This window comes from Panthera leo, chromosome C1, assembly GCF_018350215.1.
Source record: "Panthera leo isolate Ple1 chromosome C1, P.leo_Ple1_pat1.1, whole genome shotgun sequence".
In the NCBI taxonomy this organism is placed as follows: Eukaryota; Metazoa; Chordata; class Mammalia; order Carnivora; family Felidae; genus Panthera; species Panthera leo.
In genome coordinates, this window is record NC_056686.1 from 40,861,019 (window position 1) to 41,095,162 (window position 234,144).

At 37.6% G+C, this 234,144-nt stretch overlaps 1 protein-coding gene, 1 non-coding gene and 2 pseudogenes across 3 annotated transcripts; all 4 read right to left on the reverse strand.

The window, feature by feature from the left end:
* Positions 1 to 8,153: 8,153 nt before the first annotated feature.
* On the reverse strand, positions 8,154 to 163,736 carry EPS15 (epidermal growth factor receptor pathway substrate 15). Of its 2 annotated transcripts, XM_042951217.1 has the most exons (25): positions 163,570 to 163,734; positions 122,682 to 122,723; positions 119,548 to 119,637; positions 118,611 to 118,658; positions 115,521 to 115,616; positions 112,971 to 113,036; positions 111,710 to 111,835; positions 109,216 to 109,275; positions 95,222 to 95,311; positions 94,047 to 94,192; positions 92,080 to 92,236; positions 87,731 to 87,816; positions 71,161 to 71,233; positions 59,245 to 59,406; positions 58,636 to 58,833; positions 52,141 to 52,344; positions 50,184 to 50,300; positions 49,869 to 49,959; positions 47,203 to 47,238; positions 46,169 to 46,305; positions 41,070 to 41,139; positions 19,260 to 19,336; positions 16,852 to 17,014; positions 12,580 to 12,773; positions 8,154 to 10,232 (listed from the first exon to the last, which is right to left on the reverse strand). In XM_042951217.1, the coding sequence occupies exons 1-25, from the start codon at positions 163,600 to 163,602 to the stop codon at positions 10,086 to 10,088; spliced, it is 2,709 nt and encodes a 902-aa protein (XP_042807151.1). In that variant the 5' UTR covers positions 163,603 to 163,734; the 3' UTR covers positions 8,154 to 10,085. The 2 variants fall into 2 exon arrangements, with proteins under 2 accessions (XP_042807151.1, XP_042807152.1); XM_042951218.1 differs by lacking the exon at positions 12,580 to 12,773 and having other exon boundaries at positions 10,140 to 10,232; positions 163,570 to 163,736.
* LOC122227063 lies at positions 84,064 to 87,724 on the reverse strand (annotated as a pseudogene).
* A 21,311-nt stretch (positions 163,737 to 185,047) lies between the features above and the next one.
* On the reverse strand, positions 185,048 to 185,155 carry LOC122229003. Its single transcript, XR_006206877.1, has one exon. It is a non-coding gene; the product is annotated as a U6 spliceosomal RNA (small nuclear RNA).
* A 13,926-nt stretch (positions 185,156 to 199,081) lies between these two features.
* Positions 199,082 to 217,084, reverse strand: LOC122225875 (annotated as a pseudogene).
* Between the last annotated feature and the right edge of the window lie 17,060 nt (positions 217,085 to 234,144).

Here is a 234,144-nt window from a genome sequence, read left to right on the forward strand (position 1 = left end):
TGGGCTGGGCAATGGAGTGGGAGACCTGGGCAGAGGGCAGAAGCCTCAAGGATTATCAGGGCAGTTTCTCTCAATCTTCCTTGGTAGAAGAGGAAACACGACCTTTCCCCCTTTCTCTGAGAATTCATGTCATGGTCTTCGCAGATCAACAAGGGCCAGAGAATGCTGCCTATCTGACCACAAAGCTAGAGCTTCCGGATCTTGAAATTCCAGTTACATCCACCTAGAGGCCCAAATCCCTCAGCCCACAGGGCCTTGCCCAGTTTGGCAGCATTGGGAATTACAGATGGCCAACTTCCTTCTGGGCTCACAAGGATGAGTATCACAAGGCCTCAAAAGCCTGGCCTCCTATAATAGGCCCAGAGCCCAGTCAAATTCCATTTGGAATTAAAGTCCCACCCAGCCTCTGTGCCCACAGGCAATATTACTTCCTCCAGGAAGCCCACCTGTATCTCCTCAGTGGAGGAACCTCTCCTTTTTGGAGGTTACATTTGTACCTGTCTCTTTCACAGCATTTAGCACTACGTATTTTTTAATCCTTATGTTAGTTATCAATGACCAGTTTTACTCTTCAGATTTCTAGCTGAAAATACAGAGAATATCTCACCTCTGTGTGTTCCATGGATGCTGGCACCACTGCTACACTAGTAGGTGCTCAGAACAGAGTAAATGAAGAAGGAACTAATATTTATAGTTTCTACCCTGTGGAAGGCACTATGCTGAGGGCCTTTACATACCCTACCTCCAACTCAGACAACTCTGTTTTGACAATATTTGAGTCTGAAGTTAAGAAATGTTCCTGAGATCAAGTCAAGGAGCTAGGATTCAATCCCAGTGGTCTCAAACTTCAAGGCTTGTTTCCTGTGCTTCCTCTTCACCTTTTCCTTCCTCTTCCTCTTTGCCACCACCATCATCATCTTCTTCATCGTCGTCATCATCACCATCAGTTGTCTAGAACTATCTTAGGCATTATTCTAAACTTTTCAGATGTACCAGCTCATTTTATCCTCAGAACAACCCTATCAAGTATTTCCTTATACAATCCCAATTTTTACAGTTGAGAAAATGAGGCAGAGTAATAAGTAATCTGCTCAAAGTCAAAAAGGCTAATCAGGTGGCAGAGTGAGGATTTAACCCAAGCAGTCACCCTTGAGTCTATATCTTAACCCCCAGCCCCAGTCGGCCTGCCATACAAGCTCTTAGAATGCACTCGGCATTTGTGAATCACTTTCCCAAAGCTTATCTGATTTTGAATCTCATAACAACCCCAAGGTAGAGCAGGTTTTATTCCTTCTCTTGCTCTGGAGCCAGAATGCCTGAGTTAGAATTTTGGCTTCACCACTTGACAGCTGAGTATCGCTTCAGGAAAGTTACTTAACCTCTCTCTCTGCTTCAGTTTTCTCATCTGAAATGGGGACTGTGTAAAATGGGGATAAGAAAAGCACCTAGCACAAGGCTTGTTGTGAGGACTAAATGAGTTAATGCAAACAAAACAGAATAGTGCCAAACACGTAGTGTGTGTTATGTTCACCTCCTACTATGTAACAGTTTTATTCACAATCCATGAAGAATGAAGTGTTCTGTGTCAATAAACTGTTCAGTTATACTGAAGTTTATTCCCTTTAATTTAACCATGGTTACACATTTTTCCTAAAGTGTATCATTACCTTTTGTCTTCCTAAACACAGACATGACAGCTCTTAGTGAATATCTGCCATGTCAAAGCAATAAAGACTTCATATCCATCATCTTTAATCCTCACAGAAACTCACAAACTGTTATCTGAGAGGTTAAGAAGTATACCCACAGTCACACAGAAAATGATAAGGCCAGAATTTAGACTCATGTTCATAAGACTCAGAGATCTGGATTCTTTCTACAAGGCCAGGAACCTTCTCAGAAAGCTGTGATGAATCAGGGTTTTCTTTGAGAACATCAGTTCTGTTTAGGGCCCAGGTTTACTGTGTTTGATCTTTGTTACCACTTAGGTCCAAAGGCCTGCCTTTAAGGCCAGGCATACAAAAGGCAGCCTGGTAGTGGAAAAGCAGGTCTCAGAACCAAGGCACCTGGGCTGGAACCTGGCATGGTCTCTACTAGACTGGGTTGGGCTGGGGCAGGGAGGGTGGTCATTGCTAAGTTATTTCCATCTTTCTATAAACTCAAGTTTTCTTTCTGTTAGAAGTGTTTTGAGGATTAAATAGGGTTATATATGTTAAGAGCCTTAGTGCTAGACTCAGAGAAGCTCCTCAATAGCTATCAGCTACTTTTCCTTATTCCTTTCCCTTTCCACAAAATAACTCAGTTCTCTCAAGTTGGGACTCCAGAGCAAACAGGAGAGGCTGAAACTAAGCCCTTACGTCTTGGGCAGCTGAATACAGTCTATATATACTTACTGGGGTGGGGAAGAAAAACAGGTGGGGTCTTTCTGCAAAGACACACCTTCCCCTCCATGAGATAATCTGTATTATTAACCTGAATACATAACATTAGTACCTACTTACCTTTCTTATTTGAAGAGAGATGTTAAAAAAACCAGTGATAAACATTTTATCTTGTGACCCAGTGCATATTCAATAACAAATTCTATTTCACAATTTTAAAAATGATGCTCTTTAACATGCTGAAAAATTTACAAATGAAGTAGAAGATTTGCTTCAAAATAACATGAGAGGAAAAAAATAACTTGAGAGGCAAGTGGACAGGAATATAGATAAAATTAGATCGGATATGAATTGGTAACTATTGAAAGTGATTATTGGTACTATACTATTCTTTACATTTTTTTTCCATGCTGCTTGATTCACTAAACTGATTTCACAACCCAACTAATGTATCACCTGTTGCTTGCAAAACACCAAGTTCGAGAGTATAAAATTAAGCACATTTCAAAAGGATCCCATTACTCCATAATCTGATTGCAGGTACCTTTATTTCCTTCAAGCAGCACTTTCTCAAGATTTGTTTAAGGGGGAAAAAACAGCTTACATGTTCAAGCCATTAGTGATCAAATACCAATCAGAAATTAAGGTTATGAAGAAAAAGCCTCCTAAGGAGTTAGGATTTTAACCTGAGTGTGATGGGAATCAGCATCATGCTTTATTGTAGGAGTGGTAGGGGCAGATTTTGGATTTTGATTCTACAGGAATCTGACTGCAGCATAGAGGATGGTTTGGAAACAGAAAAGAGAACAACAGAGATTAGTGGCAAGGAGATTAGGTTTTGGCAAAGTCTACAAGAAAGATGATGAAGGTCTGAACTGGGGCAGTGGAGATCCAACTGCGGATGGAGAGGATAGATTTGAGAAATATTTAAAAGGCAGAATGGTTAGGGCATGTTGATGGCTTGGAGGAGGATGGGTCAGGGAGAAGGCCTGGCATATATACACACAATAAATAATATAATCAATGAAAATGTGTAATCAAAGCCTGAGGGAGATGCTTCACTAAGAACTCAAATTGGGGAAAGTCAGCCTCAGGAGGAGTTAAGCTATAGAGTCCACATACAGTGGATGAAAGCAAAGATATGCAAAGTCAACTCAAAGAGAGACTAGCTATAGCTACTCAACCAGCCAAACCAGACTGTAACCTGATTAAACATATTAATCTAAAAAATGTGTTCATCAGATGGCCCAGGCAGCCCTGGCTGCAGAGAGAGAGGAGCTTCAGAGGCAGGAGGCATCTTGGCACCACCAGCAAGAGGGGAGTCTTGTTCAACCAATTGTGGGTGTTCTAAACCCTATGGCAACTTTTGCTGAAAACTGACATTCTGGTCTCTACAGTAGTCCCTGTGAACTTGCTTAATGGGAGCTCTGTTTTACTGATGAAAATCAAGTTTCTAAACTTGAAGGGCAGACCTTGGGCCACGCTGAATTCACTAATTAATAAATGCTGCTTAAGAGGTCTCCTGGGAGACTGCCAGGATTTCTCAGTCAACAGAGCCCTAACATCAATAAGTACGGCCTTGTGAGAGCTATACTTTTTAAAAGTTTCTAGTCACCAATTGTTTTTACCAATGCTAGAAGTAGAATACTTCCTCTGGGAAGACTTCCCCGATCACCTGGGCTAGAACTATTCTCTCCTTCCTCTGGGTGTCCCGGCATTCCTATTATAATCCTCAGTGTGTAATGTTGTGGAATTAATCAAGAGAAGATGTTTATCCCTCCTATTGTATCACCACTGATGGCAAGGCCCTCATAAGACTCTTCTATGTCCCTAGCCCAGCACAGCACTTGGAACACAATACACCTTAGCAAAAGGTGAATGGAATGACTGATTTTCTCACTGTACGTTTCCAACACTCAGACATTTAGGGATTTCTGCCAGTAAGAGGTACACTATAGATCTATGCATCGGAAATGTCTTAATATAAGGTTTTTTCAGCAGAACAGAGTGATTGAGGATGGATTCTGGAGTCAGACTGCCTGGATTAGAATCCTAGCTTGGGCACTTTTTAGTTCTGGATCTTAGGCAAGTTATTTAACCTTTTTGTACCTCATCTTTAAACTAGAAATAACAGTACCGAACTTAAAGGACTGTTATGGAGAATAAAAGGAATCATTATATATAAAGTGCTTCAAATAGTACTGGCAAATAGTTAAGTGTTGTTAGCTTCCAATAATTTTTTTTTAAATAACTCTATCCACAAAAAAGAATGGAAGTGCTTTACACTATGAAACAGAATCCATAAGTATAGAATGACAAGGTGCAACAGCATGGCAAACTAAATTAGTAGATTTAATAAAACTTGCAGAATAGAGGCTTGGAAGTTAGCCTCTACTCCAGTGATTCTCAGAGTTAGGTTCCCTGGGCCAGCAACTTTAACATCATCTGGGAACTTGTTAGAAATTCAAATTCTTGGGTCCAACTCTAGACCTATTGAAATCAGAAAAACTCAGATAGGGTTGCAATCTGTATTTTAATAAGCCCTCCAGGTGATCCTGGTGCTTGCAAAGTTTGTGAACCACTCCTTTCACTCAACATATACATCTAATCAGCCTTGAAGGCCTGCTAATTCTCCTAAATTAACTGGTCCCCATCTCTCAGGCCTCAGCCATAGCCACATTTTAGCTCCTTACCATCTCACCTGAATGATGCCAGCAACCTTCACCTGCTCTTCTTGCCTTGCCTGATTTCCCTGTAAAGCAATCCTCCAAGTCACCACCAATAAGATCTTTCTTACATACAAACACAAATACTTCACTCTTTGCCCACAGACCTAAACTCTAGCCACAGTGAATTACTTTGATACCTGCTACTTGCTAGCACACTATACCATGTCCTACCCCTTTGTCTTTTTCTTTCTTTCTTGAGAGCGAGAGAGAGCGAAAGGGAAAGAGAGGTAAAGAGCATGTGCATGCAAGCAGGGGAGCAAGGCAGAGGGAGACAGGGAGAGAATGTTAAGCAGGCTCCATGCTCAGTGCAGAGCCTGACACTGGGCTCAATCCCACAACCCTGGGATCATGACCTGAGCCAAAATCAAGAGTTGGACTGAGCCACGCAGGTGCCCTCACTTTGTCTTTTATATGTAGTCATCGCCTCTGCCCAGAATGCCTCATCCCTTTGTGCAGCAAATTCTTCAAAAACTACTCTTTGCCTACCATTTTATGCATTTTTCAGAGCTTTGCAAGTACTGATAAATTACTTTTCATTGTTGCTACCTTTGTGATTTTAAAATTTGTATTTCTTTAATAAAAGCAACACTGACCATCTCCCCTATGTATTTATTTATCACTTATGGTAATATTAACAACTAACAATGGTTGAGTGCCTTCATGGGTCAGAAACTATTCTAAATCTTTGTAAGGATTAAGTATGAGAATGAATTGGAAAATGTCTTTGAGATGCCATGTGCTATGTAGTAGGTCTATTTCATTAATCAAGAGCAGATATTACATGGATTATTCTATTTATGATATTTCTCCTCTGGCTTCTCACCTTTAAAAGAAATAGCAAGTAGTGGTTAAAACTCTGGTGCCAGATTCCTGAGTTCAAAGTGGCCAACTCTGCCACTTACTAGGTACACAACCATGGCTTAGTGGGGCATCTCTTCTATACAATGGGGACAATAATAATTATTATTATGTTTACATTACAGAGTTACTGTTATTGTGAGGATTAAATGAACTAATATATGTAAAACACTAAGGATTCAGCCTGGAGATTAATATGTTATTTGTTGTTATTATTTTATCATGTCCTGTTCTTGGTATTTCCTAGAAGCAAACTTTTTCACACAAAGACAAAGCATGGTAAACCGGAAAGAGTATCATGTTTTAGAATTAGAGAGACCAGAGTTCAAATCCTGGCAAATCTACTTGTTTTAATTTTTTTGAGCCTCAGTTTACCCATTTCAAATAGAGGATGATAATAGTATTACTTAGGGCTGTTGTAAAATTAAACAAGAAAACACAGATAAAATGCTTAGTATAGTGCTTCACACTCAACATGTATTCAATAACCAATGGCTTTTTCTTTCCTTTTTTTTTTTAAGATATAATCAGTTTATTATAAAAGAGACATGGAAATTATTTATATGATGAAAGATTCCAGAACTTCAGTGGAATGGGCAGCTTCACCTGAAAATCATTTCAATAATGACATATTTCAGTCTACATACTTTCCGAGAATGTCACCATCTTTAAATAAGAAGTAATCCTTATCATCTAGAACTGCTCTGGTGCCTCCATTATTCTGGAAGAAGAACTTTCTCTCCAACTTTTACAACTGTTGAAATCTCTCCACCTTTAGAGCACGATCCAATAGTTACTACTGTTGCCTGCAATACTTTTCTTTTAGATTTTTCTGGAAGCATGATGCCTCCCCTTTGGTTACAGTTTCGGCTACACACCTTTCAACTAAAACTTGGTCAAAGAAGGGCACCTGGATGGCTCAGTAGGTTAAGTGTCCAATTCTTGATTTTGGTTCCGGTCACGATCTTATGGTCATGAGGGTTGTGAGATCGAACCCCACGTCAGGCTCTGTGCTGGGTGTGGAGACTACTTAAGATTCTTTTTCCCTCTCCCTCTGTCCTCCCCCCACATGTGTGCTCTCGCGTGCTCTCTCTCTCTCTTAAAAACAAAACAAAACAAAAAAAAACAAACAAAAAAACCCCCCAAAACCTTGGTCAAAGAGGGAAAGAAACTTTCTAAATGCCTGTCCTGCCATACTCCACTCTCACACTGCCATCACAAGGAGACCAATAGCTACTTTCACTACCAATAATAACATGGCTGACTTTAATTAAAGTAAGTAACATTAAAAAGCTGCCAAAGTGAAATCCTTCAGAAAAATCCTATGAGTCAAGTATTACAATATTCATTTAGATAACGAAAATGAGGCTCAGGGAGGCTAAGTAAGTTTCTCAAAGATATCTTTCTCCAAACTGGCAGACTAGGGATTCAATCCCAGGACTACATGAATTTTTTATGTCATGGTGCCCTCCTAGGGTCCAGGTCACAAATCCTCATTCAACAAATATACACAAAGCCATGTATGTTTCAGGCACTGTCCCTATGCATACACATTTCCTATCTTTCTTTCACAAAAACAGGACATGATAACTAAAAATAGTAGTTGATATTTATTGAGTATTTACTCTATACCAGGTACCGCATCAAGCACTTTACACATATTAATCAGTGCTGACTGTATACCTACCCCTCCTTGGACACAGCATGGACATAACAGAGAACTGCAAAACTCCATTTCGAATAGGATATATGGATAGTATGCTTTATTATTACTTAAAGTTTATTGTTCTCATAATTACAGGCTACAGTTTGGAAGTTTGAAACATAAGAGAAAAGTCTATAGAGAGCCCAAATAAATTTGAACAAGTATGTGGAAGATGGTTAAAACTTTGTAAGTAGTGCCACTTAGCTCTCAGGAATACTTATCTGTCCTTTTAAAGCACAGGCTCTGCAGCCAGAGTCAACGACAAAATGTAATCACAAATGACTCTAAGACATTCATTTCCTACGAGTGAGCATGGAGCAAGATTATATATATATATATATATATATATATATATATATATACACACACACACACACACACACACACACACATGTATATAATATATATACATACTTTAATATTATATTGGCCCACTGAGTATACATATTTTAACAAAAGATAAGAATCTATGTAATCCAGTTAAACAAACATAAGGTTAGGGTACATTTATTACATCGAAAGTTGGTATTTATAAGTTACAGATATTTAATATTTTCCAGAGTGGCTTTTTAATTAAAAAAAATATTTTAAAAGCATTTCAAACATCTGTTCATTTTCCCAGTGCAAAAGAAGGTTATTCAAGTCAACTTACCTTTTTCCTGAAGTTTAAGGGGAAGGAAAAAACCCCCAAAACCACTACCTAACAACTCCCAACACTACCCTTTCAATCAACTTTTGTAGTATATTCTTAGGTCACTGGATTAGTTTATCTAAATTAAAGACTTACGATTATGAGTCAGCCCTTGCTTCATATGTATAACTTCTATGCTGAAATGTTTCAATTTATAAAAGTATAAAAAAGCAGTGCAAGAATGTGGTTTAAGTTTGTTTTAAATTGTGTGTGGAGAGGAAAAAAAAGCACCATTTCAAGATAAAATGAATTGGATATTTTGGAATTTATTCATAGGCTAGGCAATAAGTTACTCTGATTAACACAGATCAATACCACCTTGACTTGGTGACCACAGAGATTTTTAGTTTGTAGGTGCATTTTTCATCTTGGTATTCAATACATTATCTAAGTCAATTACTGATGTTAAAAGAAAACTAAGGTTATTCTACAATTTACAGCCTACACCACAGTCTATTTCAAATTCAGCTTGTCTGCTAGCTCAGTTTTACAGGAGACAGGCTTTTAACACATGAAGAGCTTTGACAATTTGGTAGGTCTCTTCTCTCCCAATTAAAAAAAAAAAGATTTTTTTTGCTAGCCTGCCAACTTTATAGGTTAAAAAACAAACAAACAAACAAACAAACAAACAAACAAACCCAGGAAGAGAATTAACTATTTTAAACCACAAAGATGGACAAAAAACAATAATATGATTTAATACATGTCACTTCTCATTTGTATTCAGTGGAAGTTTTTACAGTTCAAGTAAGTGAGCCTTCATTAAAGGAAACAAAAATATATGTATACAAAAATTTAAAGTACCTTCCAGTTCTAGCTTGCTAAAGTTTCTTCTGCAAAGTACAAAAATAAACCTACCATGAACTAAGGAGGACAGTGCCATACCAATGGCAGAATGGCTGCCATGTTAAGATTTTTGCTTACCTTATACTGATGAGGATACTTTAAGTGATAGGGTTTTCTCCACTATCTAGTACTTAAAATTATGGAGAGGTAATCTGTTCATCTAAAATTCTTTAAGTCCAGAGAAATTTTTTTAAAAGTATATTTCACACATGAGGCTTTAACATTTTTATTTAGGACAAGATTGAATCTGAAGCTGTAATGGTTCAATCTAAAGCATTCCTTTTTCAATAGTGGAGTCAATTTACGCAAAATATTTTTCCTTGTCTATAAAAAACAAAGTGAACGGTATTAATTATAAGGAAATACAAACATATACTTTAAACTAGCCAATTTTCACTATCATAAAAGAAATAGGATGTTCTTTCCCTTCCCCTCCCTCAACCATTCAAATCAGAGAAGAGTACTGCAAACTTTAAGAACCCCACTGGCTATCATCAGAGTAACTACAGAACAAGGGTAGCACAGGGATGAAACTATTTCTGTATATTCCAGAAGGCAGAAGCTTGGGTACTCTAGCTTTACAAGTAAAAGCACAGGCAGGCAAAAGCTCACAGTAAATGCACACCAGAATAGGGGTGTAGGTGAAGTTTTCTGACTGGGTTACTGCTTTTATAGGTGGAAAGAAAAAAAAAAAGACAAATCTGAAATGGAGTAAGAAACAAAAACAAAAAACCAAAACAAACTTTTGTCACATTTACAGGAATCGCAAACCTTTTGTATTCCCATGCTCATAGGTAGTTTTCATACACACTGTAAAGAGCTTCAGTATTCAGGAAGAAGAATACTGTATGGTTGACAAAGGACAGGAGAATTCTTCATGCTTCTGATATCTCAGATTTGCTGAGTGCAATAGCCAGTTCTAAGTCTTCCTGCTCTTGCTGATTCAATCGGGCAAGCCTCTGCTCTTCCTCTCTCTCACTTTCCCTCTTGGCCCATTCGATCATATCTTCTTCAGAGGGATACTGCCATTTAAAAGATGGATAAACAAGTTAATGAGTAAAACAAACAAAAAGAAGGAAAACAGTTGTTACAAAGGACATTAAATACTTGTTTCACCTGCAAGGACTCTGGGAATAGTCTTATTTGCTACCTGTTAATTTTTTTTTCCCTGAAAACACACTTAGTTTTACCAGTTATTAAATGTGGTTTAATTTTAAAAATTATTACAGTCTACTGATAGAAAGTCTATAAAACTAAATATTAAAACACTTTTAAAAAGTAGAAATGCTTAAGGTGAATTAGGACATTTACAAACAGGTAGGCTAGCCTTTTAATGTAATGCAAAACACTAATTACTTCAACCTCAGGGAGCATCCTCACATGATCAATCATTTCAACTTAATCCCACTGATGATTTCCTACCTTACCCTCGCTCTCATGTACAGAAAAACTATGTAGCAAGAATATGCTGATTTTTCTATACATAAAAAAAGAATACTGGGTATACTAAACAAGAAGTGGACCAAATTATTTTTTTAATGCATTGTAAAGATTTTTGCAGGCACTGAGAACTTTTTGACTCAGTCTAAATAAAACTATACACTTAAAATTAATAAACCTTAAACCTTAACATCAGTCAGGGAAATATTTTTATCTACCCAAAACAGCAACACTGACAGATACAAAATAAAAAAGTTTTCCTTGGTTTGAAGTCTTGTCATACAAAGGAATACCATAACATGATGAAATTAAAGAAATTGTCAGGCTTTTTGAAGATGGTAGCTTTTTCCCTAGTGAGTTAGAGGGAGTTTGAAACTTAACAATACTTAACAAATCTTTCATAATGAAAAAAGGCAGGCATTTTTATTATGAGTTGCGTTATATTATACTATATTGAAATTCTGAAGTATAAAATAAGCATAATGCCTCTACTATTGTTCAAGACTTATTCCAATAAGATTCTGACTTGCTGAAATCATATTTAAGATATTAAATACCACAGCCAGAAGGTATTTTATAATAAGCAGATTATAATTTCCTAAAGAGAGCAATTTCTGGATTCTCTGCTTGAAACAACTCAAATTCTATGTAACAAAGTTAAGTCAGTATAATTCTGACACTCCATTTTCTAGTATTCAAAATATTGATTCTTATTCTGCTCCTTCACATTCAGAAGAAGCCACTGGACTTCTTCTATGACTATGGAGTACATAGTCAAAAGCTGGAAAAAAAAGAAAGAAAGAATGAAAGGTGGCTTAGTCTAATTTTGTCTGCATGCAGATTCCTGGCTACCTCCTTTCCAACTAGAAAGAGCTATAAGGATACATTGCCTGGTTGAATGACCCAATGCTATACTGAGGGAGACATGAGACAGACTGTGGCCAGGGTTACCCAGATCTTCTATTTCCAAATACATCTCAAGGGGCTAAGGTGGTAAGTAGAGGAAAATTCCTTTATTATAGAAGAGGCACTATGAAAGTCATTGTCTAAAAAAAATCTAGGGAAATGAAGCTTCTGTTACCTACTCGAAGATTCTTATTTAAAAAAAGCTTTGTTTTTATGTAAATAATGATGGAATATATATCACTGCTTTGTCCCTCCAGAGCGACACCTCCATAGTTGGTTACTCCATTTCTGTGATCTTATAGCCCTTATCTATGGGTTATCACAGCATCTTTCCATTGTTTTTAATGGTCTGCCTATTTCAGTCAGCTCTGGGAGAATGCAGAGTAAATATGGAATATATGGAATTTCTAATTGTGAATTAGAGCCCTCCAAGTAATTAAAGATTGTTTAGCTTGACAATTGTATTTATTTCATAAAACCAACATGTACATTTTAAAAATACTATCTTATAAAAAACAGAGTTTCGCCTTCTATTCAAAGAATCCTTGGCCTTACCCTCTCATATAATAGTTGCTGACAGGTCTCCAGAAATCATGAAAACTTTATACACAAACACACATACACAGTTACAAATACATAAGCTCATTATTGCCATTATTCATCCAGCGGGCAGACAGCAAATGACTCTCTAATGGCCCATCATCCATTACAATTTGCAAAATAATAACTGTCAAGATTTCATTTATATGTTTACTAAGACTAAGAGAAGGGTTTGCAAAACAACTGGTATATATCACAAGAACTAAGACTACTAAAATCATTTGTGCAATGGAACAATGTTAGAACCATCAAAACAGAATCAAACAGAAATTTTGGTTGGGAGAGGAATATAGATCATTTTTTGTATGTTGGTAAATTTAGTTGAAATGATGCAAATTTGGCAGACTCCAAAGTAATCTTTGAAAACCTTTTAAACTGTAAATGGAAATATTTTCCCCCAACCAGCCCATTCACAGTACTTACAGCACTGAAGTTAGCAAAATTGCTTGGGTCAGCCTCTTTATTGGTAGTGGTAGCAGTGGTAGTAGTAGAAGTGAATGAATCACAAAACATATCAGGATCTTTTTCTTTAGGGCTATCATTGTCTGGGAAAGGCTGAAATGGATCATTCAGTTTAAAAGGATCAGAAGAATCCAATTTGTTGATGGGTCTTTTCCCTGGATCAAAATCATTACAATTAACTCAACATGCAAAAATGGCAAACAAACACAGAAGAACATGAACACAGAGAGCATTAAAGAACTGGGGGTGGGGGAAGGGAGGTGAGTGCCTAAAGCACATTTTTTAGTATGGTCTTTAATGACCACACCAAAGGTCAGTCCTCAACTCTATAACACACAACCTCTCAAATATATTCCAGCTCTATGTTGCTAAATGAAGAAACAGCAAAGGGGAAAGGAATGGGCCAGGAATCATTTCTGCCCAGAGAGTAAACCCTGTCTTCCCCAAAGTAGCATGTTCCCAAGAAGAGAGAGGAAAGGATGAAACAGGAAGAGATGACAAAAAATAAAGACAGAAATGGTCTTTGCTGTTATAACCTCAGCCTGATAGAGCAGGAGTAAGGGCAAATGACCTCTGAAAAATGACTATAACCCAGCAATTGCACTACTAGGTATTTATCCAAAGGATACAGGTGTGCTGTTTTGAAGGGATTCATGGACCCCAATGTTTATAGCAGCACTATCAACAATAGCCAAACTATGGAAAGAGCCCAAATGTCCATCAATGGATGAATGGATAAAGATGCGGTATATATACAATGGAGTACTACTTGGCAATCAAAAAGAATGAAATCTTGCCATTTGCAACTACGTGGATGGAATTGGAGGGTATTATGCTAAGCAAAATTAGTGAGAGGAAAACAAATATCATATGACTTCATTCATATGAGGAATTTAAGAGACAAAACAGGTGATCATAAGGGAAGGGAAACAAAAATAATATAAAAACAGGGAGGGGGACAAAGCATAAGAGACTCATAAATACGGAGAACAAACAGAGGGTTACTGGAGGGGGTGTGGGAGGGGGGATGAGGGGCATTAAGGAATCTACTCCTGAAATCATTGTTGCACTATACACTAACTATTTTGGATGTAAATTAAAAAAATAAAAGTAAAAGTAAAAATGAAATAAAATAAAATAGAAGACTATATTCTTCTGATTTTTCTCTGGATCAATCTATCTATCTAATACCTGGGAACATGATTAAAACTTACCTTGGAGTACCCCACCTCCTTTTTGCCACCTACGATATTTCAAATTGAAGAATGAAGAGAATGTTTTGAAGCCCAGGGCCTAAACTTTTGTGGTTGCTGATAAACTAATTTTTGATCAAACCACAGTGTTCTGCTGTCGCTCAACTCATCACCATTTTCAAACAAGTTCTCTAATTTTAAAGTCTTAACTTAGTACTTCTTGAAGGAAAATGACACATACAGGTGTTAAATATTTTCAAATACGTATTTTTCCTAAAATTTGTTAAGCTGCTAATAGCAATCATAACAGAGTCTTTTCATCACTGTAGCAGCTTACAAAAGATGTTCATATCGATCCTTCTAACAATCCTGTGAAGGTAGGCGAAATTGGAGTTTTTGCCACCATCTAACAGCTCAGACAGCTGAGGCTCAGACATATGAAATTACACACTCAAGGGGCACCTAGGTGGCTCAGTCGGTTAAGCGTCCAACTTTGGTTCAGGTCATGATCTCGCGGTTTGTGAGTTCCAGCCCCGCGTTGGGCTCTGTGCTGACAGCTCAGAGCCTGGAACCTGCTTCAGATTCTGTGTCTCCCTCTCTCTGCCCCTCCCCCACTCACACTCTGTCTCTCTCTCTCCTTCAAAAATAAATAAACATTTAATAAAAATTTTTAAAAAGAAATTACACACTCAAGATCACAGAGCTAGTCTGAGGACACTCAGATTTAGCACCCAGATCTTTAAGCTCCCAGTCTCTTTAAGCTCTCTCCAACAAACCATCCTTTTTTCCTTGACACTTCTATAGTGATGTATACTCATTTTGCTGAAAATCCTTAGATTATATATTATTTTACTTAGGATTTAAAAAAATAACTTCTCTATTGGCATCATACAGGTATAAAACTTAAATAAGGGGCGCCTGGGTGGCTCAGTTGGTTGAGCATCCGACTTTGGCTCAGGTCATGATCTCACAGTTTGTGAGTTCCAGCCCCGTGTCAGGCTCTGCACTGACCGCTCAGAGCCTGGAGCCTGCTTCGAATTCTGTGTGTGTCTCTCTCTGCTCCTCCCCTGCTCATACTCTGTCTCTCTAAAATAAATAAACGTTAAAAATTAAAAAAACCCAAAAAACAAAAAAACTTAAGCTAATTGACTCATTTGTTTTTTTTTTTTCTTAATTTTAAGTCCATTATAGTTAACATAAAGTATCATATTAGTTTCAGGTGTACAGTGTAGTGATTCAACAATTCTAATATATTACTCAGTGCTCATCACTGTACCTCTTAATCTCCTGCACCTATTTCACACATCCCCCACCCACCTGCCCTCTGGTAATGATCTGTTTATTCTCTACAGTTAAGAGTCTCTTTCTTGGTTTGTCTCTTTTTTTTTCTTTATTCATCTGTTTTGTTTCTTAAATTCCACATATGAGTGAAATCATATGGTATTTGTCTTTCTCTGATTTATTTCACTTAGCATTATACTCTCTAGATCCATCCATGTTGTTGCAAATGGCAAGATTTCATTCTTTTTTATGGCTGAGTAATATCCCACTATATATATATACTGCATCTTCTTTATCCAATCATCAGTTGATGGACATCTGGGCTCTTCCATATCCTGGCTATTGTAAATGATGCTGCTATAAAGTAGGGATGGATAAATCTTTTCAAATTAGTGTTTTCATATTCTTTGGGTAAATACCCAGTAGTGGAAATACTGGATCACATGGTATTTCTATATTTAATTTTTTGAGTAACGTCCATGCTATTTTTGACACTGGCCACACCAGCTTGCATTCCCACCAACAGTACACAAAGGTTCCTTTTTCTCCACAACCTCATCAAGACTTGTTTCTCCACAACCTCATCAACACTTGTTTCTAGTGTTTTTGATTTTAGTAATTCTGACAAGTGTGAGGTGACATCATGTAGTTTTAACTTGCACTTCCCTGACAAAGAGTGATGCTGAGCATCTTGTCATATGTCTGTTGGCCATGTGAATGTCTTCTTTGGAGAAATGTCTGTCCATGTCTTCTGCCCATTTTTCAATGGGATTATTTGTTGACTTATTTGTTTTTTAATATACTCTTGACAATCTTACCTTCTAGAAATATATAATATAGGCTCTTTTTCCTTAAAAGATAGAAATCATTTAATTTCTTTACCTGATTTTTCAACAGATAATCGAGTATTAACAATTGTACATGCAATTTTTTAAGTCAAAAAAGAAAAAAATAATCTGCCCAAGAAATACCACAGGGAGGTTATTATGAAAGGCAAGCATAAAAATCTGTTACTACTGTGGCTAAAAATTTGCCAAGGAGTGATACGTGATTAAAATAACCACGTACCAGATAGGTCTTCTCACATAACAGCCTAGCAGCACTATGTCTACTCAGGGATTGCCTTTTTAGCCACTTCTTGTGAACTATCTTCGTTAAAAACAAAACAAAACTAAAAACTAAAAACATTAAGAATTTATTCCTGGACCAAAAAAATTACTTTCAGAAAATAAAGGAATCTCTTATTAAGTGAGGTAAGATAATACTTTGCTTCAAGAAAAATACATTCTTTTAAATTGCTATGTTGCTGAATTCTGGATACCAAAAGGCAATATATTGTCACATCAAAGGATTTACGGAAACTTTTGCATTGGGCAGGAAAAGAAGGGGCCTTCAACTTAATCTTCTCTTACAGAAATTAATTTAATTAAAGCACCAAAGTGAAAAAACTGTTGGGTAAATGGTAATCAATGAGTTTCCGAAAAGCAAGCCATTTCACTGATAACTGTCCTTTCCATTTACTGCCACTCTAAAATGATTTAAAAAGAAATGAGCTCTTGCCAGAAAAGTGGTTCATGTTACCCATGCTAGCCTCTTAGGCACATGTCTGTAATTCCGTACGGAGGTCAGAACAGTTTGTCATGTTTTTTGACTTGTTTTGTTTAAAGCCCTTTATCTAAGTCTATGAGGCCCACACCAATATTTTTCAGAAGGAGAAAAAGCATCTCAGTTGACTTAAGAAAGATACCAACTCTCATACCAGGTGGTGGTGGGCAGGGTCTTGTTGGAGTTCCAGTCTTTGGTGGCAGTGCTGGGGGTACATCTTCACTTTTGACTGATGTTTCCTCAAGCACGTTTTTTTTAATGACCACATTATTGACAGAGCTTGATGTGGCTGAACCAAAAGGATCTTCATTGTTGACCTTTGTTTGAAAAGAAATGTTATACGTGGTTATATAAATTATACCAACCAAATTATATACGGTCATGTAACATTTAGAAGAATGATCTTCATTATTATGCAGCTTTATTTATTTCAATTCGGAGAGCACTGACATGTTAACCTTTGCATTCAGGGCCAAAAGGGAAAAACTTTTAAAAAACTGTTTTATATGAGTAGTGATTATAACATCACTACTTATTAAAAGCAACATATCATACCAAAACAAGCCAACTCTGGATTAAAAGTCTTTCAAGCTTGGGGAACCTGGGTAGCTCAGTCGGTTAAGCGTTGGACTTCAGCTCAGGTCATGATCTCTTGGCTCATGAGTTCAAGACCCCACATTAGGCTCTGTGCTGATGGCTTGGAGCCTGGAGCCTGCTTCGGATCCTGTGTCTCCCTCTCTCTCTGCCCCTCCCCTGCTCACACTCTGTCTCTCTCTCTCTCTCTCTCTCTCTTAAAAATAAATAAACATTAAAAGAATTTTTTTAAGTTTTTCAAGCTTCAGGAAATACAATACCACCCGAGGTCTATTTTAAAGGGACTATATGTTCTTCCTCAAGTGAATATTTGATCCAAATGATAAAGAAAAAAAATACTGATTCCACACTTCCCAATGTAATTAAATATAGGAAAGATTTAATACTAATGCCAAAGAAAATAGCATCTTGAAAAACATTAAAAACAACTTGAAAGTTAATTTTTAAAAGCAAACTGATCCCATGAAATGACAAGTCTTAACGTGCCTTTCTAATACTGGGAGTAATGAAAGATTCACTTTTCTATAATGAATCAAACATGATGGGTTTAGATCATATTTAGGCCAGTATTTTTCTACAGTACTACTTAAAATGTGGGCTGTACATAATTCTGTGTTGTGGGGAGACAGACACTGTGCTGTAGAATGTTTAACAGCACCCCTAGTCTCTATCCACTAGATATGAGTAGTCCCCCTCCCCAGTTGTGACAACCAGTAATGTCTCTAGACAATGCCAAATAACTGAGGGTTGGGGGTGGGGGAATAACATCCAGCTGAGAACCGATGATCTAGACAATTTTACATATACTCTAATTTTACTCTTTTGGTCTGAATCAATCCTAGAGCTACACTGGAAAATAGATAGTGGACATACAGAGCTGGACTATGTGTATTAAATGTCTTAATACTAACCCTAACAGCCTCAGAACATAAAATGAAGTAACCAATGCAGAGAAGATAGAATGATGCCCAGATTTTACAGCTATTGACCCAGATAGTCAACAGGGGGGAAATGTAGTTCAACTGGAAGAAATATGTTTAATTTTCTTTAATGCTTATTTATTTTTGAGAGAGACAGAGAGAGAGAGAGAGAGAGAGAGAGAGCATGAGCAGGGGAGGGTCAGAAACAGAGAGGGAGACACAGAATCCAAAGCAGCCTCCAGGCTCTGAGCTGTCAGCACAGAGCCCAACACGGGGCTTGAACTCATGAACTGTGATATCATGACCTGAACCGAAGTCGGACGCTTAACTGACTGAGCCACCCAGGTGCCTCTTCAACTGGAAGAAATATGTTTAAAAAGGAAGAAGACTTGGGGTGCCTGGGTGGCTCAGTAGGTTAAACAGCCCTAATTTGGGCTCTGCATTGGCAATGTGGAGCCTGCTTGGGATCCTCTCTCTCTCTCTCTCTCTCTCTCTCTGCCCCACCAGCCTCACTCTCTCTCAAAAATAAATATTTTTTAAAAAAAGACAGAAAACTCTTAAAATGAAGCTGTTGAGCTAAACTGTCAGTAGAAAATTATAATTACCTGTACCATCACCACCATCTTTATGTATTGAAATATGTCTACTTTAATTATATCTTATCATTTCTTTTTTTTTTTTTCAAAAAATTTTTCATGTTTATTTTTAACAGTCAGAGAGACAGAGCATGAGTGGGGTAGGGGCAGAGAGAGACAGAGATACAGAATCTGAAGCAGGCTTCAGGCTCTGAGCTGTCAGCACAGAGCCTGATGCAGGGCTCGAACCCATGAATCATGACATCATGACCTGAGCCAAAGTCAGATGCTCAACCAACTGAGCCACCCAGGCGCCCCATCTTATCTATCATTTCTATCTGAAAACAACATTTACAGTAACTTGCTGAAATCAAGTTGCAATGTCTGTGAGGGCTACATAACTGAAAGGAAGGATTGTTCCACTGGTAGAAACACAGTATATTTTACTTTCCCACTTAATCATTGCAGATTACCTTTGATAATGTGCTGAAGTCAGCAAATCCATCTTCAAATGATTCATTTCCAAAAACAGAAGCAAAGGGATCTGTGGCTAAAATGAATAAAGAAAATCAATCCAATAGGACAGAAATACATCAGAATTTCATGACCTCTTTTGGTTGGTACAAACATTCAGACAGATGAAAAATACCTAATCCTAAATATCAGTTCCTGAATTTGTGACTTAAGTTCACAAAGATAGTGAACAAATTGATACCTCACCCCTGACACACATACATTACATTCTTTTGTATAAATCAAGCCATGAATGATTTCAGATCAAAAGCAAGAAAACTAATTCTAGGTTTAAGGCTTTGGAATATGTCAAATCATATAGTTCCCATGCACTTAAACTATTTCTAATAAAGCCATCAAGAAATTAAAAAAAGCCAGGTCCCATTAATTTCACATTTCACACTCATCCTTCATGGCACATTTTAAATGTTGCCTCATCCACAAAGCCTGGGATAACCTAGGTGTCTCTAATTCCCACAGCAAGAAGTGATTTCTTCCTTCTTTGTGGCAGTGACTGCATTCTAGTTTGTATTATGGTTATCTGTGATTGATATGTCACCATTATTAGATTGTAAAGTCTTTAAAAAAAGTGAATACGGCTTATCCAATGAAAAATGAATGGTCAAAAACATTTCTTGAATATCAAGTCCAAGAAAATACAGTTCTTACCCCCCAAAATCTTGCAGTCTAACAAGGAGTCTAACAAGAACATGTTGTAGGCTTCTTACATTTGAGATAGGTCTTTTAAACAAGGAATATATGGAGGTGGGAAAGAGAAAGACATTCCAGGCAGAAGGAACACGAATTGCAAACATAATTATTTAACCTGCTCCCAGGCATGAGAAGTTTTCTGTTCGATCACAGTGCACTGCTAAATGGATTAACATTTCAGCAGGAATAAACTGATCTACTCTGAACTATGTTTCATCTATTCAGGCATAATGACTACCAATAAAGTCAAAGAATGTTTATAAGAATTGTTACTTGATATAGGAAAACAGAAACAAAGGAAGGCAAAGAGAAGTACAAGAGACAGGATAAGACAGAGCAAACAGGCACTGAAAAACTTCCCTTATTCTTCCTTAAATCTTCATCTTTACATCAAATTGGTTTTAAAACAAAAGTGTGTGATGAATCACTGGATTCTACACCTGAAACCACTATTGCACTGTATGTTAACTATAATTTAAATATAAAATTGAAAAGAAAAAAAAAATAAAAGTATGCCCACATAGCCATTTAAATGTGTAAAGTGTGCCTTTACCTCTAAAAATCAGTATACCATGGACATAAACTGAAGAGGGGCAGAAAGGCATATATTACTTTTGGTTGCTTTGTTACCAAGACAGTCATGAGGTGGAGGAAGCAGGTAAAGGTGGTGGGAAGAAGCATAAATAAAATCAGTCCTTTAGAAATATAACAACAACTCTGATCTTAAAGAAGAAAAAAATCCAGAGTTACAGGAAATTCTACACGTTAGCCATAAAAGATATTTTTTTTATAACTACACAGCCTGGGGACCAGCCTAGTCATGGCTGTTGTTTTAGGCTTTCCCTTCTTTTTCCTTCTCCGCCTGTTATTGCTGATACCACAGCAACTGAGGCACAACCAGGGTACAGATGTTCTCCTGACTGGTAGAATGGTAATGAGGGAGAAGGAGTTGGCTCATTTCCTTGGAGGGACTAGAAAACCTGCTTCATGCTTGTTTTCTGCCACAGCTCTTACAAGAAGTCATGACACACATGGCAACAGTGTTGAGTTAGGTCAAGTTTGACTGAAATACTGTGAAGTGCACATTGTGAAAGACATTGATAAAACACATGACATTTGTGTATAAAGAATATGCTAAATATAGTTTACTGGAGTTTTTCTACACTTTCTTCATCAGAATAAACGACCTATTCAGCATTGGTCCAAACACTGGGGAATGTATCCTGGATGAATGACAAAGCACTTTTGCCCAAAGTGGGGGATTAAGACTTTGGCAAGAATTTTCTAAGATACTGATCATGGCTGATGTGAAGTAGAGGCCTGTCTAGAAACTGGAAGGACTCACTGAGTATGAACTTATCCAGACCATGTAACAAGACACAGTCCCACAAACTGAAATCATGACCTGAGCTGAAATCAAGAGTCAAATGCTTAAACAACTGAGCCACCCAGGTGCCCTAAGGGAAACTAGGTTTTTAAAAAATGTTTATTTATTTATTAAAGAATAAATTATTTATTAATAAATAATAAACAAAGAAGGAGCACACGTGTGGGGGAAGGGCAGTGAGAGAGTAAAAGAACTTGTAAAAAACTTGTAAAAGAACTTTTGCAAGCCAAAATAAAGTATATGTAGAAACTGAGTAACCTGCATTTGCTTTAGTATTCTTTCAGTCTGCAATGTGTCTATTCACAAGGATAAATGATAAAAAGACCCCAGTGTGAGGCAAAATATTCAAAATATCTGATGTCCTTCTGTCTCTATTGTAATCACTCAATTTAAAAAAATATTTTTAATGTTTTCTTTTGAGAGACAGAGAGAGACAGAGCGTGAGCTGGCAAGGGGCAGAGAGAGAGAGGGAGACACAGACTCCAAAGCAGACTCCAGGTTCTGAGATGTCAGCACAGAGCCCAAGGTGGGGCTTGAACCCATGAACACAAGATCATGATGTGAGCTGAACTCAGACGCTCAAGCTACTGAGCCACCCAGGTGCCCCTGCAATCACCAAATTTTAGAAGTAGGAGTAATTTATCATTTAATTTTTAAGAACAAAAGTTTATCTTTAGGTTTATAATTATTTGGAAAGCTTACATTTTTCCTGTTCTATGGGATTAATCTTTTTTTCCTGGCTAACCTCTAAACTTCTTGGTGAAAAATAGCAGGGATATAGGGGTGAGAATAAAGAAGGCAAACATTGTGACCTTGGGTGTATAATGCCACCTCTAAGAGTCTCAGTGGTTTCCAGATGTTAGGATTTTGTGAATAAGTAAACTAAGTAAATACATTAAAAACAAACATACATACATAAAGTCGGGGGAGGGGACAGATATCTGCTCAACAAAAATAACTAAAAGAGTACATTTTTCATTTCACAAACAAAAGGGTTTTAAAAACCAAAAAGAAGAGAAAACAATCTTGGACTAAAAGATTCCTTTCCAGGAAAAGACAGCTGGCAACAATTCTTATTCTCTCTCTCTCTCTCTCTCTCTCTCTCTCTCGTCCCTATTTCACTTGGAACTATCAAAGAGTATATTACAAGTAACATTAATCAGTAACATTAGCCAGGATTTGGAAATCATTAAACGAAAAAGTAGTAGTAGCAATAGCAGTAGCAGTAGCAGCAGTAGTAGTAGTAATGGTAGCTACCATTTACTGTGATAGGTACCACAATAAAATACCTTAACATACATCATCTCATTTAATCTACCCAACAAACCCATTAAGTAGAACTATTAACCTCATTTTATTGTTTAGGAAATGGAGACTAAGAAAACCTAAAGAATTAGCAACTTTTTAAAATTTTATTTATTTATTCTGAGAGAGAGAGAGAGAGAGAACGAGTGAGAGAGAGCACATGGGAGGGGCAGAGAGAGAGAATGAGAGAGAGAATCCCAAGCAGGCTCTGCACTATCAGCACAGAGCCCGATGCGGGGCTCAAACCCATGAACTGGGAGATCATGACCTGAGCCGAAACCAACAGCTGGACACTTAACCAACTGAGCCACCCAGGCGCCCCAGCAATTTTATCTGAATAAGTCCAGGCAGTTGGACTCAGGCACTCATGTCCTAATCATGACAACCCCTCTCTAAACTGTTTACACTTCCATTCAATTCAAAATCTTATGCCAGTGTAGCAGATTTGAGACAAATCATTTATTTATTGCTTCTGCAGTCAATTGATAAGACTCTGCTATGTCCCAGAAGCCCTGGGATGGGAGTGTAGGGATACAACATAGGATGACTCCCAGGTCTCTGCTTGGGCAACTGAGTAGATGGTAATGCTATTAACAGAGATGTGATATCCAGAAGATGTTTAGTACTGTTTTATATTTCATAGGGTGAACAACTTTACTTTCTGACATACACCTGTGACACATTAAGTAAAAGACCATTAAATATATATACATATAATAAAAATATAATATAGGTAATATAGTAAACATCATTTTAAAGAATATAAGTAATAAATAAATTTTAAAAAATTACATACACATGTATGTGTGGAGAACAGGGCTAGCAACTTAGGTTTGTGGTTAGTAACATGATCAAATGTTAAGAAAGATCTCTCTCTCAAGTTAAAAACATACAAGTGCCTGGGTGGCTCAGTTAGTTGAGCATCTGACTCTTGGTTTTGGCTCAGGTCATGATCCCAGAGTCATGGGATTGAGCCTGTGTCAGGCTCCCCACTGAGCATGCAGCCTGCTTAAAATTCTCTCTCTCCCCAATACAAATAAAAACCATAATGAGATACTACCTCACACCTGTCAAAATGGCTAAAATTAACAACTCAGGCAACAACAGATGTTGGCAAGGATGCAGAGAAAGAGGAACCCTTTTGCACTGCTAGTGGAAGTGCAAACTGGTGCGACCACTCTGGAAAACGGTATGGAGGTTCCTCAAAAAATTAAAAATAGAACTACAGCAATCTACTAGGTATTTATCCAAAGGATACAGCAGTACTGTTTTGAAGGGGCACATGCACCTCAATGTTTATAGCAGTGCTATTGACCATAGCCAACGTATGGAAGGAGCCCAAATGTCCATCAATTGATGAATGGATAAAGAAGATGCGGTACGTATGTGTATACACACACACACACGCAAACACACACACACACACACACACACACACACACACACACACACACAAACAATAGAGTACTACTTGGTAATCACAAAGAATGAAATCTTGCCATTTGTAACACTGAATGGAACTAGAGTGTATTGTGCTAAGCAAAATCAGTCAGAGAAAGACAAATATCAGATGACTTCACTCATATGTGGAATTTAAGATACAAAACAGGTGAACATAAGGGAATGGAAGCAAAAATAATAGAAAAACAGGGAGGGGGACAAAACATAAGAGACTCTTAAATACAGAGAACAAACTGAGGGTTGCCGGAGGGGTTGTGGGTGGGGGGATGGGCTAAATGGGCAAGGGACACTTAAGAGGATACTTGTTGGGATGAGCACTGGGTGTTATATGTAGGGGATGAATCACTGAGTCTACTCCTGAAATCATCATTGCACTATACGCTAACTAACTTGGCTGTAAATTAAAAAAAAAAAAAAAAGATTCTCTCTCCCCGCCTGCCCCTCTCCCCCACTCATACTCTCTCTTAAAAACAAACAAGCAAACAAAAACAGGTTAAAGACTATACTAGCAGTGACATAGATGACAGATTATCAAGTAAAAAAAGAACGGAAGCAATTTAAGATCACACTCCAACTGAAACAAAGTAAGAATATCAAGCAAAGCTGAGCATAAGAGGAACAATCAGGGTCCATTTGGGGGTAAAACAACAGGATTTGGCAATTTATTGAAGGTGAGGAATGACAGAGAAGTCTAAGATGATTGGCTAACTGTATCATTAGCACAGAAAGTAAAAATGCTAATACTTTGAAGGAGAGAGTATTTAGAAAAGATGATCATTTCAACTTTTAAGCTTGACACCTAAGGGGAAATATCCAGCAGGTAACTTGAAGGCACTGAAGGCTCAGGAGAGGGTTCAACACTAGAAGGCTAAATAGGAGTCATCAGGAAACAGGCTGTAGCTGAAGGCACAGAATTGGACATCCCCACCACAAGAAGTGTGTATTTTGAGAAGAACAAAAGCACCAGGCTAATACAGAACTAAAAAGATAACCTCTACTCTTAAGCTTTTTCTCCAGAACACTGAGATTATTCTCTTGCTCCTGTTTTGAACAAAAGGAGACATCTGTCCCAGATACCTCCTGGGAACAAGTTGTCTTGAGGGAACAGAGACCAGAGCAACAGGAAATCTCTCAGTTCATATTAGATCAGAAGTTCTCAAAGTGTGGACCCCAGAGGTCCCTAAGACCTGTTTAGGAAGATCTATAAAGTGAAAACTATTTTCAGAATATTAAGATGTTATTTATATTTCTTAATGTGCTGATATTTACAACAATGTTGCAAAACCAATGGTAGATAGAACTGCTGATGCCTTACTGGGAATCAAGGCAGCAGCACCAAACTGTACTATTTGATAACCATTGTATTTTTCTCCATCACAAACTTGCAGGGAGGAGAAAAATAAAGGGCAGTTGCACTTACTGTCCTGGATAACCAATACAAATTATTAGTTTTAATAAATTGTGACCCCAAGGCACACATCTTCTTGTAATTCTGAGTAACAAAATGGGAAATACACACAAAGCACCTCTGCTGAGTAGCAAGTATGATGGCTATCTGGAGGAAAAGCACTTGCATGATGGTGTGAGAAACAGGTTGAACTAGCTGCTTTTTTCATGAAATGTCCTTTTTACTTGAAAGAAATAACAGATAAACAATGATTATTCAGATTTGGGTATTTGGCAACATTTCTTCCAAAATAAACAGTGAATCTGTCACTTTAAGGAAAGCAACTGATAGTATTTGTTGCAGATGATAAAAATTCAAGTAAAAATCAGTATCTTGGAAAGTTGTATTTGCCCCAAATCTTAATATTATACCAATACTTAAAGACTCTGATAAGATGGATGGTGATACTAATAAATTTAACTTTAATTAAAAAAAATTTTAAGTTTATTTATTTTAAGAGAGAGAGAGAAAGAGAGTGTGAGCAAGGGAGAGGCAGAGAGAGACAGAGAGAGAGACAGAGACAGAGAGAGAGAATCCCAAGTAGGCTTCACGTCGCCAGTGCGGAGCCCAACATGGGCTTGATCCCATGAACCGTGAGATCATGACATGAGCTGAAGTCCAGAGTCAGACACTTAACTGACTAAACCATCTAGGTGCCCCAATAAATGTAATTTAAAAATATTTATACTGAAATGTGTCAGCATTTGTAAGATATGCATAACTCAGTGAACCAAGATTTCCCAAATGATCAATGCAAGTTACAAAATCATATATAGGTAAAAGATTCATTCAAAGTACAAGACAGACCAATGGATTTTAATGTAACAGAGTATAAAAGGTACTCAATACAACCCTCTTCCCGGGGCTCGGCCGGAAAGGGGGCCACCCCGTCACCCATCACACAAGGCACATTCGTGGGGAACCTGGTGCTAAACCATTCCTAGATGACCTGCTTGCTTCTGGGTCGGGGTTTCATACGTAGCGGAGCAGCTCCCTCGCTGCAATCTACTGAACGTCAATCCTCGACACAAGGGTTTGTAAAAAAAGGGAAAAAAAAAAAAGAAAAGAAAAAAAAAAAAGAAAGGTCCTCAATACAGTTTCATGTACAATACTACAACTAACTTTGAAGAAACTAAAATATGTTGAAATGTAGTATAATAACAAAAAAGAATATCCACAATTATCTTTAAAAAGGTTGTTGAAATATTCCTCCTTTTTCCAACTACGTATCTGTGTGAGGCCGGATCTTTTTCATTTCACATACTTGAAGCAAAACATTACAGTGCAGCAGACTGAATGCAGAAGTAGATATGAGAATCCAGCTGTCTTCTGTTAAGGCAGACATTTAAAGAGTTTCACAAAAATGTATGAACAATGCTACTCTTATAATTTTTTTTTGGTTTGAAGTTATTTTTCATTTTTAAAAAATTTTTTAACATTTTATTTATTTTTGAGAGACACATACAGAGAGAGAATGGGAGTGGGGGAGAGGCAGAAAGAGCGGGAGACACAGAATCTGAAGCAGGCTCCAAACTGAGCTGTTAGCACAGAGCCTGATATGGGGCTCGAACGCACAAACTGTGAGATCATGATCTGAGCCACCTTGGCGCCCCTGAAGTTATTTTTCTTAAATATGTTATTTATGTTAATATGTAATGGGTTTATTATCATGTTTTTAAAAGAAATTAAAAACTTTTTAAATTCTCAGTTTTAATTTCTAATATGGTTAGTACTTTAGTCTCTAATATGGTTAGTACTGATAGATATAACCAATATAAACAAAAGCTCTTTAAGGGCCTTCATTTATTTTTTAAAAAGCTGCTTGGGGAGGTTGGAAGATGGCGGCATAGGAGGACGCTGGGCTCACCGCGCGTCCTGCTGATCACTTAGATCCCACCTACATCTGCCTAAATAACCCAGAAAACCGCCAGAGGATTAGCAGAACGGAGTCTCCGGAGCCAAGTGCAGACGAGAGGCCCACGGAAGAGGGTAGGAAGAGCGGCGAGGTGGTGCGCGCTCCACGGACTGGCGGGAAGGAGCCGGGGCGGAGGGGCAGCTCGCGGGCCAAGCAGAGCCCCCGAGTCTGGCAGGCAAAAGCGGAGGGGCTGGACGGAGTGTGTCCTGACAGCAAGTGCGACTTAGCGCGTCTGGGAGGTCATAAGTTAACAGCTCCACTCGGAAAGCGGGAAGGCTGGAGGACAAAGGGAGGGAGAGTTGCTGAGCCCCCCGGACGACAGAGCTCAGCTTGGCGGGGAACAAAGGCGCTCGCCAGCGCCATCTCCCTCACCCATCCCCCAGCCAAAATCCCAAAGGGAACCAGTTCCTGCCAGGGAACATGCTCGCTCCACGCAAACACCCAACTCTGTGCTTCTGCGGAGCCAAACCTCTGGCAGCAGATCTGACTCCCTCCCGCTGCCACAAGGCCCCTCCTGAAGTGGATCACCTAAGGAGAAGCGAGCTAAGCCTGCCCCTCCTGCCCCCGTGCACCTTGCCTACCCACCCCAGCTAATACGCCAGATCCCCAGCACCACAAGCCTGGCAGTGTCCAAGTAGCCCAGATAGCCACGCCACCCCAGAGTGAATCCCGCCCCTAGGGGAGGGGAAGAGAAGGCACACACCAAGTCTGACTGTGGCCCCAGTGGTAGGCTGGGGGCAGACATCAGGTTGGACTGCGGCCCCGCCCACCAACTCCAGTTATACACCACAGCACAGGGGAAGTGCCCTGCAGGTCCTCACCACTCCAGGGACTATCCAAAATGACCAAACGGAAGAATTCCCCTCAGAAGAATCTCCAGGAAATAACAACAGCTAATGAACTGATCAAAAAGGATTTAAATAATATAACAGAAAGTGAATTTAGAATAATAGTCATAAAATTAATCGCTGGGCTTGAAAACAGTATAGAGGACAGCAGAGAATCTCTTGCTACAGAGATCAAGGGACTAAGGAACAGTCACGAGGAGCTGAAAAGCGCTTTAAACGAAATGCAAAAGAAAACGGAAACGACGACAGCTCGGATTGAAGAGGCAGAGGAGAGAATAGGTGAACTAGAAGATAAAGTTATGGAAAAAGAGGAAGCTGAGAGAAAGAGAGATAAAAAAATCCAGGAGTATGAGGGGAAAATTAGAGAACTAAGTGATACACTAAAAAGAAATAATATACGCATAATTGGTATCCCAGAGGAGGAAGAGAGAGGGAAAGGTGCTGAAGGGGTACTTGAAGAAATTATAGCTGAGAACTTCCCTGAACTGGGGAAGGAAAAAGGCATTGAAATCCAAGAGGCACAGAGAACTCCCTTCAGACGTAACTTGAATCGATCTTCTGCATGACATATCATAGTGAAACTGGCAAAATACAAGGATAAAGAGAAAATTCTGAAAGCAGCAAGGGATAAACGTGCCCTCACATATAAAGGGAGACCTATAAGACTCGTGACTGATCTCTCTTTTGAAACTTGGCAGGCCAGAAAGGCTTGGCACGATATCTTCAGTGTGCTAAACAGAAAAAATATGCAGCCGAGAATCCTTTATCCAGCAAGTCTGTCATTTAGAATACAAGGAGAGATAAAGGTCTTCCCAAACAAACAAAAACTGAAGGAATTTGTCACCACTAAACCAGCCCTACAAGAGATCCTAAGGGGGATCCTGTGAGACAAAGTACCAGAGACATCACTGCAAGCATAAAACATACAGACATCACAATGACTCTAAACCCGTATCTTTCTATAATGACACTGAATGTAAATGGATTAAATGCGCCAACCAAAAGACACAGGGTATCAGAGTGGATAAAAAAACAAGACCCATCTATTTGCTGTCTACAAGAGACTCATTTTAGATCTGAGGACACCTTTAGATTGAGAGTGAGGGGATGGAGAACTATTTATCATGCTCCTGGAAGCCAAAAGAAAGCTGGAGTAGCCATACTTATATCAGACAAACTAGACTTTAAATTAAAGGCTGTAACAAGAGATGAAGAAGGGCATTATATAATGATTACAGGGTCTATCCATCAGGAAGAGCTAACAATTATAAATGTCTATGCGCCGAATACCGGAGCCCCCAAATATATAAAACAATTACTCATAAACATAAGCAACCTTATTGATAAGAATGTGGTCATTGCAGGGGACTTTAACACCCCACTTACAGAAATGGAGAGATCATCTAGACACACGGTCAATAAAGAAACAAGGGCCCTGAATGATACATTGGATCAGATGGACTTGACAGATATATTTAGAACTCTGCATCCCAAAGCAACAGAATATACTTTCTTCTCGAGTGCACATGGAACATTCTCCAAGATAGATCATATACTGGGTCACAAAACAGCCCTTCATAAGTTTACAAGAATTGAAATTATACCATGCATACTTTCAGACCACAATGCTATGAAGCTTGAAATCAACCACAGGAAAAAGTCTGGAAAACCTCCAAAAGCATGGAGGTTAAAGAACACCCTACTAACGAATGAGTGGGTCAACCAGGCAATTAGAGAAGAAATTAAAAAATATATGGAAACAAACGAAAATGAAAATACAACAATCCAAACGCTTTGGGACGCAGCGAAGGCAGTCCTGAGAGGAAAATACATTGCAATCCAGGCCTATCTCAAGAAACAAGAAAAATCCCAAATACAAAATCTAACAGCACACCTAAAGGAAATAGAAGCAGAACAGCAAAGGCAGCCTAAACCCAGCAGAAGAAGAGAAATAATAAAGATCAGAGCAGAAATAAACAATATAGAATCTAAAAAAACTGTAGAGCAGATCAACGAAACCAAGAGTTGGTTTTTTGAAAAAATAAACAGAATTGACAAACCTCTAGCCAGGCTTCTCAAAAAGAAAAGGGAGATGACCCAAATAGATAAAATCATGAATGAAAATGGAATTATTACAACCAATCCCTCAGAGATACAAACAATTATCAGGGAATACTATGAAAAATTATATGCCAACAAATTGGACAACCTGGAAGAAATGGACAAATTCCTAAGCACCCACACTCTTCCAAAACTCAATCAGGAGGAAATAGAAAGCTTGAACAGACCCATAACCAGGGAAGAAATTGAATCAGTCATCAAAAATCTCCCAACAAATAAGAGTCCAGGACGAGATGGCTTCCCAGGGGAGTTCTACCAGACGTTTAAAGCAGAGGTAATACCTATCCTTCTCAAGCTATTCCAAGAAATAGAAAGGGAAGGAAAACTTCCAGACTCATTCTATGAAGCCAGTATTACTTTGATTCCTAAACCAGACAGAGACCCAGTAAAAAAAGAGAACTACAGGCCAATATCCCTGATGAATATGGATGCAAAAATTCTCAACAAGATACTAGCAAATCGAATTCAACGGCATATAAAAAGAATTATTCACCATGATCAAGTGGGATTCATTCCTGGGATGCAGAGCTGGTCCAACATTCACAAATCAATCAACATGATACATCACATTAACAAAAAAAAAGGTAAGAACCATATGATCCTGTCAATCGATGCAGAAAAGGCCTTTGACAAAATCCAGCACCCTTTCTTAATAAAAACCCTTGAGAAAGTCGGGATAGAAGGAACATACTTAAAGATCATAAAAGCCATTTATGAAAAGCCCACAGCTAACACCATCCTCAACAGGGAAAAACTGAGAGCTTTTTCCCTGAGATCAGGAACACGACAGGGATGCCCACTCTCACCGCTGTTGTTTAACATAGTGCTGGAAGTTCTAGCATCAGCAATCAGACAACAAAAGGAAATCAAAGGCATCAAAATTGGCAAAGATGAAGTCAAGCTTTCGCTTTTTGCAGATGACATATTATACATGGAAAATCCGATAGACTCCACCAAAAGTCTGCTAGAACTGATACATGAATTCAGCAAAGTTGCAGGATACAAAATCAATGTACAGAAATCAGTTGCATTCTTATACACTAACAATGAAGCAACAGAAAGACAAATAAAGAAACTGATCCCATTCACAATTGCACCAAGAAGCATAAAATACCTAGGAATAAATCTAACCAAAGATGTAAAAGATCTGTATGCTCAAAACTATAGAAAGCTTATGAAGGTAATTGAAGAAGATATAAAGAAATGGAAAGACATTCCCTGCTCATGGATTGGAAGAATAAATATTGTCAAAATGTCAATACTACCCAAAGTTATCTACACATTCAATGCAATCCCAATCAAAACTGCACCAGCATTCTTCTCGAAACTAGAACAAGCAATCCTAAAATTCATATGGAACCACAAAAGGCCCCGAATAGCCAAAGTAATTTTCAAGAAGAAGACCAAAGCAGGAGGCATCACAATCCCAGACTTTAGCCTCTACTACAAAGCTGTAATCATCCAGACAGCATGGTATTGGCACAAAAACAGACACGTAGACCAATGGAATAGAATAGAAACCCCAGAACTAGACCCACAAACGTATGGCCAACTCATCTTTGACAAAGCAGGAAAGAACATCCAATGGAAAAAAGACAGTCTCTTTAACAAATGGTGCTGGGAGAACTGGACAGCAACATGCAGAAGGTTGAAACTAGACCACTTTCTCACACCATTCACAAAAACAAACTCAAAATGGATAAAGGACCTGAATGTGAGACAGGAAACCATCAAAACCTTAGAGGAGAAAGCAGGAAAAGACCTCTCTGACCTCAGCCGCAGCAATCTCTTACTCGACACATCCCCAAAGGCAAGGGAATTAAAAGCAAAAGTGAATTACTGGGACCTTATGAAGATAAAAAGCTTCTGCACAGCAAAGGAAACAACCAACAAAACTAAAAGGCAACCAACGCAATGGGAAAAGATATTTGCAAATGACATATCGGACAAAGGGCTAGTATCCAAAATCTATAAAGAGCTCACCAAACTCCACACCCGAAAAACAAATAACCCAGTGAAGAAATGGGCAGAAAACATGAATAGACACTTCTCTAAAGAAGACATCCGGATGGCCAACAGGCACATGAAAAGATGTTCAACGTCGCTCCTTATCAGGGAAATACAAATCAAAACCACACTCAGATATCACCTCACGCCAGTCAGAGTGGCCAAAATGAACAAATCAGGAGACTATAGATGCTGGAGAGGATGTGGAGAAATGGGAACCCTCTTGCACTGTTGGTGGGATTGCAAATTGGTGCAGCCGCTCTGGAAAGCAGTGTGGAGGTTCCTCAGAAAATTAAAAATAGATCTACCCCATGACCCAGCCAATAGCACTGCTAGGAATTTACCCAAGGGATACAGGAGTGCTGATGCATAGGGGCACTTGTACCCCAATGTTTATAGCAGCACTCTCAACAATAGCCAAATTATGGAAAGAGCCTAAATGTCCATCAACTGATGAATGGATAAAGAAATTGTGGCTTATATACACAATGGAATACTACGTGGCAATGAGAAAGAATGAAATATGGCCTTTTGTAGCAACGTGGATGGAACTGAGAGTGTGATGCTAAGTGAAATAAGCCATACAGAGAAAGACAGATACCATATGGTGTCACTCTTATGTGGATCCTGAGAAACTTAACAGAAACCCATGGGGGAGGGGAAGGAAAAAAAAAAAAAGAGGTTAGAGTGGGAGAGAGCCAAAGCATAAGAGACTGTTAAAAACTGAGAACAAACTGAGGGTTGATGGGGGGTGGGAGGGAGGGGAGGGTGGGTGATGGGTATTGAGGAGGGCACCTTTTGGGATGGGTACTGGGTGTTGTATGGAAACCAATTTGACAATAAATGTCATATATTGAAAAAAAATAAAAAATAAAAACTGAGAACAAACTGAGAGTTGATGCGGGGTAGGAGGGAGGGGAGGGTGGGTGATGGGTATTGAGGAGGGCACCTTTTGGGATGAGCACTGGGTGTTGTATGGAAACCAATTTGACAATAAATTTCATATACTGAAAAAAAAAAGCTGCTATACTTGATAAATTCCAAAGTTACTGCTTGTGATTAAATAACCCACTTCTTTCCTAATTTTTGTTGTTGTTGTTGAAATAGGAGTTGAAGTCTGGAATTTTCTCCACCAAGAGTCTTTTATGGATCTTCTACAAATTTCTTACTAATATGTATTAATTTCTTAACATTTTTCATTTGATTGTTTCCCCTATGCTCTCAGTACCCTTTATCAAATTTTGGGTTCCAAGGATTTATTTTTTTCACTTACATTGTAGATAAAGAGGCAGGATAACACAGAGGAAAATCAGCGGAAATGGACTGAGAAACAAACTGATATGTAGCCCTGGGGCTCAGTTTTTCCTTCCATTTTTAGGAAATGAGGCTAGATAACAGTGTTCAAATCTTAGATGAAATGCCAATATATGGAACAAGTAAATAGGATTTTAAAAATTAACTCTGGGTGGCTTAGTCAGTTAAGCATCTGACTCTTGATTTTGGCTAAGGTCATGATCTCACGGTTTGTGAGTTTGAGCCCCGCGTGGAGCTCTGTGCTGACAGTGGGGAGCCTGCTTGGGATTCTCTCTCTCCCTTTCTCTCTGCTCCTTCCCCATTCATGAGGACTCAGGAGTGCTCCCTCTCTCAAAATAAATAAATAAACTTAAAAAAAAATAACTCTAAAATCATTTTATGTACAAATTTATAATATTTACTTATGATGACAGTGAAAACATGAAGCAATTTTGATCAACAGAAATGTTTAAAGTCAGGAGTTGAACTTATTTCTGTAGTTGGTTTTGGTTGCTCTATCTGAAAAACAATTCATCCAAAGAAGTAGTTATATACATTTTAAAACAAGAGCCTTGCAATCTCAGAGTAGTTGAAAATAATTTATATCCAGAGGTTTGCATAAAAACCAGTTAACCTGATAGTACTTTAAAACACCAATGTACTACAGTATGTCAATGTGGTTTGTAACATATATGAATGCATATATATTTTTACAAATTCAAAGACATTTAAAAAATATGAAACAAGAATCTGCCAACTCTCTGAAGACCTACCTGGAAACTAGTTTTGTGAAAAATAATATGAAAACTCTGGCCTATAGCAGGTCTATGATTCCTTCCAGTTCTAACAAAGTCAGCAATGTTAAGTTTGAGAGAGAGAAAAAAATCTGTGAATAACCTTACTGCCATTTTTATATTGTGAGAATTGGATGAGAAGATAAGGCAGAAGCACCATAACAAAGTGGCTAATAGCATGAGCTCTGATATAAGACATGGATTGGACACTGCAACAAGTAATGCAGCCTTCGGCAAACCGCCTAACCTATGTTTCATTTTCCTCATCCTTGACATGAGAAAGAATAGTGCCTGTCTCTATAACCACAGAAAAGATTAAATGAGGAAGATGCAAAAACGAACTTTGGATGACCTTGTGTATAGCTGTTAAGAAAAAAAGTAAAAGAAAGTTCAAACCTCTGATACTTTTGGGTCTGTGTAAGGTCTCAGCCCCAGATACCACTAATAGGTAGCCTACTCAACTCAAAAGAGTTTTTGGTTCTAAGATCCTTATTCAAATCAACACATAAGCAGCATGCTAACAGCATGCTAACAGCAGGCTAACAGGATACAGGTTCTCATTTGTATGTAAGGATGGTTCAACATGAAAATCAATCAATAAAATACACTCCATTAACAGAATGAAGGAAAAGACTCCACATGATCCTCTTAATTGATGCAGAAACAGCATCTGACAAAATTCAACATCCTCTCATGATAAAAATAACACTTGGCAAACTAGGAAAAGAAGAAAACTATTTCAACATCGTAAAGGCCATATATGAAAAGCAAACAGTGAACATCATATTCAATGGTGAAAGACTGAGATTTTTTTTCTCTAAAATCAGTAACAAGCCAAGGATGCCCACTTTTCACCACTCCAATTCATCATAGAAGTCCTAGTCAGAGCAATTAGGCAAGGAAAAGAAAAAGGCATCCAAATTGGAAAGGAAGAAGTAAAATTATCTCTGTTGCAGACAATATGACCTCACATGTAGAAAACCCATACACACACACAAAAAAACCTGTTTGCAATAAATGAATTCAGCAAAGCAGGATACTAAATCAACGCACAAGATCAGTAGCATTTCTATGTACTAACAATGAACAATCTGAAAAAGAAATTAAGAAAACAATTTCATTTATAATAGCATAAAAAAGAATTAAATACTCAGAAATTAACTAAGGAAGGCATGTATGCTGACAACTATGAAACATTCTGAAAGAAATGAAGCATACAAATAAATAGAAAGACAGGCCACTTTATGGGTTGGAAAACTTCATGGGTTGGAAAACTTCATATTGTTAACATGTTAATACTATCCAAAGCAATCTACAGATTCAAAGCGATCTCTATCAAAACCCCAATGATATTTTTCACATAAATAGAGAATTCATCCTAAAATTCACATGGAATCTCAAGGGAACCTCTACAGCCAAAACAATCTTGAAAAAGAATAACAAAGTTACAGGTATCAAACTTCCCGATTTCAAAACTTACTACAAAGTTACAGTAATCAAGCAGTGTGGTACTGGCATTAAGACAGACATTTAGACCAATGATATAGAAGAGAGAACCCAGAAATACACTCTTGCACATATATTCAAAAGATTTTCTACAAAGATGCCAAGACCACTCAATGGGGAAAGGCCAAGTCCTTTCAACAAATGGCACTGGGAAAGTTGAGTATTCATGCCAAAAGAATGAAGTTGGACTCTTACCTTACCTTACTACAACAAATACAAAAAATTTACTCAAAATGTATCAAAGACCTAATGTAAGACCTAAAACTATAAAACTCTTAGAAGAAAACATAGGGAAAATCTTCATGACACTGGATTTAGCTATACTTTCTTGAAATGTTTATGTGCACATATTATGTGCTCAGGCATGGTTTAAAGTTCTTAGGACACACCACTAAAAGCATGGGCAAAAAAATTAAAAGTGGATAAACTGGACTATACTAAATAAAATTAGTTTTATGCACCAACAAACAGTATCAAAAGAATGAAAAGGCAACACATGGAATGAGAGAAAATATTTGTAAATCATATGTTTCAGAAGGGGTTAATATCCAGAGTAAATAAATCCTACCACTCAACAACAAAAAAGCAAACAACTGATTGAGAAAATGGCAAAGTACTTGAATAGACATTTCTCCAAAGAAGATAAGCAAATGGCCAATAAGTATATGAATAGATGCTCAATATCATAATCATTAGGGAAGTACAAATTAAATCAATGAGATGCCACTTTATACCCATTTGGTGGCTATTATCAAAAACCAGAAAGCAGTAAGTGTTGACAAGGATATAAAGAAATTGGAACTCTTGTACACTGCTGGTGTGAATGTAAAATGGTATGGCTGACATGGAAAACAACCCAAGTATCTACTGATGGATAAATAGATAAACTAAATGTGGTACATATATATAAAATAATATTATTCGGTCTTAAAAAGGGAAGAAATTCTGATACACACTATAATATGGATGAATCTTGAGGATATAATGATACGTGAAATAAGCCAGTCACAAAATAACAGACACTGTATGATTCCATTTATGAGGTATGCAGAGGAGTCAAATTCATAAACACAGAAAATAAATGGTGGTTGCCAGGGGCTAATGGGAGAGGCTAATGAAGAGTTCTTATTCAACAGATACAGAGTTTCAGTTCTGAAAGACGAACAAGTTCTGGAAATGGATGGCTGTAATACTTGCACCAATGAACTATATACTTAAAAATGGTTAAAATAGTAAATGTTATGTATATCTTAACACAATGTTAAAAAACCCACTATCAGGACAAAATTGTTAAACAACCCCCACCACCCCCTATTCCCATCCTATATGTTCTGTAGGAAGAGTAATTGATTCATTCATTCATTCAGTCATATTATGTGCTCAGGTATGGTTTAAAGTTCTTAGGACACACCAGTGAATACAAAGATCCAAATTCCCTGGGACTTAAAATCTAGCGGCAGGAGGAGGAGAAAGATAGAGAAAAACAAAGTAACTTATTTAGTATGCTAGAAAGTAGTAAGCCATAATGAAAAAATAAAGAGTAGAGAATAGTAAGGGAGGAATGTTAGGCTAGGTGTGGAACTCATAAATGTTAAATAGGGCCAGAATATGCCCCACTGACAAGGGGACATTTTGGCAAAGATTTGTTAAGGTAATGTAGCAAATCAAGTGAATATATGGACAAAGATCATCCCAGAAATAGGGAACAGCTAAGGGCCTAAGAAACTGGCCTGTTGTTTCAGCAACAGCAAGAGAGCCAGTGTGGTTGGAGCAGAGTGAGTAAAGGGAATAATGGTAAGAGATACTGTTAGAAAGGTATAGGCCATTGTAAATCTTTTGCTGGATATAATCTGGAGGTAGAGCCAGTAAGATCTCTTGGAAGATTATGGATAACATAAGAGAAGAAGAACCAAGGATGATGCTAAGGTTTCAGGTCTTAGCAACATTAAAGATGAAATTACCATGAACTGAGATGGAACAAGTTGCAAGAGAAGCAGGTTGGGAGAGGAAGACTAGGTGTTCAGTGGCAGACATATGTGTTAGCTATACCTATCAGATATTCAAATACAGATATCAGAAGGTAGTTGGATATATGAGTTTAGAGTTCAGGAAAAAAGATGTGGCTAGAGATATAAATGAGCATATATATGGTATGTGAAGCCAAGAAATCAGATAAGGTCCCCAAGGGAATACAGATAGAGAAGAAAGAGGTCCAGAGTCTAAGACCTAGAGTAATAAAACATGAAGAAGTTGGAGAAGAGAGGAAGAATCAGCAAAGGAGACAGAAGGAATGACCCAAGAGGTCAATGGGAAACCAGAGACCTCATTTGAACGTGGGTCCATTCATTACTCTTCTTTAACCTTGTGAAACAGTTTCATCTCTCCATGTTTTGATTTTCCTTGTCTGCACAATAAACATAATACCAATTACCTCATGTAGTTGCTGTGAGATTTAAATGAGACCAGGTATTGGAAAACAGCTAGCCCATGTAGTACTGAGACTGTGCAAGAGCACAATAAATGGTATGTTATTAAAATGATTAACAACAATGAATGGTAGTTCCCTCTCAGGCTATTATAGTCATTTATTCTAACACTTTACATAAAATTAGTTAGGAACTAGAAACAAAGGCAATAGACACCCACAGTAAGCCTGCAATCTACTACACCAGCCTTAACCTGATGGTTCTTCTATCTATAAATAAGCTTTATCAAAACACCTGGTTTTCCTTGAACATGCCCTGTAAGTCCTGCCTCCCTTCCTTGCTCATGTTGCTCTCTTTGCTTCATTTACTCTATTTCCATATATACTTAACTAAAATTCTAACCCATTCTTTCAAGGCATACCACAAAAGCCACCTTCTGCTTTGAAATCATTCATGATTTACCCTGATTGGAGGTGATCTCCCTTTCCTTTAAATTTTTACAGTTTTGATGAACTTCCATGGCACTTACCATTTCAATCAAGAGTTAATTACAGTTGACCCTTGAAGTGTGTTATATGCAGATTTTTCTCAATAAATGCAATATAGTACTGTCAATGTATTTTCTTTATGATTTTCTCAATAACACTTTCTTTTCTCTAGCTTACTTTATTGTAAGGATACATATAACATACAAAATATTTGTTAATTGACTGCTTATGTCATTGGTAAGGCTGCTAGTCAACAGTAGGCTATTAGTAAAGGTTTTGGGGAATCAAAAGTTATATGAGGATTTGCACCTGCATGGGAGGGAGGTCAATGTCCCCAACCCCCATATCGCTCAAGGGTCACCTGTATAAATATATTAACCTTTCATTTTATTTTCTTAGGTCTTCCTTTCTAATCATACAATATCCTTAACAATATATTAATTCATCAGTTTAATAATGAGAGTCTAAAAAATGCACATGTATTTTTAAAAGATATTAATTTAACCACTGTTACTTCAATAAGCCTTTTAGAAATCTTATTTGCTGCTATTCTAAGCTTTGGCTTAAATCAATACCCAGCACTACATTAAATCTTGTTTTCTACATATCTGCCTATTATATTCCTTTTTGTTACTCGTGTTGGAAGTTAATTTCCAACCTGAAAACAACACACACTGCTAAATTTCATATTGTTATAATTCGTACAAGAAATCCAAATTGTGAAGGCATTTCTACTAATTTTTCTCTATGCTCATAATCCTCAACTTGTCACATCAGCAAATTTGTGTACTGAATAACTCACCCTATATTCATCTGGAAAAATAAGGAAATCTATTTTAGCATGGTAACTTGAGGAATTTACATGTTTGCATCCACTTCCCTCTAATTTCCTGCTCTCCTACACAATAGATGATCTGTTTTATTTTTTAATGAATAGTGAGAAAGAAGCAGTGTTACTTAGTTGCAGAAGCTTTTAGACAAACCGGACTTTGGTTTGAATCTTGGCTTCACCTGGTTCAAATCTAGTAAACTATACAATTTTGATCAAGTTACTTAAAGTTCTGGTCCTCAGTTTCCTGGTCTTCAAAATGGAAATATTACTTAAAAGGATAAATTGAAAATTAGATACCATAAATAAAGCATAAAGACCGGATGCTAGAATAACATTTAGCTTTTCTCTGTATTATTAAAAGAATCTATCCATTATTTGTAAAGCTATTACCATTACCTACTGGAAGCAACTAGTTTTTAAATTTAGGCCAAGATCCATTAGAGTCGTTACTGACTTAGAAAATGCCAAACAACACTGCCTTTTATAAAGCAAAAAAAATTTTTATTGGTTTTACTGGCTAGAGTACATTTTCTAGCAAGATTTTTTTTTTCAATAAAGTATAGCTGACATACAATGTTAGATTAGTTTCAGGTGTACCACACAGTGATTTGACAAATTTATATGTCATGCTATGCTCACCATGAGTGTAGCTACCATCTGTCACTGCACAACACTGTTATAATAGCATTGACTATATTCCCCATGCTGTACACCTTTTATTCCTATGACTTATTCATTCCATAACTGGAAGCCTGTATCTCCCAATCCCTTCCAGTAAGATCTTTAACATGAATAATAAATGAGATAAATGAATAAGAAAAGTAGAAAGTGATACGCCAACATTTGCCATTATTATTAGTAGATTACAATTGGCTCTATGCAGTAATTTAAAAAAAAATTTTTTAGTGTTTATTCAGTTTTGAGAGACAGAGAGCAAGCAGGGGTAGGGCAGAGAGAGAGAGGGAGACACAGAATCCGAAGCAGGCTCCACGCTCCAAGCTGTCAGCAGAGAGCCCGACGTGGGGCTCGAACTCACGAACTGTGAGATCATGACCCAAGCCGAAGTTGGACACCCAACTGACTGAGCCACCCAGGCGCCCCAACTATGCAGTAATTTTAAAGCCTTAAGTAAGTAAATAGGACAAATATATTTGGAAACAAATAAAAAAGAAGCTTAAAGAAAAGGGTAATATTTACTGTTCAAAGAAACTGATCAATTATTTCCTTACCTGAATCACTTGCTGCAACAACAACTGTTCCACCAGGAGCAAAAGGATCATTGTGCTTCAATGTTTCTACCTAAAAAAATTACACAAAATCATGATTATGAGAAGCAATGTTTCACAGCTGAAACCTCATTGCCACACCAAGGAAAATATTCTTCACAAACTCTAAATTAGTTAAGAAATACAAGGCATTAGGAATAAATGTTTCCCCTTATTGATTTGCAATCTAATTAAATTGGAATGATAAACATCATTTTCTAATCTTCTTTTATTGTATAATATAATATCCATTCAAAATGGTATATGAAACATGCATGTCTTGACAAACAAGTATCAAATGAACACTTATGTAATCACCTTCTAAGAAACTGCCAACACCTCAGAAGTCTTATGTGCCCCTCTCCAATCACAATACCATCCTTCCTCGGTAGAGGTTATTATCATCCTGACTTTGGCGGCATTCATCTCTTTTCTTCATAGTTTTGCTACTGGTACAAATACACACTATTACAACTTTTCATTTTGAGGTAATTTTAGATTTCTAGAACAAGTGTAAAGATAATACAGAGAGTTCCATATATCCTTCACTCAGCTTCCTCTAATATTAATATCACATGTAATCATAGTACATTATTAAAACTAAGGAATTAACACTGATAACAAAACTATAAGCTATAGATTTTATTTAGATTTTTCCAGTTTTTCCACTAACATCCTTCTATTCCAGGATGACATGTTGCATTTAGGGTGCATACTATTCTAACTCTTAAATATCCTAGTACTTAATATCAGTAAATACTAGATTTCTACTTTCTAATTGTTATCTAAAAATAATTCTAGCATTTGTCCCATCAGAGGGACGTACACATGTCCAGAGGAAGGGGGAGAAGAAAGGAGGGAGAAACAGAGGAAGGGAAGGAAGGAGCACTCCTAAAAAGATCCTTCTACTTTCAATAGCCAGGTAAGAATCTGGACCAAGTGACAAGGGTGAGTGGCTACAGAGTGAGGACTTTACCAGAAGCCAGAGATTTCTGCTATAGAACTGTTTTCCTAACTTATTTTAGTTTTTAATCATAAACAAAGTATGTACTTAGGAAGAATTAACTGAACTTCCTCTTTCTGGCATCAGGCTCTTGTTAAGAAGCCAACAAAAGCCTTAGCAGACTGTTAGATGAAAGGGGCATGAAAAGGGTTTGGGAACATTTATCTCCTCTGACTCATGGCTATCCATGTCATGTGTATTACAGGCTCTATTTCTAATCATCAAGAAATTGGTTATTACAATTGAATGTCAAAGAATATTGCAGAGCTCAATTGATACATTTCCAAATAAAACAAATGTATTTGAAAAGAGAAAAGTATTGCTAACCAGGACTTGTAGTACAGTCTCTCTTTATAAAAGAGAACCCATTTAAACTACTATTAGAAAGTGGTATATATACACACAATGGAGTATTACTCGGCAATCAAAAAGAATGAAATCTTGCCATTTGCAACTACATGGATGGAACTGGAGGGTATTATGCTAAGTGAAATAGTCAGAGAAAGACAAAAATAATGTGACTTCACTCATATGAGGACTTTAAGAGACAAAACATATGAACATATGGGAATAATATAAAAAATATAATATAAAATAATATAAAAACAGGGAGGGGGACAAAACAGAAGAGACTCATAAACATGGAGAACAAACCAAGGGTTACGGGAGGGGTTGTGGGAGGGGGGATGGGCTAAATGGGTAAGGGGCACTAAGGAATCTACTCCTGAAACCATTGTTGCACTACATGCTAACTAATTTGGATGTAAATTTTTAAAAATAAAAAATAAAATAAAAAAAGAAGTAGTTAATATTAATGAAGCTTTTAGAACTAAAGATGACTACTTATTTTAACTGATGCCAATAATATTATTATAAAACGATCACACTAGCTTATATTCTGATTATATTTGCTGAATGAATAAAGAGCATTCAAAGGGGAGCCTGGGTTACTCAGTCGGTTCAAGTGTCCAACTCTTGATTTCAGCTCAGGTCATGATCTCACGGTGCATAGATTGAGCTCTGCATCAGGCTCTGTGCTGACCACACAGAACGGGCTTGGGATTCTCTCTCTCTCTCTCTCTCTCTCTCTCTCTCAAAATAAATAAACATTAAAAAAAAGAGCAATCAAAGAAAAATACTAAGCTGGTCTATATAGCCAGATACCTTTGCATGGTTCCTAATTTAATAGTCAAAATACCAGTGTGAGAAATAGTCACTGACGTAACCTAAGTCACCAACTATTATTGCTTCTTCTCTTTACTTTCAGGGAAGGAAATGCTAACAGGCCTGATTTTTAACAAAAGCTTACAGATTTATTTGCCATCACAGAGAGAATTAGAAAAAGCAGGCCTACATGAGTGTTGGGTTTAATTTCTATTACTTCATCACACTGTGCCCCACATAAAAGACCATTAAGACAGTAAGAGGAACAGGAGGGACTGTGCAGCCCATGAAGGAATAAGAGGCCACTAAATGTTAGGTTCAGTGTGATAATTAGGCAATTTAGTACACAAAAGTAATTTCATAACTAAAATTCAGATGGCATGATTTTATAGAATTAATGTTTCAAAATTATCATTGAAATTCTCTCTCTTAAGCATCACTCATCTACCCCTCCACTCTGACTATATCATTTAGTACCTACACAATGCTACCATACACTAGCTAGGACAGTAAGGAATGGCAACTATTTGGTTTGGGTTGGTTTTTTAAATTCCGTCCCTCTGAGAACAGAGACTAGCCTTGAGGGAATAGAAAAGACTTTTGGGGACAGACTCAGACCTGAAAACATAATAGAGGCCTATTTAAAAAAGAAGGAAGATCACAAAACACAAGGGCACTGTAGCTGGGAAGAATAAAGTTTAAATCTTAGACTACCGTGGTGAAGACCTTAGATTTTGGTCAGATAGACCAAGGTCTGAATTCAGTCCTAACACTTACTAACTTACTATCACTTAACCTCTTTAAGCCTCACTTACTTTATCTAGAAATGAGTCTGCCGGTGCCTAGGTGGCTCAGTTGGTTGCATCCGACTTCAGCTCAGGTCATGATCTCACAGTTCATGAGTGTAAGCCCCTCATCGGGCTCTGTGCTGACAGCTTCCAGAGCTTGGAGCCTGCTTCAGATTCTGTGTTTCCCTCTCTCTCTGCCCCTCCCCTGCTCGTGCTCTGTCTCTCTCTCTCCATCTCAAAAATAAACATTAAAAAAAATTTTTTTTAATTAAAAAAAAAATGAGTCTGGTAACCTGAGCTTCATGTGATTATTGTGAAGCTGAAATGAAATAACACAGGAAAAGAGCTTAGCACCATACCTGGCACAGAGAAGAGATGAGACAAACAGAGCTATTAGTATATTGCCAGTTTGGTTTTTTGTTTTGTTTTTAATGGAGAAATCAAGAGCAGTCAGCAAGGGCAATGTCAGTTTCAAAAACTGGGGAGGAAGGAGAACAAGTAAATAGAACAAATAGTGGAAAAATTTTACCAGGCAGGAGGAAAAGGAGAAACTTGTTTTATTTTTAAGTTAGGAAGAGCTGCTTTGGCTTTCTTGTTCTTTAATGATAAGAGTGGAGAATAAGAGGGGCACCTGGGTGGCCCAGTTGGTTAAGCATCTGACTCTTGCTCTTGGCTCAGGTCATGATCTCACAGTTCATGAGTTCAAGCCCCACATCGGGCTCTGTACTGATTGATGGTGCAGAGCCTACTTGGGATTCTGTCTCTTCCTCTCTCTGCCCCTCTCCTGCTTGTGCTCTGTCTCTCAAAATAAAATAAATAAACTTAAAAAAATAAAAAAAGAGTGAATAAGAGACTAGAATAAGGTAAAAGGAAAAAAATTCAGGTTGCAGCCAATTTTAGAAGAATTTGGCAAATGGGTCCACATTGCAAACTAAGTGTTATAGGAAAACACAGTATCCAGTAGCCTGTGGAAACCACAAATATTCAGTTACGGAGGCACTTGCTCAGTTTTACATCAATGGAAAATACCAGTTATTGGCCAAATAGCTCTTTACTCAGTACAGAAAGAAAACAATTAAAGAATATCAAAATCTATTACTTTAAAAGAATCAATTACTCTTTTAAGGGAGTATTCTTAATCTAAGAGAATTAAAGAGACACAATTTTTTTTTTCAAATGCCTGTCAATCAACTGTTCCTTTTTGGGTCTGTTTTACTTTTGGATAAGAAATATCATCCTTAAAAAAAATAAGCCTCCAAATAAAAACTAAAAATAAAAACAAAAAAAAATTCCAAAACCATTCATAATTATTGAATCTGGGTGATGGATACATGGAGGCTTATTAAAATATTTCATTATATTACTCTATCTTGGGTATGTTTAAATAACCATAATATAAAGATTTTGTTTTTAAAGGCTCCAGATGATAAAGCACTTAGCTGTATGACCTTGGTTACTTCTGAGTTCCAGTGTCCTTATTGTTAAAATAGGGCTACCAACACCTACTTTGCAAGGCTGATGATTAGAAAAAATGAATGTATAGCACACAGAAGAACTGGGATCACAGTATGTGGTTATTAAATAGTGACTGTTACTTGTATATATGTTCTCAAGAGAGTCTGACATTTAGTGGGAATTTGTATTTCTTTACAAGATTAATGTGTTATAAAATATATATAAAATATGTCTATAAAGTAATATAAATAATTTTAGTTTTCTAAAAGATCAATGCTGTTGTTTTTAGGTTGATTTTCATTATTTCAATAATGCATACCACACATTTCTGAAAAGCTTTATTGAAGACTGGTTTATGGCTTTCCAATCATTTATTTTAAATATCCCTAGTGGGATATTTAAATGGGGATATTTGAGCCTTATGAAAGATGGACTTGATTTTTCAATGAAATAAGTTACTCCAGACAATTCCACTGTGTGATAAAACTGTGAAATGCCAGTTTGAACCCAAAACTAGATGGATTGGATGAGACTGATTTTTTACATAGCCCATCAGAAGTAATCTAAAAGAGGATCCTTTCATCACTGTGTATTTCAAAAACTCACTTAGGGCACTTCTTATCCATTTAACAATTTTTAACCCACCCACTTACCGAAGTATTACTGCCATTGTTGGCTGCGCTGAAAGGGTCGGTACTTGAAGTGGCAAAAGGATCAGTAGAGGACTGCTTGAAGAAACAGTCAGATGCAAATGGATCTGAACCTTTGAAAGGATCACCTCCAAATGGATCTAAGAAAACACAGCACATACATGAAAGACTAAAAACTACTACACTAAATTTCCTATCACTTGAAGGTATGATAATTGACTTAATAAAAAGATATTTTTAACTTCTACAGAATCTAAAATAGGTACTTTGGATACAATTGTTGATTATAAAAAAATATAGACAGTTGCACCTAGTTAAATAGCTTGAATTAATATTCTTTTTCCTATTTGTTCATCATTCACCCAAAGCAAATCAACAATGCCAACACTTACTACACAAAGTTTACCTGTATGCTAGGTTTAAGTAATTCCTCTAAGCAGGTGATTCTAATTTTAGGGGAGTGGGAATCACAAATTCCTTTGTGATTTGGTTAAAAAATACAGTCTTTCAACTAATAAACTTATTTGGAACAGGTTTGGGAAGCATAACCAAATGGTACACAAGATTTGCTTTAATTCTAATGTAAAATCCCAGGGAAAGAATATATTATAAAGCCTGATATTTAGTAATTCTTTAAGATGTTTTCTTTCCCCCCATTCATACACTGTAATCTTAGGAAAACAAAATGTTCTAAACCCTGTAGTAGCGCAGATCACTATACTCATCTAATCCTTGGTGAACAAGGAAAAATGAGTCTAAGTATTATTAAAAGCATCAAAATATAAACATTAATGTTATTTTTTAAAAAGTAATGCTAACAGTTCATTAAGCAAATTCACAAGCATCTACCACTTTCTTTCTAAAAGTGCCAGGCACCTACAATATCTTAGTGGGGCCTTATAACAGTTTAAAAATTGAATAAAAAAGAAGTCCACTTACTATAACTACCTTTGATCTCTCATTTCTAAATACAACATTAAGTTTATAATCAAGCAGAATCAAATTATAGCTAAGTTAGACCTCAATAATATACTCACCAATTTTCCCAAAAGGATCATCCTTAAAAGGATCACCTGTGATAAAATAAATAAGTAGGAATCACAATAACAATATTTACTGTGTGACATCATTACTTAAAAGTAACTTTAAACAAAAGCAAATTTTGTTAAAGCAAAGTCTCTTTCATTAACCACCTCAAAGTAGATAAAACACTAAATGCCATTCACCTTTAGGAAACACTCAAAATAATAAAGAGTAAAGGCAGAACATTAACATACCTCATAAAAGAGGCTAATTTTAACTGGAGTCAATTATACTTAACTCTTGATCACAAGTTGAAGTTACAGACAGAAGGGAAAAGGCAGGCACAACAGCAATAATTTTACTAACAAAATTCTCTACTCTTCACAAGAGTACTGGATGGGTATTACCATCACCAGTTCAGAAACAAAGACACTGAGCTTCACTGAAGTAAAAAATAATTCTTCTAGAACTAAAGAGTCCAGAAACAAACCCTTACATTTATGGTCATTTGTTATTTGACAAGAGTGCCAAGAAAATTCCATGGAGAAAACAGTCTTTTCAACAAATGATGCTGGGACAACTGGACAGCCACATGCAAAAGAATAAAGTTGGACCCCTATCTCATACCATATACCAAAATTAGCTAAAAATAGATCAAAGACTGAATGTAACAGCTAAAACTATAAAACTCTTAGAAGAAAACTTAAGAGTAAATCTTAATGACTTTGGATCTTAGATATGATATCAAAAGCACAAGTGATGAAAGAAAATACAGATAAGTAGGACTTGATCAAAATTAAGACAATGCAAAATACAAGAAAGTATTTGCAAATTATATATTTGATAAGGGACTTGTATTCAGAATATGTGAAGAACACTTAGAAGTCAACAATAAAAAGAAACAATGAAAAATGGGCAAATTATTTGAATAAAATTTCTCCAAAGAAGGTAGACAAATGGCCAATAAGGACATAGAAATATGCTCCACAAAAGATACTTGTAAATGACATATCCGATGAAGGGTTGTATCCACAATCTATAAAGAACTTATAAAACTCAACACCCCCCAAAAATAACCCAATTAAAGAGTGGGAAGAACACATGAATAGACATTTTTCCAAAGAAGACATACACCTGGCTAAGAGACACATGGAAGATGCTCAACATCACTCATGTTCAGGAAAATATAAATCAAAACTACAAGGCGTTATCACCTCACACCTGTCAGAATGGCTACAAGTAAAAACACAAGAAACAGGTGTTGGCGAGGATGTGGAGAAAGGGGAAGCCTCTTGCAGTGATGGTGGGAATGCAAACTGATGAAGCCACTCTGGAAAGCAGTATGGAGGTTCCTCAAAAAATTAAAAAAAAAGAAGTTTACCCAAAGAATACAAAAATAGTAATTCAAACAGGTACATGTACCCTGATGTTTACAGCAGCAATATCTACAATAGCCAAACTAGAGAAACAGCCCAAATGTCCATCGACTGATGGATGCATAAAGATGTGGTATGTATGTATATGTATCATGGATATTATTCAGCCATCAAAAAGAATGAAATCTTGCCATTTGCAACAATGTGGATGGAACAAGGGAGTGCAAAATAAGTCAAAGAAAGACCAATACCATATGATTTCACTCATATGTGGAATTTAAGAAACAAAACAAACTATTATAGGGGAAAACAATGAGAGGCCAACCAAGAAATAGACTCTTAACTATAGAGGACAAACTGATGGTTACCAGAGGGGAGGTAGTCAGGGGGATAGGTTAAATAGGTGATGGGGACTAAGGAGAGTACTTGTGATGAGCACCAGGTGTTGTACATAAGTGATGAATCACTAAATTCTACACCTGAAACTAATATTACACTGTATATTAACTAATTGGATTTGAAATAAAAACTTAGGGGGCCTGGGTGGCTCAGTCGGTTGGGCGTCCAACTTGATTTTGGCTCAGGCCATGATCTCATGGTTTGTGGGATTGGACCCCATGTTGGGCTCTGCACTTACAGTGGGGAGCCTGCTTGGGATCCTTTCTCCCCCTCTCTGTCCCTCCTTGCCCCTCTCTCTCTAAATAAATAAATAAACTTAAAAAGTAATAATAAATAAAAATAAAACTGTTGTAAACTGACCTATCAGTTTCACAAACTGATTTGGAAATAAATTGCAAAAAGAGCTTTGACACAGTGGTATATAACACAGTTTACATTAATATAAGGTATTTTAAATTATTAAACTTATATTTATTTCTTCAATAACACATTAGGCACCTTAAGAGCAGGGATCAGGCTTCTAATTGCTATAGATTCCATTGTTTTAAAAGCACGGTGTGGGCACTTTAGTAGTAAAAATTGCTGGTTGACTTAAGAGTACCTAATCTCTTCTCCTGGTCCATAATATCTCTTTCTTTTGATTCTTATTCTGAAGAAGAAAAATGCTCTTAATCAGAGGCTCGTAAGACATAATCAGTGGCTTAGTCCCACAAGTTAGTTGCCTGAAGAGGACAAATACAGCAAGTACAAACATATCACATCTCTACTCCCCTCTATTTTTGTTTTAATAAGTAGGCTCTCAAAACTAATTCTTATATAATTTATATATGAAATTCTTATACAGTTTATATATTAAAAGGCCTTTTTTTCTGGTAAACCCATAATATAAAAATAAGAGTACTTACTGCCAATAAAAGGATCAGACTGGAAAAAATCCAAGTTTGTATCTGCAACTGGATCAGGCAGTGAACTTGATTCTACATTAAATGGATCTCCCTAAAAATAATTTTAAATTAAAAAATATTGTTTTAGGAACCAGTTTTAAGATGTAACATTTTAAAATATAACATGCTATGAAAAATCAATGAAAGGTAATATAACAAATATTTCTATAGTCATAAAGTTCACTTAACACATTTTTCTTTCCTTAGCCTAAAACAGTATATAACCTATCCAGAAAAACCAGTAAAAGAACACTTACATATAAAATTATTTTTTACCTCTTTTGAATGTCTGTCACTATTAAATTCAGAACAAACTTTCTCACTAACAGCTGTAGTCACCGCTTCGTTGTCATCAGTCACACCAGAAGGCAGTATTTCAGGACTACTTCTTGCCTACAAAATATTAATGTTACATGGACTAACAATGTATTTTCTACTTGTCATAGGAAACTAACAAAGGATAACCAAAACATACTAAAAAATACAAAAGACAAACAGAACATATTCATTAAATGAGTTCTTCTCTTAAAAGCTTTCTTAGGAAAATGGTATCATCAAGTATCGAAGTCAATCAGGCCAGAAAACTTCAGGTCATCCTTAACTACTTCCCTTTGGTCATCCCCCAGCTAGCTTCCAAGTCTTGCTGAGTCAACCTCCTACCTTCTTCTCAAATCCATTCCTTTTCATCCTCACTGTCACTATCATCCATTTATAGTATCATCATTCTGGTCTCTAGCTCACTGTAAAAACCTTCCAAATGACTTCCTGCTTCCAATATGTGCCCTTCCAATCAATCCTTCTTATAGTAGCCAAAATAATAGATCTAAAATGTGAGTCTGATCATGACCCTTCTGGTTAAACTTTCTTCAGTGGTTTCCCATTGCTTTCTGGATTTTGACCAGTAGGTAAAAGGGCTTAAGAAGTGGCAGAAATCTCCATTTTATATCACCCTATGTTTTTGAAGGATAACCGAGTAATCTGCCTTTTGTACTTAAAAGAATATTATATAATGAATCCAAGATTGCAATGCCTAAATAAAAATCAGTTTGTTAATTTTATATCTTTTATATTTCTCAAGCTTGTATTCTTCTCATCATCATTCCTCCAATTACTGCTTAAGTTTAGGCTAAAACAGTATCACACAGACCATTCCGATAGTTTCTTAACAAATCTATGTGTCCAGTCCCACTCCTGAATCCATTTTCTACATTTTCTAAAAGGTAAATACAATCATGTCACTTCTTGCTTATAATTCTTCAGTGGCTACTCAGTGCAATAAAATAAATCACCCAATGCTTCAAGATGAATCCGAATATCTTACTCTCTAGCCCTTTGTAACCTAAAAGTGGTCATTTTTATCCAGGTACACATCATAATCACTTGTGGAATTTTTTTGTAAAAATATATGTACCTGGCACCATTCCAGAAACTCTAGTTCAGCAAGTTTGGAATGGGGTGCAGACATCTCTATTTTAAGAAAGAGGTAATGCAGGTAGCCACTATAAGAAAGCCTCATCTCCTATCAATACTCTCCCCACCATCACAAGATGGCCTTCAAGAACTTCTTGTGACCCTATGAGGCATGTTTTCTCCCATCTCATACCTATGCAAATGCTGTTTTCTCTGCCATGAACATAGCACCTTCTTCTTTACTTAACCCTTCTTACTCTGAAGCTCACCTGTATACCTTTCTCTACAAAATCTTGAGCCCCCTCCAAGCTGTCCTTCCTAAATATCCTGTGCTTCCTTTATCACAGCCCTTTAACACAGCCCTTTAACACAGTGTAACACTACTAGACTGTATGCTACTTAAAGGCAGGGCTAAAGTCTTTTGTGTCTGCAGCTCTCACACATAATACAGCAGCACTGCTGCACATAGCTGGTGCTCTCTAAACAGCTGGTAAATAAATGTCCTCAACATTATGAAATAAAGAATTACTTTCAGCATCGGGTGAGAGTACTTAAAAAATGTTTTATAAAGTTACTATCTATAGAGCTGTTTTGAAAACACACTTTATAATTAATTGATTGAAATTATATTTTACACTAATTAAAACTGTTAGAACTGCTGAATCAATACCTACTACCTGCCTCTTAGAGGGAAAAAAAACAAAAACAAAATTCAACCGTCCTTAGATAAGGCAAGGCCACATATTTATATCAAGTATGATGTCAACAAAAACTTTTCTTCTTCTGAAGTTGATTATGGAGGTTATGTAACTATTAGACTCACTGGAGATTCCTGGTGTATGGGCTCAGACTCCAGGTTGCCTTGGCCTTCAGCATGCTCATTAAGGTTAGCTGTTTCACTGCTGCTGGTGCTGAGGCTGCAATAATCTGTAGCACCATTTACAAGAATGCTGTGTGGGCTACTGCACCAATTTAACTGATTATTATGGTTTTCCAGCTCTTTCATCTCCATCAGTTTCATTTGCATCTGTCAACACAAAGTAGAAATACAAAACAGAATTTATTACTAGAAAGACTCACAACAGAGAAATAGCTATACCCTTAGACTGAGTCAAAGATAAATTTGCTTCCATTAAGGAGAATCCTCTGGGGATGCAGTATGACTTAGAGATTTCAGTAATCCATCCCAGAAAGTTCTCCTGAAATTCCAGTAAAAATGGATTTGCTTTTGTACATCTTTTGAAAGTTTCAAGAATTTTGATTCAAATATCTGCATTTTGGTGTCCTTTAGGTATAATTGGGTAAAATGTCAGGGTATTGGGAAAAAGATAGCAAAGTAAGAGAGCAAGAGAAGATTTTGTGATGAAGCATGGGAGAAATAAAGGAAGTTGAGGGAGAGCACACAAGGGTTTGGAGCCATCTACACTCCTATTGGGAAGGAAAGGAGTGAAGACGAAGGTAAAATGAACTACTGTCCTATGCTCTGGCATTATTTATTAATGGGCTAGAGTCCTAGGAATGGTCTCTAAAACTAAGCTATTCTAAACATGTTAAATAAAGGACAAAGTATTTTGGATTTCAGTATCCAAGTGACTTTATATTTCTGGGACAATAGGGGGACACAGAGGCAGAATTCAATAAGCTGTAATATTCAGTATTGAAAGAAAAAGATTGGGACCAGAAGCACGAAAAAAATGCTTATTGATACCAACAACTATAATAAAGAAAAATAAATTAACAAACATCTCAAAGAAACTGAAGAGAGGTCAGAATCAAAATATGTTTCTAGTTGGGGTGCCTGGATGGTTCAGACAGTTGTGTGTCCAACTTTGGCTCAGGTCATGCTCTCATGGTTTGTGAGTTCAAGCCCCGCATCGGGCTCTGTGCTGACAGCTTGGAGCCTGGAGCCTGCTTCAGATTCTGTGTCTCCCTCTCTCTCTGCCCCTCCCCACTCATGCGCTGTATCTCTCTCTTTCAGATATAAATAAACATTAAAAAAATATGTTTCTAGTGAAAAGGAGTAATGAATGGAATTTTAGTGAATAGTGCCCATTTTTCATAAAATATATTTTTCATGCTACATTGGAATTCCCTTTATTTATTAGCATGTTGTGTGGTTGTTTTGTTTTGTTTTAGGAATCATAAAAATTACCTATTAGCATTTCATAAATCAAGTCTCAATTCCCCTAACCTTATTTTCTGCATAAGGTTTTTAAGTTGCTCATTTTGGAATCTGTAATTTACCAAAGGTCTTTTCAGGGTCATCAGCTGAGAAAGGAACACTATTTTGGACTGGGAGACAGATGTCAATCAAGCTCTATCACCTTCAACTCTCTTAGTCAAAGTTTAGTCTCCAAGCTTCCACTTCTCAACCCATGAAGTAAGAACTATCTCCACAGATGATTAAATGAAGCAGAAATTTTTGAAAAAACTCTGTAAAATGTAAAGGTCTGTGTAAACAGTGGACATTGAGTATAAAAGTGCCTAGCACACTGCATTTCTCACTATTATACCAATTAAATTTTCCTATTTCTTTTCCACTAATTCATTCCACATTTAAAAAGTTAAAGACCTTGATCTCTTTGTGGGCAGGGACCACAACTTTTGCCATCAACTTTGTATGTCCAACATCTAGCACAATGATGTACACCGTAAGTGCTTTTATGTTCATTGAATGGACACAAGTATTGTGTTTATAAATTTAAACAGTGGGTTATCAGTAAGCATATGTATCTACCAAACTGTACTGTATTGAGAATTTAAACTAACAATCCAAAATACTACACATTTGTAACACATAGCATATGCCTTGTATATTCCTAGTGCTATTGAGTTGTGGCTTATAAATATTTTTTTACTTTAATCCATAGAAAGAAATAGATTTTACACCCTAACACAGTAAATATATATGTATTTATTTGAATATGCATGTACATAAACACATATATAGATACACTGATCCATATAAATAATTTACACACATGCACACACACATATATACACATACAATTGTGAAAAAATTTCATGATAGTACTTATCCTTATGCCATGTAATGCACCCTGATGTTTTCTATTCTGTCTTATTTCATTTTTATTTGTATTCATTTTTTCAAATACAAAGTATGTCTTTATTTTTTCTAAACAAAAACAACAGGTATAAGTATATATATGAATGCACAGGCACACAAAGACAGGTGCATCCATGTGCAGACAGAATTCTAAAAAGATACCATACTGCAAACATTGTTTTTCTCCAGGAGGTAGAATTATCAGACTTCTCACTTCCTATTTTTACAAATGTACATAGTGCAGTGCTCCATTATTAACAACAGTTAATTTGATCTTTTATACATTAAATACTTGCAATGTATATGAGGAGAACAAATGTGCATGTATAAAACAATTTTATGCTATTTGGATAAAACAATTTTATGTTTATGGGTAAGGCAGTGTTTCTCACTGAGTTGGGCACAATCACTGACTATACAGGCCAGGGAGATGTTTTCCGTGGGGACCAGAGGCACAGCTCTCCCCTTGTCCATCTGCTTCAGAGCTGCCCAATATCTCCTCTATATTTTCCCATTTCTGACTTTTTTCTTGTTCCTGACTGAACCTCCTAAAGCTCACAAAATTATTTTAACACACCAGGCTGCAAGCATTTGAGGAGCGATAAGATGACATTTATTTGCTTCCAGTTATCAGTGGATGTCAAGTTGGGTCGGCTTCATGGAGTCTGAAATAATGAACACCTCAGTGATTAGCAGCACTAAAGACTCAAAAGCTTTGAACGCTTCAGGACACTCTTGCTTTATTTCATTTTTTAAAAGAATTTTATCATGACCATTAAATAAATTTCAATACCCACTACACCTTTACAGTCTAAAATTTAAAACCTTGGGGTACTTAACTAGCTTAGTTGGAAAAGCATGTGACTCTTGATCTCAGGATTGTGAGTTCGAGCCCCATGTTGGGTGTAGAAGTGACTTAAATAAAAAACTTAAAAATAAATGAATGAATGAATGAATGAATAAATAAATAAAAGAATTTTCAAACCTTAAATACCCATCATATAGATGAAGCAGTATGTGGAAATACTTGCCAATCAAAGAGTTCTATGTAGGACAATTTATTCCTTATAATTACTTCTGAGACAATAAAATCTTGAACAAAACTAGGCTTTCCCGTGTCTCGCTCTCTCACGCAACTCTCTTCTTTCTTAGTCTCTGCATAAACTTAGAGGATATAGAGAAAAAAAATCACACAACTAACACAAGCTCTATCAGAATGCCAGAAACACATAGATTAAAATAGTATGTATCATGTAAGTAAGATACATAGACTTAAAGCCAGAGGTTCTTTGCTTTTTCTTACCATAAATACAAGGTAAGAAGATGAAAATTCAGCAAATCAGAAAATTTTTCTTCAATTATTCCTTTTACCAGAAAAGCTGTCTGGCTTTAAAGGGCAATTAAAACCGCAGGAAAATTTACAACTGGATTTTCATTTTTATAGACCCATGGGAAAATACTGCCCTTTGTGGGAAAGACACAAGTCACTCAGTCAAATGTAAGAAATTGCTATGTTTGTTCTTTCCTTTTTTATTTATTTTTTATTTATTTTTATTTTTTAAGTAAACTCTACACCCAACATGGGGCTTGAACTTATGACCCCAAGATCAAGAGTCCCATGCTCTACTGACTGCGCCAGACAGGTGCCCCTGGTATGTTTGTTTTTAAGGTTTGGAGATCAGATGCAAGGATATAATTCCTTCCACAGATCCCAAATATCTTCTGGCACACTTGGTAGAATATTTTGCTGAGATTATTTTCCTTGCTCATAAATACTGTTTTTATTTTCTCGGTAATAATTTATAATATCCAGAGTCCTTTCTACTTTTCTCATTTACGTTCCTTCCTTTGAAAAAAGTCTCCTTTCAAAAACCTCAAAGAAAATGAAAAGACAAGCATGATATGGGGAGAAATTATTTGCTAATCAAATATCTGATAAAGAACCTATATCCAAAATATATTTTTTTAAATGCTTGTAATTTCATAATAATTAGACAATCCAATTTTTTAAAATGGTCAAAAGACTTACACAGACATTTCATCCAAGAGGATTTACGAATGGCTAATAAGCACATGAAAAGATGCTTAACATCACTAGTCATTAGAAAAATGCAAATTAGAAACTATGGGACACCACTTCACACACACTAGAACAATTATAATCAGTTAGGTAGGCAATAAAGTGTTGTTAACATTGTGGAGAAACTGGAACCCTCATATATTGCTAGTGGGAATGTGAAATGGTACAGTGACTTTGGAAAACAGTTTGGCAATTTAAAGTTTAAAAAAAATTTTTTTTAATGTTTATTTGTTTTTGAGAGAGACAGAGCACAAGTGGGGAGGGACAGAGAGAGAAGGAGTCACAGAATCTGAAGCAGGCTCCAGGCTCTGAGCCATCAGCACAGAGCCCAATGTGGGGCTCGAACTTATGATCTGCGAGATCATGACCTGAGCCAAAGTCGGACACTTAACCAACTGAGCCACCCAGGTGCTCCTAAAGTTAAAAAAAAAAAAAAAAATTAAAAAAAAAAATTTAATCAGAACTTCACAATATAACCAACTATTCCATATCCAGGAGAAAGGAAAACACATGTCCATATGAAGAATTGTATGCAAATGTTCATAGCAGCATTATTCATAATAGCCAACAAGCAGAAAGAATCCAAATGCCCATTAATCAGTGAATAGATAAACAAAATACTTTATAAATACACAATGAAATAAATGTTGATACATGCTACAACACAGATGAGCCTCAAAAACATTATGCGTGTGAAGGAAACCACATGAAAAAGGCTGCACAGTGTTTGATTTCATCTACATGAAGTGCTCAAAAAGGCAAATCTATAGAAATAGAAAGCAGATTAGTAATTACTTAGGGGTAGAAGTGGGGACTCACACAGATGGGCACAAGGGATCTTTTAGGAGTGATAGAGATGTTCTAAAACTGGATTGTGATGTTTGAACAATTCTAAATTTACTGAAAATCACTGAATTGTATGTACCCTTAAAAGCTGTGAATTTTATGGTATGTAAATTATACCTCAAAAAACCAATTTTAAAAAAAACTCAAAGAAGAAAATTATTTTAAAGAATATTCATTCAGTTGGTAGCAGTCTCACTAGGATAGCATTCTTTTGGGTTACCTGTATATTGAGTACCTATACTGGGATAAGAACTACGCTAAATGATGACAGAAAAAAATGTGTAAGTTTCTAGACCAAAAAGCTCAGTCTGCTTGGGGAGACAGACACAGAAACAAATATTTAGGGGAAAATGTTACGAATGCCGTAACAGAAGTCGAGTCCAATAAAGGCAGGGTTCAGAAAATGCTATAAAGAAATAAGAAGTTAAGCTATGTCTTGCAAGATGAGTGAGTAGTTATTCACCTACAAGAGAGGGGAAGGAAATATATTAAGGGTAGGGCTTCATTATACATAATAATTAACTGAGAACACTGGACTACATGTTAGAATATCTGCATTCTAGGCTGTGGCTCCTTTTTAAAGGCTATGTAACCATAGGTGAGTTGCTTAATGTTCCTTGGCTTTAGCTGGTTCAAATTCAAAATGAAAGGAATGAGCTACATGATCTCTCTGCTCCTAACTAACCATCTTACTATCATTCTACAAAATACTATTCTCCACATAGGGAAGCCCAGAAAAAAACAAAGCAAAAGGTCTATACTCTGGACTCACACAACATGGCACGTTTATCTATACAAAGAACAATTTTCTAATAAAAAAAATAAAGGTCTCCAAATGAGCAAAACTGGTTTTAAGATCAGAATCCCAATTTTGTAAATTTTGTTATTTACAAAAATAAGCAACAGTTAGCAAGCATTTATGTACCAAACACTACGCTAAAATGTCTCACAGTTATTTAAGCCTTTACATTGCATTTAATCCTTACAACAGACCTAAAAGGTAGAAGTACTGTTAATTTTCTAATTGCAAAGATAAGGAATCTGATACTAAGGTAATTCACACAGTTAAGTGGCAGAGACAGCACTTAAACCTAAACCATGTAACCACAAAACCCATACTCTTAACCAGGACTCCAATGATAATAATCAGATACACGATGTATAACAGTCTTAATTTATGACAGGCAACAAAAAACCTATTTGTACAAAATTAATGAAAAATGAATAATAAACTAGGCAGAGGGTAAAGGAACACAAGTATTATTCACTAAGAGGATATGGTGAGGCCCCATTTGAGCATGTTTCTCGCTGTCACAAAGACTTACTGAACTGATTTCCTGTTGTGAATCTTGGAGGTGCTGCTGAAGAGGTCCGAGCTGAGCCTTCCCTGACTCCACACTCTCCTCCAATTCTGCCGTTTCTTGCTGTAAGCGACTCAGCTCCTCCCTAGCTTTGGCCAGCTCTTCCTCGTAAGTGGAGATCTGTGATTCTTGACTAGTCAATTCAGCTTTCAGGGATGAGATCTATCACATGGAAGTGAATGAGAAGAAAGAGAGATAAAAAAGAGATGTCATTAAAATGTTCCATAATGCAAATATGTTTATTTGTTTAGTTTACTACTGTGGTGTTTTTTGAAGTTTATATTTTTGGTAGAAAAGGGCAATTAGGGGATGAATAGAGGGAACTTGAAGGTATAGGTACCATACTTTCAGCTAAAATTTAGAAAAGTAGTACATTAAGGGCCCTCTTTCCCCTAAAGAGGGCCTGTAATTTCCAGATGAACAGTGCTCCAACTCCTTCATGTGCCCCAACTGTTGATTAGATTGCCACCTAACAACAACAGCAACAACAATAATAAGCAAAGCATGTTCCCATCTTACACCAGGAAAAGCAACCAAGGTATGGATACAGACAGCAGCAAATGGCCACTTTACCAGCTGGGCCTCCTCAGCGCATTTCTTTCTAACTTCCTTCAGTTGCTCCTCCAGCTGGGATTTCTGCTCATCTAGTCCATCAAGGAGTTCCTGTACTTGCTGTTTCTGGGCCTGTAATTTTTGCAGATTAGTATTCTCCCTTTGAACTTCATCTTGAAGATCCTGAAATACAAGAAAATTAACATATTTATTATCTTTGGAGAGAGGGGAAGGTTAACAATTTTTAAAAGATTACCTTAAGGGAAAATAAAGTCTCATCTTATTCAGCATATTATGTTGGTGGATTGGAGGAATCCTAGCTTTAAATACGGTCTTTACTTGAGGATTTCTTCCCTAGACTCCAGGTTTTAAAATCCAATTTGCTTACTCAAATCTGTCCTTCGATGTCCGATGAACTTCTTGAACATGTCAAAAACAGAACTCCTGGCATTTCCACCCCCCAAATCTGCTTTATCTTCAGTCTTCCCCCTCAGTTTCTCTGGCCAAAAAGAGCAGCATCTTCTTTGACTCTTCTCTTTCTCTCACATCTCATCTCCATCGTCAGCAAATCTTACTGCTTCTTCCTTCAGAATATATTCAAACTGACCATTTTTTTTCCTCTACCTTGGTCCAGGTCACTATTATCTCCTCCTGGATTGCTGCCTTCTAACTGGTTTCCCTGTTTCCACCCAGGCTACCTACAGTTTATTTTCAGCACATCAGCCACTGTTAAAAACCTGTGTCAGATGAGTCACTCCTCTACTCAAAACTCTGCATTGACTCCCCATCTCCCTTTCTATAAAAAGTCCTCACGGTGCCCTATATCTCTCAACTTCGTTTCCTACTGCACTCTCCCTTGCTCAGCCACTCTAGGCCTCACTGCTGCTCCTCCAACAGGTTCCTCTCAAGATCTTCCACTGATTACCCCTTCTTCCTAGAAAGTTCTCCCCCCAGGTATCCATATGGCTCAGTCCCTCATCTCTTTCAAGTCTTTGCTCAACCATAACCTTCTCAGTGAGGCCTTCCTCATCAAGCATCGCCAGTACCATTACAACCACCTCCCTTCCCTAAGTCTCCTTCATATATACCAATAATTTTATTCATTTTCTAGAACAGCTTTACTAAGATAAATATACTGAACAACTCACCCATTTAAAGTGTACAATTCAATGGTTTTTAGTACCTTTACAGAGCTGTGCAACCATCACAATTTCTTTTAGAACATTTTCATTGCCCCAAAAAGAAACCCCATACCCACTAGCAAGTCACTCTCTATTTCCTTCCCAATATCCCCAGCCCTAGGCAACCACCAATCTACTTTCCATCTCTAAAAGCTTTGTCTATTCTGGATATGGAGAACCATTCATGCACCCCTAAAAATAATGATATCTTTTTACTAACATACTGTTCAAAGACCCCAACAATCATTCATCAGAGTAAGAATCTAAGAACAACAAAAGAAAAACTTAGAAGGTTCTGAATTACACACGATTTATACAAAACAAGGACGTCTACAATAGCCCTTATAATGTGCTAGGTATTGGTCCAGGCTCCTTACATACATGAATTCATTTATAATCCATATGACTGACCTATGAAGTAGGTACTATTGTTAATCACATTTTACAAATGAGAAAACTGAGGCACAGATGGGCAAGTACTTGTCCAAAGTTACAGTTAACAGGTGATGGATTCAAACTAGGTTCTGATTCTAGAGTCTGAGCTCTTAATCACTAAGCTATACACAGTGTCTACAGATTAAACTTTCACTAGTACACCACTATTTCTTAAATACATGTAGATGCTTGGGTGATTAAATAAAACATTGAACAATGCTTTTAATAACTGATTTTTACTTATATTTTCTCAACCAACTGATTAAAAGTGCAACTACTATCATGCTGCTTTCTTTAAAAAGTTCCTTTAAAAGGGCCAACACAATAGATGATCATGAAACCCTTCTTGTGCGTAAATTCCATGAGTCTATGTGATCATAGATTCGTAATGGTAAGCTCCACTAGTATTTTATCATCAATTTCCCAGAATGCCTAATATTTTTTCATGCCTAAATTTTTAACCTTGCCTATACTATTAACTGAACCATACTCAAAATGAAGATGTTGTTTTAGATATGCACCTGGCATTGGCCCTCAATAAATACATGCTAGTTTTCATTGTCCTTTCCTTGACTCATGCTTTATTTTTCTGCCTTTGTTTCTTCCTATTACACATGTCCAACTTTCTTAAGAAAACAATTCATTGTAAAGAAGAGTTCTTTAGTCACTCTGCTATAAAATACATAATGGCTCCCTCTTATCTGTGGGATAAAGTAAAACTGCCTGCAAGGTACATTAGAACCTTTAATTCTGGGCCCCACGTTATCCTTTCTCTTCTACTACCCTCTTTTCCTTATATTCACCAGTGCCCCAGCCTCAATACACCATCTTCTTTCTCCAAGACACAATATACTTCAATGTCCCTGTGCCTTTTGCCTAAGCCATTTCTTCTTCCTTGAGTGCCCTTCCATACCATGATTATCTGGAAACACTATTCATTCTTCAAAGCCCAGTCAAATTTAATCTCCTCGGACTCACCTTGAGCTTCCTTTACTTATGTTCTTACAGCAGTTTGTACCTAACCTCTATTACCACACTTACTACACTGTATTATAGTTACCTCTAAATAATAAGCTGCTGAAGGACAAAACCAATGTCTCACCTTTCTTTGAGGTTCCACAATCTAGTATAATGCTAGCACATTCCAGATGATTAAACAATGATTTGTAACTATCACAAAGTTTCTAGTACCTGGGAGAAACTATTGGAAAATGTGCCTGAGGTTGATAGAAAGAAAGGATTTTATGTTCTTTTAACATGCTGTGAAAAGCTTCACCCTGTATTTAAACTATAAGTAAATATTAATAGTAGCCTCAAACTGACCTAATAAATGGTTTTTGTTAAAATACCACTTAAGTTTCTGTACTGGTTCAATATTTTTATAGTCTATAGACCAAGACTGATCTGACATTTAAAATCTCCATTACTGTATGTGGAAATAATCTTTACTGCTTTAGCATTTTACTATAACATATACCTTTCTTACATTTTTAAGCGTTTATATTTGTGCTTTTTTACATAATATTATGTACTATTATTTTTTTTAAAAGAGAGAGAGTACGCAAGTTCGGGAGAGGGGCAGAGGGAGAGAATGGGAGAATCTCAAACAGGTTCCATGATCATCCTGGAGCCAAAATGGGGCTCAATCCCACAAACTGTCAGATCATGACCTGAGTCAAAAGTAAGAGTGGGATGCTCAACCACCTGAGCCACCCAGGTGACCCTATATGCTTACTCTTCAGGAAGGCAGGTTCACTTTAACACAGTAACTTGAAAAACTACAGTGGATTGAAAATTTCTTATAAGTCAATTATAAAATATTTTTTAAATGCCACCTGCAGCTCTAAAGTAATTTTACTGATTTGAGAATATAATCCATCATAAATACCTTACTTTGGTTATAAAGTTATTATTATATAGTTTATATATAATGATATGCTGGCCTAAAAAGCATTTTTTAAGAATCCTGTGGAAAAAATCTTTTTTCTTTTTCCCCTTAACTAAAAATGGGAAAAGGAAAAAATATCTGTTACCTACTCCCATCCTCAAACACTCTAAGTTCCCAACCTCTCTCAACCTCCTGCCTCCCCCCTCACCCCCCACCCACACCAAATCTTGGACTTCATCTCTAATAATACCTGGATGTTATAAATAGATATAATTTTGATGTCTCTACTTTTATTATGAATCTAATTAAAAACAAAATTTACCTTAAAAGGGTCATGTAATGTAAGAAAATGTCTAGGACCTAATGTTAATTTTTAAAAGCTAAATACAAAGGCATGTACAGTATAATCACAAATAAATATAAAACCATTTATGTATATTCATTAAAAATACAGCAAAATGTTAACAATGGCTCTCGCTGAAATTGTAGAGCTTTTTCTTTTTATATTTTTCTATATTTTATAAATTATGGACCAATATTACTTTCATAATCCAAAAATGTCAAGTTTGCAGTTTAAGTATCATATACCTCTGGTGGTTTCACACCAGTATAAAAATATTCAGATGTAGGGGCGCCTGGGTGGCTCAGTCGGTTGAGCGAACGACTTCGGCTCAGGTCACAATCTCGCGGTCCGTGAGTCTGAGCCCCGCGTTGGGCTCTGTGCTGACAGCTCAGAGCCTGGAGCCTGTTTCAGATTCTGTGTCTCCCTCTCTCTGACCCTCCCTCGTTCATGCTCTGTCTCTCTCTGTCTCAAAAATAAATAAACGTTAAAGAAAATATATTCAGATGTGACTGAATTTTTATGTAAAAGCTACCAATAGTAGGATTAATACTGGTTTCCTTTAATAAACTGAACTATTTTTCAAAACTAGCATTTTTAGTGAGCCACTTTGAATACACCCTTAGAAGACAAATTTATGCAAGAGGAAAGGGAATAAACAAGCCAATATAATATTTACTCATTCTTGACCTTTCTCTTCCACGGAGCAAACAAAGTCACTTAAATTTCCCAGCCTCACTTCTTAGCTGCAGTAAAAAGCCACTTAGTAACATAAAAGTATAGACCTCCAAGGGAAAGGTTACTGAGAAAATACCTCACATTAGTATCTAAGCTGGATAGATGTCCACATCAAAACTAATTATAATTAATGTTTCTCCATGTCTATTTCTAAGTATGATAAAAGATCTCTTAAAAAATTCCAACACTAGCTCATACACAAAAGCATCTACTTTTTCAGTAAGCAGATTTAAAATGATTAATTTGCACAAAAGCAAAATGAACAGATGCAAACATACACACTACAAGAATAAGAATCAAATTTCACTGCAAAAGGTGACAGATACACATCTGTGTAGGTAACAGATACACATCTGTGAAGGTAACAGATACACATCTCCCAAGGATCCTTACCCACCCCTCACCCCTCCAAACCCCCACCTCACCCTCAACCAGGGCAGTGGCAGGCTCTCCTAACAAACAGTATCTTCCACTAAACTAGGATAACTGACTCTTAACTTTAGGGTAGCCCTTTGGGAAAATCCTCCTCTGTGCACAACCTCAGCACTATCAAATGCCATCCCATGAAGTAAGTGACTAAAGACATTTGCAGAAGCCTTCCTAGTTATGCTCTACTTTCCGTGATCATGCTCTACTTGCCTATCTGTTCCATCAACAGAAGAAAGGAGAATAGCAGCAATTAGAGAATGGCAAGAATGGAGTGAACAAAACTACAGTAACACAGTGCCAAGGTTTGTTTTAGAAAAATACCAAAGCAGTCACATCAAAGGTTCCTCATCAGGGAAGGTATCTTGGCTTTATTTAAAAAGAACTTTCAAGGAAAATGTCCTGTTTTCTAGAAATCACACAAGGTACTGAAAATGATAAACTCATTCCCATCCTTCTATATCCCATGAAGTACTACAAAGGTAGTGAAAAGAGAATTTAAACAAATAAATAAAAACTCTTTGCTATATTAAAAGATTAAAACAATTCATTTTAGCAACTCAAGTCAGTTGCACAACTGAAGAAGTAACTTCAGTATTAACCTAAGAAGTATTGGGGCACCTGGGTGGCTCAGTCAGTTAAGTGTCTGTCTTCAGCTCAGGTCATGATCTCAGGGTTTGTGAGTTAGAGCCCCACATCAGGCTCCCTGCTGGCAGTGTGGAACCTGTTTGGGATTCTTGCTCTCTCCTCTCTCTCTCCCCCTCCCTGCTGGTGCTTTCTCTCTCAAAATAAAGAAAAACCTTAAAAATAAATAAATAAACAAACAAACAAGCCTACAAAGTGTTAACAACATGAATACTTTTGCATCTGTTTCATATAAAATAGAGCAAAATATAAACAAAGATAGCACTAACTTATGAATAAAACACTTACTTAAAAACCCCAAAGCATATATACAGACATGTATTTATACTAGAATATCTATACCTGAAGAAGAATTATTAAAGAGAACAGGGGGAATTTTACATATTTTGGAAATCTTATAAAAATGCTATTGAATTGCTTTTAAAAATTCTATAGACTAATCCAAAACTAGAAATAATCAGGTACATTCATTATGTTGGCCTAATTTTCAAAATGGAAGTTATAGGAGTATTCTTTTTTAAGTTTATTTATTTATTTTGAGAGAGAGAGGGAGAGAGAGGGAAAGAGACAGGGAGACAGAGGATCCCAAGCAGGCCGCATGCTGTCCTTATGGAGCCTTACACAGGGCTCGATCCCACAAATTGTGAGATCATGACCTGAGCCAAAATCAAGAGTTGGATTCTTAACCAACTGAGCCACCCAGGCACCCCAGGAATATTCTTTTTTATTTTATTTTATTTTATTTTTTATTTTGAGAGAGAGACAAAGAGAGAGAGAGTGTGGACGCACACACACCCACACACACCCCCCCCCCCACACACACACACATATAAGCGGGAGGGACAGAGAGAGAGAATCCCAACCAGGCTCCGCACTGTCAGTGCAGAGCCAATATGGGACTTGAACTCACAGACTGTGAGATCATGACCTGAGCTGAAATCAAGAGTAGGACACTTAACCGACTGAGCCACCGAGAGAGAGAGAGAGAGAGAGAGCGCACGCAAGCAGGGGAGGGACAGAAAGCAAGGGAGAGAGAGAAAATCCCAAACAGGCTCTGTGCTTATAGCACTGTGGGGCTCAAACTCATGAACCGTGCATGAGATCATGACCTGAGCCAAAATCAAGAGTTGGACGCTTAACCAACTGAGCCATTCAGGTGCCCCAGGAGTATTCTTAATACAAAAAAGTTATCAACTGTAGAGCAAGACGTTTAGGTCAAAGAACAGAAAGGCAGTCTATTAAAGTAGGTGGGTGTTAGAAACCTCATCAACAGCCTGCCTTTATTTCCCAATCATATGCTTCCCAGCATGTTCTAAGAGCATTATCGCTAGGAAAAGAATGTTGAGCTCATGTATCTAATTTTACTTCCACCCAAAATAAGTCCTTCCTCTTCATCTAAGAAAAAAAAAAAACTAAGTGATTAAAATGAAGAAAAATGGACAATTACTATCAATTACTGAACCTTTATTGATAAAGTATAACTAAGTGGGAGCTTCTTTTGCATGAGCATAGCATAAACAAGTATGAACTCTATGGAAAAATCTGACTGTTTGATACCTACCATGCTCCCAATCCTTTCTATGATTTCTGGGTGTGTCTTGTCCTATTTTTAAATTTTATGCATAAAACTGAAGTTTATTCATTTCTTTTGTCAACAGCTTTCTTAAATTTATCTCTATCTAATAATACCAACTATACTGAAAGATTTGTTCCAAGGTACAATTTCTTAGCTTAAGGAGTTTACAAGAGAGGCTGGAAGATACTGAATCATACACACTACACTAGCATAATAAGGTAACATACCGGACATACCATAAAAACTGAATACACACTCCTCTGGGAGTTCCGACAAGGAAATACTGATGTAGACTAAGGGACAGAGAAGGAAAAGTTTTATTTAGACAAGTGGTGGGATTTGAGCTGGGCTTTAAGGCACAGGCAGGGAGATAATTCACATAAGCAGGGAGATAGGGAACATTCTAGATCACCACAACAAAAGATGTAAGTGTGGAAATAAGAGAATATGTAGGGCACATAGTTTAGAGGCAGACAATAAAAAAACAAAAACAAAAAACCAAGTAGTGCAGGAGGAGGATTTGTATCTCATCTTTTTTTTTCTACCTCCAATATACCCATGAGATACGACATCCTCCGATCATTAACCACGGCAGTGGGCAGCAGTAAAGATTTTCACATCTGAGAGTCATGATACTAAAATTGGTTTAGGAAGAAAAGCAAGAAGAAGATGGGCAAGAAGAGCACTTATGATCTGACTTCAAAATTTCAGATGTTAGGTAATAAGGGTGGCAATAATGAGAAAGAAAACACTGATAGAAATAGGAGAGTCTAAAATTGAAGCCAATTTTTTTTTTCAACAAAATGAGACTCATTTCAGACACACTGACTTCAAAATGATAAACACCAAAATGTCTAACTGGAGATGTGAAGCTGGAGAGCAGAGAGCTTGATAAATATTTGGGAGTCACCAGCATATGGATGATAGGCGGCATGGAAAAGGAAGGAAACAAGGTGGGAGCATATGTATCAGTCAATCTCCGCAAAGGCAACAGAAAGGAAGGGGTCAGTGAGGCAGGAGAATATCTCAGAGAGCACAATTCAAGAAAGCAGGAACCAATGAAGGAAAGGCCAATAGATTGGGTCATATGATTATTCTCAGTTCTGGGAAGAAAAATTAAAGCACACTGGTACAGGTAAACAGCATACTAAACAGGATTACTGAAAGGCTAGAAAGAGGGAAAAAATGGCCACACAAAGAAAAGGAAGGAAGGAAGGAAGGAAGGAAGGAAGGAAGGAAGGAAGGAAGGAAAGGAATGAAACCAGGTTGGTAGCTAAAGTGGCAGCAATTGCAGAAAAAAACAAAAACAACAAAAACAAGGTATTTTCAAATTGGTGAGTCCTGTGTGCAGATAGCCCTAAATAAACATAGGAGTCAGAGGAGGAAGAGCTTGACAATAAAGGAGGGATAGATAATAAGGAGATGACAGTAGGGTATAGAATACTACTACTAATCAGAACATTTACTGAAATTTTACCTGGTACCAATCACTCTGTGAGGCCCCGTAACTGCATCATTTCATTTTATTCCTACAGCAACTTTAAGTGTTTGGTATTTTTATTATCCCATGTTACAGAATAGAAAACTAATATGTAGTGATTAAATCACTTACTTACAAACCTATGAAGAGCCAGAATCAAAAACTGAATTCAAGTTTGTCTGATACCAGGTTATTTCTACAAACTTCTATGCAACACTGAAGAAAGCACACATGACAGGGCATTCCTAATTTGTTTACTCAAAAGAAAAATTTTAATAAAATTGTATGTAGGCAGTTTAAGGTAGGAAAGAATGTGGGTCTGCTTTCTCCCCTTAACAAACAAACAAAAGCCCAAACCATATACATTTAAGATAGAATGGCCTTTTATAACTTTTTCCTATTGGGTTACTTTGGGTCTAATTTCTCCCTAGAACTTGATAAACTAGAAAGACTGCTGGTTTATCATATGTGTTAACAGTGATCATTTCAGGAAATAAAATTTGAAGTTAATTGCTGCTTTGGTTTTCAAGAAAAAAGTCTTGAGCTGAAAGTTTTCAAGATGGTAGTTCATAGGACTATAGACAGGAAACAAAAATTTATGAATTAATTACATAGCAGATTTTATAATTTACCTGTATTAGGAAGACTACAGAGCTGCAAAACAAAAAAGAACTAGTCTTTTGCACTTTGGTCACATGTAAATTTGGTTTCTGTGCTTGAGATATGAGCTCATATAATTACTATCTATGACTTTATAAATATGGAGAAAAGCAATCAAGTTTGGATTGGGCTGACATTCACTGATTGGTCAAAATTCCCTTACTTTCCTCCTGATATCTTCATTTTGACATTTCTCATTAGTGCCTACGTTAGAAAGTGGGATCAGAAAGCAGTGAAGTTCAGGGGCACCTGGGGGGCTCAGTTGGTTAAGTGTCCGACTAAGGCTCAGGTCACGATCTCACAGTTCACGAGGCTCTGTGCTGACAGCTCAGAGCCTGGAGCCTGCTTCAGATTCTGTGTCTCCCTCTCTCTCTGCCCCTCCCCCACTCACGCTCTGTTTCTCTCTCTCTCTAAAATAAATAAACATTAAAAAATTAAAAAAAAAAAGAAAGCAGTGAAGTTCTTTAATTTTGCTATTAATTAATAACTCTAGCTAATTGCCTTTTGCCAGAGAAATTAGAAAATAAAGCACTAGGACTTGGGATTACTTACAGATTTTAATTATCCATCTTATTCCTTAGTCTGTGCTTCATTAATGTATAAATCAGAGTTAACCAACAGACAATGAAATCTACTTATTATCAGTTCTTGTAAGCTGTCTTGTGCTTCAGAAAATTGAAAATAATCACTAAAATGAAAAGTTTTAATTACATGTAGATGTCATTTATCCATGTCATTCTTAATTTAGTGTTTCATTACCATGTATAATACAGAGATACCTGTTTAGGGATAGAATGAATAATAAATCTAATATAAAGCTTTAATCCAATGTTCTTTTTTCAATGAACTTATGTTCAAACATTACAACTTCATCTGTACTAAGCATGCTCCAAGATGCCTTTTATTTACAGCACCTGATCAGAAAAATCAAATAATTTAGACTCCTGCCAATAAGACATTTTGGATTTAGCAAAGCTTACGATTTAACATATACTTTACCATAATTTCTAAGTGAAAAAGAACAAAGAAATCATGAAGAAATTTTGACTGATAACAAAACTTCTCAAATGGTAAGAAATCAAATATTCAAGGATAGCCCACTTAGCCTAAAAGGAACAATATAAATTCTAGTGTTGCTCCAAACCAGCCTTTTAAAAACTCACCTCTTCAAAAGACGCAGTAGGGAAAAACCAACAAGTAGATGTACACTAATAACAAGATATTGCCTACTGCAAAAACCTTTGTACTTTGAAATACCATCTGGCTAAATTTAGAAGCTGTCCAGTATTATATCAGTAACTATATCTATCTCTTCAGATTGAGGAAACATAGATTATTTTATCTTCTATTCTTAAGTTATTTTCAGCAAGAACTGCTTAAAGTCTGTGACTCTTTTGCATTTCCTAAGAAGCTCAAAAACTGCACAAAAATAACGTAATTGAAGTAACTACCCCTCATTTCAGTATCACAAAGGGAAATATATTAGTAATGACCTCTTGACTTTTCCATCACCTTTAGGAAAATTTCCATATATATAGTAAACGTAGTAATCTAATAAAATAACAAACTTGTAACAAGAAGTCTCTTTGGCTTCTTCCTCAGTATCTCAGTAAATCATTCTTCCCACCCAGGCATAGTCCATCTGATAGACAATCTCTGGTGTATGTCCTACATCAAAACAAAACAATGGATCTACTAATTTAGAGCTTTCATCCATTGTCAACTATTAGCACAAACAGGGAAATCCAACATATAAGTAACATGTTTTAAAAGGCCCATCCATGAGCTCTCTTACTGGCAACTGATAACAGTGCTTCTATGTCCGACCTCCTGTATGCACTGGTATAGCATTCAAGAAACAGTGGTCACATGCATTGTTTACTGCTCTAAATGCAACACTGCCAAATTTTCTATATTTTTAATGTTTGAAATACCCCTTTTTGTACCATTTCTTAATCAAAAATTGAGGTTTTATTATCTTTTCTATTTGTAAAATGAAGCTACTTAACACAGCACTTAGTGAAAATGAATTAAATCTCTTTATGCTAAAGTTTAAGATACCCTGGCTAATTAACTTACAAAATGCTATTTTAAATTGTTTCAGTTCCCATCCTACCAGTATTATGAGAAACAGCCCTTTAAAAATACTAGGTCTCCTAGCTAACAAAATTTCACATTCATAAAAACCAATTTGCGTTTTGATGATGATGGTGGTGATAATGACAATCTCACTCATTTAATTTTATTAGTGTAATAATATTTACATCGTAAGTCATTCAAACTTACCTTTAATAATATAATATGTAGGCAAATATTATCTTAAAAATACTTTCAAAACTAGAAATTTATGCTGAAAAATACTGCTTTCTCATTGCAGTGTAATCTTTGTAGGCCAGAATTCAGAGAAAAAGAATCATTTTGCAAAAGGCAAATATTTATATTACATAAATAACAGGTTTTCCCTAGACCTACTCATCAATACCACAACCATCACATAGTAAATGACCCTATACATTTAAAATGAATCCTAAATCAGAAATAGAATACTCAATTTTACAGATCATTTACCTGAACCTCGCTTGTCCTCTGTTTAATAGTATCTTCTTTCTCCTTAAGGTCCTGTTCCACATTATTCTTTTCCCTAGAAGACCAGCAAACAATGCAAGAATATTTGAGAACATCAGCTACAGCCGGTATGGTTATCCATCCTCCTAATCCTGAATCGCTTTTTAAATACATAGTGAAACATTCAATTTTTAAGCGAAGGGCAGATTTTTCCACCCTCTTTTAATTATTTATGGAATAGAAATCAATATAAGCTCTGTTTGTAAAAAAAAAAAAAATGCTTTCTCACTAAAATGTGGTGAAAAGAGAATAGATTAAAAAAGGAAGAGGAGAAAAATAATCAATGAAACACTCAGGTTTCACTGATCTCACTGTTGCTATGGAAATAATGTCCAATGAAAACCGCTGGTGAAAAAAAGGAGGGGTTGCATCAGCTCTGTAAGCTTAACCCTTAAGTACCACTGTCAAATCAAATGAAAATGGCTAATAGAAATAGCCAACAATATTAAGGAAAAGGACATTTATTGAAGTGTTAATTTCCCCTTAAATCACTGGTGTGTACCAATTTTAGAATGAAACAACATAGAGAAAATGGAAAAGACTGTCAATACACAAGCCATTTGCTCTATGAAATACCGCTCTGCTTAAAAAAGCTATTTTAGGACCACTTATCAATTCCAATTGATCAAATACATAAAACAACGTATACGAAGTAAAAAAAGAATCATATGAGCATTTATCTCTTTCTATATTCTTCAGATCAAACATACCAGGATCCACTTCTACTTTGAAATACCATTATCTAAATTCTCATATGCTTCCATCAGAGCTAGATTTCTAATGAATCAGTCTTAAACAACCTTAGATTCAGAATTACTATAAAGCTATTTCTTTTGATGTAATAAGTTTAACTGCCTGTTGGTACTGAAATCACACACACACAAGGACTTGCTCCCTTCATTTTTTCTTTTCTTTTCTACAAAGTGAGAGAGAAATCCATAGAATTCTGAAGCAATACATTTTTGGGGTGGGTGCAAAGGTAAAAGAAGGCCACATGAAGAAGGGAGGAGGCATTCACTAAGTCCTCCAGACTAGTACTACAGAGTTTCTCCTTAGAGCTTCAGGACTGTATTTCAGTTTCATCCCAGACATCACCCAAATGTAGGCTCAGGCTCCATTAAGCTGTAGCATAAAGAAGAGTGGGAAAATTATACCGGAGGGGATACCTAAGGGTCAATATTAATGCTACATTTATATTTCTGACCTATTTGAGGTGATATTTTAAACGCAGAAAAAATCAACTCTTTTGGAAATACAGGCACAATGTTCCTAAGATTTGTGAGGGAGAAAAAAAAGCACAAGAATAAAAGCTGTTTGTATACTGTTACTTTTAAACACTTGAGATGGCTCACTAACCGCTTGTCAGATGGTTCACTATGTGGGTCACGATGTTGTGGAGATTTTAAACAGTCCCTTACCATGCGAATCATTGTGGCAGCCTGTTCCTCCCATACCTCAATCTACTTATTATGCAAAGGTCATCCCCCACTTCTAACCCTTATAAATTTAGGTAACATTAAAAAATAGAAATCACAGGAAGAAAAAATCTAAGTATATATACCACACATATTCTGCAAGCTCAATTTTGGAAATTTTTTCTTTCCTCCTTATGTGAACAGAAGAGTGTTTTCATTCCTGCTGCAGCATGTCAGAGGTAAGTCACATGAAAAACTAGCCCCCTCCCCCAATCCCAAATTCTCAGAGGCATTCCACACAAGGTCAGTATCAATTCTGCCCCTTGTTTCTGACAGTAGCTAGTAACAGAAATAGAAAACATCACACAGTATCATAGACCAGCAATATACCCACTAACGTGTGTGTTTGTATTCAATCCATTCTGCTTCTCTGTTAACTCCTATTACTGACAGTGTCTGCTCAGAGATCAAGTGTGCAGGCAGGAAAACAGGGCTGCAAGAAAGCAGTGAGCTGACAAAATGTAGCCAAGACAGAAGAAAAAGAGAGCAAAAAACAAAAAAAAAGAAGCTCACTTGGTGCAAAATGGAAAACAGATTAGAAAGGACTGTCAGCTCTAACCAGCAAATATAGTCTATGTTTGGGTAAAATGGAAGAAGTTTAGAAGGTACAAATTTTTCTTCATAATTTTGGGTGTGGGAATGAGGATAGCAGTGGTGATATCTCCAAACATATCATGAAGATCATTTCAAACTATATAATAAATACGGAATCTTAAGGCATTAATTCTCATAGTACTGAGATCAGTAAAATTTTTTAATCCACTTTTATCTAGTAAAATTCTGGCCTCATGGTAACTTCTTTACTATCAAAATCAAGTAGTATAACATACATTACTAAACAGAAAATTCAAAAAAAAAATAAAATCAGTTATACTACCTTCTATAAAACCATCACAGTTGAAAATCTATCCTATAAATTAGACTAAAGATCAAATAATTTTCTTATTAACTTAGATTATAATTTCAGGGATGCCAAATTGCTATTCTGTGGTATTCCACAGACTCAACTTCTATAGCTATCCTTCCCATTTCAGGCAAGTAAAAATACCTAAATATATTCAGGTGCACAAAGGTGCTTAGGTACTTGGTCATATATTTTACATTCTCCTTTCTTTCAAGTAACATCACCTGTTTTTCTACAGGTGATGAATGCACAACTATACAAAGCATTCTGTTTAACAGTAGTAATTCAATAACCTAATTCTTTTCAAGATTCAGTGCCACAATAAAAAAATATTTATATGCAGTTTCCTAAGGAGCCCACCAATATATGTGGATAAGACAGATGTAAGATATATTTCAAAAATAGGTGTGTGAGCATTTTTCCCAAAGCACTACTCATCTTGGATGACAGGAAAAGCTATAGCCTTCAGCTTAGTAACTTCCAGAAGGGAAAAGAAGTGATTCTACATACCTTCTATCTTAGATCATCTCTTTGACCCAATTCACTCCCAAGATCCTGGCACATCCTAAAGAATCCACAAATACCAAAGCCAATATCTCCCTGGTTTCTAAAAGCTGCCGGTTCTGATTTGATGGAAACTAGTATGTGAACCAGCAAGAAAAACAAAGCCCAAGATAAGCTTTCAGAAGCCTGGATAACTGTATAAACCTACATAAAGTAGTCAAAACCTATTCCCAAGAACAAGCAAATTCGGGGAACCTGAGTCCATGCAATTCACTTTCATTTTCCCAGGCTCTGTTTAATGGCAAGAAGGGAGTGAGCCATCTGTCTTAATTTTGATATAATACCAATACTGTCAGAGAAACAGGATTAAGTCACCTTCAAAGCCCTTCCCAGAAACAGTTTTATGTCTTTTTTCTGAACATAAATACCCATTCTCTTCCAACCAGAAAGCAATAAAGAACAGAAACTAGTTGGAAACCAAAAATCAGTTAGTTAGAACTCATGAAGGTAACTTTTTCAATCCTGAAACTTACTTATAAAAATCTTTTTGTGGGGCGCCTGGGTGGCTCAGTTGGTTGAGCGTCTGACTCTTGATTTCAGCTCAGATCATGATCCCAGGGTCGTGGGACTGAACTGTGTGTCAGGCTTGGTGTTGAATATGGAACCTGCTCAGTATTCTTTCCAACTCTCTCTCTGCCCCTCTCCCTGACTTGCACAATGGAATAATGAAATGAAATGAAATGAAATGAAATGAAATGAAATAAAATAAAATAAGAAAATAAAATAAAATATTTTGGGGCACATTTTGGGCTCTTATTATTAAGTAGCTTAACTGCCAATAAATCTATCAAGAAAACACAGAAAAGCAAGCTATTCTCATTACTCTTGTTACTATTCTCATTACTACACTATTATTCAGTAAGGCATTTAAGGTCTTATGGAGGACAAGAAAATAGGACTAAAAACCAGAGACTAAGATTCTAACCTGGCTCTGCAATGAAACTGCTTTTGTTTTTTGTTTTTGTTTTTCTTTTTTTTTTTTGACTCTGATTATCACATAACCTTTCAGAGCCTCAGCCTTAATTTTCATTATGCAGATGCTAATATCTCTACCATCTTAAGATTTGCAAGGTAAATTGTACAAGATATCATGTAATTAGGAAAAAAGCAGGCTTTGAGCCTATGCTGTGCTCACTTTTTTACTGATAACATTAACATTACTTAGAATTTTAAATAACATTGGCGGAGTAATTTTTAAATTTCTTAAAAGGAATTATGGGTTGCAAAAGATTTTAGAAAACACTGATCTAGGGGCGCCTGGGTGGCTCAGTCGGTTAAGCGGCCAACTTCGGCTCAGGTCATGATCTCGCGGTCCGTGAGTTCGAGCCCCGCGTCGGGCTCTGTGCTGACCGCTCAGAGCCTGGAGCCTGTTTCCGATTCTGTGTCTCCCTCTCTCTGACCCTCCCCCGTTCATGCTTTGTCTCTCTCTGTCTCAAAAATAAAAACGTTAAAAAAAAAAAAAAAAGAAAAGAAAACACTGATCTAATATATAGAATATGTAATGTAATCACAGAAATTTCTGCCCCCTAAATCTTGCCTAATATTCAAATAACTATCTCTACTTTTAGAAACTCATTATATGGTTTTCAAAGCAAAAGATTTGGCATTAAATAGTCCAGAATTCAAATACTGGCTCTATCACATGGCAGCGTACTTAAATCACTGTAGTAACAACTATTTGTTCTGGCTGACCTTCCCTTCTCCTAGGACCCAGCAATCTTTCTTTTAGGAGACTGTTCCTCTCTTTCTCCCTCAACTATCACCTTTCTGCCCATACAGTTCAAGTAGACAAGGCCACCTCTTTACAGATTCAACCTCTCTGAGCAATGATTGGCCAGGGATTGTGGCCAGGGATTGGCTCCTGACCAAAGCTTAACCAGTCACAGTACACCAGCTCACCATCACAGGGATTATTCAAGAACAGGCCCATGACCAAAGACAAGGCAGTCAGGATCTTTATTTAGGATGCCTTCATTTGGAACTAATAGAAAACTATGGTAGGGGTGCCAGGGTGGCTCAGTTGGTTAAGTGTTGGACTCCTGATTTCAGCTCAGGTCATACTCATGGTTTGGGAGTTTGAGCCCTGAGCATTGGGCTCTGTACTGACAGCATGGAGCCTGCTTGGGATTCTCTCTCTTTCCCTCTATCTCTGCCCCCCCCCCCAACATATGCTCTTTTTCAAAATAAACTTTAAAAATAAATAAATAAAATAAAAATTCATTAGAAAATTATTATTGCCACTACTGTATCTACGAGTACTACCTTTACAACAACAATAACTACTGCTATACTACTACTACTACATTACTAATTATGAAAACTACCATTTATTAAGCCTTTACTACATGATAGATGTTATGTGATAAGCACTTTACATGGATTATCTCATTCATTCTTAGGAAAAAGTATTCCTGTGAAATGATGAAGGTGGGCAAATGTGAGTCCAGGAGCTGGGGACATTTGTTGTCCCTGCCTAATGAGTAATAAAATTTTTACATAAAAAAGCTGAGGTGAAAGGCAGGTAGAGATTTCCCGGTAGGGTTCAGGCTCTGGGTCCTTTTACCCCTTGTGATGGTTAATTTTATGCATTAACTTGGCTAGGCCATGGTACCCAGGTATTTGGTTAAATACCAGTCTGGCAGTTACTATAGAGATTTTTTTTTTTTAGGTGAAATTAATATTTAAGAAGGTAGACTTTGAGTAAATTACTCACCACAGTATGGGTGGGCCTCACCCAATCAGTTTAAGTCCTTAAAAGAAAAAAAACTGAGGTTCCCCAAAGGAAGAGAGAATTCTATCTCCAAACTGTTTTTGGGCTTGGGCTGCAACATTAACTCTTCCCAGAGTCTCTAACCTACCGGATTGTCCTGTCAGATTTGCCAGCTTCCACAACTGTGTAAGCCAATTCCTCAAAATAAATTGAATATAATATCTACCTTATATAACGCATGTAGGAGTTGTTGCAAGGAGTGAAAAAGAATATACATAACAAAACTCCCTATGCAACTTTAAGACCTATCTACTGATTCAACAAACACTGAACCCTACTTACTACATACTGTCACCGTGCTAAACTTTAATGATACAAAAAACAATGAGATAGGTACTTGCCATTAGCAGTGTATGTGAGGGATTTGGCAGAAAAATATAAAAAGAAAGTCACAATGCAGTGTACTCGGTGCTAGAACAGGCAAGCACAAGGTGTTGTGGGAACACAGAAGGTAGGCACATGACTGTCCTTGGAGAGGGTCAGAAATGGCTTGCTTAATCAATCAGTGAAGGCAGATCATTAACTGCAAAATAAGCTGTGCAGATACTAAGTGCTATGTATATCAACAGAAATTACTCCAGCCTGGGAATGCTTTGTGAAGGAGGTGAGACTTCAGCTAAGCTTTGAAGGAAACAATGAGTATTAGATAGAAAAATGGTATTTCAAAAGGAAAGAGAGCTTATGCGAGAAAACACATGGGATATCAGCAAAATGGCAGACTAAGAGCAAAGAAGACTAAGAAGAAATCTTCCTAAATTTGATAAAATACACCAATCTACAATCCAAGAAGTTCAACAAACTCCAAGCAGGAAAACCCAGAAACCCACACTGAGATACATTATAATAAAACTGCTTAAAGACAGAATCTTGAAAGCAGTAAGAAAGACCTGTCACATACAAAGGATCCTCAATAAGATTATCAGTAGATTTCTCAGCAGAAACCTTGAAGGCCAAAAGGCCATGGAACGACATACACAAATGCTAAAAGAAAAACAAAGAAACAAACTGTTAACTAAAAACACTATCTGGTAAAACTGGCCTTCCAAAATGAAAGCAAAGTTCAGATATTTCCAGATAAACAATGGCTGAGGACTTCCTCACCATTGGTACAAGGAATGCTAAAGTGAGTACTTCAGGTTGAAAGGAAAGGATGCTACTAAACGTAACTGGAAGCCATATGAAAATACAAAAATCTCCAGTGAAGGTAAATACATGGACCAGAACAAAACCCATTATTACTTTAATTTTGGTTTGCAACTCCCCTTTATATTTTCTACAGAATTTAAAAGACAATGTGTAAAAAATAATAAATCTGAGAGCATATACATAATGTATAAAGATGTGATTTATGACATCAATAACATAAAATGGAGAGAATAGAGCTTATAGGAATAGAATTTTATATGTCATTAAAGTTAAGTTGCCATCAAGTCCAATTAAATCATTCAGTTTGGGATGATGAAAAAGTTCTGCAGATGAATAGTGGTGATAGTTGTACAAGAACATGAATGCACCTAATGCCACCGTATTATATGCTTAAAAATGGCTAAAATGGGTGTGAGACCTGCAATGATTGGTCTCTGCACTGACAGCGCTGAGCCTGCTTGGGATTCTCTCTTTCCCCTCTCTCTCCAGACCTCCTTCTCTCCTGCTCATGCTTGCTCTCTCTCTCTCTCTCTCTCTCTCTCAAAATAAATAAATAAACTTAAAAAAAATGGCTAAAATAGTAAACTTTGTGCCATGTATATTTTATCACAATAAAAAATAAAGAAAAAAAAAAGAAAGCGCAGAGGTGAGAAAATTCTAGATAGTAGACTAACTTATCTAGGATGAAGGGTTCAGGGTGGTAAATAAATAAACCTGGAATGGAAGATCAAGGTAAGATTATAAAAGAACTTCAGTACTACGTAAGACAGACTTTTAATATAGAGGCAAGGGGAGTCCTTAAAGGTTTCTGAGCTGAGCTTTTTTGAACTCCAAATGGCATTTACCACATAGCTCTTCCTTCTCTGCTGGCCTCTGTTCTGAAGAAGAGGAGAGGAAATAGAGACTCTTATTGCTCAGAAAACTGATGACAATTGCTAGAAAGGTAATAGAACACTCTGACGCTGCTTATCTTGAGAACTGCCAGAAATCTTGAGTTAGAGTAGAGTAACAATTATAGACAGTTGAGGAGAAAGTCTTGACTTCTAATTCAAACCAGTCTGAAAGTCAGACAGCATTTCACTCCAAGAACTCACAGTGAGTTGATAAAAACTTGAGTTAAAGTTTTGGAGTAAAGACATTAATTTGTACCTTAAGTATTTAATTTCTCTACAAGTTGCCTTAAACATACAATCTCTATATGACTATATATTACTTCATTCATTCAACAATTATTGAATATCTACTACATGCTAAACAAGGATTAAAGTTAGGCCCCTACCCATAGCTTGCTGGGGAAACAAACATAACCATTAATTATAAAACTGTAAGACAAATGCTATAGGTATTATGGGAATAACTAAATTAATTCTGAGAGGCTGTTTTAATGAGTTTTACTTTTGAAAAATAAATTAGAGAAGATATTCACAAAGATAAATTACTGAAAAGAAAGCCTAGCTAGAACCAGGAAAAACACAAACTTTGGAGTGTGGCTCACATGACCACTGCCTCGTCAGTGGCAGAATCCAACATGTGATGGTTCAATTTTTTTTTTAAAGGAGAAATAAAAGCTTATTTTGCAAACCCCAAATAATTAATTTATTCTACTTATCTGACAAGACAAAAGGAGACGGAAACAGTAAAAGAAAAAAATGTAAAACAAGGCCTTAGTTTTCCTAATTATAAAATAAGGAGGGGCGCCTGGGTGGCTCAGTCAGTTAAGCATCTGACTTTGGCTCAGGTCATGATCTCACAGTCTGTGAGATCAAGTCCCGTGTTGGGCTGTGTGCTGACAGCTTGGAGCCTGGAGCCTGCTTCAGATTCTGTGTCTCCTCTTTCTCTGCTCCTCCCCACCTCATGCTCTCTCTCTCTGTCTCAAAAATAAATAAACATTAAAAAATGTTTAATAAGCAAAATATTGAAGTTGATAAGGACTAATTTATATTACATCTAGAAAGACTTCAGCACAACGCCAGCACACAATAAGTGCTTAATAAATGTCAGCTGCCTTTATTTATTTATTATTATTACCATTATATGATTTACTAGTATAAAGGTACATTTACTGGCTTTTTGAAAGTTTCAATCAAGCATCCAGAGTATGCCAGTTAGAACTTAAATAGATGGGTAGAGACTCATTTCTAAATCCTTCAGGAACTGAAACTTCTTAGTAGATACTTTTGTTTCCCAAAGACAGACTGTTAACACATCTTAAAAATTATTGCTCTCTTGAGGCACCTGGGTGGCTCAGTTAGTTAAGCGTCTCAGCTCAGGTCATGATCTCGGTAGTTCATGAGATCAAGCCCTGCATTGTGCTCTGCGCTGACAGTGCAGAGCCTGCTTGGGATTCTCTCTGTCCCTCTCTCTCTGTCCCTCCCCTGTTCACATGCATACACTCTCTCTCTTTCTCTCTCAAAATTAATAAGCTTTCTCTAAAATGTTTATTTATCTTGAAAGAGAGAGAAAAGAGTGGGAACAGAGAAGGGACAGAGAGAGAAGACACAGAATCCAAAGGAGGCTTCAGGCTCTGAGCTGTCAGCATGGAGCTTGACACGGGGCTCAAACCCACAAACCATGAGATCATGACCTGAACCAAAGTCAGATGCTTAACAGATGGAGCCACCCAGCGCCCCTCAAAATAAATAAACTAAAAAAAAATTACTGCTTTCTTAAACCAGGGAAGAACCCCTTAATAAGCTACCAGTGCCACAAAATAACACAAGCAAATGTAATTTCTACAGACTACAACTGATTGAGACCAGATCCAAAAGAAATACAATGAAAGTCACATATGTAATTTTAAATGCTCTATATTTTAAGAAGTAAAAAGAAACAAGTAAAATTTATTATAATACATTTTATTTAAGCCAGTATAGCCAAAATATTTACATTCCTTTTTGAAATCCAGTACATTTCACACTAATAGCACATCTTAATTTGGATTAGCTATATTTCAAGTGCTCAGTAGCCACATGTGGCTGTATTAGATAGACAGTACAGACTCAAACTTTATCAGGGAGGGTTTCAAATAAGGGAAGTCTCCCTAAATAAAGGTTTTAAATACTGAGCCATGCACTTTGTGTGAAAATTAATTAGACTGACTCCTTATTACCAAACAAAAGCACACTATAACCTAAAGCTTCAGTCATTCTATCAGTAACACCATTGCTGAGGTAATCACAATTGAGATCAAGGAGTACCACAAATCTTTACAGGGTCAGAAACAGGCCAGGGTGGATCATATAAGCAAAAGAGCTCCAGATACAATAGTATAAGCAATGCTCTCTTCAGAGCTAATGGTTCCTAATGGTATTTGAACTTAACTAAACCAAAAGCATAATTTTTTTTAAAAAAATTCAAACTGGGGACACCTGGGTGGCTCAGTTGGTTAAGTGTCTGACTTTGGCTCAGGTCATGATCTCACGGTTGGGGAGTTCAAGCCCTGCATCGGGCTCTGTGCTGAAAGCTCAGAGCCTGGAGCCTGCTTTGGATTTTGTGTCTCCCTCTCTCTGCCCCTCCCCCACTCACACTCTGTCTGGCTCTCAAAAATAAATATTTAAATAAATAAATAATTCAAACTGTATACTAACACTGCCTTAAATAGGTTTTTTTAATATTTTATTTATTCTTGAGACAGAAACAGAGCATGAGTGGGGGAGGGACAGAGAGACAGGGAGACACAGAATCCAAAACAGGCTCCAGGCTCTGAGCTGTCAGCAGAGAACCCAATGCGGGGCTCAAACCCACGAGCCGCAAAATCATGACCTGAGCCGAAGTCGGACGCCCAACTGACCGAGCCACCCAGGTGCCCCTGCCTTAAATAGATTTTTAAAAAATCAATTCTTTAATATGACTGAGTTAGAGATCTATATATTTAGGAACATGGATTCTGGCTACCTGACTACAAAGTTCCAGTCTCTCTTCAACCAGGGAATGAGAATGTTCATTCAGCTACTCCAACCAATGTTTGCTGAGCACCTATTCAGTAAATGTTGTGCTTTAAGTGCTGAGCTGGGAATTGGGGATGATGATGATGATGATGACAACTATGAACATGTACTGAGAATTTATCACATTTCAAGAAAGATATTAAGCATTTTACATGGTATTGGTCACATTTCCATTTCACAGATGAAGAAACTGAGGCACAGACAACTAAGTTACTCGGCTAAGTCATGTCACATGTCAAACTACACAATCTAGTTAGAAAGCCATGCTCTGAAGTAATATACTATGTTGCCTCATTAGAAATAAGAGACAGTCTCTGCTATCACACATAGTTCACAATCTACTGGAGAAAGAAATATAATTCAGTATTATAAGTGTTCTGAGAAAAGGAAATTGAATGCTCTCCAAGCTGAGGTAGATATCAAGGAAACCTTCCTAGAAAAGAAGACTCATGTATTCTTCATCTGAAAAATCAGGATAAAACTACTTACCCGCTAGTGATATTGCAAGAACTGAATTAGAGAAATTACATAAAGCAAGCATAACACAATACATAATGACTATCATCGTAATTACCTATCTTGCTTACTGGTCCAAAACCAGGATAACAAACTGGCCTGACAGGATGTAGCTTTTATTTCCTGATGTTCTTGCTAAAAGGACAGAGACAGGAAGGAAGTAGAAGCTGACAGAAGGCAAATAAATATTAACTCCTGCCTCAGCACAATTCACCACCGCCACGCTATCTTAGTGACTGAAGCAAGTTTTGATTTTTCACTGTCAAGAACTTCTCTATTTGAGACACTTTACTTTCAGAGCAAGGGTTCTTAAAAATGGATTCATGGATAGTTTTCAAGTGTCTGGGAACTCCTGAAATAAATGCAAAATGGTATACATGGATACACATGTTCTTTGGGGGGCAGGGGATAGAATCTAAAAACCTTCATCGGGCTCTCAAAGGAAATCCCTGACACAAAAACAGGTTGTCAAAATATGAAACAACAGCCCAATAACCTAATGCCCCTGTGAGGATTAAAGATCCTTTTATCTGTAAAATCCTCTTCTACAGTCTTCAAAATAAGCTATTATTCATATCTTTTGCCCTTTCATCCTTTAATATATGGCTCCTAGTCTGTCATAAACTTGGCAGGAATTAAGTCTGGGAAATATTCTAATATTTATAACATACTTTGATTTATTCATTCAACCTGCTAACCTATAATGAGATTTTGTTGTATCAGATACTGTGCGCCTTAACTTCTAGACCTATCCAAGTAAATAGGACATAGCCCCTGCCCTGAAGGAGTTCAAATTAAGGAGGGGGAACAAAAGGACCACAATAAAATATGGTGAGTATTATTACAAAGGAATAAAGTTTCTAGAAGTAGAAAGGGAAACAAAGCAATCAGCAATCAAGATTTTAGTGGTTTGACAAAGCAGATGATATTTAAGCTGGGTCTTGAAGCATAAGTTAAAGTTTACAAGGTAAAAGCTGTGCTCAGGCAAAGGGGAACAACTGGATGAGAGGCACAGAAGAATAAAAATGTGTGGCATGTTGACATGAGAGGTCCACCCACCACATGACTGGAGAAGAGGAATGAAACCAAAATGTAGAGCACTATGCTCAACATTGAAAGTACACGAGCAAACACATAGTGTCTGCTCTCAAGGAGGTTGATGGTGTCAAAGAAAAGGATTCTACTTTACTCTGGGAGGTGGCTAAGACAAAAGAATGGTCAGGATACCAAAGGAAAACATGAAAAAGGAGCTTTTTAATTTTTTATTAACGTTTATTCACCTTTGAGAGACAGAGAGAGACAGAGCATGAGCGGGGAAGGGGCAGAGAGAGGGAGACACAGAATCCGAAGCAGGCTCCAGGCTCTGAGCTGTCAGCACAGAGCCGGAGGCGGGGCTCGAACTCACAAACTGCGAGACCATGACCTGAGCCGAAGTTTGACACTCAACTGACTGAGCCACCCAGGCGCCCCAGGAGCTTTTTATTTTTTAATGTTTATTTATTTGGCGGGGGGGTGGGGCAGAGAGAGAGGGAGACAGAGGATCCGAAGTGGGCTCTCTGCTGACAGTCAGATGTTTAACCAAATGAGCCACCGAGGTGCACCTGAAATAAGAGCTTTTAAACCATATTCAGAAAAGTGAGCTGAATCCAGCTGGGGATAAGAAGTCACTCAGAGATCTGAGTTGTATTTTGTACATCAGTTGGAGGTGCAAAGGAAGGAAGGAGAGACTCAAAGCACAGAATCAATTAAGAGGTTACAATAGTAATCCAGAGAAGAGATTAAGGGTTAGGAAAACTAAGACAGAAGCAATAGTACAGCCAGGACAGATTTCAACAGTACTGAAAATTATTTTCTCATCTGTTATATAAGCTAAGCATTAGGGATAGAACAGTGAACAAGCAAATAGTCTTTATGTTTAAAAGTACAAAGTCTAGGGTGCCTGGGTGGCTCAGGTGTTAAGCATCTGACTTTGGCTCAAGTCATGATCTCACTGTTCATGAGTTCAAGTCCCACATCGGGTGAGCTGAAGCCCTGGTTCAGGTGAGCTTGTGCCCCACTTCTCTCTCTTTGCCCTTCACTCACTTGCGCCCTCTCTCACTCTCTCTCAAAAAAGAGTACATAGGCTATTGAGAGATCCAAATAAAACAGACAATTATAATAAAGTATGGTAAATGCTATGACTACTATAAATATTAAAACTATGTAAGATTTGGTAAGTATGAGGGTTGGAAGGTAAACAAGTCAGAGAAGGCCCCCTCTTCCAGAAGAAGTGATGTCTAAGATGGGATTTGAAAGATCAGGAGGAGGTGACCAGGCAAAGGAGACAGAAAGGTAGGAGTGATTTCAGGAAACATTTCAAAGACAGAAGAAAAAAGAGGAAGAAAAATCTCAGATTTCTAGCCTGAGTGACTAGATAAATGGTGATGTCACTGAGAAAGGCAAATAAACAAGACAAGGATAGTGGTCAGGGGAAGATTAGGAAGTCATGTGCTACTGGACATTCTCTAGTAGGCAAATGAAAATATAGGTCTTGGGCTCAGGTGGGAGATACAGATACTTGAAAAGATTATGGTATTACAACTATTTCTTTTTACGTTAATGGTCTTTTTATTGGAAAAAAAGAAGACTAACATTTACAACTTGGAACAGACACGAAGTTTAATTACTTGAACAGCTGTTGATGCTTGTGCTGAAGTCTGCAGTTACAGCCTACTCTGCTGACTCCAAGTCATGGTTCAGAAGGTTTTAAAAACAGTTCAAAGATGCTCCCTCAGTAAAGGTTTCTTTTTAAAAATTTGTGTGAACGGTGACACCTCTAGTACAATGTGGATAACACTAAATCAATATGCATAGCATGCCATCAGGATGTGTATCATCGTCACCATGGGTCAGGGCACATGGAAGTACAAGAGGACCATCCTGCTAAGTGAAGCTACAACTAAACAGTTTATCCTTCACCCATTTTTCTGCACAGCATGCTGACATAAACCAATTTTAACTGTTAGTTTTGAATAAACCAGTTATGACAATTTATACTCACAAACTGAACTTGAATCCATCTGAACAGGTTTTTAAATTTGTTTTTTCATTTTTCATTTTCAATACAAATGCCTGACTGTGCTCCACTGTCAAGTCGTACGCATGAAAAACTGGCCAGCCCAAGCAGCACATTAATCATTAGCAGTGGAACTGCAAGGAGTCCACTAAGTGCTTCCTTATCATTAATGTAGTACAAGTATTTATATTATAAAACTACTGTGTAGCTTGATCTTTAGGGGACAGGACCACCAGGCAATACATGAAGATTCTGTGTGTGTGGACATGAGGTACTTTTGAAGGTTTTGTTATATAGAAAACAGAAGGAGTAAATAAGCTTGTTTTTTTGTTTTTTGTTTTCCCAAGAGGTAAGTAAAAGATTCTATTTCATTCTTCTGGGGAAGGGTGGGGAGAAGGAATTGAAAGTAGGTCTTCATCTTGCGGTCATTATCTGTACGAATTTTTCATAGTTTACTTGTCCATCTCCAACAATATCTGCTTCTCTGATCATCTCATCCACTTCTTCATCCGTTAGTTTTTCTCCCAAGTTTGTAACAACATGACACAGTTCTGCCACATGGATATAACCAATGCTATCCTTGTCAAAGACTTGTAATGCCTCACCAGTTTCTTCTTCACTGTCTGTATCTTTCATTTCTCTAGCCATCATAGTAAAAAGTGGTGCCATTACCGTCAGCCTCCACCTTTTTGATCATGTTCTGCAATGTGGCTTCTGTTGGGTTCTGGCCCAGTGACCTTCTGACAGTTCCAAGTTCCTCTGTTGTGATGGTGCCAATCACCATCTTTGTCAAACAGGGAGAAAGCTTCCTTGGACTCAGCAATCTGTTCTTCAGTCCGTTGATCAGCCATGATATAAACGAAGGGAGGAAGAACAGAGGGAGCAAGGGTGGCAGCACCAGCACAGGGGCTGGAAGGGTTGGTGGGGACGCCTCTGCTTCTGCTTCTGCTGCTGCTGCTTAGGCTCAGTGCACAGTTAGCACTATGTCGCTGCCTCCACAGACTCTAAGTAATGGCACTGTGCCCGCGAGGCTCCAAGCACCACTGCCCTGACATTACAACTATTGCTTTTCCTTCTTGAAGTTAAAAATATCATGCTAATTTAATCTGATTGACACAATTAAATACCTATATAGAAAATGTTGAAGGAATTATATTAAAAAAATTTTTTTAATGACAAAAGACATCCTGCCTCAAGCTCTCAATGTCTTATATTTTCAACTAGAAACAACTTTGTGAACCAGACATGGAAATGTCTCATTTTCTGACTAATAACAAAGAACATTCTTTACCCAACTAACTCTTTGGGTTATATACAGCTTTTCTTATCTACTTTGATTTTCAATGCTCAAAACAAAATATTATTCTAAGGAACATACAGTCTTTTCATTATCCTTTTCTGTATTTTCCAAATGTTTACAAGTATGCATTATAACTATCATTGAGAGGGGAAAAATAAATTTGTAAAGCACCATATTCATTATATACTCATTACAATTCCATATTATGTATTGTTTATTTGAAGGTTTGGGCCCTGCACTAAAATTAAATATCTTCATCTAAAAACCAACAAATAAGAAGGGGCTAATCTTTTGTCAAATAGCAATTTAGTAAAAGCCATAAACAAAATTTGTTTAAATTTTTTCCTGTTTTATAGTTATACTCATCACATCCTGATATATTAATAAACAATTTAAAGGCTGAAGAGCAGTACTATGGCACAGAAAAAAATGTTACAATAACAAAAACCAAGATTTATAATGCACTATCTTGCAGAGTGGTGATATAGTGACCTAATACAACCATTTACAAAAGTGAGTTTTAGCAACCATAATTTTAGTATGGGTTGATGAGTTTCATTATGACATTACTGGAGTTGACAGATGATGGAAGTTTGCCTACACTGCAGATCTTACCTAAAATAAAAGCCTAGGAAAAATATGTTCACAAATGCCAAATCATGTATAAGTGTTTTACACATTTATACAATGTGACTACAACCTAAAACCCAACAAATTTGACAGATTCCCAATTCAAGAACGATTAAATAAAGTAGCATTTACCAAGATACAAATTAGAAACAGAAAAGTGTATGTGTATATGTTTATACAGTCAACTTGAATTTTACTTTACATACCTCTGTAGGTCAACTATTTCATTGTTAAGGGTATCTAGCTCCTTAATAGCAGAGAAATCTGCAACAGGACTTGATCCTATGATGTTCTAAAAACAAAAAGTTCACAATTATAATGTTATTACTATGAAATTATATATGGTGAAGCATTAAAAATTTTTAAAAGCACTACATGGATGCAGACTACTCCATATTTTACAGTACTACTAATACTTTTATTTACGAAAATCATATCTAGTGCAATTTTATACACACACACACACACACACACACACACACACACAGTTATATATTGAGACATTTTCCCTTAAATTCTCTAAAAGCTGTTGCTCTACAATAGGTGCCAACACTTCAGATCCCAAAGTCTTTGTCACTTGATCCTAGTGCCTGTTTAAAACATTGAAGTAAAGCAGGTATCAGATTTATAAACTACTTCCTCCACTGCAGAATACATTTCTTGGGGAGATGTAGGGTGGCTTTATTTGTACTTGTGTCATCTGGCCCAAAGTAAGTAAACAAATTTTGGTGAATCTCAGAACCATAATGGTAGTTGATTATATTCAATTCAACATTTACTTTTGTTAAACAATTTTAGTGCCTACCCTATTTAAAGTAAAACCAATTGCTCAGCATGTTCCATAATAAATATTAATATCACCATATATGAAACGATCTTCATATATGACATCCTTTACATATGGTTTTCTTTCAGTAATGAAAGCATCAAACTTGGTCTCTGAAAGGCACCTGTATTTAGAAAATCTAGCTGGGTTTATTCTGGGATCTGCCATCCTACTAGCTGCATGATTTTACTGTAAAATAGGGAAATAATCTCTTCCCTGCCCACTTTAAAAATTAAATGAAATAAATATTGTATGTAAAATCACTCCAAAACTTTATGACATTTTATAAATGTAAGGTACTATTATAATTAATTTCCTCCAACAGAATATGCTCTTAAGATGGATGACCTCCCAATGAGTTGTTTCCACCCTGGCTCAATCCTCCTTTGTGAACCATTTCTGATGCCTTTTATAGCTGCTTGAAGTCAGGGCAAGAAGGTAACTGCTTCTTCAGACACCTGACCTATCCCCAGTGCTACAATCAGACTGACAAATAACAAAATAATCACCATTAAAAATTGTTAAAATTGAGGCCTGAACATGTAAAACTAAAGTATACTAAGGACCTTATTAGCAGAACATAAAACTTAGTATTATGAACTTAATGTATGTCACCAACTTGGACAACAGAAAAAGAAACCTAAAAGTTCATAATATCCCATCTCCTCACATTCATATGACGATTTACAATTTACCAAGCACTTTCAAATCCATTAATCAATTTTCAAAACTAACCTGAAAACTGGGTTGTAGCAGTTATTATTATTACTAACTCAATTTTAGAGCTAGGGAACCAGATTAAATGACTTGCTTAAAGTTGAACCCAGCTAAAAAGGACCCATTGATTAGGAGACCTCTGGTTAAATTCAAGTCTATTTCACACAATGCCCCTTGGCACTTGCATATCAAGATCATTTAAGGTAAATGAAACCATTACCCTAAAAGCCAACGTGATAAACAGGTATGTCAATAAAATGTGGCAAATAATTCCTTCCAATTTTTCAGCACACTGCATTATTAGTCCTCAGATGTTTTGTTTTGTCTATCACTACCAAAATTCAATACCAAAATTCATCTATTAGGATTCAATTAATGCTAGTCTCAATTTCATATTAACCATAGTAAGTAAATGCACCTCTTACTGTTTTACTGTGTTTCACTAATATACAGACCCTTATCATCCTAAATTAAATCAGAAATTTTAAAGTGGATTTCTGAACATGACAAGTATTCACTAGGATTTTAAATCTGTCTAAATTTGACTTATGAGCTAGGTTACCTGGCCAGACAGTTTGACAGTTGAGTAAAATGAAAAATTAGCACATGATCTCACTTTTACCACCAAAAGCAACTTACATCACCTAAATGCTACTGAGAAATCTGCTATGAAAGGTGCAAGTATACCAAGAAACTCATGACTTCCACACCTCTTCTGTCACTCTAACTCAAAAAATGTGATTCACAGCTGACAGTCTTTCACTATCAAAAATATCATCAAATAAGAAGGAGACAAATAAATTTAACCTCAAACAAGTTAGAAGGGGATACCACAGATGACTCTAGAAGGAAGATTAGTGTACTGTAGTTGGTATAGCTTGTGTCACTCCTCAATTATTAACAAAGAAATTAAACTCCCATTCTAAAGTAATAAAATGGCATGCAACAAGGAACATGGAAAAACTTTAGCTAATAGCATCTGAAGTATAAGAAGGGCATATGGAGAAAAATGTAGCCTGTTCCCTTCTTTCAAAATATTTTCTCTCACCCTATTTTGTGCATTACACAAAAATTCCACTTTGGTGATTTTAAGTGGATTAAAGAGCCTAAGGAAGGCAAGCTAAAATGCATACAAGGACCAAGTGACAGACATGTGACAAAATCATGCTGTTTAATTATTTTCTCTGCATCAACTTTGCCGCTTAAAAAGCCTCTAATTTCAAAATTGTAAACCAAAAACTGTAATGCTAAAAAAGGCATAAAGTAAAGCTCTAACCTTGAGAGAGTAGAGTTAAGAAACTGACAGTACAAGAAAGGCGAAAAGCAGAGTGCTGCAGAATGGAAAAAATAGTCCAAACTAGAAAAAACACAGAAAGCAATATTCAAAAAAGATTAGTCAAAGCTGCAAAAAAAATGCAGTTCTAAAAAATTTAGATTATAAAGAGAAAAGAGATTATTCAAGAGACAAAACAAATGCAAATTTTTAATATATAAGGTTAAAAATTGTGATTAATAGATAATAGTGATAAAATCCCATTTTAATGTGTAATACTGATATCTAATATAAATAGACAAAGTTATCTATGTTCTAGTGAATGGACTTCAGACAAATCTATTAAAAACTCTGCACAGCAGATGCAACCTGGAGTGTCTACTAATGTTATAGACTTAACTGAACAAACATAATTTCAGAGAGTTTTGTCATTATCTGTAATTTGTATTGCTGAGAGACTTAGTGGGTATAAGATAAAGGTGGCAAGGGGAAAAAAGTCTGCATAGGTGAAAAAAGGGAAGAAACAACTGAAATACAGGTATTGTAGAGAGCACACATATAAATTTGTAACCTTTATCTTTCTGGGTGGCATCACTTTTAGCTTTCTCCACAACTTGGGGAATCCATGTCCTACATCACAAAAAATCTCAAAACCTTCACAAAATGTGCCCCCCCACACACCAAACTCACAAAATAGATAATCAAATGTTTATTTTATTAGAAAATAAGAACAAAACTCTTAGAAGTAACTTCTGTACCTGGTGGCTATAAATTTCCATTTAGTTGACTTTGGGGAAAAATCCAATTTTGACTTTTACTAGGTTAAAATGGGATTTTTTAAAACCTATGTGACAAAACTAATGCAAACTAAAATATTCTCCTGACATTTCCAAGACAGCTCTCCTTACATCACACATTTGACAACTCTTACTATATCTAACTCTGAGGAATCACCACAGCAATAATTGCTTTATAGGTCACAAGAGATTTAAAGATACAAAGCATGTATTCTTAAAGGCAAACAGCCATTAGACAGTGTGAGTCCTTTTAAAGCTCTATTAAGGGCAAGACACTGTAAATATACTATGCTAGGAAGGATTTCTAGAGGAAAAGAGAAAAATCAAGGCACAGCAAGGGTAATATAAAACAATGTAGTTTTGAAAATTCCCACTGCTGGCCAGAAACCTGGCTGAAACCTGCTGGTCACTGTTTAGATGTGAGATTTTGGCCATATCCTCAGGAAATGAAGATCATCTATGTGGCAAAAACCACACAGATTTCTTCTCAACATGATGTTTTTCTTGTTTATATATAAAATTGACACCAAGAAATAATAATCTTCCAGATTTTGTTTTCAAATTCCTATTTTCTGTAAGAGTGAATCATCAAATGAAACACAGTAATTCCTATAGATTTCATTTAAATTTTATACCTTATTCATAAAAATTAATTCACAAATCCAAGAGGGGTAAAAAAGACCACATTTTTCCACTTTTTAGGTTGGAAAATATGGTTGCCATATATGTAATGAATGTTGGGGTAAATGAGCTGCAGCCCAAGAATGTCATACAAGGCATTTGAACATATTTATAGACACAAACTAAACCACAAACAGTATACTGCTCTGCTCCTAGCCAGATACATTTTCTTCACTATTTCCTGCAAATCAAGTCTGTCATCTAACACAGCACTTGTTCCTTTCTGTTAATACATTCAGGTTTTCTTTTAAGTTGTCTTACCTTCTGTAAACTGGCCCTGTCTGATGGTGGAACCATCTCAGGAGTAAGAATGTGAGGAGGATCAATGCCCTTTATTAACTTTTGATTGATTAAGTGAAAAGCCAAGGCAAACTGATCCTTTGAAAGCTTCCCACAGTCCTTTGTGTCACATAATGTCCTGTACAAATAAACAAAATGAACAGAATATAAATGCTACAACTACCATTCTAAAAATCCAGGAAAAATGTAATAGGACTATGTAGCTTCTTAAAAATGATCAGTTGAATTAAAAAGAAAGTCATAATTTTTTTGTGTATGGCTTGCCCAAAACTCACTCAAATGTTAGAAGAGAGAGATCAGCTAAAAGTTTTAAGAGAAAGAGAATGTTCACCCTGGTGCTGAGCAGAGGTCTCTTATATGAGTTTGCTTTGTGCTTTCTCACCAATTTCCAGAACCATTACAGGTTAAGAGTTGTAGTGGGCCAAAGAATCCCAACATTCTAAATATTAAAAGATGTTAAAAATGAAACCGAAGTCTCAACAAATTTGGTTCATTAGTGGCAATAGAATGATTCTAAACCAAGCAAACATTTCCATGTTGGCTTGCCTCCTGCAACTCTTGGGAATAGGCGGATATAAGGATCACCAAGTCAAAGTAGAAACAACAGCTGCAAATGGAGTTCATATGTGAAGAGAAGGAAGCAATCTGGAAAGCTTTACAAAATCACTTAAAGAGAAACAGCAAATGTTTTATCCTATTTTTCTTTTTCTTTCTTCCTTTCTTTTTTCTTTTGTTAAGCTCAGCTTTCTGAAGTCCTGATCCATTTCATTCATTTAAAGGCAATGTGGCCTGATGAACAGACTGTGGGCTAAGGTGTCAAAGAAACCCTGAATTCCAGCTTCTCTACTTATTTCTTCTTGTGATCTTGGACAAATTTTTTTAACCTCTTCAAGCCTTAGTTTCTTCATCTATAAAGTAGAGAAAAGACATATCCTGCAAGGTTACAGTGAGAAGTAAGGCAAAGTACATAAAAAGTCTGGGCATAATGCCAACAAACAAGCCCATGACAGCTGCCATTTATTAAGTACACTGCCTAGCCTAGGCACTTGAAAGTGGCAGCTATTATTAGTTATACATATTTAATCTTTCCTAGTCTTGAGTTCTTGTTCCTCTTAAGGCAGATCTACTGTCCTCCTTTGTTCTTTTCTAAGTTTCTCTATGCAGCTATGTGGTTCCACACCTGATATTTGCTGCCTCTTGAAAACCTCAAGATAACCTCTGGTATAGTCAGGTGGATTGGCAGCAGGCACACTATAAATGTTCATATGCATTGTCTCATTTAGTGTGAAATTCACTAGCGACACTAAACTTCATGTTTTTAAGGACCAGGTGTATAATTCCTATGAAAACGTATAAAAGTATACATATACCCTACAGAATTATGTGAGCACACATTGAAGACACTGTTTTTTATATTGCTTACATTTCAGATTTTTGGATTCTCCCTTAAAAATTTAAGTTTAGGGGTGCCTGGGTGGCTCAGTCAGTTAAGTTTCTGACTTCGGCTCAGGTCATGATCTCCCAGTTCATGGGTTCAAGCGCCACATCGGGCTCCGTACTGACAGCTCAGAGCCTGGAGCCTGCTTCAGATTCTGTGTCTCCCTCTCTCTCTGTCCCTCCCCCACTCATGCTCTGTATATCTCTCAAAAATAAATAATAAACATTAAAAAAAATTTAAGTTTAATTGATATAAACAGATGCTGCATTTTAACATTTTAATAATCATTAACTGACACTGTCAATCTTATAACAGGTAATCCATTCTCAAACTTTTGTCCATTATCCAAAAGAAATCTCCAGATTTAAATTTTCTCCATAAAGAATTTTGAAACAAAACTGTCCGATTTATAAATGCCTAAAAATAAGAATGCACAAAACTAGAGTTATACAAAACCATATTTTTTAAATCAACTTAAATAAAATCTTACCAAATATGGGCTAGTAAAGGAGAAGGTAAACCTGTCTTCAGGAAAATTTCACGGACTTCCAATCCAGACACAAATCCATCCATATCTTTATCAGTTTTCAAAAAGATCTCATCATATTTAGCCTTTTCTGCAGGGGCTACAACCCACTACAGGAAAACAAAACAAAACAAAACATGTATGCATACACACACACACATATACACACATACACACATATATGTAAAATTTTTGTCAGAATAAGAAAAAAATTGAGGTGTCATTCTTTCAACCCATGACAGTATCTGTAAAAATTCTAAGCAACTCTACCCCACTAACTATAACAACAGTGTACCATTTCCATCACACCCTAATCAAAATGCTGTGGTGAAAAGAAAATTACAGAAGGAAAGTATAGGTCAGCTGGGACTACATTTACAGATGCCCTTTTTACTTTTTCCTTAAAAGTAATTTACTTAAAAAGTAATTTACTTAAAAGTAATGAGTAAATTCAAGCATAGTTAACTCTTGACTTATGAATAACCACATTAATATGGGTAACTGGGAAAGTCTATATAAACAAAATATTCAGTTAATTCTCAATCTTCATTTTTTATAATTTCATTCAGCATTCTTAAATGTAGCTGAACTGGCTGATTTGCATATTCTGTCATTATTTTCCTTTACTCAGCCTGACAAGCAGCAGGCTGGAGGAAAAAAAGGCCTTAGACAACCCAAAATTGGATAATCTGATCCCAAATAATCAAGAGTTAACTGGGGATTAAAAAAACAAAACATCTATTAACTATACCCAAGCAAGCATGCCAGATTAGCATGGAGTATCTTCTGTCTCCAACTTTAATTCCAGGTAGATCAAGGCAAAGCCAATAAAACATCCATATACCTAAGTAAGGCCAAATGCAGAAGAAGATTTATCTGTCTTCTCCAGGACATCACATTATGCAGGTTTAACCAGAGGGTGCTCTAAATCTTTGATCCCTTTGATTGCTCCTTCTATCTTCATCAAGCAATCAATTGTTAAATGACATGCACTTAAAAAAAGTCCTTTAACACTGATAGATCTATACCTGTCTTAATGGTGCTTTGGTAGGTAAAATGCCTACAGGTGGTAAGGAGTGGTAAGGTTCCTTGGCTGATGCTGAAGAGGGGATCAACCGCACAGAGCCTGATATACTGACCGTTTTTCTCTTAGAAGGTGGCACCAAGGCAGGAGGCAAGGACATTGGCACTGGTTCTTTCTCCAATGCGCAGTATACCAAAAACATGGCCTTCAAAAGAGATGAACCAGGGTCATATATATTAAAATCATTTAACAACATACACCCACTAAATAGATTACTGTTTAATAACAAAGCATCTTCAAGCTGTCACACATTCTTTTTTTTAGAAATTAGAGTGGGAAAAAAAGAAGGAGGAAAAGAGAGAGAGACGAAAGGAAGAAAGGAGAAAAGGAAATAAATCAAAGTCAAGCAACTGTTAGAAAGATATCCAGAGCAGCAAAAACTCAGACACATACCCTTCAACTGAAGTTCTTGCAATGTTAAAAGCATACAATCAGGGGAAAAGGTATTTGTAAAGAAAGAGCTAATCTCCTAAAATGAGTCCCTAGAAATTAACAGAAGCAAAAAAAAAAAAAAAAAAAAAAAAAATCCAATAGGAAAATGGGCAGAAGAGTATAAACAGATATTTTACAGAAAAGTATTATGAATGGCCTATCCTTTAACATACAAAAATATGCTCCCTTTCACTCAAAAGAAAACTTCAAGTTAAAACTATATTAAAATACCATTTTCCACTTAATGGCAAAAATCCCAAGTTTCATAATGTACTTTGTTAACTAGACTGTGCAAATAGGCCCCCTCAGACATTGCTCATGGGAGCTCAAACTGTACCAAGCCTATGAAGGGCAAATTGGCAACAACTACCAAATTTATTTACTTCTCCTTTGGCTCAGCAATCCCCCATCTGGGAATCTACCTTCAGACTTACCTGCCTACATAAAAAACACTATGTGAAAAAGATTATTAAGAGTAGAATTATATGAATCAGCACCCAAGTCCTCAAAACAAAAGACTGGTTTAAAAAATTATGGTACATCTATACAATAAAATACTATGAAACAAAAACAGAAACAAAACCAACAAACAAAAAACCATGGGAAACATTCTCTATCCTAACTGGGATACCTTCACAAATACATAAAACTATCAAAACTCATCAAATTATATACTTAAATTGAATGCAATTCACTATATGTGGTCCTCAATAAAGCTGACCCAGAAAAAAAAAAAAGAATTATGTAGACTTCTCTATGTGAAAAGATATCCAAGTACAGTGTTAATGTATAAAACAGTGTATACAGTGTGTTATCTTTTGTCGTAAGGAGGTGGTAATTATTAATATGTACTTACATTTACATTTAAAAATTCTACTGGTATGAACAAGAAACTAAGAAAAGTGGTTGGTTAGAGAGTAGGTATAAATGGAGAACTGAGGGCAAGGATGGAACTGACATTTTTTCCCACGGAGTATCTTATACTGCACTGATTTCTGAACCATGAGAATATATTAGCTATTAAAATTATTTTTAATTACTAAATACATAAAGATTTGCATAAAGCATTCTACATATAGAATGCCCCAGGATACTCCCTTCATTTTAAAGAATTCAAGACACCTTCAAGACTTTCAAAAGATAAAGTTTCCGTGACAATCTTCAAGCATATGAAATTAATCAAAGCAACTTGGAACCTCCAAAAAAATTCCAACAGCAACTGGAAGGAAGCTTAACTACTTAATTATTTTGTTTCCACTGAAAATGACATTTTTCCCTGAAAAGAAATTTGCTTCCAATTCTAAGTTTTATGAGCCTTTCAAATTAGTATTGATTGAACACCTAATACAATAACACTCATCCATGATTTATGATTACTAATATTTTATATATGAGGAAACTGAAGCTCAGAAATGCTGACTTGCCTGATATTTTTAAAGAAGTCATAGTATAGGGTTCAAAGCAAGGTCTGGCTACAAAGCTCTTATTTTCCCCAGATTTGATCAGCTGCATTAGGAGAATCCATGTAATTTTACAATACCATGCTGTCCTCTACAGGGGCTAAAACTAACCTTTCACCCTTTGGGACCCAAATTGTAGAAGGTATCAGAATTACCTGGACAACTTTATAAAGCACAGATTTCTGGGCTCCATTCCCAGAATTCTACAATCATTAAGTCTGGGTTGGGCCAAATATTTTACATTTCTAAGAAGTTTCCAAAGATGCTGATGCTCCTTGTCCTGGGACCACATTTAACCATTTGACCCAAACCAAGAACTCTCCTCTCCCCATTCATTAGTCAACTTGAAGAATTCAATTTAGTTTTAGAAAAACACAAACTTTAATTCTGCAAAATCTTGAAATTCCAGAGTGAAAACAATCTGGCTAGCACATACTTTCAACCAAATTCACGAAATGTGTAATATTATTAAATTGGCACTGAGCTAAAAGAAGTGACTAACATGCACATTAAAGGTCAGCATTCCTCTTGCTGCAGATGGGAGTCATTTCCTGGAAAAAGTAGACACTAGAAGCAAAAAAGCTATGTCAGCTATCTGCTGCCAATAGACAACACATTTTTTGAAAGTTAAAAAAAAGTATCATTAATTTGATGTTGCCTTGAAAATAGTTTCCCTCACAAAACTGAAGCCAAAAATTTGTCTACCAAATAAAACAGAAAAAGTGAACAGTATACTGCTGGGTTGCAATTTTTTTTATTATATTGTACTTTATCCTAATCAAAGACTGCCATTGAAACAAATACAGCAACTAAATCAAATGATGCACCATATTCACAAAAAGAAAGGAAGGAAGGAAGGAAGGAAGGAAGGAAGGAAGGAAGGACCTAGCAAAAACAAGCCTAAGCTTTCTCAGTGATAACAGGGAAAGAGGGGATTTAGTTTTACTGTTGCAGTCAATTACCAGTAGCTGCTCACTTTCTTTGCCTTTTTTTTCCCTCTGTGCCTTTAGGGAATATTTCTCAAATTTTAGTGGCCATCAGGATTCCTGGGAGGGTTTCTTCGACCCTACCCCAGAGATTATGACTCAGTTGGTCTGGGGTAAGGCCTGAGAATCTACAATTCTAATACGTTCTCTGGTAATGTTGATTTTGCTGATGGGAGACCATACATTGAAAACCAGTATTTTAGGAGTATCTTAAGAGTTTTATTTGCTCATTTGTCTCCTCAATCACTTGACCTGCCAAGTTTTAATTTCTTAAAATAGCATTCTGGGATGAAAATAACAGCCATTTATTATGTGTTACAAATAATACAAGTTTTCTTCATCACTGTAATTCAACAAAATATTTACTGAGAATTTCTAGCCACCAGGCACTGTGCTAAGCACTAGAAATACAAAAATAAAAAGATTTTTCACATTTACCGCCCAATAGAAGCAGCAAACATGTAACAAGTTAATTTCAGTCCAATGTGAACGTGTTAAGACAAACAAGAAAAAAAAAACTAATAAACCCCAAAGTGCCAAAAACTCTTCACATAATGAGGACCCAACAAATGCTACTGACAAAAATTTAGACCACTTACTTGACAGAAAAAGGTAAGGCCTTGTAAGAATGTAAAAATCAATATGAAGGATCCGGAAGGAAGATGGCGGCATAGGAGGACGCTGGGCTCACCATGTCCTGCTGACCACTTAGATTCCACCCACATCTGCCTAAATAACCCAGAAAACCACCAGAAGACTAGCAGAATGGACTCTCCGGACCCAAGCGTAGACAAGAGGCCCATGGAAGAGGGTAGGAAGGGCAGAGAGGCGGTTCGTGCCACACAGACTGGCAGGAGAGAGCCGGAGAGGCGGAGGGGCAGCCAGCCCACCCGGCAAGGCAGAGCGCCCGAGTGTGGCATGCAAAAGTGGAAGGGCCGGACGGAGTGTGTTCTGACAGCCAGTGGGACTTAACATCTGGAATGTTATAAGTCAACAGCTCTGCTCTGAGAGGGTGAGGGCTAGAGAACAACGGGAGGGAAAGTTGTTGAGCCCCGAAGGACAGAGCTCAGCTTGGCAGGAAACAAAGGCGCTGGCCAGCACCATCTCCTTCGCCCATCCCCCAGATGAAATCCCAAAGGGAACCAGTTCCCCTCACGAACTTGCTTGCACCACGCAAACACCCAATGCTGTGCTTCTGTGGATCCATCGCTCCAATGGGTCTGCCTCCCTCCCAATGCCACAGGGCCCCTCCCAAAGCAGACCACTTAAGGCAAAGCAATCTGAGTCTGCCCCTCCCGCCCCTGTGCACCTTGCGGATCCACCCCGGCTACTACGCCAGATCCCATTGAAGCAGCACCACAAGCCTGGCAGTGTGCAAGTAGCCCAGACAGGGGCCACACCACTGCACAGTGAGTCCTGCCCCTGGGAGAGGGAAAGATAAGGTACACACCAGTCTGACTGTGGCCCCAGCAGTGGGCTGGGGACAAACATCAGGTCTGACTGCGGCCCTGCACACCAACGCAAGTTACTCCAGACAGCACAGAGGAAGAGCCCTATAGTTCTGCGCCACTCTAGGGACTATCCAAAATGACGAAACGGAAGAATTCTCCTCAAAAGAAACTCCAGGTGGGGCACCTGGGTGGCTCAGTTGGTTAAACGGCCGACTTCAGCTCAGGTCATGATCTCGTGGTCCATGAGTTCGAGCCCCGCATCAGGCTCTGTGCTGACAGCTCAGAGCCTGGAGCCTGTTTCAGATTCTGTGTCTCCCTCTCTCTGACCCTCCCCCGTTCATGCTCTGTCTCTCTCTGTCTCAAAAATAAATAAAAGTTAAAAAAAAATTAAAAAAAAAAAACAACTCCAGGAAGTAGCGACAGCTAACGAACTGATCACAAACAATTTAAGCAATGTAATAGAAAATGAATTTAAAATAATAGTCATAAAATTAATCACTGCGCTTGAAAAAAGTACAGAGGACAGTAGAGAATCTATTACTACAGAGATCAAGGAGGAGTCAGAGGAGCTAAAAAAATGTTATAAATGAGCTGCAAAATAAAATGGAGGCAACCACAGCTCGATTGAAGAGGCAGAGGAAAGAATAGGTGAATTAGAAGATAAAATTATGGAAAAAGAGGAAGCTGAGAAAAAGAGAGATAAAAAAATCCAGGAGTATGAGGGGAGAATTAGAGAACTAAGTGACACAATTAAACGCAACAATATACGCATAAGTGGGATTCCAGAGGAGGAGGAGAGAGGGAAAGGTGCTGAAGGGGTACTTGAAGAAATCATAGCTGAGAACTTCCCTGATCTGGGGAAGGAAAAAGGCATTGAAATCCAAGAGGCACAGAGAACTCCCTTCAAACGTAACTTGAATCGATCTTCTGCACGACATATCATAGTGAAACTGGCAAAATACAAGGATAAAGAGAAAATTCTGAAAGCAGCTAGGGATAAACATGCTCTAACATATAAAGGGAGACCGATAAGACTAGTGATGGATCTATCTACTGAAACTTGGCAGGCCAGAAAGGAATGGCAGGAAATCTTCAATGTGATGAACAGAAAAAAAAATATGCAGCCGAGAATCCGTTATCCAGCAAGTCTGTCATTTAGAATAGAAGGAGAGATAAAGGTCTTCCCAAACAAACAAAAACTGAAGGAATTCGTCACCACTAAACCAGCCCTACAAGAGATCCTAAGGGGGAGTCTGTGAGACAAAGTACCAGAGACATCACTACAAGCATGAAACCTACAGACATCACAATGACTGTAAACCCCTATCTTTCTATGATAACACTGAATGTAAATGGACTAAATGCTCCAACCAAAAGACACAGGGTATCAGAATGGATAAAAAAACAAGACCCATCTATTTTCTGCCTATAAGAGATGCATTTTAGACCTGAGGACACCTTCAGATTGAAAGTGAGGGGATGGAGAACTTTCTATCATGCTACTGGAAGTCAAAAGAGAGCTGGAGTAGCCATACTTATATCAAACAAACTAGACTTCAAATTAAAGGCTGTAACAAGAGATGAAGAAGGGCATTATATAATCATTACAGGGTCTATCCATCAGGAAGAGCTAACAATTATAAATGTCTATGCACCGAATATGGGAGCCCCAAATATATAAAACAATTACTCACAAACATAAGCAACCTTATTGATAAGAATGTGGTCATTGCAGGGGACTTTAATACTCTACTTACCGCAATGGATAGATCATGTAGGCACAGGATCAATAAAGAAACAAGGGCCCTGAATGATACATTGGATCAGATGGACTTGACAGATATTTAGAATTCTACATCCCAAAGCAACAGAATATACTTTCTTCTCGAGTGCACATGGAACTTTCTCCAAGATAGATCATATACTGGGTCACAAAACAGCCCTTCATAAGTTTACAAGAATTGAAATTATACCATGCATACTTTCAGACCACAATGCTATGAAGCTTGAAATCAACCACAGGAAAAAGTCTGGAAAACCTCCAAAAGCATGGAGGTTAAAGAACACCCTACTAAAGAATGAATGGGTCAACCAGGCAATTAGAGAAGAAATTAAGAAATATATGGAAACAAACGAAAATGAAAATACAACAATCCAAACACTCTGGGATGTAGCAAAGGCGGTTCTGAGAGGAAAATACATTGCAATCCAGGCCTATCTCAAGAAACAAGAAAAATCCCAAATACAAAATCTAGCAGCACACCCAAAGGAAACAGAAGTAGAACAGCAAAGACACCCCAAACCCAGCAGAAGAGAAATAAAAAAGATCAGAGCAGAAATAAACAATATAGAATCTAAAAAAACTATACAGCAGATCAATGAAACCCAGAGTTGGTTTTTTGAAAAAATAAACAAAATTGATAAACCTCTAGCCAGGCTTCTCAAAAAGAAAAGGGAGATGACCCAAATAGATAAAATCATGAATGAAAATGGAATTATTACAACCAATCCCTCAGAAATACAAGCAATTATCAGGGAATACTATGAAAAATTAATGCCAACAAACTGGACAACCTGGAAGAAATGGACAAATTCCTAAACACTCACACACTTCCAAAACTCAACAGGAAGAAATAGAAAACTTGAACAGACCCATAACCAGGGAAGAAATTGAATCAGTCATCAAAAATCTCCCAACAAATAAGAGTCCAGGACGAGATGGCTTCCCAGGGGAATTCTACCAGACATTTAAAGCAGAGATAATACCTATCCTTCTCAAGCTATTCCAAAAAATAGAAAGGGAAGGAAAACTTCCAGACTCATTCTATGAAGCCAGCATTACTGTGATTCCTAAACCAGACAGAGACCCAGTAAAAAAAAGAGAACTACAGGCCAATATCCCTGATGAATATGGATGCAAAAATTCTCAATAAGATACTAGCAAATCGAATTCAACAGCATATAAAAAGAATTATTCACCATGATCAAGTGGGATTCATTCCTGGGCTGCAGGGCTGGTTCAACATTTGCAAATCAACCACTGTGATACATTACATTAATAAAGGAAAAGAAAAGAACCATATGATCCTGTCAATCGATGCAGAAAAAGCATTTGACAAAATTCAGCATCCTTTCTTAATAAAAACCCTTGAGAAAGTCGGGATAGGAGGAACATACTTAAACATCATAAAAGCCATTTATGAATAGCCCACAGCTAACATCATCCTCAATGGGGGAAAACTGAGAGCTTTTTCCCTGAGGTCAGAAACACGACAGGGATGTTGTTTAACATAGTGTTGTAAGTGCTAGCATCAGTAATCAGACAACAAAAGGAAATCAAAGGCATCAAAATTGGCAAAGATGAAGTCAAGCTTTCACTTTTGCAGATGACATGATATTATACATGGAAAATCCGATAGACTCCATGAGAAGTCTGCTAGAACTGACACATGAATTCAGCAAAGTTGCAGGATACAAAATCAATGTACAGAAATCAGTTGCACTCTTATACACTAATAATGAAGCAACAGAAAGACAAATAAAGAAACTGATCCCATTCACAATTGCACCAAGAAGCATAAAATACCTAGGAATAAACCTGACCAAAGATGTAAAAGATCTGTACGCTGAAAACTATAGAAAGCTTATGAAGGTAATTGAAGAAGATATAAAGAAATGGAAAGACATTCCATGCTCATGGATTGGAAGAATAAACATTGTTAAAATGTCAATACTACCCAAAGCTATCTACACATTCAATGCAATCCCAATCAAAATTGTACCAGCATTCTTCTCGAAGCTAGAACAAGCAATCCTAAAATTCGTATGGAACCACAAAAGGCCCTGAATAGCCAAAGAAATTTTGAAGAAGACCAAAGCAGGAGGCATCACAATCCCAGACTTTAGCCTCTACTACAAAGCTGTAATCATCAAGACAGCATGGTATTGGCACAAAAACAGACACATAGACCAATGGAATAGAATAGAAACCCCAGAACTAGACCCACAAACATATGGCCAACTCATCTTTGACAAAGCAGGAAAGAACATCCAATGGAAAAAAGACAGTCTCTTTAACAAATGGTGCTGGGAGAACTGGACAGCAACATGCAGAAGGATGAAACTAGACCACTTTCTCACACCATTCACAAAAATAAACTCAAAATGGATAAAGGACCTGAATGTGAGACAGGAAACCATCAAAACCCTAGAGAAGAAAGCAGGAAAAGACCTCTCTGACCTCAGCCACAGCAATTTCTTACTTGACACATCCCCAAAGGCAAGGGAATTAAAAGCAAAAATGAACTATTGGGACCTCGTGAAGATAAAAAGCTTCTGCACAGCAAAGGAAACAACCAACAGAACTAAAAGGCAACCAACGCAATGGGAAAAGATATTTGCAAATGACGTATCAGACAAAGGGCTAGTATCCAAAATCTATAAAGAGCTCACCAAACTCCACACCCGAAAAACAAATAATCCAGTGAAGAAATGGGCAGAAAACATGAATAGACACTTCTCTAAAGAAGACATCCAGATGGCCAACAGGCACATGAAAAGATGCTCAACGTCGCTCCTCATCAGGAAAATACAAATCAAAACCACACTCAGATATCACCTCACGCCAGTCAGAGTGGCTAAAATGAACAAATGAGGAGACTATAGATGCTGGAGAGGATGTGGAGAAACGGGAACCCTCTTACACTGTTGGTGGGAATGCAAACTGGTGCAGCCACTCTGGAAAACAGTGTGGAGGTTCCTCAAAAAATTAAAAATAGACTTACCCTATGACCCAGCAATTGCACTGCTTGGAATTTACCCAAAGGATACAGGAGTACTGATGCATAGGGGCACTTGTACCCCAATGTTTATAGCAGCACTCTCAACAATAGCCAAATTATGGAAAGAGCCTAAATGTCCATCAACTGACGAATGGATAAAGAAATTGTGGTTTATATACACAATGGACTACTACGTGGCAATGAGAAAGAACGAAACATGGCCTTTCGTAGCAACGTGGATGGAACTGGAGAGTGTTATGTTAAGTGAAATAAGTCATACAGAGAAAGACAGATACCATATGGTTTCACTCTTATGTGGATCCTGAGAAACTTAACAGAAGACCATGGGGGAGGGGAAGAGGAAAGGAAAAAAAGAGGTTGAAGAGGGAGAGAGCCAAAGCATAAGAGACTCTTAAAAACTGAGAACAAACTGAGGGGTGATGGGGGGTGGGAGGCGGGGGAGGGTGGGTGATGGGTATTGAGGAGGGCACCTTTTGGGATGAGCACTGGGTGTTGTATGGAAACCAATTTAACAATAAATTTCATATTAATAATAATAATAACAATAATTTTTAAAAATCAACATGAAGATACCAAGTCAGAATACAAAATAAAAAGCATGAGTCTGCCTCTCCAAAATAGAGTAGGAAAAGGGGAAAAGAGTAACTTTATAGTGAAGAAACCTGGGAAACACCAACTTTACCAAGTGATGAAGGTTAACATCACCTGTAATGGCATGTGGACACCAAGTACCCCCTGATAAATGTTATGAGAAAGGCATTTCACATCTGTGGTATTCTTTCCAAAAACCCATAGCCTAGAATGGTAGACATTCTACAGGATATCTAGCTAGAGCTCTTTTTTTTTTTTTTTTTAATGCTTACTTATTTTCAGAGAGACTGAGAAAGAGCATGGCAGAGCAGGGGTAAATAGAGTTGGGGGCGGGGAGGAAAATCCCAAGCAGGCTCCACACTGCCAGCACAGAGCCCAGTGTGGGGCTGGATCCCATGAACCATGAGATCATGACCTGAGCTGAAATCAAGAGAAGGACACTTAACCAAGTGAGCCACCCAGACGCCCCTATAGCCAAAGTCATAGAAAAACAAGGCAAGAAAGAGAAACTATCATATACTAAAGGAGACATCAGGGAAATGCACATCAAAACCACAATGACCTATCACCTTACACCTGTCAAACCAGTCAAAACCAGGAAGACAAGAAATAACAAGTGTTGGTGAGGATGTGGAGAAAAAGGAATCCTTTTCACTACTGGTGGGAATATAAATTAGTACAACCACTGTGGAAAACAGTATGGAGGTTCGTCAAAAAATTAAAAATAGAAATACCATTTGATCCAGTAATTTCACTACTGGGTATTTACTCAGAGAAAACAAAATCTCTAATTCAAAAAGATGTATGCACCCCCCAAGTTTATTGCAGTATTATCTACAATGGCAAAGATATGAAAGGAACTCAAGTGTCCATCGATAGATGAATAAAGAGATGTGGTGTACACACACACACACACACTGGAATATTGATTACTCAGCCATAAAAAACAGTGAGATATTGCCATCTGCAACAATATGAATGGACCTAGCGAATATAATGCTAAGTGAAATAAGTCAGACAGAGAAAGACAAATACCATATGATCTCACTCATTTCCGGAATCTAAGAAACAAATGAACAAACAAACAAAGACAAACAAACAAGAAAACAGATTCTTAAATACAGAAAACTGGTGGTTGCCAGAAGGGTGGTGGGGGTGGAGAATGAGATAGAATCCCATTATAAATAGATAAAGGAGATTAAGAAGTACAAACTTCCAGTTGTAAAATAAATTAAGTCATGAAGATGAAAAGCATAGCATAGGGAATATAGTCAATAAGATTGTAATAATGTTGTTTGGTAACAGATGGTAACTATACTCATTGTGGTGAGCAGTGAGTAATGTACAGAATTGTTGAATCATTATTGTACACCTGAAACTAATACAACCCTGTATGGTACTCATATTATTTCAATTTTTTTTTTAAAAAGTTACAGATTCTGAGAAGTAAAAAAAAAATAAAAAATGTATGGACTATGTTGCCCCACTCATAAAGTAAAAAGGTGGAAAAAGATTTATCAGGCAAAGTCTACCAAAAGAATGCAGTGAGACTATTAACATTGACAAAATTACAAGGAAAATCTTAGAACCAAAAGACCTAAATAACTGAGTAAAATCTAGAATTTTTAAAAATGTTCTAAAATCTTCTTGGGTTATGAGGTGAAGAAGAAAGAAGAGAAAATATAATCTAAAGAATTTGTTTTACTAGAGTGAAGGTTACTTTATTTTCAACAACTAGAGAAACAAGTATTATAAGTACAGGAATAGGTGTTATTAACCATTAATGCCACAGACATTATAACAGAATTTCCAATTTAATAAGAAGGGAAACTGAATGAATCACTACTTGATAACCAACAATAAGAACAGAAAAAAAAGAGAAAATAATTATGTAAAATAAATAAGATGGGGGAATAAAATCAGTATCTGCATCATTATCTTAAAAGACAAAAACTGTCAAATTAGGTAAAAAATTGAAACAAAGCACCGTGCTGTTTTCAAGAGATACATTTTAAATATAAGAAATATCAGGTAATCCAGACAAAAAGAGAACAGAGGCTGTATAAATATCACATGAGCTGGAATTCAAAGTTAAAGGCACTGCTTAAGCATGATAAAGTTGGAAAGAATTTCTCAGGAATGCACATAGAAAGAAATCAAAGGTGCAAAATGGTTAAAATTAGTGAATCTAGGAGAAGGCAGATAGGTATTTATTATTTTTTTTAAGTAGTAACTTCCTATAAATGCATCATTCATTCTTAAATTAGTCTTTTTGTTTTTTTAAGTTTATTCATTTTGCGAGCGCGTGCATGAGTAGGGGAGGGGCAGAGAGAGGGAGAGAGAGAGAGAATCCCAAGCAGGCTCTGCACTGTCAGTGCAGAGCCCAATGCGGTCAAACTCACAAACCATGAGATCATACCCTGAGCCAAAGTCAGATGATTAAATGACTGAGCTACCCAGGTGTCCCTTAAATTATTCTTTCAATAAAAGTTTACTTTAAGAAAAGAGTAGGTTGTCTAGTAAAAGCCTTCAAGGAATTTAAGATAAACTGTGTTTAATCACTTACCTTAGCACATACTACCATTTAATCAAATGAGAATAATACTATTCTCCATCTATCTTAACTATGCTTATACAAATGCTTCTTTAAAATTTTTAATATTTGTCTTTATAAGAAAAAAAATCCCTCTACACATCTTACTAATGCAAAGATTTTGTGTCAACATTCTTAACACAAAAACTATGAAAAGTTAATATATAGTGTAACAGTCTTTCAAAATACATCATCAGCCAAATCTCTTCAATATACCACCTTGTTTCCCCAAAATATAACACAAACACTGATTCAACCCTTAACATATAGCTGGGATAACTTCTGTCATCATTGCAAGGGAGATTCCCTGCCACTTCCCAATTATCACCCAAATTAAAATAAAAAGGACTAGGAACCTATTACCATCAATTCAAGTCACTTTAAGTTTCCATTTCTGTATATTTTTTCAAATGTAAAAATAATTATTCTGCCTATTTTAATAGGTTCTTGAGATAGAATAAAATTTATTAAAGTGCAAAAAAAAGTAATGCTGAAGAGAAAGTGAAACATAATCAATAAAATTGATATAATGAATTTATGGAGATCTAACATCTTCTGAGCAGAAATGTTGACATATCCAGGGAACATATGTAAAAATGGGTCATGAACTTGGCAACAAAGAAAACCTTAAGAATTTTTTTTAAGTAGAGATTTTAAAGAGCACATTCTCTAGGCATAATCAAATCAAGCTAATATACAAAGGGAACTAAAAACCAAAAAAAATTAACTACTTTGAAATTAGGAAACATTTTCCTAAACATAATAAAAAAAAAACCCCTAAAAGTTATCTAAAAAGTAGTAAAAAGGAGAATACTTTGTATCAGTATCTATGGAAGCCAGTTAAACCTGTACTCAAGAGAAAATACATGATTTAAAATTTTTAATAGTAAAGATGATAAAAGAAACTACTAGGAAGAAGGAATTAAGATAAAAGCAAAAAAGAATGGCAAAGTCAAAACATAATAGAAATGATAAATCTAAAAGATGGTTCTGTTTAAAAGATTGATAAACTAAATAAAATTCAATTAAACAAAAGATGGAGGGAGCAAAAATATGTAAGATTTGGAATGACAAAGTAGCACAAACCCCGGAAGAGATTAAAAGAATAACTTCACAATGAGTTTGAAAAGTCAAAGAAATAGACAATTTCTTAGTAAAATAAGGAGAGAAAATCTGAACAGACTAATTTCCAAATAATAGATTAAAGGGGGGGTTAGAGATTTACTCTTCATGAGCTCACGGCAGAGTTCGATCTAACCTTTAAGGAAGAAGTGAATACAACTTTATTTGAATTCAACTTCCAATTTCCAGGGATAACATGTCTTCAGATAAGATGTCAAAACTTTCTCTGCCTTTATAAATGAAGTGAAACTACAGTGTTATCCATGTTTTCCTTTAATAAAATAAATGTGAAAATCTGGGGGTATATTTGAAGTAAAATTATTCCATAGCAGAGAGGTACCAAGATACCTGGTTAAGATGGGATATAAAAGATTAATACCACTCAGCATCTTTACAGTACATTATCCAAGGCAGATAATCCTATGTACCTTAAAGTCAAATAAAATGAAGATGATAAGAACATACATTTTCTATTATCCATCTGTTTCAAAATATTTATTAACTACCTATAAACTGTAAGTAAAAATACTCATACTAACAATTTTAGGGAAATAACAGGGAAATTTTCACTTGAGAAAACCATTAAGATTTTAAGAACATTAGGTTACTTACAACTGCAAACTCATCTCTGTCAAGCATTCCATCATGGTCAATGTCACTCAACTCCCAAACCTTAAAAAGAATTGACAAAGATTAATGCTCTTTCATGTGCTACCTGTAAACACCAAACACATAATTACAGGGAAAAGTTTTATCTAAACATTAAAATATCTATATTTTGGAGATATTATGTCGATCATTTTATTATATCACTATTGTATGCTATATTAACAAATTGATTGTAACAAGAATAATTTTTTTAATGTTCATTTATTTTGAGAGAGAGAGAGCACATGTGCACGGGGAAGGGGCAGAGAGAGCAGGAGAGACAGAATCCCAAGCAGGCTCCACACTGTCAGTGCAGAACCCAATGCAGGGCTCCCTGCCAGGAACCATGAGGACATGACCTGAGCCAACATCAAGAGTCAGATGTTTAACTGACTGAGCCACCCAAGTGCCCAAAGTAATAATTCTTAATACAAGTATTTTTTAAATAAAAATTCCTTAAAAAACTTTAAAGAAAATATTTTGGGGGTGCCTGGATGGCTCAGTTGGTTAAGTGTCCGACTCTTGGTTTCGGTTCAGGTCATGATCTCACAGTTTCGTGAGTTTAAGCCCTGCGTTGGGCTCTACGCTGGTAGTGCAGAGGCTGCTTGGGATCTTCTCTCTCCCTCTCTCTGCACCTCCCCCACTCACACTGTGTCTCTCTCAAAATAAATAAATAAACAAAAAAAAAAGAAAGAAAATAGTTTGTTCTTCTCAAGAAAACAATTATGGACAAAAGCACTTTAAACAGCTACAGTGCTTTTTCACAAACATCATCTCAGTTAATTCATGCAACTACTCTTTCAACTCTATCAACCCTTTTTTAGACATGAAGTGATATGACTTAGCTAGGATCACACAACTATTATTAAGTTACAGAATCAATTTTCAACATAAAGATTCCCAACTAAGACCATTATTGTTTTCCATACACTACAGAACCTCTGATCAACTAAAATAAACACCCAGTGAATATTATTAATTATTAACCAGCTAATGTCCAGGGCTTACAAAAGAAAAATAAAATCTAAAAGGCCCTAGTACATTTGGTTTAAATCTAGAGTAGGTTCCATACCTTTAGACCAGGTGTAAAACTATGTTAAATCCTTGAAAAGAAGATGTTGTCATTCAACAAAATTGTACTCAGGGCAAGAAGAGAGAGTATACTGGTAAGAGACAGGAGTGGAGATGAGCAAGTGTCTGGTCATTAAGTGCCTTAAAAGGAATCTGGACTTTATTCTAAATGCAATGGGAAGCTACTGAGAGGGTTAGTTTTAAGTCAAAAAATAACAGGATTATATTTATAGTTTAGAAATCTCACACCAACCACACAGTGGAGAAATGATTAGTGAGAAACAATAGTAATAAATGGCTTTTAAACTAATATTTATTGAGCACCTAACCTATACAATACACAACAGTGATCCACTAATACTCCTACTGGTGGTGTGGTGGTAAGTCATTATCACCATCAGCATCACAGAATATGTACCAAGCACTGGGCTTAATAGATACATTCTCACATTTAATCCTTACAACCCTATAAACTGGGAATCATGCTCATTTTAAAGATTAAAAAACTGGTACACAGTTTTCTTATGATTTGCCCAAGGTCACACACCTAATAAATGGTGTACCCAGGATCTGACCCTATGTATCCTGACTGAGCAAGGGACTAAAGAAATGGCTAGAGGTTTAATGAGAATAGATGAGGTCTGAAATACAAAGAGGCATAGACAGAAATCACCATGGAAACAGTACAAGAGTAGGGAAGGCCCAGATGAAGTTGGTGATCATGAAATTATGATGACACCAACCTTATTAGATTTTCAGTAGTCCATTTGCAACCACAGAGAGCTTAACACAAAGCTGGATTTTTACCAGGTCAGGAGAAAGGTTAGAAAACATGGCAAAGGGAGCTTAAGATACCAACATGACACTATGGATCAAGTTGGATGAGGAAAAAAGTAAATTCGAAAAATGAAGACAGTAAAGGACTCTGAGATTTAAAGGTCTTGTGAAATCAAAGAATTAGTCTTGCAAGTATTTATGAAAAATATCTAGAAAGATGCAAAGTTCTATTGAGACAGAAGAATTAATCATCAGAGATGAAACTATTCCTTATGACAAAGTCCCATGATACAGCCATGAAGTAGGTGACAGATATAAAATACTGATGGTCTCCAGAAATTAAATCAAGGAACTGGGAAGTCAGTGCATATAGTACAAAGGAAAAAGGACCTATTCAAAGGGCTTACATATATAACTGATTTCAAGCACTCATAGTTTAGAGAGAATAACCAAATTATTATACAAAATTAACTGGCAATAATTTTATATATGACTTCAGAATACAAAAAAATTCTGTAGTAACATAACTTCAAAATAAGATCTATATATTTTTAACAATGAGCTCTTGGTAGATACATAAAAATACATTTAGAATTTAATAATATCTTACTCTTCCAAGGATATCCACAGGTAACTTAGAGTTGAGCAACACTGGCTTCACCTTATCACCAGAAAGAAATCCATTCACTGGGCTTAAACTATCAAAAATTGCATCATATTTGGCCTTATCTTCAGACTATAATATAAAAAAGATCACAAGTTAAATACTGGTGAAAAGGATTTAAGTGCAGTTAAAAAAATCAAATCCTCAAAGAATACACAACATATTCCTAAAAATTGTTTTAAAAACACTTTTTACTTTCATCAAAATATATTATTATAAATAACAATTTAAAAGTTACTCAAGAGTCCAGTATCCCTTCCATTCCTTTTGCAGCTGAAACACTATTTGCTTTTCTACTGTTGGCTTAATCAAAAGATTTTAGTGACAGGAAGAGCTTTGAGAAGAGCATCTAGTCCTCTCATTTAAACCCATAACAAAGAAGTAACTTTTATGAGAACACAAAAGGTAGTTAGTGACATTCTATGACTTTCTCAAAATGGCATTAGTCACATTTCAAACTCAGATTTTAAAAACAAAATAAACCGGCACAGGAATAAACATCAAGTTTCCCCCTTTTTTCCCAAAGCTATTTCCTTTTATCAATTAACAAGATATTCCCTAAAATCCAGGGAAGTTATTTGTATACATAAAAAAACTATTGTTTGTGATTTGTCCTGTCAAAGCCAGATCCCTATACTTTTTAAAATTAGTTAATAACACACAAGCATACATAGACATACAAACCAAATGGCTTTCTGACAAAACTGTACATATTTATTAAGGGCCATGTGATGTGCTATATTCTAATATTATTTCAAAATTGTAATTTAAAAAATCTGATAAGATAGCTATAACTAGTGTGGTGACTCCAAAGAGCTATAATGAAAAATACCCATTTCAGAAAACAATTTCATAAAGAATTGTTTTAGAGCCATAAAGAGAGCATCTAGTTAACCAGAATTTTCAAACAGGAAATAATATCAGTGGGGTAAACAATCTATTCCTAAAATGTTTTAGTTAATGCAGGATTATGACATCACCATTTTTAGTTTACATTATAACAGAAATGAGATTAAGCCATATTAATTGTCATAAAATGATTGACAGAGCAGTAAGGTCCCTCAAAAGATTTCTAGTACTAGTATTTCCCCTACAGTAAATAGTGAAAGCCAAATGCAGACTACATTGTATTTTGGAAGTAGAAGAAGATTATGTGGGTAGGAAGCAAAGCAGTGATAAGGAAAGGGTAGTTACAAAGTTTACTTACTTTTACAGCCCATGGGAGCTCAGCTACAGAGGTTCCACTGACTAGCAAAGGACTACTGGTATCATGCTAAAAAGAAAATACAGCACACGAAGGATTGAAAACCTCACATCAATACACAACAAAGAGGGGTGCCTGGATGGCTCAGTCAATTGAGCTCCCAACTTCGGCTCAGGTCACAATCTCACAGTTCATGGGTTCGAGCCCCACATCAGGCTCTGTGCTGACAACTCAGAGCCTGGAGCCTGCTTCAGATTCTGTGTCTCCCTCTCTCTCTGCCCCTTCCCCACTCATGCTCTGTGTCTCTCTCTTTCTCAAAAATAAATAAACATTTTAAAGAATTTTTTTAAAAAAACTATTAAAAAAAAAACAATGAAGAAAAAGTGGTCTTTGGATTTAAAGACATTCATACAAAATTTGGAACTCAATGCACACAGAACACTATTTTCACTATTTTACATTGACTCTATTAGACCTTTTTCTAAGCACAAATGAAACAAAAACTGAGTTATCTGAATTAGCTACATAAATGTTAGAATATTAACTAAAACATTTAAGTGTTCTAGAAAAAATCCTATTACAACTGAAATCAAGATACCGATATCTGAATGTAACAAAACTATTTGTGGCCCTGTTAACTGATGACTTTTTCCCAACACTATTTAAGGAAAGCAGACCGGGACAAGAACCCAACTTAAGATTTCTTAAGTTACAAGTACATGAACCTATGAACAGCACACCCAAGTTGTTATATTTATCTGCTTGTAGAGACAGATGGATATATTTGAAACATTTTTATAACAGACAACAAATCCTTAAATTAACCCCCTGAGTCCATGCCTAAACTTGTAAGTGCAGAAATTCTCAAAACTGAAGTTAGATTCATAATACTCAGACCAAATACTTTTTAAAATATTAAATTTAAAAACAAGTAAGAGCCATGAAACTTCTGAAAAAGGGGGTAGGGTGGGGAGAACTAGCCCTATCAGATGTAAAACAAATCACAAAATATGAGAATTAAAATGTGAGATAAGTACATGGATAAATAGATAAATGGGTAAGAGCAAAAAAATCCAGAAAGAAACCAAACTACATATGAGAATTTAGCACATGACTGAGGTTGCATTTCCTTTTTTTAAGTTTTTTTATTTTGAGAGAGAGAAAGCATGAGCAGGGGGAGGGGCAGAGAGAGAGGGAGAGAGAAAGAATCCCAAGGAAGCTCCACACTCTACCAGCGCAGAACCCAATGTGGGGCTCAAACCCTTGAACCGTGAGATCATGACCTGAGCTAAAATCAAGAGCCGGACACTTAACCAACTAAGCCACCCAAGCGCCCCATGAGGTGGCATTTCAAATCAGTAAGGAAAAGATTGGTTATTCAATAAACTGTATTAGGTCTATAAGCTATCGTAAAAAAACATAAATTTGAATCCATATTCATACTTTATATCAACACTAACATAAATGTGAAAAAGAAACCATAAAAAAAATCAAAGCCTAATAACTCATTTACATAAAAAACAATGGCTTCTTTATGGAAAAAGATAAGCACAATGTCAAAAGACAAATGACAAACTGGAAAAGAAAAAAATATACATGTATTTCATATATTTATATATAAATAACATATATGTGTGTATACACACACACACACATCCTACAGAATTCAATTAATAAAAAAGACCAAGAACCCAAGAAAAATGGGCAAAAGATTTAAACAGATATTTCACATAATAGTAATGTAAATGGCTCAGAAGCATGAGGAAAACTACTCAAACTCACTCCATAAAACAACACTTAACATTCCATTTGTCACCTTTCAACCAATTGATGGTATGAGTGTGAACAAGTACAACCACTATGGAAGACAAGTTTATATTATATGTGAAAATTGCACAAACGCAAGAACTTCTGAAACACTTCCAAGAATATGCATATATATATTTCTGCACATGTAAAATTACATATATCCAAGGTTACTATTCATTGCAGCATTTTTTTTATAATAAAAGATTAGAAACAAGCTAAAAGCCTATCAATAGGAAGTTAAATTATGGTAGAGGGGAAGTGTGTGGGGAATGGGTTAAATAGGTGATGGGGACTAATAATGAGCTGTGATGAGCACCAGGTGTTGTATAGAAGTGTTGAATCACTATATTGTACACCTGAAACTAATGTTACACTGCATGTTAATTATGGTAAATAGAAGCAAGGAAATACTATACAGCTCTAAAAAACAATGAAGATGCTTTTATGTAAAGATCCCTAAAATACATTATTTAAAAAGGTATAGAATCATGTTTATTAATTGTGAGCTACAATCAATGTAAAATGAGGAAGTGAGTATTTATATTTTCTTATATATACATATAATAACTCTGGAAGGAAATACAAGAATCTAATAACAGCCGAAGCCATTAAGAAAGAAAATCAAGTAGCTGAGTGATAGGGAAGGGCTGGGGGAATTTTTTTTGATATAGCAATTTTAATTTTTAAGTCATGTGACATCATTTTTTTAATTAAATACAATTTAGATTTAAAATCATTTCTTACAAATCTTGGTGGAGGAACAGCCAGGTTCAAGCTACTCAGTGAAACCTCCAATCCATTCTGGGCACATGCCACAAGACGCAAAGCAACAAAGAATTCCTGAGAAAGAAAAGTATGAAGTTAAATGCATTATTTACCCATCCATCTATCTACACACTTACAATCTGAAAATATAAAACAATTCACAATTACTCCAAGAGTGTTATGTAATGACAAATATAATAGCACGTTTGCCTGAAAACACTTGCTTTAAAATTAAGAAGAGATCTTTGTACAAAGATGTTCCTGACACAATAAATAGCAAAAAGTGTTCATATAAATGGGAAAATACTTAAGTAAACCGTGATATACAGAGCTGAAATTATACAAAATTAATAAACATGCTTCAAAGAATATTTAATGATGTTAAAAACGATTTTTATCATTTAAGTCAGAAAAAAAAACCAGTCTGAAAAAAAGCCTAGAAGAAAATAACAATTGTATGTTATCAAAAGTCACCTCTGGATTTAAGATGATAAATTGTGAAACTAGACCAATTGTTCAAGTAACTCAACCACTGCTATTCCAGGAAAGCTACAGAGAATAAAGCACTACCATGCAGCAACTAAGACAATTATATTAACTGCTTGACTTCAAAATATTTATAAATATCTCCCAACAGTCCTTGGATTTTTGGCATTTGAAGCCTCAGTCCAAAATTTAATAAGTAAATGCAGAGATGCTGAAGCAACTGGTTTTCAGCTGTTCTGAGTTAAAGTCAGGTCTGGGACTAGACATAACAAAAGCCTTTACTCCAGTTATAATTACTTGCAACTTTGTACAGATGCTGATACAATCAACCCTTCACCTCTTCTCTCAAACCTCCTATTCTCACCTATACATTTCTTACCCAATTCCTAACTTATTCTTAGAAACTTGCAGGTTGTCTGCTTTATATAATACCTTGCCTTTACTCACAAATTTCTTGAAAAGATCTCCCCTTCCTTTTGCATTCACTCCATAAGCTTTTATGCAATCTGACTTCAACTCCCACCATTAGCTAGAGAAACTACTGCCTATGTCACAAATAACCTAGGTACCAAATACAATAGCCTCAAAACAAAACAAAACAAAACAAAACACAAAACCCCCCACCTCATCCTGCTTGTCCTTTTGGCAGTCTGGACAGTAAGAATAACTCCCAGAAATTTCCCTCCATCAACACAGCTTCATAAAGCTCTCCTAGTTTTCCCCTGACCTTTCAAGCCTCTTCTCTTAGAGTCAATGCCTCCTCCAACTTTTAAATGCTGGTATTCTAAGTATTCTAGTATCAATTCTCTCTCCTTCTCATTCTATGAGAGATTCAATTACTCTTAGGTAATCAGGTCCATCCCATAGTATGGATGGGCTCTAAAGTGAACTAGTCCTGCATTAAATTCTAGTTCTGATACTTCAAGTTGTGAGGTCATGGGCAAGTTAAATAAAATTTTTCTGTAAAAGGAAGGACTAATACCTATCTTGCAATGTCTTATAAGGAACAAAATAAAAGCCATACTATAGGAAGAAAGCACCTACTGTCATTTTGAGCACACAGAAACTCAATAAATATTGGTTTCTTTCCTTTTTTTCATGTTAATTCGAAAATCTATTTTGGGGTGCCTGGGTGGCTCGGTTACGCAACCAACTTCAGCTCAGGTCGTGATCTCAGGGTTTGTGAGTTCCAGCCCTGTATCAGGCTCTGGGCTGACAGCCTGGAGCCTCCTATGGATTCTGTCTCCCTCTCTCTCTGCCCCTCCCCACTCACACTCTGTCTCTGTCTTTCAAAAACTAAATGTTAAAAAAAAGAAATTTTTTTTAAATCAATTTTAAATCAATTTTTTAAATCAATAAATCTCCAATGCAAATATCAAAGTTTAACTGAAGACCCACAAATCCAGCCAACTAGATATAACAAATTCAACTCATACTCAAATTCCAAAGTCCAGGAATATCAGTGAAGAATTTATTATACTGTAAACTCATGAAGACAGGGACCAGATATGTCATGTTCACCTCTGTATTTCCAAAGCCTGGCTCAAAACAGGTACTCAGCAAATATTTGCCTACTGAGTATACATCACCCTAGGTGCCCCTATATGAAGTTAGTTTTCCTATGTCTCCAATGTACCAACTGGCCCTTCTGCCCAGGGGCTCCATTGGAGACTACAATCTAGTTCTGGAATCTTAATGAAGAGACTGGATATTCTGACCCTCTCATCTAAATTCCTCATCTCTTTTCTGAGTTTGATGCTGCTTCAACTATCCCATAGAGGTAATTAACTTTGAGTAACAGTGCTCAGCCAATGTTTCAGCATGCAGCAAACTTTGTATTCAATCCTGTAGAACTCTGAAATCCATTCACAACAAGCTAAATTTCAAAATACACTGATGGTGTCCAATACCCATTAATCAATTTCATGTATTTCTTGTCTAGGGTTTACTTAAGGCCTGTAAACCACTTTTTGGGTTACATGCCAGAAGTAAGACCTAGACCAGAATAGTCACAAGTAAGTATACACTTTACAAGTAAGAAATTAAATATGTTGAAATCCTAACCTCCAAAGATAATGGTATTAGGAAGTAGGGCCTTTGAGAAGTGCTTAAGGCATCAGGGTGGGGCCCTCATGAATGGGATTAGTGCTATATATAAGAGGGTCCAGAGAGATCCCTAGCCCCTTCTGTCACATAAGGATACAACAAGAAGTCTGCAACCAGGAAGACAGACCTTACCCAACCATGGTGGCAGCCTGATCTTGTACTTCCAGCCTCCAGAACTCTGAGCAGCAAATTTCTGCTGTTTATAAGCCATCCAGTCTGTGGTATCATGTTAAAGAAGTCCAAACAGACTAAGACATTCCAGAAGAAGAATGTCACCAAATTAACACTAACGTTTGGGAATTAGTTACTTTAATGTCTACTGAATTGGAAATATTTTCATTGTTATAACACTTGCCCTTGTAAAACCCTAATGTTGGTTTAAAAAAAAAAATCCTAGTTGAAAATTAGAAAAAAATCCTGTTTAGTTTTTATTTTGAAGCACTCAAAAATTTTTTCATATGAATTTCTGAATCTTACTTGTTTGTTCAGAATTCCTTTGCCATTTGTGTCAGCTAAATCCCAAATCTGAAATTCAGAAAAAAAAAAAAAAAAATCAATCTATTTTAAACAAAAATCATCTTAAAGATAAATTTACAACTTCATGCTGTTTGGTCATCAGATTTAAGAATAACAGAAATAAAAGTGGAAAGAAACCTTAAAGGTCATTTAGCTCAACTCTACACAAAGATAGGAAGGCCCAGTGAGATACTTACTGAAGAACATTCAGGGGATCAGGGAAAGAACTGAAATCCAGGTTCTAACCTCCAAATCCAATGACTTTTTCATTAACCCAGGTTCTAACTCCAAATCTGATGCTCCTTCTACTAGAACATACTACCTTTATTTTAGATCCATATTAAGATGATATTCTTCCTTATGGGCAAGTTGAAATAGTTCATGTTTATTTGTGAATAATTAAATTATTAAAAATAGTTATTTTTTAGGGCTTTGAATACTTAACAATATCATGTATAAGGATACACCAGGAGATCTAGCCAGGAGAGGACTTTCCATCTCTTTGTGCTCTTTTCTAAGCCTCTCATCACCAACTCTATTTACTACATATTAAACACAGTTAGAAACAGTTATAATAGAGGAAGTAGGGATAGAGCCAACTCTCTGAGTGGGTGGCAAGGTTCCCAGTCTGTACTGTTTCTCCCCACAATACCCAAATGTACTATTACTTCCTCATTTCATCCTACTAAAAAGTAATTGGTTTTCTAAATATCTGAAAAACACCTTACTTTTCAAAAGGGTAAATCACTGCACCACAAATTCCCTGCGTTGCATTACTGTAACTGCTTCAATGATTCAATTCTAACTTCTAAGCTTCTCAATGGTATCTAAATTTGCATCCAATTTATTTATACTACTAAATAGTCATTATAATTTAGTTAAAATGAACAAATACTACCTTTCCAAGTATCAAATCTGGAAGCCCTGATCTTTTCAGGAAAACAGCAGCATCAGAAGCCAATACCCTTCCAGTATTGCCTGTATCAACCTGAAAAGATACAAACCATAAGCTGATGACAACCACAAAGACAAAATTATCATTATTTACCTGCCTTTGTCCCTGGGACTTGGGAACTGTTTTTTTCAAAAAGGGAACAGGAATCCTTTGACTAACAAAAGCCAAGAAATACATGGAGAGCCACATGAGTAGAATCGACACATCTCGATAGCACTGGCAATTTACAGAAAGGTTTTTATTGTTCCTGTTATACAAATGAGAAAACTGAAGCTCAGAGGAAGCACAGCAAAATTAGTGGAGTCATAACATTAACATATAACTTCTGACTCCAAGTCTTCTATAGTTACCATTTAAATTCTAATAAATAGGGAGGAAAGGGCAGCATTTCCTTGAGAGGTCTTTTGACAAATGGGAATAGCTGTATATGTTATCTATTTTTTCAAACATCTTTAAATCACTAACTTCTGCTTTCATACTTACTCTTAGAAACTGCAACACTTAAAAAAAAATCAAAGCAGTATCAGCTCTAAGACCAGCAGTGATTCCATAACAAACTTAAAGAAATATTTTAAAAATTATTAAGTTCCTAAAGCACATTAAGGAAAACACGTCATTTTAATTGATGGGGACTTTCCTTTTAAAAAGAATAACGTCAAGAACAGAAAAAAAGTTCAAAAAAATGACTCTCATTTCTGTTAAGATTTCCTAAAGTAAAATTCTGTTTGTAAAAACAAAAAGTAAATGTTTAAAAAGTCATGGGAAAGGTAACATGATACAAGGATATTTGTGAGCTGTTTTTCCAGTTTAGTTAAAAGATTAAGTTTGTTGTAAACACATACAAAACATTCCAGACAGGCCAATCCTAGCAAAAGGCAAAAAAGAAATCCTTTCTTTCAAGTGCTGGAACACGGGATAAACAAGGCACTCAGCAAAAAAGAAAGAATTGCCCAATCCAAATTTGGGTTAACAAGGAAGTATAAAAAGGGTTGAGAAACCTGCTTCTAAAATTCTCCAGAACTCCTTCTTTGCCTACTCCCTAACCAGGGTTGGGGGTGGTGGAAGGAAACATCTATCCCCAGCATGGCCTAAATAGAGAGGCTGTCAGAGGAAACACTGACCAAACTCTTATGAAATATTTATGTATCATATTCCAATTTTACTATCTTCCATTCATTTGGTTACTATAATAAATTAAACACAGCCATTCAGTCTCTGTCATCTACAGAAGTTTATGTTGTATTCTGATGCTTACCCAAAGGCTCTGCCATAAGCTACAGGCTAGAATCTTTGTCTTCACCAAAGACAAAGACAGTCTCAGGGCCTCATAGAAAAAAACTATCCCACATACTCTGAATTATTAACACTTCAAAATATAGACTTTGGGATAAAGACTTCTGAGCTGACATCATTTAGACTAATTCTCAGAATGTACTGCTGGATGGACTAAGTCATAATTTTGCAGGACCATGCAGTCCAGAAGTAGATATATTTCATGAAAATAGACTCCTGACCTAAGATGCAGGGAAAGAAGAATTAATTACACATGACTGAATAAACTGTTGACAAATATTTAATTATGGTTAATTTGGGAAACTTGGTATTATTTTTAATATTCTATTTTCTAATGATATGTGGAAATCAATCAGTAAATCAATTGCACAAAATAAGGCCTATTTGAGAATAATTCTCTTTTATTCAGAAAGAATAAGCCACTATCATGGAATAAGGACAGACTTTATGTAGAGCCAAAGTCTAGAAAGCCCTCCCAAGAAAACTGGCCTGCAACCTGGTTTATAAGGCCCCAAAGCAAGGTCACTTAGCAGGCTAGGAGCCTTAGCAGATAGGGGAAACCTTAAGATGAGATAAATTCAGGGGTGCCTGGGTGGCTCAGTCAGTTAAGCATCTGACTCTTGGTTTCGGCTCAAGTCATGATCTCACGGTTTGTGAGTTTGAGCCTCGCACTGGGCTCCACTCTGATAGCATGGAGTCTGGTTGGGATTCTCTTTCTCCTGCTCTGTCTGTCCCTCCCCTACTTGCTCTCTCTCTCTCAAAATAAATAAACTTAAAAAAAAAAGATGAGATAAATTCATTCAAATTCATATTTACTATAGATGAAATATGAGGGAAAGAATTTCTAGGGTTTGGATCCTAGTCTCAAGATAGAGGAGAAATAGCAAAGGCTTTAAAAACTACAATCCAAAATTTCAAGCAGAAATTAATTCTCCAGGCTCAGAAGATGTTCAATAGTGAATGTATGGCTGCATATTTGCAAGTCACACCCAAGGAGACTTATAATGAATGGTTAATCAACTTGTTGTAATTATGTAAATAGGTCAAATTGTAGCCTTTTCTGATCATAATCAGGTGAGGAGATTGTTAGGAAAAGTGATCAAATATTGGAAATGGGCAAATGAGATTGTCTATACCCTCAAGAGGTTATCCAGTGTATGTACCCCTGATTTACTTTCTATTTACTAGCCTCTTTTACACTATGCAGGAATAGAAGTTAAATTATAGAAAACCGATAGCAATGCAATGATTCCTTTCCATAACAATAAATGAATTTTGTATTGTGGAGAATATAAATCTCTACAGTTCATATTCTCGTTTTTATATCTTACTGGTTCTCCCAGTAATTGAGGTAAATAAAATCCTTGACATATGTTCGTTTTATATTTGTATGAGAGTCATAGTTTTAACTTTGTGAAAATTAAAGTTAAGTGAATCTTAAAAACAACATAAAAGTCATTTCTATTTGGCTTATAATTAATTTGTATATTTATATCTGGATGAATATGTCTAATGTTTTATGGATTTTATAATATATAGCTAACGTTATATGTTATATGGATAGAATGATATTTGAGATAGGTAAGTTAATTATCTCTTTTGTTCATTTTTCTGATAGCTTCTCAAAATCATTAAGCACTCAAAGCAGAAGGCTAAAGCACAAGAAATTGAAAACAAGACATGTCAAATGTGTTCTTGTTGGCTGGTAATCTGCAAACATACAATCAATAACTGAACTTACCTTTTATGTTCAATCTAGAAAAACAAAGAAACAGAAATCTTACCTGTCTGTAGTACTTTTCATACACAGGATTCCCACTTGATAACTAAAATAAATAAATAAATAATAAATAAATAAATAAATGTTATTCAATAATTTATACTATTATATTTGCATTCATTTAACAGATATTTGAGACACAAAATGAATAAGATTAAAATATCCTTCATTTCAAAAAGTTTGTTTTAGTTTCTCCTGGCGGGGAGGGAAAATGAATAAAGGCAGCCCTATAGATTACTAAGAATCAAGTAGAGTCAAGTAGAAAGGTGCCTGGGTGGTTCAGTCAGTTAAGCATCTGAGTTTGGCTCTGGCCATGATCTCACAGTTTGTGGGCTCTATGCTTACAGTGAGAAGCCTGCTTGGGAATCTCTCTCTCTCCCTCTCTCTACCCCCTCCCAAAACAAATAAACTTCAAAAAGAAAAAAAAAAAAAAAAGGAATCAAGTAGACAAAAAAATAAAACAATTTTAAAATTATTTTTGACATAAAAACTCCTTTTTCTCATGCAAAATTTTACCCAGAAACCCAAAATATAACAAATTAGGGGTGAAATACTTTGGTTAAAGACAGTTGAAAGGCTCAAACCTTTGGCATTCGCCCTCCACTCAAGTGTCCAAGGTCCCTATGAATACAACTCAAGTACCACTTCAATAAAACAATCAAATGAATACAGAAACAGATATACAAAAAGATGATGTTTACATCATCAGACCTGAAATGCTTGTAGGCAAGGAGTGCTGTTCGATTCATACCACAGTTCAAAGGGTTCCCTGGTCTGCTGATGAACAGATTTCCTATTCTCATTTCAAAGGCAGCTTAGGAGTATCAGTGTCTGAAGGCTCAAGTTCACCTGTACATGATTGGGTAAGAGTGTTCTGGAACCAGGAAGGGAATCCAAGAAGGCTTCATGGAAGTGACATCAGTGCAGGAATTTGAAGAATGGGGGGGGAAGGTGAGAAGGTGATTCTACACAGAGGTAAGGGCATACAATCAACAGAAAGCTCAGTTACATTTGAAAAGAACAGTAAGGAGTTCTGAATGGTGACAGGAATTGGAAGTAAGATTTTGAAGTTTTGTAGAAGATAACTTAAGAAAGGATTCATATGCCATGGTAAAAGTAAAGAAAATGAGAATGGAAAAAGGGAACAGATTCAAGAGTTATTAACATAGCATTAGGTCCAGGTGATAATTTGTGAAGAGGGGAAAATAGGATGGAAAGTAGAAGGCTACTTAGGAAATAATTTTAATGAGCCCAGCAGAGGACCTGAACACTAGAAATGGCAGAAAAGAAGAATATGGTCTGAATAAACATTTGTAAGATAGATTTTCAGGACTTATTAAGTAGATGAGGGGGCAAGAGAAGTCTAGCTAGAAATACGAAAATAAACACACAAAAAAATCTTCAAGCATCAAGGTTGGGGCTATAGCCTTAATGGGTATGAAAATTGGATTAAGAAATCAACATTCACTGAATGCCTACTTTGAGAACACATTATGCTAATAATCCTTGTGAGCCACATAGTATCATTCCAGTTTGCAAATAAGGAAATCTAGTGTGAGCCACATAGTATCATTCAAGTTTGCACGTGAGGAAACCTAGTATGAAGGTTAATTGTATGTGTCAATTTGGCTAGGCTAGTCCAGTTGTTTGGTCAAACACTCTTCTAGATGTTACTGTAAAGGTATTTTTTAATGTGATTAATATTTATATCAGTACACTTTGAGTATAGTAATGTGGGTGGGCCTCATCCAATCAGTTGAAGGTCTTAAGAAAAAAGACCGAAGCCTCCTGAAGAAGAAGGTATTGTCTCCAGAAAGCCATTAGATTCAGCAGCAACATTAACTCTCCCCTGCTGGCCTGCCCTACAGATTTAGGACTTGCCAGCATCCACAATTGCATAAGCCAATTCCATAAAATTAGTCAATCATTCAGTGTACGTGAATGTGTGTGTGTCTATCCTGTTGGTCCTGTTTCTCTGGAGAACCCTAATATACCTAGTCTCAGAAAGATTATTTGTCCAAGCTTTTATTTACTTTTTTTAAGTAGGCCTCACATGCCCAATGTGGAGTCCAAGGTGGGGCTTGAACTCACCACCCTGAGATCAAGACCTGAGCTGAGATCAAGAGTGGGATACTGGGGTGCCTGGGTGGCTTAGTTTGTTAAGCGTCCACTTCGGCTTAGGTCATGATCTCACAACTCATGAGTTCGAGCCCTGTGTAGGGCTCTGTGCTGACAGCTTGGAGCCTGGAGCCTAATTCAGATTCTGTGTCTCCCTCTCTCTGTGCCCCTCCCCTGCTCGTGCTCTGTCTCTCTCTCTCAAAAATAAACATTAAAAAAAAAAAAAGAGAGAGAGAGAGAGAGTTGGACGCTTAACCAACTGAGCAATCCAGGCGCCCCAACTTGTCCAAGGTTTTAAACGGCAGAGCCCAGACTTAAACACAGGTCTATCTCACTCGAAGCTCCATGCTCTTTCACAGTATCATGCTCCTTTCCATATGTCCTGGTTTGCTCAGGACAGTCTTGATTTACAATCTGTTGTCCCAGCATCCCATCCAGTTTACCATTTGTCTCAGATTTTGCATTTTCTTAAATGAACTATTATTATTAGTGGCAGTATTAAAATAAAACAAGATGAGGGGCACCTGGGTGGCTCAGTCAGTTAAGCCTCCAACTTCAGCTCAGGTTATGATCTTGCAGTTTGTGAGTTTGAGCCCCGCATCAGGCTCCATGCTCACAGTGCAAAGACTGGTTGGGATTCTCTCTCTCTCCCTCTCTCTCTGTCCCTCCCCGACTCGTGCTATCTCTGTTTCTGTCAAAATAAATAAACTTAAAAAAAAATAAAAACAAACAAAAAAATAAACGAAGATGGATTTAGTACACCTCTACTGTATACATCTAACTTCTGGCCAAGCTATCAACTAACTAGTAGAGGGTAAGTGCTTTATCCACTTCTTCAAATGATGAAATCTGTAAGAGGACTAGTGATAATTCCATCTTTCTTTTCCCAATTCTTCGCAGATACAGTATCACTACCATCTTCTTTTCAAGAAACAGCATGCAGAAGACTCACTGAAAAGTATCCTCAGACACAAGCAACCTTAGAAGTTGCTAACTCCTTACACCCTTGTGGGATAGTGGTAGTATTTGACACTGGTACTCCTGATGGCTATTTGGTATGCCAGTCACTGCAGTGACACGTACAAAGACCTGCAACATGCCCCAGGCCACCCACCAGCTGGCTAAGTCAGTGGGAAAGTACAGGCTATGGACAAATGAAGTATATGCAAGGAGTCAACAATAGTCTGAATTTTATTATTTACTGTATGGTATATAACTCTAGAACTACTTATTTTGTTGTTTGGCAATTGTTTTTTATTATCCAAGAAGCCCTTTCAGAAACAATGAACTAAAAAGAAGAAATTCTATGTTTTTTTTTTTTTTTAATTTTTTTTTTCAACGTTTTTTATTTAGTTTTGGGACAGAGAGAGACAGAGCATGAACGGGGGAGGGGCAGAGAGAGAGGGAGACACAGAATCGGAAACAGGCTCCAGGCTCCGAGCCATCAGCCCAGAGCCTGACGCGGGGCTCGAACTCACGGACCGCGAGATCGTGACCTGGCTGAAGTCGGACGCTTAACCGACTGCGCCACCCAGGCGCCCCAGAAATTCTATGTTTAATACAAAATTAAATACTCAGTTTTCATTTCTCTGAAAAATGGATAGATAGGTAATTTGCATAAAATTTTTGAAGCTACTGCTATTTATCATGGAGCTCTAGTGACATCACTGTTAATGAGTTAGCTACAACTGTCCAAATTTACAAATGTTTTCATGTATCCACAGTTAAAATTTTAAGGATAAAAATGGTATTAGACACAAAAAAACAAAAAAAACTTATGTACACTCTCCTTGCAACCTGTCATCTGATTTTAAAGACTGTAATCATTGGAAAACTGACTTCATAAATGCAACCTAAGTGTCTCAGTACTGAATCTTTTTGAAAACAAGTCCTCTAGAAATTGGTTGTACATTGCTCAAAATCAATTGAGAATCTTTAATCAAAAGTTGAAGTTCAATGAATAAAGTTCCAAAAACACTTCAGCTTTTGAAGCTTTTAGCAAATACCAATTATTATAAACCAAATCTGCCAAGACACTGAAACATACTCCTCAAAAACAAGGCAAGAACTAAACAAATTAAATGATGAGGGTTCAAAGAGTATGTAAGATTTAATTCTGAAATTCTATAATTATACTTTGTAATGAATTATAGGAGTTCCATCAAAAGATTCCTGCTATTTTTAACTGGATACATTTATAGTCTGTACTGGAATAAAATGAAATTATAGAAAGCCTACAATTTTGCACTAAATTTAGTGAAACATAAAATAATCATAAAGAGGGACAACTTCTATGACAAGATTTGTCTTATAAAAATATTTGTCAAAGAGAGTACCTTAATAGAGGCCTGTAACACCTCCTGTAAAAATATTGGGGCTAACAAATTCATAATTTTCAATAAGAAAAAAATGAGAATTAAGAATATACTTCATTTAGTAATTTTTTTCCCTGAACTAACCAGGTACATCACAACAAATAGAGTACATTAGCAATTAATATTACTGGTTACAGAGAATAAACTGTGAAGATTAACTACAGCAGACAATTTTATGAATAAATTTAAACTAGTTAAACTGCACTGGAAAATAATTACATTCTTCAGAAAGTATTAGTGACACAATATTAGAGACACTTACGGCTAAAAAATGATTTAAAAAATACCAAAAAAAAATTCTATTTGTGTTTTTTAATATTCTGACAATGTAAAACCTTAATTTTGTTATAACAAAGAACAAATGTACTTTAGTACATTTTGTTTTTGAAAATTGTCTCTGACTAGAACTCCTTTACTAATCTACCAATGTAATGAAATCATTTTGATGGCCAAAAAAAATAAGTATTTCAAAAAACTTACAGAATTCTAAATATTTATAAATGTCCCTTTCATTCTCAAAAATGTCCAGGTTGAATGAAAAATGGTATACTCACCCTACTTACAAGAGTAAAAAGTAAAAAGACAAGAGTAAAAATACTTTTCCAGAGGAAGCAAATGAAATACATTCCATCAATAATGAAGAGTTAATTTTTAAAGATAGTTCAGTTGAATTTTTAGTACCCAGAAAAAAAAATCTCATATACAGAAATTCTGAGCTCCAAACTATACCTTATTAATCATCATGTTACAGACATCACATTGGTTACTACATAAACACATCTGAGAAGGCATTAGCTCACTAAAGTGTTCTAAAGTACACCCTGTGCTGATTAGTATACTAATACGATACAGCTAAATGAGAATGGAAAAAGCCATCCAAATTGCCAATTCATTCATCAAGCAAGAAGACCAATGAGCATTTTTGTTATGTCTCAGTAAAAAAAAAATTTTTGTTGAAATATGATCATCTTAGATCAAAAAGAATTCACACATACACAACACACACAATGAATGCAGACAGAAAAAAATTTGAAAGGCAGAGCTAAAATGGTAATAGTGATGGGACGCCTGGGTGGCTCAGTCTCCGACTTCAGCTCAGGCCAATGTTCTCACGGTCCGTGAGTTCGAGCCCCGCGTCGGGCTCTGTGCTGATGGCTCAGAGCCTGGAGCCTGCTTCAATTTCTGTGTCTCCCTCCCTCTCTGACCCTCCCCCGTTCATGCTCTGTCTCTGTCTCAAAAATAAATAAACATTAAAAAATAAATTAAAAAATTAAAAAAATGGTAATAGTCATTATCTCTGAAAAATGGGATCATAAATTATTTTTACATTCATCTTTGTACTACTATGTATTCTCTGAAAACATTTTTTATAATAAGCACATCCTACTTTTATAAGTAAAACAAAAAAGCCATTTTCAATTTGAGGAAAAACATAAAACTCCAAAATTCTGAAATCAGTATTGAAAATTGCATATGGGGGGTGCCTGGGTGGCTCAGGTGGTTTGAGCATCTGACTCTTGATTTGGGCTGAGGTCATGATCCCAGGGTCATGGGACTGAACCCCACACATGGGACTGAACCGTGCTGAGCATGGAGCCTATTTGAGATTCTCTCCCTGTATCCCCCTCCCCCACTCATGCTTTCTCTCTCTAAAATTAAAAAAAAAAATGCATATGAATTTTTAGCATCTAAATTAATTTCTAAAGGAAAACTTTTAAACTACAGTTGTCAAGACAAAAATCTGATCTTTTAAAATGCTAACATTATTTAAAAGCAATTATTTATTAATTAGCTATATAATAAACTCTTATCAGTTGCCACAAAGTAAAATATTCATAAATGTAAGAATTCCTTCTCAAGAGTCAGTAGCTATTTATTACTACTCTGAAAAAATGTTAAGTGCTTATAATAGATGTTAGAAAGTAAATACAGTTTTGTAAAAAAATACTCAAGTTTTGGTATCAGATGGGCCTAGATTCAAAGTCCATTCCATTACTTTTTAGATGATCTTGAACAATTTACTTCACCTTTTTAAAAAGCCTGTCTCCTTATCTATAAAGTGCTAATAATGTCTATTTTTCATCGGTCTTATATGAATTAAATTAATTGAAATAAAAAGAGATGATTACTTGTTTCCTAATATCCTTTCTTCTCTTCTTTCTTTAGTAACAGCATCCCTAAGCTTTTTTTTTTCAATATATGAAATTTATTGTTAAATTGGTTTCCATACAATACCCAGTGCTCATCCCAAAAGGTGTCCTCCTCAATACCCATCACCCACTCACCCCTCCCTCCCACCCCCCATCAACCCTCAGTTTGTTCTCAGTTTTTAACAGTCTCTTATGCTTTGGCTCTCTCTCCCACTCTAACCTCTTTTGTTTTTTTTTTTCTCCTTCCCCTCCCCCATGGGTTTCTGTTAAGTTTCTCAGGATCCACATAAGAGTGAACACATATGGTATCTGTCTTTCTCTGTATGGCTTATTTCACTTAGCATCACACTCTCCAGTTCCATCCACGTTGCTACAAAGGGCCATATTTCATTCTTTCTCATTGCCACGTAGTACTCCATTGTGTATATAAACCACAATTTCTTTATCCATTCATCAGTTGATGGACATTTAGGCTCTTTCCATAATTTGGCTATTGTTGAGAGTGTTGCTATACACATTGGGGTACAAGTGCCCCTATGCATCAGCACTCCTGTATCCCTTGGGTAAATTCCTAGCAGTGCTATTGCAGGGTCACAGGGTAGGTCTATTTTTAATTTTTTGAGGAACCTCCACTCTGTTTTCCAGAGTGGCTACACCAATTTGCATTCCCACCAACAGTGCAAGAGGGTTCCCGTTTCACCACATCCTCTCCAGCATCTATAGTCTCACAGCATCCCTAAGCTTTACCTGGACATATGGACACCTAGCGAAAGCTACATTTCCCAGCCTCTCTTACAATCCCAATTCTCCCAATGGAATGAGGATGTAAATAATGTGTCCAACTCCAGGTTATATACCTACAGGGGAGGAGAATGCTTTCTACCTCCTAGTCCTTCTTCTAGCTGGCCAGAATGAAGATATGGTAGCAGAACATGGAACAGCGGTCCAGACTGAGATGGAAAACATGGCTGAGAATAAAAGAATGATAAGAGAAAAAGGGCGTAGATCCCTGACACTATCATGAAGATGCCGTATCAGCCCTATACCATTTACTCTACCTGGACAGTTACTTGAGGAAGATAAACTCTCTTGTTTAAGCACTATGATTTTGGCTTGAACCAACACCCTTAACTAATGCAACAAAGAAAAAAAAAAGATCTATTTTTATTAAGAAAAAAATCATTTAAAGTATAGTAAACTTTAGTAAGAAAAAAATTATTACAAAAGTATAGCATACTATACTATCCTAAGGCAGGTTGCATTATAATTCTCAATCATTTATTCTCCTCTTATAAAAGTATTAACATCCCTGCCTGCTGCCGTGTGACTTGTAGTGCCTCTCTATGGCAAGAACAGCCCTACTGCTGGCTTGGCCATTTGACTTACTTTGGCCAGTGAAATAGGAGAAACTTCCAGTTCCAAGTTAGAAGCCTTAAGAACTATTGTGTGTTTTCACCAACTCTTGCTCTTTTCTCTCTACCAAGAGAACCGTATGTCACAAATAGGGGGTGCTCTTTCACTCTGGATCCTAAAATGAAAAAGAATCGTAGTATAGAACCATAGATGATTACTAGGAGAACCTATAACATGAGCAATAATTAAACTTTTGCCATTGTAAGCTACTGATGTTTTTGGTTATTTCTTACTCAAAATAATTTTGCAAAAGTTAACATATAGATAATCTAACACCAAAGTATACCAGGTAGTAAAAGAAGAAGGAAGAAGGAAGAAGGAAGGAGGAGGAGGAGGAGGAGGAGGAGGAGGAGGAGGAGGAGGAGGAGGACCTGATTACTAGGGAAATCCATAGGTTAGTAAATAAATGTCAAGAATTGCTTCATATGGAATTTTTAGTTTCATCTCTGGGGGGTTATATGGGAGGTAGATGCTACATCATAGGACTTTTGAGAGACTGATTCTATAATACACAAAATGAACTGAAACTTTAAATAGTGTTAGGCTTATTATAAATGGTTATAGTACAATGTGGGGAAAAAAGGTAAAAACAGAGAAAGGATCTCTAAAACATAATTTTTATCTTTTTTCCATTAATCACAAGGTCATACAATAAAGAATAACCAGTGAATAAATTAATAAAATGAAGAGGGGAATGGGTATGAACATAAAGGAGTAACATAAAAACCTTTGTGATGGAACAGTTCTTTATCTTAATTACTTACTGTTAGCTACATGAATCCACACATGATAAAACTGCATATGCATAGTCCATCAACTGATGAATGGATAAAGAAATCGTGGTTTATATACACAATGGAATACTACGTGGCAATGAGAAAGAATGAAATATGGCCTTTTGTAGCAACGTGGATGGAACTGGAGAGTGTTATGCTAAGTGAAAGACAGATGCCATATGTTTTCACTCTTATGTGGATCCTGAGAAACTTAACAGAAGACCATGGGGGAAAGGAAGGAAAAAAAAAAAAAACGGTTAGAGAGGGAGGGAGCCAAAACATAAGAGACTCTTACAAACTGAGAACAAACTGAGCGTTGATGGGGAGTGGGAGGGAGGGGTGGGTGGGTGATGGGTATTGAGGAGAGCACCTGTTGGAATGAGCACTGGGTGTTGTATGGAAACCAATTTGACAATAAATTTCATATTTAAAAAAAAACTGCATATACATAGAACTACATACATACAAACATGCACAAAAATATCTATAAAACCAGGGCACCTGGGTGGCTCAGTCAGTAAAGCGTCCAACTTGGGCTCAGGTCATGATCTCGTGGTTTATGGGTTCAAGCCGCACATCAGGCTCTGTGCTGACAGCTCAAAGCCTGGAACCTGCTTCAGATTCTGTATCTCCCCCTCTCTCACCCCCTCCCATGCTCATGTTCTGTCTCTGTCTCTCAATAATAAACGTTAATTTTTTTTAAAATAATAAAAAAAAACTATATAACCAATGACATTTAATAAGGCCTGTGAATTGTGCCACAGTCAATTCCCTAGTTTTGCTATTGTACCATAGTTATATGAAGTATGACAATTAGGGACAACTGGGTAAAGGGTATATGGGACCTCTCTGTAGTACTTTTTTGCAATTTCCCATGATAAGGTGGTGTTGAAGACCACTGTGAAATAGAGAGGTGAAAATCCAGACAGAGAGCCTGTCTGTAAAGGCAAACAGATACAAAAATCTGGATAACAAAAAGGAGACAATGGAATAGTTTTTATTTTTCCAGAAAAACCACCCAAAATCTTTTTTGTTTTGCTCTCTCTAAAAATTTAAGAAAATGAGTAACAACTCATTACTAGTAGACATAAAAAGTAAGTGTTATATAATGCCACAATTTTCTGGGTAATTTGCCATACAAGTATTTTTAACATATTAACACACAAAAATTCAGCTACTTAGAATATAGCCATCTAATACTTCATTTTCAAGAGAACGGAGGAACCAGAAGGGGGAACTAGCCCTAACATTCTTTTAACTATTCCATCACAATCAAAACAACCAACTTCTTTAATGTTGGAACAGCAACTCCAAAGGCCAAAGTAACAAATGAATACAACCAGAAGAGCCTATGCATTTATACACATTTATTTACTCAGTATGAATGGCTTTCAAGTTTGGAGACTAAAACCTTCTGACAGACTTGTAATGTCTAAAACAGACTTGTATATTTCACAATACAAAGGAAAACAGGATAAAGACAAGAATGAAAAAATAAAAGGTGTGATCAACAGCAATCCAAACTGACAAAGGAAACAGTAATCTGAAGCTGTCTGAAGAGTCCAGAGAACGTCAATAAAAATGAAACTTTAGAAAGGAAAACAACCCTGAAACTGAGTAGAGGTGGAGAAAAGCAAGTCATGTGAGCAGTCCTCACCTTTAAAGCCAGTGAGAAGGTGCTCAAAGAGACACAAGCAGCCATCTGAGCAGTTCCCTTAGAGAATCCACAGTATCAACCCTCTGCTCTGTGAGTCACAACTCATTTAATAATTTAACAAACATGTACTGGATGCCTTCTAGGGATACAGCAATAGGTTTATATGTCTGGGGTTACAAAAATCATACATGGCTCCTGCCCTCAAAACAGCTTACACTATAATAAAAGTTTCAGTGTTCCATTCTGCAAATGTGCTAACATCTCATGTTAGTCCCATAACAAACCATTATAAATTGGTAACATAACAGTAGTACTATAAGACTAGTATTGCAAAGAAAACTTTGAAAACCTAGACCTAAGAATATATTTGCTTTGGAGATGATCAGAACCAAAAGGTACTTTAAGTAGAGAAAAGGATTTCAAAAGATGACATACCTGTATGCTACTGAAAAACAATGGGTGTAAACGGACCGTAGCAGCAACTCAGACCAATAATGAACTAGTTTTATTAAATCCAGTTCAATCTGACCAAAAATCTAAGTGGCAGAGTGACAATGAATAGAAAGAGTAGCTTTGGTCTCTCACCAGAAGATAGTTAAGTCCTACACATGCCAGTATAGTTACCCCAAAATAAAGAGAAGTCACTGGGAGAAGCATTATCTTTAAGAGAAATAATATATGAATTTATAAACATTCAAATAAGGAAGAAATGAAACAAAGTAACTATCTCCTGCATTTGTATACACTTTACCTTTTTTTTTTTTTTTTTTTTTTTTTTTTTTTTTTTTACCAAGAACATTCACAACCTCACCTCAGGCCCTTTTTCTACACTAACCCAGATGATCACATCAAGTCCCACGATATCAATACCACACTTATATTGATGACTATCAAATGGGTATCTTTAGTTCAAACCCCTTCTCTGAACTCCAAATTTACATAAACCATCTACTTTACATCGCCACTTGGGTATCTCCCAAACATCTGAAAGACTTGTATTTTTTTTTTCTCCAAAAACCCATTCCTATCCCCGGCACAAACCATCTAGATGCACAAGCCAAATACCTGAGTCTACCTGTCCCTCACTGTCTGTTTTCAATCCATCAGCAAGTCCTATCAACTCTAATTCCAAGATATACATTGAACTCATCCAACTCTCTCACATCTCAGTCCATATCTTGTCTTTACTACTACTACTACAAACTTTTTTTTAAAGTTTATTTATTTTTGAGAGAGAGAGCGGGGGAGCATCAGAGAGAGAGGGGGACAGAGGATCCGAAGCAGGCTCCACAATGACAGCAGAGAGCCCAATGCGGGGCTCAATCACGAACAGTGAGATCATGACCTGACCCAAAGTTGGACACTCAACCGACTGAGCCACCCAGGCACCCCTGTAACAAACTTTTATCCACCCTCTCAGCCTTTATTCTTGCCTCTCCATACAGAGTATACAGTGGTCATATAAAAATATAAATCAGGACATAATGTTACCCTGTTTAAACCCCCCAATGGCTTCTTATTTGACAAAAAAATAAAATCCAAACTTTTTGCCATGGCTTGGAATTGCTGCCAGTCTCTGCTCACCTCTCCAGCCTAATTTAGGGCCACTAACTTCACTCTGATATTTCAATTCTTCTAAAAGTACAAATTCTGTCTTAATTCACAGCTTTTGCATGCATCATTCTCTCTTCCTGAAAAGCATAGTTGGTATCTTCATTTACTTAGCTTAAATGTTACCCACTCTAAGATATTGTTGGATCATCATAAAGTAGGTCCTCTTCTCTTTTATTTTCTTCCTTAGCTTTGCTTGTTTCCTTCAGAGACCTTAGTACAACTTGTTTTAATTTTGTCTGTGGTTTTTTTTTTTGTGTGGGTGGCCCTCACTATAAGATGAGCTCCATGACAGCAGAAGCCCATGCCTATCTTGTTCATCATATCCCCAATACCTAGCATGGTACCTACTTACAGAAGCACTGAATAAATATTAGTTGAATGAATGATTATTAATGAAATTCCTTCTTGCAGTAAATTCCCAAATACTGCTGGGAGTATAAATTCATTTATTCAAAATTTATTGACAACCTACTACTTACTAAAGACTGAGCTAGGCACAGTGATACACAGTCCCTTCTCTCAGAGAGTTTACTGTCTACAGTAGAGAAAGAAAAGGGTAAACAAGACATTTTTTCCTCAACCTCTTCTGAGAATGTTCCCTTCACCACCTGACATGAAATAATACTTGGTCCTTTCCTAAAGAAAAAGCTAGACACATCTTTTCTCTGAATGTTACTTTCAACCCTCTCTTTTAAATGAAACTCAACCTCTCACCTCCCTCTCAAATGGTCCATTTTTTATAACTGTCCTACCTCAGGGTCCAGAAATGGGATTAAAATGCTCTTTGATCATTTCTGCAGCTTGTCCACATTATACTACTCAACTTTTTGTTTCAAAAACAAAACAAAATAGAGGCACCTGGGTGGCTCAGTTAAGCATATGACTTCAACTCTGCTCATGATATCACAGTCCGTGCGTGGGTTTGAGCCTCAGGTCGAGCTCTGTGCTGACAGCTCAGAGCCTGGAGCCTGGTTTGGATTCTGTGTCTCCCTCTCTCTGCCCCTCCCCCACTGGTGCTCGCTCTCTCTCTCTCTCTCTCTCTCTCAAAAATCAATAAAACATTTAAAAAATACATTAAAAACAGGAGCACCTGGGTGGCTCAGTAAGTTAAAAACCCACTTCGGCTCAGGTCATGATCTTGCGATTTGTGGGTTCGAGCCCTGTGTCAGGCTCTGTGTTGACAGCTCAGAACCTGGAGCCTGGAGCCTGCTTCGGATTCTGTGTCTCCCTCTCTCTCTCTGCCCCTCCACCTCTCACACTCTGTCTCTCTCTCTCTCTCTCTCTCAAAAATAAAAATGTACATTAAAAAACTTAAAAAAATAACTTAAAAACAAAATAAAGCTCTACTTTTTTTCTATTTTATTTTATGTTTTTAAGTTTTTACTTAAATTCTAGTTAGTTAAAAAGCTCTACTCTTTTGAACCTCTTACCTTTCAACAAAATTACTCTCTCCTCTTCCTTAACACTGGTATCTTTTAACCTGGTCTCTCTACCCCACGTAAGGCTTTGGTACCTGACTCATTGTCTTCCTCTTTACTCTAAACCTCATCAATGGATTATTTCACCATTGACTTAACCCATCCAACAACCTGGCTTCTTACTTCCCAGACCTCTTAACTCCAATGGTCTCTCCAAAACACAGTTATACATATATGTTATGGCCCAGTCACTCTCTTACTCCCATGGTAATAGCCTTCCCAGCCTTTCTACCTTTACCTGCACACACTTTTCCTCCTAAATCATTACTTTGAGTACCTTGTTCTCCAAACATAACCTCTTCTTTCAAGTTATCATCTTTTGCCTCTATAACACGGACCCTTTCACTTGGACTCTAAACCATCAGACCCCTTCTTTGTTGTACTTTCCTCCTCATTCAGTTTAGATACGGTGTATCATTTTGATAATATTCTTGCTAATATCTTGAATTCTCTTGCTCCTCTTGTCTTTTGGTCACACCAACATAGCAAAATCCCAAACCTGATGAATTCAACTACCCCCTTTTCTTTGAGGTTGCAGCTGAGAAAGTCACTCAACAGGACAGACTGGAATTCACGATAACTACAATGGTTTTCTAGAGCTGCCATAAAAAAGTACCACAAACTGAGTGGCTAAGGACAACATTAATTTACTGACCATCTGGAAGCCAGAAGTCCAAAATCAAGGTGTTGGCAGTGCCAATCTCCCTCTGAAGGCACTAGGAAAGGACCTGTTCCAGGTCCCTAATTTTGGTAGTTTTGTGGCTTATGGCAACATAACTCCAATCTTCTTATGGCATTCTTCCTGTGTGTATGCCTGTGCCCAAATTTCTGCTTTTGATGAAGACATCAGTTATATTGGATTAGTTGCCCACCCTACTCCAGTATGACCTCATCTCAACTAATTACATCTATAATGACTCTAATTCCAGGTAAAGTCACATTCTAGGACTTCAACCTATGAATTTGAGTGAGGAGAGACACAATTCAACCATAACAACCAGTAATCTCAATTCTTTCTGACAAACCTACTCTTCAACCCATTCTCTACAGCAACTATTTTGGGAACAAATGTGAACTTTAGTCAATCCAATCAGACAAAATCTCAGTTCTTTCATGGGAACTATCATAGAAGAGATTCTCTCTTCCACTGCACTAGGAGTTACAAAGACCACATGCCTGCAGGTTTACAAACATCTTAGTGCTACCATGGGAAAACCTGTCTGAGACTGGAGCCAAGATATGAAGGAAAAACTGAAGAGTGACATCACTGAGACCCTAACACATCTGAAGACAGCTCTACTCCCAGGCCTATCAACTACATAAACTAACATATTCCCTTTCCATTTAAGAACTGGCGTTTCCTATCACTTGCGTAAAAGGGTTCTGATGTAAGAACAGATAAAACTGGCTAATAAAGTAAACTTTATATACTTCTTGACTGGTTTTCAGAATAACACAGATCGAAGAATAAAACGTTATTCTTTACTATTTCAATTATTTTCATACTATAGACCTAACATTTTTAAAAAATCCACACAGGGGTGCTTGGGTGGCTCAGTCAGTTAAGTGTCAGACTCCTGATTGCAGCTCAGGTCATGATCTTACAGGTTTGTGAGTTCAAGCCCCCAATTCACACTGACAGTGCAGAGTCCACTTGGGATTCTCCCTCTCTCCCTCTCTCTCTGCCCCTCCCCCACTCAGGTTCCCTCTTTCAAAAATGATAAAATAAACTTTAAAAAATCCATATAACCTTACTTCATTTGTCTCAAGTATAATTTGGAATAAACACCATTTCTTAAATAAGTTTCTTAAAGTAAACTAAGAAAACATGCATGCTCACATGTTTATTAGTTGTTTATTTCAAAAACAGCAAAGAACTTGTTAAAAAGAATTTTCAGCTTGGAGGGAAGATGGCAGCGTAGGAGGACGCTGGGCTCACCGCGCCTCCTGCTGATCACTTAGATTCCACCTACACCTGCCTAAATAACCCAGAAAAATGCCAGAGGATTAGCAGAACGGAGTCTCCGGAGCCAAGTCCAGACGAGAGGCCCACGGAAGAGGGTAGGAAGGGCGGCGAGGCGGTGCGCGCTCCACGGACTGGCGGGAGGGAGCCGGGGCGGAGGGGTGGCTCGCCGGCCAAGCAGAGCCCCCGAGTCTGGCAGGCAAAAGCGGAGGGGCCTGACGGACTGTGTTCCGACAGCAAGCGCGACTTAGCGTCTGAGAGGTCATAAGTTAACAGCTCTGCTAAGAAAGCGGAAAGGCTGGAGGACAAAGGGAAGGAGAGCTGCTGAGCCCCCGGACGACAGAGCTCAGTTTGGTGGGGAACAAAGGCGCTCGCCAGCGCCATCTCCCCCGCCCATCCCCCAGCCAAAATCCCAAAGAGAACCAGTTCCTGCCAGGGAACTTGCTCGCTCCGAACACCCAACTCTGTGCTTCTGCGGAGCCAAACCTCCGGCAGCGGATCTGACTCCCTCCCGCTGCCACAGGGCCCCTCCTGAAGTGGATCACCTAAGGAGAAGCACCACAAGCCTGGCAGTGTGCAACTAGCCCAGACGGGCCACGCCACCCCACAGTGAATCCTGCCCCTAGGAGAGGGGAAGAGAAGGCACACACCAGTCTGACTGTGGCCCCAGCGGTGGGCTGGGGGCAGACATCAGGTCGGACTGCGGCCCCGCCCACCAACTCCAGTTATACACCACAGCACAGGGGAAGTGCCCTGCAGGTCCTCACCACTCCAGGGACTATCCAAAATGACCAAACGGAAGAATTCCCCTCAGAAGAATCTCCAGGAAATAACAACAGCTAATGAACTGATCAAAAAGGATTTAAATAATATAACAGAAAGTGAATTTAGAATAACAGTCATAAAATTAATCGCTGGGCTTGAAAACAGTATAGAGGACAGCAGAGAATCTCTTGCTACAGAGATCAAGGGACTAAGGAACAGTCACGAGGAGCTGAAAAGCGCTTTAAACGAAATGCAAAACAAAATGGAAACGACGACAGCTCGGATTGAAGAGGCAGAGGAGAGAATAGGTGAACTAGAAGATAAAGTTATGGAAAAAGAGGAAGCTGAGAGAAAGAGAGATAAAAAAAATCCAGGAGTATGAGGGAAAAATTAGAGAACTAAGTGATACACTAAAAAGAAATAATATATGCATAATTGGTATCCCAGAGGAGGAAGAGAGAGGGAAAGGTGCTGAAGGGGTACTTGAAGAAATTATAGCTGAGAACTTCCCTGAACTGGGGAAGGAAAAAGGCATTGAAATCCAAGAGGCACAGAGAACTCCCTTCAGACGTAACTTGAATCGATCTTCTGCACGACATATCATAGTGAAACTGGCAAAATACAAGGATAAAGAGAAAATTCTGAAAGCAGCAAGGGATAAACGTGCCCTCACATATAAAGGGAGACCTATAAGACTCGTGACCAGTCTCTCTACTGAAACTTGGCAGGCCAGAAAGGCTTGGCACGATATCTTCAGTGTGCTAAACAGAAAAAATATGCAGCCGAGAATCCTTTATCCAGCAAGTCTGTCATTTAGAATAGAAGGAGAGATAAAGGTCTTCCCAAACAAACAAAAACTGAAGGAATTTGTCACCACTAAACCAGCCCTACAAGAGATCCTAAGGGGGATCCTGTGAGACAAAGTACCAGAGACATCACTGCAAGCATAAAACATACAGACATCACAATGACTCTAAACCCGTATCTTTCTATAATGACACTGAATGTAAATGGATTAAATGCGCCAACCAAAAGACACAGGGTATCAGAGTGGATAAAAAAACAAGACCCATCTATTTGCTGTCTACAAGAGACTCATTTTAGATCTGAGGACACCTTTAGATTGAGAGTGAGGGGATGGAGAACTATTTATCATGCTCCTGGAAGCCAAAAGAAAGCTGGAGTAGCCATACTTATATCAGACAAACTAGACTTTAAATTAAAGGCTGTAACAAGAGATGAAGAAGGGCATTATATAATGATTACAGGGTCTATCCATCAGGAAGAGCTAACAATTATAAATGTCTATGCGCCGAATACCGGAGCCCCCAAATATATAAAACAATTACTCATAAACATAAGCAACCTTATTGATAAGAATGTGGTAATTGCAGGGGACTTTAACACCCCACTTACAGAAATGGAGAGATCATCTAGACACACGGTCAATAAAGAAACAAGGGCCCTGAATGATACATTGGATCAGATGGACTTGACAGATATATTTAGAACTCTGCATCCCAAAGCAACAGAATATACTTTCTTCTCGAGTGCACATGGAACTTTCTCCAAGATAGATCATATACTGGGTCACAAAACAGCCCTTCATAAGTTTACAAGAATTGAAATTATACCATGCATACTTTCAGACCACAATGCTATGAAGCTTGAAATCAACCACAGGAAAAAGTCTGGAAAACCTCCAAAAGCATGGAGGTTAAAGAACACCCTACTAACGAATGAGTGGGTCAACCAGGCAATTAGAGAAGAAATTAAAAAATATATGGAAACAAACGAAAATGAAAATACAACAATCCAAACGCTTTGGGACGCAGCGAAGGCAGTCCTGAGAGGAAAATACATTGCAATCCAGGCCTATCTCAAGAAACAAGAAAAATCCCAAATACAAAATCTAACAGCACACCTAAAGGAAATAGAAGCAGAACAGCAAAGGCAGCCTAAACCCAGCAGAAGAAGAGAAATAATAAAGATCAGAGCAGAAATAAACAATATAGAATCTAAAAAAACTGTAGAGCAGATCAACGAAACCAAGAGTTGGTTTTTTGAAAAAATAAACAGAATTGACAAACCTCTAGCCAGGCTTCTCAAAAAGAGAAGGGAGATGACCCAAATAGATAAAATCATGAATGAAAATGGAATTATTACAACCAATCCCTCAGAGATACAAACAATTATCAGGGAATACTATGAAAAATTATATGCCAACAAATTGGACAACCTGGAAGAAATGGACAAATTCCTAAACACCCACACTCTTCCAAAACTCAATCAGGAGGAAATAGAAAGCTTGAACAGACCCATAACCAGGGAAGAAATTGAATCAGTCATCAAAAATCTCCCAACAAATAAGAGTCCAGGACGAGATGGCTTCCCAGGGGAGTTCTACCAGACGTTTAAAGCAGAGATAATACCTATCCTTCTCAAGCTATTCCAAAAAATAGAAAGGGAAGGAAAACTTCCAGACTCATTCTATGAAGCCAGTATTACTTTGATTCCTAAACCAGACAGAGACCCAGTAAAAAAAGAGAGCTACAGGCCAATATCCCTGATGAATATGGATGCAAAAATTCTCAATAAGATACTAGCAAATCGAATTCAATGGCATATAAAAAGAATTATTCACCATGATCAAGTGGGATTCATTCCTGGGATGCAGGGCTGGTTCAACATTCGCAAATCGATCAACGTGATACATCACATTAACAAAAAAAAAGGTAAGAACCATATGATCCTGTCAATCGATGCAGAAAAGGCCTTTGACAAAATCCAGCACCCTTTCTTAATAAAAACCCTTGAGAAAGTCGGGATAGGAGGAACATACTTAAAGATCATAAAAGCCATTTATGAAAAGCCCACAGCTAACATCATCCTCAACGGGGAAAAACTGAGAGCTTTTTCCCTGAGATCGGGAACACGACAGGGATGCCCACTCTCACCGCTGTTGTTTAACATAGTGCTGGAAGTTCTAGCATCAGCAATCAGACAACAAAAGGAAATCAAAGGCATCAAAATTGGCAAAGATGAAGTCAAGCTTTCGCTTTTTGCAGATGACATGATATTATACATGGAAAATCCGATAGACTCCACCAAAAGTCTGCTAGAACTGATACATGAATTCAGCAAAGTTGCAGGATACAAAATCAATGTACAGAAATCAGTTGCATTCTTATACACTAACAATGAAGGAACAGAAAGACAAATAAAGAAACTGATCCCATTCACAATTGCACCAAGAAGCATAAAATACCTAGGAATAAATCCAACCAAAGATGTAAAAGATCTGTATGCTGAAAACTATAGAAAGCTTATGAAGGTAATTGAAGAAGATATAAAAAATGGAAAGACATTCCCTGCTCATGGATTGGAAGAATAAATATTGTCAAAATGTCAATACTACCCAAAGCTATCCACACATTCAATGCAATCCCAATCAAAACTGCACCAGCATTCTTCTCGAAACTAGAACAAGCAATCCTAAAATTCATATGGAACCACAAAAGGCCCCGAATAGCCAAAGCAATTTTGAAGAAGAAGACCAAAGCAGGAGGCATCACAATCCCAGACTTTAGCCTCTACTACAAAGCTGTAATCATCCAGACAGCATGGTATTGGCACAAAAACAGACACGTAGACCAATGGAATAGAATAGAAACCCCAGAAATAGACCCACAAACGTATGGCCAACTCATCTTTGACAAAGCAGGAAAGAACATCCAATGGAAAAAAGACAGTCTCTTTAACAAATGGTGCTGGGAGAACTGGACAGCAACATGCAGAAGGTTGAAACTAGACCACTTTCTCACACCATTCACAAAAGTAAACTCAAAATGGATAAAGGACCTGAATGTGAGACAGGAAACCATCAAAACCTTAGAGGAGAAAGCAGGAAAAGACCTCTCTGACCTCAGCCGTAGCAATCTCTTACTCGACACATCCCCAAAGGCAAGGGAATTAAAAGCAAAAGTGAATTACTGGGACCTTATGAAGATAAAAAGCTTCTGCACAGCAAAGGAAACAACCAACAAAACTAAAAGGCAGCCAACGGAATGGGAAAAGATATTTGCAAATGACGTATCAGACAAAGGGCTAGTATCCAAAATCTATAAAGAGCTCACCAAACTCCACACCCAAAAAACAAATAACCCAGTGAAGAAATGGGCAGAAAACATGAATAGACACTTCTCTAAAGAAGACATCCGGATGGCCAACAGGCACATGAAAAGATGTTCAACCTCACTCCTTATCAGGGAAATACAAACCAAAACCACACTCAGATATCACCTCACGCCAGTCAGAGTGGCCAAAATGAACAAATCAGGAGACTATAGATGCTGGAGAGGATGTGGAGAAACGGCAACCCTCTTGCACTGTTGGTGGGAATGCAAATTGGTGCAGCCGCTCTGGAAAGCAGTGTGGAGGTTCCTCAGAAAATTAAAAATTGACCTACCCTATGACCCAGCAATAGCACTGCTAGGAATTGACCCAAGGGATACAGGAGTGCTGAGGCATAGGGGCACTTGTACCCCAATGTTTATAGCAGCACTCTCAACAATAGCCAAATTATGGAAAGAGCCTAAATGTCCATCAACTGATGAATGGATAAAGAAATTGTGGTTTATATACACAATGGAATACTACGTGGCAATGAGAAAGAATGAAATACGGCCTTTTGTAGCAACGTGGATGGAACTGGAGAGTGTGATGCTAAGTGAAATAAGCCATACAGAGAAAGACAGATACCATATGGTTTCACTCTTATGTGGATCCTGAGAAACGTAACAGAAACCCAGGGGAGAGGGGAAGGAAAAAAAAAAAAAAAAAAGAGGTTGAAGAGGGAGAGAGCCAAAGCATAAGAGACTGTTAAAAACTGAGAAGAAACTGAGGGTTGATGGGGGGCGGGAGTGAGGGGAGGGTGGGTGATTGGTATTGAGGAGGGCACCTTTTGGGATGAGCACTAGGTGTTGTATGGAAACCAATTTGACAGTAAATTTCATATATTAAAAAATAAATAAATAAATAAATAAAAAAGAATTTTCATTATTATGACAACTTACAAAATGGGAGAGAGGGTAAACCCTCAGTCTACCACTGACACCCAACTCTGTAGGATGATTAATAGCCTGAACTAATAGGTTTGATTGGTAAAAGTTGGCCTGTACTAATAGAAGGCAAACATGCTTAAATTTAATACAGATAAATGAAGATTAGCTTATTCAATAGCTTTGCACAAATAAAATTAAAAATTCACAATTAATGGGTTACCAGAGACCCAAAAGAATCAGCAATGAAATGTTGTTTTTCTTTTTTTAATTTTTTTTAATGTTTTTACTTATTTTTGAGAGAGAGAGACACACACACACACACACAGAGCATGAGCGGGGGAGGGATAGAGAGGGAGACACAAAATCCGAAGCAGGCTCCAGGCTCTGAGCTGTCAGCACAGAAGCCGACACAGGGCTCGAACTCATGAGCTGTGAGATCATGACCTGAGCTGAAGTCGGACGCTTAAACGACTGAGCCACCCAGGTGCCCCCATCAGAATAAATTTTTTTTAAGTCATGTCATCTACAGAGATAATTTTATTTTTTTCCTTTCTAATTTGGATGACTTTTATTTCTTTTTCTTGCCTAATTGCTCTACCTATAATTTCCAGTACTATGTTGAATGGAAGTGGTAAAAGCAGTCATGCTCATCTTGCTCCTCATCTTAAAAAAACTTTCAGTCTTTCAACACTTAGTATAATGCTAGCTGTGGGTATTTATATATGGCTTTTATCATGTTGAGGAAGTTCTCTTCTATTGCTAGTTCACTGAGTATTTTCATCATGAAAGGGTGTTGAATTTTATCAAACGCTTTTTCTGCATTAATTGAGATGATCATGTGGGGTTTTTTCCCCCTTCATTCTATTAATGTGGTATATTACATTGATTGATTTTCATATGATGAACCATCCTTGTAAGTGTTTCATTGTCTTTTCCTGGAAATATATCCACAAACCAGGAAATAAAAAGCATCCTTTTAGAGGATGACTAAATGACAAATGACTAAACTTTGACCAGAAAAATACTGTCAACTCATCTGTATTGTAATGTGAAAAGATCTGTTGCTTTTCAATCCCTAGTTTAGTAAAATACTAGCAGGATGATACCGTCAGTCACACATAGTCCACCAATTTGTCATCTGGCCTACTTAGCATACTCCTCTCTTCAAATGCAAGTTTTGCTCTGGGGGTTGTCTACTGCTCACTCATACAGACTCTGCAGAGAATTACCTACACCAGAAACTGTAATTGCTTAACCTCTATCTGGAAAGTAGTAGGAGTAAGAATTTCTACTGGAATTGGAGTAGGAGATAATTTTGGTGAATGGGTACAGAGACAATATTCAACTAGTCTCAATTTCAAGTATTCTGTAATAATTAGTGGACCATTTGTTTTTCATTTCTAGTTAAGGAAATACAATAACTCTGGCTGGAGCACTTACATGAACAGTAAATTTGACAAGGGATTATTGAGGGAAAGCAGCTAGGAAGATTAAAGATAACTAAAATGACCTATTTTGCTTAAAGCTCACAGTTCAGGGTCAATTGGAATATTATACAAATATGCTTTACACTAGATAGTTTATGTGAATCAGTAGAAGACTCAATGCATTAACATGCTAACACATCAGTCATTTCCTATTTATACAAACTGCTGATCCATTCATTATGTGTCATTGCACTAGGCACTCTTGACAGAGAGATGAACAAATAGGACTTCTTTCCTCTCCCGTAACTTAGTCTTAAGAGAAAAAAAAAAGAAAAAGAAAGAAATTATAACACAATGGCTAAATACAAAAACGTATTTCATGCACTAAGCTGTCAGACAAATAAGAAAGTATTAATATATTGTACTTACTATCATTATTACCAGGCAGAAACAAAGTACAGAGAGAAATATACTAAGGAAATACAAAGTTTAAAAACTTGTTTGTTCATTCATTATTCATTCATTTAGACATTTGTTGTACATCTATATGCATTGATATTGGGAATACTAAAATAAATGAGAAACCATAGTCCCTGACATTGAACACTCAAGTCTAGAGGGAAAAACAGACAATAATAATCTACTGTGATAAGTGCAACAAGAGGAAGTAAATATAGTTGCTATGGAATCAGAGATACCTAAAGGAGACAAAAAAGGAAAAATCAATAAAAGTCAGGTCTGAATTATTTTATAACAAATAGAAAAAGCTGAGGAAGTCACTTACAAGTGACATCTAAATTAAATCTTAAAGGAACCAGTCAAGCAACTATAAAGAGTACTCCCATCTCAAGGCCCCTACACTTGCTGTTCCATCTACCTGGAACGTGTCCATAGATACTCATATGGCTTACTTCTTATTTCATCAAACTCTGATCAAATTAAACTTCCTCAGAGGGGCCTTTCTGACCATCCTATCTAAAGCTGCTCCCGATAGCACCCTCTTCTCTTACCCCACTCTTACTGTTTTTCCTAGCTCTCATCACAATTGGACACACTTATTATCTATTTGTTTCTGTTGGTCTCCCTCACTAGAAATATTAACCCATGGGGCCAACGACTGTCTTGCTTACTATGTGTCACAGTACAGACACCAGTGCTTGATCAATAGGAGGTACTCAGTATCTATCAAATGAATAAAGCAAAGAAGAGCCAGAAAAATTCAGGCAGAGCAAGAAAAATGTACAGAAGAAAGTTATGAAAAATGGGCCATGGCTGGGTACTCTTGACCAATAATAATTGTAATAGCAATTATTTTTATTAAGGATTCACTTATGGACCAAGCACTATTCTCAGCAATTTATTTGTATTATCTCATCTAATCTTCACAATCTATAAAATAGACACTCTTATTCACATTTTACATATGAAGAATCTGAAACACAAGGAGATTAAATGAGGTACCCAAATTCACATAGCTAGCAAATGGCAAAACTAGAATTCCAAGACAAGCAGTACAATGCCAGGACTCATTTAACCACTTTTTTAACCACTGCCCCAAAGCATAGAGAAATGATAACCTCTCTGGGTTGTTTCTACGTATGTTTAAAAAAAGAAAGAAAAATATCTACTATAAGCAGTCTTCGTGAATATTATATGTTTCATATACTTAAAATACTTATATATTACACATCAGTAGTTTTTTCAGAATATGAACTACATTTACCATGCAAAACGCTAAGTAAATCCCCCACCCCCAAGTTTCTGATTCTGATTCATAATAGGACTGAATGAGGTCTAAGAATTTGCATTTCTAAGAAGTTCTCAGATGATGCTGATACATACAAGTTCACTCTCAAGAACCCCTGAGCTACATAACCAAAATGTGAATTAATAATACTTTCAAATAACATAGGTTTCTTGAACAATCAAACGCTGAACTAGGCACCTTCAAGGTACTGTATATACATGTGCATGCTTTCCTCTAAAGATCAGGGACAGAACAAGAATGTCCACTCTCGACACTTCTATTCAACCTTGTATTAGAGGTCTTAGCCAGCGAAATTAGGCAAGAACATTGCATAAAAGGCATTCAGATTGGAAAGGAAGAGGTAAAACTCTCTCTATTCATAGATGACATGATCTTATACAGTACATAAAACTTCCTAAGGAATCCACTAAAAACCTATTAGAACTAACAAATGAGTTCTGTAAGGTTGCACGATACAAGGTCAATATACAAAATTAACTGAATTTTTATACACTTGCAATGAACAATATGAAAATGAAATTAAGAAATCAATTCCATTCAAATAACAAGAATAAAGAAGAATAAGATACTTAAGAATAAATTTAACAAAAAAGTACAGAACTTACACTCTAAAAACTATTAGACATTGTTGAACAAAATTAAAGATATATAAGATGGGGAAAAAAATCACATGTTCATGGATTGGAAGACTTAACATTAAGATAGGTATATTCTCCATACTAATTTACAGACTCAAAGCAATCTCTATGAGAATTCCAAATGCTTCTTTGTAGAAAAGGATAAGCCAATTCTAAAATTCATATGGGATTGCAAGGAACCCAGAGTAGCCAAAAACAATCCTGAAAAGAAAAACAAAGTTACAGGACTAACACTTCTCAATTTCAAAACTTACCACTAACACCCCTGTAATAAATATTCCCAATACAGCTTTATTAGATGTTCAAGCTTCAGGATAAGGTTCAGTAGCCATAGCTGTAGTATAACCAAACACTACAAGCATGTCCCCTAAATAAATTTAAAAAACTATTAAACCTAAAAAAGATCCCCCGAAATTTAATACAATACCACAACCGATACCACCAGCCACAATCAAACCAAACCCACCATAAATTGGAGAAGGCTTTGAAGAAAAACTTACAAAGCTTACTACGAAAATTGTACTTAAATACAATGTATGTTATCATTATTCTCACATGGAATCTAATCATGACCAATGATATGAAAAACCATCGTTGTATTTCAACTATAAGAATTTAATGACCAACATTCGAAAATCACACCCCCTCATTAAAATCATTAACCACTCATTTATCGACCTACCTGCCCCGTCCAATATCTCAGCATGATGAAACTTCAGCTCCCTATTAGGAGTCTGCCTAATCCTACAAATTCTTACAGGCCTTTTCCTAGCTATACACTACACATGAGACACAATAACCGCCTTCTCATCAGTCACTCATATCTTCCATGATGTTAACTATGACTGAATTGTAATCAAGACAGTGTTGTACTACACAAGGATAGACATATAGATCAACACGACAGAATTAAAAGTCCAGAAATAATCTCATGCATCTATGGTCAAATGATTTTTGACAAAATCATTTGGTGTGGAAAGAACAGTCTTTTCAACAAATGGTGCTGTGACAACTGGAGATCCATGCGAAAGTATGAAGTTGGACCATTATCTCACACCATGTACAAAAAACTAACTCAAAACAAATTAAAGACCTAAATGTAAAAGCTAAAATTATAAAACCCTTAGAAGAAAACATAGGGATAAATCTTTATGACCTGATATTTGCCAAAAAATTCTTGTATATAACACCAAAAGCACAAGTAACAAAAGAAAAAAAAAACAGATAAACTGGACTTCATCAAAACTTAAAAGTTGTATGTATCAAAAGACACTGTCAAGAGAGTAGAAAGACAACCCACAGAATGGGAGAAAATATTTGCAAATCATATATCTCAAAAGGGATTTATATCTACAATATATAACGAATACTTACAACTCAATAACAAGAAGACAAATAACCCAATTGAAAAACTGGCAAAGGACATCAATGAACATTACTCCAAAGAAGATATACAAATGGCTAAAAAGCACATGAAAAAATGGTAGGCATCATCTGTCATCAGAGAAATGAAATCAAAACCACAATGAGATACTATTTCACAGCCACTAGGATTCTGAGCACAGCTGGAATCGAAAAGTCAAATAACAATTATTAAAGAGGATGTGGAACCTCATACACAGCTGGTGGGAATGTAAACTGGTGCCGCTGCTTTGGAAAACAGTCTGGCAATTCCTCAAGCAATAAATCATAAAGTTACTATGTGACCTGATAAATATCCAGCAGATATAAAAACACACACACTAATTTGTGTGGATATATCCACACAAAAACCTGAACATGAATGTTCATAGCAGATTATTTATAATAGCCAAAGGAGAAAACAACCCAAATGTCCATCAACAGATGAATGGATAAAGAAAATGTAGTATAACTGTACCATGAAATATTATTTGGCCACAAAAAGTAATGAATACTGATACTTACTACAACTTGGATAAACCTCAGAAACATTATGTTAAGAGAAAGAAACCTGGGAATGCAAGCTGGTACAGCCACTCTGGAAAACAGTATGGAGGTTCTCCAAAAAACTCAAAAAAGAAGTACCCTACGACCCAGCAATAGCACTACTAGTCATTTATCCAGGAGATACAAGTGTGCTGTTTCAAAGGGACACATGCACCCCCATGTTTATAGCAGCACTATTAACAATAGCCAAAGTATGGAAAGAACCCAAATGTCCATCAATGGATGAATAGATAAAGAAAATGTAGTATATATATACAATGGAGTATTACTCGGCAATCAAAAAGAATGAAATCTTGCCATTTGCAACTACATGGATAGAACTGGAGGGTATTATGCTAAGTGAAATTAGTCAGTCAGAGAAAGACAAAAATCATATGACTTCACTCATATGAGGACTTTAAGAGACAAAACAGATGAACATAAGGGAAGGGAAACAAAAATAATATAAAAACAGGGAGGGGGACAAAACAGAAGAGACTCATAAATATGGAGAACAAACTGAGGGTTACTGATAGGGTTGTGGGAGGGGGGATGGGCTAAATGGGTAAGGGGCACTAAGGAATCTACTCCTGAAATCATTGTTGCACTGTATGCTAACTAATTTGGATGTAAATTTAAAAAAATAAAAAATGAAACAAGTTAAAAAAAAAAAAAACAAGAGAGAGAGAGAGAGAAAGAAACCAGTCACAAGAGTCCACATAGTACATGATTCCATTCACACAAAGTCCAGAATAAGAAAATCTAATTGAGACAGAAAATAGATTAGTGGTTGTTTAGGACTGGGAAAAGCATGGAAGAGAAGAGGATGATACCTAAAGGGTACAAGGTTTCTTTCTGAGGTGATAAAAATGTTCTCAAATTGCCTGTGGTGATGATGATTGCACACATCTATGAATAGACTAAAAGTCACTTAAGTGCATTTTTTAAATGGGTAAATTGTATGATATATAGATTATATATATGTCAATAAGTTTCTTTAAAAAGTAAAAAATTTTTTAAAATGCTAAAACAATACAGCGGGAAGCTCAAAGAAAGCTTGTTAACAATTAAACAATTTTCAGTAAATTTACAATTCCAGAGTATGCTTTTCTTTCCACCTAGCCTCATGATGAAAAGCTATAATTACTACTTAAAAAATAATTTTAAAATATTTTTAATAGTTATTAAACATGTATAAGTATATAAGTCATGCCAATCATACACTTATTTTAAAAAATAAAATGTTTTGGGAAGTTTTCTTTATAAGTGTTGTGTGTGTGTGTGTGTGTGTGTGTGTGTGTGTGTGTGGTTATAGGAAAATAAATCTTGTCCATCTTAATCTACAAATACTGATACTGGTAAAATTCCTATACTAAAATAAGGAAGAAAATAGTCATAAAAAGCTGTCAGAATATAAAAGAAAAAAAAAACTGTCAAGCACAGAGACAAGCCAGGACATTTTAAACAAGTCTGGCTCAAAGTACAGTCAATAAAGTTAAGTTTTTGAACTGTTCTCAAGTGCCAGATGGTTCAGAATCCACCCCCAGGTCTTACAAGGCCCTGCATAAAAGTGTGCCAGAATAAAAAAAAAAAAAGCAAAAAAACAAAAACATGGAACAGAATGTAGAGAACAAGACTAAGAATGAAAGCAACCCAGCCTACAAAAAAGGATGAAAACTGTAAGCAAACTGAAATCATCCAATCTTCTTCAAGCTACAATTTTTAATGCCAATTTCCTATGCTAAGTGAACTTCACAAACTATAAATGTAGTTTGCAGCCAAATTAAATATATTCAACTTAATTCCTTCACAATAGTATTTTTAAGATTATTGTTCCTATCTGAGTAAAATACTGCTTTCCGCTTTGCGATTCAAGATCTTATAAACATACACCAAACAAAAATTACTCAAGTTTAACTTCAAAACCCAAAGGTATAAAAAAAAAAAAAAAACCCAAAGGTATATATAGAAAAATAATTTAATTATGTGGTAAATACCATCTATAACTCTACGAAAAAGAATTCAGCAAATGGTATATGAAAGGTTATTTGCAACAGCATTAATTATGATTTATATATCAATTGCTATTATTCGTGAGGGCTTAAGTAAACTATAAAACATCCAATTAATGAATACAGTCTAAAGACATTAAAAAGATGCTATGACGATCACATAGAAAAACACCTATAATGTTAAGGAAAACATTACAAAATTGTGCGTGTGTGTGTGTGTGTGTGTGTGTGTGTGTGTGTGTGTGTGGAGAGAGCCAGGTTATAACTACATTTTAAAAAACATGTAAAGATGGGGCGCCTGGGTGGCTCAGTCAGTTGAGCGGCCTACTTAGGCTCAGGTCATGATCTCACAGCTCATGAGTTTGAGCCCTACATCGGGCTCTGTGCTGACAGCTCAGAACCTGGAGCCTGTTTCAGATTCTGTGTCTCCCTCTCTCTCTGTCCCTAACCCACTTGCATTCTGTCTCTGTCTCTCTCAAAACAAACAAACAAACAAACATTAAAAAACATGTAAAGAGGGGTGCCTGACTTCGACTCAGGTCATGATGTCACAGCTTGTGAGTTCTAGCTCACACCGGGCTCGCTGTGGTCAGCACAGAGCCTACTTTGGATCCTCTGTCCACCTCCCTCTGCCCCTCCCACCCACTTGCTCTCATTGTCTCTCTCTAAGATAAATAAACATTTTTTAAAAAAATGTAAAGAGTCGCCTGGGTGGCTCAGTCAGTTGAGCGACCAACTCGATTTCAACTCATGTCATGAACACAAGGTCATGGGATCAAGCCCTGCATCAGGCTCTGTGCTGAGCATGGAGCCTGCTTAAAATTCTCTCTCTCTCTCTCTCTCTCTCTCTCTCTCTCTCTCCTTCTGCTCCTCTCCCTTGCTCACTCTCTCTCTAAAATTAAAAAAAAAGGAAAAAAAAGGAAAAAAACTAAAACTTTTAAAGAATGGGGTAGATGGTGATCCATGCTTTTCCTAACTATTATTCTGCATGTCCCAGTTTTCTTCAATGAGTGAAGAATTTTGGACATGAAAATATCTAAAACAATATTTACACGAGTTCTGCAAATAAGAACAACACTTCTATTTTTTTTTAAGTTTTAAGTTATTTTTGAGAAACAGAGAGAAAGCACAAGCAAGGCAAGCGCAGAGAGAGAGGGAGGGATTCCCAAGCAGGCTCCACAATGTCAGCGCAGAGTCCGATGTGCAGCCTGATCTCACGAACCATGAGATCATGAGTTCATGAGATCATGACCTGAGCCAAATCAAGAGCCGGATGCTTACCCAACTGAGCCACCCAGGTGCCCCAACAACAGCACTTCTATTTACTGAATGTCTCCTATATTTCAACAATGTATATACATCATCCATAAGGAAGTTCTGAGAGTTTAGGTAACTTGCCATGGGCACCCACAGAGAGTACAGTGGCAGAGGGAGAATTCAAATCCATATTTGTCTTGTACTAAGTCCAGTGTTCTTCCCACTGTATAAAACTTCTGTCAGTATCCCTGGGATAGAAATCTTGATACTCTGAATATTCTATATACTATTTTACAGTAGGTCACATATTCTTTGAAGCCTATTCCTTGAAATCCCTCCCTAATGTCCTATGCTCGAAGTTAAAAAATCTGGCTTTATTACAAAGAAAAAAAAAGCAGAGAATAAATCATAAGAAAATGGATGTTACATCCCCCAATGTGGACCCTATGCACCAAAATAAAATTTGACTTAAGTCAAATGTTCCTATGGTTTTATGTTGTCCTTTAAGTACAACCTGAAATGTCATCTATAGTATCAATCAATTTAAAAACTAAATTACCACAAAAAGTTCCATCATAATCACAGGAGACTCCACAGCACTCCAGGACCTTAGTTCTATCATCCTTTTTCAAGGTACTTAACATCCCAGAAAGTCAGTGTTTATCTCCCTAAAAGACTAAAAAGTACTTTAGTATATGCATGAGTCTAGGCCTTATTTTCTTTGTATGTCTAAGGCCTAACACAGTGATGACATAGAGGAGGCATTCAGTAAATGTCTTCTGAAATAAGAGACCAACCAGCAATAACAGAAGCATCTTTGGTGCACAGAAGTTTCACATTTTTCATATATGCCTAATGATAAATACCTATGCTGTCTGTACCTACAGAATACAAGATAAAATGAAGTTACCAATAATCCTTGGTATCAATGATCTATGAAAATTCTAAGTACAACATTTCATAAAAATTAACAGCCCTATAAATAACTAAAACCCACTGATTATAAATATTTGGCTAGTGCTGGTAGTAGTTATTATTATAATTATTATTATTATTAGCTGCTACCATTTAAACTGATCGTGGACATTTATATCCATTATTGCACATAATCTTCACAACAAATCCTGCAAGTTGTTTATCCCCCATTTTATAGGCTTAAAAAAACAAACAAAAAAAACAGAAGCTAAGAAACTTGCTACACAATCAAATAAAGGATGTAAACCTCAGACATTCTCACTGTAAAGCCCAATACCTCCCATTATTTCACCCTAGCTCTCAACAATGTTCACATTTGGAGTGCCAGATACCCTTAAGTCTAGTGGTTCTAGGTTTTATTTAATAAAATAGTTTCTTAGGGAATTTTTTTCTGATAACATGGAGTCATCTTTAGCGATAAAATACTGAAGGAACTCCAAGTCCAAACTAACATGTCCAAGAGAATACTAGCTTAAAAATAAATATTGGCATAATGTACACAAACCCAGACAGGCTTAGGTTTTCGTGAGTAATAAATTCCTAGGTTGCAAAATGTAACACCACCTTCTATCAAGTCTACAAAAACCCTCTACTATCTGGTACAATAATCACTTTCTAGAGGTGTGGGCTATGCAATGATAAGTTGATTTTCACATAAAAAGATGTTGCAGCCTAGAACGTATGTTCAGTTAACCAAGCATTAGTATCATAATTACATCTGTTAGAGCTATTATTCTGTCCTCAAAATTACAACACACTTGCTCAATTTATATGAATTGTTTACACTACTTGGGTTACAATTCTTGCTCCACTACTTAGCATCAGCTTGACCTTGAACAAATTACTTCACCTCTGTGCTTAAATTTCCTTTTTGTGAAACAAAGATAACAAGGATGATCCAGTTATCAGGTGGTAAGGATTACTGAAAAGTTCATCAGGTTGTAAAGATTATTAAAAACAGTGCCTGACACATAAGTGCTCAGTATTAATTATTATTATTATCCCAATATTGACCTCTTCTCTCTCTCCCTCTTTCTGTCACACACACGTACACATACCACACTCTGAATAATTTGTTCCTTTTATATAACAATAGAGGAATATAGTATCATGTGAATGTTCATTTTCATAAAGTTGTCTGACTTATTGTCAATGAGTGTTTACAGGAAACAGTATAGCAAATATGTTTGAGAACAGATATGCCCGGGCTTAAATCTCATATCCACCACTTACAACACAACCCTAAGTAATACAGAAGATTAATTCCTATTTTATAAAGACTATGAAGATCAAGTGAAATGTAGAAATCACCTAAAAGTACATAATGCTTATTAGGAGTTTAAGAACAATTAGTCCTCTTCCTTCTCAATACTATTATAAGATTATTTTCCTTTCAGTATCTTTGCATTACTATTTAGCCCACTAGATAGAATTGTTCCACAACTAAAGATCACACTAAGGAAGGCAGAGAAATCGCACATAAAATTAAATTCACAATTTCCAATTTCTTACCATGTAAATTTTTTAAGTTCAAAATCTATGCACAATTAGCCATTCATGGCTCATGGCAGGCTAGGGAATAAAAACATGAAGATAAACTACTCCCCCATTCCTATCCCAAGAAGGCATATATCTCTATATCTCCTTTATGCCTTACTGGATCACTAAGGTTAAAAAGTATATATTTAAACTAGTGATGCTCCAATGGAATACTACGTGGCAATGAGAAAGAATGAAATATGGCCTTTTGTAGCAACGTGGATGGAACTGGAGAGTGTGATGCTAAGTGAAATAAGCCATACAGAGAAAGACAGATACCATATGGTTTCACTCTTATATGGATCCTGAGAAACTTAACAGAAACCCATGGGGGAGGGGAAGGAAAAAAAAAAAAGAGGTTAGAGTGGGAGAGAGCCAAAGCATAAGAGACTGTTAAAAACTGAGAACAAACTGAGGGTTGATGGGGGGTGGGAGGGAGGGGAGGGTGGGTGATTGGTATTGAGGAGGGCACCTTTTGGGATGAGCACTGGGTGTTGTATGGAAACCAATTTGACAATAAATTTCATATATTAAAAATAAATAAATAAATAAATAAATAAATAAACAAACAAACAAACAAACTAGTGATGCTCAACTAGGGGCAATTTTGTTCCCCAAAAGACATCTGGCAATATCTGGAGATATTTTTGATTGTCCCAAATGGAAAGAGTACTATTAGCATCTCATGGGTATGGATGCTGCAAAACATCCCACAATGCAAAGAACAGCTCCCCACACCAAAGAATTACCTGGCCCAAAATGTCAACAGTGCCAAGGTTGAAAAACCATGATCTAAAATATCTAAAATATTGTAATATAGAAGCTTTCCCCCAAAAAAGTATGGCCTTGCCCCACTGTTCTTGGCCAAATTTTTATTTTTACTGAAACATAATCAGACATAAGCGTCTTGATTATTCCAGATGAGAGACTCCTGGTACCATTAACTTCCCCTTACAAAATCCTCAATCTAACAGGGGAGGAAGTAAGGCTTACTTTTCTTTGTATACCTGTACCATATAAAAAACAAGTTTTTAAATGAGCTCCAACCTTCAATTTTTAAATGCACTTTCAGTTTATGAAAGCATTACTTATATCACAAAGTTAAGTTTCTTATATCTTACTTCTACCTTACTCTTGTACAAAGTATTTAAAAGTTCACATTTATGTAAAAGGAAAGTACAACGTATAAGGTTAATTTTAACATCATTTTTCTATATCAGGTTGACAATGAATAAAAGTTTGCTAAAATACTATACTTATGAAGCTATACAGGAAAAGGCACATTCAGACTGCTGCTGGTACAACCTTTCTGAATGCAAATTAGTAATATCTATCCAAATATCCTTTGGCCCAACAATTATACCCACCAAAAACTAATGTACATATACCTGTTCACTAAGGTGTGCAAAAGAATATTCATTCCAGCACTTCAATAATATAGAAAACAATTGGAAACAACATATATATCCACCATTAGGTGGCTAATTACAGTATATTTATATAAGGCAAGATCCTAAAGTTTTATTTATTTATTTACTTATTTATTTATTTTTAATGTTTGTTTATTTTCGAGAGAGAGAGAGAGACAGTGCAAGCAGGGGAGGGGCAGAAAGACAGGGAGACACAGAATCCGAAGCAAGCTCCAGGCTCTGAGCTGTCAGCACAGAGCCAGACGCGGAGCTCGAACCCACAAACTGCAAGATCATGACATTAGCCAAAGTTGGACGCTTAACCGACTGAGCCACCCAGGTGCCCCGATCCTAAAGTTTTTAAAATAATGAGGGAGAACTATATGTGCTAGTATAGAACAATCTCCTAGACTAAGCTAAAATAATAATAAATAAATAAATAATAAGCTGTGAAACAATATGCAGCTTACTAAAAAGAAAAATTATGCATACTTACACATACATCACAGATTATTGCTGGAAATACACAAAACAAAGTGGCAAGAATGACTGCCTCAGGGAAGGAGACTGAGGGCCCAGAACAGGAAGGAGACTTTTATGGGTATTGTTTGAATTTTTTTTTAACATGGGCTTATGCTTTTATTTACTGACTGTAAAACTTAAGTCACAAATTCTGAGCCTTAGTATTCTCCAACTTGAAATGACAGTAATAGCCCAGCTTATTGGTTATTGGGAAAATCAAATAAGAGAGCATAAAATTCTTTGTAAATTATAAAGCAGCACACAAAATTATAAATTAGTCCTCTGACAATTCTCCAAGCCAATTATAACAATAGTTTCTATTATTCATTCTTCTGACCAATCTCTCTAAATGTAAAGATGGGAATGTTTAAGATGAAATGTGAGTGTAATCTTAGAACACAGATTTTCACTTTATATACATTCATTTCAATTTAACAGTAAATAGTCAAAAAAAGTTATCATACAGAAACGCTAAATCAGCAGACTCCAGAAGAAATACACACTGTTGAAAAGAAGGTAAATAAAAAAACTATAACCATGCTCTTATAAAATCTTGGTCCTTTCTTTTTCTTCCAGTCTTTTTTCTATGCATGCTTAACTGGGTTAGATCATTTTTCTAAATAAAATGTCTCCACTTTGTAACACAGCATTCAAATGACAACATTCTTCAAATTATTACAAGCTCCTAATAAAAATAATTTTTAATGAAGACATAATATTTTATCTTGTTGATAAGACTTTAACCACTTTAAGATGCAATTCCAGTGTATGGGTTTGCCTAATGAACTCTGCTTGGATTAACTTTTCATTTATTTCTACCAACTCTCCAGGTAACCAGATATTTCTCTTTCTCTCATTCTGCCTCTCACTCAACTCATTTTCCTGCTTCTGGTTTCCAAAGTTCCAATATTAAGTGCAAAACTCACAAAACAAAGAAGTGTGTAACTGTGTTTAATTCCTTGAAAGCAAGTATAACACCTTAGATTAAGTCCTTAAATCAGACTACTAGTGAGAAAGGAGATTAGAACTATGATTTGTTACTAAATAAAGATGCTCAATCTTTTTCTACTATTTTAGCCCATTATTGTTCTGTCTGCAAATAGAGTGAAAACAAAGAAATAACACTCTTAGGTTACTCCTGGGAGACTCTGTATTGGGCCAACCCAACTGTTCCTAATTAATTTTAACTATGACAACTCCTCCCAAATGCTGGACATTCCAAGCCATTTTTGAGAACGGCTGAATATCACTCAAGGAAGTATGGATTTCCTGAGTATACTGGACTATAATTTCAGGAACAGAAGAAAAATATCATTATTGTGCCCTTCCCATAGTAGGAACTCAAATAATATGTCATGTTAAATAAATACTCTTTCTGCTTCTGAGAACATGTTGTAATTTTTATGCTCTGTCCTGATATTTACTGTCATAACTGTTAAACCACTAAGATGGCACATTAATATACATCATGTATTTTTTTCTTTAATGAAATTGAAAACAAACACCACAAACTGAAATTCTGAGAGATTTCTCCTCCAACTACCAGTTTCTATAAAGCAGTTATTATCACTCTGGCAATTAAAAAAAAAAAGCATTAAAAAGAAAAGTATTCTTAGAGCATTTATTGTTTTAGACCATTTACTAAGATTTTTTCAATTAAGTCCCATTCTAAGGGCCTCTTAACATTTTTTAAAATGTTTATTTATTTATTTGAGAGAGAGAGAGCACACAGGGGAGGGGCAGAGAGAGAGGAAGAGAAAAAATCCCAAGCATAGCAGGAGCCCAACACAGGGATTGATCTCATAAATCGTGAGATCATGACCTGAGCCAAAATCAAGAGTCTGATGCTTACCTTACTGAGCCACCCAGGTGCCCCAATATAATTCATTACATCCAAAAATGTTTTTAAAGATTCTATTTTTTTTTTTAAGTAACCTCCACTCCCAACATGGGTCTCGAACTCACAACCCCAAGATTAAGAGTCACATGCTCTACTAACGTAGCCAGGTAGGAGCCACCTAAGGGTTTTTTTATTATTAAAAAAGAATTCTTGCTAAATTAAACAAGAAAACTTCAGCATAAAGCTGAACTGCAGGAAGATCATTTAATATACTCATATCATGTCATATTTCAATAAAATAAAAATTTATCATCATCAAGAACACCACTTGTGTACCCACAATTGTACTGTCAACATACCAAGACATTGGCGATTCAGAGGCAAAAGACATGGCTTCCAGCCTCAAGAAGTTTACTATCTAATTAGGACAATAGGACATTTACTGAAAAAAAGCATCAAAAATACAAGGGAGCATTGGATATGCCAAGCATTTAGTACGCAGAGAAGTAGAATAAAATAGCTTTTGAAATCTTTGGTTCAAATCTCAGATCCACCACATACTAGGCTCATGTAAATTACTTCCCTCATTTGTAAAACTGAGTGTTAAATGAAGTAAAACCCCTTGCATATAGTAACACCCTTGTATATATAGTAAGTATTCCTTACATATAGTAAGAAAGACTGAGAGTATTATTAAGGATACAGGCTTGAGGAAGAAATGGGCAATTGGAAAAGCTTAAGGAGAGAAAGTATTAATATCTTTTTTGTAATCTATCACCACAAAGCAAAAAAATCACAAGATCTCTCTCACTCAAGTTTCACTTCTTACTGATTAGAATAAAATAGAATGCCTAGTGAAGACAACTGAAATTAGAAAACACTAAGGCTATATAACACTAAAGTACCCTGGGAAAGTCCCACTAGAGCTATAAATCATAGAATATTATCTATAAAAAAGAATGTTAGTGGGAAAGGTCCTTAAATCAGCTAATTCAAACTCCCCTACTAGAATATAAGTTCCATGTTTTGTCTCCAGGAATTGTTATGTATTTTGTTCCTTAGTATAGCCGCAGTACCTAGAATAATTCCTAGCACATAGTGAATGTTCAACAACTTTTTGTTGAATGACTATTAAAATTAAGAAAATCGAGGCCCTGGAGACCTAACTCAATGCCACAGAGTTAGCTTTTGGCATATCCGAGACTGGAACTAACATTTCACTACTCTAGTATTCTATCCTCTCTAGGAGCTAGAATATGATAATTTAGATGATTTATTTTGGTGGCTGGGGAGTTGGCAAGTTGGTTGTCAGGCAGGGAAAGAGGAAGGAAGGAATAAATTAAAATATTTTTCACATTTTCCCCCCCAAACTGCCAGTTTTGCTTAACTGATAAAGGCAAAATATTATAAACAAGACAATCCCAGCATAGTGCCTAGCACATAATAGGTACTTAACAAATATTTGTTGAATGAAAGAACCTACTCCAAAACCATTATTATCTCACGACCAGGGGCAGAAACCAACCCAAGCACCTGTCTAATCTTTTAACTGTCACAGAGCCCTTTAAAATTTGCAGTCATTCATAAGACAGTTTTTAATCACTTTCTTCCAGATGGGCACTGAGGAAGAGAGATGAATTAAAAGATGTCCCTGCCCTGGAGGATTTCTCTCTTGAGTATGCCTATGTCTAAGTGTGTGTGTTGGGGGGGTGGGGGGGTGGGGAGTGAGGGGGGAGGCAGTGAGTATAACACAAATAGATCAATAATGAATGTGAAACCAGGCTGATTATCTTAGTTTATTTGCTTCAAGTAGTTAAAAAATTAAATTGAAAATATACAAATTAGAAAAGTTTTAAAATAACAAGGAGGCACATTAGGGTATATTAACACTTAGGTTCTTTTTTTTTTTTTTTTAAATTTTTTTTTCAACGTTTTTTATTTATTTTTGGGACAGAGAGAGACAGCATGAACGGGGGAGGAGCAGAGAGAGAGGGAGACACAGAATCGGAAACAGGCTCCAGGCTCCGAGCCATCAGCCCAGAGCCTGACGCGGGGCTCGAACTCACGGACCGCAAGATCGTGACCTGGCTGAAGTCGGACGCTTAACCGACTGCGCCACCCAGGCGCCCCAACACTTAGGTTCTTTTTCATGTCCCTTTACATGTATCTTATTGCTTCTTAATGTCTTAAAATCAAAATATTCTAAATTGATTTAATTTGAATTATCAGTATAAAGGAACCATCAACGTACATTCTCTCATATGTGAGACACTGAAGGATAATACTGATTCAGTATTTACCATGTGTACATGTTAATATTTAAATACATAACCACAAGAACATATTTAAATTATTTAACTGTCTATAAAACTGACAGAGCCTGAAGAAAATTTCCAAAGATGAATGATAGTAAACAGAAACTAAAAACACAGTATTACCCAGGGAGAGTATAAAGTATGCACACAACTAAGAAACAAATCTATAGAAGACTTCGAGAGAAAAAAACTTCAAGAGGGGAAAACTGCCTGAATTGGCCAACACAACCAGAGAGCAGGAGCCTGCCAACAGGATCTTATATAATGCAAGTCACTAACTAGACTCATAAGAAGTGAACACCCAAAAGTCAATGTTGCCACTACTCTTATTTGAGTTTCAGGATGATCCTTCCAAAGGGATTCACCGCCAAAACTAAACTGCCACATTCCAAGGATTCTCCTCTGTCATCTGCTTGTCAAAATACGATAAGCAACACCAAGAAAACTGGGAAACAAACAGACTTCACTTAGGAAACTGAGAAATCCTGCAAACTGAAGTTAGTTATTTTACCTGAGGTACATGTTTATAGGTGACTCCAGAGAAAGAAAACATTTTTTTCACTCAGTTTCTCTATCCCAGAGTGCTAAATGAAACACTCCAAAGCCTTCCGCTCCAACACAGAAAACTCCAAGGCCCAAATGTATAAGCACTCACAAATCTAGGCCAAGGAGACTACAAGGTGGCAGGGAGATATAAGGCAGGAAGAAAGGCTGTGGTGGGCCTCTATGGGGAGTACATGGTCACTCCCCAGCTTTGGGGAGAACAAACTGAGAATTTGAGGTTGAGGGTGAGTTTTGGTCAGAGGAGCAGGAAGAGACTGACAGGTGCATGTCACCTCCTCATCATCCTGAACATCATGAAAAGATTACAATTGGCTTTCTTTACAGACAAGGAGGAACAAGGCTTCCCAGAGTGAATGATGTTGAAGCACAAGGTTTTCTGGGAAGCACAAGGACTGGACTCTACAACAGAAAGACAAGAGGAAAGACCCCGAGAACAGGTTCGCCCATAACGAGTGATCTCTATAGTCGTTCCCAGCACCAAGACTGGTGGAACCATCACACCTGTAAAAGGATGTTTCCCTGTTATCCGTGTGGGCAGCGATTAAGTGAAGCCCACCGGGTAAGAGTAGAAGCAGGAAGAGACGGAACTGGGGGGGTCTGACCCAGAAGGAAACCTGATCAGGAGAGGAAGAGGCTGAACTTAGGAAGAGGCTAGCAGGGTAAGCAGTTGAGAATAAGACAGACTTGGAAGAGAGGCTGACTATCAGAAACTGCTGGGGAAGGGAGGGCTTTCACTGGACTCCAGTGGGAAAAGGCCAGTTTCGAGAGGAAAGACTGGCTTAGAGAGGGCCCTGGGCGTCTAGGTCTGGAAGGTGAGTATTAACTACGGGAAGCGCTCTGCATGGCCCAGAGACCAACCTCGTGCGGGGCAAGGGCTGACCAGGGGGTGAGGCTGATCCGCGCGAGCTCAACAGGAGCTCACCTGGAGTGCGTCTGGCCTGGAAGAAGGAAACTTCCTGGCTGGGTGAAAGCTGCGTGGAGTGAGAGGGGCCAGACGTCAGCTGAGCAGGGTAGGGGGCACGGTCCACTCAGCTGTGGGACGTAGGGGCGGCGGGACCCGGCGCTGGGGTGGGGGGGTAGTGTGGGGCGGGGTCAAGGCTGCAGCCGCGGAGCTGCGGGCTCGGGATGGCGCCCTCCCTCAGTCACAGTGTCTCACACTCGCACATATACACACGCTCTCGCTCTCACCATCGGCCACCCCGCCCGGGGCGAGAGAAACTGCCCGGGTCGGTGAACCACAGGACGGTGGGGGAGGGGGCCGGGTTGGGGACACCGGCCGACCGAGCCGGACGGGCGGGCGGCGTTACCTGTGTCAAGGAGAACTGGGCCGCCGCAGCCATGGTGTTTCCATCATGCACAGGAGGGGAAGGAAGGACGGGTAGACTGGGGCTCGGGGCGGGGAGGAGGCGGAGGGAGCGGTCAGAGGCGAGGCCCGGGCAGGCGGGCGGGCGTCTCCCCTAACTTCGACAACTTCCCTCCTCTTGCCCGCCCCGCCCCGCCTGGCCCCGCCCGCCCGGCGCCGGCGTGGCAGCGCCCAAATCCTGGCGCCGGAATTTGAGCTGCCGGACCGGAGCCTTACACAACCCCACCTCACCCCACCCCCACCCACCGGGGCCGCCTGAGAAAACCCGGTGCGGATATAAAAGTAAGGCGGACGGGCTGTGTAGGCTTTAGGCAGGCCACCTACCTACCCTAAGCTTCTGCTTCTGAGAAATAGAGGAAATTATACCCAAAGTCCAGGTTGCTTGTGAAAACTAAATGAGATCATGATAGAAATAACAGTACTTTATATATGCTAGACTCTGTGCTAGACACTTTATCTTTCAAGGTTATGAATAGAAGGAACTGAGACACAAATAAGTATTTTACCTAAGGTCATACAGCTGATTAGAGAGCCAGATTAGAATCAAGGTCTGACTCCAAAACCTTTCATTTAACCAGCTGGTATTAGGATGTTATACTGAAAAAGAAGACTTTTGGGGCACCTGGATGACTCAGTCGGTTAAGCATCTGACTCTTGATTTCGGTTCAGATCATGATCTCACGGGTTCATGAGTTCAAACCCCGCATCAGTCCCCTTGCGCTGGCAGTGGGGAGACTGCTTGGGATTCTCTCTCTCTCTCTCTCTCTCTCTCTCTCTCTTTCTCTCTCTCCTCTCTCTCTGCCCCTCCCATACACTCACTCTCTTTCTTGCTCTCTCGAAAAATAAACGTAAAAAAATTTTTTTTTAAATAGAAAGAAAAAGAAGACTTTTAAGTCATTCCACCCAGGAGCCAAAAACCAAGTGGGAAGGGTGGAGAAATAATTTTCTTGTCTGCTTGCTGCCTGACACACTTATATTGTTCAATAAAAGAGCGCCGGGACTTGCTCAGGTACCTGCAGCATACCTAACTCCTCCCATAGTCCACCCAGCAAACTTCTACTTTCTGAACACTTGCTCAAATATCTTCCCCTCTGCAAAGCATCTCCTGACCTCTGCAAGTCAGAGTTACACACTCTTCTCTAAGATTTCTTCTCTACCTTATGAAGTCATTATCACTCTAATGACTCTTTACATCTGCCTACCCCTCTAGACTGAGAGCTCCTCAATGGCAAGGACTATTTCTGATATATCTCTATATCATCAGACCCTAGCATAAAGCATGTACTCAATAAAGACCTTTGTTCTCACCTGTGTTAAACATAACATATTCTACACTATCTCATACTGCCATCTTCAGTTGGAATTACCAACCAGTTCCTAGAAACCCTGATTTTTAAAGACCTGGCTTATATGCCACCTACTTTAAGAAGACTTCTGGGAACTCCCACTTCACCTCCTAGTTGCTCTGATATGATCCTTATTATACTCTGCCTTGTTTTTAAGAATTAAGGGCTTTTCTGTACCCCACTACACTATAAAATCCTTGAGGACAGGGGGCTGACTCATTACTACATCCCACTCTCAGTTTAGCCTACCACAGAGTAGGCCTCAACAAATGTTTTTGCCCAGAATTGGTCTTCCTTTCTCAGTCATGGTGGCTTCCCACATCAACAAACCACAACTCTATCAGGCCCATGCTCTTGTCACCATTATCATAGCGGTCCTCATTTGACCTACCAGGAGAGCCAACTGAACAAGACCCATGTGATGGAGTAAGCCTCACCTAAATTTTTAGACCTTTGCCACCATAGGCAAACCATCCCAGAAATGCCCCCAAAAACTCCTTACTCCACCCCCTTTTTACAAGGTGCAGCCATACAGAGCCAGCCATGCACGTCTGGTGAACAACCACTTATTAAAGAGTCTCCTTTGGCTTTTTTGCTGTTATCCTTTTTAACTCAAGGGGGAAAGGGAGATACTGTTTTAAACTATTCTACCTTGATACATTTATCAGCTATAACCACAACTGATGTTTCTATTTGACTCTCCTATTTTACATGATCACATTTGAGCTTCACAACAACCTTAAAAGGCATAAACCCACTTTATATATGCAGTAAATGAAGGTTACAGGGGTTAAATGACTTGTCCAAAGTTATACAGCTAATAACCAAAGCAGTATAGCATAGCAGAATAAACAGGGCTTGGACATCAGAAACATCCAGGTTACAATTCTAGCTCCACCATTTACTAGCTGTACAATCTTAGAGTTACTGTGAGGATGAATGAAGTAACAAATGTGAAAATGCCTAAAGATGTAGGTAGTTGTAGATGTAGATGTGGGTTAAGAAGTTTGAAAGCCATGGAGTAAGTTACCATGAGAAATACAAATTCACTTGCTATTCAAAGAAGTTCCTCCAAATGATATGAAATATGAGATAATACTCCTGGTTGGATAGAGTGGAGTTCCTCATGTATAGAGTCTTCTAGAAGGCAGTTGGGGTAGTAAAAAGCATATTGGAATCATTTCGTGTGAGACCTCAAACAACTATTTAACCTTTTTTAATGATTTTATGTTTTAATTAAAATGCAATGCTAAGCCATGAACACAAGCTGATCTGCATCAGTTTCATTTCTTACTGTCCCTAAAGTTTCCAGGGCCACGTGTTCTTTCTTTTTTTTTTAACTTAAAAACACTTTTTAATTTTTTTTACATTTACATCCAAGTTAGTTAGCATAGAGTGCAACAATGATTTCAGGTGTAGATTCCTTAATGCCCCTTACCCATTTAGCCCATCCCCCCTCCCACAACCCCTCCAGTAACCCTCTGTGTATTCTCCATATTTAATAGTCTCTTATGTTTTTGTCCCCCTCCCTGTTTTTATATTATTTTTGCCTTCCTTCCCTTATGTTCATCTGTTTTGTATCTAAAGTCCTCGTATGAGTATATGATATTTGTCTTTCTCTGACTGACTAATTTCACTTAGCAGAATATCCTCTAGTTCCATCCATGTAGTTGCGAATGGCAAGATTTCATTCTTTTTGATTGCCAAGTAATACTCTGTTGTATGTATATACCACATCTTCTTTATCCATTCATCCATCGATGGACATCTGGGCTCGTTCCATACTTTGGCTATTGTTGATAGTGCTGCTATAAACATTGGGGTGCATGTGCCCCTTCGAAACAGCATACCTGTATCCCTTGGAAAAATACCTAGTAGTACAATTGCTGGGTCATAGGGTAGTTCTACTTTTAATTTCTTGAGAAAACTCCATACTGTTTTCCAGAGTAGCTGCACCAGTTTGCATTCCCACCAGCAGTGCAAAAGAGATTCTTTTTCTCCACATCCTCGCCAACATCTGTTGTTGCCTGAGTTGTTAATGTTAGCCATTCTGACAGGTGTGAGGTGGTATCTCATTGTGGTTTTGATTTGTATTTCCCTGATGATGAGTGATGTTGAGCATTTTTTCATGTGTCGGTTGGCCATCTGGATGTCTTCTTTGAAGAAGTGTCTATTCATGTCTTTTGCCCATTTCTTCACTGGATTATTTGTTTTTTGGTGTTGAGTTTGATAAGCTCTTTATAGATTTTGGATACTAACCCTTTATCTGATATGTCATTTGCAAATATCTTCTCCCATTCCATTGATTGCCTTTTAGTTTTGCTGATTGTTTCCTTCGCTGTGCAGAGCTTTTTATTTTGATGAAAACCATTTAACCTTTTTAAGCCTTAGCTTCTCATATATAAAAAGGAGCATATCAGGGGCACCTGAGGTGGCTTGGATCATAATCTCATGGTTTGTGGGTTCAAGCCCCACATCCAGCTCCTCAATGACAGTGCAGAGCCTGCTTGGGATTCTCTCTCTCTCTCTCTCTCTCTCTCCCTCTCTCTCTGCTCTTCCTCCACTCTTGTGCTTTCTTTCTGTCTCTCAATAAATAAACTTAAAAAAAAAAGAAAAATGAGCAGATCAATGTGGAAAATGTGGAGGAAATATAAGGAATTATTACTGTTATAATCGCTGTGTGATTCATAGTAAATCAAAAACAACACATTGTATTTTTTTAGTATTGCTTTTCACAGTTTATAAATATTTTCACATATAGTATTTAGCACAAGTCTTAGAGATGAATACATAATAAAAGTTTGTTGAAATGGACTAAATGCATAGTCTCATGTGTAGCTATTATTTGCATCTTCATTTTATCCCCATTTGACAGATATGAAAACCAAGGAACAAATATTTTATAAACAACTTGTTTAAGCAAAGGCAACTTAAAGCAGGTTTGGGCCTTGGTTAAAATAATAATAATGATAATCAGAGCCCTCAGCAAGGGAAGACAAGCTCAAAATCATTACATGGGAGTTTCCCCAGACCCCTTTCCAGACCACCAATAATTTTTACTGGCTTCCTTTTCCACTTATTGGTTCTGGTTTAAATTTAAAACTTGACATGTAATGGAGGATGGGAATGATGGTCCAAACCCCCATAAAGGCCTAGAACTTCTGGGACTGGATATTTTTTTAAATGACACACCAATGACAGTTTGCAAATGCCTGTCCCAGATCTCATCAAAGCACTGGGTCATATTCTAAATCTATTTTAAGAGAGTAAAATGTAGCTACTGGAAGATATGTTGTGATCTAATTCATTGTAATAGGAATGAGCTTCATGGAGCAGACAAAAAGGGCTTACCTGTTTTTCCTAGGGCAACTTAACGTCTTTGGCTCTAAGCCTCATATTCCTCATGTGTACATTGGAGATATTAATATCTACCTTGTAGGGATGATAAAAGGGCTACAAATCATGCATAAATGTTTTATCAAAGAGCCTTGTTTGGAATAGATGCCCAGTAAGTGGTAGCTATAAGGATACCTTTCTTCAAGATCACCATTTAACTCTACCCATCAGACAACTCTCCAATTACTAAGTAAGTTTTGCAGATACATTGGCCATAAGAAAGGAGTGCCTCAAACAGCTGATGCATGTATCCCTGTTATAGGCAAGGTAGATGGTCCCTAGGTAATAAAGTTGTGTCTGGTGACTTAAATCCGGATACTGACAACCAAAAAATGCTGTTTTCATGTACCTTATTTCATTTAATCCTCACAACAACCCAGGGGTTATTATTAATTTTATTTTATAGAAGAGGAATTTGTCCAAATCCATAGTGACAAAGGTAGAAATTATACATAGGTCTTCCAACTCAAATGTGCTTTTTACTAGGGCATGTTGCTGGTGTCCTGTAGATATTGATCACGTCCAAGAAACCTTGATAAAATGGTGCTTTGACCACGGAAAGCTGAAGATGACGTTCTGGGTTATAACAACCATAAACTCAAGACAATCCTGAAGAGGAGCACTTAGACCATGAACAGCTTTGTCATTGGCCTTTCTGTCTTTCTATCCTACTCTAACTCCCACTCCTTCTCCCAACCCACCCTTCAGGGACACCACAACTACTTTTATTTCTTTATATTCCAACTTTAGAGGTGACTGTCCTATCAGCTCTTCGTGAACAAGGCACATTTGTGATGTCAGCATTTAGAAATACAGGATGCTTGATTGAAACTATGGAAAAAAAGCTGAGGAGCTCTCTGAATATACAAAGAACCAGTTTATTTGCATGAGACTTTGAGAAAGGCCTTCCATATAAATGGTGCTAAGTTACAAAAACAAAAAAATTAAACTACAATTGTAGTGATAATCTGGAGCTCATGCTTGCAAGCTGTTGGTTGCATAAATATAGCCCATTATTGTTCATGTTTGCCTAGGGCAGAAAGAATATGTGAGGCTGCACAATAATAACAATTGTGCTACACAAATAACTTTCCCTGTGCCAGGAACTGAAAAGAACAAGCAGTAAGATTTTTAAATGCCACGCACACCCAGGGTGTGATAGAACATTTCAAAATTGTCTTCATCACTAATTTTTCAGGGCAACGGGGTGTCCTGGGAAGAATCTGAATTTAGAACTGGGAAGGCCCAGTCTGGTCCAGTCTCAGTTCTGCTACTTCCTAATTTTGTGAATTTGGACATGTCTGTGAACTCTACCAAGCCATTGTTTCCTGCTAAACTGAAGGTAATAATAGGTAATAATAGCACCTACCTGGTTGTGCTATTATAATGATTAAATGAGGTTTCATGTGAAAGCAGTTAGCCTGTAACCTGGCACACAATGGACACTAGATGAACAGTAGCTTCTTTTTCTTCTTATTAGAGATTATTTAGGATTTGAGAAATCAGAAACAAAATAGAAATCATTTTTAAAGATCTTCCCTGGTTTACCAAAACTTACCTTAATGGGTTTTTTAAATAAAATCCATTTATCTATTAGTAATATTTATTGAGTACTACAGAGTAAGGAAGATTGTTACATTCATGTCCCAGAAGTTCCATTGGCTTCTAGTGAGCAAGCAAATGCTGTTTTATACTTGCCCTGTTTCCTTCTTTTTTCTTTCCTTGCTTGCCTTTCTTTCCTTTTTCTTTCTTTCTTTCTTTCTTTCTTTCTTTCTTTCTTTCTTTCTTTCTTTCTTTCTTTCTTTCCTTCTTTCCTTCTTCCTTTCTTTTTTTCTGTATGAAAGGTCCTGGAAACTATAAGAAACCCAAAGAACATCATGGGAAACAAAATATTTGCACTCAAGACTGCAGGTCCTTTCATCTGTGGATTTCAAAGCATTGTCTCCAACACTAATTACTAGCCCTGCTTAACATGTGGGAATGCTGAGACACCATCAAATTAAGAAGCTTGCCCTAAATCACAAGGCAAGTCAGTGGATGGGCTACAGACAGAACAAAGCTGTCCTGTTTGCCAGCTTTGGGCTCTAAAGTAGGACACATGAGAGTCAATAGAGGTTTCTCCTCATTACGAGGAGAAAAGTTTGGGGAATTCTGATTTTGTGCCTTTGAATCATTTCAGTGACAAGAGCATGGGCTTTAGAGTCAACTTGGACTTCAAATCTCAGTTCAGCTTCTTAAAAACTGTGCAAAGTCAAATCATAAGTTAAGTCTTAGTTTCCTTCTCTTATAAAATGGGGATATTCATTCTTACACCTAAGGATTTAGGGAGAGTTAAATGATGCAACTTTTGTGAAACTACCTGGCGCCATGTCCTGCACTTAGCAGGTTCACATAGTTGGAGAAAACTAAGACCTGCCACATACACACATAATGACAAATAACTCTTTCAGTCAAAGATTTTCTAAGGCATAATCACAGTTGTGTCTCAGTTAAAAATGATGACTCTGTACTGAACATCTTATAACACAAATAGAGGATGCCTTGTTTAGTCCATCGCTTTTCTTAATTTATTCTGTGCTTTTTTCCATAAAAAGTCCAAGCTATCAGCAAGTTTTGTTGGCTCAACCTCCAATATATATCTGAAATTCCATTTCTGTTTTCAAAATATATTCCAGATCTGACCATTTCTCTGTCTTCACTGCCACCATGACCTGTCTCCTGGGCCACTCCTAAAGCTCCTTAACTAAGCTCCCCAATTCCATGTTTGCACTTACATCTATTACCCTTATCACAGACAGAGTGGTCTTTTAAAACAAACAAACAAAAAGATCTTGTAATTTCTGTTTAAAACCCTCTGGGACTTCTCAGACCCCTGACCATCACTTACAAAGGGGCCAGGTCTTTCCAGGTAAAGTAGGAGTCAGCAAAGAAGAACAAGTATGTTTTGAGCATTCTGAGATGTTTGGTGGAATGGAACATGGTGGGGATAGAAGAGGGAGGAGCTAGCAGAAAAAGATAGAGGAGATGTTAGGACATACTCAGAAGGAATCATGTCCGGGTCAGAAGAGGCTGAGGGAAATTTGTTTGTCTTGAGGTTCTCAGACAAGCAAAATCATTAGTGGCCACAAAAGGGATCACTATTGTTTTGTGTTGATAACATTTTCAAATCTAGTTACCTTGATTTTTATAAAGGACAATATGTAATCTATTTTACCCTTTCAAAAGGAAGTCAGGAACCCTGACATCAGGACAGTGGTTAAGAGGATGGGCTTTGGAATCAGACAAATTTGAGATTAGATCAAGGTCCTCTACTTATAAACTATAACAGCATGGACAATTTACTAAAAGTCTTTGAGCCTCAGTTTTATGGAAACTACATCAGAGTGATAAAGGAAATTAAATGGACAATGCTTATAAAGCACATTACACGGTGTCTGGCACATGGGAATAAGTGCTCAACAAATGGGGACTATCACATTATGGTTATGACAATGATAATTAATGATTTGCTTATCCTTATAATTGTCCCATGTTGTCTAACTTTACTAATAAACACTGTCAATGTCTTCACCCCTAACAGAGATCTGAAGTAAATCTGTCAAATTTTGAAAATCTCAGGAGACTGTCCTCATTCATAGAAACATTTGGCCCTGAGAGATTAAAAAAAAAAAAAAAAAAGGTACCTATTTCACTGAAGGCACTATCCACTCTATCCTACAGTCCAGAAAATCAAAGTATGTAAAGAGAGGAGTAGCATGATGTTTGCATTTAACTGTATATGAATGTAATTATATGCCTTCAGTGCTCAGTGTTTAAAGAAAAGGGGTTTTGTTGTTACTTTCAATATTATCTCTATATGCAAGCCAAGGATTTCAGCTGATGCTCAACCAGAGAAGCAAGGATTTGATTTAAGCCTGAAGAAAATAATTGGCTGTGTTGAGCTTATGCAGACACAATGTGTCTGTATATTATACTGAATAATTTCTAGAATTTATCTGGGATAATTCTGACAATACACAAGTTTTGCCTTACTAAGTGTCAAGCTTAACCTCAAGTAAGATACAGCTGTTCTTTTTGCAAAATTATATTCTATAAGTAGGTAAGATGAAGGAAGTAAATGATTAAGAGCACGGGTTTTGTGTCGCAGACTTGGTTTCAAATTCTGGGAACTTAGGCAAGTTACTTAACTACTCTGCCCCTTATGTGTGAAATGGAAATGATGATCCCTACCTCACTACATATTTTGGGTAGTTTTGTTACATCAAAATGCAGTGGGGTCTAGAAAATCATCAACTTTGAAGAATTGGATTCAAGAAAACCAATAGTTTTTGAAAGGCTATAAATTTTAATTTCTATATAAAACAAATTATCTCTATAATTAAATGTCTACCCAAAGGACACTGAGAAAAAAAATTTTTTTTACTACTTAACAAAGAAGATTCTGATTGGAACTTCAAGGGAACAGTAATTATTTCAGGCCTATAAGGGAACATTGAACAACATCCTGCAAACTCCTAGCCTAGTAGGCTCATTTTCAGACCACTGATTAGAACTACCAAGGACAGGTTTACTGAAGTATGGGACTTATAAAGAGCAGATAAATAGGCTTCTACCCATTTATTAATTTATTCAACAAGTTAAGTTTTAAGTATATGCTATGCCCCAAGCATTTTGCAAAGTAGGGGAGTTACAAAAGTGTATAAGGCATAGTCTCCACCCTCAAGGAGCACATGGCCTAGAAAGGAAGACAGACAAGCAAAATGGCAATTATAAATGCAATGTAATAAAGTTAAAAGAATAAGATTCAAGTGATGTGGAAATACACTGGAGGAATGTAACATCTGCACTGTGGGACAAGGGAGGGGAGGCTTCCTAGTAGAAGTTGTGTATAAGCTGAGATCTGGAGCATGAGCAGAAATTACCTTGAAGCAAGGGATAGATGGAGAGTGGAGTGTATCAGGCACAGGGAATAATGTGCACAATGGCCCAGAAGCAAAAAAGAGCAAGGAGCTGGGAAAAATACTGTGATTCAGTTGGGTCAGATTTTAAGGATGCAAAGCTAACATGAGATGCAAGTAAGTAAATGAGAAGTGAAATCTTTATTCTTTAAAAAAAAAAAATTTAACGTTTATTTATTATTGAAAGAAAGAAACAGAGCGTGAGCAGGGGAGGGGCAGAGAGAGAGAGGGAGACACAGAATCTGAAGCAGGCTCTAGGCCCTGAGCTGTCAGCACAGAGCCCGACAGAGGGCTCAAACTCACAAACAGTGAGATCATGACCTGAGCTGAAGTTGGACACTTAACCGACTGAGCCACCCAGGTGCCCCTGTGAAATCTTTATTCAAAGGGCAATGTGGAGTCATTGAGAGGTTCCAAGGTTGGGAAATAAAAACCCAAAATTGTGTTTTAGAAAGGTCACTCTCAGGGCGCCTGGGTGGCTCAGTCAATTAAGCGTCCGACTTCGACTCAGGTCATGAGTTCAAGCCCTGCATCGGGCTCTGTGCTGACAGCTCAGGGCTGGGAGCCGGCTTTGGATTCTGTGTCGCCCTGTCTCTCTCTGTGCCTCCCCATCTCACACTCCGTCTCTTTCTGTCTCTCAAAAATGAATAAATGTTAAAAATATATATTAAAAAAAAAAAGAAAGGTCGTTCTCTTCAACATTGTACTGGAGGTTCTAACCAGGGCAATTATGCAAGAAAAAGATATGAAAGGCATCCAAATTGGAAAGATGTAAACTATCTTTATTCACAAGTGAGATGATCTTGTATGTATGGAAATTCCAAAGGAACAACAAAAAATTTATTAGAGTAAACAAATTCAGCAAGATTGCAAAATTCAAGATCAATAGCAGTTGTATTTCTATATACTAGCAATGAATAATAGGAAAATGGAATTAAGATGATAATTTTATTACCAATAGCATCAAAAAGAAAACGTACCTGAGAATAAATTTAAAAGAAGACATTTGAGACTTACAACTGATAACTCTAAAACATCACTGAAAAAAAATTAAAAAGACCTAATAAATGCAGACTTTTCCTGTTCATGGATTAGAAAACTCAAGGCTGTTGAGATGTCAATCTTGCAAAAGATTCAAAATAGCCAATCTTGAAAATGAAGAACAAAGTTGAAAGATTCACACTCCCCGATTTCAAAGTTACCACTAAAGTAGAGTAACAAAGGCAGCTATTGGTTATTGCCATAAGGAGGTATTGGCATAAGGAAAGACATATAAATCAATGAAACAGAATTGAAACTTCAAAAATAAACCCATACATTTATGGTCAATTGGTTTTCCTTTTTTTTAAGTAATCTCTACACCCAACATGGAGCTCAAACTCACAATCCCACAAGATCAAGAGTCTCATGCTCTACAAAAGAGCCAGCCAGGTACCCCTATGGTCACTTGATTTTCTTTCTTTCTTTTTTTTTTTTAATGTTTACTTATTTTTGAGAGAGACAGAGACAGAATCTGAGTGCGTTGGGGCAGAGAGAGAGGGAGGCACAGAATCTGAAGCAGGCCCCAGGCACCAAGCTATCAGCACAGAGCCGGACGCAGGGCTCGAACTCATGAGCTATGAGATCATGCCCTAAGCCAAAGTCGGATGCTCAACCGACTGAGCCAGCCAGGTGCCCTGGTCACTTGATTTTGAACAAGAGTGCCAAGACAATTCAATGGGGGAAAGAATAGTTTTTTTCAACAAATGGTATTTGGACAGCTAGATGTCCACATGCAAAAGAATGAAGTTGGGCCCCAACCTCATTCCATATATCAAAATAGTTCATTGATATAAAATGTAAGTCTATAAAGCTCTTAGAAGAAAATAAGTTCCCTAACTCTAAAACATTAAGAGGAAAACATAGTTGTAAATCTTCATGACTTTGGATTAAGCAATGCTTTCTTAGCTATAACACCAAAAGCATAAGCAACAAAAGGAAAAATAGATCAATTGAACATCAAAACTTAAAACTTTTGTGCTTCAAAGGGCACCATGAAGAAAATGAAGACAATCCAAGGAATGGGAGAGTATTTTTGCAAATTATATGTCTGATAAATAAATTGTTCATGTTATATTTAAAAAGCCTTACAGCTCAACAATAAGAAGATACATAACCCAATTTTAAAAATTGGGTAGGGGCTCCTGGGTGGCTCAGTCACTTAGGCGTCCTACTCTTGGTTTTGGCTCTGGTCATGATCTCACAGTTAAGAGAATAGCCTGCTTGGAATTCTCTCTTTCTCTCTCTATCTGCCCCTTCCCCCCTCAAAATAAATAAACATTAAAAATTTTTTTTTAATTTTAATGTTTTTTTTAGATTTATTTTTGAGAGAGAGAGAGCCAGAGTATGAGTGGAGGAGGGGCAGAGAGAGAGGGAGACACAGAATCCAAAGCAAGCTCCAGGCTCTGAGCTGTCAGCACAGGCCCGACATGCGGTTCAAAATTCGTGAACCACGAGATCATGACCTGAGTAGAAGTTGGGTGCTTAACCGAATGAGCCACTCAGGAGCCCCAACATTTTTTTAAATGGGTAAATTATATGAATAGGCATTTCTCCAAAGAATATGTACATGTGACCAAAAAAATGCGCAAAATATGCTCAACAGCTCACATCATTAATCGTTACGGAAATGCTAATCACAAACACAGTGAAATAGCACTTTACACCTACTAAAATGGTTACAATTTTTAAATGGATAATAACAACTGCATATCTACATGCAAAAGAACGTTGTTGAGATTGTTATAATAATCTAGTATTGGGGCGTCTGGGTGGCTCAGTCGGTTAAGTGTTCAACTCTCTATCTCAGCTCAGGTCATAATCTCACAAACTGCAAGATCGAGCCCCTCATCTGCCCTGTTAGCATAGAGGCTGCTTGGGATTCTCTCTCTACCTCTGTCTCTGTTCCTCCCCTGCTCGTGCTTGCTCTCTCTCAAAATAAATAAATAACCTTAAAAATAATAATAATCCAGTATTGGCAAGGATGTGGAGAAATTGGACTCTCCATACATTTCTGGTGGAATATACAATGATACAGCCACTCTGGAAGACAATTGGGCAGTTCCTCAAAGAGTTAAACATAGAGTTATCATATGCCCCAACAATTCTACTCTTAAGTATATAGCCAAGGGAATTAAAAACATATGTCTGCATAAAAAACATGCACATGAATATTCATAATAATGTTATTTATAATAACAAAAAAGTGTAAAAAAACAAATGTCCATCATTGATGAATAGATAAATACACATGGTATATCTACACAATGGAGTACTATTCAGCAATAAAAAGGAATGAAGTACTGATAAATGCTACAACATGGATGAACCTTGAGAACATTATGCCACATGAAAAAAGCCAGATATAAAAGGCTTTCATGCCCCACATTGTATGATTCTATGTATATGAAATGTCCAGAATAGGCAAATCCATGAAGACAGAAGTAGATTAACAGTTGTCAGAAGCTGAGAGAAAGGGAAATGAAGAGTAACTGCTAATAGATATAGGGTTTCTTTTTGGAGTGATAAAAATGATCTGCAATTAGATAATGACGATGGTTGTGACTCTGAATGTACTAAAAACCACTTAATTGTGCATTTGAAAACAAAATAAAAAGAAAGAGATGTCACTCTGGCTCTGCGTTTAGGATGGAGCAGTGAGGTCAAGGATGTTTTAAAGAGATACAGTTAAGAGTTGTTGGGGCCACAACTATAGCTGAAACAGTGGTGATATACTTAAGAGGACTGATTATAGAGATATAAAGTATCTCTAAAGTGGTTAAAGTTGTGGGCTGTAAATAAAAGCACATCCTGATTCCAACTTCAGCTCTACTACTTGCTAGTTGTATGATTTAAGTTTCTTAGCCTTTCTGAGCCGCAGTTCCCTCATCTATAAAATAGAGATGATAAAAAATAGAATCTACCTCACAGAGCTATCATGAGGATTTGTTCATTAATTCAAGAAACAGTTATTCAGTACCTACTATGTGCTAAGCTCTGTCCTAGGTACTGAGGATATGGCAGTAAACAAAACAGACAAATTTCTGTCTTCATGTAGCTTATATAAATTATTTATGAAAGTACAAATATATGTAATATATATAATCATAAGTTGATAAGGAGAAAAATATATCAGGGAAGAAAGAAAGATGGATGGGAAAGAATATGAGAAGGAAGAAGGTTTGGGATTTTAAGGGTGGTCAGAAAGGTCCCATGGATAAGGGAACATTAGAGAAAAGACTTTAAGTAAGAGAGTGACAAAGAGTATATCTAGGGTGGGGAGCAATCAAGGCAAAAGGAACAGCAGTGCAAGGCAGGAGTATGCCTAGTGGATTTGAGAAATATGAAGGACACCAATATGGCTGGGGTAGAGTGAGGGAAAGGGTGAATGATTAAGAAAGGAAGTCAGAGAGGTTATAGTATCCTACATCAAGTGAGGCTTTATGGACCATTTTAAAGACTTTGCCTTTTACACTGAATGAAATGGAAAGTTACGGGAGTTTTGAACAGAGGAAGAACATAGTATAGCTTAGGTTTAAAAAAGATTATTTGGACTACTGTGGGAAAATATAGTGTAGATAACAAGAGCAGAAAGCAGTAAAATAAATATGATATTGTTACAACAATCCAGATATGATGATGACTTGGGTCAGAGAGTTAGAAATTGGAGGTGGGGGAGAATGGGAGTTGGGGAAAGAAGTGGTAGGAAGTGGTCAGATCTGTATATATTTTGAAGGTAGAGCCTACTTGGTTTGCTAAAGATCTGAGGTATGAGAGAAGAAAAGAGCCAAGGATGATGCTTGGTTTTTGCCAGGTTTTTGCCTAATGGGGTAAGATGGGGGAAGACTGTGGAAAAAACCAACTTGGGGAGAACATCAGGAATTTTGTCTTGCTCTAGGTTTGATTTTTAGCAAACCTTTTAAAAGCAAAGCTTTTTAGGTGCTTTTAAAATTTTGTTTTTTATTTTAGAGAGAGAGCAGGGGAGAGGCAGAGGGAGAGAGAATTTTAAGTAGGCTCCATGTTCAGCATGGAGCCTGATGCAGGACTTGATCCCAAGACCCTGGGATTATGACCTGAGCCAAAATCAAGAATTGGACACTCAACTGACTGAACACCCAGGTGCCCCATAAGTTTGAGATACTTTTTAAACATCTAAGTTGAAATGTCAAGAATGCAATTGGAATAAAATGTGGAGTTCAGAGGGCCAATAGCATTAAAACCATGAGACTGGGTAAGACTATCTGTACAAAGAGTGTCTGTAGATCCAACAAGTCCAACTGCAGCCACTCCAACGTTAGAGATCAAGGAAATGAAGTAGAACTAGCAAAAGAGAGGGAACTGAGAAGGAGCAACCACCAGTGAGTTTAGAGCAAAACCAGGAGAGCATGGTGTCTGCCCTGGAACCAAATAAAGACAAATGTTTCAAGAAGAAATGAGGAAGGAAGGAAGAAGTTAGCAAATGTGCCCGATCTGATCATAGAGCTACTTAGATAAGAACTGAGAATTGACCTCCAGATTTATCCACATGGAGTTCTTTGGTGACCTTGGTAAAAAGAGCTTTAGTTAAGGGAGGGGATAAAACCTGATTAAAGTGGACTCTAGAAAGAATGAAAAGGTAGGACTTGAAATCAAGGAATAATATATAATTCTTTAGAGATATTTGACTGAAATGAAGAGCAGAGAAATAATGTGTTAGCTAGAAGGGAATATGGAGTCAAGAGAATTTTCTTTTTTTAATATTAGATATACTATAGTGCTTTTTTAAGCTGATGGGATGATCCTTTGGAAAGGGAGATATGATGAGATAGATAAGAGAGAGAATTGCTGGAGCATAAGGGAAAGGATTGGCTTTCAGAGTACCATTGAGAGGACAGGAATATGCAGGCATGGATGAAGGTGGGTGGGTTATCTGCTGAAAGGGAACAGAAAGAAGAAGGTACTGGAAGTTTGAAGGGAAAAAAGGTATGAAATAATCATTTAGGGAAAGTAGATGGACTATTAAATAAAATGATTACCAGATAGCAGTATAGTATCACTTGACATTAGTGGTAATGAATTTGTAGAGTCCAGTTGACATCATTGTGGGTTTTCTTCAACAACTTTACAAAAGGTAGAGAGTAGGTGGAGAGTTAGATTGTCCTGGGTAGGAGTTTTGTGAGGCAAAATAACAAAGCAACAAGAGCAAAAGAGAAGAAGACATATCAAGGGAATTATTATAACATTGGACATTGGAATTTAAGTGGGTAAGAAAAGAAGTAAGGATATAAGATGGGTAAGGAATGGTCAAGAGGTGTTGGGATCACTGGTCCAGGGGTTATCAGAGCACTGTTAGAGTTGGGATATTGGAAGGAGTGAGCTGGAAAGGCAGGAGTGGTAGAAAGATAAGAAAGAACATTGGTAAGGGTGCCTGGGTGGCTCAGTCGGTTAAGCATCCGACTCTTGATTTCAGCTCAGGTCATGATCTCACAGTTGTGAGATTGAGCCCTGCATGGGGCTCTGCACTGAGAGAAAAGCCTGCTTAGATTCTTACCCACCCTCTCCCTCTGCTCCTCCCCAACTTGCATGCCCCCTTTCTCTTCCTCTCTCTCTCTCTCCCTCAGAAGCAAAATGTTTAAAAAGAAATATTAGTAGATTACTAATAAATGGAAACACTCCCTAAGAAATAATAGTAGTATTAAGACCCAGTCTATGCCCTCCAAGTGCTCATTATGTAGTGCAGAAGAAAAGGCAGAAATGAATGCTCAAGATAAGTACATGCAATGCCTCTGGGGGCCAAAAGGAATCTTCAAGTAAATGTGAGGGTCAGATCAAGGAAAAACATCCAAAGAAGGTTGCATTTGAGGTGAACCTCAAAATGGAGCACGTGCAGAGCACAGCCTGATATACCACAGCACTTAAACTATTGCAGCAAGTGTTCAGAAAGCAGTGGTTGGAGGGGCGTGTGGGTGGCTCAGTCAGTTAAGCGCCAACTTTGGCTCAGGCCATGATCTTGCGGTCCGTGGGTTCCATGCCTGCATCAGGCTCTGCACTGACAGCTTAGAGCCTGGAGCCTGCTTCAGATTCTATGTCTCCCTCTCTCTCTGCCTCTCCCCTGGTCACACTCTGTCTTTCTCTCTCTCTCTCAAAAATAAATAAACAGAAAAGTTTTGCAGGGGAAGGAAAAAAAAAAGAAAGGTTAGAGAGGAAGTGAGCCAAATCATAAGAGACTCTTAAAAACTGAGAACAAACTGAGGGTTGATGGGGGGCTGGGAGGGTGGGGAGGGTGGGTGATGGGTATTGAGGAGGGCACCTGTTGGGATGAACACTGGGTGTTGTATGCAAACCAATTTGACAATACATTTCATATTTAAGAAAGAAAGAAAGAAAGAAAGAAAGAAAGAAAGAAAGAAAGAAAGAAAGAAAGAAAAAGAGAAAGAAAGAAAGAGGAGAAAGAAAGAAAGAAAGAAAGAAAGAAAGAAAGAAAGAAAGAAAGAAAGAAAGAAAGAAAGAAAACCGTGGTTGGTGCATGGGATGGGAACTATGGCAGGACACGAGACTAAAGCATGGGCTGGGGCCAGGTTAGGCTGGTAATAGTGTGAGCACTTGAAACATCAGGCTGATGTATGAGCATTTTTCTACAGGTAATAGTGAGGTTAGGAGCCCTTCTGCATAATTGAGCCCACTTGTTAGCATGATAAGAAGTCATATTGGTTTCTGTAATTTAATCAATCTAAAAGTGCTTTCTTCTCCATTATATATTATGTCATATTTATAGTTTTGTACTTCTCTTGGATTTTCTGATTGTCCTTGTAAGATCATCTCTAGTCTACTGCATTGATACTGTTATTTCTCTGCAAATAATGTATTGCCACATGCCCATTCCCTTTTTTTCCAACTTCATCTTCCAACTTCAACTTCATCCCCCAGTGTTGGTAGGAAAGTCTAATTATGTGACCCCTTTAGGCCCTACCAGAAAGGGGTAGGAAATAGGTTGGTTGTGATCAGAACTATGCTGTCCAGAGCATTAGGACTAGTCAAAGTGGACAAGATTTGGGGCACCTGAGTGGCTCAGTCAGTTAATCGTCCGACTTCAGCTCAGGTCATGATCTCATGGTCCGTGAGTTTGAGCCCCGCGTCAGGCTCTGTGCTGCCAGCTCAGAGCCTGGAGCCTGCTTCGGATTCTGTGTCTCCCTCTCTCTCTGCCCCTCCCCTGCTCATGCTCTGTCTCTCTGTCTCAAAATAAATAAAAACATTTTTTAAAAAATTAACAAAACAAAACGAAACAAAACAAAGTGGACAAGATTTGAAGGTGAAGAGTCAAATCCTCCCAGGGTAGAGGAAGACATAAGGGGCACAGTCTCACAACAGAGGTCACAATTTTTTCAGGAACTCAGTATCAGTACCAATGATGGAGTCAGTCTCTTTGCAAGCTATATTTACGATGTCATTTGAAAGTATCAGAACCTCTGTCTTTACAGACTAACCAGGGTAAATGTTAAAACCATTATCTTTTCAGGGTGCCTGGGTGGTTCAGTCGGTTAAGCATCCGACTTCAGTTCAGGTCATGATCTCACAGTCCGTGAGTTTGACCTCTGCATTGAGCTCTGTGCTGACAGCTCAGAGCCTGGAGCCTGCTTCAGATTCTGTGTCTCCCTCTCTCTCTGCCCCTCCCCTGCTCATGCTCTGTCTCTCTCTGTCTCAAAAATAAATAAAAACATTTAAAAAATTTTTTAAATCAAGCAAGAACTGCCTTAAAAAATTATCTTTTCTACCACATTATTGTGGTTTGGTCAAGTCCCTTCCCTCCTCTGGACCCAAGGCCCTGTCTATAAAATGTGGGGGCTGGATTCATCCTTTTCTAGAGCTGCTTCCAACTGACATGCTCTAATTTTTCTGTTACCTTCTATTCTGTATTAAATTCATGACATGTGACAGGCATTTTTCTAAGGATGAGACCCTTTTTCTCACTCCCTTCTCTCCTCACCCTTGTTATGAATTATGTTGGTCTTTTCTTGTTTAAAAGCTTTGGAAAAAGTGATGTGTTAGGAGGTTTATTTCACATGGCATATTTGAGAGAAAATCACATAAAGGGCTTTGTTTTGTTCCAGCAGCTGAAACAGTAAAACCACCAGAATGACATACAGCGTCATTTTGTACTGCCCTCAAGTGGTGACCCAAATGTCTTCTTGGTTGTAGTTTAAGGAATAAAGTGTTTTCAGAGGAGCCTAACGCAACTGGCTTTGATCGAATCTCTCATAAAGGATGGGCTGAGGCTCATCGTTGTTTTCATCAGCATACAAATCTGTTCTAGTTTCTCCTATCTTTAAAGAGCTATTTTATAACCCTGACTCCCTCTCCAGTCCTATTTCTCTGCTTCCCTTCAGAGCCAAATTTTTCAAGAGTTATCAGTATACTCTTTCTAGTTCCTCATTTCCAGTTTATTTTTAAGCTTTTTACTTCAAAATAATTGCAAACTTTCAGAAGAGGTGCACTAATATTATGAAGAATTCCTATACACTCTTCACCCCAATGCACCAGAATTTAATATTTTGCCACAGTCTTTTTGTCTGTGTGTGTTTGCATATGTGTATGAATGCATGCATATATACAAATGTTTCCGGAACCATTCGAATTGTAGTATTTACCCTTAATACCCTAAATATTTGAGTGTGTATTTGCTAAGAACAAGGACATTCTCTCTCTTTTTTAATTTTTTTAAATGTTTGACTATTTTTGAGAGAAAGAGAGAGAGAGAAACAGTGTGAGTGGGAGAGGGGCAGAGAGAGGGAGACACAGAATCCGAGGCAGGCTTCAGGCTCTGAGCTGTCAGTACAGAGCCTGATGTGGGGCTAGAACTCAAGAAATGTGAGATCATGACCTGAGCCAAAGTCATGGTTGACTGAGCCAACCTGGTGCCCCAGGACATTCTCTTATGTACCTGCATTCCTCCCCCACCCCAAGTATGATGATCAAATTCAAGAAATTTAACATTGATAGAAGTCCTTATATTTAGTACATATTCAAAGTTCACTTATTGGCCTGATACTGTCCTATCTAGCAATTTTCCCTCTGATCCAGTGCCTGATCCCTAATCATGCATTACATTTAACTGTCATGACTCTTTAGTCTCCTTTAATCTAGAGCAGTTCCCCAGTCTTACATTGTTATTCATGATATTGACATTTTTGGAAAGTACATACCAATGTTTTGTAGAATTTCCTTCTATTTGGTTTTGTTTCATGTTTAGTTATAATTCTATTTCTTTTTCTTTTTTTTTAGAGGGAGCAGGAATACTACCCAGGGGATGTTATGTCCTCAGTGCATAAGGTGAGGAAAAACATTATGTCACCTGGTCCCATTATTGTTCACCTTTGATCAGTTGGTTAAGATGGCATCTGCCAGGTATTTTCACTATAAAGTTAGCATTTTTTCCCATATAAATAAGTAATTTGGAGAGGTACTTTGAAACTGTGTAAATATCTTGTTCCTCTTCAAGTTTATGCTCAAAGTTTTCAACATTCATTGCCAATTGATAGTCTCTACTCCTTCTATGTCTTCAAATGCTGATTATGCTAAAGCTTCTAAATTCATATCTTCATCCCAGACCTCTCTTCTGGGCTCCAAACTTACAGCCAACTGCCTAATTGATATCTACTTGGATATTTCACTGACATCTTCAGTTTAACGTGTGTAAAATAAAACTCCTGAGCAACATCTGAATTCATTACTCTAAAGGTGGTCAAGTGGTGATTTTATCATTCCATTATTCCACCTACATTTTTAGTTGGCATTATACTGTAAGCAAGATCTTTCCCTTTTCTCCTATTTATTTGTATATTTATTATTGTCAGTATAGACTTATAGATTCTTATTTTATTTAATAGGTTATAATCTATTACTGTCATTATTCATTTTAATGTTCAACTTGTCCCAGATTTGGTCAGTGAGAGCTCCTTCTACTGGCTCCTGTATCCTTTTGACACACACCCATCTTTTTTTTTTTTTTTTTTTAAGCACTTTCTTGCTTTCTGGCGTAATATAACATCCCAGGTACATCTTTTACTTTTCCTGTCTAGTCTTGGAAATCATCCATCTCCAAAGAGCTCCCCTTTTAGTAGGCAATGGTATTTAGAAACCAAGATCTGGGCACCAGATATACTCATTGTTACTGGGGTATAATTGCTTTTAGGCCTTTTAGGTAAACAGAGCCACGAAGGAAAAATGGCAACTTAACATAGTTTAACTATTTTTAATCATGAATTCATTACTGGCACACTCTAATTCCAATTCAGCACCACAGGGTTTTTTATCCTATTCCTTATTTGCATCTCCTATTCCTTATTTTCCTGCAGTGGGTGCTCTGACTCCCAACAGCATCATTGTCTTTTTTCATTTGCTCAGTGTTGTGCTACACACAAAATAGTTTCAGAATTGTTATATCCATGTCACCTAAAAAGTCTATTAAGTTGGATTCAAAATTTCTTTGTAGTTTTGTTTTGTTTTTAGACTAAAGGTATATATGCAAAGTACTGCGTTCAAAATTTATTTGGATTAAGTTTTATTTTCCTTCAGAATGTTTATATTATTTATATATAGTTAGGTTTATTTGTTTTCTATTTATATTAATTTTTAGAATCCCTTTCATTCTTGTAGATTCAAATTTCTGTTTGAATATGTTAAAGTTAACATTGTCAAATACATATGATAACATATGGAATGCTTCGCAATTTGTGTGTCATCTATATGGAGGAGTCATGCCAATTTTCTCTGTTTTGTTTTAGTTTTAGCATATGTGCTGTTCAAGTAAGAACACCTTCAATTCATTTTCAGCCTGTTTGATGTTTACTTAGCACCTTCACACACACACACACACACACACACACACACACACACACACTTCACTATTTTTTTATCCTTATATTATTTGACCTTTCCACACTCAACTGACCTAATTTTCTTGAAACACTCTACTCTCTTGGTTTTTGATTCCACACTCTTCTGGTTCTACTTCCTCTTCACAGGCCTCTCCTCATTCTCCTTGTTTGTTCAACTGCTCCAAAATATGTGGCTGCTCAGGACTCTTCTTGGCTCCCTTCACTTCTCTCTGTATATTGTTTTCCTAGATAATCTCAACTACTTCTGTATCTTTGAATGATAATACTAGGAAGGGAATCTTTGAATGCTGATTATGTCAATGACTTCTAAATTCATGTCTTCGTCCCATACCTCTCTTCTGGGCTCCAAACTTACAACCAACTACTTCATTGACATCTACATGGATCTCACTGACATCTGAAGCTTAACATGTCTAAAACAGAACTCCTAACTTCCCTGCCAAACCTGCTTCCTCCAAGCTCCTCCCTCTCGGTAAATGTCACCTCCCTCCACCTGGTTGCTCTAGCTAGAAACCACTACTACCACTTTGCGCATCATCTCTTACCTAGGTGACCCATCAGCCTCATAACTGGCTTCTCTTTTATCCCTCACACATTCATTCTCTATACAGTAGCTACCATGATATTTTTGAAAACAAGATAATAATACAAGCTTACATTTGTTGGGTGTTTACTATGTGCCAGGAACTGCTGTAAGCACTTTGTATATATATTACCTTCACAATAGCTCTATGAGGTAAAACCTATCTCAGTTTTATAGAAAAGGAAATTGGGGCACAGAGAGTTTAACTAATTTGCCCAAGGTCACACAGCTGGTATATGGTGGAGTTTAGGTTTGAACCCAGAGTGACTCTTTAGCCTTCAAGTTTATGTACACATGCTACTGGATCATATCACCCAGACTCAAATACTTTCATGGCTTCTCACTGGGGCTCACTGGAACTAGATTCCGAACTCCATACTTAGGCCTGCTGGGTCCTGTGATGTGCCTCCTGCTTACCCCTTCAAATTTATCTCATGCTGTTCCCTTTCCTTGACTTTCCTTCAGCCACATGGCTTGTTTTGTTTTCTGTTTGTCAGTTTCCTTGAACATGATAAGCCATTTCCTGCCAGTCGACATTATTTATCCTCCACTTCAAACACTCTTCTCCTTGGCTTCTTCTCATTCTTCAGGTATCACTTTAATGATATGTGATTCCCTTACCATGCTGTTTCTTAAGTGGCTCCCTTGCTGGTATGTTCTATCTCAGCTTCATATTTGTTTTCTTTTTAGCCCTTAAAACAATTTGTAATTATTTGTTTACTTGTTTTGTCTCTCTTCCCCACTAAAATTAAGTGATATAAAGACAGAGGCTGTGTCCTAGTCACTTTTGTGTATTCTGAGCCTAACACAGTGCCTTGTTCATAGAAGGAACCCTAGAAATATTTGTTGAATAAACATATGTTATCATTTTCTACTTTATAGCTTCCATTTACTCATAATTTCTGCCTCCTCATCACTTTGGTTTGTCACAGCCTAGAGTCTGTCTCCTCTCTCATATACCCCTACTCAACCTCATGGCCTCTCTTTTTGCATCCTTTTAGTCATAGTTTTAGTGCTACTAATTGCCTCAATCACATCATGTTTCCCAATTTAAATTTCTGAAAGAGAAATATTTATTTGTCCAACTCATTTTTTAGGAGACAGACATTTGTAGGTCATTGGCAAGCTCATGAGTTGCTTGCCTTTGGGTCAGATTCCTAGTCCTGGTCCAAACAGTTGTGTGGGGCAGGGTGTGTGTGTGTGTGGGGGCAGGGATATTCTGCACAGCACTGCCTTTCCGATCAGGCACAATGATTGATATTTGAGCACAAGTGGCAGCCACAGCAGCAGCAGTGGCAAATAGTTAATCAGGCCTCACTTAAGGGTCAGGTTCTCCAACAGTCGCTCTCTAGGAGGCAGGTCTCAGGTTATCTTGAGTCCTGTGTACTCTCCCTCTGAAAATAGTAAACACAAATTGAAAGCCCTCACATTTACACAGCATTTCTAAAACTAAAAAAGAGTATCTGCATCCATCTGTATTTGTTAGTCTAGCAACCCTGTGAGGCCAAGAATATTGTCTCCACTTTATAAATAAGGAAACTGAGGCTCAATTTCCTTGCCCAAAGTCAGACACATACTAAATAAGAGCCAGCATCAAATCCCAGGTCTCTAAACTCCCATGATGGGCTCCTTTCACTGTATCTAAAGAAACTGGATGATGATTGAAGTTTCCTCTAAAATAGCACCATAGGTGGCTCCATGGGCTGTGGGTTCCCAATATACTTATCAAGTACCTAAGGGTTTACAAAGCACCTACCATGTACCAGGCACTCTGCTTTACAAATACTATCTCAGTTCAACCTCATAATACTTGGGTGAGGTAGATATTCTAATCCCCACTGAGGAAATGGAGATTTAACAGATTAGATTACTGTTCCAAGTTCAAGATCTAGTATATGGCATGGCTGGGATTCTAATTTAGATCTTTCTGACTCCAAAGCCCATCTTCCTTACATTACACTAGACTGTATCCCTTCTTCTTCCCAACTGTGTTGCCTTGGTCAAGTTACTTAATTTATGTGACCTTGTATTTCCTTATCAGTAAAATGGGGATATGAGTACCTAATTCATGGGATTATCATAGGTTTATGAGCAAACATGTGGTAAAATAGCCTATTCCAGTAAACATAGCAGGTACATACTTTCAGTTTTGTGTGAATCTAAATCTACACGTGTGAAAAAATATATAATTATCAACTTTAGTTGCCCGTAATGATCAGGATCTCTTGTGAGATTCTATTCTGTCGGCAAATATTCCTGATTCAAATTCTGAAGACATAGGGCCTTGACAACAGTTATTCTCTAAGAAAACAGAGCAAGTCAATGTACTTCAGAGATGAGAAAGAACCTACACTCAGCCTAGCCATAATATAGCAGAATGGAAATTAATAAGTGCTCAATAAAGAGATCTGAGTATGTGTCTCAGAAGCTTAAGAATTTCTTTAAGGCCAGGGCATTTAACATATAGTCTGATTTAATCCCACCACAACTTTAAGAGATAGGTGTTCTTGTGACCTCCATTTTTCAGGCGCAGAGAGTTTAAGTGATCTGCCTAAAGTCACACATCTAAATTGAGGTAGACAAGGAACTGGAGCCCAGTTTGGCACTATTGCACTGAACTTTCAGCTGTGTGCAGTCTGGCAAGTCTACTAACAAGTTAACCTGCTCTGCACCTTCAGGGCTCTTTGGATGGAAACTTACTCTCAGGTCAAACACCCTTCTAACATCTTGCCCACTCATTGTTCTCAGGAAAGAAAAATCAGTTCCACAAGCATCGGCACAATTTAGGGAGAATGCTGGCTAGAATGGCACTTCCCCATATAATAGTACAGATAAATACCATCAATAAATACAGACAAACAATACAAATACATACAGATAAGTAATACCATGTGAGAAATGCAAGAGCAAGAATAATAACTAATCTTTGTACAGTACTTTATAATTTATAAGAGATATGATACCCAATTCTCCACATATCGCCCCTTTGAGATAGGTATTATCATTGCCATTTCACAGATGAAGAAACTGAGGCTTAAGAAGTTGATTTAGTATGAAGAAGTGGACATATACTGTTTTGTGTTTTCCCAGACTCCATTCTTCCTTTTGGTAATGACACCCCGCGTTTCCTTTAGAGATCAAGTACCTTCCATCACAGCAACGTGATTAGATCAATGTGAACACATGACACATCAGATCTTTGGATGTCAAGCTTGGAACTTTTGTTTAGGCTTTTATTCAAGCCATTAAGAGAGAGGAACTCTCTCTGGAGACTGAAGTTAGTGGCCACTACCACAGTAAATACAATGTTATGTATAAATTTTAAACCTGCCAAAGAAAATTCAGTCTAGCCAGTGGAAAGTAGAAATGGAAATTTACGATAAAAATGAATGTACAGTAAATGGATGGTGGGACTAAATCTTAGTATATAGTAATTACATTAAATGCAAATAAGTTAACCTCACCAATTGGATTTTTAAAAATTACATCCAATAATAAATTGGCTGTAAGAGACACACTTAAAACATGAAAAGATAGGGGATGCCTGAGTGACTCAGTAGGTTAAGTGTTCGATTCTTGATCTTGGTTCAGGTCAAGATCCCACGGTTCATGAGTTAGAGCCCCACGTTGATCTCCACACTGACAGTGCAGAGCCTACTTGGGATTCTCTCTCTCCCTCTCTCTCTCTGCCCCTCCCCTGCTTGCTTTCTCTCTCTCTCTTTTAAAATAAATAAACACTAAAAAAGGAAAAAATATAAAAATATATGAAGATTAAAAATAAAAAGATGAAAAGACATACACTAGGCAAATATGAACTGGGTTGTGATCTTAATTCTGTCAAAAAGAAATTTTAGTATCAAAAGGTAAAAAGTGATAAAAAGTAATTATATATTCATTAAAGAAACAATAAGCAAACCCATAGGTGCACTTAATTACAGAGTATTAAAATACACAGAACCGCAGAGAGAAATAGATGCATAATTATAGCTGCAGATTTTAATATCTCCCTCTCAGAAACTGGTCTGTCAAGGCTGGAATACTATAATTACCATATTTTGACAATTCTACACCTTATACAAAGTTAGACTCTGGGAGAATTAAAGACATAATAAATATTTAAAAATATATTTTTAAAATAGGAAACATAGTTTGTGAGAAGAGAAAGGCGAAACTTCAAAATCACAGACTATGACACAATAATGTTGATGAATAATCAGGATTCCCATTCAACAAAAAACTGTGGACAAAGTAACTAGATGAGAAAATGGGAGAAGATATTTGAAATACTTAGGATACAAAACTCTTGCAAATAAAGAAGACAGCAACCTCTAGAGAAAAATAAGCAAAAGATATGAACAGAGAAGAAACCTACAAATCAAAAAGCATGTGAAGAGATGCTTAAAAAAATCAGAGAAATGTTAACTAAAACAGCAATGTGCTATGGTTTTATATCAATTAAACTATAAAAATCAGAATGTTTGTTGCCTGCTGGTGGCTGGAAGGAACCCTTATGCATGGTGGCGGGAGTATGGACTGCTATAGCCACTGTGGAAAGGAATTTGACATAAGTTAAGAGAATTATGAACTCACATACTCTATGAGCCCATAGCCACTCCTGGGATATATCTCAAAGAAATTCTTATGCGGACACACAAAGGATTAAAATGTTAATTGCAGTATTATTTATGAAGGCAAGGACTTAAAGACTACCTGTTTGGTGGTCTATCACCGGAGACTAGATAGCTAAAATGTAGTAAATTTTATATCGTGAAGTTACATAGCAGTCAGAAGCAATGCATTAGATGTATACACAGCAACATGAATGCATTTTAAAAACAGTGCTCAGTAAAAAATCTGAAGAAACACAATGAGATTTAAATACTGTACCATTTGCATAAATTAAAATACATCTATAGAAAATAAAAATTCACATTTCATATGAACATATACAAATGAAAAGATATACACCAAATAGAACACAGTTGCCTTTGTGGGGTCCAAGGAAAGGGATAAAAGAGAAAAAATAAATAACAAATAAGACTTAAATGTATAAACACTGGGGCACCTGGGTGGCTCAGTTGGTTAAGCATCTGACTCTTGATTTAGACTCAGGTGCTGATATCGCTGTTGCGAGATCAAGCCCCATTTTAGGCTCAGCACTAGGCATGGAGCCTGCTTAGGATTCTCTCTCTCTCTCTCTCTCTCTCTCTCTCTGTTCCTCCCCCCACTCATGCATGCTTGCTCATGCTCTTTCTCTCTCTCTCTCTCTCTCAAAGTAAATAAATAAACATTTTTTAAAAGTATTATCAGTGACCTAAGATGATAAAATGCCATGTACTGAGGAGAGTGATTAACTAAAACCTCTACACCTCCAGTCAAACCAGCCAATCAACAAATGAACATAAAACTGGAAGAAAAGACAGTAAGTATTGTATAGTTGCCCCTGGATTTGGGGATAATGAGAAATTTTTACATTCTACTTAATACATTTGTAGAATCAAAATTTTTTACATTGAACACCTGTTACTTTCTAAAATAAAATATATAAGATTTTTATATAATATAATATATAAATTATATAATATAATTATAATATATTATATGTTATATAAAGCATATAATATATTATATTATAATATATAATTTATGTAACATATAATATAATTATAAATTATATAATAAAATAAAATAAAATATATAAGATTTTTAAAGTTTATTAATTTTGAGAGAGAGAGAGGGGAGGGGCAGAGAGATTGAGAAAGAGACAGAGACAGAGAGAATCCTAAGCAGGCTCTGCACTTTCAGCACAGATCCCAACATGGGGCTGGATCCCAGGAACAATAAGATCATGACCTGAGCCAAAATCAAGAGTTGGACGCTTAACTGACCAGAATTTAAAAAAAAAAAAAAACAAACTTCATCTGGAGATTTAGGTTTCAGTGGTAGAATGGTAGTATTCAAAAGACAAGACCTGAAAGGAAATACAAAAAATTTCAAAGTCTGTGCAGAATGAGTGGAACTATGCATGCATTTTTCTCTTGTTAAATTACCTTAGTTTTTTAAATAATGCTACAATCTATCAAAATAAAGACAAGGAAATTTAACAAAGGTAAAAGCAACAGCTTAAAAAAATTTTTATGTAGACTTTAATGTTTATTTATTTTTGAAGGAGAGAGAGAGACAGAGTGTAAGTGGGGGAGGGGCGGAGAGAGAGGGAGACACAGAATCTGAAGCAGGCTCCAGGCTCCCAACTGTCAGCACAGACCCCCCCGACGCGGGGCTTGAACTCACAAACCGCGAGATCATGACCTGAGCTGAAGTTGGACGCTCAACTGACTGAGCCACCCAGGTGCCCATATATATACTTTAAAGTAAGCTCTGAGCCCAAAGTGGAGCTAGGCTTGATTGACCTCACAACCCCGAGGTCAAGAGTTGTATGCCCCAAAGTAGCAGCTTTAAAAAACCTTTGAATAGATCCTTATTATTTATTCTCTCCCCCCACCCAAATTTTGCATGAAAATCAGTATCTTTATCTGGTGATATTTGAAAATACATATCAATTGGTAGAGCATATGCCTAACTAATTAGAACAGATATTGGCAGTAGATGAGATGCTCTCATCAGACTGGAATGCCTAAAATATAGATTACCCACAAGCCAGTCCTCTAGCCCTAACACAGTGTTCAGACACAGGCATCTAAAGCCTTGCCCTTTTTCACAATGGGAAGACTCTTATGTTATAGAAAGAGGTATAAAAATGAGGGATGCCCAAAAAAGCCACTCTATAAAATGCCACTTTGGCATAAAGATTATTTTGAGTGAAAAGCACTTGAAAAACAGCAGATACAATAGGGACACTCTGATCTCTTTTCTTCCTGAAAACAGGAGATAGAACTCCTGTGTGAGAGCTGCCCTTGAGCTGCTAGGAGAAAAGAAACACTCTTATGAAGGACAGAAAGTTGAGATTAAGAGGATTCTGTACAAACAGACTTTGTTGAAATAATTCTTATCTTCCTATAGCCTCCCTGAACATTTTAGTTATTTTTCCACAATTGCCTCTCTTTGTTCAACCTATTATAAAAGCATTTAAGCTTTGCCCCTTCTTTGGGTCTTCATTTCCTTATGAGGGCTCCTGTGTCCCATAAAAGTTTATATTAAATAAATTTGTATGCTTTTCTCCTGTTAATCTGTATTATGTCAATTAAATGTTCAGGCCCAGTCAAAGATCCTAGAGGGTAGAGGCAAAGTTTTGCCTCCTCTACTAAGTCCAGTTTCCCAAGCCAGAATGTTCCAAAGATTGTAAGGCTCAGAAACTACACTAGGCACCAACCTATAACAAAAAAGGAGATGGAATACTTGCTACTTCTTCCTGACTCACCACCCAACTCCTGTTATCTAGGTGCCCTAATCTTTGACCCTGAAATTTGGTCCACACATCTCCTTCTCCATCAGACAGGCTCTTACACATTCTTGAAGATCTGGCTCAAAAGTCACTTCCTTCATGAAATCTTCCCTGAAAATACCAGCCAGAGTTTTGTTCAGTCTTTCAACTAATATTTATTAAGTACCTATGGTGTTCCAGACCCATATTATATTTGTATCCCTGTGCTATCATATGACAGCTGTGCCTGGCCTGACTCCCCAGCTAGACTGGGATTAGTCCTTGGTATACTTCTAGTAAAACAAAGGCAGGAAGGAGTCAGCATTTAATCCTCACAGCTAAGTCTGCAGTAGGTCCCGTTATTAACCCTGTCTCACAAATGTGAAAAATGAGGCATAGGAAAGTTAGATCACTTGCCCAAGATAATACAGCTGATAAGTAAACAGAGCCATGAATCAAGCACAGTGACCTCAAACAACTGGCAAACACACTAACTGTATCACTTCTGAAAATGAAAAGGCTGTCACACTGAACTCAATTGCTTGTCTGTATGTTTGTTTTTTGGGAAATTTTTGAAAAGAGGAAGATGACTTTTCGTTTATCTTAAAATGGTATTTATTCTGTATCTGCTATCTGTATTATCTGTATTCAATATAATGTAGATCCACTCATTCAATCAACAGCCTAGTACAATGAAAGGATAAGCTTTGGAATCAGACAAACTTGAGTTCAGATACTGGTCCTGTCCCTTACCAGCAGCTTGACCCTAAGCAAATGACTTGCCTGTTCTAAGCAGTTTCTGCATCTGTAAAACGAAGCTAATAATGGTATCCTCTACAATTGCTGCCATGAGGATTGAATAAGCACACTGAAGGAACTCCTCAAATTTATGGGAAGTGCTTTGCAATCTGTAAAGAGCTTTGTGAATGCCCATGATAATGTTGTTATGAGCAGGTGGTAAGAAGAGATAAGTGTAAGACTAGCAAACCTGCAAATGAGTAACAATTATTTAAAAATTAGGGCACAAAACAACAGAGAAGCAAAAGGACTTTCACAAAGTACCTTCTTTATGTTAAGAGGAAGTCTGATTTTGTTTTTAAGTGCTTGCTACATCTGTAAGAAGAAGACAACATCACCCACAGGTATAACCATCAGAACGACTCAGTAAATATTAAGTAATACAGATATTCATTTATTTTATTATTTTAGAGAAAGAGAGAGCATGTGAGCAGGGGAGAGGGACAGAGGGAGACAGAGAGAGAGAATCCCAAGCAGTCTCCACGCTCAGTGTGGAGCCTGATGTAGGGCTCTATCCCACGACCCTGGGATCATGACCTAAGCCGAAATCTAGAGGAAGATGCTCAACCAACTGAGCCACTCAGGTGCCCCAAGTAATACAGATATTTAAACAAAATAAAATTCCCTGGAAGTACTAAGATAAATTGAAAGTGAAGATCAAGTTTATACAGAAGTTTATTTACCAACAATTAATTTCATAAACACCATGATAATGATAGTAGGAATAGTGATTATTTGTTGACTATATATTTATATCAGGCACTGTACACACATGATTTTTAATCCCTGCAACAACTTCATGAAATAGGAATTCTCACTCCCTTTCCAGTGACAAGGAAATAGGAGCCCCAAGAGGCTGATGTGACTTTCCTTAGGTCATATAGAGCAAAGGAGGTAGAGTAGAAAAACAAATCCAAAGTCTGATCAAAAAGAGCAAGTAGGGGTGCCTGGGTGGCTCAGTTGGTTGAGTGTATGACTCTTGGTTTTGGCTCAGGTCATGATCCCAGTGCTATGGGCTTGAGCCCCACATCAGGCTCCATGCTGAGTGTGGAACCGGCTTAAGTTTCTCTTCCTCTCCCTCTGCCCCTCTCCCCACTTGCTCTCTTTCTCTCTCTCTCTAAAATACAAAATAAAAAAAATTAAATTAGGGGCGCCTGGGTGGCTCAGTTGGTTAAGTGTCTGACTTCAGCTCAGGTCATGATATCGCGGTTGGTGGGTTCGAGCCCCATGTCAGGCTCTGTGCTTTTGATTCTGTGTCTCCCTCTCTCTCTGCCCCTCCCCCACTCATGCTCTGTCTCTGTCTCTGACTCTCTCTCTCAAAAATAAACATTAAAAATTTGTTAAAGCAAATTAAATTAATAACATTTTTTTTTTAAAAAAAGAGCAAGTAATTTTGCTCTCCAGATTTGGCCAACCTCATGAACATTTCTCCTTCTAAGCAACATCATTTGCCTCTGAATGTAAGGTGTTTTGTTTTTGTTTTTGTTTTTGTTTTTGTTTTTGTTTTTACCAGATTACAGTTCATCCTTCTGGTCAACACAGACTTCTTCATTTTTACCCAGAAACACACTTTCAGCATCATCTTCCTTCCGCTGCCTGTCATTTCCTGGGTCCTTGGCAGAATCCTCTTCACTTCCCTCTTCTTCAACTCCCCAGATGTCATCTTCCCATTCCTTCTCCTTTTCTTTTTTCTTCTTGACTTCTCCTTCCTGTTTTATTTTTTTCCATCTCTTCATACAGTTTTATCCATTGCTTCTCTTTGTCCTATTTAGAATATGGAATTTCAAAATAATTTACAGATAGTATAAACAAAGTTAACCCACTTTAGAAATGTCTGGTGTCTTCCCAAACTCTTAAAGATTTCTGGGATGGTGTTTGTTTACATACAAATTTTCAGTCTGTGTGTGTGGTGGAGAGAACTCTGTGTATGTGTGTAATTTGTTCATAAGTAAAATTGGTTCAGATTCAGCAATCATGTACTGAATGCCTACAGCATTGCTAAGAATAGTGCTAGACAATTTATACACATTATTTCTATTCCTCACAACAATGTATGAGGTAAATGTTACTAGTTCCACTTCCTAGATGAAGGATCTAAGGTTCGGGCTGATTAAATGCCTTGCCCAAGCTGTATAGTTAGTGAGTGGTAGAACCAGAATTAGAAATCCAGGCTTTCTGCATCTGAGTCTTGTCCTGTCTCTGCTATTTCCAGTGACACAATCTTAGGGAACTCTTTGAATTTGCTTTGACCTGTGATCAGTACAAACTTGTATGAAGTCAGAAATGAGACTCCTTCTATGTTCTCCAATGTGTTCATCTAGGTCCCAGAATTTGATCCCTAAAGCCAATTTCATAGATTTTCCTACTCAGAAGTTCACTAAGGAAGGGACACAGTCCACATTCCTCCAGATGCTTTAGATGAGCATCTGGGCCAAGTGGTCTTTTACCCAGTTTTGGGGGATAAGACTAGACTGAGAACCTGCATGCCCAGTAGGTGGTGATCTTCTAGAATCCTTTTGTGAGGAAGTGCTTGGCATCTCGTTTGTGTTTCCCACATTATTAGACGCAAAAACATTCTCTTTCATTCAGGCCTTCATTTTCTTATGTCTGGAAAGCAGTGGCTACAGTTTAGGTCTCTATTTCTCCCCTTCCCTCTCATGGCTCTACTCATTCATCAGCTTCCACCCTCCTTTCTTTACCAAAACTGCTCTTGCCAAAGGTAACCAGAGACCTCCAATTCCACCAGTTTCTCAACTCCACTTGAACCTACAACAATCCATTGAGCCTATCTATTTTTTATTTGACCTCAACCAACTCATGTCCTCCCTTTTCTCCTTTCTTTATTTTTGTGTGATTGCTCTCTTGCAAACATCCTCAATTCCCTTGCCCTCCCTTAGGTAGGCAAACCCTCAACTCTGGTTAAATCCAACTCTACATGCCTGCATCAAAGCAGAGAAAATAGCTAGAGAAAACAATAAAACCAAACCACTTGTTCTCATTTTAAACTCATTATGACTAAACTCAGGCGAGCCCTTAGTGCTAGTGAGTGAGCCCACTGTATTCTGTGGTTGATTCACTTTCCTTCTACTTGGATAACTATTTCTCACCTTCTTTTCCTCCTCAAACCTCCAATATATCTTTCCCAATCTCAAGTTAAGTTGTTGGCCTTACTTCCTATTTCACAATCAGAAGAAACTTTCCACGTATTCTGTGACAGCCATGGAGTTATGCCACTTGGATTTCCCTTGAAGAAGAGCCTGTCAGTCATTTGTGAGGAGTGCAGTGAGCTGCTGGCATGTGGCAGTAGCACCTGGGGGTCCACTGCCGCATTTGAACCCAAGACATTCTGTTTCAAAGCAGCCCCTAGCCAGTGGTTGAGCATGGAGGGGGTGCTGGGGTCTGGCCATTTCTAACAGAGTACTCCTCTATAGGCAGTCTTTCTACTGGAGCCCTGTTGGGTAAGTGAGTCTTTCTCAGAGCTGTGCTGCACTCACAGAAATTCTTACCCAATCCTCTTTCCCCCCTCTTCTTTTACAGGTGCCAGACTTTTCTGCCTATTTCTGTACCCTTCACCCTTTATCTCTCCCACACATTATTCCCAGTAAATAGCCTACATTTCTAGCTCTGTCTTGGAATCTGATTCCCAAAGAATCCAACTGACAAATACCCCTCACTACCATATGTACCTGTTTTTATTCTCATATTGTTATTCTTTATGTCTGCAATTATGTATGAAATATCCATACTCAGATGGGAAGCCAGTTCATCTTCTTGGGCACTAAATCTCATCCATTCTCATATTCTCAAGAATGTTGCTCCAGAAATTCTCCTCTGCATCTCCTATATTGATTTCTGTCTTTATTGGATCATACCCATTAGCATACAAGTAGGTAGGAGGAAATTCGTCTCTCTCTGTTCTCCTTCCTTTCTTTCTTGAACCCATTTCCCCCCTATATCTGTCTACTAAAGTGGTTCTTGTCAGAGACACATGAACTCTATGTACTAAAAACAGTGGTCTATTCTCAGTCGTCATTTTTCTTGAACATTTGACACCACTGATCATTCCTTTTCCCCTTAAAACACTTCACTTGCCTTACAGGATACTACTCTTTCTTGGTTCTTTTTCTACCTTGTTTGCTACTCTTTCTGTCTTCTTTGCTTGTTTCACTTTATCTTCCTGATCTCTAAATATTGGGATATCCCAAGCTCATCCTTGAATCTCCTTAACTCACTCCTTAAGGGATTTCACCCAGCTTCATGGGGCTTTAAGTATTACCTGTAGGCTGATGATTCCTGAATTTATATCTCTTAAGCAGACTCACATTCAATGACTCTTTGACATTTGGATTTCTAATAATAATATCTGACTTAACATTTAACAGTTATGCCTTTGATTTCTGTGCCCACTTCCACCACCAAAATGCTCCTTCCTTGTTCTCTATCTCAATAATTCCATCCTCTAGTCATTTGGGTCAAAAACCTTGGAGCCATTCTTGTTTACTCTCCTCATGTCCCATGTCTAATCCATCACTACGGTGAGTTTTGCCTTCAAAATGGATCTCAGCATTTCTCATTACCTCCACTACTGTCACCTGCTTCTGCCTTTGTTCCACTATAGTCTGTTTTTTAATGTTTATTTATTTATTTTGAAAGAGAGAGCATGCGTGTACAAGCAAGCAGGGGAAGGGCAGGGAGAGAGAGGGAGAGAGAATCCCAAGCAGGCTCCGTGGTGTCAGTGCAGAGCCTGATGCGGGGCTTGATCTCCCACAAATCGTGAGATCATGACCTGAGCCAAAATCAAGAGTTGACCCTTAACCAACAGAGCCACCCAGGCGCCCCTAACTATAGCCTTTTTATTCCTATCATCTTTTACAACACAGCAGTCAAAGTAATATTTTAAACTGTGAGCCAGTTTACATCACTCCTTAGCTAAAACTGTTTCCAATCACTCCCCATTTTACTCAGGGATATGAACCTAACTATTCTCATTGTCTCTCACTCAGCTCTAATCACACTGGGCTTCTTACTCATGAGGAAACAAATTATGCTTCTACTTCAGGGACTTTGCATTTGCCGTTCTTTCTACCTAGGTTTTCTTCCCCAGGTATCTTCATGGCTTGATCCTTCCTCCAAGTCTCTTGGATGTTGTTTACTCAATGAAGCCTCTCCTGACAACCTCTATAAGAAAAGAGCAAAACTCTCACAGCCTTCTCTATTGCTTTATTGTTTTCCATAGCTTATTTTACCATCTCCCACATATGTATTGACTTATTTATATGTTTCTTGTTGGTCTCCCCTAACTGAAATGTAAGCCCAATGGTGACAGAAACTTCTCTGTTTTATTTCACTAACACAACTTTATAACCAATAACAGTGCTTTGAACAGGCACTCAACAAATATTTGTCAAGTGAACGTATGGTTTAATAATAATGGGTATCATATATTGAGCACTTACTATATGCCAGGAACTTATAAGGTAGTTGCTATCATCATTCCCAAATTATAGATGAGAAAACTGAGGATCAGAAAGGTTAAATAACTTGCTCAAGGTCATATAGCTAGTAAGTGATGGAGCCTGGATTTGAACCTCAGCAATCTAGCTCCAAAATTAATGCTCTTGGAATGCCTAGGTGGCTCAGTCAGTTAAATGTCCAGCTCTTGATTTCAGCTCAGGTCATGATCTCCAGGTTCATGGGATGGAGCACTGCTTCAGCCTCTGTGCTGACAGCACAGAGCCTGCTTGCGATTCTCTCTCTCCCTCTCTCTGTCTCTCTGCCCCTCCCCTGCTTGTGCACACACACATGCGCACACGCTCTGTCTCTCAAAATAAAAATTAAAAAAATAAAAAAACAAAACTCATACTCTTAACCAATATGTAATATCGCCTCAAAACATTATTAGATGATAACAAAACATTATTAGATTTTAACCTCTAGGCAAAACTAGACTAAAAAGTGTAAAAGGGCTTAATAGATTTTTATTTTTCCATGATGACTACTTCAATGCTTCTTTGGAAATATTAAGTATGAAAGTTCTCTCAAAAAGTTTTTTAAGCATGAGTTTAATCTGCCTACTGGGTAATCAAACCTGCCACTGGCCACAAACCTGCTTGAATAGACCTTCTTGCAGAATAAGGGAGTCATGAATCCATTGTCCCAATTATTACTCTACCCATAAAACAGTTCTAGGAGAGCAGGAAAGCTGGGGAGCAGCTCTAACACCTTCCTTCTTTCTCCAAAGCATTCATCAGAAATGGGCTTAGCAGCCACCTTCTAGATCACCACACTGTTAGCAGGGAGTATGACACAGAAGGAGTGTCAGTTCTAACTCAATAAGTTTAAGGCTGTGTGTGACCTTGGCTGTTTATATATATTCTCAGAATTTCAGTTCCTAGAGCTGAAAAATGGGAATAATGTCTGTCTCATTAGGTGATTTTGATGGCTAAGTGGGATAACTTTTGGAAAGTTCTCCTGTACAAAGTTGTGAATGTCCAATGAATATATGAGCTCTTTCCTTCCCCCTCTTCTCAGGGCCATGTGACCAGCAAATGAGATAATGACTATTAGGCTGATCTTGCAAATGCAAAGAACACTGTACAACTGAGGAGTCAGACATCTGGAATTCAGGGTAGGGGAATATCTTACTTTTCTTATTCCCCAGGTCTTATTTCCAGTCTCCTCAGCAAACTTCATCATTTGTAAGAAAGAAAATATCCAAGATGCTGCCTGATTTTACCTGTTGAAATGAAAACAGTGGGATTAGAATGAGGTTAAAAATCTTAAAAATTCGCTTGGGGGCCTTGCTAAAATGCAGATTCTCAGACCATGGACCCAAAGATTTTAATCAATAATTGAGGCAGAATGAGGGAATACAAAGGTGATTAATAATACGGAGCATCCAGAATGTTGTACCACCTTAGGTGATCCACTCTAGAAAGAAGTTCATTTACTATTTCCCAAGATTCTGTGTCCCTCAAACCTCTGACCACTATTTTAGAAGATTATAATGAAATTTTCATTACTCTGCTAGGCTCCAAATTGCTGCCCAGTGGCTCTTGCCCCAGCTCAGATTGACAGCATCTACCTCTGATGCCACTTAGAAATGCCCTTTTTAAGCTTCTCTCCTTAATATAATAAGAAACATTAAGAGAACATAAGGAAAAGAAAAGGTTTGACAAGAAGTATGGGCAGAATTTAGATTCTTTACCATATTTCTCTCTTTTCTTTTTTTTCTTTCTTTTTTTTTTTTTTTTTTTTTAGAGAGAGAAAGAGAGAGAAAGCACATGTACGAAAGCAGGGGAGGGGAAAAGGAAGAGGGAGAGAGAGATTCTTAAGCAGGCTCCACACCCAGCGCAGAACCTGACAGAGGGGATGTGGGGGGGAGGGTGTGGGGGGAGTGGGAGCTCGATCCCGTGACCATGAGATCATGACCTGAGCTGAAATCAAGAGTCAGATGCTTAACCTACTGAGCCACCCAGGCACCGCTCTACTTTCTTAAAATAACATATTTAGTATTTGTAATTAAAGGAAAAAGTGAATTAAGTCAATGGCATATAATAAGTCCAGTGTTTGTTGATTTAATGATATAGGAACAGAATACAAAGAGCACAAATCATGGGTCAGACAGACCAGCTCAACCACATACTAGCTGTATGACTTTGGGCAAGTTACTCAACTCCCCTGGGCCTCTTCCCTCTTAAGTAAAATATTGAGAATAACTCCCTTGCAGTGTTGTAATGAGAATTCAAAATAATATATGTAGGGGCACCTGGGTGACTCAGTTGGTTAAGCATCTGACTCCTGATATGGGCTCAGGTCACGATCTCACGGTTTGTGAGTTTGAGCCCCCCATATGGCTTACTGCTGTCAGCACAGAGCCTGCTTTAGATCTGTCTCTTTCTCTCTTTGCCCTTCTCTTGCTCACATTCTCTCTCTCAAAAATAAAAATAAAACATTAAAAAATAAATAAATAAACAAAAAAATATTTGTAAAGCACAATATCTGGCAGTTAATAGTCACTCAATAAATGACAACAATTATCACAACTTTTCAATATCTGGATATGTTTCAGAAGGAGCAAAAAGAGAGTCATTCTGTATTTTTTTAAGCTTATTTATTTATTTATTTATTTATTTATTGTGAGAGAGAGAACACTTGTACGCACACCAGGGCAGAGCAGAGAGAAAGAGAGGAAGAAGGCAAATCCTAAGCATGTTCCATGCTGTCAGCACAGAGCCCAGCATGGGGCTGGATCTCAGGGACTGAGCCATGTAGATGCCTCTGTATTTTTTTTTTTTTTTACTTTAGCAGTATGTTAAATAAATCAACAAGTTAATTGTGTGGGAGCAGTTGTGTGACCAAAAAGAAAGTTCACGGCATAAGTTATGTGTCCCTCCTCCAAGGCTTGAAAAAAGTTTTATTTTCTTTAAATGAGAAGACTTTTGTTTGGTTTATATAATCCTACCAACCCTGCCTCCAACAGAAGAATGAAGGACAAAATAGCCACTTTGAATAGAGATTGTTATTTTACTGGGAGCCATGATTTAGTCGGTTTTAATAATTCCTTCTACAACTTTAAGATATTTTTTTTATCTTTGGGATTTTTTTTTTCTCTTTTGAGTTGGAGATTTTTTTTCTCTTTTGAATCATCAGCAGTCTTGGTTAGAGAACTGGTCATTTATTGGCTCTTCCATTTTCCTTATTCCAACAAAAAATGTTCCTAATCTTCTCTGTTCTCTTCAGTGCCCCCTTACTCCCATCCCCCTCACACTAAACTCTTGGTTCTGCATTCAGCTAAAAATCAGGACATGAGGGCTAGTTCTGCTTCCTAAAACTTACTAGTGCAGTGATCTTGGTCTATAAACATCCTCTCTATTCCTCCATGTTATCATCTGAAAAATAGAAGAAAATAGACCTTACGTGCTTTCTTCACACAGTTCTCAAAAAGAAACATAAAAAGCTTCTGCACAGCAAAGGAAACAATCACAAAACTAAGAGGCAACAGACAGAATGGGAGAAGATGTTTGCAAATGACATATCAGATAAAGGGTTAGTACCCAAAATCTATAAAGAACTTAGCAAACTCAACACCCAAAAAAATCAAGTAATCCAGTGAAGAAATGAGCAGAAGACATGAATAGACACTTTTTCAAAGAAGACATCCAGATGGCAAACAGACACATGAAAAGATGCTCAATATTGCTCATCATCAGGGAAATACAAATCAAAACCACAATGAGATACCACTTCACACAGGTCAGAATTGCTAAAAGTAAAAACTCAAGAAACAGATGTTAGTGAGGATGTGGAGAAAGGAGAACCCTTTTGCACTGTTTGTGGTAATGCAAACTGGCACAGCCACTCTGGAAAACAGTGTGTAGGTTCCTCAAAAAATTAAAAATAGAACTACCCTATGGCCCAGCAATTGCACTACTAGGAATTTATCCAAAGCATCCAAAGGATTCGAAGGGGCACGTGCACCCTAATGTTTATAGCAGAGCTATCAACAATAGCCATGTTATGGAAAGGGCCCAAACGTCCATCAACTGATGAATGGGTCAAGAAGATGTGGTATACACACACACACAGACACACACACACACACACACACACTGGAATACTACTCAGCAGTGAAAAAGTATGAAATCCTGCCATTTGCAACAACGTGGATGGAGCTGGAGGGTATTATACTAAGTGAAATAAGTCAGTCAGAGAAAGACAGATATATGATTTCACTCAGATATGGAATTTGAGAAACTTAACAGATGAACATAGGAGAAGGGAAGGAAAAATAAGATAAAAACAGAGAACCATAAAAGACTTAAATACAGAGAACAAACTGAGGGTTGATAGGGTTGTGGGGGTGGGGGTGGGTTAAATGGGTGGTGGGCACTAAGGAGGACGCTTGTTGGGATAAGCCCTGGGTGTTACATATAAGTGATGAATCACTGGATTCTACTCCTGAAGCCAAGACTACACTGTATGTTAACTAACTTGACAATAAAGTAAATAAAAATAAAAATAAATAAATAAATAAATAAATAACAAGAGAAGAAAAGAAAAGAAAAGAAAAGAAATAGAATACATAAGAAAACATTTTGTTAAAAAAAAAAAAAAAAAAAAAAGAGGTTAGAGTGGGAGAGAGCCAAAGCATAAGAGACTGTTAAAAACTGAGAACAAACTGAGGGTTGATGGGGGGTGGGAGGGAGGGCAGGGTGGGAGGGAGGGCAGGGTGGGTGATGGGTATTGAGGAGGGCACCTTTTGGGATGAGCACTGGGTGTTGTATGGAAACCAATTTGACAGTAAATTTCATATATTAAAAAATAAAAAATAAAAAAAAAATAAAAAAAAAAATTTTATACTCAAAAAAAAAAAAAAAAAAAAAAAGAAAACATTTTGTTAGACTGTGAACGCTGAAAAGCTCACTGAAAGCTACCTGTTTCCCGTGCTATCCCAGTTGAATCATAAAACGGAAAGAGGGTAGGTTTGGGCACTTTATTAGCTATAGCATCTTGACAAGTCAAGTCACCTCTTGAGCCCTCTGCTTCCTCGTAAGAAAAAGGGAGACCTCACAGACCATATGACTTAAGAAATATCAGCCTGCGGGGTGCCTGGGTGGCTCAGTCAGTTAAACGTCTGACTTCAGCTCAGGTCATGATCTCACTGTTTGTAAGTTTGAGCCCCACATCGGGCTCTGTGATGATCTCAGTGCCTGGAGCCTGCTTTGGATTCTGTGTCTCCCTCTCTCTCTGCCCCTTCCCCCCACCCCTCACACTCTATGTCTCTCTCAAAAAATAAACTAAATTAAAAAAAAAAAAGAAATATCAACATGCTTTGCATTGTGGCAAAGCTATACTCACTGCTTTTTTGTGTCATTATTCCTTCAAAGATCATAAAGAGTCCCAAAAGTAAGAGAAAGAATTTTCTTCCTTTGTGGCCATCTCCCCTCAGCCTCTGTCCTAATGAAAGAATGTAACCACTTCTGTCTAAACAACAACAATAATAACAAAAGCAAGGTGATAGTGTATGGATGTGTCAGAACAGAGGGCAGGAAGGGTGAGGGATCAGGCAGGGAAATTAACCAGTTTTCTAGGCTAGGACCCACCAGGAGGACAGCTGGGCTCACAGAGCATCTGAAGGCTGGAAACCCTGATAGGGACAGGGCAGGTAAGGGAGTTCCCACCTATAGGCATGCTGAGAGTCACTAGGTTTTTACAGTAAGGTGTAGGGACCCTATGGTAAACTGGATGTGTCCAGCTGGTTAAGTGTGTAAGGTGAAGTAGGATGTGGGAGTATCAGACCGAATTAGAACTTAGAAGGAAAGGATGCCTGCAAGGGTGATGTCAGCATCATACAGAACTGTGTCACAAGAAAAACAATAATATAAAAAGATAATGCTGGAGTTTTAGAAATCTAGTCTCTCAGGCTTTACCCAGACTTGATGGATCAGAATCTGCATTTTAATAAGATCCTCTAGTGATTCATATGCACATTAAAGTGCGAGAAGCATTCCTTCAGCGTGATTTAAATTCACAAATAGAAGGTTTGCCTGCTTGGAGAGGTTGATAGAACTCAGAACTATTAGTGCCTCAGTTAAGCATCTGACTCTTGGTTTCTGCTCAGGTCATGATCTTACAGTTTGTGAGTTCAAGCCCTGCATCAGGCTTTGAGCTGACAGCGCAGAGCCTGCTTGAGATTCTCTCCCTCCCTCTCTTTCTGCCCCTCCCCTGCTCTTTCTCTCTCTCTCTCAAAATAAATAAATAAACATTTAAAAAAACAACTAAATACATTTTTATAGATGAACAAATACATAGTTTTAAATGTATACTTTAATGTTTTCAGTGAAAAAACCCAATAGATTTTAAGAAAACAATCAAATTAGGCATATGAACATGACCACATATTTACACAAGATATAGAAAGTTCCCATTATTTATTAAAAAGAGAAAACTGAGCGGTCCCTGAGTGGCTCAGTTGGTTGAGTGTCCAACTCTTGATATCGGTTCAGGTCGTGATCTCACTGTTTGCGAGATGGAATCCCTGTGTCGGTGTGGATCCTGCTTGGGATCCTCTCTCTCCCTTTCTCTGTGTCTCTGCCCCTCCCCTGCTCTCGCACTCTCTCTCAAAATAAATAAATATTTTTTAAAAAGAGAGAGAGGGGCGCCTGGGTGCCTCAATTGGTTAAGCATCCGACTTCAGTTCAGGTCATGATCTCACAGTCCGTGAGCTGGAGCCCCATGTCGGGCTCTGTGCTGACAGCTCAGAGCCTGGAGCCTGCTTCAGATTCTGTCTCCCTCTCTCTCTGCCCCTCCCCCACTCATGCTCTGTCTCTCTCTGTCTCTCAAAAATGAATAAACGTTAAAAAAATTAAAAATAAATAAAAATAAAATAAAAACAGAAAGAGAAAACTGTAAAAAAGAGATAACAATGGCAACTTGTGCAAAGTGTATCTACATTCTTCATATAGGAAAGGAAGGAAAGAACAACATGTGTCCCTTGGTTCTTTCCTTCCTTTCTTCCTCCTTCCTTCCTTCCTTCTTTCCTTCCTTCCTTCCTTCATCCTTCCCTCCTGCCCTCATGTCCATATCTCTTGAAACCCTACAGTGTGTGTAGTAATTTACATACATCATCTCCTTGCACTTCCACGCCAGTCTCACTGAGCTAGGAAACCAAGAAAGTGGAAATAAATAAAGTGGAAAATAACTAAACCAAGAAAGCTTCATAGAGGCAGTGTCTTGTCCAAGAACCCTTTGGCAGCCCTGTACTGTAGAAATCACTGGTCAGAGACAGATTTCCCTGGCTATGGAAACTTCCATGATACACTCCAAGACAAGTGGCTGTAGTTTCTAGAGGCTCTATTGTATAGTGGGTTATAATCAATAAACGTTTTGTTTGATTCCTGTCTCTACCACACACTAGCTGTGTGCTCTTGGACACATCACTTGACATTTCTGAGTCTCAATTCTGTCAAATGTAAAATGGTATAAGAAGAGACAATAATACATTACATAGTTATGAGAATTAAAAGAAGCAATATAGGTAAAGCATTGACCCCAGTCCTGTATTTACCAAAAGTGAATTCCCTTCCTCTCCAAAGGAATTCCAAGACTATGTAGATTTCAAGGTTTTGTTTTTTTTATAGATTGCAGTTTTTCAGAGGCCTCCTGGGCTAAGGCCTTCATTCTGGAGCTGGCTCTTGAGGCACTCTTTTCTCCTGGGTTGGGAAAGAATCCTCCTCATCTTCAATAACTGGTCTCAAAGGAAGAGAGAGAGAGAGAGAGAACAACTCTATGAAGACCTGAGTATATGAGCCCTCCAATCAGAACCAGGAAAGATGACTGGCAGAGAGAAAAAGACTAGGTCAAGAATTGTCATCATGGCTGGGCCAATCACACCCAACATCTATTTGGGGATTTTAATATTTCAAGATTTTACCACATCTCTGATGATTCCCTTTTACAGCCAAAAAACACCCTCAAGAATCATGCAGGACCTTGGGGGCGCCTGGGTGGCTTGGTCGGTTAGGCATCCAACTTCGGCTCAGGTCATGATCTCATGGTCCGTGAGTTCGATTCCCGTGTCGGACTCTGTGCTGACAGCTCAGAGCCTGGAGCCTGTTTCAGATTCTGTGTCTCCCTCTCTCTGACCCTCCCCCGTTCATGCTCTGTCTCTCTCTGTCTCAAAAATAAATAAACGTTAAAAAAAAATTAAAAAAAAAAAAAAAAAAAGAATCATGCGGGACCAGTAGGGCAGTGTAAAGTTTTGGAACCCTGAATCTGGCCTCAGAAAGATCTGCACTCAAATCTCAGCTTTTCTTTTTACCAAATGTGTCTTCAGGCAAATTATTTATCTTTTCCGAACCTCAGTGTTCACTTTTAGAAATGGGAGATTTCATAGTGAGAATTAACTGGCATTTGCAAAGTCTTTAATATGGTGCTTGGTACATGGTAGGGACTCAGTACATTTTAGCTATTATGATTTTCAGGATGAATATAATTAGCCCTGTTTTAAAGATGAGCAGTTTGAGGGTTAGAAAGATCAAGATTCATTCAAGTCTTGTGATTTCCAGCCTGGAACTCCACTTTGTGAAAACTTTAGAGGCAATGTTGATCATTGGCTCTGAGCTCTGAGAACTTTACCTGCCAAAGGTCCAGGCCAGAAACATTGATGTTATAATAGTGACAAATGGTGGGATCAGGCTTATATTTAGCGTTATCTATTCCTGGATGAATCCACTACCCCTGTTAACTGGGATTGTCAGCGATCTCAGGTTTCCATTGTTCCTAAGCAAAAAACCAAAGAGTGCACATGGCATTAATATTTTTCCATTCTTCTCATGCAATCAGAAAGACCAATTTATAAAGACAGTTGTATTTATACAACTTATAAAGACAGTAGGATTCCTGTAGCTTCTTTCCCTTTCCTCAAGCTAATGAATGAGACTCTTCCAAGTTCTCCTTTTACCCAGAGGGTAGAACAAGGTGGCAGAGACCCATTCTAAGCCTGGTTCCATCTCTGTGCATAAGTTTGTTCATGACATTAAGAAAATGTAGCTTCACAGGGAACACCATCTAAGACTTTGGCACTTGGGCCATTCTCTTCCTAGTATATGACACAGGAAACTGTGGCCCAATAAAATCATCAGTTCTGTCAAACTGATGTATCAGTTTGATGCAAACTGCTTGCCACAGTTATATCTCTGGACTATTTGATAGCCAATCCTTTTAGTTTCTTCTCACTTCTGACATGAGGTCAGGAGTTGGTCCTTAAAGAGAAGTTCTCCATCCTCACCCCCAACACCTTTGGCTTATTCATATCCCACCTTTCTCTTTCAGGATCAGTTCTGAGACTTCCAGTTCCTGACCTCAGACCCATTTTCTGTTTTGACCATGTTTCTTTGGCTGCTTTCCACCATTGTGGACAAACCCCTTGTCTAGGGCTGCCTAGATCTCTCCCTCCCAGCATTGACCTTTACCAGACCACCAGGTAGGCACTGCCCTGAGAACAGGGCCTAGATGAGGCTACAGTCTTATGGGGAGTGGGGGTGGGGGTGGTGGTGAGGAGAAAACCGCAGGATCTTAGAGTTTCTGTTTTGTAAATTATACCTTACATCTCTCTCTTCTGTCTTATTTCTCATACCTGTTGCAAGGAAAGGCCCCCTTCACTTTATACTTCAGGTTTGGCGTCAGAGGCCCTTCCCATTCCCCATCCACTACCTCATTCCAGTCATCTGGCTTCTTGGCATTTCGGTCTGGGATGTACTCAAAGTCCTTCCAGTTCTAAAACAAAATGTTCCTTCTTTAGGACAGGTGAATGGGCTGGGATAAAACTGGGGTCCCTACAGTCAGGCTAGACCTGACTCCCTAACCCTGCCAACCTCCTGTCCTTACCCCTATGAAAGCCCAGCTCAAGATTCTTCAAACAAATCCAATACAGGAGAGAAAAAGCCTTTAAGCAACTCTCGCTCTTCCTCAAGTTGTCACTATCACTTTGACATTGAATACTTCAAGCTCAAATAAGTTGGAAATTTCCATTCTGTCTGACCCTCTCCCTCCTCGATCATGTGTCCCTATGGTCAGAATAAGTCTTCTAGCCTGTATCACTCTTTCTGAAGACCCCCCTTGGTGATCTGCTTTGTACCCAGAATGCTCCCAGACCTGTACCAGTCTTCCCTTTTACTCCAGGCCTCTTCTATTTACCAAGACAAAACTCCAAGTCACAAACAACCTACCCTGACTTTCATATTTCTTCTGTTGTGGAGCCTCCAAAATTTTGTTTTATCTACCTAGCAGGTCATCTTGGTGCTGACCATTTGCCCAGACTGACTGAAAGCTTCAATGCTAAGCCAACTAGACCCTGTCATTCAGTAACATTGCAACTGGGAAAGTTCTCTAGTTCCTCAGCTGTCTCAGCCACTTTTTGATTCCTGAGATGTAATAGTCAACATCCCATCATGAGGGCTATAGTCTTCATAGATCCCTGCCTATCTAACTGCTTTCCCTCTTCTCTAATTTTACTCAGCAGGGAGCACAGAGACCTGTAGCCTCTCCCCTCTCCCCCAGGCCTTGAGCCAACCCTGATTATATCAGGTACATGGTCCTCAACAGGAGTGAGGGTCTGTGGTTAGTCTTGCTGCTCTAAGCCTGCTTACTGCACCTGGAAGAAGACTCACCCCTAATTTTCCTGTGGTGCCAAAGGCACAGACACAGCCTGCTCACCTGTCTTAATTCCCTGACTATGCTTCCCTCCCATGAGACTGGATCCCTTTGCTAAATCATCCTACACACAGCTGAGCCACTGCCCACCTCTCTGCAGGCCTCTTCTTAGGAGTTCCAGCCACTGGGTCCCATGTTGCTCCTTGTTTAACCCTAAACGTCTTTTCTGCATGAGAATGAATCTGCTCTGACCTGTGGAGAACCGACAAAATAGCTAAGGCCCTCCATGCCTTGCTCCAACAAACCTTTCCAACTTCATCTCCCACCAGTCTTCACCTTGAAATTTATGCTCCCAAAATAGTAAACTGCTGCTTTCAATTCTTTTATGTAGCCATGTTGCTTTCCACCTAATTTTTGTGCCTCTGCTCCTGCTGTTCTCTGGGTCTGGAATATCTTCCCTCTAGCCCAATTTCCCACTTCCCTTGCTCTAATAAATTCAGTGTTGAAATCCAGTACATTTTAACATATAAATCCTGTATATTAAAAGAACTTACTATTTTCTAATCACTATATTATGTGTGTTAGCTCATTTAATCCTCACAACCACCTTCACACGTAGGTATTATAATAATCCCTGTTTGTGAAATTGACTTTCATAGCAGTTACATTCCTTGCCCAAATGTAACTGCAAGTAGGTAGGAGTCTCACAGTTAGTAAAGGGTGGAGCTCAGATTTCAATCCATATCTGTATGACTGCAGTCTATGTTTCCGACCCCTAGGTTAACCCAATCACTCAAGCATTGCCTCCTCCTTCCAAGACCACCACCCGAACCCTATCACAGGCTAGGTTAGGAGCCTCTTTTGGGCTCCACAGGATTTGGGCTTCCCTGACTCTTAGCACTAATTACACAGTGTGACCTCTGTCTGTGTACTTGTCTGCAAACTCCACTAGATTCTGAATACCAGGAGGATTCTCAATCCCTGGATTGTGCTATTCATAGCTATATCCAGGAGAGCTTTGCAGTGAGTGATAAGAAATCAGTGAATATATTCCACACACTCCCCATATCAATAACTCTGGAGTCAGAGATCCAGATTCAAATCCTGGTGCTAATGTAGGTATATTTGCCAAGTCACTTCATTTTCTACGTGTTGTCTGTTTCCTTATCTATAACAGAGATCAGAGCACACTGTTCACAGAGGCTGTCAGAAGGATCAATAGAGTCTTAACAAATGTAAGTTGCTTCCCTCTTTCCTCCACACCTCTTTGGATACCAATATTTAGCTGGATACCTCTTGGAGTGATTAATGCCCAGTTTCTGCTTCTCTTCCCAGCTTTCTTCTCCCAGGCCCATAGCTGACATCTCCATCTGTTTCCCAGCCAAACACTGTCTAACCTCAGGTTTCTTATCTTTAGGACCCTCTATTTGCAGATGTTCATCCCATTTCCTTGGTTTCCAGGCATAGAGGTCTTTTATCTTCTTGGGAGACAGGAAGTCTCAGTCAACTTCCAGACCCCCAGCAGCCACTTGCTAGTTGTTGTTGATTTTGACCTCATAAGTAGCATTGGGTGAATGATCAAAGTGTATAGTTGAGTATCTTTATTGATCTAGAAAGAGGATAGGGAATATTTCAGCTCCACTATTGGACATCTTTGGACCTCAAGCATTAAATGCACCACCTAAAACAGTTCCTGAATGCCATCCCCCAAATATACACAAACATATTTCACCACACCCCTCCTCCCATTTCTATGATTAATTCAGTAGAGACTCTGGATCTTTTTCTCCTAAGTACATACTTCTTTGGCTCCCCTGACCCCCATCCTTCAGCTCCATCGCAGTTCTGGTCATTCTCTGATGTTTTCTGTTTTTCTGTCTGTGCCCCTTGACTATAAGCTTTTCAAAAGCAGAGGTCATGTCTGACTCATCTGCTGTGTTAACAGCTTCCAGCACAAGGCCTACCCCAGAGGAGGACTTCAGGGAGCCCTTGCACATACAGTCCTCTCACAGTCCTGCTAGCAAAGGCCTTGAGCCTGAACATAATTTCTCCAGTGACTCAGGTCCTATGGGCTTCTCTAGACCCAATTTCTGCCTCTCCCCCGCACTCTGGTTGTGCTGAGTTACTTACAGTACCACTCTTTCTCAGGTATTTTTTACTTTTCTCATGTGATTGCCTCTTCCAGGGATTAAATCCTCCCTAAAATTGTCACACTCTTTCACAAGACCAATTCATGCTCATCTTTCAAAACTCAGCACAGGCAAGACCTCTAGGAAACATTTCCTAAGGCTCCAGGTTGTGTAGAGGGCTTCTTCTGTGCTTCCCCAGACTCTGATCATACTAGGTAGTCCTCTCCTTTTCTTGATTCATACCTTCACTGGACTGTGAGTTCTGTGAGGTCAGAGGCCATGTCTGGGGCTCACTTTATCCCCACCCCAAGTCCCAACACAGAGTTGGAATTTGGTGAATGCCGACTGAGATGCTAAAGAAATCCAGCTACTATCCTCCAGCTAACCTAGATCTCTCTAATCTAATGCTACTAAGACAAGCCCATCACTCATATTTTAGCTTAGTACCCGCCACCTTGCCCATCCCTTCAATATTTAGCAGGGCAACAGGGCCATGCCAAACGTTCTTCCAAGAGAGGACCTTATCTAACTTCCTTTCAGAAGTCAGGCTCCTATGTGAACTTCTGTAATCTATAGCACTTCTCTATATTTTCTGATAGTATTTAATTTATAGGGTTTTTGTAAAGGTTAAGTGAGATAACACATATAAAATGCTTATCCTTCCCCCTAGGCTGAAGACCTGCCCACATACTTACCCTGAATTTGATGGTCTTGTTGTTCTCATGCTATTTCCCTTGATAATGAAGGATGACCTGCACTTTGTTGTTGCCAAAGCCACAGGATGTCAGGGCCTAGAAATTAAACCCTAATACATGGTGTCACATCATTTTTAGGCAGTTTGCCTGGTCTGAGGCTAAGACAGACATAGCTAATATATTAATCAGGGCCCCAGCAAGAAACAAAGAGCACACTCAAATTTAGTATTACTTGAGGAGAATTTAATAAAAGGACTATTTACAAAGATAGGGGACCTTGATAAGGCATAAAGAATAGTGCTGTGCTGTGGGCTGGCAACAGAAGGGCTATTCCTACCCTTATCCCTGAAGGGGCAAAGAGTAAGAGTGATTACCAGAGCCTGGAAGAAAGACTCCTGTGGGGAGGGTGGCTGGAGGGAAGCTGTGACTTTCAGTTGAGAGCCACAACTCTCTTTCCTCCCTCTGATCTACTGCCAGGACTTCCATTGACCAAACCCAACCAGAAAATCCCTCCTGTGCCAGGAACCTTATACCATATCATTTAGTTCTTGTGACAAGCATGTGTTACTATCTCCACTCTTAGCTGGGAAAATTGTGGCTTAGAAAATTTAAGTAACTCACCCAAAGTCAAAGAGCTAATAAGTAGCATTGCTGGGATTAAACCCAAGCCTACTAAGAAATAGAGCCTGGGGTTCTTTCTGCTTTGTGAAAACTTTAGAGGCAATTGTTGATCAGTGGCTCTGAGCCTGGAGAGCTTAATGTGACAAAGGTCCAAGAATAGGTTTTAACCTAGTTTTTCAACCTCACTCCCCATGTTCTTCTTGACTATCCTAAACACACACACACGTACGTGCGTGTGCAAAGTGCTCTAGCCACACTGGTTTCATCGGTTTTCTACTTGCATTTCAATTTCATGCCTCTGAGCTTTTGTATAGCTTCCTTTGTCCTCATTATATTTCCCCCACCTCCTTCTCTGCCTATTAACATCTAACTCATTCTTCAAAGAACAATTAATACCCCATCCAAAAAGCCCCCCCAGTTGACTGAGTCATGCCATCTTTGTAGTCTCATAGCACCTCATCAATATCTTTTTAAAAATATGTCTTGGAGCAGCTGGGTGGCTCAGTCAGTTGAACAACCAACTCTTGATTTCCACTCAGGTCATGATCTCACAGTTGTGGGATTAAGCCCAGCATGGGGTTCTGCACTGGGTGTGGAGCCTGCTTGAGATTCTCTCTCTGCCCCTCCCCTGATCACATGCATGAGCACACTCTCTCTCAAAAAGAAGTAAATGGATAAACAAATAAATAAATAAATAGAAAATATGTCTTTCATTCTGCCTTTTAAAAAAAATTATTCACATGCTTGCTTCCCCACCAAATAGAAGGCAAAAATATGGAGTAGAAAAAAGCACAGGCTTTAATCTGAATAGATTGGGTTTGAATTCTGACTTCCCACTTACTCACCTTGGGCAAATTTCTTGCCTCTGTTTCCTCATCTGTAAAATGGAGCTATTAACAGCTGAAACTGCTTTGGTTGTTTGAGCATCAAATAAATAATATTCATATGAAAAAAATCACATTTGAAAAAGTATTTCCATTTTCCTTACTACAACCATCTCATACATAAACATATATAAACTCCTTGTAAGGAGGGTGGATTCTGACAAAAAGAGAAATGGGCGAAGACACATTCAGGCACCCAGAGTGCTATATTGTTCTATGCATGCAAGAGCTTGAAAGATGAGGGAGAAAGAGTTGGTGGGGGAGGGGTGCAAATAAAAAAAGGGAAAGAGGCTGAAGAGGAAAATTTTGGCAAAAGCTTGAAGCAAGAAATCTGAAACTCCCTGGGAAAAGAAAGAAATTTTTAGGGAAAATTTTAAGAAAATTTTGCTGTATGACATGTGGCATAATGCTTGCCTCTGACTTTGTGCAAAACGTTTGGTAAAATCCACATTCCTCATCAGTGCTTTGGGAGTTGGATTAGCTTTTATTGTTGTTTGTTGGTTTAAAATTTTTTTTAATGTTTATTTATTTTTGAGAGAGAGACAGACAGAGTGTGAGCAGGGGAGGGGCTGAGAGAGAGGGAGACACAGTATCTGAAGCAGATTCCAGACCCTGAGCTGTCAGCACATAGCCCAATGTGGGGCTTAAACCCACGAACCACGAGATCATGATGAAGTTGGTCGCTTAACCAACTGAGCCACCCAAGCACCCCTTTTTGTTGGTTTTTAAATCTCAACCATCATTCAAGATTGGAGCTAAGTAAGAGCTGGACTCCTCCAAGGAAGCCTAGTGACATATTTGAGGTTACAGATGCAATACTCTGGACTCATTATGGATGCTTAATAAAGATGATTTATATGACCTCTTGGGCCTTCTCTCATCAAGGGCAGGAATCGCTTTCAAAGCAAAGCCATATTGTAGTAGGTGCATTTGAGGGTGTCTACACAGTTTATGGTTCCTTTCTCCCTTTTTGAGAACTGGGGAATGTATCTCTGTATTGCAGCCTTGTTAATAACCATGTGACTCTCTACCTCTTTTGTCTATTTATATTAACATTTAAGCTTAAGGTCGCTTTTTTCAGGTCATTGAAAAGTCTTACTGTGTAGGAAGGTGGATTAGAAATTTCCTTTTTCAGGTCAATCTGAGCCTCTTCAACAATTACAGTGCCTTTCATTAAGACCTCATGTGGCTTATAGTGACCACTATCAGAGAGCTTACAAGCATGCTGTAATGATCAGATTCTGAATGCCTATCCTCCTGGTTCAGGGTATCAGGAAAGAGTTTTGTATACCTGCCACCACAATCAATGCCTTGCTCATGTTTTACTGAAAACTGAACCACCAAGGTCTCATTCTCATTGCTAAATGGCTTAAACCTGGTTGAAAGGGCATAAAACTTGGCATCTTCGTTGGTCTGGAGACCCGGGAGCAGAGAGCACAAAATCTTTAGGCTTAAGTACTCAAAGAGCAGCCAGAGAGACCCAGTACTTGGTATCACCAATCTTTGATACTTTCTTACATACCTACTATGTGCCAGGTGCTATCCTGGACACATTACCTTATTCAAGCCTCAGAAGAACCCTGCAAAATAGGTATTATCTCTACTTTACAAATTAGAAATCTGAGTCACAGGGAGTGAAGTGACCTGGCTAAGCCCTCATGGCTAATAAGGAACTAAACTAGGATTTTAATCCATGTTTGTCTGATTCTTTCTTCGCCTTATACCATTCTGTCTTTAATGCTCAAGAGATAAATACTGTTCTGCAGCTTTACGAAACAAGGCCCTGTTTATCCCAAGAAGCACAGAATATTTCTAGTCTATGTACATTATCTTATAGATGAGGAAACCAAGCCCCAGAGAGGAAAATTATTTATCCAGATCACACAGTCACAAACAACAGAAGCCAAGTCTCCTGACTTCCAAGCCAGTGGTCTTTCCATTATTCCATGCTGCTGCCCAGCTTACTGGTTTTGTCTCTGTCACTTAAATTCTCGAAGTCTCAGTTTCCTCATCAGAAAATGTGGATAATTATTCCTACCTCATAGGGATCCCATGAAATTCATATGGGTAAGAGATGTGAGAAGCACTTTGTACATTGTCAACATAAAATGCAAGGGGCTATCATCATTCATGCTTAGAGAGGGTCCTTCCTTCATGATTCCACAGCTCTCTGCACGTCCCTGGGTCACACTAAGTTGCAACTAGGTTTATTTCAGTCTCTTTGAATAGTTTTTAAGCTGCTGAAGAGAAGGGAAATCTTCATATTCCTGGAATCTAGGCCAAGGCCTAGCATAGAAGAGATGTTCAATAAATATGTGTTAAATTGCACAGAAGAATCACAGGTGCTGATTCAGCTATCTCTGGAGCATTTATTGCATACTAGTCTCTGTGCTAAACACTTTCATGTCTGATATTGCATTAGGAACTGTGTATTTTAGAGAGTATGCTTACTTCACTAAAGACCTCAAGTGAGGCCAGAGAAGACTTCAGGGCGAGGGAGTGGGCCAAAGGGAAAGAGTATTGAACCCATAAGCAGAAGACCAAGCTCTGAATCTCTGCTCTACCAGATCCTGCTATGTAGTCCAATGCAATCCCCTCCATCCTTGCTGAACCTCATTTGTACCTAAGAGCCCTTCTGGACAACCAAAGGGAACCTAATGCACTTGAGTGGAATGAGATCTGAGGAGCAACAAATCAGAAATCAAACTGAGAGGAGGTGGGTGGCTGTGCAGACTGCCCCCAGAGCCACCAAGAAGCAGGCGTCCCACGAGTCTCTCAATCTCCAATTCTCTCTCCTTTGGAAGCAATTCTTCAGAGTGGATTTAAATGAGACTTTAAATGCTCAAGTCAGTTTGTAATGTTCTCCTTTAATAAACATGAAAATGAGATTCATAACAGTAGCCAGGAGAGAGAAGATGGGAAGTTACTCCAGGGGACAATCAATGGATTCTATTTATAGGATAAAAGCTTTCTCAGGCAAAAACCCTTGCCTTGTAGACTTTGCCCTTAGAGCTCCCCCTTCCTTCATAATATTTTTTGGCTCTTACAGCAGTTCTGCCTAATGAGCATGGCAGGTGATGATTATCATCTCCATTTAACATCAAGGCTCAGAGAAGTGAAAAGACTTGCCCAAATTATGCAGTTAGTGAGTCATAGGAGTTAGCCCTCAGTCTGTCTGCTCCACTCTCCTTTGCACCAAGCTGCTCTAGGGGAAAGCAACATTTGAAGGTTATACAGCATTTTTTCCCGTTTCAATTGCAGTGTTATATTTAAAAAACTCAGGGTGGAGAAAGCAGGGTAGCCCAGCAGTAATTAACCCAGTCCTGGAGTCAGACCTAGAATCAGATCACAGCTCTGCCTCTCGCCAGCTGTGTATATAGCTTTGGGCAAATTACCCATCCTCTCTGGGGCCCCTCTGCAAAACTGGGAACATAACAGTAACCATCTCATGAAGTTGTTAGGAAGATTAATGGGGATAATGTGCCTAAGGGCTTAGCTTTGAATATCTGTTATTTAATAAATGGACATTATTATTTTGTGGACAGTTCCTTCTTCTCCACCTGCTAATTTTTTATTCTAAGAGAAATGAATTGATAATTATGAATAAAAACAATTACATGAAAGTCAGAACTTTTTCCCAATTAGTATATTCCTGAATTCCAGCATTCACCTTTATCCTCTTCTGTCTCTATAAAATTTTCCTGCTGTAAACTGAAATTACCATAATCAAGCCTATGTTTAAATTATACCCATTGTTTTTTCCACCCACCAATGGGGGAAAGAAGAAAAGCAACATATAGAAATTATTTGTGTTTTCTTAAAGACAATAAGATGCAACTAAGGCTGACCAAGCCTACAGGAACAGTAAGGGAATATCATGGGATAACTCCAATATTCCTGAAAACCCCTTTACTATCTGATGCCTAAATTCTACCATTTGTTTTTTTTTTTTTTAATGTTTATTTACTTTTAAGAGAGAGAGGGAGAGAGAGAGAGAAGGGGAGGAGCAGAGAGAAAAGGAGACAAAAAATCCCAAGCAGGCTCCACGTTGCCTAGAAAGCTCAATGTGGTGCTCAAATTCACAAACCATGAGATCATGACCTGAGCTGAAGTCAGACACTTAACAACTGAGCTACCCAGACGCCCCTAAACTCTACCATTTGTGCCCTACTGTGTGGAGTGGCTTGACTACTAAATATTTGAGCCACTTACACATTAATGCGCCACCCTACCCTCCTCTATGAGAGTTAAGTCTTAAAAACCATCATGGCAATGTATGATTGGTTGAAAGACTTCAGGGATTCTCTTAACAATAGATGGAAAAAATATGGGTAGGGGAATAAGTCCTTATGCATATTTATGTCTAGTAAGATAAAATAATAAAATCAACTCACCAAGAGATTAGCAATACCATTTTATACTTCTTGAATTAGTAATGATGATATTAAACAATCAATTTCCATTTACCTTTTTTTTATTGCTTAAAATTTTTAGACTCTCCCTTGCAGTTTTGAGGAGATGCTGATAAATTTGTTTTGCTTTGGCATAGATGGCATACAGACATCTTTTTAAGAGCTGGCACTCCATGCAAACATTCAGTACCCTTCTGATTTTAGGCTTCAGAGTTGCTGACTCCCACTTCCTGGGCCCACCATGGTCCCAGAGTCACAGGGCAATTTGGCAGCCTGTGATGGAAAAGGCCTTGGGTGTAGCCTTTATTTCATCTCCTCCCTGCAGCTAAATGGATATTTCTCAAATTCCACTACCCAGTATGTCGGGTTATTGCCTGAGCTCTGCCCATGAAAACCCTACTTCAACTCACATCCAGTAAGACCACGCTGAACTGGCTCTGTCAGCTCCTGTTACTCAAGCCTGACAGCTCACCTCCTCCCCTCATGAGGCTCAGGGGGTGAGTTTGCTTTCTACGGTCTTGCCTCCTCTCCCAAGATCTCAGCATTAGACAGGACAAGACATATCAGTGACCACCTTACCCACCACTCCTGACATCGGGCCTCCCATTGTTCATCCAAAGAAGGATAAGGACTGATACCAAAGTTAAAAGATTTGTTATTGTGTGTTTGGCCCTTATGTGGGTCCCTAAAAATTTCACCTCATTTACTCCCATGGATAATGCTATGAAAAGGTACTATTAGTTGCATTTTGTGTCTACTAAGTGGAGGACTTGACATGTGAACTCATTTGTCTGACTTCAAACCTGGCCTTTCTTCTGGAAAAAGAGGGAGCTACAGGGAAAAGTGCTATGAAGAACAACTAACAGCAGTCATATGTCAAGCATGGTGCTGAGTGCTTTACATGCATTATCTCACTGCATTCTCATAATAGCTCTGAGACAAACGTGCTATTTTTCCCCATTCAAATGATAAGAAAAGTAAAGCTAGGAAACCTATCCAAGAGGCCAGTTTGTAAGTAAGTGGGCAAGCCAGGTTCAGACGCAGGCCTCTATAATGCCAAAATCTTTACTTTTAACCCCTATACTATAAGGCTTCCCATGAGGTGATGTGTGTGAAAAGCCCTTTATAGCCTAGAATGCACAGCAAAGGTAAGAGTCATAGTACTTTACAGTTTGTAATTAATAAAGTTATTTGTGTATAATTGGAGTAATGTCTGTCTTCCCCAGACACCAACATGCTGGTAAGTTCCATAACTGTTTTACTTACCATTGTGCCCCAGTATCTCTCATAAAGTTAATTGCCAAAATATTTGTTGAATGACTGAATGGATGTATGTATGATCTTACCTTTTGCCTATGCCATAAGATTCTCAGCTTTACAAATGGATAGATTCATTTATTAATCCATTTGACAAATGTTAATTGAATTTAACAAGTATGCAGAAACAGTTGTACAACTTTGATCTTGAACTTTATGGTAAGAGAGGTTAGGGCAGAACTCAGAATTGTTTATGGCTAATTATTTTTCTGGGTGAACAGTATTGATATAAATCAAACCTGACACAATTTAAGATGTCCCCAAATAAGGAGCCTTTCTTGTTAGGAGAATAATGTCCTGTGGTTAATAAAGTCCTACTTTAATGTTTTATATTTTTCCTCTTAGCATCATAACATCTTAACATCAGAGAATGCTCAAGCCAGAATGACTGTTGGTGGTCATTTCATCTGACCTCCTCATATTACAGGCAGGGAAACTAAAGCCCAGAGAAGGAAGTGACTTGCTTATAGACAAAAAGTTGTCAGTTGCAGAGTTGTGATTAGAACCTAGTTCTTCTGCACTTTGGTTCTGGGTTCATTATTCCTTCACTCAACAAATACATATTTTAAAAAAATGTTTTAAGGTTTATTTGAGAGAGAGAGAGAGAGCACAAGCAGGTGAGGGGCAGAGAGAAGGAGAGACAGGATCCCAAGCACAGAGCTCAGATACGGGGCTAAAACCCATGAATCATGAGATCACGACCTGTGCCAAGATCAAGAATTGGACGCTTAGACAACTGCACCAGCCAGGCGCCCCTCAACAAATATTTCTTGAGCACTCACTTTGTGCAAGGCATTAGGCACAAAGGCATGGATCTCCTAGGTTCTCTTTAGGGTCTCAGAGTCTGGTAGAAAATACAGACAAGTAGACAGTTACAACACAGTGTGGTAAGGACAGTGATAGAAGGAAGCACAGGGCAATGAAATTCAAAAAAACACTGAATGCCCTCCAAAGTCAGAGTGAACTTCAGAGAAGGCATACCTGAAGAAGTGAGAATGGAAAAGGCAGAAAAGATGAGGAGTGGGTGTTCCAAATAGAATGACTTGCACATGAAAAGGCCCAGAGGCATCAAACAGCACAGTGTTTCAAGGGAAATGCAAACAGTACTCTATAGTTTTTGGGGAACAGGAGAGGAAAGTAAATAGGGACCAGCTCAAAGAGAGATCTTATTGAGAACAGGAGAGCATTATATCAACCTCGAGTATATGCTACTATCTTTTCTCCTCTGATAAATCTTTCCTTCACATTGGTCAAATACTGTATGTCCCCAGAGATCCAATCAATAAAAAGTAATAGATGTTTGGAAGCTGGTACATCTAGCTGATGAATGCACATAATCATACCCAAGTCTATAGAAATATAGGACCAAGGAGGCCATATAACATGATTCCTATGTCAAATGAACTTATATCCACATTGCACCTCCCACCGTGTTTGGCTTGTAATGTAGCTCAAATCCAAAGACTGGGCTAGGGACTCATCTCCACCTATAGCTTTAGCAGTATCTTTAACCTCTCTGAGATTGAGTTGCTTCATCTATGGGAAGAGATTATCTAATTTATTGAGATTCTGGGAGAATCAAATAAAATAGAATGTAACACAGTGTCAGGCACATTGTAAGTGCTCAATACATACTACCTGAAACTGAATCTGTACATATGTGTATATGTATACAAAGATACAACATCAAAGGTAAAGAGAGAGAAATATTTTTTAGCCTTGAAGGTAAGCCTTGTACCTTCCCCAACACCTAGTCCTGAGCTTGGGACACAATAGGTCCTTTAGAAAATGCTTGTGTAATTACATGAAAATACACATTTGCTGCATTTATTCAACATAATCAGACTGCATTTTGCAAAAGAGAATTTGCTAGACAAAACTAAAGCTTATTTCTTCAGGTGCCAACATTTTATATATCATTTTCAATGGAAAATTTTTGTAAACATTATAAAAGACTCTGACCTCTTACGTACAGAATCTTAAAATGTAAAGTTCCTTGAAGACTCAAACCCTACATTAGGTTGTAATGTACAGCAGAGGTGTGGGTTTGTTTTGAAAATTTTCTGTCTCCATTGTTCTTGTTCTGCCGTGAACACTCACTTCTCCCTGAGGTCAATGTGTTTGCCTCTAGCAATCTACCCAGTGAGATCAGTGGACCTACATCCCTGCTTACCTGCCTGCCAGCTTATCTGCCCACTTCCTTTCCTTTCTTTTTACTGGCCAGTCTATCCGCATGTTTGTTACATAGACCATAGTCACTCAAATATTTATCAACTGATAAAACGCCTTGTGGTATAGTGAACAGCACTGGATAACAATCTGAGCCTTCCCCCCTATTTCTGTATGTGACTTGAGCCAATCCCTTTTCTGAATCTATGTTCTCATCTATAAATAAGGTTTATATTTAAACTCTTCAAAGAAGGGGATACTGAATACATAGTAGCTGCTCAATGTTTATTGAATAACCGATTGGCATGAGGACCAAATTAAATAAGATAATAATAATTAAGATAATTGCTATTATTGTGATTGTTAATAATTATTAAAAATAATTATTTTGGGGCACCTGGATGGCTCAATCGGTTAAGCATCCAACTCTTGATTTTGGCTCATCTCATGATCTCATGGTTGGTGGGTTTAAGCCCCCCATCAGGCTCTGCACTGACAGTGTGGGGCCTCCTTGGGATTCTCTCTCTCACCTTCTCTCTCTGCCCTCCCCCACTCATGCTCCCTCTCTCTTTCTCAAAAATAAATAAACATAGGGGTGCCTGGGTGGCTCAGTCAGTTAAGCACCCGACTTTGGCTCAGGTCATGATCTCGCAGTTTGCAGGTTTGAGCCCCACATCCGGCTCTGTGCTGACAGCTCAGAGCCTGAAGCCTACTTGGGATTCTGTGGCTCCCTCTCTCCTTGCCCCTCCCATGCTCATGCTCTGTCTCTCTCTCTTTCTCAAAAATAAAATAAACATTAAAATAAATAAATAAGCATTTAAAAAATTTTATAAAAAGGCACCTGGGTGACTCAGTCAGCTGACAGTCAGACTTCAGCTCAGGTCATGATCTCATGGTTTGTGAGTTCAAGTCCAGCATTGGGCTCATTGCTGTCAGTGCAGAGCCTGCTTCAGATCCTCTGTCCTCCTCTCTCTCTCTCTCTCTCTGCCCCTTTGCTACTCAGGCATTCATGCGCTCTCTCTCACTCTCAAAAATAAATAAATGTTAAAAAACATTTTTTTAAATAATTATTTTTGCTCTCACTGAATGGGTACTACTAGTAGGTCCTTCATTTATTTTATGGGTTGTCATTTCTAATCAACTATATCCTAGGAAGCACATAACCAAGTCTATCAAGAAAGGAGCAATAAATGAGAGCCTAAATGCTTGAAGTAAAAGACAATACAAGTCATTCACTTAAATATTTACAGAGCTCCTGTACTGTCGCAGTGCAAGTGCTAGACATCAAAGTACTAATAAGACACAATTCCTCAAGCCCTCTAGCCCTCAAGGAGCTCACAGTCTAATAAGAAAGGCAAATAAAGTGTCTATTTTTCTCATTTTATATTTCGTGATTTTTCAAAGCAAAATAATTTATGGTAGCAGCAAATAAACAGTAAAAACACTATAATCTACCTCACAGACATGACCACTGTCAGCATTCTGATATATTTCCTTCCAGCCTTTTTGTTGTTTTGTGTGTTAACAATGGCCCCTGCTCCCACCTCCACATCTCTGCAGCCCCTGCAGAGATCCTTACCATCAGTTTGCACTTGAGACCTGGAAAGGCCAGCTGGATCAGGCCTCTTTGGTTTGGGCATCTGTCCAGAGTGATTCTTCCTCAGGCCAAGCATGTCCAAGTATCCACAATTGGCAGATGGACCCAATCGTGTATCAGCTGGAGGCCTGAGCAGCAGGCTGCTCCTCAGCCCTCTGAGCTGTCCTCCGTGGGTGTGAGCCAGCTGGGCACAGAGGCCCTTTGTCTCAGAATGTCTCTTCGGCCAAGTTTTCATGGTCAAGTCTGAGAGTTGACAGAATTAACATTCACACACACCCAACCCCCTTGTGACTTCTGCATCATTTAGATCCTCATCTGCATTCCAGTTTCTTTCTGCCTGATTTTGTGCTTTTACAAATGGCACTGCCATTGCCTTCGCCCTCCCCTCACACTTATTTGTATCACTAATTCAGGGATTCTCCAATTCAATCAATCAACATTTCTGCATATTTTAATGTGCCAGCCCCTATGCAAGGTCTCAGATTCCAAAAGCTCATTTTGCCCTGAGGCCACTGGTGCTACTTCCTGCTGGCTAACTGACACTTGGCAGCTTTGCAGCGGTGGCCAATACAGCCTTTATGGAAGCAAGAGACCTGGGTTCAACAAGCATCTCTGCCAGTTACTCACTCTGTGACTTTGGGAAAACCACCTCTCCTTTCTGAGTCTCCATTTCATCTGTACAGTGAGAGGGTTGGATTCTAAAGGCCTGGCATGCCCTCCGGTTGCTGAGCTGCTCTCTGGCCTGGAATAGCCTAGGAAAACAGCAGAGAGAAAGGAACCTCAATCAAACTCTGGTACAAAGCTTTTAAATGGCCCTGCGATGTCATGACCTCTCTCTGGACCTCAGTATTCCCATCTATATATGGGGAGAAGGAGGCCATTTGGGGCTGGATGAGCTCTCAGGGCCCCTTTAGCTCTAACATCAAAGTATCTAAGATTTTGTTGTTAAATACTACTTAAAATGTGAGCTAGAAGAACTTCAACTTATTGGAATCATGGGAGGCAGTGGGGTGGGGAGCAGGGGTAATGCAAGAAAGATCAGTTTTTATATTCATATGACATAGGTTCAAATTCTGACTTTGCTGTTTAATAAATGTGTGACCTTAGATAGATGATCCAACTCCTTGGGCTTCAGTTAGATGGTCTATAGACTGGGAAAAAGAATAACTACTTTGCAGAGTTCGGATGAGGAATGGAGTATGGAAAGCATTGTGCCTGGTGAGTAATACTGTGCTCAACAAAGGTTACTTAAGGTTTCTGATACAATTTAGCTATAAAAACCAGAGTTTAAAAGGAGGAAATTTAGTTCCAAGCAGAAATGGATCAGCAGAACACTTAATTTTTTAATCTTGTTTTTTTTTTTATTAAAAGATAACACAAGTTCATTGTAGAAAACAAAGAAAACATTAAAGTCATCTGGAATTCCATCATCTATTTACATTTTGGTATATTCTATTCTTTTTTCTACAACAAATGTATTTTATAATAGTGACAATATATATCTTAGATATTATCTTATACATTTTACATTAAGCTTATATCAAAGATTTCCTTACGACATTAAAGACCTCCCAAATATTCTATGGATGTATCATATTTTACTTGCCTGAGCCCCTACTGTTGGACATTTCGGTTTGTCTCCAAATGTTCCCAATTATTGATAACGCTACCCCCACTCCACTGACCTTCCCTCCACACCAGTTTAGCACTCTGTCCCTATCTTCACACCTTGGGCCTTTTCATCACCAGGAACTGTTCTGCCTCTGAAATTTCAAACTCAGACTTCCCCTTCACGATTCATGGCCTGCTACCCTTCAGTTCTCACACTCTGTTACTTGAAGTACACCTGTTCTTTGATCTCTTGCATTTCTTTTCAGTCAGCTGTCTCCTTCCTGTCTAACTTTCACAGTCCTTCTTCCCTCCCTCCTTCCTTCTTTCCACAAACTTTTAATTGAGCATTTTCTATGTGCCAGACACTGTACTAACACAAGTTTATAATGTTGAAGGAGATATGGGTCTATCACCTTACTCATGTCTCTCAACTCTCTTGCCTGTTTGCCGTTCTGCAAAACCCCCACCTGTGTCATCCAAACCTTCCATTCTCACTTTGCATTCCAAATTAATTAGGATCTCTACTTCGTGTCTCAGCCAGAATTCTCTAAAACATAGCCCATACTTGTTCTATTCATTTTCTAGGCTCTCGTCTCCCCTAAACCTATTGAAGTCATCCTTCCACCTCCACCACTCCACTGAGTCATCAAATTGTCTTCTAACTATACAATGCAATGAATGTTTCCAGAGTTTGCCTTACTTGGCCTCCAAACCACTTTTGACACTAGCTGTGCAACCTTGGGAGAGTCACTCAACCTCTCTGAACCTCAGTTTTCTCATCAATGAAAGAGAGGTTATAGCATCTTTTTGATAGTACCGTTGAGAGATTTAATAAAATAATGTACAAAGAAAAAAATATACTGTTGCACAATAGGTATTCAACAAAAATTAGGAGTGAATGTTAAATGAGGGGGTGAATTTTTAAATTTTATTATACATATAATTAATAAGATTATATGTATAATAAAATTTAATATAATTTTAGTTACTTATATGTATAATAAAATTTAAAATTTAAAATAAATTTAAAATAAAATAAAAATTTTAGGATGTCATACTGATAGAGACACCTGATTTGTCAGGTGTTTAACATATAGTTTAAGCAAATATCTTTACAAGCAAATAAAGATGTATATTTTAATCTTTTGATCCAAAAGTTATACAAATTGATAAAAAAAATAGATTTCATTTACAGGTTTATTTTCTAAATCAGATAGGCCCACATGATTTTTGCAGCATCCACAGGATTTTCCTCAACCTGTAAGAATATACTGTTAATTGTTTACTGTATAAAGCACTTTGGAGTGACCCAATGCTATTTAATTCAGCATTTATTGGGCTACCCCTATGTACCATGCAGCAGGAGAGAAATAAAGGCATGGTTTCCATCCTGTAGATGCATCTAATCAAAAGGGATGTCAGGCTTACCAGGGCCTGCCTGACCTTTTTCTATCACTTACCAGCAGTGTCATCTTGGGCCAGTCAGGGCCATGTCATGACTTTTATAGGCCCTAGGCACCTTTGCCTTAATGAGTCCCTTCCTCCATAAAAAATTTAAAAAAAATGCATTTAAATATATATATTTATGACTGTATGGCATAAAGCCAAATACAATGCAGATTGGATTCATTATTATATATTCATTATTTTCTTTCGTACTGTGCCTTTGAGCCAAATGGATAAGTTGGCTCTGGGGCCAGTTACTGACCTCACCTAGTTCTCATTTTCTGCTACCGAAATTCCAATTTTTAAGGATTGTTATAGGATGATTATCTGTGATACCTAGAAGCTGTATGAGGGCAGAAACCAAGTCTAATTTATTTTCCACTGTGTACCTACAGCACTCGACAGAGTAAGCACTCAATAATATGAATGTGAAATTATCTGCACAGTGCCAGAATACAGTAAACACTTGACAACTGTCAGGTTTCTTTCACCAGAAGTCCTAGAGGACAGTTTAGGATGTACATAACAGATATCAGAGAGCTGGAGTGTATGGTACAGATCCTGAATGTAATAGGAATTGGGGTCAGGAAGGATTATGTGGGTCAATCAGTTAGCATGCTTTTTAATTTTTTGTCAGTGCATCCGTGCCCTGGGCTCACTTAATTGCATTTATAACACAATCTATCGTGCGGTATTGGTGGTATAGTGTAACACAATGTATCATTAGCCAGGTAGATAAGTAGATAAGAAAGATGAGTTTTGGAAACCATCAATTTTATAGTCCTGTATGGTATGTTTATACATGCAAGGAGTTGTACCAGTATTGCTGTGTATCTCCACTCCAAATCCTCTGCAGATTTAATTACAGAGCTACAAAGTGAGTGCATAAATTATGCACCACAGCCCATGTTTTAGAAATCACTGTGTAGTCTTGGGAATTAGATAGGAGTTTAGATCTTTGTAAATGATATGCTCCCACTTAGGAGTTGAAACTCTGTGGATCTGTGAGAACTTTTTTGTCTAAACAGTGTGTCTGTCATCCCCAAAGGCAAGGGAATTAAAAGCAAAGATGAACTACTGGGAACTTATGAAGATAAAAAGCTTCTGCACAGCAAAGGAAACAACCAACAAAACAAAAGGCAACCAACGGAATGGGAAAAGATATTTGCAAATGACATTTCGGACAAAGGGCTAGTATCCAAAATCTATAAAGAGCTCACCAAACTCCACACCCGAAAAACAAAAAACCCAGTGAAGAAATGGGCAGAAAACATGAATAGACACTTCTCTAAAGAAGACATCCGGATGGCCAACAGGCACATGAAAAGATGTTCAACGTCGCTCCTCATCAGGGAAATCAGGGAAATACAAATCAAAACCACACTCAGATATCACCTCACGCCAGTCAGAGTGGCCAAAATGAGCAAATCAGGAGACTATAGATGCTGGAGAGGATGTGGAGAAACGGGAACCCTCTTGCACTGTTGGTGGGAATGCAAATTGGTGCAGCTGCTCTGGAAAACAGTGTGGAGGTTCCTCAAAAAATTAAAAATAGATCTACCCTATGACCCAGCAATAGCACTGCTAGGAATTTACCCAAGGCATACAGGAGTACTGATGCATAGGGGCGCTTGTATCCCAATGTTTATAGCAGCACTCTCAACAATAGCCAAATAATGGAAAGAGCCTAAATGTCCATCAACTGATGAATGGATAAAGAAAATGTGGTTTATATACACAATGGAGTACTACGTGGCAATGAGAAAGAATGAAATATGGCCCTTTGTAGCAACGTGGATGGAACTGGAGAGTGTGATGCTAAGTGAAATAAGCCATACAGAGAAAGACAGATACCATATGTTCTCACTCTTATGTGGATCCTGAGAAACTTAACAGAAACCCATGGGGGAGGGAAAGGAAAAAAAAAGAAAAAGAAAAAAAAGAGGTTAGAGTGGGAGAGAGAGCCAAAGCATAAGAAACTCTTAAAAACTGAGAACAAACTGAGGGTTGATGGGGGGTGGGAGGGAGGGGAGGGTGGGTGATGAGTATTGAGGAGGGCACCTTTTGGGATGACCACTGGGTGTTGTATGGAAACCAATTTGACAATAAATTTCATATATTGAAAAAAATAATAATAACTAAAATAAACAGTGTGTCTGCACTTCTACAGGGTTAGCTGGACATTTAAATTCCAAACAATAGATATCCAATCTTTCCCTGTTCTCCTTCTCTATAGATTTATCTCCCACCATGGATTCACTGGTTCCTGTAACCCCACTGCACCGGAAAGGATATGCCATTTCCCAAATGCATAATATATGATTTTGAAGTGTTGTGTCTTTACTTTTACTGTTCTCTTTGGTTGGAATGTTCTTCCTCTCCTCATTCTGGGAAACCCCAAAGAGAGTACCTATTCCAGGTAGCTACTCTACAAGTGTTAGTTTCTCCTCCTGGGTAAGAAAGCAAACTTTTCATGTTAGTAAGCTCAGTTTGAATGCTATTTCCTCTGGAAGCCTTTCTTACCTTCCCTTTCTAGAAGGGGAAAAAAGGGATGTACTTGTACTAGACACAGTTATGTAGAAACTATGATTTCAGAAACTATGCTGGATCCTTTGCATTTATCATCTTGTTTAATCCTCAGGGCAATTTTGTGTGAAATGTTATGCTTATTCTCAGTTCCCATGTTAGGAACCTGCCATCTGAAGGTTAGGTGTCTTAGCCAAGGTCTCACGCTAGCAAACAGTGGAAGTGGCACTGTTAACCTGGTTTTGCCGGGCTGTCTCTCTCAGGAAAATCCACTCCATTATTGGTGCTCGTACAGCCTTTTCATCATACCCCTATACTAATAATTCTCACTGTATGGCATTTTATTTACATAACAGCATAAGCTGTCTCCTTCACTAAAATCTTGAATCAGAGACCAATTCTTACTTCTCTCTGTATCCTTAACATGTGGCATGATGATTGGTGTACAGAGGGTATTCAAAACATGTTGAGGGAATGAGGTGAATAATAACAAAGCACTTTGCAGTCTGTAAACCATTTTCACATATACGAGTTTATTTAATTATAAATAAGCATAAGATTAAGTCCCTGTCCTTGGAAGCTAGCAATAGAAATGAGAACACAAACTATATGCAGGTGAAAAAGATTATGAACAAAACAGTATTAGGACTAACAACATTGCATACCCATATAATAAAATAACTAAGGCCAAGTGAATGAGGACTGAGAAAAAGATTTTTAGACTTGGAGAGAAAACCATCTTAGAGTTCCATTTAGGGAACTTGATGGAACACTTCTAATATGATGGCTTATTTCATCTTCATAAAATCCAGTGAAGTTAGTGATATTGACTATTTCCCAGAAAGGGAACAAAATCTCTTTGTTTAAGAAGTTAAGTGTTTTCCCCAAGGTCACACAGCTGGCATATAGCAGAGCCTATTCTAGGTTCCAGTCTCTAAGAGCCCTGTTTTTTTTTTCTTAAAAAAAAAAAAGATAACTGCATTATTTTGTGTCAACATTTTAGGGGATACTAGTAATTTATTTATTTTTTAACATCATAAGACAAAAAGGGCTTTGAGAATTTTTTATCACCAAATATCATAGTAACACAACTTGGAAATTTGGTTTTCTTTTTGTTCAAATATCAAATTTGTATTAGCATAATCTACTCTTCTTTTTAAACTCCAGTATAATTAATATAGAGTGTTATAGTAGTTGCAGGTGTGCAACATAGTGATTCGACAATTCTAGGGGTGCCTGGGTGGCCCAGTTGGTCAGGCATCTGACTCTCTATCTCAGTTCAGGTCTTGATCTCAAGGTTATGAGTTCAGGCCCTGCATTGGGCTCTGCACTGAGTGTGAAGCCTACTTGAAAACAAAAACAAAAACAAAACAAAAACACCCCACAACAACTAAAACTAAAAAAAAAAAAACAAAAAACAACCACTAAAAATAATTCTATATATTACTCAGTGCTCATCACTATAAGTGTACTCTTAATCCCCTTCACTATTTCACCCATCCCCCACCCACCTCCCCTCTGGTAACCACCAACTTGTTCTCTACTGTTGAGTCTGGTTTTTGGTTTGTCTCTTTTTACTTTGTTCATTTGTTTTGTTTCTTAAATTCCACATAAGAGTGAAATCCTATGATATCTGTCTTTCTCTGACTTATTTCACTTCGCATTATATCCTCTAGATCCATCCATTTTGTTGCAAATGGCAAGATTTTGTTCTTTTGTATGGCTGAGCAATGTTCCATGGTGTATATGTATATATATATATATATATATATATATATATATATATATGCCATATCTTCTCTATCCATTCATCTATTAATGGACACTTGTGTTTCTTCTGTATCTTGGTTATTGTAAATAATGCTGCAATAAACATAGAGGTACATATATCTCTTCAAATTAGTGTTTTCATATTCTTTGGGTAAATACCGGGTAAAGGAATTATTGGATTGTATGGTAATTCTATTTTTAATTTTTTGAGGAACTTCCATACTGTTTTCCACAGTGGCCATATAAGTTTGCATTCCTACAAATAGCGCACAAAGGTTACTGTTTCTCCACATCCTCAATAACACTTGTTGTGTCTTGTGTTTTTTATTTTGGACATTCTGACAGGTGTGAGGCATGTTGTGGTTTTAATTTGCATTTCTCTGATGATTCCTGATGTTGAGAGATACTAATAATTTGTATGTTACTCTTTAGGCAACAATAACATTTTCCCTGGGGTCTTCTGGCTAAACATTGTGGTATAGTATAATGAATGTGTATCTTGGTTTGGGTTAAAATCCAAGTAACTTACTTATGATGTCAGAAAACCTGAGTGGGAGTAGGGTAGTGAGACAGGGGAGTGAAGGAGGCCAAAAATATATACATTATCAAGCTAGTTGCCATGGTAGCCAACTGAAGCTCAATTATGCTGGGGAGCTCTGAGTGACAGTACAGGACACATTTAGGGTATTGTAATCGAAAGGTGAGGAACTTGGGGTATTATTCAGTAGCTCACTATCCATCACTGAGTTCAAGGCTGCTTCTGGTGGCATTAAATCTCTGAGACTCCCAGTTTGCTCTCAGCACAAGCCAAATATGTTCTCTGGTAAGAAAGTTAAAAAAACAAAACAAAACAAAAAAGCCCTTCAAGGCAAAGAGCTGTAGGTGCTCTTTGTAAGTGGCCTTCGGTGTATGGAAGTGAATGCCAGGAAAATATGGACAAGAAACCATTAGCATCTGCTACAGAATGTAATGCAATACAAACCCTGCCTCTACCACTTCATTCAACATTCAAAAGAAGTTCATTAGGTACTTATTGTAAGTTCATTATACACTAGGTCAGGGATGGACATGCTATGGATGGAAGGCAAATCTGGCCTGCTGCTTGTTTTTGTAAATAAAGTTTTTTTTATTTTTTATTTATTTTTATTTTTATTTTTTCCCACCCTCCCCTCCCTCCCACCCCCCATCAACCCTCAATAAAGTTTTTTTTTTAAATGTTTATTTATTTTTGATTGAGATTGAGACAGAGTGAGAACAGGGGAAGGGCATAGAGAGAGGGGGAGACACAGGAGAACCTGAAACAGGCTCCAGGCTCTGAGCTGTCAGCACAGAGCCCTACGCGGGGCTCGAATTCGCAAACCTGTCAGCACAGAGACCGATGTGGGGCTCCAGCTCACAAACTGTGAGATCATGACCTGAGCTGAAGTCGGATGTTCAACCGACTGAGCCACCCAGGTGCCACTGTAAATAAAGTTTTGTTGGAGCATATCCATGTCCATTCGCTTATGCTTTTGCTCTACAAAGGGGATGAAGTAGTTGTGATACAGAATGTCTGGCCTGCAAAAACGAAAACATTAACTATCTGGCACTTTACAGAAAATGTTTGCCAGTTTCTGAGCTAGGTACTTGGGATACTGAGATGAATAAGATTATTCTCTTGTCTTTAAAGAATTTATAATCCAATGAAAGAGATAGATGTGTAAACCAGTAAGTGCAAAAAAAGTGTTACAAATGCTATAGTAGCCATGCAAGTGAGAGAATGGTGATTTTTAACTAGTTGGGAGAGAAATCAAGAATTTGTTATATCTTCATAAAAGATATAACAAATCCCTTAGCAGAACCCTAAAAGATGTTTCTACAGAAACAGAGCAGAAAACACATTCAACCTAGAGTGGGCAGAAATAGCGAAAATGAAACATAAATCATCAATAAGACGAATTTAGGAAACTAGTGTCATATTTGGATGTGGAGAGAGGAGTGACACAAAAGTAAAATTGGAAGGTAAGGAGTCAAATTTTGTCTTTTTTTTTCTTTTTTGAAATATAAATGGCTCTTACAGTCAGTATGGAAGCCAAGTTGAAGAGGCTAATAGCGGGTTGATAACTCTAAGGTACTGTTGCGATCCAAGCCGGAAATGGTGCAGGCTTGAGCTAAGATGGTAGCAGCGGCCATGAAGAAGGAAAGGCTACTTATTTCCTTAGCACACTGATAAACTCCACCCTGTCACTAGGCTGGCTGACAGACACCAGGCTGGCTGTCATTAGGTGCCCCCTCTTTGCCCCCCTAACAGCCTTGTTCACCACTGGTTTAGCAGAGATCATCTTGTGCAGCAACACATTGTGTTTTCCCACAGACGCTGAGCCCCATGAGGACAGGAACCACGCACGACTAATCTCTACCCTCGGTGTCTGGTACAGGGCTTGACACAGAACCACTGCTCAGTAAAGTCTGCTTTTCTGAAAACAGGAGTGAATGAATACACACCAAATTCATGGCTGCAGTGATCTGTCTCTAAGTTTGCAAAGGTGACACGTTGTAGTATCAGCCCACATGGAGTCTTAGATGGATATAGAATGAGGGAGAGGGCATAGGAATTCTGCAGGCCTCCTGATTGGCACAGAGGCTTATTGGGATCTGACAGGATATCACTGTTTGAATTATGATGTTAGCTTGTTCCAGCTCTTTAAGAAGGCTGGCATTTTATGACTAAAAATGGCAAATACTGGACAAATTCAGAGCTGACATAATTACCTGGTGGTATTTTTTATATTATTTTAAAAATTCCTTCATAAAATGGCATTTTTTTTCCTCAT

Bases quoted from the DNA above. Each gene is read 5' to 3' on its own strand.
- EPS15 (XM_042951217.1), bottom strand. From the start codon at position 163,602: ATGGCTGCGGCGGCCCAGTTCTCCTTGACACAG. The intron at 92,237-94,046 runs GTAAGATTTTAT...TTATTTGTACAG, and splicing joins CCTTTACTAGCCCATATTTG to GACATTATGTGACACAAAGG. The intron at 71,234-87,730 runs GTATGTAAAGTA...CTGGTCTTCTAG, and splicing joins GAAATAGTTGACCTACAGAG to GGAAAAGAATAATGTGGAAC.